Raw genomic sequence first — 288,358 nt, 5'->3', positions numbered from 1 at the left:
ATCTAGCTGTTTTTCTTGAGTGTATAAGCAATATAGAAGAGGTTCAAATTATGCTTGCCGTTGTATATTGCTTCCTGAATTAGTGTAGTAATATTATTTATAATCTGCTCATGGTCTGCCAAAAACCCTCATGTTTTTCACAATGGGCTATGTAGAAGTGGATGGTGGAAGACTTTCCCTTTCTAAGACTGTGCCTTTTTATGAATATCTTACTATTTAAATAGATATTGTTATTATTACGCAATACTTATTAAATTATTATTAAAGCTTCCTTTGCTTTATTTTTGGATATGGAGAAGTTTCCAATAGCAAGGAATGGCTGTAGGGAGCCAAGACTTGGGAGGTTGTGTAATTACTACATACTCCTCATCTTTCATAAGACAAGCTTATCTCCAGACTGCCATTCTGTATGAGCTGAACACTTAGGCTTGTTAACTGACTTCTGCTGCTTCCCTTTCCCTTTTCTGGAGCTCTGCCTGTAGGACAGTCAGCCACACTTTCTGTGGTGACTGCTAAGGGTGACTTTCTTCCGACCCTTTTTAAACAGACATTTGGGGTAGTATAAATATAAATAATTTCATAGACTCAAGCCAGCAGTTCCTAAAGCTAAAGCAACCATAGCACTGTGTCTGGAAAATAACAACGAAGCCAAGTGCATTCAGTCTTGAAGCTTTGTCACAATGTACCATTGTGATTTAAACTCCCCTCCCTCAACGGTGCATAAAATATCAATAGCTCATATGTACTTGTGGGATAGTTTTATCCGCAGAGATCAAGAATACAGTTTCCCAAGTAGTGTAGCTCAGATAGCATTTGTTGTCAAAATATTTGTACCTTTAATTTTTTTGAGAGTAATTTTTTGGGGGGAAAGGGTTTATCAAGAGAATGAGTATTGTTGTGGTGTGTCTTGTGCTTTATTTTCAAGTAACAGAGTCACCAGTCAACTTCTGCACCTGCATATACCCTTTATTTTACGTTTTGAGGCACGAAAAGGAACAATGCTGCAGTGTCCAATATTGAGATGCATGGAGCTGGCTTCAAGGCAGTACAGACCTGTATGAAATGAGAAAGTTTGAGGGCTTTGTGAACTGTTATAGAGGATCAGAAGAAAGCTGTTTGGCACAGGTGTTTCTGTAATTGTGATACCTTGGAAAATTTCAGCATGTTCAAGGGCACTTATGCTGTGGCTACAGCTGTTCTAACTCACACAGCATGGATGATGTGGAGTTTTAATGCTAGTACACTTGGTTGCATAATATAAAACAAGTAGGAAAGGAAATATTAGTTAAACCAAGGTGATGCTCTTTCTTTTTTTTTTTTTCCCCTTCTTTCCCCCCCCTTCTTTTTTCAATGAATTTTAATCTCTTCTCATAGAAAATCCAGAGGGAAAAACTGTGTCATGACAAAAAGACTGGGGTGGTGAATAGCCAGATATATTCTTACACCTCCGCTTCTCCCTACTGATCTTGTTCGTGTGCCACTTGGCTTCCCTGAGCTAGGAAGGGTAAAGCAGAAATGCGGAGCAATAGACCAAGGTGGGGTTTTGAATCTCTCCCATAGCACTTAAGTATGGCAGTATAAGTTATTCTTTTGCTCCCTGGCTTGCAGTTTGTTTCTGTGCTTTTAAAGGAAAAGGAGTCTTGAACTACAAGTGATTGGGTTGCACAGAACTAGTTTCAAATCTATTGAGATTATACTGTGTGCATCTGGTGATCTGAATTAATTTCAAAACAGGCAGTGACATTAACATTGCTGTTATTTAACCTTTCTATATAGGGCAACAGGTTTATTTCAGACAGATAATATGGTCCTTGCCTACAGGAGAGTCCAGTCTATGCTGGAAAAGATATTTATGCAGTCTGTACTCTGAGCATTCTGTCTACTGGTGCTGGGTTGGGTGCTGGCTCAGGAAGACGTCTCTGAGTGGCCAATCTGATCCTCTACCTGGTTGACTTCCCTGGAAGATAGTAGGTTATTCTGTGGTGTATTTATCCTAAATGAGGTTGTGCACCTGTAGTTATTTAGGCATTTCCACAGCTTGAGAGAAATTTAACAGCAGGTGATAGACTTTATTCCTAGTAGGTCTACGAACAGTGAAGCTACTGAAATGCACTTTCTTACTGAGCCGTATTTTGTGGTTAGATTCCCAAGTGTCTAATAAGTTGGAGACTCATGCTGTAACTTTTCCAGGGACACTGATAGGAGGTTTTTTCTCACTCTGGCCATCTGTTTTCAGGAAGCTAATATAAACTTGACATCTCTGAAAGTAACTCTGCTCTGCCATGTGAGTTAATTTAACTGGATAATGGTTTCAAAAGCTTTCAAAGATGGTCAGAGTTGGTGAGAGAGACATACACAGATGCATATGCACATGCACAGACACATACTTACACCGAATGCTGTGTATGTAATGTACACCATAGCCACGCTAGTAAATCAGATTTTGCTGGAAAAAGAGGCCAAAATATAAAAAGGGAATGAGGAACAAAGCTGATGAAACTAATGGTGGAAATTCAGCAACATAAGCAAAAACTTGACTTTGATCTGATTTTCCTGATGCCTATGTTTTGTTTGTTTGTTTAATTAATCTTGATGAGTCCATAATGATTTCAGTGTCATTCATTGCCTTATTCACAGTGGTATAAGTCAGACCCAGTAGGATGAATGGAATGTCCCTTGGTAAGGGATTCTGGTGTGACATACAGGAAGGGTACATTTTGGATAGTTTTAATATAAAATTCACGATCATTGTGGAGGCCTAGCCTTTTGCAGGAACTATGGTGGAGTGATGCTAATTTGTGCCAGACACCAAGCAAAAGAAGAGCATTAGCTTACCAATTCTAACATTCACACTACTTGTTCATACTTTTCATTATTCCTAGAGTGATTCTTGACAGACTTCATCCAATGGTTGGATTAATATCACGTGGCTTTTATATTAAAAGTCAGACTTTTAGTATGCATTAGTTGGCTAATCTCCTGAAGGAGAGAAACAGGAAGTGGGCAGTCCTTTTAGTGATGATTTTAGGATGGAACAAACTGCACTTTGGAGGTACCTTTGTAGGCAGCCTAGTCTAATAGATCAAACTAGATACAGTGTATTTGAATTGCTAATATGGGGTAAGATGAATATTACCTACAGCCTTACTCACATGGACTGTGTCAAAAAGTTCTTCCCCTTAGATTGCCATGTTTCAGAGGCCTTGAAAATTCTTACTGCTTACAGAGTAGCTACCAATTATCATGTGCTTGGAGATTTTATTCCTTTTCACAGATTTGCAAAGTGTAGATGATAGAAGAATTCCTCTTCTTGGTGTTCTTTTGACTAGGAAAAGGTTCATGCTGCTAACACGTTCTGCTTGTCATGTATCTACATTGTGCCTTCAATGATCACACTTCACAAGATATTCTTGGTATCCCAGTGTTTCTAGAGTTCTATCACATGTTATTGTGGGTAGGAATGGCTGTATAGTAATTTTTTTTTCCAAAGAAGAGTTCTGAAATGCGGAAACTCTGAGAGACTGTTTTTTGCCACAGTATTCTCTGTCCTTTAAACAATGTTTCTCATTAGATGGCTCCATAAATCTTAGAAAAGGGTGATAATATCTTATTACAGCACACAGAAGGTAACATCCATCTTCCATTTCTGTCTCATGATTCATCCCATTTGTATGTGCAGTTTCAGTGTGGTTAGAGGTTGACAAATATGAAATTGGACTTTTTCTAAAAATGTAGTGAGTTTTTTTAGTTATTTAAATCAGAAATAATGATATTGTGTTTATTTTATAGGCATTCCTTTTATCAAATCTCCTGTATTTTCTATTAAAAGACCATCACAGTAAAATTGTAACACTACTTACACATAACTTACAGAAACTTAATGAAAGTTAACAATAATAGCATATCACTTATTAAGCCTGTAAAAACCACAGCAGACTGGTAATCTTAACATCGATAATAAACTGAACTTTTCAATTTCTGCTAGTACACTAATAAAGAGGAAGAGTTAAAGACCAGCCATTCTATATGGGTTGAATGTTTTTCTCTTTCCTGGACTGGAAAGATGTTATTTTCTACTCTTATACCTTTAGCAGACATGTATGTAAAAAGGCTACCTCTAACTATGAAGTTATGGTTGGTGCACAAATCTGTTCATTTAACTGTACTGTTGTCCTGCAGCTGTCTTCAGAGCATTGCAAAAAAGCAAAATCAGTCCTGCAAAATGAACTTATTCCATTTGCTTATTTCCTCTCTCTGAATTTTCCTCAATCCTGTATCTATCTTCTAGACATATTCATTTATTTAAGTTCAATCGAAGTTGAACTTTATTGTCAAATATTTTTGGGCACTTCTCAATAATAGTACCCTGGTGTATTTTACATCCAGGTGAAATTAGCATTTTATTTAGTTCAGTAAAGTTATGTATCACCTTGTTTATAATAATCTTTTCCTAAAAAAGAGAAAGAAAAAAAGAAGAAAAATCTGAAATTGAACTTAATATCTTATCAGACAGTGGAATCAATGCTAACTGATCTGTTAGTGGGTTCATGACAATTCGGAGATCTATGTTGTAAGATTCCAATCTAGTAAACAGCTACAATAGTACTAAGATATTTGCCTATGTGCTTTAAAAAGAGATGCAAATGTGTCTGACCTTTCTGTCTCCTCTTCTATGACCTGACATACAAGAAATATTCTGGAACAATCAATGAACATTAGTAAAACCAGAGAGCAGAAATCTGATCTCAGAGATGATAAGCATGTTATGAATGAAAGGGAGAGAGGCAGACAGAGTTCACATATAAAGAGTTTCATGGAAGGAAAGCTGCAGGCAAAATTGAAAAGAGAATCAGAAACGGCAATTAGGAAGAAATGTTGTCAGCATTGACACAGAATCAGGAGAGAAGGGAGAAGGAGAGAAGCTATGTTTGGGGAATGGAAGGCATATAAAATCCTGATGCTGCATGTTAAATGTTCAAATGAGACTGTGAACCGTGAGTTGAGAGTATGATAGAGCTTGGATTATCTGGAGTCCTTGTAATTACGGCCAAGGTGGGAGATGTTGGCTGGTGTTTGCCAGTGGTGTGTAACCAAATAGGATGAAATGAAGTAAAACAGGAATGAGGCAACTCTACTTATGATGTGATTTTATAACAGGAAAGAGTGATTTTTTTTTCTTCAGGCGACCTATCGATAAAACACAAAGCTTAAAAAACAATTGCTTTTTGGAAACAGTTGGAGAAAGAGGAGATGAAGATGTAATAGTTCAAAAAGCCAGATGATAGGAGAGTGAGTGATGTAATATTATGAACATCTTACTCAGCCATGAAAGAGCAAAGGTGAATAGAGATCCAAAAAGAACAAGGTTTGGCTAAAGACAATGTTTCTAAAGAAATAGTGAAGGAGAAATTACTATGATGCTTTGCCCTTACAACAGAAAATACTGAAGTAAATGTTTGTGGTTGGGGTCTAAGAACACTGTGAGGCCACCCATTTCCTTCCATGTACAAATTTATCTTCTTTCAAGCTGCTGGGTCTCAAGCAGTCCAGATTCATCTTGCCTAAGGTAGGAAGTATCTGTGACAATGTCAAAGAGAGGTTCTAAGTCAGGGATCTTGCATTTTTTTTTTCAGTCAAACTAAATGGAGATTACAGTTAATGTCAATAGTTTAGGGCCAAAGTCTCTGCATGGAAGGAGCAAGGACAAAACTTGAGATTGTGCACCTGCCTGTAATTTATGGACAAGATTTGGGATCATGCATCTGCCTGTCATACTTTAAGGGAGATCTGGATGTTTAGATGTGTCTTGTAGTGTAATTTTGCTATAATAATTGAGTTACATGCTTTGCTGTTGCAAATTTTGAATCGATAGTTGATTAGAAATGAACAAAAACTAATAAGTCACTTCCCAAGATTGTAAAGGCTAGAAAATATTTTAAGTTGAAATTAGCAGGAAATAGAGGGGAGAAGCAGGGAGAAAATATGGAGAAATAATTCGCAAAGGGGTAAGAAATCTACTGCCAGCTATACAGCCACAAAACTGAAATCTGTCTATAGCAGATTACTAGGGTCTTGCATTATTGTTGAAGGCAAGGAAGAATAAGTCTAAAATTACAGACATACATTTGTTTTCACATATTTAATTAGATTTTGTAGAGATGGAAAAATAATTTGTTTTTATGGAACTACTATCAGTCTGTAACCCAAAACTTCTTTCGATATTTAAATGTTTTAATATAAACCATTCATACTGGACTAAGTAAAAAAATATGTCCAAAATGGAAATAATCCAGATAATATGGTCTGCTTTCTTTTACAAGCCTCAAATAGCTTCCATTTTGCTAACAGTTTTATATCTGTATAAATGTAGGTAGGAAACATTTGTAACATAAAGATGTATGGCCACTTTTTACATTACTGAATGGGTTGTAAGCCAGCACTATGTTAGGGCCATTGTACCTCAGTTTGACTGACTGTACTGTTAATTTCTTTGTAGAGTCATCTGAGAGTTACAGAAAACCATCTCCTGAAAGCCATCAAGGATTATTTTGTCATCCAATAGGACCAATTGGATCTCATCTGGACTGCTCGTCATCAGCTCACTGCAATCATTTATGGTGTTGTCACAAGAACAGGCAACCTTTTCTGAGGTTTGGCCTTCAGCTGATTGTGTAGATTCTCTGTTAATCTAGCAGAGGATTGTGAGAGTACTAATCTGAATGAGTAAGTAAACAGAGATTTGTGTTGAGGGGAACATCAGAAGTTAAGGGCATGCTAGACACGATTTTGCAAAGCTTCAAAATGCCAATCCTTGGAACATCTCAAATCACAGGTCGACCTTTTTTAAAAAAAAATTAATTAATTCACCCCACACAACATTGTCTAATACTGCATGTAGTTCCACAGAAACACATGACACTGTTTGTAGGGGAAATTGAAAGTGCTGTAGAGCTGATTGGTGGAAAATGTGCATACCCATACATCACTCATACATCATCTTATAAAGCCTTTGAATTGGGTTTTACAGCTCTTGTGGGTGACACGATCACATCTAAATCCAGAGCCTGCATGTGGATTCATATTGAAAACCATTCCTGGAGTCCTGACTATATTGTTTCATGTTTCAGAAGGAGGACTTCTAAGAGCGCAAACAGTATTTTTGTATTTTAAATCACATATCTGACTTTCTGGTCAGACACGGTGAACCTACAAAATGAATAGCTGGAATAGGCACTTTTTATTTAAGAGTGAAGTTATTGGCTACTTGTCGTCCATTCCCTGGGCACAATTAAGATTATCCTTACAAAAAATCAATAGTCTAAACCTGAGGTGTTGTTCTGAGATTGTAGGAGCCAATGATTCTCCATACTGTACAACATCGCATTATATGAGGAAATCTAGAGACCCCTGGTGGCCTAGTGGTTAGCGTGCAGGACTTTCACTGCTGCGACCACGGGTTCGATTCCCCGGTCTCCTGGCCTGATGGAGGTCGTTAGCCCTGTGTGGCCATCCCTCTATGAGAAGGACACTCTAAACAAACCTACGTCCTGAGGACCTCACTGCCATTGTCCAAGCTCGCTTGGCCCTGGCAGATGAACCTTAGGATTAAAGGGTGGGCTCAGTTCAGCGCAGGCTGTCTCTCACCTAAAAAATCCATTGCGCAGGCTGGAAAGGTAAAAAGACCTTTCCCCAAATCTTCGTTCGCGAAGATGGGCCATTATTATATTATTATAGATGAAAACCCCATGTTTTTAGGTAGGAAGCCAAAGGAAGTGGTTGGGTACATGAGAAGAAAAAGATGTTAAAAAAAAATCTTCACAGAAAGAACATTCTGACAGCAACCTTGACTGATTCTGGAGTCTCTGGTAGTGGTTACCATTAGAAAGGCTCTGCACCAAGTGTGGCTTGGTGCAGGAGGATTATAGTAGTACATTACAAGTTGCAGAATAATGGGAAGGCCATCTAAACCAGGTCAAGGACTGTGACAAGTGCTTCTTAGTGATGTTAAATAGCTCTGAGACCTTGCTGAGTTCAGATATTAGTACTACCTTCCATCTTTCTCCTTTCTTCTTCAAACACTTTATTTTCCCCAAAACGCAAATGAATCTAATGACAAATGTTAAACAACCTTCTTTGTGGTCTGTTCCCAACCTACTTTAAAGGTGAGGAAAGGGTAACTTCCTCATTTATCTGATTGGAACAGAATATGTGGGAGGAACAGGCAAGTTGGGAGGATATAGGTTATGTTCTACCCAACAGTGTTGTTAAAATCAGCTTGGAGACACAAACTCCTCTACAGGAAACTATTTTCTACATATTTAACTTTTCTACTTGTTTAACTTAGAGTTGCAAAATCTTCTGAAAACTTCAGCAAAAAACTTCTATTATAAATAATGTAATCTGTAAATAATGACATTATAAAACTATTGTGATTGAAATATGCCAATTGTTTAGGGGCATCTGTTTGGAAACACTTTTGTCTTTAAATTTCAATTATTTTCTGCAACATGTTTCTTTAACTGCTGTATTATCTTCAGAAGTTTTTGTTTTTCCTTGTCTGTGTTTTCAGCAAGGGAGGGCAGAAAGTCAGAAATGATTCATACCATTTTGGGATGTGTTGCTTTTCCTGTCTGATTACGAAGCTGGGCCCACTTGTTAGCAAGAACATCACAGAGGATGTTTTCAGCTCCATCCTCTTATTAATCACTTAGTTCTTGTAAATATTCTGTGTTAGTTCATCCTTAATACATCATATGCAATCTAATGAATTGAGTGCAGCAGAGGCAGTTCAGCTTTCAGAAATGTAGCCCAGAAATTTTTATATGTATTTTCTCACAATTGTGACCCTTTTTGTTTCCATTCTATTTAATTTGTCTGAGGCAACCATTTTGAATTTTAGAGCCTTGAATCGAAACACTTATTTTTTGCAGCTATTTTAAAATATATTTCCACCCCCAAAGAAGGGCTTATTCAGAGAAGCAGGCTTTTAAAAGTCAGGAGAAATGTGTAAAAAGAAAACTATTAATCAATGTGTGTCTGGGTTTCTATTGATATTTATACTGCAATTATAGAAAATGTTGGTATTTTAATGAGGTTTTTTCCATCCATTTGCTTCTTCAGTTTGATTTTTCCAGTAAAGATATAAATCCTGTAATTATGACATCACATTTTTTGGCATGGAATTTAATGTGCTATCACAAACATATTGTTATGATTATATGACAATTTCAAATCAGATGATAAAATACATTCCAAGTGAGAAAACAGGGTCTTTAAGTCAAGAATATATAAATGGGAGAAATAAATCACTCTTCTTAAGTGCTGAGCAACAGTATGATGTTACACAGACACAGAATGAGGCATTTTTTTAACTTCACAGAGTTCCCAACCTGATGCAGACAGAGGCATTACAGAGGAGACTTGTAATATGCCTGTCAGAGATATAGGCTTGAACCAGTTGTGAGACTGACAGTTGTTGCAGGTGTGTTGGAAGAAGGGGTTGGCAAAAAATAGACAAAAGAGTTTTTGGACAGCCACTGGACTTAGACTTCTTCTATTCACTTCAAGAATAGATAAGCTAAGGAAAACCAGGGTGAGTTCATATTTATGAAGACAGAGCTGCTCTATGAGCATGAGCAAGCAAATGGACCATGGGATGTTCTTCTAGGGAGTTGGAGAATGCAGCAAAGCAGTTGGAGGAGTCTGGGCAGGGCAGGAAGCACAGAGGGAGACTCGGGATATTAGTGCAGGGGTGTAACCACAGCTCTGTTATGCAAATTTTGAAGAGCTGACTCAAGCTGGCACAGAAGGGATAGTGAGGAATTCGAAGGGATGAGTATTGTATTCTTGAATAGTGAGAATAGGAAACGAGTCTGGGCAAATGAGAACTAAGAAAAAGAGGCTAAGATAAAACATCGTGGAAGTTGGTGTAATGAGTGACTAAGGCACAAGTAAGGCTTTTATTGGCAGAAATGAGAAACAAAGGATAAATGGTGGAAGAACACAAAAGAAAAACCATAGGATTTTTTCGGGAGTTTGATTGCGAAGAGGATTCAGGGAGACACACAGAGAACATGAAACCTCTCATCCAGATACAAACAGAGCTACAAAGCTATAAACTTACTGAAGGCTTGGAATCGTGTCTGGGAATCCAAGAAAGAGGAAAAATACTGAGAAGTGTGGAAGCGGTGGATGGAAAACAAAAGACAGGCTGCATTTAGATGATAACCAGGAAATAATCAGGGAGATATCATTGTGGCAGTGAAGGGAAATGGAAATGCTGGAAAACTGGGGAAGGAGGTGCCTGAATATCTGGAAGAGGAGCTGTGGATCCATCCACTCTGCCATGGATAGAGACTGATGTCTGTGCTGTTTTCTGCCCTGTGCTTTTACTGTTGTGCTAATTCCTGCAATTCCCTTGGTCAACAGTTCCAAACTAACAAGTTAAAAATCTGCTGAATATTGACACAGTTGGAAATAGAAGTGACAGGACACTACTGTACATTTACATTGCACACAGGTTACATACACATACACATGCCAGGGAATGGGTTCTTTCTTCCCTCCTTTTCATAAGTAGTTTTACGAACTTGGCTTCTTTCTCTGTGGCAGACATTTTCCACCTTGGTGCTAGGCAACTTTTATTAGTGCAGAATGATGAAAATATTTGCTAATACTTTTTATGCAGACAACAAAGAAATATGTAGCCATTTAGCATGAATAAACCAGGCTATTCCTGATTAAGACCTCTGACTTGGTTCAGAACATACAGCCCACTTCACAGTGTCAGCCGTTCCCTGGATTCATATGGCAGTGGCACAGCCACAGACATACAGGGACAGCTTCTTACTTCTGTGAGCTATTGATTCAACAACTTTAGCTGCAGCTGTGCCAAGTCAAAACAGGAAAGAATCATGTCTGCCATAACTGTCCATTTATGGATTTCTGTAGTGGGACATTGTGTTTGCTGCCTCCACCTAGGAGCTCTTGTTGTAGTTCTGTACAGATAATATTCAGTTCTTGTAATGCAGCCTCAAAGAGCTATCCTGAAAACTCACTGGACAAGATGCACAAAATTAACTCACTTGTCCTTTCCTCCCAGAGATGGTAATATATGAAAAAGAGTTGTGTGCTTTATCAATAACAAAATGTAGACATAAAATTTTCCAGGGCTGCTGAGATACCTCTGTATTACCTTTTTATTTTCTTTTTTTCTAAAAAGCATTCATTATACTTGGCCTTATGTTAGTAACACATTCAAATGCTGGCACAAATTATTATTAATTCCTTCGGTCTTTTTGTAACAATGTTAACCATGATGAATTAATTTGGTACCAATATGGATGTCATAAGTACTTTATCAGATTTCCAACTCAATTCATGACTAATTAACTTTTACCATTATTTTAAGGAGTTACCCAGATGTGCTTATAATAGAATTAAGGTAAACAATGACTGATGGTCATACGTTATGATTAGAGCAACTCTACACAATTTGACAAAACCTCATGTGCCTTTCAATATAAAGCACCTGCCAAGCCACATGTGCACCAGATTTCTCAAATTCCTTGTCACTCATTAATACAGATGTAGAACATATTTTAAAAGTCAATGCGTAGAATGGAGATTTTTTTCAAAAAGCAGGCAGCTTTCCTCTTCAAAAACCACAAACCCTGTAACTGTAATTTTTAATGACACTTATTTGCTGGTGGAAATACTGTTGTCACACGTTCTACAGTTTTTTCCACCCACTTCAGTATACCACATCAACACAGAAGTAGCATGCCTGAAAATGTATGTTCACAAAATGTTACAATTTAGGTTTGAGAAAGGCCTTTTACCTCAAACTATTCAACTTCTTGCCTTTGCCAAGTTGTTTCCGACTTTAAAGTAAGTGGAGTTTAGTAGGGTTATTTCACTCCAGTTTTGAAAATCTCCAAGAAGTCTAATCACTTCCCCAGGGGAACTATTCCAAAACATAATATGTCAAAATGTCAGTACATAATTCAACCTATTTACTGCATATTTGGTGTTTACATCTTTGTATATTTGAAGACTTTTAGAATGGTTGTTGTTCTTCTTATTTCTGCAGACAAGTGGGTGGGAATTTTAATAAATTAGTTAATATATATTGGAGAACTGTGTTTACAAACTATCTGGGGTACATCTGATGCCTTTCACTAACTACATATTTCGGTTCTGTGGTGAAAGAAGGTGGGGGGTGGTGGGGGAACTGTACCAGGGGATGGAATGACTGGTTTGCTACATTTGAAGGAGTATATCCAGCTCACCTAAGAGTGAAGAGAAGAAAAAGCTTCTTTGTTTACCTTGGCCTTTGGTCCTGGATTTCAAGAGCGCAGGAAGTGTACACATTGCAGACTGTCTAACTTGAAAGAACTGAACACAGCACATCTAGAAACCTGGCCAGCATTCTCATTTTGTGCTGTCCTGCAACTTTCATTATGAGGAGTCAGGCATGGAGAATTAAGTGATTTTTAAAAAACAAATTTAAGAAATGATTGTGAGATAAGAAGAAGTTCCTCTTGCTAATAGTGACTATGGTCCTGATCAATAGCCAGTGGGAGTTCATGGCGATCCAGAACTACACTTGCATTTTGACATGTACTATTTCTGCTCACAAATTTGGAGTTACATAATTTCTTGTTCCTGAACTCTTTAGATGCCTATTTTATCCATGCTCAGAATACCTGTAAGCCACTTTCCCCCTTTGACTGTGTCTTGTACAGAATCGTAGAATCACATAATTTTTAGTGATAATATTGGGCAAGAGTATAAGGTGGCGACTACTGGGTGTGAGCAGTAAAAATGAAACTTATATTTACTCCAGTGCTCTCTTTTATTCTTTCCGTAATATCTAGGACTCATGTAGTGCTCATATGTAAATGCTGGTTGGGCTTATGTGCTTTAATGCTTTAGGAAATTGTTTATCTGCACTTTTAAAATCTAAAAAGAATTACAAAAATAAATCACAACTTAATTAAATTACTAGCAGGTTTTTTGTATATTAATGTTTCAACTTCTTTCTCTTCTCAGGTAATTTTTTTCTTTTTCTCTTTCTCAGTGTTTACATGGGCAAAGGTAAACTCAAATAAACATATCCCACAGGATACAAGATTGTTCTGACATTCTTACTTCATGTATCCTTTCCCATTGATGTGCTCCAGCATTTAAGACTGTATTGAATGAAGCAGGTAAATATTCACGAAGGCTTAAGTGATCCATAAATTAATTCTTCGTATTTTAACTTTTAAATGTAAAAATTTAGATTTTTGGATGTAAAAATGCTGTGAATATTTTGAAAATGCAGTATTTTTCAAATTATTGTGTTACAATACTATGGGAAGGCAATTGTAGTTCAACTTGTCTGTGCCACTTTCAAGAACAGTCTGTTTCCAAAACTATTTCTAAACAATGCAACAGCAAATTGCCCTCAAAGGCAGACTTCTACAGGCAGATTAGAAGTTATCTGGATTGTCTATTTTATAAGAAGTTTTGTGACCTAGAAAGGACTTTGCCTTGAAAAAACCCAACCAAATGTCTGAAAACCAAAATCCCGCTCCACTCTAAGTACTGGTAGTAAGGAATTGAGAGTTTAGTTTTTATTTACTATGTCTTTTTTTCAATATAAAAATATAAGGATATGTTGTGATGAAAGTTTTGTCAATCTTGTTCCTTCTGGACGTAATGGTCCTCCCATAGCCTTGTATATTTTACTTCTGTGTAGCCACTGCTTGAGACTTTTACCTGAGCAACCATGAAGGGAATTGGTCTGTTTGCTTTCAGTGACTTTGCAAACAGAACATTGACTTTTGCATCTTGTAGTTATCACTGGAGTTTGATTGCGGTCTCAGTGAGTTGTTATCTCCTTGCTCCTTTCTTAGACATTTCTGTCGGTAATCTTAGAATCTATCCTTGGGCTGAACTGTGAAACTATGGTTTGAGGTCTAGAATGGTGTACGCTCCTGGTTGTTCACCTGTAGCTCCCCTATCACCTCTTGATCCTGATGTCTGCTTGGCCTATGGACTTCTGTGCAGTTGGAGTTCCTGGATATGCAATACTTGAAGGACTAATGGGATCTGGCTATATGCTTGCTACTGCTCTTCTGGGCAAGATTACACAAACCTAATACTTATTCATCTTGGGTCTTTACACTGCTTCCAGTGCCCCAGGGGAACAGGCCAGGTGGCCTGGCTTTATAGTTCCTTTACGTGACCTTGTATCTCTCTTCTCAGTAATTTTCTTAGTCTGTCCCTACTTTGTAATAAGGAAATGTTGTAAAATTTTTTAAAATTGGAGATTGTACATTTCTGAACAATACAAATGGTCCTCATGCCATTTTTCCACTCCAGCAGTTTCCACTGCAGCTGCTCCTTAGCTTGTAACCAGGGTTTGGAAGGGTTAGGGTATGTTCTGTGCTCTGATGTAATCTAGTGCTAATAAAACACCAAGGAATGGGATGTGCTGGGGCTTGCCCCACTCCTCATGTTTTTAAAAGCTAGCCAGCTGCTGAGCCTATTCACTGTCCAGTCAGACTCAGAGTTGGACTTGGGGCATTTTATTGATCCCATGGCTCTTTAAAAACCTGGTTAGTTGGAATCAAGAAAAAAGAATTCTTTTTGGATTTCTGGGTAATACTTAGACCTGGTCACTTGTTAGGAGTCCTGCTTTTATATGTTCTTGATTTCTCATTGGGCACATTTCAAATGAGTTCAGGAGGAGGACAATCGTGATGTCCTCAAAGATCACCCCTACCCTTTGTGATGAAGTGTGGGAAGTTAGGGCAAATAGAAGCATCTGACAATCTAAATTTTTCTCTCGGAGGGTTGCAGATGAACTAGAGGAATATTGTGATTACTCTGTCTTATTACACAGTTCTCTGGCTGGCTCAGAATCATGTGAGGTGGCTGTCTGCCAGTGAGGTCTCTGATCTTTTGATTTTCTTCTCCTTGTGAACCATCTGCCCCTAGAGTCCTTGCTATATCTCAACTGCTTTTGCAAGTTCAAAGTTGGCTACACCTTTCTCAGCCTCCCTTATTTTCCAGGAAACTGTATGATTCACAGCACCCAGATTGCTGATTACCTTTTTGATTTCTCTTTACTGCTGAATGATGGGAGCATTTTTTATTGGTTTTCCTAATCAATCCAGACAATTTGTTACTGATAGACTGAGGTGTTTTCCCTCCTTCGTTTCAGTTTTTCTCCAAATCCTTCCTGGGAAGTTTCCAGATGCTGCTTTAATTCCTTTTGTGAAATTTCAGCCTCTGACTGAAAAGCATCTTTAGCTATCTTGAACTTTAGCATACTCAACAGGAATCTCAGCTCACAATTTCTTCCTCTGTGGAAATCTTTGATTTACTCTTCAAAAAGAATCTCACTACTAACACCACTGTTACTGGTTTTATGGTATAGGTGGCCTACATTCATATTTTTGCAGACTGTTTCTGTTGTAAGAGTGGTTATGTAATATAGCCATATAATTTTGATGCAATGTTGTTTATTTACAAGGTGTACAAAGTAGGATTCGAATTCCAGGAACTGAATAAAGGTCATGCAAGACAAAGCATTTTCAGTGTTTACAGATACAAGCATTTTTTTCAAACACAGTTTAGTTTATGTCTTAATGCATTTTCAACCTACTGGTTTTCTCAAGAGCTCTCCTCAGAAAAGAAATTCTGTGGCATCAACTGAGCTGAAATTTACCTTTCACTTGTTCTGCAATGCGTTGGTTAATGCTGAATTGATTCTTGTTCAGTCCATTCCTTGATCTGCAAATGACACATGAGATTACCATTAAATGCAGCTTCAACACTGTGTTATTTCGTCCCTTCCTGCATCAGTAAAGTATTGTATTGACTGTAGGTGCCAAGGTCTTGACAGTGAGGGGCTTCAGGATGTCCTCTGTAGCAGGAAACCAGGGGCTGCCCTGTGCCCAGCTGGTTCCAATGGACCCATTGCAGGACACAGCTGAGCCCACCAGCCAAGCTGGTGGCACCTCTGGGAGCACAAAACTCGTGTATGATCAGAGGAGAAGGGGACAAAAGAGTAAGAAACAGCAGAGGCAACACCCCGTGTTCTGGAGCCTAAATTTATAAGACCAAATTGCATCTATATTCCTGTACTAGGGACATCCCAGCAGAAAGTTGGGTAGAAAGTCATCTCCATATTAAAGCATGTCTGGGGTGCTGAGAGATGAGCTGCTTACTGTCACATGCTTGGAAACAAAAGGTAAAGGCTTTTAGGCAGAACCAGAACAGCTTAGTCTCCAGTTATAGCTCTGCATGGTTTACTTGCTGCAGTTCTTTTGGATTTTTACTAGTGAAAGACAAGATAGTTAAATTTTACCTATATGTATATTACAGAGACAGAATTTTTCATAGGTGCAGAAAACACATTTTCTCCTGTATGTGCAGACAAATGATTTCTGTAGGAGGGTCCTGGTCACGACACAGGATCTATGTGCTTTCAGACTGTGGAAACATAGATCTTTAGATCTATTTAGCTTCTTCTAGCTTATGTTGTAGTTATATCCAGTAAAAAAGAGTTCAGAATATCAGATGCAAAAGGCTTAGATATGACACAGAATAGACTGAATTTAACAGATATGTTAAAAATAAATTCATGTTATTTATTGATAAACAATCATGTGAAATAAAGACTTCTTCCCAATAAGATGACATTTTTATTGATTATTTGAAAAAAAAATATTATTAAGTGTTGGTTATGAAAATATACACATTATTTCTTCAAGAAATCTGTGTGGGTCATCCTTGAAGCTTTACTGAAACTGCTTTCCTGCTTTCTCTTCCTGAAAACACACATGGACACATGCAGACACACACACACACAGAGATACACACCCACACACAGAGAGACACACACACATTTATTTGTGATGCTTACCTCCAATCCAAATATAACTTGGCTATCGCTATAAAGAATTCATTTGCACAAGTTCAGCGGGAACCTAAATGAATTCTCCCTGCAGATGGAATAGTTCTGAGAATGTCTTTATCCTTGAGCTGGGACACTGGCCTATGCAATTTTTTTGATTTCAATCTGTTTACTTTTGCCTTAACTATTCTGGAAGTCTTGTTCAGGCCAAAACCAAATCAACGCCATTCAGTACTTTTTCTGTTGTTGTTGTTGTTTCAGTTTCTGATGGTCTCGTAATAGGCTTTCCAAAAATCTGTTTGTTATTATAGCTTCACTCTAATTCTTCCCATACAGGAGATGGATCTTAGTGTCTCAGAACACAAAAACTTCCTGAAGATCTGAGGGATTTAAAGGAATTAGTGCTGCTTTTAAAAACACCTAGCCAATCCTTCTATACAAAGAAACAAAAATAAACAGAGTGCTTTAAGAAGTCTAGAATAATAAGAAACTTGTCATACATTTGTTCTCCCTTCACCCAGACTTTATCCTATTTCTTCTTTCTGAAAAGTGCTGAAAGAATAGCATTGAAAAGATGTCTGTGTTACCTTAGCAAACTCTAACTTCTACAGAGTATAACACAGCGTAAGGCATGGGACAGCAGTTCAATTTTGCTATCAGGTTTTTTTGCTGCTAGGCTGCTTTCTGACTCTGTTTCCCCCACCTCACCTTTTGTGTTGTCAACATTAGTAGAGAGTTTTATCTAAATTTAAGAGACATGCCAAATAAATGTTCAGAAATTTAGTTTCGGTGGATATCCATGGTACCACAATATTTTGGTTGTCCACTTAAGTACACCTATCTAGATCAAATACAGTTCAGTCTTTACAGTGTGCAATGGCAGACAACTTAGAAAGTAACTTTAGTGATGGGACATAAGTAAGCTGCTGTATCTTCCATCCTCAAGACTTGTGGTTGGAGTAGTGATAAATCTGCCAGTTTTTCAGTTTTGTGACGAATTGAATTAAATATTTTTACTTGCATTATACAAGTTTTGAGTTAAAGAAGAATCCTAGTGTGAAATAAATGTTGTATTTTATTAATATTTCTTAATTAAAATCCACATGAGCAGCTCATTTAAAGACAGTTTCTAGGTAAAAATTATGAAGAATTATCAGGGGAACTGATCTAAAAGACTTTGTGATTTTTGTATTAAAGCTCATCTGAATTTTGCCCTTGTGGTACAGAAAAGTATATCCTCTTAGCCTGCAGGTTTTGTGGACATTTTACAGATTTTATAGGTTTTAATAAGGAAATTACAACCGCACAACTTGATTCAGTGAGATAATTTTAAACATAGCTTCAATCTACGTGACACCAGGAGGTGTCAATATCCTTGAATATACTCTGATCTATTCTTGCTTAGTACTGTTGTAGGGTCCTCAGGTAATTTAATGGTAACTGTGTAATTTTCAAGTTAATTTAAACATTTTAGGGTAGATTTTTTTCATTTCTCATATTGAGTTGTACATCACTCCTAAAACATCTCTATTGATCATGGAGTAGGGTGATTTTCAACATCAGAAATGGCAAAAGAATCAACCTGGAGCATTGAAAACAGTAATACAGACCTAATGAATGGAATGCTAGAGATATATGGACACAATATTAGATACCATTGGGAAGAAAAAGAGTGCCATTATATTCAAGAGAGAATAAGAAGTATGAAATACTATAAACCTCCAACGTGTCCCAGCTAAGGAGCTCATGTTGAAGATATTATCTGTAGATAGATAAGTAAAATGTTTAAAATTTGAAAAAAATTTAAGAATAATTCACCCTAAAATGAAACAAAAATCTTACCCCAAGGTAGGCACTGCTGTTCGTACAGTGTTTACCAAGACACTATCTTCATCTCTGATATGGTTGGAAATGCAATTAATTAATAGCAATATATAAATTAATTATTTTTTTAAATAAGTATAAAAAATAACAAGCAGTCCCTGTTGTAACTGGGACCTAGATAAAAAAATCTGCCTATGTTGCTGATAATATGTGTTTTTCCATCACTGTTGAGGGGTATTAATTTAGTAAACTACTTCCTGACTGGCCTGCAAGTTTCCCAGGTGCCTGACTTCATTCGTCCGTGAGACTTCTGCTCACGGATATACTAAGGACATAAGTGCCTATGGCCTGCTCTAATTCCACTGCTGTATTGCCTCCAATGGAAAGGCTGCCTACACTTTTCCTGAATAATTGAAGAAGTCTGGTAATTTTTCATGGGTTTGTGGTTGATTTCAAAAAGTATCTTTATAAAGTGACCTCTTGCTTACAAGGTTGTTCTCATACTCTCCTGATCCTGAGAAGATATGAACCATTGCAACACAGAATAATTTGGGTAATGTCCTTTTGTCAAAGTTGAAAATGAACACATATGGGGCCTGAAGAAGATCAGCCTACATGGCTCTAATTCAAACTTAAGAATGGATGAAAGCTTTGTTTTGTTGCGTTTTTTTTGTTGGTGTTTTTTTGTGCATACCTATTCTCCCCTCTGAGGGGAGAGACCTTTTTTCTTTTAGCCCATTTACTTTTGCATTTTTCGAAAGGTGGGGAGTGTGTGCTTGAACCTGCTGGGTAAGTGACTTGCCTGAGCCATGGATGCGGTGATGCAGACCTCTCAGACTGGCATGGGTCCAGAACCTTCATTATAGTCCTTTCTCTGTCTGGAAACAGCTTCTGTGAGAGCTCTACATGCTTGTGGTCTCTACAGGATCAGTGGAGACGCAGATCATGTGGCTGGACTGAGTCTCCTACAAGATAGCTTCAAGGCCTCAACTTTTCTCAGCTGATTTTATGGGAATGTCGGCAGTTATTCTAGAAGAACAGGATCACCCCTCCTGGAACTAAGTTACTAAAATGCAGGCAGTTCCTAAGACAGGGATTTATCACTAAGTCCCAACCAGTGCTAACAACATTAATAGAACAGGGAGAAAACACTGATTTTGTGGTATTGCATCATTATCATTGAGTCACAAATGGCAAATGTTTAATTGTGCCTTTCAAAACCTTCTTTCCAGTTTAGTACAGGTTTATGATAATTTTACAAATAATTTATTTTATTTTTTATTGCTTTATTTTCTTAATGAAGAAAGCAGAGATGGAAATCCCTCAGCTGAGTTCAGCAGTGAGACTTTACGAGCAGACAAACTTAGAGTATACAATGTATGTGCTTCAAACGACAGCTTTTCCAACCCCTCTCTTGGAGATCAAGGTGGTGACTGGGCAATGGGCACAACGCTACGAGCTGTCTAATGGCGAGAGCCCTTCCCTGTGCAGTGCAGCACTCAATGTGCTGTGTTGTCATGCTGTCTGCTGCCTTTGATCTGCCCTGGAACATGAAATACCCTATGGAGAACAAACAGACATATCATCCAGCCTCAAGATTTGGATCTGTAAAGTTCTTAATTAGGACAAAATATTTCTTTGCGTCCACCCCGTCTGATGCATCACTCACTGACGTAGATAGGTATTGCATATTTTAAATGCCTGTATCCAGTCAGTCAGGAATAAGGCAGAACTCCTTTTTCCTGGCTGCTTTCTTTAGTGGATGCATAGGCTGCTATGTCACACAAATGAACAGACTCAGCTATAAGTTGACCTTGTATGGACCCTAGAGCTCTCAGTCTGAAAGAAATAGTTACGTAATAACTAAGACACCTATGAAGTATGTTTGCTAACTATTATTTTGCCTAAATTTACAGTACTTAGAGGCCATCAAGTATTTTACTTAGACAGAGGTATACAATTATATTATTAAAACTAGTAGCGAGGGATCCTTGTTTCATAACTTGCACAGGCATTTTCTCTACTGTTGACTCAAATTGGGACCAGAGAAATAATCGTTGCTTGACTGCAGTTTTTCTTTAGGTTTCTTCTGTGAATTTTTGTAGTTTATCTTCCTGTTCAAATCAGGCATATTGGGTGGAGAGACCAAGGGCATCAGATGTCTGCTCTTTTGGTTACATGGGAACCTAAGAGGCAGGCAAGAGCATCCCACATCATCAGGCAGCACATGAATGGGAATGGGGGAACTGGTCTTGTCAGACAACTAGACAAGAGAGTAATCATTATATGAGGAAAATCATATACTCTTTGTATCAATGCGTAGCATCTAACAGGGCCCGCCTGTCTCAACTGGGAAAAAGTATCTTAGCTCAGGAATTATTACGGCTCATTGAACGAGCTTTAAACTAGAATTTAAGGGGGATTGGGATATAGTCAGGCTCAACAGAGATAGGGTGTGGGAAGGGGAGAGCTGTAGTAATCACCCTGGTAGCAAAAGGAGACTTAGGAGGGAATACCTCAAGCTAGCACAAGTAGCTAAATGTGTAACCGCAACACAGGGCTACGGAGCACCCCTTTGCACCCCTGCTGGGACATTGACACAACCAAGTATCTCTGTAAAGTACTTGCATACCAACACATGCACTATGGGGAACAAACAGGATGAACTAGAGATCTGTGTGCGGTCACAGGGCTTCGATCTCATTGTGATTACGGGGACATGGTGGGATAGCTCACATGATCAGAATGTTTTGAGGAAGGGCTATATGTTGTTTAGGAGAGATAGATCTGGAAGGTGCGATGGTGGAGTTGCCCTGTCTTTGAGACAACACTTGGAATCTATCGAGGGGGAGATAGGGCAGACCAGTAAGGGTGAAATTGTTGTAAGGGTGAAATTGTTGTGTTTGCTACAAGCCATCTAATCAGGAGAAGGAAGTGGATGAGGCCTTCTACAGCCTCCAAATCACAGGCACTTGTTCTTGTGAGGAACTTTAACTATCCTGGCAGGAGCTGGACTTCTATGATCCTTATGGGTCCCTTTTAACTCAGAATATTCTGTGATTCTGTGACATCTGCTGGAGAAGCAACATAGTGAAGTACACAGAGTCCAGGAGTCTCCTGGAAAGCATGACAACTTCCTGTCACAAGTAATGGAGCACAAGGAATGGTATGCTGTTTGACATTATACTAAAACAAGGGAAGGCCTTGTTGGAGATGTGAAGGTTGGTGTCAGCCTTGGCAGTAGTGAACATGAGATTGTGGAGATCTGTGGTGGGCAAGGAGGAAGGAAGGCAGTGAGTAGGATTGTAACCATGGACTTCAGGAGGGCTAATTTTATCCTCTTCAGGGATCTGCTTGGAAGATTCCCACGGCAACAGGCCCCTGCAGGGAAGAGGAGTCCAAGAGACTTGGTCAATACTCAAGGAGCACTTTCTCCAGGCTCAAGAGCAATGTATGCCAACGAGAAAGAAAGTGGGCAAAGGAGGCAAGAAACCTCCCATGGATGAATAAAGAACTACTGTCGTTACTCTATGTAAAGAAAGATATACAGGTATCTCCAGAAATGCCAATGCAGGGGAAAGAATTCAAAAGTTTATTTAGAAGGCCAGAACATGAGAAACTTACAAATACCTGACAGTGCTGTTTAAGCACTGGGCCCCAGAGAAAAAAAGGCAAACCTGTTCACTCCTGGGCTTTATCATCGGTGGCTCTCCCCTGATTCTCCCCAGGCTGCCATGGCCCTGTAGTATTTCTGTACATTATCTCTCTCCTCTCACATATCAGAGGGAGAAAGTGAGGACTTCTCTTGCTATGCGTGGGGGGATAAAGCATTGAAACTGCCTTTGAGAAAGAGTTACCTTTTAGGCAGAAAGCCTTCCTAAGCAAAAAGAGTTTCTAGCTTTCCCATTACAAATTCTTCCAAAAATACTACTCCTACACTCAAGTATAAGCAAGAAATAAAGAGGACACGGAAATAGGGGCAATCCACTTGGAATGAATATGGAGACATTGTCAGAATAAGTAGAAATGAGACAAGGAAGGCCAAAGCCCATCTGAAATAAATCTATCCAAGGATGTCAAGGAGAACAGCAAGGACTTCTTCAAATATATCAATAAAAAAGGAAAAAAAAAGGATAATATGGGCATTCTACTAAATGGAGGAAGGACCCTGGATGCAAAGAAGGCAGAGTTACTGAACATCTTTGCACTGGTCTTCATTAACAAGACCAACCTTCAGGGATCTCTGACCCAGGAGACCAAGTAAAGTGTTGAAAGCCTTGATGAAGGTTGAGTGGATATTGTCTACCTTGACTTCAGCAAGGCTTTCAACACTGTCTCTCACAACATCCTCATATGCAAACTCAGTAAAGTATGGACTGGATGAGTGGATAGTGAGGTGTGTTGAGAACTGGTTGAATGGCTAATTCCAGAGGGTCATAATCAGTGGCACAGGGCACAGGCCTGTCACTAGTGGTGTCCCCCAAGGTGTAATATTGGGTCCAGTATTGTTTAGCTTACTCATCAATGATTTGGATGAAGGGGCAGATGCCTCTGCAGTAAGTTTGCTGGTGAAACAAAGGTGGGAGGAGCCACCGGTACCCCAGAGGGCTGTACAGTCCTTCAGAAGGAGCTCAACAGGTTGGAGAGATGGGCAGAGAAGAACTGTCTGAAATTCAACAAAGGCAATTTCAGGGTCCTGCACCTGGAAAGGAATAACCCCAAGCACCCCTACAGCCTGGCAGCTGATCTGCTGGAAAGCAGCTCTGTGGAGAAAGACCTGGGGGTCCTGGTGGACAACAAGCTGTTCTTGATCCAGCAGTGTGCTCTTGTGTCCAAGAAGGCCAGTGGTATCCAGGGATGCATTAGGAGGAGCACTGCCAGCAGGTTGAGGGAGGTGATTCTGCCCTGGTGAGGCCACATCCGGAGTCCAGTTCTGGTCTCCTCAGTATAAGAGAGACGTGCTGCTCCTGGAGCAGGTCCAGCAGAAGGTGATGGAGATGATTAAGGAACTGGACCATCTCTCTTACAAGGAAAAGCTGAGAGAATTTGGCCTGTTCAGCCTCAAGAAGAGATGACTGAGTATCTGAAGGGACGGTGTCAATAGGGTGGAGTCAGGCTCTTCTCAGTGATACCTGGCAATAGGGCAAGAGACAATGCGCAGAAACCCATGCACAAGAAGTTCCACCTTAATATGAGGAAGAGCTTCTTTACTCTATGTGTGATCATGCACTGGAATAGGCTGCCCAGAGAAGTTGTGGAGTCTCCCTCACTGGAGGTATTCAAGAACAATTTGGACACGGTTCTGTTCAATGCTCTCTAGGATGGCCCTAGTTGGGCAGGGAGGTTGGACCAGATGACCCACTGTGGTCATTTCCAACTTTATCCATTCTGTGGTTTTGTGATAACATCTCCTGAAGCATGAACTGCCTACACCTGTAGGATTACAGACTCCTTTAACAAAGACCAAATACACAGTTACCCTGAAAGGCGGTGAAGCTGCCTTTCCCTGAGTAAAGATCTAACTCACCAAAACCAATAGCAATATTTGCATCTAAGAAGTCTTTAGCTAAAGACTTACTGTTAAAGGGCTTATGGCTGCTGCTATTGATGGAAAATACATTTTCTCTGTATTCACACACTTACAAACTGTAGGACTGCAAATCTTTCCATACTTTCCTCACCAGAGCCTTGACTTGAAGGAGCCAGAGTTAGGGGTTACTTCATTCACCCTATGCCCTCCACGAGCCTGTGGTGTGACCTCTTCCTTGAAACTGTGAATAAAAGCACAGTTAGCTGTATGAATCATAACAACATGACTGAAAAAGTTGTATCCTCACCATATCAGCAAATGCTATGGATGGTCTTGTAGCATGGTCATATGTAAAGTAGGCTGAGATGGCCAATTTATTTCATAAAAAGTAGCAATTCATCATCCAAAGTCTGCAGAAGCCTAAGTGAAATGTGTTGATGAAAATGCTGCTGCCAAGCTCCACTCAGCCCCTGTGGCTGTCTGAACCACTTTACAGGCCTCTGCAAACCACTTGTAAGCAGCTGGTGCCCCACAGCATGTGTGTGACAGAGGCAGCCCTGGTTGGGCATGGAAAAGTACAAAGGGCCATATACCAGGGGTAGAAAAGGTTTACTTTTAACACTATTTGGGCACCTACCTACTTGCCTAAGCACTTCTCTGTCATTGGTTTCAGGAGAAATTAGGTGCTTAGACATCTGTTTGTGTTTTAGTGGCTGAAATATTGAAAAAGAAGGCAAAAGCTTTTCATCCTGCAGTGATGAGCAGGTTGCCTGGCTTCCTGGGGGGGATTCTCAGATAACAGTAAAGCTTCATGTAAATGAAAGGACCTTCTTACTAAATATGTCTGCAGAATTAGGGCCTCTGAGGGGGGAAAGCTAAAGGAAAGGACTGGACATAGTACAAACAGGGAATCCTACTCTCAGCTGCCAAAACTGCAAATCTGGAAGCATTATTCATGACTCAGAATTGCTCATTATCCAGACGTTCTTCACATGTGCTGCATATACTCCTAGGATGGAGGTTTTAAAATGGGGAGAGGAAAAACTGAACATTTCCTGGTGTTCATTGGAAATAAAAGGTTATTACACTTTTTTTTATTACTCTTGTATAAAACATATTTAGCAAAAGGCTAGTCCTGAAAACACATTAAATGCAAGCAAGATATTAAAAAAAAAGAGAGAGGGAACAGCTGAAAACAGTGTAGCTCATTGCAGCTGTGTTGGAATCAGAATGGTTCTGTGATGGACTAATGAAAGATATGTGAATAATTAATTTCTTATTTATCTACTTTAAGGTCATGTACAAAATCTATTATCATAACATTTGAGTGTCTCACAGTCTCTGTTGTTATCTTCACATTTCCCTTGTCAGATCCTATTATTTCCATTGTGCAGCTGAGCAATCAAATCAGCCAGCAACCCAGGAAGGATTTACCCTGTTTTTATATCAGTTATAGCACCTAAGTCAAATACTCAGACCTTGTGAGGAATGCCTCTACATACGGGGGAATGCCAGCCATTGCCAGAAGGTGCTTGAGATGTACCTGAGTTTTATAACCCTCCAGGAGGGCTCTAAATGCTATGAGTTGGATGAGATGAAAGTGAATCTCTGGGATTTGCCCACAATGGCTTGAAGTAAGCCATGAAAACATGCACCCTCTTAGTCCTGTGTTGCTGACCAGGCTGTTTCTGCTAGCTGTTTTCTGACAGAAATATGGCCTTCTGTAAAGTTCAGGACAATCTGTGTGTTTACCAGCTTTCCCAGAGCTCTCTGAATTGGCACTGTTAAAGAGTTAGCAGACAATAAGCTGTTCTCCAGCTAGCAGACTATATGCTGTTATTCATATATGTCAACCAGTACAGTTCAACATCTTAGTACAGCTGTAAGTCTATTACTGGCTTGCACACAGTGTGTGTCTTTTTAAAGGCAGATAAACTGTAGGCTGCTCAGGTTTTACAAAGATGTTTTCTTCTTCCCAGCTGAAATAAAATCTGGCCAAAATTCAGGCTTACAGAGGTACCAATTTAAGCCCAAAATAAGTCTTTAAGTTATGTTATTTCAGATTTGCATGCATGTAGTCAGGAACAGAATTTAGACTGTTATGTTTAATCTAGCTCAATTACTTCTAATTCTTTCCTTTTGGGAGGACATTAAAAATTTCAAGAGTGGATCTTTGTTCAGTTTGTTGTGTACCCATGGCAGGTTTATAATTTTTATAAATTGGAATGGCAACCACATGCTGTAGGATTTTTCCCCTCATTACAAAAACCTTCACTGTGTACTTTGCTGAGCAAATATCTAGATGATCTTATATCAGATGAGTAAAACTTATTGAGTTAAAGTATAAGTCCCAACCTGCTCAGGTTGATTCAAACCCCACTTTTCCAATTCATTCATTCTGGCTTTGACATTGCTTGTGACTTCTCAAAATTCCTTATGAGTCTTGCAAGGCTGGACTTCTTCTCTTTACTGCTTGTACTGATGGGTTTTGACATATTAGGCTTTTGAAAATAAAAATACTTAGCATTAATGTAGCTCTTAAATTTTAATGTTCTTACTTTAGGGTTTAAGTGATTTGCCCAAGGCAACAAAAGGAATTAGAGACAAAACTGGATTAGATACGAAGTCTTTCTGGCTCACTGACCTAGGCTAACACCTCCAGACAAGGCTTTTCTTTCCAGAACAGTAAAATTCCTTTTCCTGTGTTAGGAAAGAAATCCAGTAGGTAAACTTCCAAACTGTGAGTTGAGCTCATTGAGATTTGATTTAGAATTTCCCATGTGGAGATATATACCAACATCATTTTTTTCCTACCCAGTACTTGGGTCTTACTCAATTTGTGTATTTCTTTTTTTTTTATGTGATGTAGAAAGATGCGACGCTAATATTTGATAATTTTGCGCAACTGTTACCAATTTAATTATGATCACTGTTAAGTCTGTTACTTACTTCTATTCGAAATTTCTTCTGTCTTCTAATGCAGCGGTTTACACTAATGTCTATTAAACTGAAGATCTAATGGTTGTTAGTATGTTATGGATTTATAAAATATGATTAGAATTATTTCTTAATTTTCTTTTGGTTAGGCTGAAGAGTTAAGCAGGGCTCCTACACTCCCTCACTAAAAGTAAATTTCCAAATTACCTGTTCATTCCCAGGGTTCTTTCTGCTATCTTCTGTGAAATATCCACCTTTTTTCAGAATTGGAAAAGAGAAAGTGAGTGGAAGAAAACTGACAAAAGGTGGACTATTCACTGAAGAGCCCTATATGTCACTGATGAGAGACAGTCACTTTGAGGATAGAATTCATTCTGCACATTTCAGAAATCTGCCCTAAATGAATCACACCATAGAAGTGCCTATTTCTCACTCACTACTGTAAGGAAACCCACAGTGAGCAATTCTAAGTGGATGACCTAAATTACATGGTATTAATCCTACCTAATATTCCCGAAACCAGGAAGAATCTTTTCAGAAGAAATAAAAAAAAATTTTGGTGGAGATTTCTTTAGTAATACATACAAGGATTAATTTACTATTTTTTGGTATGGTGGGGGAGCTCAGCTCATGACTTGTGGGGTGTTTGCAAGCCTTGGGGGAAAAGTTCAGTTCATGGACCTCCAGGGCTTTCTCTGGGGCAACTTCAGAGCTAATGGGAGGCTGGGTAGGTTGTGCTGGCAGGAGGGCAGCATGTTGCCCAGTGCCACCTCTCTGGGCAGCCCAGAAACCATGCAGCCCTTTGGCACGACACATACAGCCAGAGTTTAGCCAGGGAGCCAGAGAAGCTGAATGTTGCTACGTGTGAGTGCCTCCCAGCTCTGCTGCATGCACAGCCTCCCAGAGCTCTTCCAAATCTCCAAATTCTCATGTCTGCTTGTCTCAGCGTACTTGCTGTGCACATGCACGCTCATCCCAGATGTTTGGCAGGTAAGGCTGATGCAGTAGTGGTTCTGTTCTGTTATTCTCAAAAGGTATGCAGCCTGTCCAGGCAGATAACTTGGATGCTGTTGTCTATCCCAACAGCTGATTTTCTTCCAAGATCACATACTATCTTTTTTAAGTTGTTGCTTACCAAACTGATCCTATATCTTCTTTAAATATGGCCTGTGTTCTTTCATACATGCTTGATTTTGTATTTGTCTGTATACATATGGTTTTCTAGCCCATGAAGCATCAAATAACTCAGAATTTATTTGCATAATGCAGTCATTTATCACTGCTCCAATATTTGCATGGGCTGCAAATTTTAATGGTAGAAATTTTACGTTTCACTTCATGTTAAGGATAAAAGAATTCCAAATAGTGAGGAATAAAGAACAGACTTTAGAGCGACTTCAGAAGGAACAGTGATTCTTTGATTACAGCTGTAGGTTAGTGCTTATTAGTCAACCCATTTGAACCTGTACAGGCCAACACTTACTCAGAATCATGAAATCATTAAGGTTGAAAAAGCCCGCCAAGATCATCAAGTCTAACTATTAACCTACACTGCCAAGTCCACCACTAAACCATGTCTCTTAGCACTAAATCCACAAATTTTTTGAACACTCGCAGGCATGGTGATTCTACCACTTCCTTGGGCAGCCCATTCCGATGCTTGATTACCTATTCTGTGAAGAAATTTTTCCTGATATCCAACCTACACCTCTCCTGGTGTAACCTGAAGCCATTTTCTCTTGTTCTATTGCTTGTTACCTGGGAGGAGAGACCAATTCCCACCTGGGTACAGCCTCCTTTCAGGTAGTTTAAGAGAGCAATAAAGTCACTCCAAGCCTCCAGGTAAACATCCCCAGCTCTCTCAACTGCTCCTCATCAGACTTGTACTCCGAACCTTTCCCCACCTCCGTTGCCCTTCTCTGGACTTGCTCCAGCACCTCAATGTCTTTCTTGAACTCAGGGGCCCAAAGCTGGACACAGGGCTCGAGGTGTGGCCTCACCAGTGTTTAGTACAGGGGGACAATCAGTGCCCTGGTCCTGCTGGCCATACTACGGCTTACCCAAGCCAGGACACAGTTGCCCTTCTTACCCACCTGGGCACACTATGGCTCATGTTCAGCCACTGTTGACCAGCCCTCCCAGGTCCTTTTCCACAGGACATCTTTCCAGCCACTCTTCCCCCAGCCTGTGGCACTGCTTGGGGTTGTTGTGACTGAAGTGCAGGACCCAGCACTTGGCTTTATTGAACCTCAAACCACTGTCCTCAGCCCATCTCTCCAGCCTGTCCAGATCTCTCTGCAGAGCCTTCCTTCCCTCTGGCTCCCATCCACCTTGTTGTCATGTGCCAGCTGACTGAGGGTGCACTCAATCCCCTTGTCTAGATCATTAATAAGGCTATTAAACAGAACTGCCCCCAATATTCAGCCCTAAGGAACCCCAGTAGTGACTGGCTGCCAACTGGATGTAATTCTATCCACCACCACTCTCTGGGCCTGGCCATCCTGACAGTTTTTTACCAAGCCAAGAGTGCACCTGTCCAAGCCATGAGAAGCCAGTTTCTCCTGAAGAATGCTGCAGGAAATGGTGTCAAAAGCTTTACTGAAGTCCAGATAGACAATATCTACAGTCTTTTCCTCATTCACTTTTCCACATTTCCACATCTCATCCCACAAGTGGTTCACCCTGTCATAAACGGAGATCAGGTTGGTCAAGCAGGATCTGCCTTTCCTAAACTCATCATGACTAGGCCTGATCACCTAGTTTTCCTGACATGCCATATGATGGCACTCACAATATCAGCTCAATAACCTTTCCCTGCACAGAGTGCAAACTGACCAGTTTGAAGTTCTTCATATCCTTTTTCCAACCCATCTTACAGATGGACTTGCTTTCTCAATCACAAGTTTATACAGCAGCATATCAAACATTTTCTGGAATTATCACGTCGAACTTCTAAGTTTTAAGTAATTGCTTATGAAAGGAAAATAGGCAGACACACAAAATATTCACATTTTCCTATAATTACTCTCATTAGGAGGGAAAAACTGTTCAGTGACTTTTAATAGACAAATTACTTTTTTTTAACAACAAACTTAATAGCATCCACTTTTTAAAAACAATAGTTTTAAAACTACAGTGTAAACTGTAGTGTAGACACAATCCAGATAACGGACCTGCTGGTTGGATTTCCACAGTCATAAAGAAACACAGAGTAAAATTGTAGTGATAAACATAACTTTATTACATATGCAATGACTTGAGTCTTCCGGTTCACTGAGATTATACATTTGAATCCTTGCATCTGTATTATTTTACCTTCTGGTTGCATTAATAGAGCTGGTGAATCCAATAAACATCTGAAACTTCTTGGCTAGTCACACATTACACAAACACTCTTAGTGAGAATCTGAAGTCTTCAGACAAATTGTAGTTCAAACTTTTTCTTCCTAAAATGCAACAAACTGTGTCCCATCCTTCCAATTTCCATTAGTTCTAGTGTGAGTAAACCAAAGTCCTTGTAGCCTTTCAGCTAGTGTTAAAACTTTCTGCAACTGTGTCCTGTAGGTCTGTCTCCCAGTCTGGACTGGAAACTGAGCAGTTGAGTTGAGGACTCACAGACATCTTTATTTTTCTAGAGGTTAAAAATCTTTATAAAAATTCATCCCAACTCTCATGCCGTCCCTATTGCTGTTTTAGTCGGTCATTTTATAAAAGTCTATGCATTTGGAAAAGTTATATATTCTACATGTAAAAGCATAGCCCTATCATTTGTAATGATATTGGAACTAACTAGAGCTATTTCCCAAAAATCTCTGAGCATGATTAAACAGAGCACGCTAAGGAATTTTTCATGTAGATTGGGAGACCGTTCAAAGCGCTGTCAAAGTAAAGATACTGCTTCAAACAGAACAGATGGGAAATGTATATTTGATTTCCACACGGAATGGAATGAGGAATCGAGCTGTCCCTGGACCAGCCCTAAGCTGGAGGCAAGATCGATAGCACTGCACTTCCAGGTATGTCAGTTTGATCCACTTATGCTTCCCCTATCTTTTCTTCATCTGTAGTGCGAGTGCTAAGGAGTCTGGTATTATTTACAGTAGGTTTTCTACACCTGTCATAGATTCAATGGAGATTTAATTCTAATACAAGCCAGCACAGGTAGAATGTAAACAGGAGAGAAACGTTACAACTGCTCCTTGTTGACAGCTAACCTCCAAGTCAATTTGGATAGTTGTCCCAACTCAACTCTAATCCACTCAGAGCAGAGGCTCTGTGGGGAAACCCTAGTAACACACTGTTTAAGAAAGAAAAAATTAAGCAAATTTTGGCACTTTTTTTTCACTGTGCTCATTACACCAATGAACATTACTCAGCATAGAATCATAGAATGGTTTGGGTTGGAAGGGACCTTTAAGATTATCTAGTTCTAACCCCCTTTCAGTAGATCAGGTTTCTCAAAGCCCCATCCAACCTGGCCTTGAATGCTCCCAGGGATGGAGCACCCACAGCTTCTCTGGACAACCTGTTCCAGTGCCTCATCACCCTCACAGTAAAGAATTTCTTCCTAATATCTATCTAAACCCATTCTTTTTCAGTTTAAAGCCATTCTCACTTGAATCAAAAGCTCTCAGTGCAGGAGAGATGGATTTAAAGATGATTTAGACTTTTGGTTATTTAGCTAGTGACAACTCCCTCCCTCCTCTTATTTCTTGTTCCCTAATTGTCCTTCCGTGGAGGTTGCACAAGTATATCTATTGCAGTGCTAATTTTGCATCTTTTGGCAGGATCTTGTATGATGCAGTCTACATTCCAGAAAAAGAAAAACACTGGTATTCATAATTGCAATTTTGATGAGCTGTGTGGCAGCTAAAATCATTATGGGTGAAATCTTATCTGAGCTTCCAGACCACAAAAATAACATGTCTACATTTAAGCAGGGAGGGGAACACTGATTCACATAAAACACAGCTTGAATCATACAAGAGTGAATGCCTCTTGAAGACTTACAAAGTTAAGTTAATTATTCACTTTTAGTGTGTATTTTGATTTCCTGTGAGGCTAGGAAAATGTACAAATACTGTCCTGACACAATAATACTTGTCTTCATCATGTTTCTAGCCCACAGAAATATGAGAGGTCTCCTCGAGAATCCTTATCCCTACCTACAGGGTAAGTAGTTCCAGTTAACTTTCAAAGTTTGTACGCATATAAAAACCAGCTGCAAAATCCGTAGAAAGGTGTAAATCAGTATAATTCCACTGATTTAAACAGATATGCGTCAACATTCACCCGCTGAGCATCTGGCTTCTCATCCCAACTCTTATCGCAGACATATGAGCACTAAATATTTCACTTTATCTTTCTGACATTGATAAAGCTTTTCCTCTTACCCTGTCTCTTACTATACCTTCTAAAACAACTCTTTTACATGTGTTTTTACTTTACAACTATCACTTCCATATAATGCCCATTATTTGTATTTTAATCATCATGCTGTTTTTAAGACTACATAAGCAATTTACCTAAGTGGGGGGGAAGTGCCATATCAGATTGTGTTATTGCTTTAGACATTGATGTACAGCTTTAAGGTGTGTTTCTATTATGCTTTCATAGAAACTCCAAAGTGGATAATTTTTTTCCTGCAGAATACATGGATGTTTTCAAAAAATGTTCATAATTAGAGCCTACTACAATTATATGTACCAGCTGGCCAGACTTTCAGATAACAATAAGCAACTTTCCTTTAAAATGTCTTCACAGTTTTGAAACACACACTTTCTCAGATGGTCCTACCCCTGTGGAAGACTAACTCATCTCATTTCATACCCTGGTTACAATATGATTTGGATGGAGTTCAGGAACACATTCTCATTTTTAAGATCTGTATCCCAGAGCAGCATTCTTACATTAATGTGAAGCATGTGGCTAAGTCCCTTAAATGACTCTGAAAACATCAACCATCATCTTTGTTGTTGTTGTTGTTGTGTTTCCTGGCTTAGCTCCTACTGTTAATCAGGTTTTTTAAAGTATATTTTCAAAAATAAAGAATAATGGGAAATATAGATCTGAATGGGATTCATCTGATAGTTTTCAGATTCTGTTCTTCAAGAATTTCATTACCTATCCTTAAGAATTTGGTCTGCACCCAACTCCACACTACATTGCTAACAGTACATAAAAGCTCACTTGGTTAAAGTCACTTCAGTTGGACTGACAAGATTTAATATCCCACTTCGACTGCAATGAAGGCACACTCACAATGTGGGAGAGGAAAACAGAAGTAAAGAAATATGCCCAAGATTACAGAGGGAGCCTGCAGCTGAGCCAGCAAGGAACTCTAGACTTGTGGCTTCAGGACCAGAAGCTTTTCTTCCCTTCCAGGAATTTGTAGAAAGTATTCTACCCTCCAAATTTCAGACATAATGGGCTTTATAATTTTGGAATATATACAAAATATATAATTTATATATTTTGTTTTGATACCTTCATATTCTGCCCTCTATTTTTTAATCATATGAGGTGTTTGTGGATATTATCTACCTAGCTTCTGTTATCTTCAGCTAGGGATGATGGATGCCTGTAGATTTTTTTTCTGCACTTTTTAAATGATATACATAAGGAAGACTGAAATCATTTCCTACTGCTTTTATATTTTCAAGGCCAGAGGCATCACTGCAAATACTGTAGTTTTAGGTAGTAAATAATCCTTTCCTTCATTTTCCACCCTGATTAGTGATTTAGAACCAGTGTTTGTATGCAATTAAAAAAAAGTGATTGTAAAATCCCCAATCTATAGTGGTTCTTGGGGCTAATAGGAAAAAGTAGTAAGGAATTATCCTCAGAGATTGCTTAAGTGTGATGTAATTTTGCTGGTACTCAGATACCATGGGAAAGAAAATCTTGGAAATGCTTAAATATAAAGTTCCAGTTGATTTTAGGAGACATTGCACACTGGGATGGAATTTGGCCTTTCTAATTTGCAGTGGTCTTATGATCAGACTCAGGTTTATTTCAGCTCCAGCTACATACTCTCCCTCTCCAAAGGCTCACTGCCATGATCCTGTCCAGGACTGCACAGAAGGGGCATTTATAATGCAAAGTGAGGCACTGTGGCATGGTTTATTCCCAGAGCTGCCATTGTCTACGTGAATGATCTCAAATAAGCCACTTTACCTCCTGAATTTTTCCATCTCTACAGCACTTTTAGATCTGCAGATGAAAAGTGTTGTATAAAAGCGAGGAATTCTTATGGACATGGCTTAATGAAGTTATTTGTTTGCAACCAGTTGCTTGTATCACTCTTGATTGTTTATGTTGCCTTTTTACACTTCACAGCAACATTCTCACTCTCATCAGTAATAAGAACTGGGAGAACCTGACTATGAAGTTGACTCATATGATCTCTAGGATACAGAAATTATATTAATTATGCCTGATAATCCTCATTATACCTGTCTCAGCCTTCTGGGAAAGAAAACTCTTGTTTTAGTTGGTCTTTTCTTAAGCAGTGGGAATTTCCCAAGTAATGTTATTTAAATACCATTTCTAAATATCTATGCTAGTTCCCAAGACTGCCATTTGTTCTGAGGGTACAAACAGCACAGTACATGCATTTCTCTGGATCAAAGTAAAGAAATGCCTAAAGGTTTAGTTTACTGGCATTACCTAGGTGGTTCTGATTCTCCAGTTTCCTTGGAGACTTGTACCTGCAGTAGGTAGATTGCCTGGTAGACCACAGGATGTGGAAATACAAAGTGCAAAGTGATGTTATTGCCATGCAACAGCTGTCCTTGTTACTTTTATTTGCGGACAGTGCGCAGGCAGAGATTTAGGGGGCAAAGTGTTCAGCCACACACCTCCTTCCTAATTCACTCACAGCACAGCCAGTAACAACAGAGCACTGAGATTCCACTAGCCAACAGATCTTATTCAGAAAAAGAAGGGGTGTGTCCCAGCAAAAAATAAAGCCTTCATAAAATTATTTTATTTGGATCCTTGCCTACAAAATCTTTAAAATAGTTGATATTCCCAGATGCCCCTTTGGTCACTAACATAATATCCAATCTCATTTAAAGTTGTTCTCACTAGGAGAATGTTTTTTGTCCCAGACCACAGAGGACCATTTCATAGCCTAATAACCTCATCCTTCTTTCCTTTTTTTTAGCATTTTGGTTAACATTTGGTCCTAAAATAATTCCTTTCCTATTAAGTGCTTTTTAAATATTTATCCATGTGACCTTTTTTCCAGTTAACCAAATATGACTGATTTACTACTTAATCTTACCAATTAAAATAAATTCTGTGCATCCCTACTCTTTTTTTTATTGCTCCCTCAATCCTCTCTGATACACTTATTTTTATTCAGGACATACGTTCCTAAAATGTAGTGGACTCTTGTGAATGGTATTATACCTTCTGTATTCAGAAACGACTTTTGCCATCCTTCCCACTGAATACGTTATCCTTGCTTATGCAATTTACAGCTACAATACCCTTTTGGATGTTATACTGTGTTCCTAAAGCATTTCTCACTTTCTGTCCACTCTCACCTCTTGACTTCTTTAAAATTACTGTTTCCCCAATTCCTCCATTCCTCTGAATGTATTTTCCCTTATATTCATAGGCCTTTTTAATGAATGACCTGTTATTTCTTTTCTCCTGTTCATTTTTCAAATCTCCCTGGATCCATTCATCTTATTTTGTATCTTCAATATTTGCAAAAATTACTTTAATATTATCTGTGCTCATCTAGGGGTTCCATTAGACAAAAATAGCTATGATCAACAAAGAACAAAACCCAAACCAACCAACCAACCAAAAAAATCAAGTTATAAAATTTAACACAATGAAAAATCCTGATTATGTTCTCTTTGATGAAGTTTACAAGTTTGCAAAGCTTGTGCCTCAAAAATCAGTAGGATGTTTCCTCTCACTACAGACAGGAACATTGATATTCAAGAAGCAAATCCTCTGTGAAAATGGTGAAACAGAGGTATTTTCCTGATGAATGCTTTCTGATTAGGGAGTGGTTTTGTGAGCATGCAGCTCTTGTTAATCTTCTTGGGACACTTCTTAAGCTAAAAGCAGTATGGTCGGACAGTTGATATGTCAATTACATTCATATTGAGAGATTCTAGCTTCTGGATATTTCCAACATATTCAAAACTAAGGAACAGTTCAGAAGTCTTTGTTAAAAAGGTTTGGAGAAAAGATCACATTGCATGCAGCAGCTGTTTGCGTGGATTACCTAGTCTAGCCATTCTGTCAAGGCTAAAAAAAATACTGTCTGAACTGCAGGGAGAAAACAAGTCACTGAAATATCAGTTGAAGTAAGGGCATGTTACAAGCAGCATGGCTGGACTTCCTCTGTCAAGCTCCAGCTTGGACAAGAAAGTGGGACAATTCTAAACAAAGACCTTGTTTGGCTGTCCCATTTAGAGGTATTTTTGGACTGATCAAGCTGAAATGGCTATTTCCTAGCTCTGTTGTGGAGCCTTCAGACATGTGTTGCTTTTCACTATATATTTATGATCAAATAGAACAACTACCCTTGTATTTGTTACATTTTTAGAGCTTCATTTTTTTACAATGGTAGGACCTGGCTTGGCTTTACTTGTCTCTCTGTGACCTTCCTTCTTCCTTCTTCCTTCTTCCTTCTTCCTTCTTCCTTCTTCCTTCTTCCTTCTTCCTTCTTCCTTCTCCTCCTCCTCCTCCTCCTCTCCCCTCCCCTCCTCTGCCCTCCCTTCCCCTTCCTTTCCCTCCCCTCCCCCTTTCCGTTTTTTTTTCAGTTCCATATGAAATTATACATTTCACTGGTTTCAAACCCTCTTTACTGAGATAGTAGAGAGTACGTGGCTCCTTGGAGTCAGTCAAGGCTACTTCTAAACTGGCTGGAGGAAAGAAAAAGAAAACAAGATTTGCTCCTTCCATCAGAACATGACTGCATGATGCACTGACAGGACACATACGGTTGATGTAACTCTATGGGTGTCATGATGTGGAGATAATTAGTCCTGACCCTCCCCCCCCGCCCCCAAATGGGAGCAGTCATATCAGATCAACATTTTATTTGGAGGGAGGAGAAGGCATGGAATCACTTGTCTTTTGCAAGGTTTAGTAAAGAAAATTCCATGGCTATTTTCTACAAGCTGCCTTCTGAAGCTGAATCATCTGCAGAGCCCTAAAAAACTTACTGAAGAGGCTGCAGTCCCAGAAGCAGCAGCAAGGAAACTGCTTTGTGCCTTGTGCAGGAACAGGAGCCAAGGACTCCAGTCTTCTTTCTCTATGTATGAGAAAGAGTGATTTATACTGCCTTTCTCACGGGTGCAGTTAATATATGCAAGGGTTTGTCAAGTTTAGACCAGCTCTTAAGCTTTCTGGATTTGCAGTCTGCTGGAGATTTCCCAGTGGACATTCAAACCCTCCAGAAAAATATCCATTAGTGGGTTTTCAAGTCACCTAACAGGAGACATATTTTTCATATCTGCCTTTTGTTGACCCCTCCCTCCATCCCAAGAGTCCAGAGGCAACAGTATGAAAATGACTGGATACAGAAAAACAAGTTTATTCCCACACTGATTGTATCTGATTCTAGGTACTGGCACAATATTGTCACACTGAGAAAATGTCACATGTCTAAAAAAAAAAAAATCTTCAGGCATTGATGAGTTGGTTGCAAAAAATCAGTTATTTTCTTGAGGTGCATTTTTATCAACTTTTTTCCTGGGGATTTTGGGGCACAGATCAGGACACCTATAGATTTCCCTCTTACTGTTCATTACAAGATAACATAACTCTAAATTTGGCTGGTGACTTACCTGCCCCTGAGGGGCTGCAGTTATAACACAGTTAATTATTCACCTTCCAGCCATGGAAAGATTCCATGTAGCTGTTGGTATTGGTCTGGCTTTTCTTCACCCGACCACACCTACTGAACATCAAGGAACTTTGAGGGGGAAGGGGTTGAGGTTTTGGGTTTTTTTTTTCTTTTTTTTTTTCCTAATTGGCCAGGTGAGATCCTCATCTGTATGTGACTCAATAGCTTGACTATGAACTCAAGTTTCATGACTGTGGAGAAATCTCACTGAACTTTCACTTACCTCCCTGAACTTATGCTCCCTCTCTCTTTTAAAAGAAACCAAACAAAACAAAACATATTTTGCAGTGGATGTGGCTACCATTCCCTGATCTAATCTGGTCTGCAGTTCACATTTTGAGTAAGAGACATATGCAATGTTAAGCTCCTCTCAACAGGACTTATCTTCTAGGTCTGTAAAGTCATGCATTACCACTCCTGTTGTCCCACTCTCCCACTTCCCGAGTAGCTGGCCACTTAACAACTCACCAAGTCATTAGTAGGACCTTCACATTCCCGTGTTTTAATTTAATTTGCATTATACAGCTTCTTTGGGCTTCCAATAGCACCACATCAGTCCCAGCACAGGTAACAATTTCCCTACATGCACATGTGCTTGTATTCATGAGCTCTGCACTGTTTTGTTCTTCCTATTTCTGTCCTTGTCAGTTGCGTCTGCTTTCACTCAGTGCTTAACTCTTTCCCCATCGGCAGCACACCTAATGATCATTTAATGGCAAGTACAGAAACAGTCCTGGGAGCAGAGGTCAGAATCCGCAACATCTTCCTAGGCCCTAGGCTGCAGAAACATGCTTTCTCTTGTGCTCTACCTCCTTGGCTGTCATGTCTTAGACCCTTTCTGAGTCTGCTTAGTGACAACAGTTTTTCAAAGCCAACCATTTCTGTCAAAGTGATTTGTGCTTTAAATCAAACAGCTAAGGTATTGTGCAAATACGGTTGCCATCACCAGCCCTTTGAGAAGTGGAATGAAAACACCTGTCTGAGACAAAGAGTTTTGCGAAAGATGATTGCAATGTGAATAGGGGTGTCCTAGTTCTACTGTCTCTGGCTGGTAGAACTGACCTCAGCACAGAATCCTCTGTAAACCCCATTGCTGGTAGTTTGGCTTTCCCCTGATCCTTATGGGCTGTTTGATGTGTCTCCTTGATGTGGCGCAGGGGGACAGGCACATACAAACTTCGTATCTCTTGCCTGGGCTGTGTCTGGCCCCCATGTCTCAGCTGTGCCTGTTCACTGGAACAAAACCTGTCTGGGCTGTATTTCCACATGGGACATAAGCTGAGCATAAAGAAGGAAGCTTAAAGTGTTTGTTGGATTAGGACAGTAGCGTACTGAGATTTAAAGAGAGCAATAGTGTACTGAGATTTAAACAGAGTAGGAACTGAGATGAAGACTGACTGTATAAGAATATTAGATACTTCCCTGGGAGTCATATTCAAGCCCTGACTCTCAGATCAAGAAGAGAGGATTTAAAAATCAGTCTTCTGTATTCATATCACAGACTACGGGAGAATTAACTATATTAAGGTAATTAACCACACCAGCCAGCCAGAAAGTCTTGCTTCTGGCTGCCTTTTGTGCCAGGACTAGTCCATTTGTGTGCTCTGAATGTACCTGTATGCTGGATCCTGCATAAAGGATCATAAAGAAGGGAGAACATTTTTAATGATATATTGAAACAGGTAGCTCAGGCATATCACAAGTTTTACAGCTGAGCATAGCCCCACTAGTGTTTGATTAAGCACCTGCCCTTGGATTTTGAAGATTTGAGAGCCTAACTTGGTGAGAAGGTATCAAAGTATTTATTCCTTTAAAAATTGATTACTTGAAGTCAGATTTTCAAAGGTATTTTGATGCCCGAAGAAAGCAATGGGCCTTTCATGATTGTCAATTGGGATAAATTATTTGAAAACCCTAACATTGTCTGAATCACCTAAAATGGCTAGTGGTCACAGAGTATTTTTGTATTGGTAGATTATTTGTTAAATAGTGGTTCTGAATGCTGTTAATTCCACAAGAGTGCATGTAGTATTCTCTTTACACAGGGCCAACATATGGCTTTTCCTCAGTTTTGTTAGGTTTATTTATTGCTACTATCTTCTGTTTATAACCATCTAAGCTGACTGTTAAATACTTATGGGCACTTTACTATAGAACCCTTGTAGAATCATGCTTTCTCAAGACACTATAAAACACTACCTGGCAGCTTGCTACTCTAGTAACACAGAGTATAATAAACAAAGATGGAGAATCATAAATTGATTCCCTAAAAATTTGTCCAGAGAACTTAATATCCAAGTTGCCAGAAAATATGTTCACACTTAGCTTCAGTGTCATTGCATTTTCCATTTCGCATATATAGATAGATATTTTTCTAAACAAATAGAAATGTACATATGGAACATATGGTCTGCTAGGAAATATGAATATAAATATAAATGACTGTCTATGTCTTCATCATTATTACATTTTCATTGGAAGGTTCAAACTCCAGAAAAAAAGCACATATAAGATACATAAGGAAAATTAAAACTTTCTGCTCCAACTGAACTTCAGCTCTGAATAATTCTAGGCCACATATTTTCATCAGCTGGATCAGGCTGAGAATCTGATTTATCAAAATACTTCAGTTCTTGACTGTCTTTCACTTTGTGACTGATTCTATTGACTCCTAAGGAGCTACTCACAGCTGTGAATTAGTATATACATGTACATATCTGTATATGTTTATATATACACACATAGTAAATGTATATACAATATGTACATATTTAAACATATTCATTTCATTATATGCACTATTAAACATCAACATGCGTTAATGTATTTGCAGAATTTAAGCCTTAGAAAGTAAAGGAAATTAATAGTTTGTTTCGAAAGGAGGATTGTTACTTTTTAGAAGTTAGAAGACAGATTCCAAAACATTTCAGATGAATGGTGAAGGTTTACAATGAACGTTTCTTGTACAGCACAGTTATTTTTCACTGCAAGTACTGAATAGGGACCTCATTAAATTTGCCCAATGATTCTCAGTTTTCTAAGTCACCGTGAGACACAATTGTTGATAGATAGATTTTACTGTTTAATATGTTTGTGGCCACAGTAGAAGATCATGAGTATAAAGGTTTTTAAATCTAGACAGAAAGCTCATGTAACAATGGAATTTGTGTTACCAGATATGCATAGAGCTGCTGTTATTTGTTGTTCTACATTTTGCCCAATGTAACAACTTCTGTCATAGTGCCGGTAAGAAGTGAATCAGTTAATGATGGTATAAGAAGGTGACTGGGAGAATTAGCAATTTGTTTCATCTTGTTTTTACACTAATTATTAAGTGCTTATTGGCTTATAAGAGTGCTATATTTCACTGCATTTTTCGAATTCAAAGTGTTTAGGACTAGGTTGTGCTCAGTGCACAACAAGAATAAACACTATTCTCACTTAGAGCAGGTATCTTTCTCAACTTTTCCTAATCAGTCCCATGTCAAGAGAGTCCATAAATGATTTAGGTGATCATACAGAGTTTCTGACTCATCCACCAGCTGACCTGTGCAAAGATTTTAATCTCAAGAACTGGAATACTCGTCCTTGGTTCAAGACCTCTGTCAAACAAGTAGGAGTGGTTTCCCCAGGGCCTGTCCAGAGTGCACTGATTAATAAAAATTAAAACCAAACTCTGCTTGCTTCAAGGTAGCGAGTGGAGAACCTGCACAATGCCACTGCCTGGTCAATGCAAGATATCTTCCTTTACAGATAAATGTAACAGTAACTACTGAGTAACAAATTCATCTTCTGGCACAGACTTCTTTCCTTTAATTGCCTCCCCACATAGGCTAAATAAGAGTTGTGCCTTTTATTCTCTGTTTTCTTCTTATGATTAATGACAGGTTTCCTATGAATTGTTTGTCAGAGATCTCCCTTTCAGTCAAGAAATGAGTTCTCCACCACAGGCATCCCTCTGCAGTGACTCAGTCTTAGCCTTTAGCTGTTATTATTGAGGACTACTACAAAAAGTAGTAATAACAATACAGTGATAATAACAGGACCGATAATAATGATAATAACAGTAGAATTGTAGTAACAACAATTAAAAATTGCAATAAGTAATAAAACACCAGCTTTAGAATAGTATTATTGCCAAAACCCCCATATTTTCTAGAAAAAAGAAAATTAATTGGAGTTGTGAAAAGAATAGAAAAGAATTTGCATTTGCTGAAAATGACAATTTATCGAATTCAGCTTATCTGGAAAGAGAAATGATCTGATACAAAACTTAGAGAGACTCTTTCAAAGCACAAGTGGGAACTTTCATGTATCTTTACACTGAATATTAATAAACTCTGAGTTAAATCTTAATACATGTTTCCCCTGCAAATGTGTTATGCTATTCCTTTCAATGATTGTTTGAGGTGGATGGGGAAAAATTTTAGATTAGATAGGCTAGCTAAATTAGAGATATCACGAAATAATAATCAAAAATAATCTTTCTTGACTTATGAATAGTCAATTAGTCAAACAGTTAATACTGTATTGCAGTCAGGATGTGGAGGTTGTAAACATACATAAGGAACCAAACATAATTAATCTGGTAAGCCATGAAGATGTGCTGACACATAGTTTAGGCAATGCAAACCTGTCTGGGACCTTCTGTGCTTACTTGGATGGGTAACACATCCTGAGTCAATGATGCAATGATTTCAAAAGGTCTGTCAGTTATCCAGGGCATGACAAATGGTGTCTGGGGAGCACTGCATCCCAGTGACCACAGCTAGTGTAAGAAGCTGGTTGGAAGACAGCAGCACTCAGAGAGGCTAAAAATTACACTGCATACTAAACCTGTCCCAATGGTACCAGAGACAAAGGAAGGACAAAAATGTCTTAGATTTATTACTACTGCTGTCTCACTCTTCTCAGATATTTCACACATAGTCCAAAGTTACAACAAGTTTAACAGAGCCCAGAATCACTATGAAGATATAAAATCAACTAAGATCTTAAAGGCTCCAGTACATTATGTGAAATATCCTCACCAAAACCTGATGCAAGTTTCTCAAAACTTATCTGTATGCATCACTTTTCTTCTGCCTTTTTCTCTTCAACATTGTCAATGAGCAAAGAGTGCAGTGTGGAAAAGCAAAAAGTCACTGAAAAAAAAAGTCATTGAAAAATTAAAAAAGGAATACAGTGTTAGCTTAAAAAGTTTGGGCACTGTGTGTACACAAAATATGTTTCAGCCTCAATAATCCTGTCCTCTCCACCAACCTCCTCCCCAACCTCTTATCTTTATTTCTTACACTTTCACAAGTTGTATTTCTGCCTACAACAATTTTCTTGTTTTTAACCACAATATATATTTGCTGAAGCCTGGACAATCCCGGTACACTTGAACATGATAAACACAGCATTTCACGATGCTCTCTGTGCTTGGATACAGAGAACGTGATATCTCCTGAAAAGTCAGTTTCACTAAACTAAACCATGTGGGATACTAAAAAACCCCTTAGATGCCAGGGCCCTCAGAAATGTAGGTCATACTAAAAGCTTTCACTTCTCCTTGTTATTGGTGGAAAGTGCTCTCCTTGGAAAACACCGGCTTTGTCCTTCTGCTGAGTAAAAAGATATAAACCAGAAATATGGTAGCAAACACATTACTCTTCTGTAGGGAATTTGGCTTCTCTATGCATCTACAAGGCAACTGTGAATCAGGCATATATTATTAGTTTGTAAAAGATTTATCATGTTTTTATCTGATGTGTTCTCAACAGTGATTTCACGGAGACAGTTTTTGTTTTGCCATGTTTTAGTTTACTGGGGCTTAACTTGAACATATTCTTTCTAGTCTCTTGAGTTTCATTTTGGTTATTGTGTTTGGTCAAAGTGAAGTCAGCCAAAACCTGCTAGATTTGCCTGATGTGAAATGGAACCAGTGAGAAACCTCTGACCTCTGCATAATTTCAGGAAGAAAAGCTGGGCAAAGCAGTGTTTGCAGTTTAGTGCAGACTGGTGCTCCTTGGCAAGCTGGCTGGGTGACAGTGCAGCCAGACACCATGCACCTTCATTGCACTGAAAAAAGAGCTTTTTTCCTTAAGCAGCACACAGAGCACAATGCAATTTAAAATCTTTTGTTACACATAATCTTCATTGCATGTTGTGCGCTTTTGTTTCTTTTCTTACTGTTCTGCAAATGCATGACAATGCTGCTTTTCAAGGCCAAAGCTGTTAATAAGAGCTGACTTTTTCCTCCTAAAATGAGCCTTGACAGGTGAAAAATTCCCCTGTACTTCATTTCGTAAAGCAAGGATGGGCACACAACTGTTTGTAGATGAATCTTAGCATCATTAGTGGGGAATAATAATAAATGCAGAGCCAACGCATGTTATTGCATCAGTATACTCATACCAGCATTAGCATTAGCATAAATACCCTATATTTTACAGATTTAAGCACTGGGAATGCAGCCGCATGCAAAAAGTGAAGAGAAACTGGAATAGGGTCCAGAATATTTATTTGTCTTTATTTTTTTTTTAGAAAAGTGAAAACTTGCAGTATTTCAATTAATTGTTCCCAGAGAATGTTCCTAAACAAATGCTAGGTTTTCAAATCAGTAGTTTAAATGCATAAGAATGGGAAAATAAATGAGATCATATGAGGTGTATGTCCACATAAGACACAGTCCCTATTAAATACAGCATTTGAAGAAGGGACACATTTGGATAGATGGTGCTTAACTGAAGCTGGAGGTTTCCTGAATGTGAATTTCTTTTCATTCCTCCTTTGTCCTGGTCCTTCTTCAGGCTGTCATCCTTTGGGGATTTCTTTCTGTCTCTGAGGTGGTTGGACCAAGCATAAGAGAAAAAGATCTACTTCTGCAAGAAGCCCTCACACAAAAGGATGCTTCTTATTCCTGCAATTTAATAGCAAGCAGTTATTCCTAATACACTGTATATCAAAAAGTTTTGATAACTGTTTACAAGTTATGTGTTTTTGTGATTGTTGAAAAGGAAGCTGGCCATGGCCTTCATAAGAAAAGAACCCTTTCTGCCTGTTGAATCCACTTAAACCTGAGACTGAAGGCAACCAAGTCCAATAATCCCTGTTATGTATTATTTTAATTGAAAGAAGATCAAGCCTTAGGTACAGGATACATTTTTTAAGACGATCAATCTAATTTCAGATACCCACCCCTTCCCTTTCAAAATCCCTTACAAGGACTTTCATGCATCTGTATTTTGACTAGAAGGCAGTAGCTATTCAGGAGTACAGCAGTAATACAGCACTCAATAGTTTAAACACCAAGTCAAATCAAATAATGCATATCCAGGCAAAATTTCTGCTTCTAGACTTTTCTGGAGGACCTAAATGAAGATCCATAGCTAAACTTATGAAAATACCAGTGACAGTGTACAAGGCAGTTTTGCAAAACTTGGTAAAATGCATAATTTCAAGATGAAATATCATAACATTTTTTGAAAATCCCCAAACTCTAGCTTGTCTGGAGCCAAAGTTTTCTATATAGCTGAAATAGCACAGCAGTAAAAGCAGAGCCATTCCAGTCCTACAGATGCTAGATTTGAGGGCTCAGGCTTTGAGGAAAAGGTCAGGTTAGGGGACCACTTGCAGTTTCTCAGACCAACTCCAGCCAAACACAGAACAACTTGATTGCTCCGAGCCTACAAAGTTGATCACAAACAATAAAAATTACTATAAGAGCTGGATTCTGGTATCACTCGGTGTGTGCTTGGGGCTTTCTAAACATATAACCTCACACAGACCTAGACCAGAGGCACTCATAATCAAGGATCTACGATGAGACATAGTAAGGGAAAATTAAGCACCAATTAATGAAAAGGCAGGGGCAGCATCTTGAGCCTGTCAGTTTACTGGGAAAGTGGTATGTTTGCAGCTTAACACCTGTATTTTTCTCCCTGTTTAAAATAGCCTATTCTGGTACACAGCAGAAATGCCTTTGTTTCTGCTTTCCTTCTAAAAAAGAAGGTAGGATGTTTCTATTTTGGCAGTTTTTCAAAACTATTTTCAAGTTTATTTTCAAAAATATAAAAGTGAAAGAATTTGGAAAAGAGAAAGGAAACTGTCACCTTGTTGCCAGTGTGCTCCTGGGGGGACACTTAATGAAGGCAAACAAGGATTTCCAAAATTGTATGTTGTGCAGCCTTTGAGCCCACTGTGTTAAAAGTGCCTTGGCATTGAGAACTGTAGGATGAGTTTTAATCTTTATCTGGAAAAAAGTACAGATAAGAACAGTACTAATGCATGCTTTCAAGGTAGAATGGTTCCTACACTTTTGTGACATATTTGTTCCTGGAGGTCTGCCTGAAGACAGAGCCTCTTTTGGACTACCAATAGAGGTATCTATTAATACTAATAGCTGTAGGGTACAACCTACAGCTATTCCAAAGAAACAATTTATGCTTTCAAAGATATCGACCCCAATTCTGTTTCCTTGGAAACATAAGAAGTTGTTAGTAGTATTCTGTATTTACAATTCTTATCTTCATCACAGTTTCTTTGCCAAACAAAATACAGACTCGCAGAGCAATAGAGTCAGTATCGGATGATAAATCCTTATTTGAGAAACATTTAACATATTGCTTTTTTTCAGATTTCTTTTTTTTTGTTTATTTGGCTTTGTTGTTTTTTGGTTTCTTTATTTTTGTAGTGTTTTTTTCCCCTGAGATCATCACAAAATGAAAATGTATCCTTTCAATTTGGAAAAAAAAGGTCACCCAAGGCTCATGTGGAAAGGTTTTTGTGATATGTTTTAATTAGTGCTTTTATGACAATGACTTAAAGAATTGTAAGTATTCCTCACTCTAAAAAAAATTATTTGTAGAATTAATACTTTTTTTTCCCGGAGTGAGCTGGTAGGACATAAGAAAACATAAGCAACATGCTTTAAAGGCTTGTAGGCAAACTTCCTCATGCTGACATATATATTTCACTGTAAATCCTTGAAAGACTAGTTGATTTAGCTGTGTGTATAAGAAATGTCTAGAGTATCTCAGTACACATGCTAGGTGGAGAAAGGAAACCCAGACTACAGACAAGAAACAAGAAAAATACCAAAGTTCAGGCGTTGAGCCACAAGTCAGAAGGTTAGATTTTAAGCACTACCTAACCTAATGGGCCTTGATCATGGATGGAAGCTCTGGCTACTTTTCTAAAGCAACTAAAAAGTGACATAGGAAAATAGAAGATGACAGGAATCTCACCACACAAAAGAATTAGAGGAATCTGTTTTCATTGCTTAGGAGCACTACATCAACAGTGTGTAGGTTTTGATATAAGGGTTGATGACATACCAACATACCTACACAAATGGCAGGGAGGTATAAAGGCACTTAACAAAATGTTCTTCTGGTGGCCAAAATATTCTAATGAGGCAATCAAAACCTCCTGGTAATGGTGAAAATGTATCAAAGCCAACTTTGTGGGATACTGTGTCTTGGCAAAGAACTTACAATGATTTTGCAGGGATGAATTAGACATGTGATTAACTGCAGTTCATGATTATTTCATACAATCAAAGTGGTACATATGACAATGATTTTTGCAGATAAGACAATAGAAAGTACACATATTGCATATGATTTTGCAGAAGGAAATTATATGGGATTGTGACAATCATTTGGGTCTCAATTTTTCTTTGATGGGGAATATAAGATTTTCCCCAAAGGTCCCTGTCAGTTTAGTTTATTGCTTAGTACCACATATTAACAAAACTCACATTAAGGCATTAGGAGATAAATACAGGTAAATATATACTGCAAAATTTCTCTTATTGAAAGGCCATGCATCACTAGATTGAAAATATTATCAGAGCAATTTTTATATTACAGTGGTGCTTTAGTTTTATGTGATATGACTGGATGTATCTAAAAATATCCCAACAGAACTATAGCCAACTCTAGGAAACTCACCAAGTAAGAAATTCACAAAATAAACTTCTCAGGAATAAGCAAAACATTAATATTTTATTGACCTGTTATTACTAAATAAACAATCTCTTTTCTTATTTGCAACTTCGTCAAAGCCAATTTATGGTCCAATTCAGTGTCTAATGAGACTATTAAGCAGAAATACTGACATCAAAAGCATCATGCAGGAATAAATGCTATGACCAGCAAAAAAAATTTTTAAGAAACTTTTGAATATTCAGGTTAGAACAAAACACATAGACACGGACTATTCTGCAAAGCTCATAATAAATCAGTCTTGCATGTCAGAACCTTCAGCATCCATCACAATCCAATTAAACAGTCACATCCTTCTGGAGCACAAAGCACCAATTTGGAATAATAGTTTCTGAGGGTGAAGCATTCTTTTTCAGGAACTTGGTACTGAACTCTGTACTGGAAGTGATCAATCTGAACTCAAACTGACAGTGTTTAGATCAAACCATAACCTATTCCAGGAACATGTTCCATCCAAGGAAGGATGTCTGTGAATAAATTCCATCAAATTAAAGACTGCAAAACATAATTGTTCATGCATGACTGTATGCATTACTTAAAAATGAAGGCTATCAGCAGCTAATAAGTGCCTGGAAGATTGAAAGCATTCAAACTGAGATAAATTATTTTCAAGTATTCTTTGATTTAAATGCCCATTGTAATTAAATTAATTTTGAAATTGTTATAATTAAATATTTCTCATACTCTACTTTGAAAAGATACTTCATATTGTTACTATTAATTTTCTTCTTAAAAACAACCAAAACTCATTTCCCATTAGACCAGCCCAGAATTACACCCCAAGCCTCAAGTGAAAGCTGTTTGGTGAGTGATGTGGTAAGGAAACACGTGGACCTCAGCCCTCAACAGCCATCAGACAGGTTTGAAGCCAAACAGTCCTTGCAAAGAAGAGCACCTTACTTGGTCTTTGATTTTCTTTCCTCCTGCAGAATTTGGGCTCCACACCCCCATTAATCACCTCTGGCTAGCTGTTTCTTTGGTGCAGAATCTCCTTCCTTATGGCTTGGACTTCCTGAAATCACACTTTGTTTCTACTGCTTTAGATTACACAGTGACTGCTTGTAAGTCAGTGTGGAATGAAGCTGTTATTAGAAAGAGATGCTCTTTTTAATTGTATTGCTCCAGCAAGTGACTAAAAGCAGACATTTAAATGTGCAACAGATGAATGAATGTGTCTTGGGATAAATATCTTATGAACTGGAAATCATCATCCTGTCCTTTCCAAACAACATTTCTATCTGCTTATGTGGTGAACTCCTGTGGTTTGTGGGCAGCTGATTTGGTAGGCGTTACAAAAAGTTCACAGAGTTAGCATTTAATCTTCATTGCCTCACAGCCTTTATACAGATGTTCATTCTTACATTTTGCATGGATATATGACCAATGTACATGAAGCATTTAAGACCAAATGTCTCTATAAATATTAGGTAACGAAGATTACATTTTGAAAACAGCTGACACCTTGCAAATGTTGAATGGAATTTTAACACAGACTTGCAAAGATCACCATGAGCTCAAAGTCCATAGAAGGCAAATGCTTTGATATTTTATATTCCTGTATTCTGGAATCTCAGAGTTACTTTATTTTTAAAAATATTACGGTTTTGTGGATTTTCTTTCAAATTAACTAGTTGAAGTTGCAGGTCTCCATACGCCTTTGACATGGTATTTCTGTTGTTTATATATGTCTAGATCTTATTGCAAATTTGCTGATGTATATGGACAAATTGCTTAACATAGAATTTTCAAGGCTTTTAGATAGTTATAACACAAAGCAGTCAAAAGCTTCAAAGCCAGTTTAGGGTCTAACTCCTGTTAGATACTGAGCCCCAGTAGGCTGCACATACATTTTTAGGTATGTGCCATTCACTCTGACTCAGCTTGCCTGTGTGCTTGGGGACACCAGGGTTAGCCAGTATGTGGAGACACTAGCAACACAGGGCTGGAAGTCACATAAATGCTCAGTTCAGTTCACTGCCTTGGCAGACAGCTTCCTCATATACTTCCATAAATTGTGATATTCAGTTCCTCATTACCAGTGAAACTTTTTCAGGTGCCCAAAGGGAATGAGGAGAAAGTAGCATTAAGCACAGACTCCTATTAATCTAAACTGCATTAATAAGAGACTATTGTATAAATATCAAGTAGTAAAATGATATTATAATGATTCCAGTTTTCAAAATAAATGAGAGAACTCACTAGCTAGCTTTACATCTGGCCTACAAAATATACTTTGAGCTGTTTCACATGTTCTTTAATTAATAAAATTTTGGATCTTATCTCTTTGTTAGAGTGATTCATACTTAATACTTTGAATCAATTCTGAGAAATTAATGCTTCGCTAATACTCTGTTGTGAGACAAGGTATCAACCACAGTTGCGTCATTCTGATGCTGAAGCCAATCTCATGACATTTGTATGAAAAACTTCTGTTCTTTGTTAGTACAGTAGCTCAAACAGTTCAGTACACTCCAGTTTTCATTTGACATAACATTAGTGACTCATTTGTTTTTTCAATTTCAAGTCTGTTTTTCAGGAACTCATTAATTGTATTCTTCTTACCTAGTAATTTGGTATCTCTAAATTTCCTTTGTCTTTCTAGGCAGTGGTTGTTACATTTCAACATGAATGTCCAATGTTATGTTGGAATGAAACCCACCATTTACCAACCTGCTTGAAATAGGGGCAGACAAGAAGGCTAAGCAGTGTTTTATTTCGATGCCTCCAAAGGGGTTCGTTGGAACAGCATTTTGACTACAGGTCCATGAAATTATTAACACGTAGAATCTGTAATAGCACTGAAGGCAGCCTAGGCAGTCAAAAATATGATGAAAAGAAGATGTAAGTTTCTAAGCTTCAGAGGTTTTTCTGGTTTGGTCTTCATCGTGACAGCATGAAGGCACTTCTCTGGGGAGAACAGAGGAAGGAAGAGACACATCAACACAAATGCAACGAAAACAGGGGTTACCTCATGGGCATAGAAGGCTCAGAAGGAATCAGAAAACATGCTCTGAGGTTGACAAGGATGTGTAGTTTTGGATTAAGCACATCAAAAGTACTAAACAGAGTCAATAGGAGTTTATGGCAATCCATACAGAAGGCTTTGACTTATAAATTGGGCTTTAATGATCCAGGCTTCCTACGAGTATGTCATCCAAAAAAGGAAGGTCAAACTACCCTGATAAACAGTTCTGCCAAGTTGGCAGGAACTGATGAGGAGAAGGCTGAGGTACTCAAACTTTTTGCCTCAGTCTTGAACGGTAACCTCTTTTCCCACACCTCTCAAGTGGGCAGACCACAAGACAGGGACTGGGAGGATTAACTGCTTCCCTCTGTAGTTGAATATCAGGTTCATGACCACCTGAGGAATCTGAGCATGCATAGGTCTATGGGACTCAATGAGGTGCATCCCAGAGTCTTGAGAGAATTGGCTTATGTAGTTGCCAAGCCACTCTTCATAATATTTGAAAAGTCATGGCAATCAGGTGAAGACACAGGTAACTGGGAAAAAGAAAACATTTGTATTCAATAATGACATAAACGAAAGGACCAATTGCACCCTCAGGAAATTTGCAGATGACACCAAGCTGAGTGGTGCAGTTGACACACCTGAAGGATCAGATGCCATCCAGAGGGACCTGAACAAGCTGGAGAAGTTGGCTCATGGAAATCTCCTGAGGTTTAACAAGTCCAAGTACAAGGTGCTGCACTTGGGTCAGGGCAACCCTGTTAACAACGCAGGTTGGGGGGTGAGCAGATCAAGAGCAGCCCTGCCAAGAAGGACTTGGGGGTGCAGGTGGATGAGAGGCTGGACACGACCCAGCAATGTGCACTCACAGCTCAGTAAGCCAATTGTATTCTGGGCTGCATAAAAACCAGCGTGTCTAGGGAGGTGATTCTGCCCCGCTGCTCTACCCTCATGAGACCCACCTGGAATACAGTTTCCAGCTCTGGGGTCCCCAGCACAGGAAGGACATGGATCAGTTGGACTGAGACAAAAGGAGGGGCATGAAGATGATCAGAGGAGGGATGGAGCACATCTCCTATGAGGAAAATCTGAGAGAATTGGGATTGTTCAACCAGAAAAAGAGTAGGCTTCAGAGTGACCTTGCGGTATCTGAAGGGAGCCTAAAAGATAGATGGAGAGAGACTAATTGCAAAAACATGCACTGATAGGACATATAGTGCTGGAAATGGCTTTAAGCTGAAGGAGAGTAGGTTTAGATTAAACATTAAGAAGAAATTCTTTACTGTGAGGCGGTGAAGCACTGGAACAGGCTGTCCAGAAAGCTGTGGATGCCCCAGTCCAGAAGTGTTCAAGCCAGGTTGCATGGGGCTTTGAACAATCTGGTCCAATGAGAGGTTCCCTGCTTGAACCTGAGAGTGAAACTGGATGATCTTTAAGGTCCCTTCCAATCCAATCCATTTTACAATTCTATGAGAGTCAGAAGTTCCAGATGTTAACAATAGCAGTGTGCTAGATAATGCAATGTATTTCACCTTGATCCCTCTAAAGACCAGAAAGTGCCAGTCCCCTGTGTGGGATATTTATTTTGCTTTGGTTAGATGTTGCTATTATTTGACTTTTTCCATGGGAGTCTTAGAAGGTGTGATACTAGTATTTATACTATCATTCAGGGTGGACTGTTAATTTTGTTCCAATTGACACAAAGGTTCAATAATTCAGAGATTATTTTGAAAAAACTGAAATGGAAAATCTCAGAACAAGTTGAGAAAATTTTCCAGACATGGAACCCATAAACCTGGGAACTTAAATGCACTTTCTGTGCTTTCTCTGGCATTGTCTGAAGCATAGCACCAAGTCTATTTTATATTTTACAGTTCATTCAAAATATACCCTAAAGCAAGTAATAAAATGGAATGCATTTAGGGCTACATTTTGAAAACTCATCTCTCTGATTTGTACCTGTAAATTACAAAACCAAGTTGTTGTAGTAACAGCAATGTTCTACTAAAGTAAGTTATGTCACAAACATGTTTCCTATGAGTGTTTGCCTACTACACTGTGCTGACATGTCAAAATCGTAGATCAGCAAATAGCATGCATGGCAGGGACTTTCTCTTTTGCTGATTCCTGTCAGGAGCAAATGTCTTTTTTCGACATTTGCCCATCTGCCTGCACCTGCAAATCAGAGACATCTGGAATCCAGAGATCTGGGTGTTTGGTCCAAAGTCCATTGGAGTCAATGACATCTAACCATTGACTTTTACAGGCATCACAGATCAAAACAGAGGTGACCTAAACAGCAAGAGCAAGCCACTTCAGGAGCAGTATGGCAGCCAGCAAGGGTGCAAGCTTCAAAACATTCCCAAACACCAGGACGTGGATGCAGCAGTCCTGGGCAATGAACCTGACCCATCCACCTTGTGCTCTTGAGAGCAATACCGAGGCACAGTTCAGTGATCCAGAGACTGTTTCCAATAGGCAGTCTTCATGCAGCTGAACTGTTTTGGAGGCAAAGGCATAGTCTTGAGCCACTTGGTGCCAGTTGGCTTTAATACCTGGAAGACTCCTGGGCACAAGTGTAGATGGAACAGCTGTGAATCAAGAAGTGACTCTCGCAGAAAGTATTATAAGGTGGATTTGAATAGTAGATAAAGAGACCTTTGTGAGGGACCACTCTGCTCACCTCCACTGGCGGTTGCTCATTGTGGAGCAGCCTGGTCTAGGCCTACCTGCCCTGGGTATGAGGCAGCTCTGCTGAAGTGTCCTGGGTGGTGGATGGGGTAACCCCATGGGCTGACACCATCAGAGACTTTGATCAGCTTTACAAGGTAAAGCCAGTGCTACCGTACACTGTGAGCTCTGCAAGTGCTTTTGGAGAACAATGGGTCTCATATGACAAATGTTGGAACTTCATCCCCTAGATGGGGTTTAGAGAGTTCAATGCTTCAAACTGAGAAGGTAAGATCTGGCTAGGCTTGGCCGGAATACAGGGAGCTCAATTAAATGTTGAAGGCAAATATTTCACAATTCCTCCTATTTAGCTAGGACACCTAATTTTTTTGACAAATTCATTACATCATTAGGATATGAACCTAAAATAAAAACATATTCCTTGGTGAGTGGTTGGTTATGGGTAGAAAACCACCTGACTGACATTTGTCATGTTTATTTTGGAGAGTGGTTCAAGAGCACCTTGCCAGATAGTGGTCCTGGCTGGCAGTCAGCAGTACCAGTGCCAAAAGCTATTTTTTCTTTCTTTTTCTTCTTCTTTTTAGTATTTTTTTTAATGTAAAGAAAACTTGGCAACAATTGGAGAAAGACAACACAATAAATTGCCTTTTAAATTCAAAAGATCGATCCTATATATTGCTTTATTGAGCAATGATACACTGAGTATTTTGACAAGGAAATATGATGAGAGGAATTCATAGTGCTGTTGGGAATAAAAAGTTGTGGCTGTCTGCACTGCAACAAGTGGTACAAATATGTTTCCAGTAATTCCATGGCTGTATAAATTGTAATGTAATCACAGAGTTTTTAGATTGTCACAGGTCTATGAACTATCATCTGTGGATTCATTTAAAGCAATTGCCTTTCTCTAGTAAAGGCAAAATCTTCTGAAATAACCATCAAGCACATATGTCCACTGGAGTCTGCAGCAAATTAAGAGATTAGTGGGTTGTGATTTCATAGGTGACCATGTTAGTATAGGCATCGAACTAAAGTTTTGACATTTGTACCTGACATTGGATCCCTTTGTCTCCTCATTGCCATGAAAAGGTGATGAGTGGTGACAATTCAAAATCACCCCCGTGTCTTCTAAAAAAGTGGAAAAGTAGATGGGACATCAATAGCAACTACTATGTGGATACCAAATGTTATATAGCATCCCCAGCTTTTCATAGAGCTTTTGTCTTTCCACAACCAGTACCTACTTGTTAATTACTTAAAACCTTCTATCTTATGCAGTTGTTTTGTGAGCACTATATGAGCTGCCAATGTGCTAATGAAGTGTACAAATAGGAGGGACAGCAATTTAACCAAAGCTAGGACTAAGGGTTCAGGTTGATGCTACATTGCTGTAGCATAATCTACCACTTTATGCAGGCAAAACCCCGATTTGCTAGGCTGTGCTGGTGTGATTGCCCCTTGCCTTACACACAGATGTAACAGAACACTTCTTCACAGTTGGTCTTAAAGTTGCTCTTCTTAAAGCTGCTCTTCAGTATAGCTTCTTATTTAAAAGAAGAAGTTGACCTGATGCTAACTTGTTGTACCACTGTGAACATGAAGTTTCTCCATCTCTGAAGTAACTATGAGTGCTGAGGGCTTTGTTGAGACGATAAAATTAAAAGTGAGAGTTGCTCAGAAAGAGAAAACTGCACATCGTCTCAGGAAAGAGCCTTTGGACATCTGTGGGATGATCTCTCCAATCTAGCAGTGTTATCTGCTTTAGTCAGGAAAGGTAAAACAAGGTCATCCCTCTCTGCTACCCTTGCTTTCCTCTCTTCCCTCCCTTACCCACAAACAGAGGAGCTTTTGCCAGCTTTAAGTTAGTAAAATGGAAATTATGATCTGGAAAGCAGATAACTGAATTTGACCTATTGTTCCCTTAAATGCTAAAATCAGACCTTGAGTATTTCATTTAGTTTTCTAAGCTATGTTTGCTTTATATAGATTTTGCAGTGTGGCTTCAGGGTTCTTTACACATGTACCTGACATTATTTAGTTGACTGATATAAAAAGAGAGGGAAACATTGTTTTTGTGGTGGCTGTCTGACAGGTACATACAGGTACAAGCTGCTGTAACCTTCAATAAGCACAGCATAACCAGTCAGATCCTCAGTCTTTGCCTTGTCTGTGAGGGATGTCATTTAATGATTACAGGAGAGATAGCTTTTAATTATGCTGTCCCTTCTAAGACAATAAAGTACTGGGTATATATTTCAAGGAGGAACTCATGTAACAGGAAATGGAAGGCAGAACTAAGGGTCACCCATCCTCTCTCCCTGCCTTGCATTAGGCAGGAAGTCCATTGGTTCAGTAACCCAAATGCTGCCAGCAGACTCCTAACAAATTCTGCAATATGGATTTCACTGGATTACCAAGTCAATAGCAAACCATTAATTACCAAGAGTTTGTTTTCATAGACATGAAGCACATGGGTGTCTACTGCCTACACTGCCCTACATATCTCAAAAGCCACAAAGACAAATATGCAATGAATAGGTCAGACAAGAGGTCAGAGAACAGCAGGTTACTGTAAAATTACCTTGAATGACACTGTGATCCAAAGATTATGGCAAATGCATATGTTTGTCATGAGTAGAGGTTAAAGACCTGGACGAAGGGCCAGAATGTGTAAAAGAGGCAAACTTGGATAAAATCAATGGAGTGGGAGCTAGTACTAGCTCTGGGTTTGATCTAAGAGCAAAATGTTTCTCCTCTCCAGAGCAGTAACTCTGGAGAGGAATGTACAGGTAGCAAGAAGACTTCTGTGGGGTCATGGGAGACAGAGGAAGGAGTTTGTCACACCAGCCAGATGGAAACACCTGGCTGGAGACATATATAAGTTGTGATTTACTCAGACACAAGTTGTTGGGCTTAAAACAGGGTAACTGAGGGAAAGTTAATGGCCTGTGACATACAGGAGATGAATCTAGATGATCTAATGCTCCCCTGTGGCCCACAAGCACTATGAGAGAAAAAAGTGGAAAATTTCACATTTCTGTATAAACTTTTTGTCTGGAAGAATATCAGGTTTTTTTATTAATCATAATAATCATCATATTTAGCACTTACGATGTTCTGAGTGTCTTTTAAGAAGCTTTAAATATGAACTCTAAAAAATGTGTGTGCGTCTCTGGAAGTACCCAAGTTAGGAATTAACTGAGACATTAAGTTTTATGTCCAACACTTAGTTCTCTTGCAAAGGTCTCTTCATGACCTCAAAGTAGATCAGACCTCTGTATTGCATCTTATCCAGATGAGATATGGTGCCTCCAGTATGCAGTTGTAATGAGTGCTATAAGACATCAGTTGAGCAGTGAATCACTGACATAGCTCCTCAAATCAAAGATGAACAGCTCTATATGATATAGACTTCCTGCATTTCATGCAGTTCACATAGGCTGGGGGTTGGAATTATTACCTACACATATTTTTCTGGCCTTCCCCAAGAATACAAGTTGCACGCTGAGGTGGCAATTAGAGAGGTGAACTTGTGTGCAAACCAGAGAATTAGTAAGGACTGAATTGTAAACTTACTTTTAAAATTTATTTTATAAAGAAGTATAAGCACAAAACTTATCAGAGAAAATTTGAAGATCAAATTATGTTGCCTGAGATTTCTCCTTTGTGAACAGACCACACAAACCTTCGAGTTATACTCCATACTGAATCCTCAGTATTAGCGAAACAGGTGTTGAGGAGCATTTTTAATTGGACCAATATACTATGAACAGTTTCAGTAAAAGAGTGGAAAACACCTGCCTTTTCCTCTTGATATCAACAATACTCTGTAGGCAGTGAGTTGAAACATATATGTCAACCTGCACCTTTGTAGTTGTGACATAAGATACCAGCCACTGGAAATATAAGAAAAATATCTGCATTTCTGAATGTAAAGGTTAAATGGTCTGCATCTAGGAACAAAGTCCTGGGACATTTTGCCTATTACGCAGAAGCATGATGGAAAAAACTTAAAGTTACCACAAGAAATGCTTGCTAAAGAATTATTTGTTAGAAATAGGTCTTACATATCTTCTTTATTGTGCCAAATCTAATGCTGCAATTATTGGCTTGCTCTTAGTAGGGTGGGAATTCTGCTACTTTTAGCTAGTTGCATATTGTAAAATATTACTAAATATAGTTCTTACACAATTCTTCAAGTATGAGGAGAAAAGAAACTAACCCAAACAAATACAATCTTGTGCTGCACATTTGTAGAAACCTTATAAAGACACTTGGCCAAAGGACTGCACTATCATGTTAATTGATTGATGTGAAAATGACTATTTTAGCTACATAATCACTTAACAGGTCATTTTTCTTGAATGCTGTGTGTTGGAAAAGCAAATATGTGTCAGAAAAATGAGTTATATGTCCCTGACAGGCAACAAGCAGAAGTGAATGTTGAGTATCTGTTTATTGTATTCTATGTTTGCTTGATCTGGTTTTTTATATTGAAGCATACTGAACAGGACTATATTGAGCTTTTCTACTCCTAAGTCACTATTTTAAATAGTTTTGAAGATTCTCTCTCTCTTTTGAATCTGTCTGGCTGAAATTGTTCAGTGGTCTTGTAAGGGTAAAGATGCCAAACTCTGAGTATTCCTTTCAAGGTGATTCCTGACAGGATTTATCATTTATCATTCACACTGAGATCAGAGGTGATGCATACAACTGACTGGGGACTTCAGAAAGGCTGCAGTGGGGAGCTGCAGGATTTGTGGTAGTGGCAGGAGGTACACAGGATATGGAAAAATTACCAAAATGGACCTTCATCTGGGACTGCTTCACAGACCTGCAGAGCTCAGGGCAGTCAGTGACCAGCACCAATGAGACACATGCACAAGGAGAACTCCTAGGGCTGGTCCATTTCCAGCTCACTCCTGGCTGCCCAGAAGAGAAGGATGGGTTTTGAGGAGGACAGTTCATTTACGTCAAGGTTTTGCAATGGTTTGAGTGCAAGTGATTAGTGATGTTCTTGATCAAGACTGAAGTAAATTAAAGTAACTAAATTAAGTAGAAAGAAATCATTAAATATCAGACAAGTCTTACTGATCCTGTATTGGTGCATCAAATTTAGCAGAATGCATACTCATTTGTGCAGAGACCTCTTCAAAGGGCAGGCAACAGCTCAACAAAAATTCAGTTCTGGATCATGAAAGTGTGAAGTCTAGTATTCCCAGACTACCAAGAAGCTACTGCAGCTGTTCAGGACCTTTAGGTTGAAGTCACCTAGGATGCAATTCTGCATCTCTACAGGTAGCTGGACACAAATTACATAAATAATGAATTAGGCTGTTGCAAGGAAAAAGTCATTAATATCCCAGCACAACATGAAGAAAAAGTTGCCTTACAGTGGAGGAGAAAAACGTACAGCATCGTCAAGAACAGAAGTCAACACAGGTATGAAAAATACAATTTAAGGTTTAACTCAAAACAGCAGTAAACTGCTTTGTTGCTTACTAGTGACACAGGAGTGCTGAGAACTAATGGGAACACTGATGAACAGGTTCAAAAAGTCAGAATTTAATTAAAGAAATATATGGCATAATTAGAACTCTAAGAGATAAAAAACACAATAATGTTAATCATTCTGGGCTGTCTTCTTTTCAGAGTTGACCATATTGAAAGTAAAATTTTCATATAGTTTTCTGGAAGAGAACCCAATGTTAGCAAATTGTGAGGGTCACTAGTCTTTGCTTAGATAGCAACACAGTGATTTACAGTATTTTAGATAGTATTTTAGAGTCTGATAGAAAAAAGTATGGGTACATTTTACTTTTTCAAATAACCTGATTCTTAGCTTACTTCTAATGAAGATAGTTGGACTAAATTTCAGTATCTGCTTGGTGTGTGGTCTCCCACACTATTTCTTCAGGCCTATTTTATTGCCCAATGTTTGCATTAATAGCATCGTTCCAATTTGTCTTGGCAAACATTCCTTACATTATTTGTTCCTACAAATTTAAAACACGTTTCATTACTATTCTGTAGGTCAGGTCCTCAGGACTAAATACATCATCAAATTCCATCTTTACTTCTCTTCTGAAGTGCCTAGTATTGGGTCTTGTCCTGCTCTTCACTGAAATCGTATAATGGTTTCTGCAGACTTCAATAGACTATAAGTCATACCTACAGGATGCAACCAATGATAATTTTTCTTCTACTGCATACAGAAGATTAAAGTAACATTCGCTTTCAACTGGTATAACAATATTTTCTTAGTATTCTGAGAAAAGACCAAAGCTATCAGATATGGCATGAGGCACAATTTGCAGGTGGTATTTTAGGATTTTTGTCTTCTATAAATATAAGCATAACATCATTATTTTTCTTGTCACTTCGTAATTATTATTAACTTGGTTTCATGTCTCTCATATAACTCTATTCAGGAAAACTAGTTCAATGCTTTCTTTTCTGTTTTATTTACAAGTAGTAGGAATGAGAGGATGTATTATTGGTGAGATGAAAAAAGTGTTGTAATATTTGTGTCCAACAAACTGCTTTTAGACAGGAGGTGTTACTGTCTGGATGGTAGTGAGTATTTTTCCTCTGTTGTGGTGTTGTAGCAGAAACTGAGTGGTCCCAGAAAAACTTGGTTACAAAATGCCGTATGAATTCATGAAGGGGATTAGGATTGCCCACATCCTGTCTGTATATACAGAAAAAGCTGTTGTAGGGCTGCTGTCCTCCATTTGAACAGATACTCCAAAAAAGGTTGTTTCTGGGCTTCTTCTTCATAACCACTATGGTTTCAGAACTGAAATCCTTCTTTTCTTCCTTTAAAATGCAAGTTGCTGTTGTGAAAATAACCCCAGAAGTAGTACCCAAAGAAGTAGTACCCAAAATACACACTGGAGGAAGGAAATAGAAGGAAAAAGCTATTAAATGAATGGCTTTGGCCAAAACCAGATGTGGTTTCAAATAATTTTCTGTAAACTACAGAAGAAAATTTTAAAAATTTTGTAATTCTTTGTAATAGTTTCTATGTGCAAGTATGACACTCTTCTCTGGCCTGGCTTTGAAGTCTGTTCACTCTTACCTGAGATAAATTTTTACTTGTCTGACCGTAGTAAAAGAGGCTATTTATGGTTACAACACAAAATAACTGTCCAGCATTTGGGGCACATCTTTTACACTGGTGCTTACAGACCAAATTCACTGCTAATGAGACCAAGTGCAACCTATTTCAAACAGTTGTGTCTTCTTGGCTGCAATGAAAGCATTTTAAAAAATATTTGATCTTGCATAGTTTTCATTCCAATCTTGAAATGAAATAACAAAACATTTATTTTCACTCTTCTAAGGACATGAAGAGTGTATAAGTTGCATGAACTTTGTATCATGAATTCAGTTGCAGTTCTTACCTCTAAATATGAATAAGATATTAATGAATATAGATTTCTCCAGTAGAATAGTTATGTATGATGGCCTTGTTGTTTTACTGTGTACAGATTTTCTATGGTTTTAAAAGTATTCATTTTTTTTTCTGGTAGTAATATTTTTAAATAATTTTATACCCTTTTTGGTAACAAGTACTGTCATTCGTCTTTTTCTTGGTTCAAAATGCAGATAATACAATAATAGATCTATTGTGAAGTTCCAACATCCTTATTTTGTTTGCTAAGCTGTTATACCTCAAACCAAACAATTTCAAAAGAAAAAAAAGTCCAAGTAGGGTAACATATAACTTTATTTAAATTATTCAAAATAAGTCTTTGGAAAGCTTCACCCCAGACATTCTCCATCTAAACAGAGAACTAGGAAAATAGAAAAGGGGAAAAAAAAAGTGAAGTGCCTATCCAGGGCTCTCCTGTTCTTAATTTTGGTTGAAACCATGCATACCCCTTTGAAGTACTGGCTCTAGTAATACACACCTTATCCCTCTCTGTGCCAGCCATATGAACCTATTTACATTGTAAGATTCAGCCAGAGGCCAGGAAAGAGATATGTACAGTAATTCCAAACACAGTCTTTAAGGAAGTGCCTCAAAGATTTTCATAAAAGTCAGTGACACCTATCAAATGGTATTAGAAACATGTAAGCAGGCATGGCCGTGATTACCTCAAACTGACATGATAGTACCTGTGTCAAAGAAATTGCACTTTATTGAATTGTCTTTAAAAATTTATATAAAGTAACAAAGTCAGCAAAGTAGTTTAAACTTCCACAAAAACAGATGTCTAAGAGTGACTGTGCTTTGAAATATAAATGAAGTCAAGGGTCTTCTGTTGCTTTTGAGTAAGACAAGCTGACTGAAAAGCAAAACAGTTTAAATGAAAAACATTGTTTTTCTGTTGTGGTACTTTTAGCCATAACTATCTATCAGTCTGTCTTTCTGTCTGTCTGCCTATCTAATAAAAGTAATCTGTGCTCTTAAAGGTAAAGAAACAAGACTGAAAATGCACTCCAAAGACATCTTTTAGTACTTTGGAATACCAGGGGTTATTATTTTCCATCTCTGGATCCCTCTTCAGTACAGGGTACCACATACCCTTATAAGGAAACACAAAAATTTCAGCAAAACTTACTGAGTACCATGTACCATCAACACACATTGTAGGTATGATGCTAAATATTTTGGAGATTACTTCAGCTACCTAATTATGAAGAATGACAGTCTGGTGTATGTCATAAATCTACAGTAAATCATAAATCTGACATAAGTTATCATAGTAGAAGGGGAACTGAGATAAAGTCATACACAGACATGTGTATGCTGAAGTCATTCAGCAGTAACAGCTTTGGATCACCACAGAACATACGCATCTGCTTGACTTTAAGCACTGAAACCATCTACATTCTTCAAGGGAAATATGTGCTTAGGGGACTTTTTGCTTATATCATCAAACCTTTGGAAAAACTGTTTTTCAGAATTTTCCAGGACTGAATTTTCTGATAGGTTTTTTTTTGTTTTTCACATTATACAATATTGACAGCATTTGTCACTCTGTCACTGTCAACAACTGATTGGGCATAGATCCCTGGATACTCATACTGCAGTGCTTCTCTGTCATGATCTCAGTCTCAGTCTGTGTACAAGCATGTGTTGAACACATTAAAATGAATCATCAAAAGGCACCAGGTGCATGGAGTGAACAGAGACATATAAAAAAGCAAGGAAGTCATAAGTAAGTGCTATCATGCCTTGTTTTCCATGAAACAAAGAAGGGAATGCTGCACCATTCCATATTTATTATGGTTAAAGGTTTATTCAGCTCCCACAGTAATCCAGACCGTTTCTGGTCCAAAGTACATGGGTTCCATATACTAAGATGGGGGAGATGGTGGAACTAACTTTAAAAGTGCTAAATATTCATCAAATTGTTTTGCTGTGAGCTATGTCCACATGCACTTTGTAACCCTTTCTCAGATGCCAGAATTATTTAATAGTGTTTCTACCTACACTATAATGTCTCCAATTAACATGACAGTTTTTGCTCTGAAGCTTGACCTCTGGTGTTAGGTGATATTTGGCTTTCCCCACATTGCGGACATAACCCAAATTCTGGCACTGCTGAATGTTCACATGGACATACATTTGTTAGACTTCAAATTCCAACCGGAAGTATCTCTTGTTTTTGCTCTGCATACATTGCTGGATATTAGAGAGGTGTACAAGGGTCTTATGTCCTTCTCTGAGTCTCTATCTCTGTTCACCTCTGGATTCAATCAGGGAGGTGGTTGTGGTGTGACAGGATGTTCTGTGAATTCTCCCCCGTTCTGGCCAGATTTCTGTCCTTTCATCCTCTGGTAGCTCACCTCCTCTAATGCTGATGTTCCACGTAGAAGCCAATGAAATTCAGCAGCCAAGCTCATAGGGAAAAATCTGTTCCACCAGGCTCTGTGCTAACCCCCCTGACTGGGACATAAGTTCTATTCTTTATGCCAGAAGCCCTGGAAGTGGTTTTCAAGTGCTTTCTTACCAATTTTTCTGTTTAATACCTCTAGTATTACTAAGATGTCTCAAATGGCTTATCAAAGTAAAAATTAGAAGTGCAAGACTAATTACTTTCTTAACCTTTTCTCCAAGTAAATACTAAAGCGTCTGGCAGCGAACAGCAGTTTGACATTTCATTTGCATTACACTGATATGCAAATCTGCTAAAAGTAACCAAAGAAAATGTGTTAACATCAAAAACGTTCTAGCATTACTGCTGGAAGGTTAGGTCATATCAATTCACTTTGCTGGAGGCATAGTGAAATTTTCCTTATCTGCATACTGAACAGTGGTTCTGAGAATTCAGTTGAAAAAATACTGTTCTTAGTATTATTACCATAAATTTCTCCTGTTACCATTATTACTGTTAATGCAGTATGTTGTCATTGACAGCTGATACCATGGGTGCACCTTCCAAGCTCAGAATATCAATTCCAGAATACAGAAGTGGCCAACACATTTCTGGAAATGCCCTCAAAGTCCCCCCTTTACACACACACCACAAAGGAACTGTGTTGGTATACTCCAGTCTGAGATCAGCTGCATGATGGGCAACAAATACCAGCTGGACAATTCATATGTCAGCCACTCTTAGCAAGAGCTTTTCTGGAGTCCTGTCTGTATCATTCCTTCCTTTCTTTCCAGCTTTATGCTTCCAGGTCTTGCTGAAATGTTGTCAGTGTCATTAATTCACTGTGAAATGCTTTAAAAAAGTGAACCAAATTTTGCTCTCACAAAATGATACCTGGAATCACAAAAGTTAGAAGTCTTGCCTTTCTGCTGGCAGGCAGCTTCTAAGATCCCAGCCCTTGTGCAGGAAGGGCAGTGATCTTCGTCCTGCTGTGGTGATAGCATGGCCAGCTGCTTGCCAGCCTGACAAACTATGTGTGCCTCATGCAACTGAGGGATTTGGTAGTCCTGCCTTGTGTATCCACACCTCCAGTGCAATACTCAGAGAGGGTAACCAATAGCCTTAGGAATAAGGCACTAGCTGAAAATATAAGGTTTCACTTTACCACTACAAAGGGCTGACAATAATCCTACGTGCATCACTAACCGTATTTTTGACACTTCAATTTTTTTTATGTCCCTACTGGCAGACAGCTATTGTTCTGATCCTCCTCCTTTGCCATGACTTGCACAAGATCATCCCACCCAGTGTGGGGAGCAGGTCCCAAGTGTGACAGATCCAGACCTTGGTCGCATTGCTTCTCAGAAAGAATCAGCCAAATTCAGAGCTCTGCTTGCTCCATGCACATTAACAGGCAGGGGCTGAACTGAGACATCCAGATACAGATGTGACCATGTCACAAATAGCCCTACAAAATAGCAGTATATTCTGACTCCAAGACCTGAAAATGGGAGGATGCCAAGGAAAAAACCTTCTTCTGCTGTCATCTGTAGAGTTGTATTGTATTTTGTGTGGTGCATCTTTGTATCTGGGGCTTGAGGGGACAACATCTGTAATCTGATGAAAGAAGAAGAATAATAGACTGCAGTTGTAATGGACCATTGTTGCACAGAAGTCTTTCCCCCAGATCTGAACCATTTTTTTTTAAAGCCTAAGTGAGTCTGCAATTGTAAAAATTAGCTCATTAAAAAGCGGCTTCAAAATCAGACAGGGAACTGCACAAACCTGTGGCTGCTAGACACTTTCTCTGCATGATCCCATTAGTTGGCAGGCAGGGTTGAAGCAAGCTTCTTACAGCCCAGTATTGAACAAACAAAGAGACAGATTCTGGTTGCACTAGGGTGCATTCGGAAAGAGAGAATGTGTAAAAGCAATATGCTTTGACAAATTTCGTTTAAACAAGTTTTGATGGAAACTTGTGGCATTCATGTAGGTAGCAGAAACACGAGTGCTGTATTCAGACATACACCTCTCATTACATTTCTGTTTCTATCACTTCATTGTTTCTCAGACAAAGCATTAGCATTTCTTTCATTTCCGTAATAAGAAAATATGATATTTATTACTAAGAGATAGAGACTAGAGACAGAAGGTGGAGACCTTTCACCCAGGGGGACAAGTGAGTGTGTAAGCATTACTTAATGTGGAACCATGACTCACACAATGTCTTTTTAACAGCTTTCTGTGTTTAATTTCCTTTTCTTTAACCAGTAGCCTAACAAAGTAGCACTCAGACTGTGGTTTATGGACCACCAGTGGTTTGTGGGGCTCTCCAAGTTGGTCTGGGGAGTTAGATATTTTGGGAACTACACAATACCTAACTGATCTCAGGGAAGGGAACTGAGTGCTCCAGAAGTTGATTTCTTTCTTACTGTATGAATGGTTTCCAGAGCAAAAAAAGCTGGAAGACCACTGGTTAGGGAGCCCTTTAATTTTTGTTGGATTTAGGACACTTTTACAATCCTAATGTCTACAGCAGTCAGAAAGGTTTAGGCCTTTGCATGGGAAGACAAAACAGCTGTAGATGATGCAGAACATCACGACCAAAGAGCTGCAGAGGGTGCTGGAAGCCAGGCAAATTTTATCCACCTGACATTTTTAGGAGATTTTGGGCAGTTGGATCTCATTACTTAGGCCAGATTTAATCTTGGCTTCTTGCCTCCCAGCTCCTGCAAGGTCCAAACATTCTCAAGGGAGAGCTTCCCTGGGTTTCTTCTCGCCTGATGCTTATGAGATTTTTTTGGCAGGTTGCAGGTAGCAGGTGATGGAGCAGATGGATCTGGAGATCTCCAAGCCCACATGGTGTATCTCTCACAGAGAGACTGTGTGGTGGCATGTGTCTGTTAAGGACATCCTGTCCGGTGCCTGCATGGGGCTCAGGAGCCGTGAATGCCAGCCCTGTGCAACTGAGAGGACACTTGACACTCTTCTTGTGACCTTCATGGACATGGGGGGCAACTTGAACTTGGGTTGCACGTGTGGATCCACCTAGCACCTGGCAGTGGCATTTTGGGGTGAGCTTCAAAGGAAAGGATGCCACCTACTGAAATGCCACCCACGATTCCCACAGCACCCAACCTCTCCTTGGAGATCCTCTCCAGTACTTGTTGACCTAGCCTAACGCTGCCATGGCTTATGAGATCCAGTGAGCTCATTGCCTGAAAGGGGGAATGGCTGCTGGCCAGGTAGGAAAAATGTAATACTTAGTGCACGTGCTTCAGTCTTCAAAAATGCAACAGTTTCCAGAGGGTAGAGAGGATAGGGGAAAATTAGACCTTGCACCAGAAGCAAGAAGGAGGACAATATAACTAGTGTACAGGGAAAGAACACTTCCAGTAAGGGTCATTTAACCTGTTCCTATCAATGAAGTCTGTCCTGGGAAACTTCCATTGCACTATAATGGGCTTGATTAGAATTGTTATAATCAAACAAGTGCATTTGGCTGAGCAGTGGGAAAGGAGAAGGCTACCATTTGAGGGTCAGCTGCATTGCCCATGCTTGTCTCATTCTATCAAATGGTATCTGATAGGATGCTGGGCTTTAATTTTCTGCAGGTACAATTCCAGTGGTTTGCCAGGCTCAGAATCAATTTGGGGATGCCCAGTTCTAAGCATTAGTCGCAAATGATCGCATACAAGTGCAAGTACATCTGAGGTATGTGGGTTTTATACAGGCTTATTTGAAAAGAAATATTAAAATACAGAAATATGTTCTGGTTAAATTATGAGGTCATAGAAACCTGTTATGTACAGTCTAAACCCTTTTCCTGTCTCTAAAAGCTAGATTGACTTCCATGGCGTCAGTTTGGACCCTAATGGCTTCAGTGAGATTAAATTTAAACCTCACATACTAATGTCAGGTCTTGCAGTATTCCTGGGAGCCTTATAACTACACAAAATTGCTAGAGTCTGGTGTGATCCTCTCTTGCATCCTCACTCTTGGTTTCTCTCTCACCTCAGAGATATTTGGGGAATGCAGGAGGCCAGAGGGAAGAAGAAATGGGAGCTGCAGGAGGCTACCATAAAGGGGCTTAGTCTTTTTGAGAAGAAATATTCCAACAATTATTACATAACAAGACAAGAAGACTAGGGCTTCTTTCTCCTTTTAGCCAAGTCTTAACTGTGAAATTGTTTTTAGAGCCACAGGTCCTATCTATATTACTGGTATATCTTACCTGGAAAAATTTTACAGAAATATCAATTCTACAAAACAGATTTTTTTAATAACATCTAATAAATTCTTCAGAATTTTTTTCTTCAAAGTGATAAAAAATTGCTCTCTGTGAGAAATTAAAAGACCTCAAGAGCAAGAACTAAGAGCCAACATTAGAAAGGAAAAAAAAAGGTATCAAAACAGTCAGTTCTAAAAAGAACATTCCTCAAAAATGGAATGGTAATTTTGATATTTCTCCTAACTCGGTGCAGAGAAATTCCAAAACTTGCAATGATTTTAGAGAAAAACTGGGCTAAAAAAAAAGACAACCAGGCCCCAGGGACTAAGAAAGTTCCAGTTTTCTTTCCATACAATATTTACTATACTTGCACTAGTACCAATGCCATGGATGCCTTCAGAATTTTAATTGCTAACAGTAAGCCATTTTAATACAGAGATCGCTTTAAAAAAGATGTAACACCACATGAAAGCAAGTGTGTGCTGCATTACAATCAAGAGATTAGAAGATAACTAGCCAAGGAAACCTAGTCCGATTTGACTTCTAGGGTGAGAACTAGTATTTTTTTGCCAGATTTCAAACAATTTTATTAGTTACTAAAACAATACACCGCTAAGCCACCAAAATGGTATTTTTGGAGTGAAATGAACATGCAGTAAAATTTGACACTTCCAAAGTACTGTTTGTAATCACTTGAGAGAGAATTTTTTTGCTTCTTTTATTTTTTTTAAACCTTCTTGTGAAGTGAAAGGAATGTGCAAACCAGTATGGGCTAGTAAAGCATATGACACAAAGTTTGGCTCTACTGAAGTCATAATTGGATGAGACTATGATCCACCCACAGAAATAACACAAATCCTTTAACAAGAGACTTAAGAACAGATAAGTAAAGCCAACATAGCAACAAACTTCCCCTGAAAACACACCTTATCTCAGGAAGTGAAAACTATTCACTGCCTAAATTTCAATTAACTTTGTCATGCTTTTCAGAACCAGAACAGTTCAAGCTTGATTCACGTTATGATGACAGATAATTGCTTTTACAGGTCTGATTTGGTGGAACTGTGGAAAATGGCTTGCCAGACTGTATTACATGAGTGAAAAACATTAAATAGACAGCTAACATGTCTCATCTCTTCCTCTACTCTTCTCTCTCTTTTTTTCCTATCTTTTGTAACCTCCCATAGAGGTTTATGTGTGTGTCTTTGTGTCTGTGTCAGTAAAAGCCCAAACATTAGATCACAAGTTCTTGTTTATATAAGCTTTAATTTACCCTTCAGGCAGAAATTTAGAGATTTCCAAACACACAGATGCTTGCCACTATCCAAATTCAATTTGAAATGCTCTGTACAACATCTCCTTTAACTTAGCTAACCTTGTATTGTTCAAATACTTCATAATGTGTTTTGATTGCCAAATATCATTACTAACTTTGCCATTGTTAACAAAGTTAATTGAAACACAAATAAATGGAATTCCATAAAATGTCAAATAATCTGAAAAAATTTGTATTCATTTTATTAGACACACAAATCTGATTTTACAAATAATTATTATGCAAAGTCATTATGGAAAAGCTATCAAAGAAAACAAAAGAAAATTTTGCTACCTGGTATGATCTAGGCCCTGGAAAAGACCCTAGAGGTGTTATAGGAATGAGCCATCATCTGCAAGAGTCTCGGGAACATAACTCATTCACACAGAGCAAAACCCAAGGAAGGGAAGCAGAAACCCATGGAGACAAAGCAAGGTTTACTTAGAGAATTGCCAAAGAATGCCTCAAGGGAAGATTTGGAAGTCTCTGGAAGACAGAGGGAGAAGGGCCAAACATAGCATGCTCTGGGGAATGTAAAGTTTTCAGAGCATGACATGCTGCAGTTTCTTTTGATGGGTACACTGTGGAGGCAGCAGTTCTGCAATCCAGAAATTAAAATAAGAGAGTTGGGAAGAGAGAACCAGGGTTGCTAACCCTCAGAAAAACTCATGCTGAAAATAACACAGAGGAGTCTTCAAGTTGTCACTCTTTATGAATAAATTGCAAGGGAATACACAAAGTAATACAGAAAGAAAATATAACTGAGTCACAGACATCATTAATCTCCATTCACCCCCCCCCCCCCCCCCCCCCCCCGAAGTTGCTGGAAAGTAATGCTGCTTTTAACTGTGGGGGTTTGTTTTTGTTTTTGTTTTTTTTTTTTGATACAAGATAGTTTAGAAAGTGATGCATATAACCCTCCTAAAAATCATGAAAATCCAACTCTGTAGCAATTAATTATCTGACAGATTCTGTGCTGAATCAGGAAGTGGTGTTCTGCATGGACATTCTTCTGCACGAGGTCCTCCTGTTCCTGCTTCTCCCTAGTCCTCCTGTGTCTCCCAGAATAGGGATGTGGTCCCCAGTCTGCAATTTCCACCTTACAGAATGGACATGCACAAACTCTCTGTAACAATTAGTTGATCCAATTTTACTGTTTATAATTTCTCTCCAATGTATTTGTTGCTGCAGAGTAAATTTGTGGGAAAAGTTACACCAGTCTGTGATTCTACTGTGTCCTCTACCAGAGATGATGTTGTTTACATCTCAATGAGAGACAGACAGGATGTGTTGTGTACATGTGCAAGATGCAGTAGGTGTGTGTATGTGTGCATGGGATGATATCACAAACAGCTGAAATGCAGCAAGTTTACTTCCTAATTTAGCCAATAACAACTTCCTCATCTACCTATATGCATCTAATATGTATTGAAGATATGTTGTTCATGCCCACAGGATATCCATATATTGTACTTTACTGGCACAATATAAATCTATTGCAGAAATTGTTGCATAGCTTGAAAAATGTAAGCACAATGAGTTCTCCAAGATTCGTGGCAACATATGTCTATGTATCTTGTTCAGAGTTGTGCCTGAAACATGTTAATGTGCATGTACAAGTAACAGAATGTAAAGGGGGTTTTGTTTTAGGCATGTTTTACCCCTGGATTTATATGGGCATGAGGTAACACCTACTTTTTTTTTTTTCTTCAAAGAGCTAATCCACATGCATAATTGAAACAAGTCCTTATTTTGCTCACTATAAATATGTACCATATGTATCTCTTATAAATGCTACATTTTGTAGCGTGGTGGGATTTGCTAGTACCTCTGAGTTATGTCAACCTTCATCCAAAAGGAAATAAAAATTAAGAACATTGTGTAGTAGCATATGATGTGCCCTAGACATAGTCACAGGCAAGTCTATAAGTACAGTAAACACCCACATTATCACCCTATTGATTTATTTTGTTTAATACGGTGGCTTGATTGCTGTAAACAGGAATCATGCCACTAAAACAACAAACAAAATTGATTGTACTGAAGCAAACACATTGTAATTTCCACTGGCTTTTAGGCTTGCTTTGGTATACACTCACAGGGGTGAGTCATGGGGTTATGATTAGCTGTTCTTTTTACAGGAGAATAAAGATGTGAAAATGTTATGAATGCACTGTGCATCCTTAAAAATTAACTATTGAGCTGTTCACAGTTTGAAGACATTTTAAAAGAACTAATCATGTGACAGTGCCTTGTTTTTAGCTAAATAAACACTCTGGAACTTCCTCCAGAACTCTTCTGATACAATACAAGTTAACTCTTTCAAAAAATACAGGCACACCACAGAAAAAGGTGGTACTACTTCGGGTATTATCTTATGTCTTTGAAAAATGCTCTTAAAGGATGTCAGATATTCACCAGGTCCAAGTGACCCAATAAAAAGCCTTTACGCCCGTGTTCACCAGCAGAAAATCCTGTATGTAGTCCAAGAGACATAAAACAAACTGGAGAAAAAGCAGAACACTGCTTCAAAGCTTTCTGAGATGTTTATCTTCTTATTTGTGCATCTGCTAAAAAGTCTCTGTTTTCACTTAATATATTAAAAAATACAACAAAAAAATAGAAAAGTGACTTGTGAACCAATTACTAACAAGTAAAAGTATAACAGATGCAAACAAAGAACTGCAGTATTTTTCACCATATGTTTCAAATCAATCTTATTCCTTCATCAGTTGGAAACAAAGCATAATGTGGTTCTAACGGTAACTAACCTTGATCTATCAAACCAAAGAAAAACTAGCAGTACTTTGACAAGCCACTTGTTCTATTTATCATAAATAGTTAATAGGATTAATTAAGATTCACTGTTTATTTAGAATTGCATTATCTAATTATTCCCATTTCAGCTCCTTTTCTAATTGCCCTCTGGTGTTCAAATTCCTTTATTGCTCATTTACTAATTTCTGCTCTATTCAGGTGGCATTATTGTTAACTGCCTCAAATCTGGAGTTTCAGGTACAGAGGTGTGGAGTCGAACAGGGCGGTGATGGGGAGAAGGACCTGGGAAAGGGGTGGTGCTGGACTGCAGCTGCCTCCACCTCACATGCTGCAGATGGTGTAGAGCACTGGGAAGTGCCAACACTGTGACTACAGTCCCTGATGTCCTTCTGGGAAATCTAACCGCACATGGAGGCACCTGCAGAACATGGCATTTTTACTGTCTTTAAAACAAGCCATTCATCTTTAGGTTAGTAGCAAAAAAGCTCCACACACTCCAGTCACAACAAGATTACCCATGAACATGCTCTTAAAACTAGAGGGCCTTTCCTGACTTCTTTCCTCCTCTCTCTCTTTAATTTTTTTCATTAAGGCATTTATTTGACCTTTGTACCATAGATCCCAAAATGTATTCCATATCTCTGAGTCTGTCAGCATGCAAGGGGCCTGGTAAGATAGTAAGAATGAGGCACTGGAGAGAACCCCGTAGTTTCAAACTTCATGTGGAAGGCACAACTGGATGACTACTAGAGAGGCCTTTCAACTACTTTTCTGTCATTTTCACCTGTCAGTTCCTTGTAAATGCACAGAGACACATGAGTAAGAACTGCAGATGCATTTTTCTCACCTGTCTCCAGTGTGTGCCACAGTGTCTAATATTGTGCAAAGGTGCTTTCAACATGGATGTTGGGGTCTCTTTTGCCACCTGTAAGCAATCAGCCACAGTGCCAGGATATTACATACTGTGCTAACAAACATCCTGCCAGCTTATTGAAGTGCAGCTCCCCAGGCATGCAGCAGTTTAGGCAGTGCTAGCAGGGGGATTTCCAATGTCACAGCATTTACAGGCACACTGTTACCAGGTTTCTGCTCCCTCCCAGCCTTCTGCTGTGTGCTCTGGTCAGGCTGGTGCTTGGGAGGGTAAATATAATCTCTCTTGCTTTGAGGATGTATGAACTACAGAAACTGAGTGTTGTAGGCCTGCCAGATTCACAGCTCTCTGAACCACCTTAGCTTGTGTTTGCCAAACTTTCACAATCATTGGCTTATATTCATGAACTCCGTGAACTTTGCACCCAAAACTAAGGTGAGAAAGCAGTGACTTTCAGTATAAGTGCTATGTTCAGACCTAAGCATGACTCTATGCGAGCGTCAAAACAGGACTTAAGCAATTCATTTGGGAGCTAGGAGCTTAGGTACAAAAGATAACACTGAAAATACTTGCCTAGCCCTGGAGACACCTTGGGTTAATAGGCAGTTGACTTTTTTCAGCTTAAATTTTCCTCCAAATTTGCTCAGTTTGTGACTACATTGACCCATCTTGGCATAGCTAATCAAGTTTAGTTCCCATACGAAATGATTCAGAGTCATACGTTCTCCCTTTGAGAGAAATGTCCTGCCACCAGATGAAACCAATTTGGGCAGATGTACACTCCACCGGTACTCCACTGCACTGTCAAGACTTCAAGGTTTATGAGGTCAAACATGATTCCGTAGTTTAAATGAATAAATGGCTTAGCTTGGTAGGAAAAGTTCTGAGTTCTGTTTTTTTCTCCCAGGACAGTGTCTGCATTTTAGATGATATATTTAAATTATAGGAACGACCATGGAAAAAAGCACCTGAGCTATGCCCCTCAGCTGTAAGCCTAATCACTAGGTTGTAGAGTCTGCTCTGCTTCTGTCAGTGAGTCAGTCTATATTGTGCACAGCAGCCACATTTTCCCAAGGGGGTGAGGAGTGTCCTCCTCTACCTTGCACATCACCCTATAAGGAATAGGTAACCTCCTGGTGATCTCCTTCTTCTGGAAAGTAGGAAAAGAGAGAGTAAAATATTTTGAGATGAGGAAAGAATTTAGTCTCTTTCCCATAAGAGCTCTTACTACTTTTGAAGCACATAGCAGAAGTTTTAACTACATTTTAAAAGAAACAAAGGAGCCCTGCCTACCTATTTAGAGACATATACCTTCCAGAGAGAGTCCTGGCTGTACATATCAAGTGCATAAAAGCAATTTTTTTGCAGCTCATAGTAAAGGGTAAGGTCTAAGGCACACAATATCCTTGGGGTTTCTTTTTTGTCTGTCTCCTGATGGCTGTATGCTGACTGATGTATGGTAGCTTCTAGCTTAGCTTGCTCTTAGGTTTTAGATTTATGCATTCTAAGATACCTAAATATGCATGGACAATTTATAGACAACTAATTTGGGGGTCTGGTTTTCATGCTGGAATACCAGACATTTGAAGGGTTTTAAAAACCCAGGCTGGGTATTTGAAATGGATCAAGTTTACAGGATGGGAGTACTAAAATTTCTCTTGTTTTTGAGTTTCTCCAGCCTTTCCTGCCCGTCCTGCCATGTGCCCATAATAGGAGTACATGGGCAAGGCCATGGCTCCAGAACGAGTCCCTTGATCTCTGCCCCATTACTTTTTCCTTCATTTTCGTGCTCATCTCCTCTGTTCCTCTTAGGTAGGGCAGCTGAGATCATGTCATCAGAAGAAAAATCCCCTTTCTCCTCTCCTCGTTTGTGTTTACCCTTCCCACTACTTAAAACACAATAGTGCCACAATGATGTCACCCAGAGCAGGTCTGCTCCAGCCTCACTGGGCGCTTGCATTGGCTGGTGCAGAGCCAGAGCCTTTGTTATATTTAAGATTCGCAGGAAGATGAATTTACTGTGTCTGCCCTTGCACACAGCAGCAGCGCCCACGGCCAGGTTCTCGTGGCCAGAGTCACCAGAAGAGCCCTTTGCTCCTTGACGGGCTGTGTAGTGAAGGTGTAGATAGACAGATGGACTTGGTGTCCTGTACGGAAATGAAATTGTTTGAAACACGCACGTGGAGAAATTGGATTACAACCTCCTTTTCTGTTTGCTGTCAAACCAGTATTAGTCCAGCAAGAGTGCCATAACTATTTAAATACTGATTATAAAATGGGATAATTCAGAGCACTTTCTGACTCTACCCATTTGAATAATACCCAAAGTGAGGCCCAACACACTATTTTACAAAAAACCAAACGAGTAGCAGTAGTGAAGACTCTATGCCTGGGGCTTTTTTCCCATGTAAACATAAAGGGGTTGGCATTACAATACTCCCACTGGTGACTGGACATTACTGCTTGCTCAGGCTGAAAATGGGGCACAGGATGGACATTTTCCCTCCTGCAGAGGAGCAGAAGAGAGGCCTTAACCCTGTGTTAGCCCTGTTCAGTGATAGCTAAAACACCTCTGTATTATCAATACTGTTTCCAGCACAAATGCAAAACACAGCCCCAAACCAGTTATTATGAAGAAAATTAACTCTACCCCAGCTAAGATCAGCACAAACAGCTCACAGGGTAGCACCTCTATCTTCGGATGTCTGGTCTGCCTTAGTTCTCTCACTGATTATTAATTGCAGACCGTAACATTGCATTTATGAACCAGACAGAGAGCTCCATAATCACAAAAAGGACAATGTCAGGTCCAAAAGGTTCTCCTTTTTTCCACATAAAGTGATCTTACGCACATAGAGGCTGCCCATCCTCACAGCACTTGAGTTTCTCTCTGATTCAATATTCCTACATATAGAACATGTATGAAAAAGAACTTGTGTCCTACAGTGTACTCAGAGGAAAAGCATTCCAGCTAAGTGATCTGCACACTGGACTGACAGTTTCTCACCCCATCCATGACTGGTGAAATGCTGCGCAGGACAAAGCTCAGGGTGGTGACTGCAGGCAAAGCTTTACATAGATGAAGCAGTCATTTTCAAAAATGGGTTTGGAGTCAAACTATTCTTATTTATTACCTTACCATAACATAGTAAAAGTCATGCTGTAGCTTTCATGGATGAAAAATGATGCAGAGGTAAGACTATAATTATTTTGTTGATTTTTGAATTCAAAGGGCATTGGAGGAACAAAACCATGCAGTATCCTAGACTAATGGATTTTGCATTTGGATCTTTCTAAATGCTGTCTAAAACTATAGGCAGACAGGCAATTTCACATTGAATCAGAAGATACCCTTTTGTGTTGTTGGTTCCTTGTAGCCATGTGGGATACACTGTACTCATTAAATATGCTGCTGACACTATACTGCCAGGAAGCCGTAGCTGTTGAGTAGGGGTAATGTCCACAAATATGTGATCAGAATATGCCTTCCATGCAGCAACACAGACATGGATGGTTTAAAGTAACATTATGTGAATGGTTTAAAGCAGAAATAGCAGTAATCAATGCATGGTTTCCCTGCTAGGACAGTGGTAGGAATTGATCTTTACAGTGTTGATCCCAAATATTGGTCACAGCCAGCATGGCTTCATGAGGGAGAACCTGATTTCCTTCTATGACTGGATAACCAACCTAGCTGATCTAGGAAAGCCAGTAGATGTTATTTTTTGGACTTCAGAGAAGCTTTTGATACTGTTTCTCACAGTATCCTTCAGGACAAAATGTCCAGCACACAGCTGGATAGCCATGTTACATGATGGGTGAGCAACTGACTCACAGGTCAGGCGCAAAGACTTATAATGAATGGGGTAATATCAGGCTTGTGCTCAGTCACTAGTGGGGTTTCCCAGGGCTCCATCCTCATCCCAGTTCTCTTCAATGTCTTCACAAACAACTTGGATGCAGGACTCATAGGAATACTAAGTAAATTTGCCGATGACACTAACTTGATAGGAGCTGTCAACTCCCTCAAGGGCAGAGAGGCCCTGCAGAAAGACTCCAACAAATCAGAGGGATGGACAATCACCAACCATATAAAGATTAACAAGGGCAAGTGCCAGATTCTGGGGCAACCCTGGTTGTGTGTGTAGCCAAGGAGCTGGAAAGCAGTGCCATAGAAAGGGACCTGGGGGTCCTGGTCGCTGGCACGTTGAATATGAGTCAGCAGTGCCCTGGCAGCCAGGAGGGCCAACCGGGTCCTGGGGGCACTAGGCAAAACATCACCAGCTGGCCAAGGGAGGGGATTGTCCCGCTCTGCTCTGCACTGGTGCAGCCTCACCTTGAAAATTGTGTGCAGTTTTGGGCACCACAATATAAAAAAGACATTATGCTATTGGAGAGTGTCCAAAGGAGGGCAACAAAGATGGTGAGGGGTCTGGAGGGGAAGCCTTATGAGGACCAGCTGAGGTCACTTGACCTGTTCATCCTGGAGAAGAGAAGACTGAGGGGAGACCTCACTGTGGTCTTAAACATCCCCATGAGGGAAGCAGAGGGGCAGGTACCAATCTCTTCACTCTCGTGAACCAGTGACAGGACTCGAAGGAACAGCAGGAAGGTGAGTTAGGGGAGGTTTAGTTTGGGTATTAAAAAAAGATTCTTCACCCAGAGGGTGGTCGGGTACTGCAACAAGCTCCCCAGGGAAGTGGTCACAGCACTAAGATGTTCTGAATTCAAGAAGTGTTTGGAAAACCCTCTCAGGCACACAGTTGGATTATTGGGGCATTCTGTGCAGGATCAGGAGTTGGACTCAATGATCCTGACGGGTCCTTTCCAACTCAGCATATTCTATGATTCTATGATAATAAAGTCATAACTATAAGGAAGAACATAGTACAAGCAATGTGAGCGCAGATGTTTCCACTGCAGGTGAGAAGATATCAATTCCTTTAAAATATAAATGTTTTTTGTTCACTGGGATTCCTCCAGGGTAAAAGTTTGTAGGTTTTGTATCCATTGGCCAAGAATCATGTTACTTAAAGATATTTGTGCCCCAACTCAGCAAATAGTAGATGCATACTGGAATTACTATTCTCATTGACAAACCCATTAATTTGAAAAATTGGGTAGGTTTAGGGTTTAAAAAAACCCCCCACGTAAGTTCATTTACTGGGCTTCCTTATAAGAAAAATCGATTTGTTCTTAACTATTTTGACTACCACAACACAAAAATCTTAGTGAAGACAAGGCAGATTATAGTTTTCACACAATTTTGCAGGACCCTCAGATAGGAGGAAAATATACGGCTATGGGTACATTTTCCAATCCACTTCACACTAGTAGCAGAAGCAAGGCTGTCTTCAGCAAGATTTTATTCTGTATTTACTCTGGTTCTTGGCAGATGAGCAAGTTACTGCAAGCATGGTGTAGGTACAGGGCTGCTTGTGTTAACTATCCTGGTGCCTACTCTTCAGGGAATTCACTCCTTAATGGCAGCAGAAATAAGTTAGTCTGTACTTACTAGAGAATATGGTGTGCAAAGGACAAACACAAAGCAGCCAAGTTAATGCATGGCTCTGTGGTGACAAGTTTATATGACAAAGTCCTGGCATAGGCAAGCTCGGGGAACTCAGATCCTTCCTAATGAAGACAAAAAAACTGTGTAAGTGTGCAACGGGTCTATCCACCTTCCAGGGGGATTTCCCTGTCACAGATCACTCCTGCAACTGAAGCACATGCTCATTAAGAAATCAGACACCACCTATTGCAAACAATATTATATCAGGGCCTGCTATATTGCTTATCGTCCCTTTAGCTGTTGAAACTGTAAAGTTTAAGAAGCTTTCCTTAGCCAGTGAAATCTTATTTTAGGAGATCCTTTACAGCTGTTAAGGGTGAAGAGAAGGTGGCAGCTCTACCTTTTCTGTTGTTGAGGTCTTCAGCGAAGAGTCCCAAGCCTTATCTGATTTACAGTAACTTGGGTATTCCCAATGGTAGGAATAAGTACTTGCAGATACCACTCAAAAACTGCAACTACTGCTAGCTAATAAAGTTAAGTATGTTCAAGCCTCTTCAGAAAATACCAAAAAACTTCCAAGGATACCTAGTAATTGTTATTTCGAATTGGGTTGTTACTGGAAAAAGCTATGCTTGAAATTAATATCTAAACTCTAAACTGACTCAGGTGGTGTTCTCAGTGTAATATATGTACGCAAAAGCAAGAAGGATATTAATGATATACTAATGACTCAGAAACTACTAAAAGTCCCACCTCAAGAATGTTGCTATTTCTATATTTCTGACCACTGTATGGCATTACAATATTTTAAATGGTTTGGTTCTTTCACTTCCAAACCCCCAAAACTCAGGAGTAGTAGCACTTGTCTACTGCAGGCAGGTGTTGTGAAGTTTTATAAATGTCCTGTACTGAGTAAATGTAAACCTATAACTTGTAGGAAGTCAGACTGTCAAACCAGAGAAAATCAAATTAAACCACCAGTTCTCTATTCAAGCATTTAGCAAAACCAAGAGCTAAAATAAACTAGTATGTTTGTATTAGCTTTTGGTGCACCTGAAGCTCATGTTGAAAAGTGAGGGACTTTGAAAGTTAAGGCTGTTAACTCAGGTGCTCATATATTGAATTACATTTTTGATATTCACAGAGACTTGAAAATGCAAAGCTTATATTCTCCCTTTTTATATAGATATGCATTACCATGCATAAATACTTAGATATATATGTGATAATTTGTGTATTCTGCTCCTCCATGTCTGTATTTCAGAAATTTTTGTGCTTCCAGGAACGACTTGCAGGTGGCTGCAGCCTGCTTCAGAGCACACAGTAACATTAATACAACCTGACTACATGTTTTTTAGTTTGAAGCTGGACTGTTGTCCACCACTGAAGCTCAGTGTTCTTTTGCCCTTCCATTGTGTCACTGCTTTTATAGGTTCCCTCCTCAGTCCCTTTCTAGGATTCTTTCCTGGTTTCAGTTTGGCATAATGAGCTTTTTTTACACAAGTTTACTCTACTGCGGATGGTATTTGTCCACAGCCAGAAACATTTCCGAAGAAACATTGTAGCTCAATAAAAAAGTTCAAAAAGCATCTTAGTGAAAATAAACAGTCTAATGAAATCCTGCTTGGATCAAAACAGAGATTAGCAAGTATCAATCACTACAAGCACCATAACTGATCCCTTTTCACCTCCCTCCTCTTAGTTTTAACACTCTGATCTAGTATGCAAGTATTGGAAGTAGAAATTTGATTTCATGATGATATACATATGATTTAATAAGTCTTAGTATTTCGATCTGCCAACACCTGTGCTGCATTAAAAACAGGATATTGTGTGTTTCTCTAAACTGTACCAGATAGAACTGTTCACCCATGGTGTAGTGTACTTTGAGTTGCAGGCGTAGGGTAACACATGCTTCTTACTAGGGGAAGTCCTGGCAGTGGCTTTTTTCCATGTAGGTGGAATTTCTTTGTGTGCATGCAATTAATATTATTATTTTGTCTTCGTCTTAATTTGCATGTAAAGAAGAAAGCAATGCAGGCATACTGTTGATACTTCATTATAAGCATAATTTCTATAAAAATAAGTCACACTACTAAAAGAAACAATGGTAGGAAACAAAATGAACTGCTTTGTCGTAGCTGAAAGACTTACTATGAAATGTTAATGGACACCATTTTCTTCATGAATGTGCCATATACCTGTTTCTCTTAGTGGCTTTTAAGAACAGGAATTCATCCCTTAGCATTGCAATCTTCATATAAAGATTTCACTCCTGCACTAGACACATTTAAGAGGAACAAAGTTGAGATACAACCATAATGAATAACATATTATCATCCCAAAAGAGAGGCTAACGTGTACTGCCACCAAATGGTCGATTAAATGAAAAGCACGTTTCTCCTATACCCCAGGCAAAATGACCACTATTTCCAGAAATTACTTATGTTATCTGTTAGAAAAACCTGCTTTTATTCATAAAATAATAAATTGGATACACTCCTTAGTAATTCATTAATAGAAAATAGAAAATTAGGTGCTTCAGATCCAAAGGGGAATTATTATTGTATTAAATAAAAATGCTTATCCTTTTGAAACCCCTTTCCTCTTCTTCATTCTTTCAGTTCCAGTCTTTATTCCACCATTTCATCGTTGAGATCTGACTGCTCCCTGTCTGAACTGGGATTTGTCCCTTAATTGCTGCATAAGGGAGCCTTTTTTCCCCCCTTTAATACTTTTCTTAATCAAGAAATCCAGGAATTGTTGAGGAAGAAGAGAACTGCCCACCAAGCACACCTTGCATTGCCATCATGTCATGCAAGAAAAACAGCCTTTCGTCTTACATGCAGCAAGCTTCAGCAGAAACTCTGTGACATCCAGAACAAGTGGTGGACCGATCTAGCTGCAAAAACTCAACTATGTGCAGATACAGGGGATCACAAAGGATTCTATGAGGCCCTGAAAACAGCATATGGGCCTACGTACCAAGTCCAAAGCCCACTACTCAGTGCAGATGGTCAAACGCTTCTGACAGATAAAACCTCCATTCTGAATAGATGGTCTGAACACTTTCAGACTCTTTTCAGTACCAACCGTGTAGTACAAGACTCAGCAATTCAATCCATCACACAACAACCGGTGAAATTCGAATTGGATACTGCCCCCACTTTAGGAGAAACCCTTAAGGCCATACAGCAGGTGAAAATCGGCAAGGCAGCTGGGGTTGATGGAATTCCACCCGAAGTCTGGAAACATGGGGGCCTTGCACTCCATGCTAAATTTCATGAGCTTGTGGTGCGCTGTTGGGAACTAGGCGAACTACCTTCAGACCTTCGTGATGCAGTCATCATCACCTTGTATAAGAAGAAAGGTACTAAATCAGACTGCTCAAATTACCGTGGTATTACTCTGCTCTCCATTGCTGGCAAAATCTTGGCAAGAATACTCCTGAACAGACTAATACCCGCTATAGCAGAAGGAATTCTACCTGAAAGTCAGTGTGGCTTCAGAGCCAACAGGAGCACCACAGACATGATATTTGTTCTCAGACAACTGCAAGAGAAGTGTAGGGAACAGAACAAAGGTCTCTATGTAACCTTTGTCGACCTCACCAAGGCTTTCGATACTGTGAGCAGAAAAGGTCTTTGGCAGATTTTGGAACGTTTAGGTTGTCCCCCCAAGTTCCTTAAAATGATCATCTCACTCCATGAGGATCAGCACGGCCAAGTCAGATATGGCAACACACTTTCTGAGCCCTTTCTAATAAAGAATGGTGTGAAACAAGGCTGCGTTCTCGCTCCTACCCTATTCACAGTCTTTTTCAGCATGATGCTCCAAAGGGCCACAGCAGACCTCGATGATCAGGACGGTATCTACATTCGATATCGTACTGATGGAAGCCTATTCAACCTAAGGCGACTGAAGGCCCACACTAAGACCCTAAACCATCTTGTCCGGGAGCTGCTTTATGCTGATGACGCTGCCCTTGTTCCCCACACAGAAGCAGCTCTGCAGCGTTGAACATCCTGCTTTGCAGAGGCTGCTGAGCTCTTTGGGCTGGAAGTCAGCTTAAAGAAGACAGAAGTTCTCCATCAACCTGCACCTCAGGAAGTCCTCCATCATCCCCACATCACCATCGGCCAGTCAGAACTCAAATCAGTCCAACAGTTTAATTACTTAGGCAGCCTCATCTCCTCAGATGGTAAGATTGACGGGGAGATAGACAACAGGTTAGCAAAGGCATATAGTGCCTTTGGAAAGCTCCATAAAAGAGTCTGGCGTAATAAACACTTGAAGAAAAGTACCAAGATCAGTGTTTACAGAGCCATAGTGCTGTCTACTCTTTTATATGGTTCTGAATCATGGGTCATCTACCGCCACCACCTGCGTCTCCTAGAACGCTTCCATCAACGCTGCCTCCGCACAATCCTAAACATCCACTGGTCAGACTATGTAACCAATACATCTGTTCTTGAACAGGCAGCAATCACAAGTATTGAGGCCATGCTACTGAGAACGCAACTGCGATGGGCAGGGCACGTCTCCAGGATGAAGGACCACCGCCTCCCTAAGATCCTGCTCTATGGTGAACTTGCCACTGGCTGTCGCAAGAGAGGAGCTCTGAAGAAAAGATACAAGGACTCCCTGAAGCAACAACTCAGCCTCGGGCATATTGATCACCATAACTGGTCTACTCTGGCCTCTAATCGGGAGGCCTGGAGACAGACCATTTATAACGCTGCTGATGCTTTTGAGAAAGCACGCAGGATCACCCTTGAGGAGAAAAGACAACGCAGAAAGAATCGAGCCTTGCAGAATATACCATCTAAGGAGTCTTTCTGCTGTGCCTTTTGCAACCAGACGTGTCTATCTCGTATTGGCCTTTTTAGCCACCAACGCGCTTGTAACAAACGTGGGTAGAGTCCTTCCCAAATCTTCGTTTGCGAAGCTAGCCATGAATACTTTTCTACAGCTTTTGCTCCCCAAGCCTATCCAGCATTACCTTGCCAGGGATTTTCTGTTCCCTCATTAGGGCGATAAAGAAAAAAACCTAACCAAGCCATATACCTCCCTCTCAGTCTCCATGGCTTTGTCTACTAAATTCATCTTATCAGCTTCAAGTTCTATTTCAGGATTCATTCATGGTGCGAAAAGACTGACACCAGCTAATGGCTGATGATAGAGCCACAGTGGGCCACTGACCAATGCTCTCCTACATCACAGAAGTCCCAGTGCATGACTTAGCACTGTTCTTTGGTGACCAGTGCCAGCCTACAGCAACTGGTCACCCTGATGCCCATCTCACCTTATTTACAATATTACATTTCCTTCCTAAATTAAATTTTAAGTTCTCCGGAGCAAAGCCTGTTTCTTCTTACATGTTTCTATGGTGTAAAGCACAGCAGGACCCTGATTTGGACATCTGGGTACTATTACAAAACAAAAAATGAATCATGCCAGTAATAATTAGGACTGGAAAAAAAAGCAGCAAAACTTAGGGTCAGATTTTGGTGTTTGCAGCATGGGAATGTAAGAAGGGCATCTCCTTTTTCATGGTCTCAGGCACAGACTGTCTTAATATTAGTACTTGGGCTAAAATAAAAAAAAGAAAAAAAAGAAGCCCCAAAGACTGACTTATTTGGGGTGAGGGCTACTCTTGTGCAGTATTTTTGTGCAGTACATTGTTCATGGGAACTCGGAGGGACTTTCAGACATCGTTCCAGTATGGAAGTGCTACCTCTGGCTCTCACACCCATGCAATGAGATAGAAAGGTCAAGCCTTACCCAAGACAGTCTTCTGCACCAGATGTAGAAGTGGGTGCTGAACCATGGGGAAGAGCAGCACAGCCCAGCCAGCAAAAAAGTTAAAGCCTTCAGCATGTGCAGTCCCTGGGCAGCACCGTGCCTCCCATATGCCTGAGGAGTGTTTATTTACCATCACTTACAGGTGCCCTAGAGCTGGAACAGAGGGAGAAAGCTTCCTTTGGCATGAATCTCTCCATCTCTGAGTTTGGAGGGGATGAGGACAAAAAGGGTAAGCAGAAGCTTTGAATTGAGGAAAGATGAAGGACAAGACAAAGTACTGAGACTGCTGGTGGTTAAGAAGGCATGGGACCAGCTTAGGATAATCTATTTTTTATTATCCAGCACTAGACTTCACAGAAGTAAAGCTGTCACTCTTGTCCATGTTTGTTGGCCTGGGGGACCCAACAGTGGGGGCAGACCAAGGCACAGTGGAGAAAAAGGTGCAGCTGAAATCTGAGGCAATGTGCAAAACCGCATTTTTTGAGATGAATGGGGCACCAAAGCTGTTACTGCAGGAAGGATAGAGGGAGATAACAATGCCAAAAAAGCAAATTTAGGTGCTCAACAGATGATTGAAATGGCAAGAATAGGAGAAGAAAGTATCTATAAATCCCTTTTGTCATTATGCACAGAATAATTTGTAAATACAAAGTTAATTTTTTTATGAAAGGAAATGCTGGAATACAAGTACCTACGGCCAAAAGACAGGTTCCAGTATGCCAAAACCAAGCTCTGGTATGCTCTTCTAGACAGTTCAGTCACAAAACTAGACTGGGCTAACACAAATGTTAATAATGCATGTATTTAGGCATCTGATCACACCTTATATTTTCTAGACTTATAAAGGAAAATTAATTCCATTCAATTAAAGATAGTTATGAAAAAAATATATCCTGGGGGGCAAGACATAACAAATACTGAGATCTTATCCTATGCTTGTCTGTGGCAGAAGCACAGAGCTAAGAAGGAAATCAAGGGGAGACTTAAAAAAACCACAGAAAAATTAGTCTCAGTTCACATATTCTCTGGAAAATGTGTCATTACGAGGGTTCAGGATTAATTAGCGTTCTGACACTGCTTTTAAGATAGAAAGCCAAGTATCAGCCACAATAAAACAATAAGCATTGTATATAATGTGATTACCTCAGATACTCACAACTACTGTAATGTCCTGAGAGGTCTTTTCCAGACTTTTCATGCCTATCCTACTACACATACAACCCTGCTGCAACTGTAGCTCATAACAGAGGCTTGAGCACCAGGACCTCCTCCATATTGATTTATGGGCCAAAGAATCGTTGCCTAAAAAGCTCGGGAAATAAAACCTCCCAGAGAGGACAATAGGTTTTCTTTACAAAACATATGTGCTGAATTTCCATGTTTTTACTCTTCTCTGTGGTTTTCAGTCAAGATGTGTTGCAAGTTAATCACTTTATCATTTTTCATATATGAATATCAAACATCCTGGAAAATAATCTCTTTTGGATTTCATGAAATAACAATGTGCTTTTGCCTTAATTGAAGGGGAAGAGGAAAAAAGAGGAGAATGAAAAAAGAAGCCTTAGTTGAAAATGAAAGACTTGTGCCAGACATTCTGGATCTGCATTTGCAATACCCTTGCTTCAGGGTATTTGGATGTATCCAGAATTTTGATTCAGACCATTAGAGAGACAGAACCCAACTGTAAAAGCCTGAGATCTGAGCAATGCTTAGAGTGTATTTGGATGTAGAGTTTTGGCTGACCTATTTAAAGGGTGATGTTTTGCAAGCGATTACTCCATAATCTAGGCAAGTGCCAAGACGTATTTAATAGAAAAAAAGTAGCCAAGACCTAAAAGTTTTCTCTCTTTTTTTTTTTTTAATAAAGACTGAAAAAAGAAAATAATTATATACCACGATGAAGAGTTTTGCAGATAACTTCCTACAGAATAAGTCACCATTTCTCCTAGAAAAAAAACAGTTTTCAAGTTAAAGGCAAGGGGGACAGGGGGACACACACAGTTTAGGCTTATTTCTGTAAAATAAGACAGATTTACTGGGGTTATGAAACAACTCTGATGGTTTCCTTCCCAGTAAGCTGGAAGAGCTTAGTTAGCTACTACCTAGTGATCTGTTAAGGCAGCTTCACATTACAGAAGTTCAAAACCATGCCCCCCAGTCCCAGAGTTGTGCTTTATCTCTATTTCAGTTCTTCTTGGCCTCTGTACAAAACCCAAGAGGGTTCAGCCGTTATTATTGTAGTTGTTATGTTCCTCTGAAACACTGGACCAAAATGCAAGTGCTCTAAGAAGAACTGTACTGCATCAGTGTGTGCTAAACAAGAGAGAAAATTACCAAGGAAAAGGCATCATCTAAATAACGGACAAGGAATCAGGATTTTAATCTGTCTTCTGCTAATGATTTCTTTGTGGCCTGGAGGAATATTGTGTATTCTGTCTGCCTTTTCTTCCACATGCTAGCTGCTCAGTAAGGGGATAATGATCTCAAAGCTTGCTGTAAGAATTAGTTAATGACAATAAGCGTGTTGATAAGGTCAACTAACAGTTTTGTGTAACAAGAAAGTGATCTTGAGCATGAATGAGTCTTTTCCTGATGAAAAGCTGGTGTAAAGAAAACAGATTTAATCAAGAAAAAAATGCCTTTTGGTCAAACCAGAGTGTTGAAAAGATAGAAGTCTATTACTGAAAAAAGCAGTTCCAGATTAGAAATGCAGACAGAGTATACACTGGTAAAAAGCAAGGTCCTGTTTGTAAATATTTGTAAATATTTACACCAAGCCCCAAATCTACTCAAATCTAGACAGGTCCTGTCTAGCCTCAGAAAAAAGGTCAAATTTATAAATGTAGTAGTTAACTACCACACACAGATCATCACTGCTAAAATACATTAGGTAGGCTGGCTGATGCTGAGATGCTTCTCTTTAGGGGATGACATATTCATTAAACTCCATCCATGTTTGCAACAGCTTGATGGTAAGGGACTCATTTTGGTTTCTCTTCTGAGAAAAACATCCCATCATTCCCATTCAACTCTCTAGTAAAGAGCATACCTGGAGACATAAAAAAATTTAAAAAAATACCAAAGGGGGAAAATAATCAACCAAATAACATGCATGTGCAAAACCCGTTAACTGTGGGTGAGTGTTGCACAGACAGTGGAGAGCTGGGAGGCTAGTGCTGGAGGAGGCTGTAAGTTCTCCCCCTGCTGCAGTGCCACAGTGCCTGCCTTCTATTAAATTCTCCTCCTGGTGGAGTGGGAATTCTTGTGTTCCTAAACCACTCATGGACAATTCATAAGTATAATGGAAATTTAATTCATTGAATAAAATATGTGCTGTAAGTTAGGCAATTGTCTCTAGCATGTTCTCTGAAAGCTTTGTGCATTCAATTTCAAATGATTCCAAAGTCCGATACAAGGATATAACTTTTGATTTCCTCTGGCCCTCAGGACTTTAGTGTCTGAGTACTTTACCATCTGTGGCATATTTATTCTCACAAGACCCCTGTGATGTAGAGAGGAACTATTAAATCCATTTTAAGAATGAGAAATGAGAGCCAGAACAATGTTGGGATCAAATAGGTGATCCAGGCTTCAGTAGGGTATGAATTGAAGCCTTCCTGATCATCAGTTAAAGCCTTAATTACTGCATGCTTCCCCCTCCCAGTATTATCTTTGCTGTGAAGTTTTTCAAGCTGGAGAATTCTGAAGAGTTGGCAAAAATTCTATGAAAAAGATTTATTTTCCTTTTTTATAGTCTGTAGGGAATTTTCCTGGAATGGAGAATTGGAATTGGAGTGAAATCTGAGATAAGCGGGATAGGTTTACAGCATGACTTGAAGGTAACTTCTGTGATATCAGTGAGATAGATATTCAAGTGAGGCCTCAAGGAGGGAGACAAAGGGAGAATTTCCTTATAGAAGTGGGAAAAAAAAATTCACAAGAGTGATGCTTTATGCATTTTAGAAGGGTATCAAACTTAAGAGCCCCATATGGCTATTACCCAGCACTGCTGACTCTCCTGTCAGAACTGCAGATAGGTTTAGTTTTTCAACCTGATTTGTAATCCAGCCTCTGCTGCCACTTACTGCCTTCTATGAGTGTCTAGCCCTGAAACATATTTTTTATTTAGGCACTAGATCATGTTACACGTACCTAAACTGCCATCCATTGTCACTAGCTTTCATTTTTCCTAATTTCCATTAGATATATAGATATATAGATTCTCTAGTTATATTAGGTTGCATTTTTTCATAATGAATCAGAGTATAATGCTTCCAACCCATATTCCTTACCTCTTAGTGTGGACTTCATTATTACTTCTGGCCTCCTTCACGTTTACTTCACTTTCCAAACCTAATTACTGTAGGTTTGCTATCCTTTTCCATTGAATCAGTATTGACATGCAATGAGACTAATCCCTGTAACACTGAATGGATAATTCATCACCAGCTTAACCTACTATCGTAACTGTTATAACTTTCCAGCCAACTTATAATAATTTTCTAAGTTTTCAAGAAGTATCAAACAAATTCTTCTCTCATATCTGGCTAGATTTCCTAGATGTATAGCATCACACTGATGCTGATTTACATGCTACAATAAGTATCAGAAAACAGGGGATGCTATGATCCCTCTATCTCTCCCTAACTGTCTTCATATGATCATTTCCATTTTTCAATAATTCTTTGCAGTAAGAATACATGACCAGGCTGCAGACTGTGCAGCACATCAATTGATCCTACTGATGGGGAGTACTGTTAGCCCACAACAAATAGACTTAATCTGCAAAGGAAAAAGTTAATTCTTTTCAATGATTTTCCAATTAATAAAGGCTGCAAAAAACACACAATTACCATGGATTGGATAACTTATGGCACTTTAATTGCATTTTAAATCAAGAGTGATAAATCTGTACTGTAAATGCTGATAGCTCACAGTTCCACTGGTTCTGATATTCCCAGTATCAGTGTACGCATATTGTATCATGAACCACTGAGAGCAAATATAACATCAGTCTTGCCACTGCCAGTATTGTATTGCACTGAATGGCACCCCAACTCAGATTCTGATGTGACAGGATTCTACCTGAACAAAATGCCTTTTTTGTTGAATTACACCAGATGGAAGACTTAGAGTTGTCCAGTATTTGGATCTTTGAGTAAATTTTTAAACAACTCTTAAATATATGTTGCTTTTTTTTCTTTTTTTCTGCTGCTTAAGGTGCTTAGGTCACAAGAACTTGTGGAAAATTAAGTATTTATGGATAACTGTATTTCTATTACTGATTCATGTATTTACAAGAAATCCTTTAAACACGTTGAGCAAATGCTAATGCTAGTAATTAAATCCAGCATCCCTAAATATTCCCATTATTGTTTCATATGAAGACATTTTTCTTAACTTCCCTTACTCAAAAAAGCTGTTATTCCTGGCATGGTACGGTTACCCTATTCTTCTCTAACTTCTCTAACTGCATTTCAGTGGTGGGTGAAGAATGATTTGTATATGTACAGTGTGTAAAACTCCTTGGGATCTGTCATGATGAAAGGTGCTCTGTGCACAGCACTTATTGTATTTCATCAGGTTATTCTATTTCACATCATGTCACTCTACAGAAAAAGCCTTTCCAAAAATAAAAGCTGTGCAATGTCACCAATTGAGAAAACAGACTTCTTCAAGAGGCTATGTAGCATGCAGATAGCATGTGTCCCCAGGAGCTCAGGCTGTCATTGCTGCAGTGTATAGGGATGTCTGCAGTTCCAATGTGTTAGGTGTAAGATATGGTGTTTTCTGATTCGAAGTAAGGGGACGATAAGAACAGAATTAGATTTTGAAGAATGCTTAATAAATCAACTTTTGAATTAATTCCTCTTCAGAACTACTGGAAATTATCATTTATATTTTATTAGTTTATGCAGTTGGATGTAATTTGGCAAATTATGAAACCATTTGTTTTTTTTGCAGTCCCAGCAAAAAACATCCAAGTTCTTAAATAGAAAACTTCTATTCAGTTATTCATTCCTTCAAGAGATAAAGTAAAGCCATTTGATATTTCCATTTATTTTACTGGAAAGTCAGTGCCTATTTCCTTTAATAATCCTCCTTTTTTCTCCCTCTAGTTATTTCTTTGTAATAATATAAATTGTATCATGTAGTTTTTGTAAAATTTATGGATTACTATTGCAGCTAAAGAACAAATACAATGAAGATCAAACTTAGGATTTGATGGTTTTTGATAAGACTTGTGACTGTGACTCCTAAAATCCTAATCACACTTAAGCAACTCATGGCTTTCTAGATGTTTCCTAGAACAGTTAATTTTAAAGAAGAAAACTAGACTCAGAACAATATCTAATGTATTTCTAAGTAAAAAAAAAAAAATCACATCAACACTTTATTACTTGTTTTGCAAATCTTTACAAAAACAAACAAGTATTACTGTGATTAATTTATTGTATTCCCAAGGCCTCATAAATCTACAGGCATTCTGTGACAATATAATAACAACTTTTGTTTTGAAGGTTGTAGCTAATACTCTAGCTAACAAACTTTCCTTAAGGCTGAACAGCAGATTTGTTCCAAGCCCTGAGCAAAAGGCAGCACAATGCTGCACTGCCACCAGCACAGACCAGGGCTGTGCTTGCAATTTCAGGAACCACCTTGTGCTTTGGCCACCTCAACGGGGTGAGGAGACAGCGATTGCATCAGGTCTCTGCCCCTTAAATGGTGTGTTTCATAGGCGACCAGCCAGCACAGCATGCCGTCCCCTCTTCACTTTGCAGTTCCACACTTCCAAGCTCTCAGATGGCTCTAAATTATTTTTCTTATTTTAACTGAAAGGAAAATAAAAACTGTCAGAGATGGATCAGATTCTCTGGTAAATCACACTGTTCTTTGCACAGGAGAGGTAAAAATGAACACAGGTGATTCTTCTCTTCACCTTCCTAATTCTGCTATAAGTCTGAAAGTGGTCTTTCCTTAGTACAAATTAAAACAATCCAAGTGTTGCTCAAAATTAGACTAGGTTGAAATAGATTCTCATAGGTTGCTTTCAGAGGATAGAACTAACTAGTAACTGCACCATGGCCATAATCTCTGTAGCCATGGGCTCATTGGCAGCTCATCACCTGCGTTGGAATATGAGTGGTACCTGGGTTGCAGTTGATGTTGTTGTGCGCCAAGAAGCAGCCTGCACTTTCTTCATAGTACTTCTTTAAAAGCATGATGATGCAGTACTAACACAGAAATAAAAACCTAGGTCAAAGTAGATAGTATAAGTTAAAACAAAAACTAAGGTTTCTGATTTCAGAAACAGAGGCAGCTATACCAGAATATTTTACCATAATTTTAGTAAAATCTCACAGGGTATTATTCTCAGCCCCCTGTGGCTGTAAGCACAATGGGTGGACTGAGCATTCGCTCTGCATATGCTGCTTGGCTTTAAGTCAGACTTAACAGTATCTCTGTGGCATTTTCCCCAGGCCAATTCCCTTTGTTGGTTTTTTCTTTTCTCTTTTTTTTTTTTTTCCTTTTAACAGGAAAAAATATATGTCAATGAAGAACCACATGAGAAACAGTCTTAAAACCCTGACATATCCTTCATCTCAATGGAAATGCCCCCAGTGTTTCATCTTAATGAAATTATTGTAGGGTTACATAAAAATGTAACTTATAAGTAAATCCAAGCAAAACAAGAAAAAATATGCTTGCTAACCTAGAGTGAAGTATATTAAACTCCACTGCTTCCCTTTTTTAGAGGGAACTGATGAAAGAGAAGAATATCAGCAATGTAAAGCATTAAGGAAGAAGTGAGGAGATGCCAGCAGAAGGGAGAAGGAAGTGCAGGGCAGAGGATGCCGAGCAGCTGCCTGCCCATAGGCCTTGTATGGAGTAAGCAAAGATGGGTTTCAGGTATCTGTCCATTCAAGACCAGGGAAAGACAAATCATGTGTGACATACTTTCTTTTCCAAAAAGTTGGGTTAAGTTAGCCCACCACAAGCTTTTGCAAATTGCACCAATTGGGATCTTTTTGGTAAAAATTTGGGTTCTACTACTCTACAAAAAAAGGCATAAATAAGTAACAGATATTCTAACTTTAAATCAAGTGAGTCTGCTAGTAACTAACGCTTACTAAATATAAATGGTTAACAAACACAGTGTATAATTGCAATAATTAAACAAATAAATTCCATCTATTTCATATATATTACATATAGAGATCATCTTTCAGACCTTGAATGTAGTCTTGGCTTAAGGCTTAATTACCCCACCTACTTCTTACAAAGTTCTAATCTTCCATGAATGGTAAAAGTTTACTTTTTGTTTATGACAATTACATCGTTTTTGTGGGTTAAACATGAGACCTTAGGAAAAATGCTGGGATAGAAGGGAGGGGGAAGCCCTTTGAATGTTGATGAAAACTTAATTCAGAACTCAGTTATTCCAGGCTTTTAACGATGTTTTTGTTCTGGAAAGACATTAGAGTTATTTAATTCATGTGACCTCTATGTCATTCAGTTTTTCTTTACTATGTTTTCTGGTTTATCTTTTTTATCTGCTACATTTAGAGGCCTTTGTTACTTATCAGATGTGATGTTTAAACTCTGCTGTAATTACTGGCTTTTCTTCTTTCTCACATTTAGTTTTTTAATGTTTTTACTTATATCAGATTGTTTAAATATTTTGAGAACTATTCAGGGATTGATAAAAGGCAATTAATATCAACTGTTGATACTGTCTTTTGTTTTTCCTGTGCTCCCAAGATCTTATCTTTAATCTAGATTAAAGGGATGGGAGAAGAAAAGGAATTCAAGTCATTTGGACCAGGATTTAGAATCTAAATGTCTTCAAAGTTGTGCTCAACTGTTTTGATTTAGCCTTCTGCAGTGACAGGGACCATCTGAGGACTTTGGATTTGGATCTAGGTTTGGATTCCTTGGAAATGAGAGAAAAATTAGAAAACCTCTAAGATAAAAACTGAAACACTATTGCTAGACCCCATTTGCCTGTCTTATACATGAAGTCAGGATATTAATTCCTTGCATTTAATGGATGAAGTAAAGTCTTCCAAAAAAACCCTGAAATTTAAAATGCTAAAAGATGCTGTGTGTCTCTAATGAGACAAAATGGCATGAAATGTGGGCTCAGCAGTGAAAAGGAGTAGAGTGGATCCATTGCAGTTATTCACACACACAAGTTTCAGTGCTATAGGAGTCCCAAAGCATTGCAGGACATGCTTTGCAGAAGATTGAAGTCTGTTCCTAAAAAAGCATGTGGGTATCAACTGATAAAGCTGACAGGAACTAGAGAAAGCTCTCTGACCCCAGAAGTGTGGGAGACTAGCAAGATGCAGCTGGTATTGACTAGTAGACAACTACTAAACATTAACGAAATGACAGCTAGATACATTATCCGGAAATATTTAATCAAGAGAGGAAAAAGAAATTTCTACAGAATCCAGTATATTTTAGTCAGCTTTGCATTTCTTCCTTCTTTTAAGCTTCTTCCTATTTCACCTTTTCCTGCACTTCCAAACTTGTTTGTCACTCCATGTTTAGGGGGCTGATTAAAATCCAAATCAGGATCTGCATCTCATGGATTGTTTTTGAGCTACTGCTGGGCTTCATTCTGTTACAGAGTGGAAGGGCTGAAGTTGAGAGTGATGTGCAAACCACTTATTTGCACCAAGGCAGACCTCACACAGTTCTAGACTCTGCCAGGATTTAGGGGTTCTACATTTCTCCCAAAAACCCAGATGCATATTCCTACAACTGAAGACTTTCTACCATTCCTTCATCTTCCTCTCTTCTTCTTCCTGTCTTTCACCTCCTCAGCTCAGGACCTCATTTTCTCCCTCCTCTGCCCAATGGTGTTCTGTCTCCGGAAACTATTCCATGCCTCTGTTCATCTATGATCTGTGGCTCCTGCATGTGGCCTGGTTTGGACCTCCACACAAGCCAAGTAGCTTGCTATTGTCAATTCCTCTACAAAAGAAAAATTATTGTGAGGTAGGAACCTCTCCACTGCTAATAAGGACAGTGTCATTGACATATGAAAATTGAAGGACAGGAGGACAGAAGAAAGGTTAAAGAAGTATGAGTGGCTCCTAGGAAAATTAAATTGCCTGTTTGGATTAGGGCTGGCCTTGTCAGCATTTGTATTCTGTTTGGTTCATCTCACCTAACTCCAGATAGTTAGCAAGGTACCTTAGTCAGGGATGTATTCATTGTTAGCTCCCTTTTGAAAGACAAGGGGAACCCTTTTACTCAGCTTAACCCTAACACTCCCCTGAAAAAGTCTCTTAACAAACTACTAAGATAGCCTAGTGCAAATACTATCCTAATTTCAGTCCCTCAGTTGAACTAGATGAATCAGATCTTTGCGTTCAGCTTGTGCCCCACAAACTTTGACTCTATATGCACAAAACTGAGGAAGAATGAGAGGGAGAAGTGTAGAGGCAAGAAAGTGATGCAGCTGAATCCTGTGTGACACTCGTATTCAGGCAGTAGCATGGCCCATGTCACTGCATGAGCTGGTGCCACATGTTTGCGTGTTGGGACATATGATATTTAGAGAAGGCTAAAGGCAAAAAAATGTGCCGATCTTCAGTTCTAACATCCCCAGAGACTCAGTCAGAAAGAAACAAATGTTGAGAGGTCTGAAAGAAAGCCACAAAACTGAGGCAAATAATGGAACCAGGTCTCCTACTATCCAAGGAAGATGCACAAGTAATGACATTTTCTGCAACTGAGCAGGGTTGAGGAAAAATCTGAACACAAAAAGTCCTGCGGGTTGAGTTAGTTCCATCTATGGATCAGCATTTGTGGTCCAAACCCAATACCTGACAGAAAGCAAAATCTAGACCATGCCTCAGCTGAAGCAAAACATGAACTCAGTGGGGTTTTTTTCCATTTTAGGGTGGGTTGCAAACTTTCAGTACGGCTGACTATGTGAAACTGCAGTCAGAACAGCAAGCACATGAAAGTATGTTGGCATCCAGGCTATTAAGAGAGAGTGACCTGGTTCTCATTTCAAGAATATATAGATCAGAGCTAACCCCATTCAAGAAACTGGCGTTAGGCTGCTATGGAGGTAGTTTTTGTGAAACGAAATTCACTTTCTATTATTGATAACCAAGATTATTCAGTTCTTAGCTAAGGTCCTAAGAAAAGTGCCCCATGTTTTAAATACCCATTTAATTTGTAAAAAACCTCACTTTCTCCTCCTCAGTCAGTTATTTTATTTTACTAGTTAGTAAAGGTCTAAGTTCAAGTATGTGGTCCTGACCACAGGGATCTGTTATCAACTGAGGTGTAAGAGTTGAAGAAATTAGCACTTTCTGTGGAAGTCCTCAAAGATAATAGACTAAGAAAAGAACTGACTCTAGAAGAGAGCATGGGACATCACCCAGTCCAAGCACCTGCTCAGGGCAAGACTGCTTGCAATGTCAGGTCAGGCTGCTTGGTGCCTTGCACAGATGAGTTTGAATACAGGCTCCATATCCCTTCTGGGTAACCTGTTCTATGGCCTGCCTAATGCCACTCTGAAAATATTTTCCTTAGCATCCTCAAGGAGTAATTCCCAGAATAACGGCAGGTATCCAATTATCTTGAACTAATTCAGAGGTCCAATGTTTGCTCCCTAAGTACAAAAAAACCTTTCCTAGAAGAGATAAAAAACCAGTATTTCTTTACGGAAACTTAAAAAATGGATGTTGTAGAATTATTCCACTTCATTTTTCCCCTCAAGAAAGTTGTTCTTGGAAGAATGGCCTCTTCAGAAATTGATGTAGCCGGAAACCCTAGAGATGCCAGAGCAAAATGAAAATAAAAGGGGTAGATAATGGAGGTACTAAGATTTTTATTTCCTTTGCAAAAATGTGTCACAGAGTAGCCTATACTTTCGTGTGTTACACTCAGTAGAATTAGAGCAACAAACACCAAAAGAGATGTCATTGCCATCTACAACTACTGGCAGTCCATTCTGTTTCAATGCTGAAAAAGTTCCAGTGTTTCAAAAACAGCAAGGGAAAAAAACGATTATTTTAATGGGCCCTGGCTGCAGAGCCCTGCAATGAGACCACTTCATTGTCAGGGTCAGTTTAAATCAATTCTGCCCTTGATTCCTGTCCCCCGACACTGTTAACAGCAACTTCTTTCCCCATGACTAAATGTAACACCGATGTAATGCCAGAAGCTAAAGGCAAGTGATATGAGAATTACCCAGTTGCAAATTTCACCAAGGAAAGGTACTGAATGTGAAATAATTGCAAAATTTATAATATGTATAATTGCATATTATCAACACCTAACATTTTTCTGTCATATACTCTGCAAATTTGTCTGTCCCACCAAAGAGATTCTAGTTGCCTAGGACGGCTCAGTGAAATAAAGCTGAAGAGCTCCATGGTCATGCAGGGGAGGCTAGTGAATTCCCAGAACATCAGTGACCAAGATGAGCAGCTTCCACCAAAGGAAAAATAGCAACAGAAGCACTAAGGAAAAGAATGATTACCTCGGGGTCACCAGAGGAGGCTGTGCAGCATTTGAGCCCCTATTAGGTTTGTTACAAATCACATTTATTTCCCAGGTTGGAGATCTGAGTACTGAGCCCAAAGGAAATTTCATATCAATTTCGACTTTGGAGAGTTTACTTTTACAGGGAAAGCTTTATTCCAGATTAGTTGAGTAATCCACAGGCCCTCACGTAACAGTAGGAGGTACCTTGATATTCTAGATATTTCTCATCATAACTTCAATACCACCTTTTTTAGTTCAACTAACCACTTGTGGGTGTTCAATTTGACAAAACAACCACAGGGTTTAGATTTATTCTCAAAATATAAGACAATTTTACTTCCCAGGAACCACCCCTAGGTCTGGCCACAATTATGGCCTGTATTTGTGATGCCAATATTTTGCCCCCAAAAAGGCACGAACAAAAAGAAACTGCTTAGAGACAGAGTTTGTAGCCTTTAAGCAGGAGGTACTTTATTACGACGTCGGAGAGCAGCCGGGTCACCCCGGATCAGAACTGCTCTGCTCTATCAACAAAAGAACAGGTTTATATATGATTTTTACAAGCGATTACAACACTTTTGCATGCATATGCATAGAATTGCAACATACATCATCAATATTCATAACAGGTGGAGTTTAGGCGGAGTTAGAGGTGTGGTCTTCAATTTGGGGAAAATCTGGGATGGGAGATCCGGCCTTCATCCATCGGAATACCCCTGCCCACTCTGCATACTCATCTTGAACTTTGTGAACTTTCTTACTTTGGCTGACTTCTTAGTGTATCTGGCAGAGGTTTCTGATGATTTTGCAAGGATACCCAGATCTTGGCCCATCTTCCTTCTTTATCAGGGAGTTCTTCTCTGTACATGAGTTTCTGTTCTGCTGTACCAGTATGTTCTGCATACTGCATACCTTAATGAATCATTGCCTCTAATATTTTCTAAGACTAAGCTTTTCTGCTCTTGCTTATACTTATATTATGAATTTAGCTTTTTACCTTTTATGATATTAGTTATATTTGCTTTCTGGGGCTTGTCTGGCTTCATTTGGAGCTACCAGCACCCCAATTCCAGGGCAGTTGGTGATGTGCATGGACAGCAGATGAAAGGCACTCAACTTCATTAACTTGCACCTTCATTTCTTTGACAGCAGCATGCCTATTTTTATGCACAAATCTGAACTGTTTCTTCTTTGAATTTAATATTGAGAGAACAATTACATTTGGGTATCAGACACCTAAAGTTCTTCTGAAATCTGGGTTCACTTTTCTGTTCTTAAATTTATGAATGACTAACAGAAGACTTAATCAGTAGTGAGTTTCTACTTACATATCATTGTTGTATTGGCAGCCCTTAGTTGGCAGACTCATGAGCAGTTTATTTTGGCTGAAATGCTGCTGAAATGATTCCACTTTCCCACTGCAAATTCCTACCCGTACCTTCTCTCCTGAGCTGGCATCAATGTCCGTGCAGCTGCATGGTGAACTGATACACTTTCTCTGCAAAGTTTTTTTTGGCTGAGGCTAGATGGTTTTCAGCAGTTACCACATTTGATGGTGAGGCTGGCTACACCAGCTGAAAGTGCTTATGGAATTAGAAATGCTACACATGTACCTACTATAACGACAAGTGCTTTTGTTGGCTTTTTAATGCAAGGCAGTAATCATTACTATCGGGTTGATTGAAGGGTATCCACTCATTATCAAAAAATGGCTAATCACTAGCTGTTCATCTGCAATCCTTTAAAGGTATTATGAATTTTGACAAGACTTGTAAGTGAAAATTCTTCAAAAGAGACCCTAAATGTCCTCACTGAAGAAAGCACATACAGCTGCATGAAACTCAAGCCTGCATATACAGTGCTGCATGTATTAAGAAGACAGGGTATGCTTCAAACTTTCAGCTATTTTTACTTCATGCTGTTTAGATGTATAGGCTTAAGAGTAAGTGACCAGACTATTCTTAGGATTAACTGTAAATTCTGGCCAGCCAACACAAACTGAATTTTGGTAGAAGTTTTACCAATGCATCTAAAATGGAAAGTCTGATTTAATACCTTTCTTCTCATACAAAGTGATGATGACTGCATCACGAAGGTCTGAAGGTAGTTTGCCTGGTTCCCAACAGCGTACCACAAACTCATGAAATTTAGCATGGAGTGCAAGGCCCCCATGTTTCCAGACTTCAGGTGGAATTCCATCAACCCCAGCTGCTTTGCCAATTTTCACCTGCTGTATGGCCTTGAGGGTTTCTCCTAAAGTGGGGGCAGTATCCAATTCGTATTTCACTGGTTGTTGTGTGATGGACTGAATTGCTGAGTCTTGGACTACACGGTTAGTACTGAAAAGAGTCTGAAAGTGTTAAGACCATTGATTCCTGAAGAAAAGTACAAAGAGCAGTGTTTACAGAGCCATAGTGCTGTCTACTCTCTTATACGGATCTGAATCTTGGGTCATCTACCACCACCACCTGCGTCTCCTAGAACGCTTCCATCAACACTGTCTCTGCACAATCCTAAACATCCACTGGTCAGATTATGTGACCAATACGTCTGTTTTAGAACAAGCAGCAGTCACAAATATTGAGGCCATGTTACTGAGAACACAGCTGCGTTGGGCAGGGCACGTCTCCAGGATGAAGGACCACCGCCTCCCTAAGATCTTGCTTTATGGTGAACTTGCCACCGGTTGCTGCAAGAGAGAAGCCCCGAAGAAAAGATACAAGGACTCCCTGAAACAACATCTCAGCCTTGGCTATATTGATCACCATAACTGGTCTACTCTGGCCTCCAATCGGGAGGCCTGGAGACACACCATCTATACCGCTGCTGATGCTTTTGAGAAAGCACGCAGGATCACCCTTGAGGAGAAAAGGCAACGCAGAAAGAATCGTGCCTTGCAGAATATACCATCTAAGGAGTCTTTCTGCTGTGCCTTTTGCAACCGGACATGCCTGTCTCGTATTGGCCTTTTTAGCCACCAACGCGCTTGTAACAAACGTGGGTAGAGCCCTTCCCAAATCTTCGTTCGCGAAGCCTAGCCATGATGATGATGATGATGATGACGATGATGATAAAATGGAAAGGCAAAGAGACATTCTTTTATTTTAATCAATATTCACTTTCCACTTGTATCACTCCTGCAGAATTTGACTGAGGGACATTAGCTCTCTATAAAACACCAGGTTTGCAGTTCCCAGATCCTATAAAGCTGCTGTACATCAGTAAGCTTCTCTCAAGCTTCTATGGGTAGCACTTTTGACACACTCTTGAAATATTCTGGAGCATATCTAGACTCATTGCAAAGGTGGGGAAAAAAGGGTTGCTGTCATCTCTGTTCAGAGCAAACACCAGCAAGAAGAAAGTATGTCCAGGTTCTGCTGCTGCCTGGAAAAAGAGATTGCAAGTCCTCTGCTGTTCATTAAATACTACTAAAAATAAAAATTTGAAGAGGTCAGGAGAAGTCCAGACTAAGGAAGGAGAGGCCAGAGGACTCTCTTGAGGCTGTGCTGGGAAAAAAAGTGGGACATTCCCTGAAACAAAACCAAAAAAACCACTAGCAGAGCAGCATAATTCTACTTGAATATCATTTATACCAGCAAATGGTTGCTTTAGCTGGAAGTTTGACAAAAATTGCCATAACTGCAGTTTGCTGTAGTATCTTTACCAATCATACTACTACCTGATTTCCACAGTGGAGATATCTGGTAAATCATCTGAGTTAATCCATGGAAAACATGTTAGTGCTTCTGCTCATGGAAGGACTACTCTTTTAGTAAGCAGATTGTTGGGTTTGCTTTTTTTACTGTTAATTGTAATTTTAATTGATATTAAAAATACATCACCAGAAAATCAGGAGCCTTTTAGGAGATTTTAGGCCTTGTATCATGGAACCTTCATGTTGTTAGGACATTTGGATTCAATTTTTCAAATGGTCCATTTGAATCAATTTACTCCTCTTTCTGTATTGAAGTGTGAAGGAAGAGGAACTCTTAATTACACAGAAAGATCCATGCTCTCACTGAATACTTATCAGCAAGAGAGATTTGTCAAGCAAAACACCACCCATGATCCCTGTTGTTAGTTCTAAATTTTTTCCAGAATCACCACTTCCCAGTACAAGGACTTCTGTGTATTCAAAGCCTCCACTCTTTGTTCACATGTGCATGACCATACATCTGGATTGCTCATCTATATCACTGCTTTCTCCTATCCCACACTGGTGGCATTATTTGTGTGTCACTTTTAGCACCTGGGTCTCCACATACCAAATATGAGACAGAGTTCAACTATTAAAAGTTTCTTATTTAGAATTATAACTATGTAGCAGGCAGTCCAGCTTGACTAACCTCTACAGCCTTTCCCTCATCCACAAGCAGGCTACCTTGCAAGAAAAGGAGATAAGGTTAGCCATCTAATGTCTAGATGTGGCACTTGGGGACATGGCTTAGTGGTGAAAATGTCACTATTAGGTTAACGGTTGGACTCGATGATTTGAGAGGTCTCTTGCAACCTTAACAATTCTATGATTCCATGCAGAAGAGATCCTTACTTAAATACAAGCTGCAAATGCACACCACTTAGAAATTGATGGGACTATTTCACTTTACTTTGGCTATATTAAAGTTATGTGCCTAATCTAGTCCCAGATGATCCTTCTACAGTCAGTGAAACTGTACAGCTGCCTCTAGACAGCAGACATCCTAACCAGGCTAAGTATCAAAGTTAGATTGGTGTAAAAGACATGAACCACTATCTGAAGATGTCTCTATCTCTTCATTAACTATAGGACACAGGTAGGCAACAAATTAAGGCTCATTAAATAACCCTTGGATAGCTAAAAGTGCATCAAATGACTGCCATCCCTTCTGACAGATCTCAACTCAGAATTTTCCTACAAAAATCACTGCTATTCTAGCCAGAGTTGCTACTGCTCTGTGCTACAGCTTTAGTTTATAGTATTTTATTTTTCATCCTTATGTTAGTTCTTGTACTTCCTGCAATGACTTTGAAAGCTTCTCTGAGTTGTCTGTACCACCTAGACTCAAGGGGCTGTGACTCACACACACCAAGAATCCAGCAGTGTTATCAGCTCTACAATTCCCCTCAGGTATGAACACTCTTATAGTGCTTAGGGTATTGACCCTCTCAGGGTTTTACTCAGCAACAAAGCTACATTTTCTGCTTTATTCCTATTGTCTCAGTGTGCATGCTGAAGTCTCAGGTTCTCTACTATGTATGCATCATTAGCTTTGTCATCTTCTCTAAGGATATGGAAATTTTATTTTCAGTAGCTTCACATCTTCTCAATTTTTTAGCATTTGTTCCAGTGCCCAAGTTACTTCTCATGTTACAGAACATGCTTCTGGCTATGTATATGTGTGCAATAAGGACTGAGAACAGAACTTAATACCTTTTCTGTTTTTAACAACCCAGTGGTTTTCTGCTTAGAGAAAAATTTCCTTGGCTTTCTCCACTCTAACAGACTATACTACACCATGAGATATCTAATCTTTAAAAAATGGTATTCTGTTTCTCTGTCAGCAGAGGAGCATATTCTTTAAGACTAAGATTAGCACCAAGAACCTGATTTCTCCAGTCCACCCCAACAGTCAACAGAGAAACAGACCTTGTCCACAGGACAGCAACAGAAGTTAATTTGGTTCCTCTGAATCATTCTTTGGAAAAGCCTATGGGTTTCCACTGCTTGGAGTCTAGGAAGACTAGCCTCACTGGACTAAAATGCTTTTGTCAATATACTTAGAAGCATTTTGGAAATTTCTGACAAGTTTTTCTTTCCTTCAAAATGCTATCCAGTTGGTTTCAAAGAAAGATCACCTTTACATCTCCTTAACGTTGTGCACAGTCACTTCTGTCAAATAACCCTGTAGTCTGCTCAGGTAGATGTAGATAATGTTGTTACATCCTCCTTACACGATTCAGTCTTCTGGTCCCTAAAGAAAACCTCAGGCCTTTGCAGTTTTGATTCCCTGACACTGTAGGAGCTGGGAGAGGAAATGAGGTTGTTTCTGTACTGTATGTTGGTCAATGTTCTTAATGTTCAGCAGAGAAAGGAAGTGGACAATCTTGGTCTGGAATCCTTAGCCTAACCCAGAGTCCAGTATCGATTACTCTTTGCTGTTTTATTTAAAGATTGTTTAACTTTTATTGTATGTAATAATAAAAATATTAAAAATAACCTGATTGTACGCTTGTCTAAAAATGGAATTGGTGTTGACTGTAAATATTTATGGGCTTAACAAACATGAGGCTAAAACCTTGAGATTTTTGTCCTCTTTTCAAAGCTAAGAAATAATAAAGTTCATCAATTTTAATGAATATTCCTTCAGAAGCCATTATATAGCCAGGTTAAAAATAATTTTTATTTTATTTCTTTTAAAAACTTAACGGCCCCACATCTCTATGTGACCAAAGTATATTTCAAGATTTCTGTTGCATGTAGAGTTTAGAGAGAGTGAAAATATTGCTGACCTAATCATTGAAAAAAACCCAAAGTTTGAGAACTGTAATATTTAACAGTTCAATCTTTACCTCTGTAAGGATGGAGTGACCATTGATTGACATGTTCATTTCAGAAGCAGATTACAAATTGGTCTGAGAATAAGATGTCAGCTGGTGCCCTCATGTGGATAAGTGTGCCATTATATATAACAGAAAATGAAACTTTTAGTCAAAAGAAAGTCAGAGAAACTTTAGCATCTCAGATTTGCACACAGAATTTGGACAGCTTATTTAAGCATCTTTCCTTATTCATTTGTAGTGTAGACAACACCATATTACTTAGGTGTAAGCACAATTTTCTACTTAGATGCCAGGTTATAGCATAGTTCTTAATGTAAATTAGAAGTACAAAATTGAATTCATCTGCACAACCACAATCTCTCTACTCCCAAAAAACCCTATGGATTCATATCAAACAGTAAAAGTTATCAAGTGACTTTCATAACTAATCACACAATCTTTTTCCAGGGTTTGGAAAAAATTCAACAGAACATAATCTTTCTTGACAAAATGCCTTTCTTATTTACAAAGAAAGTATTCCAGTTGTCAGCCAGCACAGAGAAGAGTTGAATATGCACAGGGCACACAGGCTGGTGGAAACAGTTCATTTTTGATCAGCTGCAATGGAAGACATCAGTCAAGATCTAGCCATGCTTTTCTGGAAGTGTGCAAAACAGGTGAATGAAAGGTCTACAACACTTTCAGTAAGAATACTAATTCAGTTTTATATACCAACTGCATGATGATGAACATCTGCAGACTGTCAGCAGGGATCCTACCTAGATGGCACGTAGGTAGGTATGAGAACAGAGGACGATGCAAGCTGCAGCCCACCCCCTGCCATGGTCAGTCCAGGTACACTTCTGCTGTCTCTTGTGTCACTGTACCTTGGGAGTGCTTATACACATGTATGCATTGTTGACTCTATTTCTCAAAAATGTTAAACTCTACGTGTAGAATTAATCAGGTTGCCCAGCACTCTACAGAATCAGCTATATAATATTTGCATCTTAAGTGTAAGGAGAAGATTGAAGGCAAACCCTCTAGAATACTTTAACAGATATCAAAAGAATAACCATGTCATATAACCAGAATCTAAACCTAAGATAGACTGCCATTTGCATAATATCCTGTCACGATTGTGCTGTGTGTGCCCCCAGGGGCAGGTAAAGATACTGACCTGAAATAAAGATACTGACCTAAAATAAAGATACTAATATGAAATAGTAGTCTGAAATAAGTAAAAACTTCAGGAAAACTTCCATTTTCAAGTTAAGCAATGCAGCTACAATGACTCCTGGTGGCCTAGTGGTTAGCATGCAGGACTCTCACTGCTGCAACCCGGGTTCGATTCCTCGGTCTCCTGGGCAGATGGAACCCGTTAGCCCTGTGAGGCCATCCATCTATGAGAAGGTCACTCTAAACAAACCTATGTCCTGAGGACCTCACTGCCATTGTCCAAGCTTGCTTGGCCCCGGCAGATGAACCTTAGGATTAAAGGGTGGGCTCAGTTCAGCGCAGGCTGTGTCTCACCTAAAAAAATCCATTGCGCAGGCTGGAAAGGTAAAAGACCTTTCCCCAGATCTTCGTTCGTGAAGACTGGCCATTATTATACAATGACTGCAAAGAACTGCAAGGCAAGGTAACTGCAATCTGTAATCTGGTATGACAAGTTCTGAACTCGTGGGTAGAGGTTGACTTCATTTTCATCAGCCACCCAGAGATCTGAGTAATTCTTCAAGAATTCCATTGGCTTCAGCAAATCAATATTGTGAAATGCTTCTTACTTTGTGCAGTGTTTATCATACTTACAGAGTATGATAATTAGAGTGCCAACAATTTAATCTGGGAATATAAACTAACACGAGCGTTTCATGTCTCCCTGTTCTAGGTGGCTTACAAAAGAAGACAGAAAAGCATACAAGCCAATTGAAATACTACAGATGAGAGACATTTTATCTTTCTAAACTTAATACCAGATACCTGACCTGTAGATTTGATAGCATTCAAAATTCCTTGCCCTTACAATCACTTGGTTACACAAATTCAGGACCTTTGCAGGAAGTAATGCATTTTTGAAAATACAATCTTTTTTCCATGACAGGTAACACATTCGATATTTTAAATATTTAGATAATCCAGATCAAATATTAGCCAGGCAGTTTAGCACAAGGCACTTTCAAATATGAGGTTCTGTGGGTTAAAACTTGCACTTTCCCTTTGCATCAAAGTTTGCAGATAGTTTTTACCTTAGCATCAATACTGAATGTCCTAGTGCCCTTTTCCCATCATTCTTCAGAGCATGTGTTATAATACTTAATAATCACCCAAAACTCCATCACTAACTTTATTTGAATGATGCTAGTGTGCATGCTAGTTTAATACAACATTTAGTTATCCTATTGGGAAAAGGACAGCATGAAAATGGAAGAGGTCATCTCTTTAGGAATACTGTAGTTGTCAACAGAAAAGAAAAACACTTTATAGAAACCCCGAAATGTATGGATTTTTAAAAATCTCATTTAAGAAGTTACATATTTAACTTACTGCTGTTGCTCAATGAAAATAAAAAGAAATTCTTGTAGAAAAGACTTGCCCAAAAATGAGACAGTTGAACAGAAAGAGTTGTGTGTCTATGAATTATAGTTCCGGACTGCTTATACTCTGCCTTAAAGCTGTGTATTCTTTCTCTGTACTTGTGCAATGCAATTATATTAGAAGGCCCTCTTAAAACTGGGTGATCTATTGGTTTAGGGAGCTAAAGATTAATTCCAGATGCAGTCATGCTCTTCTAGCCCTTCAAAAAGTAACTACTGCACCATCTGTTTTATAATAGACAATTTCAAAGAGTGCCAAGGGGAATGTTAAATACATTGGTCAAATGGCCACATATACCTCACACACAGGAATCCTAGAGGTCATAGTGCCTCAGACAGATTCATATTTTCACGTTTTTCTCTCCATTGCTCCACTATGGAAACTCAAGGAACAGTCCTCCTTCCTCCCAAAATAGGAAGGAGATATCTTCCAGATTATTACCAGTGTTGACGAGGCCAAATTCAGACCTGAATTCAGTGGAATGACTCGAATTCATATTGACTGAGCTATTTCATATACCTGCCTGAATCTTGGATCCTTGTAGATTATTCCAAACAGTTCTGGGTTTTGGGTTTTGTTTGGGTTTTTGTTTTGTGGTGTTTTTCTTTTTTCCAAATGAGGTCAGTAGCTGGAGGTTCCTGCTAAACTGATTTCAGATTTGGCTGGTTGCCCAAGACAAATGAAGGGTGCAACAGGTAATAAAGGCTTACTCCAGGTCATGAATGATAATTTTTATTTTTCCTGGGTATTTCAGGAAGCTTGAAATTAAGAAATTGTCTCTGTTTTTCTAAATCCAGCATTATGCATCAATATCTACACCTCATACGTATAACAAGATGCACTCAGGTTAGCATCAACATGACCTAAATTCTTTACATCAGCAAAACTGGAGTAAAAAACATTCTCTGAAGGTTTTCAAAGTATAAATCTGAACTTCAGAGCAGTAACTCATGATTTATACCAAACAGTCCTGAGAAAAGATCTAAAATGAAAACAAAAGGAAACAGAAAATCTGCTAGAAATTAGACAATCACAATCTTGTGCAGGAGAGACTTTTTTTTCCTACGGTGACATTAGGTAAATCATTGGTAAAAAGAATTAAAGATTAACAACATGTCTTCAGTTCATTCCTCTTTGTTTTTTTCAGTGCATCCAGTCATATTTTATATCAATTCTTGTAATAAGTCATTACAAAAGTAGTTTGGGACTAGCAGACTACTGCACCCCCTTCAGTTTTGCTGACTTTGCTGTGGTTCTCTCCATTCACCATCACAGGCAGAATCAGTGCCTTAGACTGTAAGCTTAGTGTGTGGGTATACTCCAACTACGCCTCAAAGTTCAAAGTCTGCTGCTGGTAAGTAAGAAAGAAATTAATAGGAATAACAGCTCCTTACCATTATCTAGTATTACTAGAACTGAACTTTTCTTAAGCAACTGCCAGTTTGGGTAGTGTAAGGGAACTCCACACATATAGTAAGATTTGCACTTTTTCAGTATTAAACATTATTATAACAAAGAAAAGTTGGAAAGTGGAATAGGACACTGTTTTGGACAACTTCATCACAGCTTTAGAAATTAAAGACATCTGAAAGGAATACACTCTGAGAGGCTAATAAACATATTGACATGGAAGGATACATACACACCTTACAGCTACAGCAAAGGCCCCATTGTTTAGGACAAGATTTAATTCAAAATAATAGACTCAATAATAATAATAAAACTCATTCATACAAATCAAGAAGTGTAGTTGTCCCACCTCTTGCTGAGCTGATGTTCCTGGAACACAAGACCTCCAGAATAAAGAGGTATTTAGGGAAAACTTTGTTTTAGACATTTTTTATTACACCTCAGCTTAATTCCTGTTTTTGCTTAAGAACTTTTAAATACTTCTTATCTGTTTTAAAACGTAGTTAATAGATTATAAGAGTCACAAACACTACTCTATTCCTGTGCTTTCTAGGCACAAGTTCTGCCTTTAACTAAGTCATACAACGCAGGGCTGAAGTCTGATCCATCTTTTGAAAAATACTCAAGAATTGGCTTAGTTGAGACATTTGGTGGGGCTCAAAGAGAGAAAATTCATAAATTAACTCTTCTCTCCTTATTCTATAGTTGTCCTAACTCTAAACTCAAGCCTAAATGTACAGATAAATACTTCAAAGCTCGCTGTTTTCTGGGCTGACAGGCTAATTTTCTGCAGCTGAGCCCAGCATTCCTCCACTTCACTGCAGACTCCTGTAGTACATCTTTTCCATGGGAAAAATGTGCCAGCCATTTGCTAGCTACTGGCTGGGTCATACATACCATGTCAAAGTGATCTATTTCATTTAAGATATATAGATCCAAAATTACACAGCTCAGAGAAAAAAGAAAGCAATTATTTTATTCACTTGATACATGCTGTCTTCAGGAAAGTTCAATTTGTAACAGTAGTTAATAATTCATAAAAGAATACAGTTTTAAAAAGTAACTTATTTGTTCAGCACAGCAGAGAATTAAGACACAACGTATGAACTGGTACAATATACATGCTCCACAGAAACAACTGTATTTCTATCACACATTTTTTGGAAAACGTTATCACTTTTACTTTCACTGTGTTTGTACCTCAGAGGCAAGAATTATTACACAGAAAGATCTGTTTCCTTTCTCAGCCATCTTCCGTAGTTATTTGAGGGCTTTTTTTTTTGTACTGTGTTGCATCCAGCAAGGATGGACGGTCATGTCCAGAGAAGGACAATGAAGCTGGTGAACGGACAGGAGCACAAGCCATATAGGGAGCAGTTGAGGGAGCTAGGGGTATTAAGCCTGGAGAAAAGGAGGCTCAGGGGTGATCTTATTGTTCTCTACAACTACCTGAAAGGAGGTTGTAGCCAGCCAGGTGGGGATTAGCCTGTTCTCCCAGCTAACAAGCAACAGGACAAGAGGAAATGGCCCCAAATTGTGCCACAGGAGATTTAGATTAGACATAAGGAAAAATTTCTTCACTAAAAGAGTGGTCAGGCATTGGAACAGTCTGTTCAGTGAAGTGATAGAATCATCGTCCCTGCAAGGGTTCAGAAAACGTGCGAATGTGGCACCCAGGAATACGGACCAGTGGTGAACAGAGTGGTGATGAGTTAACTGCTGGACTCTATGTAATCTTAGAGGTCTTTTCAAACCTTAACTATTCTATGATTCTGTGACCACCAGCCCAAATAACAATTACCAACCACAAACCCTGTGTCACTGATAACGACTGCAGAATTCCCCCTGACTGGATGAGCTCCTCCATTATCTTGTGAGGTTAGAGGTGTCATCAGACAAACATTAGAGAAACAACCCTGGCCACCTACTGGTGGACCAACTGCTGTGTGTCTCTCGGCAGCATGCCACTGTCCCTTACGGGTGAGAGCCAATATTCATCCAGCATCTGTCCTTCCACAGAACCACAAAATATTCGGAGATGAAAAGGACCCACAAGGAACCTTGAGTCCTACTCTTAAGACAATGGCACCTATGGGAATCGAATCTGCGACCTTGGTGTTATCAGCACCACGCTGTCACTGAAGGCAGAGGTGCAGCTGTGCCCCGGGACGCCCAGGGAATCGCCACACTGGAACAGGCCCTAACACTGAAATCTCGTGCCAGCACTATGACGGATCCATGGCTTTCACACGCGCTAAACACCTGTCATGTGCGTTTAGTGGGTGTTTAACACGTGCAAGGCCGTGGACGCGCAATATTTGCAATCAAATCGGAATCCCGATGCGCGCGGGGGGTCCGAGTCCACCCGAAAATCCGGCTCGTAAAGTGCTGTCCCCAAAACCGCAACCTGAATCCGGGGGCAAAGCCGCGACCTCTCACCACCCCCCGTCTCCCATCTCCGCCAGCCTCCCGCGCAGGCCAGGACCCGACCACGAAGCTGGGCCGAGAAGAGACAAGGCTGGCTGAAAGGAGCTGGGCCTTGGCACTCGCGGACAGGCCGCAGGGGGCGGGCCGGGCCCGGCGCAGGCGCCGCCGAAAGCTCGCAGCGGAGGGCGGCTGGGCCCGAGACGGCGGCTCCATGCGCTGCCAGGTAGGTGCAACTTGTTGGAGCCCCCGGGAAGCGGCGGCCTGGCAGGAGCCGGGAAGGGCGGCGGGGCTCCCGCGGCCCCTCGGCCCGGGGGGCAGCGGCGCCAGTTGGGCGAGGCCTGGGCGGAGGAGCGGGGCCCGGGTCCGCGGGCACTCGCCGCCCCGCGCATTCCCTTCCCCCTCGCCTGTCCCCGTTCCGCGGGCGGCCGGGGCAGGAGGTCGGCACCGAGAAGAGCCTGGGAAAGCGTTTCTCGGCGCTCTGGTTCCGGTCGTGTGTTGGTGGTTTTTCTTGGGGGCGGCCTCGCGCTCGGAGCCCTGTCTGTTCCCCGAGCAGGTCTCGGTGCTGTATTTCGCCCGGAGCGCGGAGCTGGCGGGGCTGCGCAGCGAGACCCTCTCGGTGCCACGGCAGATCACCTCTCTGCAACTCTGGGAGGAGATCGTCAAAGCCCACCCCAGGTACCCAGCAAGTTACCAATGAGGTGCACAAAACCCGTGGTTGGCTATCTTTTATTTTCTTTTTTTTTGGTAAATACAAATTCGGCGTTTAGAGTCTAGCTGAAATGTGTAGCAGTACTTCGACAGCACAAAACCACTGATGTCGATAACCTGCACCAAGCTTTTTGTGTTTTGCACAGTCGGAAAGGTTGTAGCTTTATGTATACACAAGGAAAGCCCAGGTCCCAAAAGTAGATGTACCCAGAAGTTGAGCCTGAGTGGTACACGTGGCCCATTGTCCAGAAGAGCTGTGGTGCGGTAGGCTGAAAACTGAATTATGTTATTAACCCTGTGGAGAAGGTGAGATGTCTCAAGGAGGGATCAAGCGCAGCCAGGACAATAAATAAGAAATAAATGGTAGTGTGCAGGTGTTTTCATTCACTTAGGTTGGACATTAGGAAGAAATTATTCACAAATGGGGCGATTAGATATTGGAGTGGGCCGCCATCCCTGGATGTGTTTAAGGAAAGACTGGACATGGTACTCAGTGCCATGGTGTAATTGACATGGTGGTGTTCGGTCAAAGGTTGGACTTGATGATCTCAGAGGTCTTTTCCAACCTAACTGATTCTGTAATTATCTTTAACTGTACAGTTTCCCATTGATCTGATCTTATGGCACACTCTGGAAGACAGATCGGGAAGGGAACTGAAGCCTGCACAGGCTTCTAGCCACTCAGCCCTGCTTGACACAGGAAGTAGATTCAGCCACTTTCAGCCTTCTCTGTTTTGAAAGATACTGCTGTTGGTTGCATTTCACAGGGAGTCTGGTCCTGAGAGAGCTCTGTGTTTGTGCTGTAGGAGTTTCTGCAACACTGGTGCTCCTTAGAGGTGTCAGCAGAAAAGTCGCCTCATGTTAGGGCTGAGGAAAGGTGCTCAGTTCTGACAAGAATGAGTTTGATAGACAAAGATGCAACACCATTTTGAAAGGGTAGAAGGGGTAAAAAAAAAGTAAGGTTTAACAGGTTGAGGTCCTCAGGATTTAGTGCTGAATGCACTGGAATTTCAGTAACTCTGGAATTAGGTGTCAAGGCACAACCCTTCTTTAGTCAATTACTCTCAAAGGCTGTGAAAACAATGAACTATTTAGCAAAGATATTTGTTTCCAGGTGAGAAGCTCTAACAAAATGCTAGACCAGGGGCCTTTTCCTCACAGAAAACTGAGGTTAAATGTGTTTTGGGGGAGGAGGCAGTGCAGAGCATGTGCGTATTTTACTTTGCAGCCTGTTCATCTGTGTCAGAGGTATCGGCAGCACCGTTGGTTGGTTTTCCATAGTTTGTCAACTTTGTCCTTTTATGAGTGATGACTTGGGGCAGTACATCTTGCATTTGCAGTTACTTCACAGCAGCCTTCTTGAAAAACACTTCTGTTCCTTGCTTTTATGGAAAAAATATAATTTTAGGGCATTGACCACAGACTTCTATTCACATTACTAACGGATATTCAAACTGCAGCTCTAGCATACTTGACAGTGCTCTTCTGTTCCACCCATTTTCCCCAATGAATTTGCTTACAAGTGACATTAATTAGAACCCATCCTTCTGATGGGCACTTCAATTTCATGGGTATGCCCAGTTCTTCAGTGACTTTCATGCAGTCTCTTCCTTCAGTTTGCCCTCTGAGTCAGAGCTACTGTGTTTTGCTTAGTCTGTGCCTTGCCTACTTTGGTCTATCTGGCTGGTAGGAAATAAGATGATTTTTACTTGTACTCTTTTGGTGTGCCTACTTGTTTCTATGCAGTACAGCTCTGCTGGCTGTGCCAGATTTTGTAGTCCAAGCAATAACAGTTATCATTCCTGCACCATATAACTTAAAATGCTGGCATTCTTTTTCTTGGTGTCTTACTGCCATTGCCCTCATGCTTGCTGTGTAATTGCACTTAGCCATGAAAGTGAATCCCTGTCTCATGATAACCAGAGCTGTGGACTCTCACAGCAACATCTCAAAGATGTGAAATCAAAAAATATTTAGAAGGTCTGCCAGAAGACACATCACATCTGCCCTCTTATTTCTGTGGCCACTCCTTACCAGTAGCAGATTTCAGACTTGTAAGTGCAAAAGACCCAAAGCTTCATGAACTCTGAGCACACACAACAAGAGCAACTCTTTGACCACTGAATCTTTATGAGATCTCACGAGCAGCATCCCAGAATGCTTCTTGGTGTGTAAGAAAATTGCTCCAGTCCTTCGAGACTGTATCAGGGCAATATTTACTTCTAATCCCGAATTGTATGGTTGCTACCTCTTGAGTTACTTCTTTATTATAAGCTGCTGTAGTGGGTCTGATATACGTTGGTTCATTCTGATACAGACCTATGACAAATCGAATTCCTGACTTTTGAAAATGATACTGAGTTTGTTTCTCCTTAGTCACTACAAGAAAACCAAAGAGTAGGAGATGGGTGTTTGTTTTACTTTTGACAGTGTCTTGGAAGAAAAGTCGCATAAGTGGTTTTTACCTCAGTTGCCCTAGACTGTGCACCAGTTGGTTGTTTAATGAAATCTCATGGTTAAATGCAAACACTCTATTTAGAAACCTATTTGTGCTCCCCCTCAGGCTTGCCGTCATCCAGGATCAAGTGGTTTTTGCTGTTCGGCAGGAATACGTGCTTCTTGGAGATCAGCTCCTGGTCCTTCAGCCTGGAGACGAGGTTGCCATCATCCCACCAATTAGTGGAGGCTGAACCTGCCCAGATTCTGTTGGGTAGGTATCTTGCTTAGTTGCTATATCCTGCGCTAGTATAATCTCCTGAATTCTGTATGATGTTCCAATAATCCTTTTTTGTTTAGGTCCACAGATGTGATTGACATTCTCTCCCTCCACCCCAGTACTGTTTTGAGAGAGCCTAATGTGTGTTTCCATCTGGAGAGTACAGTTGTGCTGACCAGAAACTATAAGCCAGTGCACCAGTAAATGATTAACACGTATTCAGTAAATGGAAGACAATTGCCAGAGAGGTCAGGCATTGTTTTGAATTTGAGTTTTAGGTCTTGTTACTCCTTCCTTGTTGTTTCTGGCTACCAGTAGATACTTTGCTTGCCTAAATAAGATGATAATGAACAACCTTCTGCCGCTTTTTAACAGAAAAGATAATACAGCAAAATAATTGCTGCTTAAAAATTTTGTTTATTTTTTGCTGTTAAAGGAGTAGGTGTGCTTAGAATAGCTTAACTTCTTTGCCTGCTTTCAAGTGCCAGTCCTTTTATTTACTGCAGCTTGTTCCATTGCTGCTCAAAATACTTCTCATTGTTCTCAGGTGATCTGATGACTGGTTTCTACTCAGAAAAGTTAAAAGCGTCTCTGTTGTGACTGAAACAGACAGATACTGTGAGGTCCTGAATGTCCTGGAGAGCATATTCAACTTTAGGATTAGAAATCTAATCTGTGTTTATCACAAATCTCAGTTTTAAACTGTTTGATTTCAGGATAAGAAAAGTAGGAGAGGCTGCAATATCACTGCACTACACAGTGGTCCATGCTGGTTGATTGTATTATTAAACCATGGCCTCAGACTAATTATAGTTTTGTCCCATTGTACCAGACTTTCCTGTCAGAAAGGAACATGTATACATTAAAAACCAGGTCATTGCTCGATATTTGCAGTTAATATTCTCTCTGTGAGACTGATGAGAAGTGAATTTGATGTGTAGACTGGTCTCTCAGGGAAATAGATGGTGCATGTTGTTTGCATAAATTAGATAAAAAGCAGTTGGCTGATGCTAGTATCTTCAGAAACAACTACAGAGTCTGTTTGGTTTCAACCTTTTTAGTGAGATATGGATGAAACTGAAGATGTGCCAAAAGATTTTATCAAGCTGAAGTCTGCAAAGCTCTCTGTAGATGAAGTGTCAGAGCTGGTCGTTTCACCATACTGTGGGGCAGTGTCTGTGTTCATTGGTAAGTTTAATCTTTGGGTGTATTAAGGGTCTAATGAATGGAATGTAGATTGTCCACATCCCAGACTTGTGCTTCTCAAATAAATCAATTCCTGATCTGAACCCAGGATGTTTAGAACATGTTCTGAATTATTAGAGCAAGACTATGGCAGCAATTAAACAGTTGCACTGGGATTAAGGGGTGAGAAGCTTTCATGTTGGTATGGCTATCCTAGGACTGAATGGAGCAACAGCTCTGAAGTACAGAACTGCTTGGGAGGTGTTCTCTCTATCCTCTTGGACACAGCTTGTTCAAGGTGGGAATAGAATACTGTGGCTATGCAAACACATGCCCACACCTGTATGTGAGGTCCCGCAACTGTCTTAGTTGAAAGTGAAGTACTGTTTTACCCATGAGCTGGTGAAGGTAAGGCTGATACTCTATCGTGTGCTTAATGTGCATGGCACACATCTGAAACCCCTTTGTCCTTAAACCTTAGTGCTACTGGGCTTCTAAATACTGAAGATTTAAAAATTGCATGGGCAAATGCAATAATAATAGCACCTTAGCAGTTACCACAGAAGATGTCCTAGCCTTGAGCATTATGGACTGTGGACTTGTATAATGGGTATACTAAATTATTCCTTTTATAGTAAAGATTTATCTTGTTCAAATAATCTCTTTTTGCAGCCATATTTAGGGGAGATTGTTTATATTTGCACAGTGCTGACCTTGACCATAGCAAGAGATCCTGGGTTTTACTCAGTATTAATACATTATATATTTTTATATAGTATATATTATTATATTTTTATATAGTATATATTATAAATACACAATATATATTTAGCAAATGCACAGAATTTATTTATCTATTATTTATTTATTATTTAAATGCACTTTATTTGGTTGATAAATCACTTTTATTTAGGTACCACAAGAAACAATTTTGAAGGGAAAAAAGTGATTCACTTAGAATATGAAGCATATACTTCAATGGCAGAGACTGAAATAAAGAGAATCTGCAGAGATGTAAGACAGAAATGGCCTTCAGTCAAACATATTGCAGTGCACCATAGACTTGGGTATGTACGTCCAGACCACATCCTTCTGTAAGTGGAATAATAATCCTTGTCTGGTGCATGACAGTGCTTACATAGTCGCAGGACCTGCAGGAGTATTTAGAAACTGTAATGCAGTGTGTATTGGTAGTGTTTGCTGGAGTCCCCATTTAGTCTTGCAGGATCCTTGATGCTGGTTTGATGTTTTGAAAGTGGGGAGAAGGGATTGCAATTTCACTCTGGAGAAATGGAGGCTCTTGGTTTGTTTTGTCTTTATTTCTAAATGATATGAAGTTGTCAGCACTTTCTTTTTATTCTGTCTTCTATGGAGATGCCGCAGAAGGTCCTTGTTGTCAGATTTAAGTCAATTTATGCCATAAAAAAATCTGCAAGCTTAGGCTATGGGGAGTGAAGAGGCACAGTAATTGCCAGACATGCTTGCAGGAGAACCTCTTGTTTTTGTGTCTTGGATAAGCATTTTCTCTTAGGTTCAAAACATGGAATGCTAGTATCTGACATTCTCTTGAGCCTTCCCTATTCATCAGGTTTCACATTGAAATTAGTAGGATTTGCAGAGTCTGAAGGAATGTTGGAGGTGATTGCAAAGAGTAAGATAATAGGTCTGAAGGGTAGTTTTCTTAGATTTCCTCTATAGCCAACAGAGAGAGTGGCTCTCTTGAGGGCAGCTCACAGCATTTAAGCTGAGATTTCTTCTTGTGAGCTGTTTGCTGGAGGAGTCCTACGATAGAGGGAGAGCTGAGAGGCAGCTTTTGGGAATACTTCTATTGTGAGGAGCAAAACAAAACCTTGTGCTTCTTCTGTTAAGTTTGGAAAACAACACATTGAATAGTAAACTTCAGAATTTAAAATCAGAGTTCACAAAAATTAAGTTTCATTGCAAAATCTGCATAATATGAGGCACTTAATTTCTTCTTTCACAAATTCTTGTGCAAATTGAGATGATTTCTTAGGTTTCCAGATAAGAACTAACTGTTCTAACTTGTTTATTATTTAGCCATCTTTCAGTGAGTTTCCTCTGTATTGTTGCACATTAACAATTTTCCCCTCTTAACTCCATAGGGTCAATTTAAAAAAAAGAAAGAATGGATGAAAAAAGCCTATGTCTGGTGGGTTTATTTATTCTCAAGTGTGGAATTTTAACATCTGGTACTGACTTTGGTTGTGGTTTTCTTTCTTTTAAAAAGTGTATAATCTTTTGGACGTGGTTTGACACTTGCTCAGTATGAATGAGTCAGGAGAGCATGTGGCCAGAACACTGACGTGACATGGCCACAACTTTTGGGTGCTCTTGATGTTAAGTGTTAGCTAAAACTGCTGTTGTTCCTCTTCTCTCGCTAGTGTGGTTCCAATAACTGAAGCAAGCGTAATTATTGCAGTCTCCTCTCCACACAGAGCAGAATCCCTTGAAGCTGTAATGTACTGCATCAATACCCTAAAAGCATCTGTACCAATATGGAAAAAGGTATGTTTGGGGTCAAAATTGAATTTAGACCTATGCTAGTCTTAGACATCTGGCCTATCTAAGAAGCGCTACAGGGGGTAGTTGCTCCTGGTGGCTTGTCAGTGTCTGCCAGCAGTGAGGTTCCTCTAATGCAGCCAAGCCCATATATGGCAGGTAGAACATCTGAAAGGCTGTCCTGTACCTCTACCATCCAGCTCCTTTTCCTTTAAAGCCAGCCTGGGGTCAAAGCGAAAGAGGCCCGAGTTCTCCTTTTTTGAAAAACTCAGTTCTTCACAGTATTGTGGAAGAACTTTGAATCAGCTTTGCAGTTCACAAGTAAAAGGAGCATGTCTTGTCTCTCTTTTTTCCCCTCATCCCTGTGGCCTTGAGAAAGCACAAAGCATCAAGCAATAGCACACAGTGAAGGGATGAACAGAGGTCCCAGAGTTGGTATGGGCACACAACACTGTGTGGAGAAATTAGCCCAGGTCCAGAAAGAGATTCATTGTATAACCACAGTGTTGCATGCAAGTAATGAGCATTACCTCTGCCTTCTCTCCCAGGCAGAACTTGCCATGTGGTTAACAGTGATGTTCTCTCAAATACTCTACTTTTCTGACACCTCTTTCAGGAGACAAGTAATCAGGGTGTAATCTCAGAGCCCTGATGAATTTTCTGTATAGGATTGGACTGCTGCTGGGTAGTCCAGTCTGTCCATCAGATCCAATACTACTGTAGTTGGTGTATTGATGTAATATATTTTTTTAATATTGACATTCTGTTACACGTAAATATTCTTCTTAAAATGATGATACAGTAGGTACCACATGAGTGCTGTGTATTCTACAGCTTTTACATCATATCTTCTAGATTTCTTTGTTGAACTTCAGTATAGATGGGCCCTTTTAAATTTAATGAGTATCAGCCCAAGGTTCAGCTTAGTTAGTATATTCTAAGGGTGCTGCCCTCTTTTCTGCTTGCCAGCTAAGTGCTGTGTAGTCCTGTTGTGATCAGTAAATAATTGCGGGATGGCTGTTGAGTTACTTGGCCTGGCTTGTGGCTGTATGTAGCAGAGTCTCACAATATTGCCCATTCTTTGTTTATATTTGCAGGAGATTTATGAGGATGAATATTCTTGGAAAGAAAACAAGGAATGCTTTTGGGCAAATTCAGAAAAATAACTGTACTCTTTTAAAAATAAAGTGTTACTCTTCCAAATGAACATATTTACCTTTGAATTGTTTTTACAGAGAATTTATGTGTTTCTAAACAGTTATAATAGATGTTTCAATCTGAATAATTTAATTTGGACTGCGTGATATGAATGAGTATTAATTAGGATTTTAAAGTGTTCTTGACTATCCTTTGAAAGCACCCTTTTGCACATTCTAACATGGAGGCAGTTTTTAAAACAATCTTCCCTAAATTCTTGGTAGCAAGGTATTTAGACTGCTCTGTGATATATAATGCTCTAATGTTTTTACGTTGGTAGTCTGTGTTCTCCATCTGCATGGGAGGTCACCGCAGGACAATCGCATTTTTTTTAATCTTAAAAAAAGTCCAGACAGGTTTAATTTTATGACTGTAGAATCAGTTTGCAAGCTTTATGCTATTTTGACATTCTTGTAACATGAAAGCTACTTGAAGTAGATGAAATATTTTGGTACAGATGAAGAAAATACAAACTATGCCCCAGAGTGATTAACTTTTTAGTAATGGTTATGTTCCAGTGGCTCTGTCTCACAGAAACATTTTTACTGTGCAGCTGATACTACAAGTCTATTGCATTAAAAAACGTATGGACAGACTTTGATTCAAAGTTAGATCTAATACTCTACCAGCAACAAATTTGCATTAGCAATAATGTGCCAACCTGTAACTACTTAATGATGTCTAGACATAATTAATTTTGAAGGTGATACTTGGCTGTGTAGTTGTATGGTGCTGCAAGGAAAAAACCCCACCTATTATTACAAATAGACAACTATAGTGTAATTAGTTTTAGTAATTGGAGTTTATAGGTGTTAAGATTAGAAGTCATTAAAATGGAGTAGTTTTTCAAAGAACAGTGAGTCTATTGAACTTACTGCAGTCCATATATGCATTTATATTATGATTTAATTTTAATTCATTTTTTTCTCTTATTACTGTTTGGAAACCTGTTTAAACCAACTGACATAATATGCCTCTGCTTCCACTTGAAACAATGGTCTGCCTATCTGAGTAAGGTAATTTTATTTATGTTATTGTACTGTGCTGTAGTAGTATTGAGATGCTAAGTGTTCAAGATCCCATTGTGTATGGCCTTTTTTACTAATGCTGAGAGGCAGTTTTATCTAGTCATCATTATCGATGTAGACAAGATAGATACAAGGGAAGTAAAGGTAAAGTAAAATTATTTGCTCAGTTTGCTCATGTATCATATATAATAGTTATATATCCTCCAGGTGCAAGGTCACGCTCCTGAGTCAGGGCGATCCCAAGCACAAGTATAGGCTGGGTGGAGAATGCATCAGGATTAACCCTGGGGAAAAAGACTTGGGGATGTTTCTAAATAAAAAGCTCAATATGACCCGGCACCATGCGCTTGCAGCCTAGAAAGCCAACTGTGTCCTGGGCTGCATCCAAAGCAGGGTGGTCAGCAGGTCACAGGAGTTATTCTGCCCCTCTACTCTGCTCTGATGAGATACGACATGGAGTACTGCATCCATCTCTGGAACTCCCAACAAAAGAAGGATGTGGACCTGTTAGAATGCATCCAGAGGAGGGCCACTAAGTTGATTAGAGGATTGGAGCACCTCTCCTACAAAGACTGGCTGAGAACTGGGGTTGTTCAGTTTGGAGAAGACTCCAGGGAGACCTTACAGCACCTTCCAGTATCAAAAGGGGGCTTAAAAGAAGGTTGGAGTGGGACTTTTCACAAGGGCATGTGACAAGGGGCCCTAAGGTGAAGTGAGGGTAACTTTAGATTAGATATAAGGAAGAAATTCTTTACTGTGAACCTAAGGCAGAGAAGTTGTGGATGCCCCATGGCTGGAAGTGTTCAAAGCCAGGTCAGATGGGGCTCTGAATAACCTGGTCTAGTGGAAGATGTCTCTGCCCATGGCAGAAGGGTTGGAACTGGATGATCTGTAAGGTTGCCTTCCAACCCAAAGCATTCTATGACCATTATATCACAGACTTCTAAGCCTCAGCTCTCTATAATCCATTCCATTGTGTCTGCAGTAAAAATCTACAGCACCTGCTAGTTGCACAAAGTAAAATGAGGAAAGCAGGTGATGATCTTTTTTTCCTCGGGGATTTCAATCAGTTTTAATACTTAGTTACTATATCTAAATTAAGTAAACCATAATGAAACATACAGCTTCAGGCAGAACTGTGATTAAACTGTGCTTATTAACTTACTGATGCACTTTCCTCAGTGGAAGTGAGTCCATCCTCTGCAGGACACCAGCTACTCCTTGCATGCTTACATATACACACCCTACAAACCACGTGGGCCTATAACCTAGGCAGAGCTAAGCAAGTTCAAGATTGAGTTTTCCTTTGTTTTGGAGGTTGGAGAGCTCTCTGCTGTTTGAATGTCGTTTTTACTGGCAATTGTACAGAATCTTGAGCACAGATCACTTCCTCTGTCAAATAATTCTTTTTGTCTTTAGAAGAGAAAGAAATACATGACCTTTTCCATTTTCGGTGTTCATTTTTCCACGTTCATGTTTGCCATTACCATGCAACTAATTAGTGTGTTAATTTCACAAAAATAAATGTTTAGCTTGTCTTTTAGTGGATGCTTTATGAATGAAGTAAAACCTATGTAGTGCTTGCATACTGGTGCTGTGCTCAGATAAAGAGAAATTGTTAAGTTCTACTTAGGACCCCACGATCAGGGGCAATTCTTGTGTTGCCCTAGTGCCTCTCTAGTGCTGCAGTGTCCTGGAAGATTTCTCCAGGGTGACCTTAAGTGCACCTTCCCCCATCAGCAATGCAGCTGTGAAGGAGGGTGCAGAAAAAAAGAGAGAATAATTGTGTACTTCCCCACAGTGACCAGGAACAATGAATGGAAGAGATGTTGTACTGAGTCACAGCTGAGTGTTACAATGTGTGTATGCTGCCTTGGTAAAAACAATGAAATGTCATTTTGTGTCCCTAGCTGTGCATGAGGCAAGTACTGCTTTGTTCTGGAACAATGATGTATTGATCTTGTGTAACTTTGGGTTCTTCAGCTGGCATCTCAAAGCGAAATGGAAATGCCTCTAGGAGGGATGTTGTGCATAATTAGAGGTAAAATGTATCTTGCTGAAATTTAAGTCCATACTCCAAACTCTGTGTTCTGTCTCCCTCTGTAGGGCTACCCTTTCTGCTAGGGCAGATCATTGTATTCTAAGGTAGCTGCCTAAGGCTATATCTGGAGCGACCCAGAAGTGTTTCCAAATTTCCAGGCCAGGGGATGAATCCCAGCTGTGTCACAGTGTGTTTTAGGAAAGATGTGGCTCTGCACATGTCCCAGTATCCATACATGCAGGACTACACTGCTGGGTGAAGGCTACTTTGTCTTCTGGGGAGGTCCACTGAGTGGGATGATAGGCAGCTGCAGATAAATATACAAGGAAATACACAGCTTTCTGAAACGAGTCCAGGTGTTTATCTGCCTTATCTGTAGGGGAGGGTAATCCCACCCCTCTGTGGCTCTACTAGGTGTGTCACATTGGTGGCTCTGGTGCAGAGAGATGTTCCCAGGGGCAAATACTGCAGACCAGAGGGTCATCATGTGATTCTTGTAGAAATCTGCCAGATGAGGGCTGTCTGTGGAAGGGAAGTGTGTGTCTTCAGAGCATGAATTTCTCCTCAGAAGATGCCTTAGTCTTGGCTGGCAACATTTGAATATACTGATCCATCGCTTTGTCTGGCCGAACATCCATATACCAGCATTCCTTAATTTTAAGAATTTCCTTTCCTGATTTTGATCATTCTACTCTGTTCTCAGGAGAAGCTTGGCCTCATGAATAAGATGAAAACAGTAAGCAATGGATTACCATGAAATAGCTGGGTGGGGGAAGGGAGCTGTGTTATAAGGTGCCTACCCAGGAGATGGCAGCCGAGAGATGGCTGAGTGGGCGGAGCGGCTCCTGGCCTGCACAGGTGCTGGCTGTGCTGGGAAGTACAGGCCCTTGCTTTGGCTGTCATTCATGAAAGTGCCATTGTTGCACTCAGGAATGAAGCCTTTAGATTGTTCAGCTTTAAACTAGATTTTTTTGTCCTTTCAGCTCACTTTTCCCACAGCTGTTAAAGTAATTTGTAGCTTCACAGACTAGCACATTCATTTGCTCCTTCAAAAACATTAAAAGAACTGCTAAACCTAATTATTAACAAATTGTCTGTGAAAGCAGACAGTGCTGCCCTTTGCTCCCTAAAATGCTCTGAAAAACTCAGTCTTGAGCCCTTCCATTAAGTGTCCTGTGGAAGTGATGGAAGAGTTCAGAATAGGCTGATGACTATTCTGATGACCAATTTCTTTGATTACCCTAGGCCTGTTTTCTGAAAAACAAATAATAAAATTGATCTTATCAAGTGTTACAAAAATTAGTATCCTGATGTATCCTTATAGCAGTTCTCTTTTAAATCTTCCATTTCAACTATTTTAAGTGGCCAATACATTTTAAAAACTGCTAGCATACCAAAGCCTGTGATCACATACAAATAATTCACCATAAATGAGAACAGAAAGGTGTCTTTAAAGATAGGACCCAAGTTTTCTGAGGCAATGAAAATGTACACCTAATTACCTTTAAAGGCAATTAAACATTGAGGCAGTTAGCTATAGATTTCGAGATGCATTTTCATCCCTTCATTTTCTTTAGTCTGTAACTTGCAAGCTTTTGTTGTAACCCAGTTTTGGATGTAAAGTGTAAAATACCCTGTGCTTTACCCCCAGTCAGCAACCCAACCCCACCCAGCCACTCGCTTACTCTGCCCCTCGTGGGATGGGGCAGAGAATAGAAAGAGTAGAAGAGAAATCTTGTGGGTTGAGATAAAGTCAGTTTAATAGGGAAAGTAAAAACCACTCATGCAAGTAAAGCAAAACAAGGAATTGATTCACCACTTCCTATTGGTGGGCAAGTTCAGCCATCCCCATGAAAGCAGAGCTCTATCATGTGTAACCATGGCTTGGGAAGACAAATGCCATCATTCTGAACACCCCCCCTTCCTTCTCCTTCCCCTAGCTTTATATGCTGAGCATGACACCATATGGAATGGGATGGGATATCCCCGTGTCCCCTCTCAACTTCTTTTGCAGCCCCAGCCTCCTTGTGGGTGGGGTGGGGAGCAGAATAGGCCTTGGCCCTTTGTCAGCACTGCTCAGTGATAGCTAAAACATCTCTGTGTTATCAGTACTGTTTCCAGCACAAATGCAAAACACAGCCTCATACCAGCTACTGCCAAGAAAACTAATTCTACCTCAGTCAAAACCAGCACATACATAAGCCAGTATTTAAGGAATCTGGCTTTTAATTCTGCAAAATACCGAAACTTGGTGAAATACAGAGTTTTGTGCCTTAAGATCAGGTTTGTCTGGTATTGTGTTATGGAAGTGTCAAAGTTGGTAGCCTACCTGAATGTCTATGTACTGTTGTTATAAGTACAGAGGAGTTGAAAGTGGAAATAAAAAGCTCTGTGAAAGAGGGTAGTTTTCAGGTGGTACTTACTGACAGTACTGTCTTCTGTCTTCCTTCTATTAATAGCCAAGTTCCTCCCTCTCTTCCTTTGCCACATTGTGTCTGCTGAAATGTTGCATTCAGCTCTTCCAATGTATGGTAGGGAGTGGCCAGAGCCAGGCATGACATGCTATTGCTGACCAGTTCTGTAAATAGCAAAAAGTGCAAAGCCTACCAGTATGTGATACAATTTTAGATGCCAGTGATGATAACCCCCTGTTTATAGGAAGGCATGTCTGTGGTAATGTTTTAACACCATCTGTTCAACTAGAGCTTTTCAAATATTTTACACTAATTTGAGCTGACTTACACTACAGTATAGTTTACTGATAGTGTTATACTCCTGACTATGATCTACAAGACTTCAAGTGCAGCTTCTCTGTATACCTAGCAGAGTCATGCCCTTTAGGATTCTCACTGTGTGCTGCTGGAACACACTCCGCTCCATTTTATGCAGTGCTTTTTTGAGTAGCATTGCTTTGCTTTAGGGTGCTATTTAAAAATAAATGAGCCTGTGTTCAGCAGCAGTCTTGGTTTTATTGGAGTAACGCTGTTAGGCCCTCAGAGAGGCACCATAGTGATACAGTCCCTGCTCCCATAGAGCTTACATGCTAGCTTTTAGAAGTCAACATTATTATAAACTCTCTTGTATATCTCAGATTTATACATAGGCTCATATGAAACCAGTTCTGATTTTGGACTTGATTCTAGTACTTCAAGAAATCAGCAGCTAGATTTCAAGACCAGAATCAGATGTAACTTGAGTTTGCTGAATGTATCACTGACTTTTCTTGTTGCAAGCACATGCTGAAGCTGTTTTAAAAAAGTAAACTTAAAAAAAAAACCCCTTGCACACACAATACAAGATATACATAATATTTCCAGTATTATTTGCAGCTGTGCCAACTGGTACAACAGACCATTACAAAAACTGAATTAGCCACTGAAGTATTAATTATAAAAGGAAAATAAACTAGTAACTTGAAGTGGTTAGGATACAAAAACCTTACCCATTGCTATGCCTCCCCTTTTTTTTTTGAAAAAATCTATTGTGTCCAGGCTGGGGGGAAAATCCTGTTGTCCGGGTCAAAATAAAACCCAGTGAATTGAATCATTGCCAGCCGGTTGATAAACTGTTAAATCCCCAAAGTTGCATGTCGGATATTGACCTGTACCTCCTTCCAAAGGCAGAAGAGGGAAATCTGACTGAATGCCTGAATTTCCCTTGCAGGCAGCACCAGAAATGAAACATGCTGCCATCTGGTGCATTGTGAAATTCCCCCTCTGCTCTGAAGTGCCTGACCCTGATTATGTAGGAACTTCCCACATGTACGGGTGTAGAGTTTGTTTTCTTCTGCACAAGTTTACACAAGAACTGAGACAGACAAATTTTTATCTTTACTTTCTGAGCATTTGCCCTCAAGGTTTATAATTATAAGTCAGGAGCATATTCTTTAGATTTATGTAATTGCAATTTTTTTTTTTTTCTTTTTAAATAATTGTTTTGGTCACAGATTCAGCTGATGGCAAGAATCTTGTTTGACAATTGAGATCAGAATCTGGATAGTTTTTCAGAATGTTAAAAAAAACCCCCACAAAATGTAACATTTCATAGATACAAAATAAGCCCAAAACACATATAAAACTACACTGAGCACAATCCAGCTGTGGCTGCAAATGAAGCTGTCGTTTGCCAAAGAGATGGTTGGCTTCTGACTGATCACTGATTAAAAAAGACCGAGTAAAACTTTCAGATGTGCTCAAGCCTAGTCCCTCAGAAAATAACTGAAAGGTGCCTAAGCATAATTACAATCCATCTTTAGGGAGAAGAAAACATGACTTTGGGTCAAGTCAGGCACATTTGAATGTTTTACTCTTGTTCAAGTAAATCATCTTGAGTTGGAAACACATCTCAGTTGCATGGCAGCATACACAAGGAAAACAAATCTTCTCTCACAATCAAGTGTAAGTGTAACTTCCAGCCATGAGAGAGGAAGACAGCCAAAAGGCCAATTCCCCTGACTGTTTCCAGTCTTACAGCATGGGCCTTTCTAAGACAGACTGAGCTTTCATTATAACCAGGCAGCATAACAGCATGTGATAAACTTGAGGTGTGTAACCAACACAGTCACCCAAGTATTGTGCTTAGAGCTCCTACCAGAGCACTACAGTATTTCACTGTATAAAACATAAGTTAACTTCAGCAAGACATGAACAGGTGGGACCAAATGTGACAGGTAAGGAGGTTGTACTGAACTTTGGTCTCCTGGAGGGCACTGAGATGCTAAAGAAGTTAAGTGCAGTAAACATTTTACAGACCTTAGATCTTCATTATCCCCTTTTGTAACATGCATAATTCCTCACTCATCTATCCCCTTTAGTTAACTTTTTGCTCTTAGTCTTGCAAAATCTTTCAGTACAGAATTAAAGGCAAAATCTTGACTGTCTTCCTTATTTCTGTCAAAAGCCAAACTGGTGTCAGAAGGACTGAGAGCGTAAAGCCCAGCCTATTAGAAGTGGTAGTGCTTCTCAAGATGAAATCTGAAAACCAGTAATAACATTGCAAAGAACATGCTGTAAATGATTATGAAATTCATATTTTCTTCTCAGACAGAAAGTATGCAGAAGGCAGTTATACGTACCATTTGGCAGTATTTCCCCAAAACAATATCCTTCAGTAATTTAGTTGTGACCTTAGTGCAAGAAATATGGTGAACTTTTGGAACACTTTGCCCAACCAGTTGATCTGTAGCACCCAGACAGACATATTCATACACAGTTACCAGTTTCTAGATTAGTTAAGACAAAGGTTTGCTGGTGGAAATTATTTTTCTAAAACAATAAGGATGGAGCTAGTCAATGAAAAAATAAGTTTTCTTCTCCCAGTCTGGAAGCAGTATTCACCGCACATTCATCATCAACTTAACAGAAAATGTCCTTTACACATATGGTACTTGTCAACTGAATTATGAACTGATGCTGTTCCACAATAATCTGAAATAAATTGTTCTGTTTCACTCTGCAGTGGATCAAGGGAAGGGCTGCTGGCACAGTATGTTACTGTATACTCCGGACCTGCCAGTTCTAAGGGCTGAGTTTGTTTGAAAGGCAACAATTTACTAGAAAAGGCACTATAAATCATTTTTGAAAAAAACAAACTGTCCTGCAGTTACTCTTATAATAGAGTAGAATCTGTAAAATATTTTCATCTATAAAGACACTTTCATTAAAAATGTTTAAATGTTACTAAGCTTTAAGGCACTCCAGCTGAAGAACCGACTGGATCACAACTACTGTTGGTGGCTCAGATCTCCTCTTTATCCACATAACTCATCTTCTTCAGTCTTTGTCCTTTGTGAGTTCTGCAATTTCATCGACATCTTCTATATCCTGTGTCATTTTCTCATACTGTCTCTTGAAGAAGCCAAGCTGTGAGAAGTATTAAAATAAGAGCACACTGCAGTCAATTGTTGATAGTTCATTTCTTAGCTAAGTTAAATACTGTGATGGTAGAAGTGCACATGTGTGCATGCACAAACTACTGAGTTTGATTTGTAGAAAATTCTTGCCTCTAAAATGAAAGATCTGGGCCCTAAACTCCTGCCCGGTGCAACTAAATACCAGAACAGCAGTGCTGATTAGCTGTTTGTCTCCCTGATAAGATACAGACATCTCCATGCTGCCTTGGTGTGTCAAGGAGCCCTTCAAACACCAATGCACACAGAACTCCCCTTTATCTAGGTATTCTTTGTAAATGACTTTTTGCCCTTGCTCTTTCTCTGTTCTTTCGTCTGTTTAGATACATCCTCTCCCTCCTGGCTTCTAATCCCCAGCCTTGTCCACTGGGAATATCATGGGCATTCAGAGCTCAGCTAGGGTATTACGGAAGGAGGCAGACAGTGTCAAAAGGAAAAAAGTAAATACCACAGCCGTTGTTTTGAACAATTGGCAACTCATTTATCATCTTCATGTTGCCAGTTTCTATAAGAACTCATTTCACAAACCATTCTAAAATACATCAAGGGTGTAATGCCAATGCAGTATTACTCATGCCACCAAACTGCATAAGCAGTTTTGTTCCACACCAGAGAAGAGAGATTCCAGAGAAAATAGCCCAATGTATTTATCCCTTTCTGTTTTTAAGAATATAAACTTACTTTCCACAAAACGGCAACCAATACCAATAGCAAGAGGAGTCCTGCCAATATACTGCCAATCACAACACCTACTGGTATCTCAGCTTTCTCATCTGGCTTCATTATTGTAACTGGGATCTGAAAGCAGAGAGATTGTATATTAAGGATTAATGTTAACTGCATATGAAGTGGGATTTGTAAACCAAAGATCAAGAATGGCTGGACTCATACATTCCAGGGTCAATGACTAGAACACATCAAGCAATTGCAGCCAGTTCACTAGTGTCTGTGGGTGCCTGGTTGCGCCACCATGGCAGTGCCAGGTAAGGATTAGGGGCCCTCATCATTCCTAGTGATACATAACAGGCAGAGAACAATGTCCTCCCGCCAGCTTTCTGCCTCTCTATTAACAGGAGGCCTTTCAGAGTTGTCCCCATAGTGCACAGACACAGCATCACTGCATAAACCAGACATACCTACATGAAAGTGGGGAGTAGCCTGGTGTACAGCACTATCTGCTCAAAAACAGACCTCTGTTGTGTCAGCTGGAGAAGAACTACTTTTACCAAGCATTGCCAGAGCCTGTTATCTGTGGTGGGTATCTGTAGGAGGCAGTACTAATCACTGAGGCCGGACACCATCATGCACTCGCTACATCTGCTGAAATTTCAACCCTCCTGCTGGGCAGCTACCTCCTTTCCCTGTTCTTCCCACCTCCTGTGAAACCACTAACAACTTGGTAGATCTCATGTTAATCTGTGTTCTTCTGAGTCAACTGAATGAATCTACTGTAAGATGGGTTGAACAGGAGCACTTGTAGCACACCTACACTGGACAACAAGCAATACCAGAGAGGTCCCAGAAGAGCATACGGTGTCTGGAAGTTAGTTTTGAGGTGATACCCTATCTAGCTGGATTAGGTATAACCAAATATATAATTACATATAACACAGTTGCTCGGGGAGACATTGCTGTAATATTTATGAACTGTCAAATCTTTGGATTTAATCTTGGACTGACATGCATTTAGCTGAAGGTTTTTTTCCTTCCTGAAACGTGATAAAATAAGTCACACTGGTTTACTTTCTCTGGGTTGCTTGTCCGGTGCATTTGTCTGGTGTAATTTAATCTTAAGCTTTCTGGGAAACTTGCACTGGAATGACATCTCAGTGATTTAAGCAATTTCTGCTGGAAGGCTCCAGTGTTGTGCTAGGTGTGGCTATGTGTATTCACTTCACTGAGGCTGGCTTTGTGTATTTGCTAGCCAAATGTGCGTAATGATGATTCTAGCAGGTTCATGTCCAACTGGCAGTTCTTTCCAACTTGGAAAAAATCTGAAAGCTTTTATGCAAAAATACCTAAGCAGCTTCCCCATATAGCATCACAAGGCAACATTCATTCATTTGGCTAAACAACAACCCAGCTCATCCAATCTAAAAAGCCAATTTCATATGTATGTGCAGTTTGCCTAGTAATGCTTTCTCCAGTAGATTAACAGTGCAGTGGCACTGTTGGAAAGGAAAATTGATGCCTAAGAAAAAATTACCTTGCCTGAAATTAAACTGTGGTCAATAAGACACCATGACTGGGATTTACCTCATCTACTATTATGCCTACAGTATGGTTACTTGACTTCTAAAGGAGGATAGGCTCTCTTAGGGCCTAATTCACTCTACTTATTTTCAGGATCATCTATAAGATGAGATGAATTTCATTTCAGAAATTTCATTTCTATGGATTTGGGTTTATAGAATGGCTAACTCTAATGTGGATGACTAATGTAGATATTAAGTTAGATGAATTCTAGCATGCCCATCTAAATTAACAAGGTCAGTAGGGAAATAAGATTCCTTCTGCACTGTGTTGTTCCCAAGGCAGTGTGAAGGGCAGACTGGGTACCTCTGTTGGCCTGACAAGAAGTATATACAGTGCTGGGTAGTGACTCCATGATTGAAGTGTCAAACTGTGTGCCCTAGAGAGAACGTACCTCCACAGTCTTGGCACATTTATCAAGACTTCTCACAGAGCAAGAGGCTTTTGAGTAAGGATCAGGCTGTAAGCCTTGTCAAAAGTCATGGTGTTTCTTAGGAACCTGTGGATAACTTTCAGGGCCTGTTCAGCCACTGGCTCAAAGTTGTAAAAGTCCCAGCTGCATATGTATCAATGGCTGGCTGATGAATTAACTTTTATTTGTCAACTGTCATTCAAATAATTAAATTCTTGTTCTCCTGAAATGGCCAACAGAACTGCTGGTAACGTAAATTTGATAGTATCATGCTCCAGGTGTGGAAAAATAATTAGTAATACATGGTTTATGAGGTACCTAAAAAGCCTGTGCAATTACCTGGAATATTTGCATTATGTATGAATGAGTTTCATCTCCTAAAAGAAATAACACCATGCCACAAAGCCGAAGCACTCAGAACACTTACAATACTGGTATGTAATTTTTCTGCAAAAACAGGGCATTATTTACAGAACATATTTCCATACATATTTCCTTTGCTCTTCAGGCACTGGAGGTTTTCCTGATCACAAGTTTATTTAGAGGTTCTTCACAAGATATGGTGTGATCTATGAGAAACCAATGACTAGAAATGGTACTGGATTATGGTCTTATCACCACAGTGAGACAGATCAATCATTAACTGCCTTTTGACATATTTAATTGAATCCTCCCTTGTCTTTGAATGGTCTATGCTACACATTCTCACAGAGAGTTGACTCATTTACTAATTTGTACTTTGGTCTTTGATGGCCTTGATTATCTTTATGGATAAAACAGGCTACTAAATCCTGTAAAAAGATATCTTAACATAGTACTGCAAATGGAAAGGTGTTCCTCTCAAGACAGACCAAGAGAATTAGGTATCCTTTTTTATTACAACAGTACCACAGTGCTACTGTATTCTTTAAGTGTTTTCTATGTTTGTATATAGCACATGGAAAACCCAAGAGAAGAATTCTGTACTAATAAAGCAGTGGCTTGGAGACTTCTCTTGAGATTAGCTGTGTCCACATTGTCCATATGACAGCCATTCCAAATGCTAAAAATATTCTACACTGTTTTACTAATGAAATTACGTATATTTTCTGGAGACCTGTGCCAAACATTTGTCTAGAAACATCAAACCATATATGCTTACAGAACTAAGTAACACTACAAATCACATTTGCAAACGTGTTTTCCAGAGCTCATTTATCTACAACAATTAAGTCCATTGCAGAAAGAAGTCCAAATTTTGATCCTTTCATAAATAGGAAGCTATATGGATTTCAGAAATTTCTAACTGACTTTTTCTGATAGCTCTACAATCTATTTGAGACCTGCAGGTTTTAACTAGGTCTGGTTTATATAGCAATTGGCTGAAATGAAAACATTTTAGTAACTTAAGGGAGGTTTTATATAGTCAGAAATATACATTAGTTCTACACAATCAAATTGCTGTGTACTCCTAAAAGACACTGAAAATTAAAATTATCACTTTAATACAGTAAAAGAGAAGTTGAAAACATATACTTATCTGTCACTTACAGTTAGGGTATTCTCTCCAGTTATAAATAACTCAGGGTTATGTGTATCAATTTTTGCTTCTACAGAGAGTTGTAACGTTTGGAAAGTTAACTGAAAGAAAAGATTAAAACAACTGTAAAGCTCTGTTATAAGGCAAATCATTTAGAATGTAGACATCCTAAGATGATTCTCTTGTTTTGAAATGAAGACTTCAGAACCAGAAAAAAAATCGTAGTAATAAGAATATTAAAATGCTCTTTTTATTTGTCCCTAGCTAACACATATATCAAAGTAATAATATATCAGTAATCCACACTTAGCAATGACACTGGGGAACTGGTTTTTTTTCTTTCTTTAACATACAGTTCAAGAAAAACAGAAGGAATTGTTTATATAACCCTTTTTATAGTTATTTCAAAGCTGTCACTGCTGCTAGCAGGGAAGAGATGAGGAAAAATAACAGTGAGAAAGGGAGACAGCAACAAAAGACAGATGGGAATAAATCTCTGGCCTTTGAAAGAAATGGAAACTGGATGTTCTTTTACTTCCCCCCCTCACCTCTATCCAATGCTCCTGTTTTTCCCCATTTATTTTTTTCCTATCACTGTGTGTTTCTCTTCACTTCTCAAATCCTGACATGGCTCTCTCAGCTTAAACAGAGAAGATGACAAAAATCTTAAGCCAGTTCCCATTTGAAAAGGGACCTTGTGCCAGACCCCACTTCCCTTCGTGGATGTACTGGGAGGAAAGGAGACACTGACAGCTCACTGCTGCTCTTCTCCTATAGCACCAGGAATGGCCTCAGGTTCGTGGGAGCACAGGTACACTTGCCTCCTCAGCCATTCCTCTGTGGCACGGGCAGGTACCACGGGCTTGACACAGGAAACACGGGCAATTGTGGGTCTGCAGCAGCTCACACACACTGAATGGACCGTCCCTGCCCCATAAGTTATTGAACCTCTGCACTGTGGCCATCTGCCCAGATGGTCTGTTCTGCACACCTAAAAGTTTAGAAACCCACCTTAGTGTTACTCAAGGAACCTCAATTCCTAAACACATCTTTTCTTTGCTTAGCAGGTACTGGCAAGTTCACTATGCCCTTCTTGGACAATGGCTCATTGCCACTAAATAAAAAGCCTAATGATGTGCATTACTGAGTGAGTGCTTTCAAGATTATATGAAGTGAACTTTGACAACCAAACAGAAAATTAAAAATGGGAAATGCAAGGAAAACTGTGGCATAAGTTTTTTCCTTCCCATCAGCCAGTAGTAAACAAATAATTTCCACTCACTGTCTTGTGAGGGTAGCAACCTTTTGTTCAGGTCTCCCCCCTCTCTGTACCTGACAGCACTAACAAATGGTCTTGACCCAGATGATTTGAAAAATACAAACTTTAAAGACAGACAGACTCTTTTTGTTGCACACTTGCACAATGCACTTTACAATATCAACCTGACCTTTTCCTTTCAAGAGCTGAATGCTGACAACAGCCCTGCTGTTAAATGTCAATACCTGCCACAGGACTTGCCAGACAAACTAAGGAGACTGCGTCATGTTCCTGATGCTTTAGGCAAACCCAGGTCTCCAAGACTGTTTGGTTGGTTGCCTAGCTAAGAAACAAACATGGCCTAACTTCAAAAGTCTGTTAACTCAGAATGAGTTATATCCTAAAGGACACAATGGTGATTTAAAATGGGAAAGCCAAGATATTATTGATAGATATTTTTAAGCATCCTGTAGGTCTCTTGGACTGTTTCTTTGTCATCTGCTCTAATAAAAAGAAAAAAAATCAATTAAAAAGTTTTCCACAATTTCTATAACAAATAAAACTGGCAGCACTAACAATGAATTTTGATATGACTTTAAATGATCACTATGTAGGCTATGATGTTCAAAAGCTCAAAGCACCATTTCTTGACAGGCTATGATGATATTGTACTCTTCTCTCCTATGATGAGTTTTGTGGAAACTGCAGTTACCCCTGAATGAATTTAACAGATGTAGGAAATGTTTTTTTCAGCTATTAAGGTTGCATTATCACAGCACTTTCTTAGACTGTGTGCTGGACTGAAGTTTTATCAGCTCCATTATGCAGCCTCACTACTTTACTTTTAGATTCCAGTTTTCAATCTGGAAAAACACCTAGAGCAATGGAAAGTAAAGAAAGGTCATTCTAGATTGTAGGGTCTCTTTACTGAACTTTTAATATTATTAGGAGTTCAGAAATACTTTGAATATTGCATCCCTCATAAAGATGCAGCTGATACTCACAGTAGCAAAGGTTCCATTCCAGATTTGGGTGGACACGTTCACAAAGTACTCTCCCTTCAGCATGATGTCTTCCAGTTTGCATGTGATGGCACTGCACTTCACATTCTTACAGTTCTTCCAGGGGAAAAAGCAAGAAGAGGCAAGAACATGCATTAAAACACATTTTAAAAAATATTCTTTTAACATCCAGACTTTTTTTCCCTTTGCCATTCTGTGCCTACAAATTAAGTGCTTGCAGGCTGTGAAGAATGTGCACTTTTACTTCTATCTAAAGCAGATGTAGTATGTGTGAAAACATCCATAGGCTGAACTCCTGCACTGTAAATGTGGAATGCCACCCCATCACAGCTTTCCTCACAAGTACAGCAATGGACTCATGAGGATCAGCTCTGCGTCCCTGTCCTGCTTCCTGCAGGCCAGAGTCTTACTCACCAGTTCTCTGGAAGTTCTGAAGTTCTCTTTTGTGAAAGATGGAGAATAAGGTCTTTTCCCTATTTGCAGTGGATTTATCTGAGCTTCACAAGTAACACCTCTGGCCTAGGAAAGATGGCAGAAATGAGACTGGATAACATCATACTCAGGACTTTATAGTCATCTTAACAATATACACTTCTGGGATGAGATGGCAGCTGTGAAAGGCTTGAACTGAATTATGTAACACTGAATTCTTTAGGAAACTTAAGAGTGACTGTATGTAGTTCTGGTCAGAATTAAATGGCTTTTAAGGTGATTTTTGTTTTCCTTTAGATGGACCTGAAGGGTTCATCCTGATCTAAAAATTCCATTTTTAGGATAACTTTTTCAGGAACTTGTAGAAAGACCAAACTGAAAAGATCCAGAATCACTCAAAAACTCAGCTGGGGATGTAACCACCTCTGCCAAGTAACAGGCTAGTATACTGATCACATCATGGTCCTCCTCTATGAGGAAGGGACAAGGAGAAAGGGCATGGATTCTGTGAAGGGAGATAATAATGTTTATAGTACTGGTTAGCCCCCAAAACACAGTTCGGTTCTACACCTGATCTGTGGTGACCGTAGTTAGGTACATCAGTGGGTTGTCTTTACTGGTCAGTTCTGGAAGATAGATTTTTACGGATGCAATCTTTACTGGAATACTTCCTGTTGTTACCTGCAAAGCAAATAACTCAGAGTTAATTCAGGTAGCTATGCTTACATATGCATAAATTATTTCATATAGCAAGAAAATCAGAAGTCACGGATGAGTATGGAAGAACTGGACTCCTTTTGCATCAATATTTTTTGTACTAAGACTCTACAATAGTAGTTAAATTATGTGACTAGTAAAGCAGAAAGTGTACAGTATAGCTTCAGGTTCCTGTTTCCTTAGCAAAGCTCATATTAACTGCATGGAATATGTTTTGAAAAGCAAATATTCTACCACAGCCAATAGGCCTATTTAGTCCTTTGGAGCAGCAGTTACAGGAATGTAAATGGAACATAATTTAAGTTTCTTCCACGTTGCATACTTGGATCTAAGTTTTTTCTGAGTTATGTAATAAGTGCTGTGATTTGGCTAGTTCTTGCAACTGGTTTGAGTACTTAACCCTCGCCAGACTTCAAGTTTCAAAGTTCCAGCCTGCAAAGACTTGTTTTCCTATATCAAGTTGGCAGAAGACTGTGAAAAAACAGTCTAAGTTGGCCTAAAGTTAAGCATTAACCATCTTCTAAGTATGTAAACTTAGACCAATCCCCCCCCCATTCTACTTGTGCAGTAATTGCAAATGTCATCCTTAACCTTATGAAGACTCCAAGCATTTATTCCCCATCTATTTACAATCTTTTTTCTTATTTGACCTATTCAAAAGCCTCAAAATCAGGAGTGTTTTTTCAACTAGGTTTTGGGAGCAGGCTACAGAGGGAGCTAAGGCAACTTCTCGAACCAGAACCAAATACATTTACTAACCTTAACTGAGAAGTTGAATGTGGGGCCAATATCTTCAAAATTATTCACAGTGGAAGGAATGTTATGACCAGAGTATACTTCATAAAAGTTGATGTTGGCAAACCTAGTTAACAACCAAAAAACAATACATTTCAATTTGGCAGCTGCTTTGAAAAGTATGTTACTGGATATGCCTTTGTGAAACAGGTCAGAAGTACAGTCAGAGGAAAAATCGGTCACTTGTACTGCTGTTTGAATTTTACAAAGTTGGTGAAGAAAATACACAGTGCGCTGAAGCCCAGAGCGGGAGCAAGCATGTAAAGGTAAGACAGGAGAGCTGCGGGGGGCACAGGCTCTGCTCAGGCTTCTGGACCCTGTAGTGTTTCAGTGCAATACTGCAAAGCTCCTTTCCTGGACACAAACTGCAACTTTCAGCCTTGCAGTTGCCTCCTTCCTCAGAAAGGGCTCCCTTAATGGTCCCTGGATACACTTATAATGGCAAATACTAACAGACTCTGAGGGAGATCCTGGACCTTAATGTCATAGACCACAGGCAAGCTTGTTTTCACACTGCTTGTGTGTGTAAACACATATCACCTTGCTTGTGTACATTATACATATCGCAAAGCCCTCAGTCCTCTCTGGGTCACTTTCTTTAGTACTTACGACACTTAAAATCCAAAATTTGCAAAGTAACATGAGGGTGGTTTCAGCCCATCAAAGCATGGAATTACATGTGTGCAACAGAAGGACACGGTGCGAGGGCCTGTGGGTGCTCAGGGAGCTCAGCCAGTTGGAACCATGCTCAAAGACAATGAAAGCATCCCCCCCTGTGCAATACATCACATCCACATGCCTGCTACCTGTGAGCAGCTCCTCTGCTGAATCATTCCAGAACTGCATCTGCTCTTCATTATTAGCTTTTCTTAGGAGGCAGTCAAAAAGCAAGCTGGCAGGTGAGTTAACATGAATTAGGGGCTAACAAAACTCTTACATCAACTCTTCCTGTAACACAAGCTGCAAATCCCTCCTCTTTATCAGTGCTGCTCTCCATGTTTAATCTGGGTAACATCTGCACCTACAGTCCCAAATTAACACGTGTGCAGTCTCAATGAGGTGCTTCCTGATCAGTTATGGTCCTCCATGTGACACTGTGGATCCTTTTTGATTCTCCATACTTCCTCCCACAGGCTCTTAACTTGAAGGACCTCCTCACAGGGACTCCAAGGAAAACCCACAACACATTTTCTGCTTCCTTGTTACTGAAGACACCAGTCTTTCTAAGATGCACAGTGTCAACGTCTTTGTCCTTGCAGGAGTCAGTGATAAGACTTATTCCTACATCTTCTCCTAGAAACTCTGGAGATTATCCGTAAAAAGGCTTCACTTCAGCAAAACAATTTTTTCTCAACCTTTGTATTTTAAGGTATTGCTCCTCAGCTATAATATCTGCCTTTAATTAGTTCCAGGTAAATACTTCCTAAGCCAAAGAGTGTAAATTATACTAGGGCTTAATATGTATTTCATTTAGTTCTTTTAGATTGATTATCTCCAAAATAACTAATCCTTTTCTAGCAGTAGGGATTCCTTCATGCCTTTATTTGCACATGAAATTGCATTTTCTCATACTCAGGAGATGCACCTGAATTCAACCCCCTGTTTTTTCCTTTTATAGACTTCATTCCTTGCCTCTTCGGAAGCACTGCATTTTAGTTCATATTTCTCAGCTAATTAAACTTGCTTCGGAAGCACTGCATTTTAGTTCATATTTCTCAGCTAATTAAACTTGCTTATTCAAGTTTACACCATCTGAATTTCCTAAGAAGCTGCCTAAGTTGCTATGTTAGTCCCTAGATGATCCTGCTGTCTCTGTGCCTCTGCTACCTTTATTAACAAACATTCTGCTTCTGATATGGTCTCATGCAACTTTCTCAGGGAGTTGAAATAACTTGCACTGCTGACTCAAATGCTTTTCTGCAATTGAAATAATCTCAAAAATTCTGCATGACTCTAGAACTGGTGCACCAAGTCAGCTAGCCTCCAATATTCCGAAACTGCTTCTGCAAACCAAGTTATAACACTTATCTTCTATGCTGTAGTTCCTATTCCAGCTCAGGTCATCCTACACAGCAGCCAACAGTTCTCATAGCTATGGTGATCTTTGAATATTAGTTTCCTGAATCCATTGTTGCTGTGCATTTTTAAGCAGTTTTCTCTTTGTCAAATTTCTGTCATTCTTTGAATAACTATTCTTTATTTTCTATCAGTTTGCATTTACTAGTTTTGGAATGCTTTGGGATGAAAAAGCATTTTTCCACCAAAAATTGGTGACCAATTGCATCAAATATAACTGCATGTAGTTTATCCTAGAAATTCAGTACTTGGGAAAGATAAATAAGTATTTTCTGTGATGAAAAGTAACTATCCTACTTTGATACGAGAGTCAAACCAGTGTATTTTTGTTTCAGTTCTAATGTAAGTTAGACTGTAACTGAAATGATTCTTTTTTGGAACAGACTAATTATTGCTTGAGTGCATCCCCAGTCACGAGGGCTTTCCAAGGCCCAAGATAAGAGGTTTCAAGGGCACAATATAAAGATCAGTCTTAGGGGGATTTCTGTTGGTCTCTCTCCCCCTGCCCACTCAGCTGCCTCTCCTTAAACATCACCCTTCCCAGGGTGAATGATCCCTCTTGCAACAGCCCCAACTTGCCTTCTGCAGGGAGGGGAAAGGGCTGGCACCGGGCAGGGAAGGAGTATGTGTGAGCCGGAGTCGGGTAAGGTGCATGGGAAAACAAGGTGTATGGCTCCTGATGCCAGTGCAGCTGTAGCAAGGGAGAATCTGCCATATACACTTCAGATTTGAGTTCAAATCGTTATCTCAAACTGCTAAAAAGTTTATATTTTTGGCCTTGGTTCAGCAGAGTTGTCCATAGGTTTTTTCTTTTTTTCTTCCTCTCCTTTGCTGAGAGTTTGGGTTGGAGCATATTTTTCCTTTTGCTGTTGTTCTTCTGTTTAGTTTTGATCACTTTAACTCCTGGTTTGATCCAATGTCATTACATTTGAGCCCAGAGGCCCAATCTTATTATACAGTAAATACTTTTTATATTATTTATATTATCAAAACCAGAAGCACTGTTTGGCTTTTATACCAATTCCATTCATGAGAGCATCTGTAACAATTATCCAGAGGTAAACATGGATCCACAACTTCCATAATTTTTTACATGTTGTTGGAAGGACATACAGATCTGCTACTACTGATGAAGTCGGAATTTCTTATGACTTCCAAAACAAAACCCCAAAATTTTCAGTATATTTTCAGTGGCTTTGCAAGACTGTTACTGTATTCAAGTACCTTGAAAATATGACAGTTACTCTTTACGTTATTCAGCATACCTTGTGAAGTGAATTTCTGCATCATATCGCAAAGGAATTGATAAGATGACCTGGTTGTCCAATTCTTGCTGTTCCTTACTTTCGCTGTTCATCAAAAGACATTTAAGTGTTATAATACTGTTTTATACAAATAGAGTATTAATACCTAACTTGCTTTCATATGATTATATACTTTACCTCAATGCACAAAAGCTTATGTCTGCCACATTCTGAAGACTTTTAAGGTTAAAATCAAAGCTAATATCAAAAGATACCTATGGAAGAGACAAGGAACACATACTGAGTTGATGGTGCAACATCCAAAGGCCTTCCCAATAGCGCCATAATTATTCACATGTGCAACAATCTAGAACTCTCTCTGTATCTGAATTCTCTGTAATATTTCAGTAATGTCTTACTACTCCAGAGTTGATTTGTTCTTGTGTTCCCCTACAAGTTGGCATCTTACATAAACATGACTATTTGCATTTTAAAATTGTGTACAACTCGCTACAATCTGCAACAAAAAGTGTTCAGGATTCCTTCAATTACACGCTTTTAAACTCTAGCACTGACACAAGCTTGTGTTCACTCTTTTCTTCCATTTGTTCCAGCAGGTCCACTTTGACCAATTCCATTAAAAATTCAGAACAAACTTAACTTTTTATATGCAATTTTTTAATATAATTCTGCATTCCCTACCACAGAATATCATGTTTCTATTCTTTCTAGCAAGTTTCTTGTTGCTCCAGTTGATTGTGTTAGAGGCTAGAACCCTGTTTCTCTTCTGCCCTTGAGTAATAAGAGATTCCATAAAACCACGAGTTTCATAAAACCATGGAGGTTTATGGTATATATGAAAAAAAGATATACGATCTATCCTAGGGCTGTGTGGGCCATCCATCTCTCAGAGCAATACTGCTTTCTTGGAGAGATGAGATTCACAGAGCAGGTGAGGGAGTTACCCCAGGTTCAAGCTGTAGGAGGGATTTGATGGGAACTGTGCTCAGTTCTCAGGAGCCTGCACATGATGCTCTATGCTTCGCTGCCCCCAGCCTTCACCGTCCAAAAGTTACCTTGCTGCAGCAGCATTTGAAAGCTGTGGCTTGTAACAAATGTGCTTTGAGAGCCTTTTTCTCCTTTCATCTGACAGGGAGTCACAAAAGTTTAACCCTTAGTTTGCTTCTTCTAATGCCCCTGTTGTCAAATCTAAGAAATCTTCATCAGCAGTAAATGCAGATTTAGGAGAAAACAACAATTAAAAAGGTTTTGGATATCATTCAAGGTTATGTAAACATGCTAGCTATACCTGTTGTCCTGTTCTGAAAACAGGATAGCTTGTTTGGCAAACGACTGTACTTTGTGCTGTTCCTGTTTGACACGAGACTTCAGTCCCATCACTCTGCAGAGAAAACAGGCACAAACATCATCATAATATCAGGTTTGGATAAAGCAGAGAGGCAGTTCCTAGTCTGTATCTTCAACAGCACAGTTACTATACTAAAGAGTAATGAAAATAGGTGTTATGGCAGTAATTCCTCGAGATGCAGCAAATGAGTGGGGCATAGGCAGAGCCAGGAAAAAAGGCAGGAGAAAGGCGGGACAAGGACCAGTCCCATGCAATTCCTTGTGAGCTGTAATGATCTTGTTAGAAGTTTGTGCTGGGCTTTGAAGAAGGAATACAGGCTAGAGTGTACAGGTCACCTCCAGCATTAACCTCTACAGCACTTTTTTGCAGAATTTTTACTGAACTTTTACAGACATATTTACACAACCCTAGAGCTAGTTAAGTACCTTCAGTGTAGAAGTTAGTGTGCAAAGGGCAATTCTATCATACTTGCTGTTGGAAAATCTACAATACTTAAGAGTTTGTTTACTACTTTGCAGAATATCTAGCATGTCATCATTCTTATATAAAACTCATAGACCATAGCCAGTTATCAACCCTTTAAAAAGAATTCATTAAAATGTACATTAAGTCTTCTGTAAAAAAGCATTTCTAGCAGACATTTACCATTCATGAATTGTGCTACAAAAAACCCCCTCAAAACAAAACCCAAAACAAGACCCATACATGCTCAGCTTATGCTTTTCTTCCTGCTTTGAAGCAGACACATTTTTGGTCAAAGCTTCACTTGCAGGCTGAAGTACTTCTAAGCAAATGGGCTTTTAAAGCAAAAGAAAATCCTAGCTCCAGTGTGGTCTTTTGGCAGGAGTGGCATGAGCAATTTTGCTGCGCAACAGGATGGGGAGGTAGAGGAGCACCCTCAGTGCTGTGTGTAGTATTTCTGCCAGTTCATTGTTCAGAATAATGCTGCTCTTGGGCAGTGATGAATGCTATCCTTCCTCTCCCATCAGTATAGGGATTGCTCTGGATTTCACCCCACCTCTCCAGTAGCAGCCTGAGCACATAAGCCAAGCACTGAAGTCTGCATTTCATCCTTCACGAATTGTTTGGGAGAAACAATTGTGATTACAGATATACTCCTTTCCCCAAAATAGTATGTATAATTCCTCTCTTTCCCCTTTTCTGAGGCAAAATTGTTAGAAAAAGAGCTTCTGGTTTAGCAATCATATCAGTCTGATTAACTGTCTAGCTGGAACACATGGCCTTGGCAGTAACACTATTTCTAAATCCAAAGTCTGTGCTTTTAAGGAAGCATCATAAGGATGATGCATGACTGATTTATCAAATACAAATTCCCTGTGGCACAGCAACTGCATCAGGCATGTTGCTGAGAGTTACACAGAAGATGTGGGTGCCAAGGCCTAAAGTGAGGAAAAGATGACTGAAATATTGAGGTGAGGTCAAACTCAACAAATTGCCAACTTTTATGCTGAGTTGGCAGTATTTCTCCTTGACCTAAAGAAACTGATATGCTGAGGGAATAATTTTGGTATCCAAGAAAATAAATTTGGGAGAGAGGTTTGCACACACACTTTTTCCTGGCATAGGCACTACTAGAAAGAAAATAAAAAATTTCTTTGAGAACCTCAAAAATCAGGGGCAATAAGGGAAACAGTGAGGTTGGGTATCACGCACCGGTAAAGACGATGAAGCAAAAAACAAGTTGTCTGAAAATGTAGCCTGGATTCTGGTGTTATATGCATTTTCTTTTTTATTTCTCAATTTCACGTTGAACGTTAGTCTTCTGTTTTTGCTGCTAACAACAAACTGTTTGCTGTTGGAAAATAAAGTCCACTGTTGTAAACAGAGATACTAGAACAGCTGTGGATGAGGAATATGTGTTGCCTGTAGTCAACAACAAATAACAAGCATAGCAAGACATTTCCTACACGCTATGCAGTTAGATGCTCTCCTTTCTAAACCCACTGGCATAAGAAATTCTGTATTGCTGTTCCCTATAACCAAATGAAGATAGTGTCTTCTTAAAGTGCAAGACCTTGACTTTGTATGGTCAAAGTCACTTTGCTGAATTTTCAAGGGCTCTACCCTGGTGGGAAGGTGGGCAAAGTGGGCAGCAGACATGGACAGCAGCTCCAGGAAGAGGTAACCCTGTCTCTGTGTACTGTACATATGGACTTGGAATATGTGCTGTCCTGCATAGCCCACTGCAGGATCCTCGCTGCTCTCCCATCGTGCTCCCTTTCCCAAAAGCAGCCAGTTGGACGCAATTCTTCTGAATACTCACTGCATCCTCATCTCTAAGGTACCAATACTTGGGCTGGTCTAAGCTGACAAGAGTCCTAGTTCTATATTTGTGTTCCTATCTTACTTCTTTTTCCTTGTTTAGATTTAGATAAAAATGCCATTTTTATCCCCGCTATTTCTAAGTAGATATTGAACTAGAAAGGCGCTTTCATCTAGAAATTGATCCAAAGCCTACAGACAAACTGACTGGTGAAAACCTAATACTGCACCCTAGCAATTCCACTGATTCAGCTCTTACCCATCCTCTGCCTTCCGCTGAACATTCAGATCAAGATCACAGATACAAAGTTCATCTTCACCACAGTCTTTAACAAAAGGAATCTAGGAAAAGCAAAAGCATTTCCTTAATGACAGGGCTCAACTTTTAACATTATCTGCAGACACTAGAGGGCAAACACCTTCGAAGTAAAGCATATTCTTGGTGTGCAAATAAGAAAATAGCTCTGAAGGACATTAAAAATTCTTGACACATGAACAAGTTAACACTGAGCAATGTTATGCTACATGTCAACAGATCCAGAAGAATAGTTACAGACAGGTTATTGTTAACCCACAACGAAGGTGATGTAATCAAATTAGTCCCAACTCTCTGTTTTGTACTCTTTTATTGTAGGATAAACTGACTTAAAAGAATGAATCTGCCATTAACTAAAAGTTTACATCAACAGTGACACGGCTGAACCAACATGCACGTTATGCAAAGGTGGCTGATGTCTGTGTGTGCGATCAAGCTCGTGTAATGCAGGCAAAGGTATAAAAGGAATCAGAGGACACCTCCAAATGTGACTTAACTAGAATAAAAGTTTTCACTTGCATGTACCTCTTTTTGGTGTTTCATGGATATATATAGTCATGCATTTCTCAACAGTAAGTCTGCATACTTACACTATAGGCCACAGATGAAGGAGAAGATATATCAAGGACAGGGCTGGAGGCAGGATTTGCAACGCCAATGTCAACGCGCAAACTAAGTGAATTCACTGCATCCGAAGGTTCCTGTAAAACACATGGTTCAGATGATAGCTGTCACCACAGAAAACAGGGTAAAACTGGCAATTCTATTGTAAATTGAGAATGTGTAGTAAAATCATACTTCCTCTAAACAAGAAGAAACAACAGTTTAAAGCTTTATTTCTTGATGAAAATAATTTTACGAAATTGCCCAGTGTGGGCTCCTCTATTCCAACAGTTTTCAGTGCCATTTCCATGACTCCATACATCAAAGTCACTTCTGGGGCTAAAGAACATGCATATTATCTGCGGCTGTAGGAGCTGGTCCTCAAAAGCCATCATTCATTCTCATGTGGCTGCAGAAGTCAAATTCCTACTCCACTCTGCCTTACCATCACAGAGAGCAGCTGGGCCTAAGTGACACTAAAACACCATATACTGCATGTTTCCTCTTTTTCTTACTACTGGACGAATAATCTTCTAGCCCTGTGGCTCATGGTTTCACAGGGCACTAAATGTGATCAACAAGTCAAAGGTACTTGTAAAGCAAAGCAGGAATTGAAGTCCCCCACCTGACCTAGCATCACGCAGTGAGGCTTATGCAACTCTCAGGACTGTGTTTGATCTTTGGTTCTAGAAAAAGATGGAGACCTGCTTATTTTTGTTTTATTCCTTGTGTATACCTTGGGCTAAAATGCACTAGAAGTCTTCCTGAAATATTGTTGAAATTATGGACTATGGGCTGTGTGTTACGCCAGAGGTGAATAAGAGTTCTTAATCTATCCTAAAAATCTGTACTGAATTTGACAGTTATTAGTTTTTACAAAATCATAATCTTACTAAGTATTTTTCAGTTGGGACAATTTGGGAAACATAAATAACTGTGTACACCATGCATGAAATTCACCTTGCAGACAAAAAATTAATCAATGTCTTCCTCTGATCACTTTTGTTATGCAAGACTGCTTGCAATTGCACTTACCTGTACACTGAAGACTTCATGAACACAATTCTCTTCATGACGTACCACAAGATCCCTCTGCATGTACCTTTCATTATTTTCTTTGAAAAACCCTCTAGAAGTCACTCTGGAGGACTGGAGATCTGCATCCAATGTTACATTGTACTTTATAGCTACAAGAAGAATAACAGTACATTTTTTGCTGAGTACAATTGCCTGTGATCTCATTACTATGCTGAATATTATAATGACCAGGCTTTTTAAACCACTTTAAATATTTCACTTTTTTCATAGCTTGCTAAACGCAGACCAGTCTCAAAATGAAAACACTTTCTCTTGTGTTTTCCAAAGCAGTCAAACAGGTTTAGATCCTGATATAAGTTCTGATCCACAGAGAGCACATTAAATGGCAATCAATCCAGTCGCCACTACAGATGTCTGAGCCTACAGCTCAGGCAAGAAGCCAGTCAGCAGGGCCAGGATTACTCTAGATAAAGGGGCCTTGCAACAATATCGCTGAACTTTGAGAAGACTATAAAGAATCTGCATTTTCTCCTCAATCACATAATAATTTCTGCCATCTTCTCTCCATGTTATGACTAATATGCTGCTGGAAGTTCATCGTTATTTTATAGTTCACAATCCTGAGTTCCTAAAGGCACTATACATAGCACTGAAGCAGTCCAACTGGTGCTATCTGTGAGGTTTAATTTAATAGCTTCATGAGAGGCCACTGCTGGTCTTAAGAAATATTCCCTGTCCTCTGAAAACAAGAGCTTCCCCGCACTGACAACTGCACTGAGTTATGGAAAACATTTTTTTTTCTGAATAGAGTAGAAAAGTCTGCAGTTTGCTGTTGAAACCAGCAGACTGAAAAAACCCTGCTTCTCACTTATGACATTTTCTGGGGATTGCTGAACAGCAAAGATACAGCTCTCCTTTATATTGTTAATTCCCCACTCTTGAAAGATTATGGAGCCAGTCATGAAAGTAGGTCTTCAAAACACTTGCTCAGGCACTTAAGTTTTATACTGATTTTGCCATTCCTGACATTCAATCTAATATATCTTTAGACTTTCCACTTCTCATTTGAATAATGGACTTCTGAGGAAATTAATATAAGACAAGTCACTGAAATACTCTTACCCACTTGATTATTTCTCTTAGCAGGTCTAAATGTAGCCTGAAAACATATTTTGACAGTTACTTCTGTATTCTTGTTCAGCAGACTGATTTTCTCAGGTTTAAATGAGGCAATTATGGACACATTTGCAATGCTTCTTGACCTGAAAAATATTTTTAAGGGTTACATGGGGTTTTCAAGAGTACTGTCTATTACTATCTGTAAATGCCAGCATTGATTTTTTTGTTCCCAATGTAAACTTCCTTTAATGGCACTGGTAAAACTAATTTTCTTTGCATATACTTGAATTTTTTTATAGAGTAGCTTTCAGTAATGATAATAAATAATTTACCATGTCAAATTAAGGGATAATCAATGTCTTTATCTTAATGCTCTATTCAATCCCTTATGGTATCAGAGAATGAAGCCCTTGTCCTGTTTTCCAAATAAGTAACATTTTGTTCCTTTAGGGAAGTTACTGAGCTCCTCTGAGAAAGTGAGAAAGGATAATTCTTCGATTTATTTAATAACCTTAGTTTTCAAAAAAACTTTTATTTAATTAATCAAGATTTTGAAAAGCAGTTTCAAAGGAACCCTGCATGTAAAAATAAACACTTTAATCAAAAGTGAAACTCATGAATCAGCCCAAATGCCAGAGTGACAGAAGAATGAGCATTCTCATTAATCAAATCTAAATAAATGCTGGTACTCCAAGGACCATAACTTTCTTCGATGAAATTCCCAGCAGCAGTAGCAGTGGACAAAGGTCTAAACTGACCATTCATTTTTAATTATCTTATTTCATTATGAAAGAAGTAGCAATTCAGTGATGGCTTTCTTACAATGGGGAGCCTCAGGCGAGAAGACAGGCAGCAGACAGGAACAGAAACTCCATTTGAATTTAGCTTCTCAGTACTTAGGGAGGCAGACGATTTGGGTTTTGTGAAACCTTTCTATTTTATTTTGTGAAAGTACTCAGATTGCTGTGGCAAAGGCCATGTGCCCATAAAAATGAGTTTCTCACAGAAATAAGGGTCAACTCTCTATTACTGCTCTCTGTCCTTACCCTGAAAGACAACTGTTTCCCCCATATCAGCCTACCAGTCAGTAAAGGTCATACAGGTTGTGTGGGAGGTGGTTTTACCTGTCTCAGGCTCAACTATCAAAATTATACTGCTGAAGTACACAACCTGCTGTTACCATTACTCGCAAGCAAGCCCTATTCCCTCTTGCTGCCCCTTCCCTCTGGACCAGTGTCTGCACAGGAGCAGTGGGCAGGGATGTGTCCTGGCTCTCCCATTCCTGGTCAGGTCCCCACAGCAGGCTCTACCACCTGGCTTCCTCCCATATGCCCTGAGTCTGCCCCCTGTGCTGCCTTTGCTTTTGATGCTTTGATGACAAATGCTTAAAAGAGATTTAGTCTAATGCTCTTTTTTGAGCTAGGTAAGATAGCAGAGATGAGGCAGTAAGTGCATTAGTTCTGCAGACATGGGATGAAAGAGCTTTTTCATTTGCTTATTTTCCTGTTCAATTAACTAAATGTTCAACTTGTATCTGAATCATTAATCATTTCCTTTCTAAAAAGAGTTTACCAACCATAGCAGAACCACATTTCCATCAGCACCAACTGATACATCACTTATGTCATCGTCATCTAAGTCTCTATGGCCATCTACTGATCTTCCAAAGAATTGGAGCTGTTGTCCAAAAGCAGAATCCGATCCTAAAATTTTCTAGGAAAGAGAGTTTGGTTACCAAGTTTGCCAAAGCATGCTTAAGTCAGTAGATAGCAGCCTAAGCAATAGATTTTCACTGATACTCCCTGTATATACAATGTATTGTTTAAACAAAATGCATTGTGGATGTTTCCTCAGATGCTTTTTAGCACTTCTTCCTCCTCTGTTGGAGCAGACAATGGACTAGATTTTTCTATCTTGGGAGTAGTATGCTGACTGCTGTATGCCAGACAGTACTTACTGGAAACTTCTTCCATCTACACTGAGCAACTCTTAAGAACGTGAAGCTTAAGAGGACTTCTAAAAAATACTTCCTGCAACCAGAAAGTCTGCATGGAAAGTGATAGTGCTATTACCATTATAGCAGACACAAAGATCATTGAAAGACTTCCCCTGGGAGCTGGGATCTATCTAATCTTCATAGCTATATATCAACCCTAAAAATGTGAATAATGGGTATCAAAAACAAATAGGAAATCAGCTGACTTCAGTCTCAGATATCAAAAATGGTAAGAGGTTTAGACAGAGTATCTTGCAAATGCTTTTTCTCTGTATGGTTCAGTTGTAAGCATGACAACATCAACATGGGTATGATGATAGCTGAAGGAAGGAGAGGCACAAAACTTGAAATAAGCCATGAGAATAACAGTACTCCTTTAAGAGGATGAAACACTACCCAATTAAACCATAGAAAAATCTTCCTTTTTCCTCTAGCAGATCTAAAGGCACTGATTATTATGCAAAATTATTTACCTGAGAATATTTGGTACGTATAGTCTTTTGAAATCCATTGTAAATATAAATTGCTCCAGAGTTTTGGTTTTCCAGTGGAGCACCTATTACAACATCATTAAAGCCATCCAAATCAATGTCTGCAAGCACTGCAATCGCTGATCCAAAGCGTGCATTTTCTGACCCCTGTGGACCTTTCAAGAGTTCTTGTTGATCCAAAATTCTCTTTAAAAGTTGAAAAAGAAGAAAAAAGGAAAAACACAGCTATCATTGCACCAGATTAGACGTAGGAGCAGTATCTATGTGCATTGTTTTTTTATGTCTGTTTTCCAGTACATTTCCCTTGGACAGCTCAACACTGAATTCCTTCCCCATTGTATTGCCCATTCAGTTTGCATTATGTCTCAAAGTCCTGGCAAGAATTACACAGCAAAATCAAAGCATGCTATGCAAAGTACTAGCAGCAAATATAACCATATGTATGAAGCTTAAATGCTCTCGCTGTCCTCATCTGACTGTTCTGAAAGTTTCACAATACATTGAAAAATACAGTTTCCAGTTTTGGATTACCAGTTTTTATGCAGAGGGAATGGAAATTATGTAACTGGACATCATTCTTTGAAACAGAAATGGAATTTCCTTACTAAACTAATGCAAAAAACATGTGTCCAAATGGTAAACTCCTGACCTCTCCAATGCCAATGAAGAAAGAAAGATTGGAGATCTTTATAGTTAAATAATCCCATTTATACTAGATTAAATGCAACTCTGGCAACAGTGTTTTCACCTTTAACCTCAGTTATTTCACTGTGCTTAAAATTTTAGAAATATCAACCAAGTTATTTATTAAACATGACTAGAAAAGTATTACTTGCGCAACACGGACAACTTGCAAAAACCCATTATTCAAAAAAAATTTTAAAAAATCCTTCATTATTCTTAACTTCCAAATAATTTTAAACTGAACATTTGACAACAACTAAAAGTTGTAAAATAGTCTTCCAATTTATTTGGCTTTCAAAAGACAAGGAAAAAAAACCTTTCATTTTTCTTTTCTTCCATATTTCATGTCTGATACCACAGTCACAAAGACCAATGTCAGCTACCAGCAGTACCACCTTCAGCTCCTGCATCGACCTTGAAATTGCCCTAGTGTAGTTTCCTGTTGCTTCAGGATGGTCTGACTGTGAGATGCTGCTGAAGAGGATGGTCCTCCCTCTCTATCTGATTGAAATCTACCTAGTAAAGAGGCTATGGTCTGTTTTCTCTGATGGATGGCAAATATTAATTTACTTTGCATATCCAGATATCCAGTGATTGAAAGACTGTTCAAAAGTGGCAGAGGGCTCAGGATGTTTAATATAGATATTCTGAAAACACCTACTACAGGTCTGAATAAAAAGCACTGTCAGTCAGGCATGAGACAAATAACACAGCTTCACTGAACAGAGGAGACAACAAGAGTAATAATAACCATCCAATATCAGAGTCTATGAAACAATGCAGAAAACTGGTAGAAGAGCATTTCTTAGAACTGCTTTGGGAATACTGTCAGGTGTTGAACACATTTACCAAAATCAAATGGCAAATTAATTAGCAAAAGCCTTGAGCTGGGTTTTTTTGAGATATGGCCAACCCCATGCTCTATTAGTGTAAAGCGCCTATCACAATGCCTGACACCAGGACCAGGGAGACACTGAAAGCAGGCCCCTGATCATTAACAGTGCTAGCTACTGCCTTGCTTATTGGCTCCACTTCGATCTGTTCCATCAGGCTAATTCCCAGATTACATGCACAAGCAGTTCTGGGGAAAGCCTGCAGCTGCTACTGAAAAGCACAACAGGTGAGGTGGCACTGGGAAGGCCTCCACCCATGGTCTTCTAAAGAGTTAGGCTTTGAACCATTCACCCCTGCCCTTATGCGACATCCCAGGAAAAGCACATGCTCTGTGTCATCTTAGAAAAAATATCACTTGAAATATTTCTAACACTTTGAAAGGATTCACTGAAAGTGACTTAGAGATACTGAAGAGTCCAATGGCCTCTTAGCATGCATGTGGCAGTCTGCCTTGAAAGAAGTTAGCCCTAGGCAATGCCAGCTTGAGCCATTGTTACCTTTGTGACAGAAAACATGTACACTCTTCCTTCTTCTTTCTTCAGGTCATTCATAAACATTGGTGCACCCACAAGCAGCACATCTGTCACAGAATCCCTGTTGATGTCCACTGAACACACCACACTGCCAAAGTAGGAGCCAATCTGAAATCAGTAATAAATGGGTCATGACTGTATGTGACCCATCTGACTCAGAAAATTTACATCCAATAGTATTCCAATATGACTGAATGAAACTACTATGTAACTATATTAATTGATGAATGAAATTACTATATAACATAGTCCAGTGTTTGAAGAATCTTATCTTTACCATGTGTTCACTGTTTCTATCCAGTAGCTGCTGCTATGGCTTTACCACTAGGCAATACAAATGCCAACAGAGAGTAAGCTATGGGAAGTATATTTTTTATATCTGTGCACATGAACCTACCCAAGCTTTGATCTACTTTCACACTTGTCTTACAGATGAAACCAAACTCACTGCTCTTCTCCAAACAGACAAAAAGAGATTGAGTTTTCAGATCTCTCTTTTGATGTTGTCTACTTCACAACTTCTCAGGCAGAGTGGAGTTCACTGAGTATCTATATCCCAATTAGAATTGTTGACAGAATGATACATTATTTAGCTTTGTACATTATCTTTTAACACTAACTGATTGACTTCCTAAAATACTCTTTAGGAGTTACAGTTGACCTTGTTGAAATAGTATAGTGGCAGAGAAAAATGGATTCTAAATGCTTTGCAAGAAAGTGGAATTTTCAAAACGAATTACAATTTACTGCTGGGTCAATAAAAAGAGATGCCTAAAAGTCTGCATTCATGACCAAAATATACTTGCCTGCTCGCCTCTTTGTGACTGCACAATTGCAATGTTACCATCACTGTCAACATCATAAACCACCACTCTGCCAGTGTAGTTGGATCTTGGTGCTCCAGCAACAAAATAGACGGAGCTCATAGTTGAGAGAACAGCAACAGAATAACCTGAGGTGGAAGCCAACATTTAACATGTGTGAGAGACCATTAATTACAATTCATCAGTTGGTTATCCATAAAGGGCAGAAGATGAATCAGTCTGTTATGTTAATCACAGAGAATGATGCTTTCAAGATGGGAAGTTACACAGTCATATACGCATAAAATTTGCAATATACTTCTGGACAGAACAACGACACACAGATCAAGCTGAAACAGGTTTGCAGAATAGAGTGTTTTAGCCTATTCAGTAAAACACAAACCACAGAAATGTCATGCTAGTGAAGTGGATAGGAAAAAAAAGCACAAAGAGTATCTTTGGAAAAAAAGAAGTAAAAAGAAACAGCCAGCCTTCAAACTAGGGAGGAACACCTAGCTTCTGCAAAGCTTGCAGTGCATTTTCCCACAGCTTACCAAACCACAGCCCAGTGCTTTAGCTGAACAGAACAGGCAATATTAATAAGCTTGTCAGCTGAAGGGTTGATTGAACTTCTTTTAACATTTTAATCCTCATTACCATTATTCTAACATTATTTGCTTTCAGGAAACATCATTTAATACCTGAAAATATTTTAAACATGTACTAGCACTATAAATCTAGCATTAGTACATACCTCACATTTCTGTGGTTTAATTAGAGCAAATTTGTTTTTAACAGTAGAAAACCAAATCATTCTGTATAAAGTCCATAGTCAAACTGAATAACAAAATGCCAGTGATTGTACAGAAAATGCAGATCTTTAGCAAGCTGCAGGACAATATGAGGAACACAATCTAAAAGGATTATGCCTTGATCTTTACGTATATCAGTCTACTTCATATTTTCGTTCAGACACTGTTTTTCTAGGGTGAGAACACCCTTTGTGACTAGAAGTTCAATGAGCAACAACAAAACAAGATTTTATTCTGCAATTTAAGGACACACGTTCCCAACTAATATAGCATGCAACCATTTGAAGTGAGAGTGCAGTGCAGAACAGGGACCAATCTAGCAAGCTGTCATGTGGTAGCAGCTCTTAAACTTGTGCTCCCCCAAGCTGGTGAGAGAGCTGGTATGGAGAGCTCCTAGTGGGGGACAGAAGGCGGAAGGGAAATGAAGAGACAGAAAAGGCAACAACATTGTTTTCTCCAAAAAAGACTGAAGTAAATACTCTAAAACTGCCATGTGGAGAAAGGAAGTGACCTGACCTTTTAAAAACTATTATACAAAGGAAGTAAGAGAAAGTCTGAAGAGGTCACACATGAAAGAAAGCTACTCCTCGTTAGGTTGGATTTAGATTTATTCATTGTTTTGGAGTCAAGTAATGCTGCATCATAGGGAAAAAAAGAGTATGTTAGTTGCAAAAATAGCATCTTATTAAATAACTTTTGGGAAGTCACAGGTGTTTAATGTAGTAGCATATTCAGGGATAAATCATCAGAGCAGGCATGTTGAAGGTTTGCAGAAAACATTTTAGTGAACTGAGAATACAAACTGACTGGCTTTATTGGGTCACAAAAATGTGTCAAAGAATACATATGGGGATTATAAATAAGACCTCTATTAAATGGTAGCAATATTTCTAAAACTATAAACTGAACTGGAAAAGGCCAAGAAAACAGCAAGCACACATGAAACAACAGCAAGTCAATCAGCTTCTCATCCACATGGAACTGGGGAAGAACACACAAATGTAACAGAAGGGACCCATAATGATTCACTAGGCAGTTTTTTCAAATCCCATGATTTCTTATGCCTCTGTGACTGTGGTGGTTTTGGCTGGGATATAGTTAATTTTTTTCACAGCAGCTGGTATGTGGCTGTGTTTTGGATATATGCTGGAAACAATGTTGACAACAGAGGGATGTTTTAGCTGAGCAGTGCTCACGCAAGGTCAGAGGTTTTTCTGCTCCTCACCCCACCCCACCAGTGAGGAGGCTGGAGGGCACAAGAAGTTGAGAGGGGACACCACCAGGACAGCTGACCCCAGCTCACCCAAGGGATATCCTATCCCATATAGCATCAAGCTCAGCATATAAAGCTGGGGGAAGGAGGAGAAAGGGGGTATGTTCAGAGTGTTGGCGTTTGTCTTCCCAAGTCACTGTTACGTCTCTATCTCAACCCACAAGTTCACTCACTTTTACTGTTCTGACTCTATCCCCCATTCCACCAAGGGGAGTGAGTGAGTGGCTGTGTGGTGCTTAGCTGCTGACTGGGGTTAAACCACACCGGTGACACAGTCTGATTTTTTTTCAGTTTACCACATTGGTATGAGTAGAATTTAATAACACAACAAAGACCTCATTCAATGAACTGTTGTCCAGTAAATTAAATACTTTTCAACTGAAAATTCTTTTCATATTCTCAAATCAGTTCATAACAGGGATTTGGCTAGAAGAGAATTTTCCAAGTACTCTTCTATTTTAATTAAGCTTCGATAAATTTCCAAATTTGTATTTCAGCCCCTTACCTAGATATGAGCTATGATTTCTGTCCTGTAGAATCTTCTCAAACACATGGCTTGGAAAGGTGGTGACTCTGTCTGAAGATTCCTGTACTACTGTTCCACTCCAGTCATAGGCCCCAACAGCACCCAGCAGCAGAACATCCTTTAAAAAAAAAAGTCAACATTTTAGAACTACATGATTTAGAAAAAGTGTGAGCAAAGCTCAAGTTATCACAGATAATTTTCTATATCACTGTGTTTAAAGCAGTGATGTACAATCCAAAGACTGCAGGCAGTTGACTGGAGCTGCTTACAGTTACCACTTTGATGCAGGACTTCACTGCCCTATTAAGAGGGATTATCACCCATCTCCTGCAAGAGGATAAGTGACCACTTTAGTTCCCACGGCATTGCAACTCAAGATAAAATGGGTTTATTTAAACACAATTTCCTAAGTCTGTCCACCCTGGGGTTGGGCTTGCTAAGGCAATGCTTTTATGCACTCATGATCCTCAGAAGATTGAGGATCATGCAAACAAAGCTGTAAGAAAAAGCTAAAGCCCCCTTTTTGACAACAAAAGTGCCAATGACAGCACACAAAAGCTGATAGATACAGGATAGCTACAAGAAACATACAGAATTTCATTCTTTATGTGAGGAGATGTTCTTGAGAGAACAGTTAAACCTAAACTCCAAATTAACATAGCTTATTATACAGAATACTTCATACAGAAATACTTAGTCTTAGACTTGTACACAGAAAACAAACACAGTTTAGTTTATTCAAATTATTAAAATTCTTCACTGAACTGAGATACTGTTACAGAAAACTACAATAAAACTGGATGTGTAATTTTCCTGAAGGAATGTCCAAATGTTTATTTCCTAGCATCAAGTGCTTCATAATTTAAAACTTTAAATTGTGCAAATACGAACAACTTGTAAAAATTATTTAATTCATCTTTAAGGGCTATAAAAAAGAAACAACCTTCTCGTATTTTCACTTGAAAGCTTATTGAACCACACTTGAGTTTTACAAAGAGGACCTATTTGGTCAAGACAATCTTAAAATTTATTAGGGTTAAATATATCCAATTTTTGTTCTTCCTAATTTCTAAATGAAATATGATTTAAAGAAATATTATTAATTTTATAATTAATAAATTATTTTCAGACTCGATTTATTTATATTTTGGTGACTTCCCAGAAATATACCAGCCTCACAATATAGTTTCAATTCTTCTGAGTTATTCAACTCCAAGATACAAACATGGAACAATTGATTTTTTTCCTGCTACATGAACTCAGAAATCATGGAAATCATTGTATTAACACATCTCAAAATCATTAAATGAAAGAAACTGTTATTCAGTGTCACATATTAATATATATTTTTTCATTTTAGAGATATACACCATCTATTAGTGGCATTCAAGTACAGGAAAAATGAAAAGAATAATTTGACATTAACCTCCTTGTAAAAAAGATCTTAAAATTGGACAATGTGCTTTATTACTCTTGTTTTGTTGCACTCATGTCTACATAATTACATCTACTCGTATCATTAAATAGTTATATTCACATACCTTTTTTTGTGAGTAATATGCACTGAAGCCCACCTGTGACATTTCCATTTGGAAAGTATCACCTTGATCTGTACCTGGTAAAACAGATGTCCACATGTGGTTAGCCCTTTACAGCCACACAAGACCCAATCTTACTGCCTCTGAGTTTAGCTATATAGGGACTGTACATATCCACCAATTCTGCTAAAGCATTTACAAACAATGGAAATCAGAGCTGATAAACTATAGAAAATTTGGAGGATTTAACTGGAAATTGATAAAATGGAACCATAATGCTATAAATCTCTTCCCAAAAAAGGCAGAAGATGATGATAAAGATAGTCTGGATCGGCTTGCACAGTCTTGTCACTGTGGCTAATCTCTTTTTGTGTTTCCTAGGAAGCATTAATAATACACAGAAATTAGCAGCTTAAATGACTGTGTAGTCACAAGTTTCAAACAGAATATGAATGTTTATTGTCATATAGGACTTATGAAAACTGTTGTAATTGTCTTGAAAAATACTGTGACATCTGGGAATATTTCCTAATCTGGGAATTCAATTCACGTACTCAGGAAAAAGCAAGATAAGGAGCTCAACCTATCCTCTTGCTTTGACTAGCAGCATGGGACCAGTAAAGAATAGATGGGGTGACAGAGAAAGGAAGTTCCATCCTGAGTACAGGAAGGCTGCAGCTCATTAAGGAAGGCTAGGGCAGATTACTCGACTTCAAAGCAAGGTCTGAATTTAAATTAAAATTTAAAAGCTGGCTTTGGGGGTGACAAAGTGTCTTCGAGTCACCTCTGCAACACTTCCTCCAAACAGTACACAAAAGCATGGGGGATGTTAGGGATGAAGCCTGGTAGGCATCACACAGATTGTACTACTGTAGCTTTTCAGTTCCTAAATCAGTAAGCAAGTCTTCTGATTTGTTTTTTAAATTTACAGTTGCTTAGCATTCACAGAGGTGCAGCTGACAAGCATAAAGATGATGGTAATAGTTCCAAATACATTTGGACACATACAGACAAACCCCCATGCCTGAAGCCCATGATGAATTGATAGAAATTTTCATCAACTGGGAAATGTTTTCCACAAACTGCAAAAACTAACTTGAAGCTTGGGCTTATTAGGGGTGAAGTAGCTGGGAGAACACCTGTGCAAACCAGAGCCTTCCTGGTGAGCAGGGAGTAGCCTGCAGCTCTAGCTGCCTCTCATTTTCACAATCCTACTCTAAGCTGAAGCTAAATAAAATTCTCAGCTTGTCAGCTGGGAGAATCTGATCTAATTTTTCAGAGACATTGAGTATTTTACCTTCTATACTAAAAATGCGCTCTCCAAGTGTTCCTGCTTCTTCCAGCAGTGCAGCCTCAGATGATACATTGAAGAAATACTTGTCTGTTGGATGACTAGCAATTCCCTTGATTTCTTTAATTAAGTTTTTAGTATCAAGTTCATGCCTGATTAAGTATCCCAAAACCTTGGGTAAAACAAACAAACAAACAAACAGCAAAATGAGAAGAGTGAAAAAAATCATAGTGTCACCCCATTTACTTCTGTATTATTTGAGCAAATATTCTACATATTAAAAAAAAAGAATCACCTTCATTCATATTACTGAATTGCTTATCAGACTGTATTCCTATGCAAGGGAGCATTCAGAAAGGAATAATACATAAAACATGGCAAAAGAGAAAACAATTTAAGTTGCTCAGGAAACACTAGTCTTGCTCTTTCAGCCAGTAAAGAAGACTAGTATTTCACTAGTTTATAAGGATTAATCTGATTGCATTTCAATCTCACCAGTGCAACAATGCATGCATTATATAGTGCTTATGCACAGAACATGCACTTTCATACATGCACAACAAAACAATTTTTAAAAATTGCAATATTATATAATTTTAGTATTACTTACAGCAATGCCAAATCTGGTTATATTGTCTTCATTGCATTTACCTATCACTGTTTTCAAGTTGGAGCCATCATGTGATTCACCGTCTGTCACAACAACCATTACTTTTGTGGCTGCTGGACGTCCTCCCGATTCAGGTGAGAAGGCATATTGTCTGTTATAAAACATACATGTCAGGCTATAACGGATGGAATTCAGTACATATACTGTAATGAATATGTCCATCACTGGCTTAGAACAAGGTGCTTCTGTAGTGGATTTTTCTTTGTGAATTAACAATCTGCAGTAAGAATTTTCAGTTATGCTCCTGATAACTTCTTCACAAACCACTGCTCAAAGAGCCCTAAGAAATGTACAAAGGATTAGAAGATAAAAAAAGTAGGACTGGAAGAACTCGATAGTATTTCTGACAGAAATCTAAATTCCCTGAAAACCAATTTTTTTTTTATACAAATATTTCTAAACGAAAAGAGGGTTTTGTTAGAACTACTTAAGTTTTATGACACCAGAAACTGGCATCACCAAGTTCAGAAAAAAGTGGAGGAGAATTAATTATAGGCTCCTCAATACTACTGCAAATATTTACTCTGTTGATGGCTGAATCTGCTCTTAAACAAAATTTTCAAGGCCATTTGATTCAGCATGCATTTTGGTCTAGAGTTCTGTCCTTGACTGAGCTTAAAAACAGCATCTTCCTGTTGAGAAACAGACTTGGTTTGTATACGTATTCAGAGTCACAGAATATTGTTTTAAGCTTTTCCTACTTTTCATGCTGCTGGTGCTGCAGGGACAAACTGACAACAGAGAAGAAGTTTTATTTTCTCTGCAATCAACCAAAGCCTGACCAACAAACACAAATCTCACAGGCCCAACTGAAACCCTGGATAAACTTTTACTTTTTTCAATGGTTTTGTATCTTTCCTAAAACCTTGTCCACTGTGTTTGATGCACTGTCATGTTTAAACATGTGCAACAGAAAAAGCAACTCTGTTGGGTACCAGAATTACGTTAGTGTAATGTTTAACCCAATGTTTAACAACATGCTTTTCAGCAAGTCCAGTTTACATATTCCTGTACCATTCTGCAATGTACCTGGGGGATTCTGCCTGCCACTGGGAACCTACTCAGAGGCCCTGAGCAAATTGTCTCCTGGTGGGAGTGAAATTCAGGATGTTCTCCTTGCTGTTTAAGGTAAGTTACAACAGTTGCACAATAATCATCAATGCGTCCCACCTTGCATTGTCGATGGCTTTGAAAGTATTAGTGAGATCTCCTCCCTTCTGAGATGTTCTCTCCATTGCTTTAACAACCTCATCCTTTGTTTGATATGTATTCAAGTTGAAGACTACACGGGGATCATTAGCATACTGAATTAAACCCACCTATGCAATAAAAAAATTATGTTAGATTATAATGAATTACAATTAGTTACATAGAACCATGATGCTTACTTATTTATCAGGCTGGAATTAAAGCCCTGCAGATGCACGAGGTTATCATTTTCTTTCAACACCAATTAATATTAACACGTGGAAAACAGAAAACTAAAATGCTCTTGCACCTTATATCATTTATTACGGACTACAATATCCTAATGCAAAAATATGAAACAGCAGACATTAAATGTTTGCTTGGTTACTTCTGAAAGAGCTTATGGATAGTAACAATATAAGAAGCTCTGGGAAAAATAAGAAAATAACAAAAATTCTACAAGCTGACAGCACCTCACTCTGATCTCTTCTAAGGAAGTCCTAAAGATTGGTAACTTTGCAGCATTGCAAACCCTATTTATTTTTAATATAGGGTTTAAAAAAAAAAGAGAGGGTGCTAAAGGTGAGATTCATAAAGAAGGAAGCCTAGCTTTTAAGCACCTCATTTCCAAAGTAGCCCAAGGAAGAAGGCAGCCTTTGGGAGAGAGATTTCCAGTGCCCCAGTCTTTATTTCCAGAGCTGTTTATGGAAAATGGACAACTGTAAAGACAGAAGGCAATAAAATTTTCCTTACCATCACCAAATTAAAGGAAAACAGAACTCAAAGATCAGTTAGTAACCCAGAAGGAAAAACTCCTTTTTTAAAGATGCAGCAGTTGGAAAGTAAGAGCTGTATGAAAGCCCATTAAAAACCTGTTCTACTTTAACCACATCTCAACAGACTATATTTTAACTACTTTTACACCAAATGCATGAAAGAGATCTGATTCACCTACGCATAACCTAGATTTCTATTTCAGTTGGTTTATATTTCAAATTAAATTACTAATCCCTTTTGAAATAGGCTAGCTGTGAGATAAAATCCCCAACACTGAATAGGATAACTGCATAATCTGTGCCTTTGGGGGAGGTACTGTAGTTACACTAAATCACATTTGGTTCCTTTTACAATTGGTTGGTTTTGTTTTGTTTTTGGTTTTTTGGTGTTTTTCTTTTTTTTTTTTGGTCTTTCTCAAATATGTCTTTGACTTACCTGGGTCTTGTTAAGGCCTATGTCTAAGCCTTGTACAAATTTTTTCAAAAATGCCCTCACTGCATCCCAGGGATAAATGCTGTTTGACTCATCACAAACCACGACAACATCTATAACAGAGGAACACCCTAAAACAAAAACAAAAAGTGGACATTAAATGCATTACTCTTCAGCTAAATCCAAAGGTTTATTTCTTTATTTAGGTCTCACACAGGCAACACTTCAGATCAGAAGGCTTTGCCATAATGAGGACTTAGAAGAAGCGTATGCAGGTTTGCAGCCTGGACTGGTGCAATGCCTCTGAATACAGAGGAGCAAGACCATATTCATATCCACATTGGGTCATGACTTTTCAGTCCTTATATATCTATCACAGGACTTTGCTTTTGGCACATATGTTTTTTAAGAAATCAAAATCAACCGTCCCCAACACAATGTAGCTTGACTTAATTTGATATGGGTTTTTGGTTGGGGTTTTTTTGGTTGGTTTCTTGGTGGTTTTTTTGTTTGTTTGTTTTCTTTTTGTTTGTTTGTTTTTGTTTTAATTGATTCCGTTTTGCACACATTTCCTTACTTTGAACAGCAGGAGAAAAGCTTCTTAGGATCTGGAAACTTGGACTGATTTCAGAACAAACTCCTGTTGCATAGTATTGTCTTCCACACTGCTGTGCCCACAAGGGACCACAAGTCTTAAAAATAACAACAACAACAAAAAAAAGAAACTATAAAAATAACAAAGTACTTGTCTCACCATATCTACATAGAAACCCACAACAAGCAGGACTACAGGCATATAGGTACAAACCCACAACAAGGAGAACTAGAAGCATATAGGATTACGGGAGCCCTCTTGGGTTACCAGGCCAAACTCCTTCAGTCATTGTAGCCGCTTTCACAGGCTTTTTCACGGGGAGGATTTCCTTCACGGGATGATCCCAGTCCCGCAGGCTGGGCGAAGTTTTTCCCTCTCCCTCGCTGCAGCCCGGGCCCTCCCGCCGACCAGGCCGCGCTGCAGCGCCGCCCGTGGCCGCCAGGTGGCGGCAGCGCCCCGGGCACAGGGTTGGTGGTGACACCGAGAGCGCGGCCGAGGGCTGCGCCTTCGGGGAGCCGCGTTCCTGAGGGAAACTCGGGAGTGCAGCCTCACGGTGAGCACTGCCCCCTCTTCTGCCACACTAAAAGGAGTAGTTTGACCCTGGCCTCACACGCCCCTTGGCTACATGTTTCATTGCCTCTCGTGGGAAATAATCCCGCTTTCCTGATGAAAACCATCTCTGTAACAACTGAGCTGGCTGCATGAAAACCACAGCTCTGATATCAGAAGAGTAGGTACGAAAGCACCTGGACAAAAAAAATATTAAGACAGTATTTTGTCATGAGGATGGGGGGGCAGCTGTATATGGGTATGGGGGGGGTATATTTCCTTTTAAAAGAAAATAATATTAGGAACCTAGGAAAAAAAAAACACACACAAAACCAAACACCTCTACATAACCTCTGTCCAACAGTTCTGTAAGAAATGATAGCTTCTTTACATATACTCTCTGGTTGCCCTAGTCAGGAGAGTCTGGCAAACACAGGATGTACCACCTCTATTTAGGAAGAGAAGAGAGGGATAACAGCAGCATCACCCTTTTCTCGAGAATATTGCGGGGGGGAGGGGGGGAGTGGGAGTGGAAGGTAAGGTAATTAAGGTCAAAAGTAAATGGAAAATATAGTCACACTACACTATCCTATGTATGACTAACCTGTCACACATCCCACTATCCTAAGATATTTGACCAGATAGGAGATTTTCTAGACAAGAGAAAGGAAGTGTATCTACATTATCAGATCTTGAGTTAAGTGCTCTTTTTAGCTGCCACATGAGGCATGATTAGTTTTTACTGGGAAAGACAGATTTTTGAGAGGTAAAAGGTACAAAATAAATCATCTATATTGGTAACTACAAAGCTGCAGGAGAGCTACTGGCCTTTAAATTTCTTTTGAGATCAATCTCATTTGCACATTTTCTAATTTTCTTCTGCATTGGTGGTAAGTCAGAACTGTGACGTCACTATTGGAAGAAAAAGCAGAAATGTTCTAATAATCTTTCCTGATCTACACTTAAAAAAATGGGAAAAACTCTAATGTTCTAGCATTGTTACAGTCAGAAATTTAAGATGTATCATTAATGCAGGGGAAAACTGGAAGATCGCATATCAAGGAGTGATGAACTTGAAAGGTGGAATATTAGAAAGGGGCACAGACTTGCCCTTCAGGACTTACGTTAAGAAATATAGACATAAACTGGAAGGTCATTGAATGGAAGAGAGAGAAGCAGACTGGCTGATTTGCAGGGTGACTATATGCACAGAGCCAGCATGCAAAGCAAATATGGCTTAATGATGTGTGACAAAAAGCACTTGCTGTTGAGCTGGGGAAATATCAAATACACTGTATAGTGCCCTGAAAAGACTCATGTGGAATACAGAATAGATCTGGTCACTCCTGTTTGAGAGAAGTTTATTTTAAAAAGTACATTTCAACCAAAAAACTCTGTGTTTGTTTAGCAAAGCAAAGGAAAAAGGAGAGCAATTGTGAGGTGTCAAATACAGAAGGGAGATTTTACATGCAAGTAGATGGGAGCTGTTTCTTTCAACTAAAGGTGCAGGAACTGCCCCAAAAACAAACTGATAGAAACTTAAATGAGAAATCCAAAAAAACGTTGTTAACCGTCAGTGAAATTCTTAAGCATGTCTCCAACAGGACCAAGCATGTCTCAGAAAAATGTAGTAAGCGTGTGGGAAATGACTGCCCTGTACTTAGGATACCTGTGGGAAGCATTCACATGGCATCAAACCAGCAGGACTCATGAGCTACGGCACAGACTCTACAGGCTGCGTCATGCCCCAGGCAAGCAGCCTAGGGCCTGGGCAAGCAGCAAGTGGATGGAGGTTGAAAGAGGAGCAGCCACAGGAGGAAGGAGAACAGTGAGCTGGGAGGAGGAAGCCCTAAGCACAACCCAAAGAGCCCACCACAAAGGCCAGTTGCCACAGACAGAGTCCTCTGGCAAAGTCCTGGCTGGCAGCAGCGTGCAAGTATGAGCAGGCATTCTACCCATGTAGCCCAGTACTTGCCACAATTGTGGGCTTCTGATACATGTTGAGTCTGAGTCACAGATAAGCACCTTTCCCCAGTATCCCATTCTCCATATGTCAAAAAGAACTCCTGTTGCCAAAGACATGGCTGTTCATGTCTTACCAGTCAATCTTTTTTTTCATTTTTCCTTCGTGCAATTTAAGGACGGTCAATCAGTAACATATAGATCAGGAAATTCTTTTTGACTGAGAAAAGTTCAAATATTATTAGAAAATAGAACCTTTCCTGCGTGAGACATTTTAAAACTTTGCAGTTACTGATACTGATTAAAAGTGGGTATTCATGGGACATCATTAACAGTAATTAAAAGTACTATTCAAGACACAGAATAAGATTTTTTTTAATCAGTACCTTCTCAAACCAAAAATCAAGAAAAGCACTCTTGCTGTATTTTGAAGTTATGAATAACTTTACTAACTGCACGGGCATTGGAATTAGGCCTACTTTTAAGTACTTCAGTGAACTGGACTATGTGTTAATGAATATAATAAATATTTGAATACTTTTGTGATTGCTAGGAAGATACAACTGAAAAATACAAAGCTTAAAAAGAGCCTCAAAGCTCTTTTACCTGTAATTTATTGTTCCACTTATTTACTGCACATGGCTACAATGTACACATCAAACTGAAATAAACCTATACAGCAACAGTTCTCATGCTTATGATTAGGATTATAAAAAAAGCATATTAAACAAGCATTCACTTCCTTTCAATTAAGAAATCTGTTTCACAGGCTCCAAGGATAATTGTTTGCAGCATATACACACAGAAAATGCATCCTCCTCCAGCTCACTAACCAAATGAAACACTTCTTAAATTCATGGGACTAGAAATTATAACACCTCAGGAGGATACTCCCTGTGCAAGTGCACATTGTGGAGGAGAGATCACATACAGTCTTTTGAAACACAATCAGAACTATAAAAGATTCCCTTACAGAATATAATGATGGAAATATTCCTGCCTATATTGTCCAATTTAAATTACTGAGTCTTTAATTATAAGCCCTTCAACAGGATGTTTAGATAAATGACAAAGGAGAGATTTCACAATTTTCCTGATTTTGGATCCTAGGTAATGACAGCAGGATGGAACTTTTTAAAATATGCAAAAGATGTACTAATCTATGCTACATAATGAAATATATTTAGCTTGGACTTATAAAAAACGTAGAGAACTCTGGTTTCTTCATTCACCTCAGGCATTTCTGTGTATACTGAATACAATCTTGATACATACCAAAAATCTGCCTGTTTTTGAGTTCTGTATCAGAGTCAAGCCCAGGTTCATGTCTTCCTTTATTTCAGTCACGTTTGGAATATTTATTAAAGCTGAAATAAAATGAGATTACGTAATGACAGAATAATAAATAAGATGTAGAAGCAATTTAGTAAGTTAGAACTCCTTTGCAAAAACTTGATTTCTCAGAATCGAAGATGCCTTTTCCATGTGGCTGCATACAATTCTGAGACAAAAGAAACAAAACCCAATCTTTGTAAAAAAATTGCTAGCCATTAACTATAGAGATGAATCAAGTATGGCTATTTAAGAGGATCTGCCCTAAAGGAAACTGAAGGCAAAAGAGAGAAAGAAACGCACTATCTATTGCCTATTTTTGGCTGGCTGAGTAGCTGCAGCTGAGCAGCTACTGTTACATTCCTCAGGACATTCTGGTCCAGTTATCAGGCTTTAGACAAAAACTTGGAAGGGGGGTGGAGGGCAAAAATGCTCTGCATCACAAAGAAACATAAAGTAGGCACCTCAGCACGCTCTGCTGTCCCGTATTTTCACTGTATCCAAACGTGAACCCCATTTTATACTTAGTTTGCAGACACACATCCCCACACCTAGTTTGGGGAAGACAGAGACACTCATCCTCCCATCAGCACACCCCAGGATGCCAGCAAGGAGCCCCTTCAATGAGCCCTAGTTCACTGGCTTAGGGACCTACAGCATTCCTGCTCCATGTCTGGAGGTTCAAGACCCCAGTGGGTGACACTTAGACCCCAGTGCCTCCAGCAGCTGGCACCACAGGCCAGATACCCACACCCTGGCCTGACTCAAGTTGCAGGCACCAATTTTTCCTCAGACAGACACTGGTATTAGCAGCTGCTGGCACTGTGCGCTTGCAGCACACACACACATACACACCCCACAGAGACTGAGATTATGCAGAGAGCTAGTTAAGAAAAGTTTTAATAAGGTAGAGTGTCATCATACAAAAATAACTGAAAACTGAAAAATTGCAGCAAGACATTACTGTTTACAACTTACCTTGTAAATTCAATTTTTTACATGTGGTTTTGGACGTACCAACAGGACATGCATAAATATCTCCAGTTCTGTTAGCAGGATAGCCACTCCAGGGTGAACCAACCAACAACCTAAAGTAACAGAATCATAGAATCATAGAATCAGCTGGGTTGGAAAGGACCTCTGAGATCATCAAGTCCAACCCTTGATCCAACACCACTGTGGTTACTAGACCATGGCACTAAGTGCCACATTGAGTTTCATCTTAAAAACCTCCAGAGACGGAGAATCCACCACTTTCCTGGGCAGCCCATTCCAATGCCTGATTACCCTCTCTGTAAAGAATTTCTTCCTAACATCCAACCTAAACCTCCCCTGGCAGAGCTTAAGACCATGCCCTCTTGTCTTACTGATAGTTACCTGGGAGAAGAGACCAACCCCCACCTGGCTACAACCTCCTTTCACAGAGCTGTAGAGAGTGATGAGGTCTCTCCTGAGCCTCCTCTTCTCCAGGCTAAACAACCCCAGCTCCCTCAGCCTCTCCTCACAGGACCTGTGCTCGAGTCCCTTCACCAGCCTCATTGCTCTTCTCTGGACCTGCTCCAGCACCTCAATATCCTTCCTGAACTGAGGGGCCCAGAACTGGACACAGTACTCAAGGTGTGGCCTCCCCAGCACTGAGTACAGGGCAAGAATCACTTCCCTGCTCCTGCTGGCCACACTGTTCCTGATCCAGGCCAGGATGCCATTGGCCTTCTTGGCCACCTGGGCACACTGCTGGCTCATGTTCCGCTTCCTGTCAATCCAAACTCCCAGGTCCCTTTCTGCCTGGCTGCTCCCCAGCCACTCTGTCCCCAGCCTGTAGCGCTGCATGGGGTTGTTGTGGCCAAAGTGCAGGACCCGGCACTTGGCCTTGTTGAACCTCATCCCATTGGAATCAGCCCAACTCTCCAGTCTGCCCAGGTCCCTCTGCAGAGCCCTCCTGCCTTCCAGTTGATTGACACTCCCCCCCAACCTGGTGTCATCTGCAAATTTGCTAATGGTACACTCGATCCCCTCATCCAGATCATCAATAAAGATATTCAACAGAACTGGGCCCAACACTGATCCCTGGGGGACACCACTAGTGACCGGCTGCCAACTGGATGCAGCACCGTTCACCACCACTCTCTAGGCCCAGTCCTCCAGCCAGTTCCTAACCCAGCACAGAGTGCCCCTGTCCAAGCCATGGGCTGCCAGCTTTTTCAGGAGTATGCTGTGGGAGACGGTGTCAAAGGCTTTGCTGAAGTCCAGGTAGACCACATCCACAGCCTTCCCCTCATCCACCAGGTGGGTCACCTGATCATAAAAGGAGATCAGGTTGGTCAGACAGGACCTGTCCTTCCTAAACTGGGTTTGGTTTGATCCCTCGTCCATCCTGCAGGCTCTGTGTAATTGCACTTAGGATGATCTGCTCCATAACCTTGCCAGGTACTGAGGTCAACTTCATTAGGTCCTTAATGATACTGGAAAATTCAGCAGCATCACTGCACGGCACACCACAGATAAGAATAAAGATGCTTTCACAACACACAGTACCTAGAGCATTCAGAAGTAGGAGTCTTCTCCAGAACTGTGCAAAAGCTTTACTTGCATGTCAATACACTGGATTCACCAAGGGCAGCTTTGGTGGAGAAGAAGGGGAGAGAGCCTTTGGGGATCCACCTGCCTCAAACGTGTACTGTTTTTTAATGTGACAATATGTCATAGGTCAGAAGAAATACAGCAAAGATACTAATATGTATAGATGTATACAAATTTTAAAATATATATGTTGAGGATTGAGAGACAAATTACTTATTGTTCTATCAGTTAATCATTAACTGATTCCTTTTAAGTTATTCTTTTAACTGATAAGAAACAGTTAAAAATTTTCTACAGGATCTGCTCAGCAACAGTCAAACACTACCACACCTTGATAACACTGAATCATAAAGAAAATACTGCAGGTAGTAACCATCTGCTGCATGAAGTCTGTAATTCTGAACAAGAACTTAAAGACTTTTGATAATTTGTGCCCACAACACAAAGTGATTCATGTTCTCTGACTCATTTCTTCATCTGCCATAAGGTTTCCTCTCCATATCTGCTCCTCCGACTCCTCTATTTTTTATGTGAAATCCTTCACAAAACTGTTATTTTACCTCCTGGCAATACTGCTTAAGAACACTTATTTTTCAACACAACTGTCTGAAAGACTGAAGATGATCTCAAGGGATATAAAAAAATGAAACAGATGACTGAAAAGCAGGGACTGGTTGTTTGCTTCAGCAACAATATGATTTTGCTTTTCAAACAGAACAATCCATGTTAGTAATTAATCCATTTTGGGGACAGCAAAAGGACAAGCAATGTCCTCACAGAATATGGAGTTTCATCAGAATATGGAGTTTCATTAGAAATCATCTTTTTCAGTTGGTCAACATGTTGCTTAAAGCAAAATTGTTGTACTCTAAAATTTTATAGGTAGTTAATTCAAATACACCTTGCACTATAAAAACCCCCCAAATTTTCTGAAATTATTATATTTCAAAGCTATTGCTATATATCATATTACCTTTCCAGGGATCATCTGATTTTACTGCTGCAATTTTATAACTAGTTTGAATAAAATGGCTATGACAAAAATATATCATTTTAGATGCACAAGAAAGAGTTTGAGACATTTTTAGCTTTCTCAAAGAAAACACTGCTAACTGCATTTCCTTTTTTTTTTTTTTTACTTTATTTCACCATTATTAAACACAAACTTTAGAGCACACATAACATTATTCTGTTTTCCAGTTCAGGTGGGGGTTCGATTTCAGATTCTATGTCTTGTGTGTCTGAATATTTTAAAAATGCCTCAATTACCTTGTTCAAAAATGGTGATTTATGCAGGCTGCAGGAACAAGATTTTGTGTACTTTTAGCATCTCTAAACATGCAACTCAGGTTCATATAAATACCTTTTTATATAAAAACAAGGTACGTTACATTAGCTGCAAGAAGCCTCTGATCTTCTTGTTATTTTCTGAGTCTGTCTGAGCATTTCTGCACAGTGGAAACCAGAAACATCACAGCTCCGGACCAAATAACCAGAGTTCATGAGAAACTACTCCACTGGTCATGTTCCAACCAAAAATATAACCTGAAAACACCTGCAGTGACACAGAGGGCTGGAGATGTCTATAGTGATTGACAGGAGGAAGACATGGTGTTGTGCTCTCCTGCCTTGTTAGGTACTACAGAGTTAGATACCATTATAAAATAGGAGAAAGGGAGGGCTAGGAGTTTTCATGGAAACAGGAAACAGGTTTAAATGGATAGCAATGCTGCATGTAGAACATCTGAAACTAGATGAGCTTTTCAGCATTAACTGTCCAGCTGGATGTTGCACTGTGTACATTTATAAAAACTTGCATGTTCTTCCTAAGTTTCCCAAAAGGCAAACATATTTCAGAGTCCTTGCAGGATAACAGCTACTGTTCAAAGAATGACTTTATGTCTTGGAAATAGCTCCTGCAACCACCACATCTGGTCATGAAACTCACTGTAAATCTCTGCACTGTGCGGGCATTGCTCTGCAGCTACAGGTTATCCTGAGAGCCCAAAGAATGTAGTTTCACTCATAAACAGAGAGAGTACCAGAGGAGAAGAGGAAGAGAAGCATGCTAGACCACTGTTTGTCCCAAATCCAAGCTTAACTCCAGGTCTAACTCCAAACCCTACTCCAACCCTCACACTTGGTATTGGCATAAACTAGAGACAATCATCATCCAAAGTTTGCTAAAAGCAGTTCTCTCCCTTTCAGCATGCACACTTGTGCTCATCCCATGAGCTTTATTTGGCTCCCATTTTCCCCAACCTCATCATTAACTTCAACTTAGACTTCTGTTTACACCAAGGAACCATCCCTCTTTATACCAATCCCCTTCTAGAACTTAATATTCATATGAGAATTTTACTTTTGCTAGCCCTGAAATTAACCTTGTAGTTGTTCCATGGTACAAACAGGAAAATGTAAGACAAACAAGATGAACTTTTATAATTTTAAACCCAAATTTAAATCTATGCCAACTGTGCCCAAAGCAGACCTAATTTTGTCTTTAATTTAGCTTGTACTCCTCATAGTTCACTGTGAGTTATTTCATTAACTTATTTTGCTGTATTTCTTGTAGATTTGCAGGGTTTGTGAATCTCAATGTCCACTTATGTTGTAATGCCACTCCATACACAGGATGCAACACTTAGAACTGACTATTACTATTTTCAGAAACAAACAGAGCTATTAAACCCCTTCCACTATTTGACTTAACTAGTCTAACCTGTCACCAATACACACCTGAGAAAAAGTTATTAACTGACTTACGCCAAGCTTAGCCTTCTACTTTTAAATGCCAACATTAAAAGTCCTAGGAAATAATTATTATTTCTCTCATATACTGTGCCTTACTTAAGCTTAATACTAGCCTTAATCTACATTAGAAATCAAGAAGTCCCACTTGCCTTTGAAAATGAACATAAATCATTACCGTAGAGAGTTACGCTTCTGCTCTGGGAAAATGCATGTGTATCTTTCTGAAACATCAGAAGCGAAGACGGTATGTGGCTAGCATCCTGCTAACTACAAAAATATTTTTTACTGTGATAAAACAGGATGCACATAAGACAAAGTGAAACAGAATTTATTAGGAAAGAATGCAAGAAATGAGTACTAAAAAACTTAAAAATGCTTGTTTCCAAATAAACTGTATCATGTATAATGTATTAATTAAGGGTCTTTTTTATGAGTTAAATATTTATTTTTACAAAACTTCCTTATATGTCCTTGCAGACTGTCTTTACAGAATACTATAGTGAATATAATGTAATATTGCCACTGATTTTATTATTCACTCCTTAATCAGTCTCCAACACTGTATACAAAACAATGGAACTACATGAAGTCAAATAAAGTTCAGCAGCTATGCCCTACCACACAAGCTGCAGGAGTGGCAGATCAAAGTGCAACAGGAATTATTTCTGGGAAATTACACCACGACAAAGCTAGTAATCAGCAATGTGTGATGTAGCAGAAAGCAAAATCAGAATTCATGGTGAAGGGCTGAATTCCCAGCTGTTGTCAGAGTATGTGTTATATTTTCCCGTTTTCTTTTTTACTTTTCATGCATTTGCTCTTCATTGCATTTTTTTTCCCCTAAACACAGAGATGGCCAATAGGAAAAAAAGGTAGAAAGGATCTCTTAAATCATCTTGCCCTCTTTCCTACAATTACAGGAAGCAATGAGTAGATATGAAGAACAGAAAATTCTTCTCTCTAATAGATGCTTTTCTCCCTAATACATTTCTCACTGTCTAAAACTTTTGATCCTTTGAACAAGACTCAAAACTTCAAAACTTACAGCGAGCTGTGACAAGAAAGTCTGACTAATAAACTTGAAAGTCTAGAAAACAGCAGCCAGAGCTTCTCCAAGCAGGAAAAGGGCAAACTGCAGTGTATGCAGCTGGGGAAAGCAGAAGCTAGGTAAAGAACTCAGCATTAGAAGTGGTGCTGGCACAGATAAATTGGAGCTGTAACAATGGCAACTTCCTGTTAAAAAAAAAAAATTACCCTCCTCAAAAGAAGTGGCCCTCATTATTAAAATCAGAAAGCTTTGAAAATGTACTGATTTCAAAAGAAGTTGCTACAGAAACATGTCTTCTTGGCAAAACATTTTATTGGTCTGAGGACGCAACACAGCATCTCAAGCATTGGCTGCTGTATTTGATAACCAGTGAGCAGTATGCAATGATTTTTAAAACTGTGTTGTAGTGTAATAATTATGTGATACATCAGTAAGTGCACTGCACATTAAGGTGTCATTACTGACATATGGGATGAAACAAAATATTTTAAAACAGAAAAATTCCATAACATAAATTCAAAAACAAAATTAAAAAAGATAAATTGCAAATTCTAAGCACACAGGCACAGCTGAGCATATGTCTGAAGACACATATGGCTAGGAAAAAGCATTTTAACAGCTATATACAGCTATTCAGTCTTCCTCACCTGAGACAGACATATATCCAACTCTCAGCATGGAGTAAGTACTGTTATCTTTTAAGAATGTACTGTCAGCTTCTGCTCAGGGCATGCACATTCAAGAGGAACTGACGGGGTATAATCTGGCTTTCTAAAAAATTTATGTTTTAAAATAACAGAGATTTTGGTCTCAATTTAAGATTCAAATACAGATGACCTCACAACAGGGACAACCAGAGCATAAACTGAATGATATTTCTGTTATGGTTAATTACTTGTGTGGTGGACTGCTTAAACTTTTCTAATTGATGAGTTTCTTTGGTACTCACAATTTTCCCTCAGTTCATTATAGAGCTCCTGTTTTGAAATTCCCACCAGACACTGTGAAAAGCTTGAGCTGCGCTTGACTTGCAAGTCTGTCCTTATTTTATGAGCATCACATGCCATCAATGCCCATCAGTGCACAGCAGACTGGTGCCCAATCATCCTGGATCATCTGACTCTACAAAAAAAGGCTCCCTTGTTGGTTTGTGTCACAGCATCCCAACGTGTACCAGCCCCTTCAACAGTCTTGTGCTTCTGTTTGGACTGTCTGCCTTCTTGTCTCTGAAGTTATCTCCAAGCAAAAGTGAAAACATACTGCTGCATGCAGTTCTGCAAAAATTCTTCTCTTTTTCATTTTCTATAGCTTTTACTGCCTCGGGAGATATACCTCCCAAAAATACAGCTGAATAATATAACTAGCATCTGCTGTATATCTTTATCTCTCTTTTCTACTCTTTGAGAGAGTACAGGAGGATTTTTAAAGCTGTATTTTTACACAGCACCCTGTGCAGAGATGGTACCCCAGCAGCATTTGATATGATGAGGAGCCCTACTTACTGTGCCTGGACAGAGTTTTCAAGTATTTCACATTCTTGCTGCACAATGATGATTTCTTCAGAAAAGCATATGATGATAATGCTTCCCTTTGACAGAGAGTATCACCAGGATCTTATGCAAGCTTAGAGTGTTTATCTTGCTCCCAGTTCAGCCATGTCAACAAGCACTCTGTGCATGGACTGCAGCCTCTGCATTGCTTATAGGAGAAAACAAACAGTTTTCTGTTTGGCTTGGGGTTTTTTTGGTTAGTTGGTGGTTGTTTGTGTCGTGGGTTTTTTTAAACAATGCACACAGGAGAGAATGTAGTGTCACAACCAAAAGAAAATAGCCTAGAAATTAAGAGAACAAGAGAGTAAAATATGACTCACTTGTCTAATGACTGAGAGAGAGAGAGACTGAAAAGAGCTTTTCTTCACTGAAGAGTCTCTAACAAGTCCTAGTTACTTCACCATGAGCTGATAAAATCTCCCTGACTTTTGAAGCTGGGTCAGACACCATGCAGTAAAAATAACTAATGATAATGTGCCTATATACACAAAAGTTTACCAGATTCAAAATATTCATACACTTAAGAGAAGACTGGTTGAACTCAATGATCATAAAGGTCTTTTCCAACCTAAATGATTCTATGATTCTGTAAGATAGGAAAAGTTAAACTGAAGTTACTTTTTTTACCCAAACTCCAGCACACATTATCCAAGAAAGTGGTAGTGCAGTAGGTTTTATATCTGAAATAAAAATAAAAGAGGGAAATCTAAAACATAAATAGCTTAGGTGAGTCAGGCACTTATTACTTCTGCCACAAGCTTGTAGAAAAACTCACAAGAAGAATAAAACACAAGACAATTTCTCCATGTATGAGGCAAAAGCATTCAATTCACTTTAGGCAGGCATTTTTGTTCTCCTTCAACGCCTTTACACAGAAGTTGTTTTGTTTTGTTTTTTTTCGAAAAAGAGATCTCTGATCTATGGGTGACTAAACGTAATTAAAGCAGGCAGAAACACAGTGAGAAGCCACCACAGCATCAGATGGGGGTGGGGGTAGGCTGGAAGGCTACCCAACAGAGGGAGAGGAAAAGCCAAGCTTTTAATTCAGAGGATACAGCTCTGCTCTCCTCTTACTTTATCTCCTGGTCAGTAGCAGTAAACATAGCAACACCACTGAGATGTAGGTTGTTGGACACATTTGCATGTGCAGCCAACTGAACTGCACAGTGCCCCTGAGCAGTGCTATGCACAAATGTCTCAGATGGCTCAGTATGGGCTTTTCCAAACTTCAAGTGTAAAATACATTTTCATGTGCATTGCCATGGATTTCAGATTTTGACATCTTAATTTCTTTTTACTGAATAAAGTTCAGTTACTGGGTATCCATCTACTGTCACTTAAGGAAAGGTGCCAGTTTGTGGCTATTTGGGTTCTGACACAGTTTCAGTCTATGAAGGATGACATGTTTAAAAGGTCTCAGCTTATGACAGTATATATTATCTTGTGTGGCTTTCTACCGTAGACTTAAAACCACGTATACACAGCTAACCACATAAGAGTTCAGTGGTTCTGAACTACTTTTATAGACATATAGTCCTTACTATGACAGACACCCTAAGCTTTGCAGCTGCTGAGACTGCAGAAGAGGAAACAATGTGTCTTCCACTAAATATGCTTACTCCGTGCTAATATGTTAAAGTTCTTTTTGAAACCAACATCGCTAGAAAAATATTTTACTAAATGCTCATTTAGCCCAATGTTGTGGCAAAAGTGGATTTCAGGTCAAATTTTATGGCTGAAGAGATGTAGCAGACACAAGGCCTTTGCTAGGATTGTGTTATTACATAAGTCCAACTATACCATCCCTTGACAAGCAAACAGTTAATACTGTATCAGACACAAAATTATATAGATTTAAGTTATTTTAATTTTAATATTAATAATTAACTCCCCAGCCCTAATAATTTGTTTTAACCTCAACAATATTAAAGTGGAAAAAATATCCAATATAGATGTAAAATGTAATAAAGATTCTATTGGTACAGGAAAGAATGAAATGAGAGTTAAAATTCTACAGAAATTGTAAACTTGAGAAAACAGGTGTATTGGAGATCAAAGCAAAAGATTAACAGAAAGAAAACCTCAGATTGCATAGTGTTGAGGAAAAAAGCCTGAATCATCACACACATACGTCTCTAGAATATCTCAACTTTTGTTTTAATAACATTAAGTGGTTTTTTGTAAAAAGATTAATATAAAGAGGAATTAGCTGGAGTTATAGAAGAAATGTTAAGAGTTGCAATGTTTTTTCCTTAACCTTTCAGCTGGACGTAAAACAAGCTGTTCAAACTGCTTACCATTTGCCTTGTTCATTTATAAACTGTTGAACTGCATATCCAAACTGCTCTCTTGGTGGACCAGAAAATATTTTTGCTTCCAGGAGCCCAACATTGTAGGCTTCACAGCAGTTATGAAGAATGCCTGTTAATAGAAAGGTTAAGATTATTACAGAAACAATTAAAGAGGAATTTTGATCCCAGTGAAAAAGGCTCTTCATCTGTGCCAGCTCCCCCAACAGAAGAAAATAAATATAGCCTTTGACACATGCTTGAAAAAATTGCCTTTTCGTTCCAGTACCCTGCCCATGAATAATGCCTGTCTAGCACTCTTTACATGTGTTATAATACCCTGGGCAAGGAATGACTCATTCACTGTTTGCCTTAACAAAAGTTGCAGCATTACTAATGGGAATGTTTTAGCTGAGGGGGCCAAGATGTATGATTCAGAGGTCTGTTATCCTCGTTTCCCTTAAGGTATAAGTTAAGCTTGTGGCACAGCAAACACATCGATGGCCTGTTGACGTACATTAGAATCATAGTCTCGTAGGTTGGACAAACCCTTAAGATCATCAAGTTCAGCCCTTAACCTAGAAGTGCAAAGTCCACCACTAACACATGTCCCCAAGTGCCAAATCTACACATCTTTTAAATACCTCCAGGGATCTTGATTCCACCACTTCCCTGGGTAGCATATTCCAACGTTTGACAACCTTTTTCAGGAAGGAATTTTCCTAATATCCACCTAAACGTTCCCTTGCACAATTTGAGGCCATTTCCTCTCATCCTATTACTTGTTACTTGGGAGAAGAGACCGACCCCCAAGGGGCCTCACCCTCCTTTCAGGTAGTTGTACAGAGTGATAAGGCCACCCCTGAGACTCCTCCAGGCTAAACACCCCAGCTCTCTCAGCTGCTCCTCATCAGACTTGTGCTCCAGAACCTTCACCAGCTTTACTGCCCTTCTATGGACTCGCTCAAGAACCTCAATGTCCTCCCGATAGTGAGGGGCCCAAAACTGAACACAGGATTTGAGGTGTGGCCTCACCAGTGCCCAGTACAGGGGACACATTATTGCCACTGGCCTTCCTGGCCATCGGGGCACACGCTGGCTCATGTTCAGCCACTGTCAACCAGCACCCCCAAGTCCTTTTCCACTGGGTAGCTTTCCAGCTGATCTTCCCCAGCCTGTAGCGCTGCCTGGGGTTGTTATAATCCAGGTGCAGGACCCAGCACTTGGCCTTGTTGAACCTCATACCCATGGCACCATTTCATTGATTCAGCCTGTCCAGATCCCTCTGCAGAGGCTTCTTGCCCTCCAGCAGATCAACACTCCTGCCCAAACTGGTGTCATTTGCAAACTGACTGTGGGTGCACTTGATTCCCTTGTCCAGGTTGTTGATGGAGATACTAAGCAGAACTGGTCCCCAAAGTGTTCTGAGCCCTGGGGAACACAACTTGTGACTTCCACTAGGTGGATGTAACTCCATTTACCTCAGTTCTCCAGGCTCAGAAAAAATGCCCAGACTGTAACAGCTAATACTATTTGTATTCAAGTTTGCAGCACTGGAACAAAAATGAGATTATCTGCTGCATCAGAAAACTTACATTTTTGAGTCATTTCATTATCATGCCAGAAGCCTTTGTTTTCAGTCCAAACAGTCTGAACAGTTGTCCAAACAGGAAAACTTAGAAATACAAACATACAACGTAGAACAGCATTAATAAATCATGACACAATGCTGCAACTCTACTTCACTGTGGTCATGCTTTTCCTTGGGCACTTGTGTGCCTAGGAATAAGGGTATGGTATTCCATGCCATTCTGGAGAGAACCAGCAATGTGGGCTGGGGACTAAGTCCTAAATGTCACAATTTTGTAGGACATGGGGGCCCACTCCTCATTCATACAGGACTTGATTTCTTTCTGGTAAAGAACTGTAGATTAATATCTAGGGGAATGTCCACTTTAGAAGCTGCAGGAGAAAGGTCAGAGTCCCCTGAGGGACGCTGCTGTGAGTAGATAACTCCTTCCCCAGCTTGGAGGTAGAAGGACTGAGACAACAGCGGGATCCCAGGAACAAGTTACAGCCCAGCCAAGGAACACCTTTGGGCTCCTGACAACCCTCCAAACACAGCAATGATGGAAGAAATCATGACCTGTGGTTACACTGTGCAGTTACTCTCCAAAGTTCCCACTTAAGGCAGGTTCACAGAGTTGCTCACGGGTTAAACAACATCCTCATTTTTCAACTCCCTTCCTGTGTGCCCAAGCAGAATGAGTTTTATCTGCTCTGCACACAAATATGCCTCACCATAGTTATTGAGTCATTGTGTAGTAAAGATAATCCCTTATAACAGGGACCCTTTAGGGAGAAATGGCATCTTAAAAATATAAGATCAAATTCCAACTGTTTTTCTAGTTTTGATGGGCAGAGAGCTCACTGTTGGTATCACTCTCTTCCAGGTCCAAGAAGCAGTTTTGGAAGGGAGGATTATATCAGCATAAAACAGCCCACTACAGTAGCTTAGCTGTAACTGTAGTAATGATAATAACATCACAGTGAAAACACTAAAATCACAACCACAGGTTTACAAGCAAAGTTCATGACCTGTAAAAAATGTCAATGTATTTTGTACTGTTGCCCATAGAATAGAAAACACAAACGTCACTAGCAGAAGACTAAATACAACTCACATTGCCACACTTTTTTACCACAAACTCAAAAAAGGAAATCATATATTAGTTATCTGAAACAACCACCATCTGCAGCCAGCCTCTGAAAACAAAGAAATCACCCTTTGCTAAAAGTATAGGTCCTTGAAGCATCCTTAGAGATAAATATATTTCCTGAGTCATGCTATTTAAGATTGCGGAAGAGAATGTGTACAGACTTATCATTCTGCATTTTGCAAGCCTCTTGACGCTAAACACAACCTCACATAATCATAATTTATTTCTGGGTTTCAGGGAGAGGGAAAGGATGAGTTGAGACAGAAATTGGCTACTGACAGTTATTCTTTTTTGATCTAATAATATACTATTATCAAAATATTTTGCTCATGTTATATGTTAGAGTTTTTTTTTTGTCTGTTGTTAAATTATACTATCCTCAGTCAGCAATCAAGCACAATTTAGCAGTACCCAATTCTCAAGAGGCCACAGGAGACTATACTGCAGTGCCATCCCGCCATATAAGTACAGAAGAACTCTTCACATGGTCCATATGGTCCATACGGTGGACATTGAAATAAACTCTGGCTTTTGAATGAGCCAGAAGTATCCTAGAATGATAAACAGTTCCAGTTTCATCTGAAATCCAATGACATCTAGAGAAAAACTCTTGACTGTCTGGATTCTGTTACAGTTATTAGCAAATGACACCAGTAGCTAAATGGTAACACTGCTGAATGTCTGCTGTCCAAGTGCATTGCCCAATTTTAGTGCAAATACATGGAAAACGTTTCTGATTATGTCCAAGGTGAGAGTTTTGTTAAATGCTACAGCCAGGGCAAAAGTTTCCTCCAGAACTGGATAAAATTACAGGGACTGACTGTCACAGCCAATAGCCTGAAGGAAAGCCCCATGCTAGTTCAAATTCCCCTAGGGTGCTGTGGCAAGTCAGATGCAGTCAGCACATGTGCTGGGTTACGTGTTGCCCGTTTATTTCCCACCCTGTACTTGCACAGGCGCTGCAGCATCCATCCCTGGACCTCCCAGGGTCACTCCGGTCATCCTGCTTTCTCCAGGATTGGGGCTGCTTCCAAGAAGCAAGGACATCACCTGTCCCAAGCTCCTTGTGGTTCCTCTGGGCTTCATCACAGCTTAAAGAATGTTCTTCTTCTCTTCCCATCCTCCCATTCCTACTACTTTTGAGACATTTTACTCATCCTTCCTATTTACTACTGGGGCTTGATTTTATTCTTTTTAATCATTTGTACTACTGTAGTATCAGAACACTTTGAGAGCAAGAATGTCCACCAGGAATAATGGAAAAGTGTCTGCCAGATCACAGGTCTCTTCAGAACTGCCTCTATCATGTTCACTTTCTGGACAGGCAGTCAGTCAAGAGCAGTGAAAACAAAAGAGAAAGAAAAGAAATCAGAAAACCTAGCCTCTGAAGACACACTGTTGTCTGCGATATTCTTATGGATCAGCTTTGCCTCTCATTCATGACTTCTTTGCAAAAATCATAGTAGAAATGCTGGCAAATACACTCTGACTCAGCATGAACATTTATCGAGTGAGCCACAGTTTCAGCATATTTCAATCACATTGTAAATTCCACATTTTTATAAACATCAGCAGTTTTCATAGATCTACTCCACACAAGGACTCCCTGAAACATCATCTCAGCCTCGGCCATATTGATCATCATAAGTGATCTACTCTGGCCTCAAATCAGGAGGTCTGGAGACACATCATCTATAATGCAGCTGTCTCCTTTAAAAACGCACACAGGATCACTCTCGAGGAGAAAAGACAACGCAGAAAGAACCGTGTCTTGCAGAATATACAACCTAAGGAGTCTTTCTGCTGTGCCTTTCGCAATCGGTTATGTCTATCTCGTATTGGCCTCATTAGCCACCAGCGTGTTTGTAACAAACGTGGATAGAGCCTTCCTAAATCTTCGTTCGCAAAGCCTAGCCATGAGTGACTCCACACTAACCTTACCTGGTTTGGGCCTAGCAAGTATATACTGGCACTAATATACTAGGCATTTTCCTGCCATTTTCCTCTGTCTGACATAGTGCTTACACTGTAAGAACATTTTTTATCCATTTTGTACAAGTATCTAAATACAGTATCCAGAAAAAGAAATTCAAGGATTTGCAGGGAAAAAAAGAAAAAAAAAAGCTGTTTCCTTTAACTCTATTTTAAGCCTGTGCAAAATAAGAGGGTCTCTTATGCAATAAAAGGGTGCCAATCATTGAAGCATCTAGGTTCTAAGTACTGTATATTCTAGGCTGGAATTATTCCGTACCTGTTGCTGCCTTCAGGCAATGAATTTTGATAATTTAAGAATCTTAAAATAAAGAAAACTAATTCACTATCTCGATTTTAATAGCTTTTGGTGACAGAGTACTACTTCGTGACCTAGTGATCATGATGAGAGATTAGTTGGGCAAGTAAAAATTCACTTCCTAACTTCTGTCTGTAAATGGCACTTTATTTACAGTCAAGTAAACAGACCGTGTGGAACAAAGGAAGCCAGATACAAGCCTAAAGCTTATGAAAGCCCCCCTGAAGACTTCAAAAGCAGCAGTTCCTCTCCAGTGACTGGGAAGGGGGCTTGGGCACTTTGATTTAAAGAGGACACCTTCATCCAGCAGAGTAGCTCCCAACATCAAACTTCAGATAGGAAAAGTAAGAAAAAAATCCTAATGGGCTAAAAAAACCTGTAAGCTTTCTAATAAACTCCACTATCTCTTGGCATAGCATTTTTTCCCTGGGAGTTCCCGTATTCAGCAAATGCATTATTGCAGTGCAAGCCATAGCAGCTGCAGTGTAGCATTATTGCTGGTTTTATACTTCTGCAGCAGGACGTTCTTGCTCCTAGCAGGATGAAAAGTAATACATGTTATGACTGGGCACCTTTAAACCTCAGCGTGTGGGAATTCTTCTGTAACTATAAATGACATGTCTAATGATAACTCTAATGCCTTCTGTTTGCTTTATTCTGTTTGTAGTACAAGCTGAAGCAAGTTTTATTGAAGTAAAAGCTCATATTAGGTACACCCAGTTCATAATTGTTTTGATTTTGTAAGGAAAGCTCACAGCTTAAAGTGACCAAGCAGAAAACATATGTCTGGTAAACAATTGCTTAATGTCATCATTATAATACCTCTAGGATTGAAATCCCTTATTCAGATTAACCAAAATATTAAAAAAAAAGATTTTCAGCTGGGTGAGAAAATATGAAATCAGATTTTTAGGTGTTTGATTATTTGGTTAGTGAAATAAGTTTATAAAATTCTAGTAAAATATACTGAACATATTATTAGCCTGTATTTTGTATCATAAGTGTCATAACAAATGTGCCATTTTGTTTTTAGCCTAAATCACTTTTTACTACCTTGCAAAGGTAGTTTGCAATTCCGATTTAAGATGGCAATATATCAGAACACCATAATCATACAGACTCAGTTACTCGGTTATGCCAAATCTCACCTCTCATTAAAACATCCAGTCAAACAGAGGCTTTCACCGCTGTTGTTATTTACAGCTTGCATCAAACAGGTCTAGCAATCACAGTATCAAGAAAAAAGAAGAGACAATGGACTTCGACTGTTGAGTCTATAAGGATTCACCACACACTAAGTATTAGCTATAAATTTATCTAGTATTAACCTTGTCAGTTGGAAACTTCATTACCTTTTTTTCGTTAAACAGTATGGTATTCACTTCTTTAAACAACTATTAGCTATAACACAGAAAAAAGTTTGTTACATAACCCTGCAAAGTGATAATTTGTCTTTTTGCATGACGGTTCATGCCAGTAATGATGTCATGAGAGCATTGTAGCCACAGCTACAACCACTGGCCCTTGTGCCACCTCCAACAGGACAGCAGACCCTAAGAAACCCAAACTCAAAAGTCATAGGCATGCTGAAGGATTTAGGGTTGGAAGGGGATAAGCATGTAGTCAATGAAGAAAAGCAAGGACATGACCTAGCATTATGTTGAAACCATGACAGTAGTACACGCATTTTTGCATGGGTTTTTTAATCCATGAAAAATAAAAAGTCAAGAAAACCCCACTGTTTCCTGAAGTAGTTTCTTAGACTGGCAGCCAGTAAGATGTGTACAGACAACATTGACTTAATTGTTCAGTCTAGCACTTTTTAAAGTATCTATTCATTCCAGAAGGCTTTACTTTGCCCCTTACGTTATGCTGCTCTAAGAGAGCCACTACAAATTCCACTAGGAAAATTTTCCCCTTAGTCTCAAAGATTTCTACCTCCAAAGAACACACATCAGCAGGGCCCTGAAGCCTGTCAGACCCTGCTGAGGGCAGAGAAAAGAAAGGGGTGGGAGGGATGACAGAACTCGTAGTTCTTGTTTTCCACCGACTTCCTCTCACAATGGATGCACACGATTTTTCCATGACTGAAATATTTCTAAGGGCTCTCTTTGGGGTAGATTTTCTGGTATTTGCTTTTGTGCAAAGTCACACTGGATCTCCTTAGTTGTCAGGGAACTTTTAAAAGCACTTTTGCCTCACTCTGATGCCCAGCTGGTTATTTTTTTCATCCCTTTGCAAAAGTTAGCTGAAATTGGCTCACAGGTTCCAAAGTTAGTAAGGCAGTATAGGCACCTACAGATACCCTTCACATTATAATGACCTACTGTCCTTGAAATATTAGTCAGAAGGTGGAATGAAGGTAGAAAGGGAAAGTACTGAAGTTATGAAAAAGGGCAGTCAAGTAGTATTTGCTTCATATTAAAGATATTTAGTCTTACTTTGCTGTTTTTTATTAAATGGCAACAACATTTTGGAGTAAGAGTGAAGTTAGTCCCTTACTATTCAGAACCTATGTTATCAGAGCAATAATCCAACCAGAATTAGTCAAGTATTCTTACAGAAAGACCTATCCATAATTTGAACAGCATTCATAATACACTGTGTTTTGAATGCTTTATTAACAAGACTGTGAATACATAAAGAACAAAACAAGCAGCATGCAGTTACTTTAATCTATTCAATTGCAATGAGGATGTTCTTCATTGTGGCTTTCAGAAGCCACTGAACAATTTTCACTGCAATGAGTAAAATCTGCACAAAAAAAGAAACAACTCATTTTTTCCTTTGTTACTGTAGTAGTCTTCAGTGTAATCTGCTTTGCTGTATTGGGATGCAAATTGTGTGCATGCACAGATAAGGACATCAAGTTCTCATGTAAAACAAGCAATTCTATATTGGTTGCATTGTTTAGGACTTTTCTGCAAATGAACATAAACATAAACCATCTTTTTCATCTATGTTTAGTATACTCAGTCATGGCTAGGTGGAATCCAACTCAACAGGGAAAATAAAGGACTATTTATAATTCAATCTGGAAAGGTGTATTAACCTTTACCCAGTATAGACAATGTAACAAAATATTTTCTCATTAGTTTTCTCCTTTATATTTACTTCTCTATTTTTTGTAATAATTTTTTCCTTCAGTATGCATAACCATATCAGTAGATACTCACAATGGCACCTAGATACCTTCAGCTGGTGTATTAAAACAGCAGTTTTATAATCACAGTTAATCTGTTTTTATTTAAAACTGAACAGATTTCTTATTGAGAACAACCTTCTAAATACAGACAATGTGAACCTCTGACAGGAATCAAAAGGAGCAAAGAGTATGACTGGCAAGACACTGTACTTTTTGTACTGAAAGTCCAAGTACTTTATAATCCTCACTTCAATTTCATTGTTGTTATTTCATTATTGTGAACTACTATAGAAGCCTGAAAAAAACAAGTCTTCATTTTACTACTTCATTTATTTGTTTTAGAGACCAACTTTTTCTTCACAACAGCTTCAATATCTCAAATTACTTAATAATTAACAGAAATTATAGCATTTAGAGTAGAAATAAATAAAAAAACCCCAAAACCCACAAGCAAAAAAAAAAACCCAGTACAAAGACGACAGGAAAAACAATGCCTCATTTAGGAACAAATCCTCCCTCCTATTCCTCTTCCTCCCTTCCTTTCCAGCAAGTGTTCTTGGCTTAGTTGGCTGACTGCTTCTTCCTGGAAGTAGGTCAGCTTCCAACCTGAAAGCTCTGTGTGTGTAAAAGCCTGAGTCACTGCCTTTCAATTACAACAGTTCATAATGCAAAAAGCTGCACTGAGGAGTTATCAATAACCTGCTATAAGAGCAACACAAACACGATACAACACATAAATTGTGACTGAAAAGTTGGAAAGACTGGGATAACACAACTCGATGCTGTCCATTTTATTCTTCTGATACTGCTGCAGAGTAAGATACCTAATTAAATCTACCCATAACTTCGTTAGTTACTCTGCAAGACTTCTCTTTCGCCTGATAGCTCCCTATTTGTGGCCCAGATATTGCCCTTCTTGGCTTTGTGAGCAGAGATATAAACTCCTCTTTGCCTAGATTTAAGAAATCTAGGCAACCTACTACACAAGGACTGATTCCAAGTAAAAGTTTAGGAGCAGTTCCTGCAGGACTGACGACTTCCTATGAGTTTTTAATAAAGACAGCAAGTGTTCAAAATTTATTATTGTACTCAAATTTATTATCCTGGCATGTTTCTGCTCACGTTATCAATGGGAAAAACTTTATTTTACAGAAAATTCACCTGCACCTTTTAAACAGGACATGCAGTTTTCCTTTTATCATGGTATAAACAGGATTGTTCAGCTCTGTCCTTAAGAGTACCACAATTTGTTCTCAACAATACCACAAAGAGATTAAAAGTATGTGAGGCTAGCAAGCTGTCCACACATGCATATTATATACGCAGTTAATTCAATGGCTTCACATGTAATGATGATAAACACAAAAAACTTTGCATGCTTCCCTGTGATAAAAAAATTACTTCTCAAGTGGCATTTCACTCCAGAAAATTCTCTTCCCTCATATTTACATTAACAGTGGTTGTGCCGTCTCTTTTTTAAACCAGGAATATTTCCAAATATAGTCAGAGAAGAATGAGCCACATTACAACTGTAAGAGAGGAAATGCATGTCATCACAGAGAAAACAATGTGTCTTCTATCTGTATACCCTATTTGCCACATTTGCTATGAAAACATGTTTGCATACAGATAAAAAGGATGTTTTCACACAACTATCAAAAAGATGGGAAAGCAACCACAGGCGTCATGTATTTCCCTCCCCGTATCACACTCTACGCTGTATGAAAATTTCAGTGTATTGTAATATATTATATTCTGTATTATTTCATGTCATATCACTGTTAAACACGACCTGAAAGGCTAAATTAGAAAAAAGCGAAGGGACTCGTCATCACCATTGATCCCTCTGTCACTCCAGTGTGGCAGCCTACAGTGTGAGGACTGCAGCAGTTTCAGAGTGAGCCTTGACCCTGCCATCACGCCATTTTTAGGACACCATGTTTAACACTCCATTTCTCTCTCACAGCTTCTGAAAATAGTTGGGAACTCAGTTTTCTGCACTGTACACAGAGAGCTGCAGAAATAAGAACAGCCTCAGCTGTAAAATGTTTGCCACATCAGCTTCCTGCAACAAGAAAACCTCCAAATCACCACAGGATAAATAATACAATACTTGGAAGAGCTATAATTATCAGAACATTTGTTCTCCTGTATCAGAATTAATGACAGCTTCTCTCCTCTGATTGTAATGGGAGCTCATGGCTGGGCATCCTGAATGTTAGGCAGGTCCTGGTGCCAATCGCTCACCTGAAATTCTACCTTAATGCACACTGAAATGATCAGGTGTAGCAGCATATGTCTAGACAGAATATGGGTTCATTAAAATCAGGAAAACAATCCAGGAAGTCCACACTTCAGGAGCTGCCTAGGCCAGAATGAACTTAAAATTACCTGTCACATAGGTTTCATAGCACAAAGTTGCACAAAGGTTTAGAATATGAATCAGAAATAGAAGCAGCCCTCTCCCAGAGCAAGATATCCTACCCTACTGTTAACCCATTCTGATATAATGGCAAAAGGCAATGAATGCTTCTCAATTTAATTATTTCTACTTGAAACAACTAAATTATTTAACTAAATAGCTAAGTAATTTCTTTTTATGCACTACCAATTTACCAAATGTGAATTAAATGGGCAGTCAGTCCAAAAGAGCCAACTCAGCACTCCTCCCAGCTAGGTGCCTGAGACATTAGGCCACAGGCAAGATGTGTCTTTGCCTGTCTGCCTGAAAACATGGATATGCTTCCCGGGATGAGCTGAGACCTAGTTTCAGTATCAGAAGGCTGCTTGTCAGACTGCTTTATTGCTTGGTAGCAAAGACACTTCTGGAAAACTTTGAGAGGTGAATCTACATCACCATGATGTGAACGACAGAGATGTCTCATGACATAACTAAGCCCACACTTCCCAGGTGACTATTACCATTACTTCTCAAGCAGCTACTTCTTGGAAAAAAAGCTAAACTGGACATCTCTCTCCCAAAATTCTTCCCCATCCATGACCTCAGGGAAAGGAGGCACCTCAGACAGGTCCTTGAGAAGGATGGAGTTTGAACACCCTTTATTCACTGCTTAACTGCAGGAGCCTTCCTGATTTGCAAGCAAACACTTTTTGTGCACTTTAAAGGCACCTAGATGTCCCTGCCGAGCCCAAGGCACCTAACTCTGCACTCTGGGACCATGTTTCAGGTGAAGTGGGGTTGCAGCATCCAATTCCCTGCCCTCGGCCTGCACACCACACTCTGGCCTATCCAGATGCCAGTGGTCAGGTTGGTAACAGGCTACCTCTAGCCAGAGTAAGTTCAGACAGAAGCTATCTTCTTTTTTTTTTTATAAAATGCAGCCATTGTACATTTTGGGGCCAGAGAGAAGGACCCACGTACATTCAAGAAGACTTTTCTGGAGATAATACTTTCTTCCACAAAAGCAGAACAGTTACTTTTTGTCTTCACAGAGCCTAAGGCTATTGTAGCTGTCAGCTTCTCAGAAAGACAGCTCCAGAGACTCAAGTACTTTTTAACTGTTCAATATGAGGAACTGGCTTTGGGCAGTTTGGATAAGAAAACAAAACGAACAAAAAGAGAGACAGTGAAACAAAAGGATATTTGGCTAGAGTTAAATGGATAACTATTATTAGCAGAGCTACTGAAGGATTCCTAAGCAAGTAGGGTTGCTGGATTTTTTCTCTGTTTATTGTTTTGCCCATCTTAATAAAAGAGTTCATTCTCAGTCATTTCTGCTATTCTATATTTGACCTATATGTATTCCGGGCATGTTTAAACAGAAGTCTATCTGGTCAGCATAGTTAGATGAAGTGTCAGATCACTTATATTTTTTCCACTTTGGAAAGGTCAGCTAAATTCTCATTTAAGGAATTTCAGCTAAATCTGAATTAATATCTATAAACCCATTTGGTTCTATGTGCATCTAAAGTACTGCATATAAAGACAACTGAATTTTATACTACACAGTAGCAATACCAGATTAAATTGTTCTCACGTTCATTATTAGAGTAGTGCTCTCATTGTCTTATTAGAATTTACAATTAAGAAAGTAGAATTACTGAAAAGCTATTTAATAAAATATTGTGCCATTTTTTCAGTTAGCAATTAACATTTGCCTCAAACAGAAAATGCAAATAAGGATACAGGTACAGGGACATTTGAGTCACACACCCTCCTCTGCAGTGATATTTGGTGACTATCTAGGATGCACTCGTTGCCCCAGGACAAAATGCTCCACTTGCTTCTGCTTTGGACAGGTGCCTCAAGGGGATTCTTCCATGTTTTACTCTCCTTATTGTAACATGTTGCTGTTAAGAAACCAGGACACAAACTCGTGACATGGTTTCCCTTGACTTCAACAGCTATGTAGACATTTACCTAACTAAGAGAACAGGACCAGCCAAGAATAAATTTAGGCGTGAAATTAAGTAATTTACTGTTTTGTTCTTTTAGCAAATATGTAATGAAGCAGAATTTCTTATCTAGTGTGCTTTCACAGCTGAAGGGAAACTCAAAAGCAACAGTCAAAGAAACTGAGAAGTTATGAGAAGTGACTTCTGTGCACGTGGAAAAGTTAGACACACTGACAGCTAATCCAGCCAGTTTACCTGTGGGCAGCATAGAGTACAACACAGGCATATCCCCAAAAGGGCTGGGTTGACAACTTCTCATAATAGCATCCATAGCTGCACTAAACTCGTGAGCCTAGCACAGGTCAGCTATCCCTCAATCAGGTAAAAAGACTGATCTGGCAGTCAGCTGAGGTCATTATTTATTGGGTAATCCAGTGGGTCAAGCAGCCTGGTCATCCACAGCCTTATCATTATATACAGCTTTGTGCTGCAGTCTTAACACAGCATCAATGACAGCAAGCTCTCTGGCTTAAGGATCACTTATGTTTGAGACAGATAGCCAGCCAGGCAGATAGATTAACTGTCAGATTGACAAAAGGCAAAAACCTAATTCAATCTTTCACCACCCCCCACCCCCACATCCTCCAAACTCCATTATTTCCTTAGATATTTCTACTTCGGATACACTCCATCTCAGAAGTGTGCTGTTCACAGTAATTTTCCTCCAGATTTATTTACTGTCTGTTCTTTATTAATAACCAACCATATTATCCAAGGAGATCCATGTGATCAAAAAAAAAGGAAAAAGGTAAACTGTATGAAACAAGGGAAGAATGATAAACTTGGAAGCAGGTTGCAAAGGGCAAAATAAATCAGGAATAAGCCAAGAGTTCCATTAGGGCTGTGCACAACTTCCAAGCCCTTCACCCTGTCTAACAGCAATTTGAAAGGGACAAAAGAATCCGTGACATTTATCATGTGTGACATTCAAGCATGCAGATGCCATTCAGCTGCACACAAAATGTCTTTGCTCATCCTGCATTTAAAGAGTCTGTGTTGATCTTACTTCTTCGCCTGTATAATTCCTCTTTTAAGTCCTGAATAATATGCAAGTCTTATTATATTTTTAAAGCATACAAATCTCCAGGAGAAAATAAAATTTAGTGCTTTGAAACTCCTGAAATGCTAATAAGGGACTAATTCAAAGTTCAAATTGTTCAAATAACAATTACTAGCACTCAGAATACTGAGTTTATTTCATAATTCAGAAATTACAGGCTGATTTGGAAGTGATGTAAATGCTTATGCTGACTCCACTAGATGCCTTCAGTGTTCTCCATCTCCAGAAAATGAGAGCAGCATGAGCAGGAAGAACATTATTGCATATTGCTTCACAAGAATACATACACTCAGCTAATACAGACAGAAGGTCTCATTTATCCTGTGTAATTCACATTCACTTACTTTTATTATCCTTTTATCAGTGCCTTGACAAGGGTTATGTCCCTAAAACTATTTGGAACAGATATGTGTCAGTCTTTCACATAAAGGTTTGTAATAGAAATGAAAACTAAGGCTCAGACAGTTCTCTGATATCCTTGACTAATTTCAATTGGAACAGTACTGTCAAATTATTTACACAAAAATTAAGCTTATCAACTCTCTCATTGCACAGGGTCTGAAATCCTAACACTGTGTAGTATCAGAGTGTAGGGCCAGTGATCACCATGCAAAAAAGAAGCCCTAAACATTAAAACTGCTAATGGAAATGTTCTAAGCCAAGCAGATAACGTGTTGGTATGCAAGTGCATGGCTACGCCTATGAGAATCCAGTCTGTGTCCTGTCTGCATTTCAGCGTGGTCACCATGGAAATGGGAACTGGCCTGCACAGAGCCTAACAAAGGAAACCTTTCAATGAAAATAACAACACTGGATACAGACTGACCAAGATTTCTGCTGGTGAAAATGACTTGCTTTACTTGTCAGAAGATGTAGAAACTCCCCTTCTACCTGCATTAATCCTAAAGGAAAGTACTTTTTTCACACTTAGCTGTTTAGACATTAAGTCATTACACTGTCAGTTCCAGTTATTATCCCTCATGAAAATACATCGCATGAAGTAAACGCAAAACCCACTTTCATTCACTCAAAATTAACAATACTGAAGAAAGACCACAACGAAAAATATTTATATAGTGGTTAGGAAGCACAATAAAAACAAAGAGTAGCAGTACTTCTTAAATGAAAGTTCTGTGTCACTGAATCAAAAAAGCAAAGAACAATTTATAAATTGTTCCAGAGTGAGGCAGCACACAGTTAAAACTTGTTGGTAGGGCCTGGTGTTGACTTTGCCCAAATTATGCATAAATAAATATTAACTGTTAATGTGTTTAGGTGTGTGATGGTAATACACCGTATGCTTTCTAAAATAAACATAATTTGTACAAAATTCAAGTCCTGTAATGCAATATGAATGAAGCCTTGCTCCACTGTGCAATGCTGTGAAAGGCAAAGTTCCAAAAATAATATATAGTAATGCTCCTACTACTTGCTACCTACTACCTCCCAAAGAAAGACAAACTAGAGGTGGTTTTATTTTAAGAAGAGTTCACATTTGGGTACTACTTTCAAACCACCTCCAGATTACAGAATGATTTTTAACATTAACATTACTCACAAATTTGATAATAAAACAGCAAGGTATCAAAAGATGATCACAAAGAGGGAGAAAGGCAGAAATCAAGATAGGTTGTAAAGCTTTAAGTTGGTGTGCATGCATTTTCACCCCAAATTCTAGCTTCATTTATTGCACCAAATGTGCAATTTTTGTTTGCTATTCAGTTATCAGTTTGGTCCATGCTGCTCTGTACATTGCCATGGACTTTTTATATATACAATTTAACCTACTGAATTTGCAGCTTCCTTATGGATTATCTCCCCATATCTTGACTATAAGCATTGAAATATTTGCAGGTGACAGAAAATTTATATTCCAACACCCAAGTGAAATGAGAGATCATCTTTAGCCCCATTTGAAAAAAAAAAAAAGTACTAAGCACTTTTGGATATCTAGTGATACAGCTAAAACCTATTTTTTTTCAGAATAATTAGCACATTCAAAATACAATTTCCATTTACTTCAGTCACAGCTGTGAATACACAGCAGTTTTGCACATCAAGACCCACTTCCACAACCAGCTCAAGCCAGTGGACGTGACAGCTATCAGTGAAATGGACTTTTTCAGCTTTCCTCCCTCCTCTGGCCAGGAGTTCTGACTGTTCCCTATGCCAGCACTAACAAAGAAATTGTTCAAGGGAGCAGGATCAGTTTAGCTCATCTCCAAAACTGACCTGGCTCAAAAAGGGGAAAAAATTATTCAGGCAAATGGGTGCCTGACCTCTTCCCCAGACCAAGCCACAGTGATAGCGCAGAGAAACTGGTGGGAACATGCAATCAGGAGTGGATGAAATGACCTTGCAGCGTCAGCTCCACATTCAGGTCAGCTTAACCAGATCATGAAAATGCAGCTTCAGTTTTGAGAACCCCTGGCTGAGCAAAGAGAAAGAGAGGAACACAAAAGCTCCAACCACATGTCAAAGATTTGATTTAAATGACTCGTCTGAAATTGTATTCAGCTTCTGTGGAAAAAAAAAAAAGGAGAGAAAGAATCCATTTTTGCAAAAAAACCCAATTTATTTCTCTTCATCCTACCTTTCATTCTCATTCATTAGGCAACTGTCTAATTTCAAAACCAAGCAAGGCTGGAGTTCCAGCTCCTTCTCTGCTCATACTATCTTCCTCTGTCCATAGGCAGTGACAGCATGATGCATGGATATGTGGAAGACAAATACAGGTGGCTAACTTACTTCGGGCACTTCCTAACTTTTGCATATTAAATATCATTATCACAACTTTCATCCCAGTTTAAACAAAAATGAACTGAAGAAAAAGAGTTTGCTAGTAGGATTTTCTATCCCTCTATACAGCTTTACAGCCCATTGCTAAAAAGGTCCCATCACTGGAAATTCTCTATTCTATCCAAACTTTCCAGAGAAATACACATACACACTCCCCCAGTTTCAGATAGGGCTGTTTTCTCCTTCAGGCTGCCTGCATCCTACAGAGGGAACTCATAGCCCTCAAGTGGTACACCAGTGGTCCAAAAGGCATAACCCTTATTCAGCTGCAATTTTTCACTTCAGAATTAGAGTTCAAGGGTGTGGAAATGTTAAGAATGTGTTACAGTTGTATCACTGATGTCCTGGGTTGCTGGAGAAAGGTGCATGATAGGCTTCAATGTGAAGGCCTGCTGAGATAGCACAGGTGAGGCCACCTTAAATTTTACTTTCTCCACTAGGTATGGTCCTCCAACACTATCACTTGATAACTGACACTGAAGTGCATTATTTTCATAAAAAGGAAAACAAGCTGTTTCATCCAAAGCCCAGGAAACAGTTAAGATCATACAGTATAGACAATTAGCGGATCCATAAGCAAACTGGAAAGCAGAGTGACTCAAACAACAATGGAGATTGCTGTAAAAATAACAAATAACATGAAAAGATGAGAGAAAGTTATTGTGTTTGCAGGTGTATACCTAGGACCTCACACAGAAACATCTGACCAAGGTGCATAACAAGCATTCTAACATAATTTTTGTTAGAATCAAGTTGATAAACATACATTTCTTTCGAGAAAAATGCAGTTTCCCAAAGACTTGTTGCTTGGCCAAATTTAGGTAGACAATGCAAATACCATCCTCCTGCCAAATTTCAAATATCTCCTCTGAAGCATGAGGGCACTAGAGCCTTCCAAAGAAAATGTTACCAGAATTGAGCCCAAGAAAGCTACTGTATTTTCCACTGGCTTCACTCTTGGAGAGAGCTGGGCTGTTTTGGCTCTGACTTTCAAAAACAGGATAAGGAAAAAAGCTGCATGCTTAAAATGTAAATTTAAAAAACTAAACCTGGCAAACCTACAAGCAGTGTGTAACAACAGAAAGCTTCAGGCTTTGTTACATAGGTCATCCTATTAAATTCCTTTCAACATAATCTACTTCTGTATGGTATACGTCTTCTGATCAACAATTAATATGGTTAGTAGCAAAGTCATATCATCAAAACAGTAGTTCTATTGCATATCTCTTCTTCTTCTAGCACTTAAAAAGTCTTAATGACTTTATAGACACAAAAGTATACATCAACAAAGAGCAACCCACTACTTTATTAACCGTCACCTTAATTTTACTTGAATTTGGAGACACAACAAAGCACCTCATGTGATCCAATTAATATAACTGATTCAATCAATTTGAAAATTATTATGGGGTATCTGCAACAGTACCACCATAGCAGGACTCCAAAAACACTCTGGGAAAATGTTCCCACCCTAAAACTTTCTTTTCCTTACTACTTCTACAAGATCAAAAAGGGCTGAGTAAGTATTAACTCAGTAATTGTATTCACTAACATCAAATGTCATGACACACCTGAAATCAAAACTATGACAGCTTTCAGATGTATAAATCAAGATAAATCATGGATAGGGCCTGAAGAAAGTAGACCTATCCCATCTCTGTCAGTCTCAATGCCAGGAAAATCCTCCTCTTACAATCAGTCCTTACCTTCTCCTTTCAGCACAACTCTACAAACCTTTGCAAGTCCTACGACCCCATTTTTACATTACAGGGAATGTTAATAGTCCTGGTGTGCAGTGGCCATAATCAGGAGAATAAAGAATAGATGAGGTAAAAGTGCAGAGTGAATTTTGCCAATTGGTACTTTTCAGAATTTTTCTTTTTAAAAAAAATTACCACATTGTTTGTGCATTGTATATCTCACCACAGGTTAATATTTTTGTTTGTTATTTCACACCCACATTCCACTGCAGAGGTTGCTATAGCTACTGAAAGAACAAGTTTGAACACCTCATCAGTGAAAACTCATTTTCATGCTGCCTCTTGGGTGACTTGCTAATTAAGGGTTTCTGAGAGTATATAGCAATATTAAAACTCTGAAAGTGCCTGGAAATTTGCTAATGGCAAGTGATTATGATGACTTATAGTTCCCAGGAAAATATATGTAATGGTAATTAAGTTAGCCAAGAGAAGGAGATGGTTCAAGTTTCCCTGCCCTTTTCCAAGGAGCGACATCTATCCGACAGAGGTGGTAACAGACCTAGAGGACTCTTGCGAATTAGGAATAGCATTCACAACGAGAACATCATCTTCGCGTTTAAAAATGTATAATCACCATATACCGTAAATTCAAAAATCAAACTGCTCCCGTTCCCTCCACCACACACACACTCCAGCGCACACACACTCCATTTACGGGAAGGTGAATTCCATGCCACTCCGGGAGTTTAACCTGCTTTAAAAACGACGCCAGTGCATCGCACTCACACACAGCCACAACCACACACGGCCTTCGCCCAGGAACCGCAAGGGCGCTCGCAGCCAGGCGCCCCCAGCCCGTCCCTCCCCGGCCCCGCCACACTCTGAGGGGCGGCGGCCGCAGCCGGAGGCCGCCCCCCGCTCCGTGCCGGGCGCGGCTGGCGCCTCTCGCCCGCGGGGAGACTTTCCGTCCTGCCTGCCTGCCTTCCTTCTTTCCGTCCTTCCTTCCCAGAGCGGGGAGACATACAGGCAGACCTACCCAGCGCGAGGAGCAGCAGCGGCACCGCCGCCCTCGCAGAGCCCATGTCGCGGTGCAGTGCGAGGTCGGGCCAGTGCCACTCCCGAGCTGGCCCCTTCCCAGCACGACACTGAGCGCCACCTGCTCCGAGCCGCCCCGAAATACTCCTCCTCCTGCTTTTGCTCCTCCTTCTCCTCCTCCACGCGCCCTGCGCTTCGCAGGCGAGGAGGGGCCGGAGGCTGCTCCCTCCATCCCCTGCGCATTCGCCCCGCACCCACTGCGCTGGCCAGAGGTGTCTTGCGGATTCTGCAGACGAGTTGCTTCCCTCGGTACTCCCCCAGTTTCATTCCCTAGAAGGGACCTCCGCCGTCGCCCCGCCTGACCGTGCCCCAGGCTACCTGCTCTTTCCTCTGCGCTGCTCTGGAAGGAGGGCTCCGGGACCGGGACACCCCCCGCTCCGACCCTGGGTACCCTGAGACGACAGCGCTTTGGAGCGGTGGGGATCCCTGTTTTGAGATTGGGAGTCAGACACGTGTAGAATAGTCGTAAAACTTGTATTTATTTAACAGCGTAGAGTGACTGTCTTCCTCAAGTATTACATTGCACATTTAATGACACTGGCTCTGTATCTTCTCCTTCAGATGAAATTCCTGCAGCATATTTCGCCAGGAGAGCAACAGGATCCAGGAGCCTTGCCACACAAATCATCTGAAGTTGGCAGTGATGGTGATGATGCAAAATAGCTGCCTACGTTGGCTTAGGTGCCAGGCCAATATCCAGGGAGACAACGTGAATCAAAGCCAGTAAAAATAGGGAGGTGAGGATTTTGACTTGCTAAGAATCAGACAGAAATGCAAAGTGCTGTGCAGCTCTCAGCCTACTTAACCTTGTCATCACTGTTTGAATACTGTATATTCAGAGTATTTGAGAAACATTCATTTTGTCCATCCCACAGTTCTGGTAAATATCAAAATCTATGGCACTACCTTTTCGTATGGGATGTATTCTATTGTGCGATGAATTCTGAATAATTTGAACTTCTTGGCATTAATACTGTGTAATGAAAAAGGCAGTTTGCTTGGAATACTGAAATAGAAATGCTTCCTTTCTTTACCCTTTTCAGCATCTAGGTCATGGTCCTTTAGGTGTGACACGCACTGTAGCTATTGTTTCAGGAGCACATGTGCTCTCTCAGCTTCTTATTTCTTTTTAAAATTCTGAAACTGAGCTCTAAGTTAAAATGAGGAAGCCTGTCAACATTTTATATGGACATCATGTGGTTAAAGGAAACTCCACCAGGATATTAAAATCCACTTGATAGTATTGCATCAGAGACCTGTCTTTTTATAACTTACACTGATTTTTTTCATGAATTTACTTTTGAGGACACACAGGTGTGTTACCCATCCTAATGTGTAACCCTGTACAAGGACTCACTGTGTGCAATTCCCAAGACACTGTCTTTTCTGAACTCTGGAGCCTTTGGTCAGTCATTGCCAGGAATGACTCATGAGTTTCTCAGAACAGTCCCTGTGCCTCCTTTGTGTGGTGTCACAGAAGCCCCGAAGGCACCTCAAGGTGCAGCTATTGAAAGCAGAAACATCAGCTTTAGTACCAAGTGTGATCTAGTGACCAGTAGGCAAATAGCAATAGGAAGAGCAGCCCTACGTGCTTCTCTTCCCATCTGTAGTGAGTGTATGCTTGTGTGTGCCACTCGAGGACAAGGAAAAAAATCTATACTTCCACAAGGAAGAAGAAGAATACTAATTAATGGGTGCTAATGAAAGGACAATAAAAGCAAACAAACAAACAAAAATCCACAGGATAGAGAAAAATTCTTTCTTAATAATGAAATAAAGCTAGAATCCCCCTCTGCCCCACCCTAAAATAACCTCCACGGACTAATAGGTCTCAGTCTCATAAAAAACAATGTCTTTGATTCAGTTACATCATTCTAATTATAAATATACCCTAAGGATATAAAAGTTTTTTTCTTGTCCAGACACAATGTTGAAGAGTAATTTCTGACACGCAAAGGCTGTCTCTTAGGGTGTTGTTTCTCAGACCAATATTTTTTGTATTTACAAAGAATAGGTCTTGGGAGAATAAGTACTGTGACAATTATTGTATTCTTTAACAATATTACCTTAGATGAATACTTTTGTTTTAAATTATTATAAAACATTGGATAACAATCCTCTCATATAATCCTGAACTCTACTTTGTGTGTTATAGAAAACAAGAGTTTCTTGTGCAATATTTCACCTTTTTCACTCACTTTACAAATATTATATGTATATTGCACAAAACTCATTCTTTATTATTGTTCACCTAAAATGATAATGAAATTACTCAGAGAATAGTTTGGTTAGTGCTCTTTATCTCTGCACTATAAAATGGGTTCGGATATACACCCTTTGCTCTACCATTGTCTGTAGTTTAATGATGTTTTATAGCACCCCATTGTGTTTGCTTGTCAGTGATCACAGGGACACTTGCCAAAACCACCATATCTGCCTGAGCTGGTTTGCAAAGTTTCAGGCTTGCTTCTATGCAAATACGGATTACTTGCACATTAGAACAAACCATTTTGTTGGCAAGAGCCAAACAAACTTTCTTATTCGGAGTAAGGACTGTGAGAAGCAAGTTGCTTGATCAGTTCCACTATGTAAAGATCACCATAGTTTTTAAATTTTCAAGAAAAAATAATAATTATAAAGTGAAGATACTGAACAAGTACTTATTCTTAAAAGATATTCTGGTGAACACATAGTTAATAATAAACTTTACTTTGGACTTTTACAATATATGAGTGCTATCCTAGCTTTCTAAGGTGACGAAAAATTGCACAATCGATGCCAACGTTCTCAGAAAAACATTCAGGTATTTCCACATCTGTCATTTGCAAGGGCTGACCACAGAATCAGAGTTACTGTGGTATGCAAAACTTAGGAGTTCTCTGTTAATGTATTTCTGGGAGGGACTCTTGAATGGGGACATCATTTACACAAGAAGGCCAAGGTGTATGACACCAGATCACTCTTTGGTGTAATTTGTCTGAAGATGTTAGGGGGAAGGACTACTGAGTATCAGTTATTATTTTTGGCAGACACATGATGTCTGTAACAAAAATATTACATTAAGGGCTGCACTGAAAGGAAAAAGAGTAAGCTACTAAAAATAAATCAAATCTAAAAAGGAAATGTTAAAATTAGCTGTAAAGATGTAGGTTAGACATTAGTAATAAGTCAGTTTTGAAATTATAATGGAAAAGACGAAAAATACATAAATGACATTTTAAGAATCATATAAGCAAAAAGTAGAGGACAAAACAGTACTTTGCTATGCGACTGTCCAAACCAAAAATTTTTAATTCTTTGTGCAGCTTTGGTTCAATCATCTCCAAAAGCTACAGAAAAACCAGAAAAGTTGAGATGAAGAAAAGAAGATGGGGAAAGGCTTCAATACTAAGGCTAATTAAGTAAAGTAGTAGGATCAGTGTGGCTGAAAATTCACCCACCCAGAAGCAGACACAAAGGAAGTTGCAAATGGGTTGCAAATACAGAAAAAAGGCAGGTTGATTTAAAATACATGGTGTTCCCTCCTTACCTCCCTGCACATCTCAAACTCTCCAAGAATTATTCAAATCCACTTTGGGAAGCTGATTTTCTTACATGGTAATAAAGAGTAAGCCATCCCAGAGTTCAAAATGTAAACCAAGTAACCTGCTTTACACAAAAATTGTTTAAAATTAATGGAATAGGGCTAATAGACATGACAAAGACTCAACACAGACCATGGTAAAATGTTTGAAAGTCCTGTGGGGTCAGCATGCATTTGGTCCCTTAACAAGGAATATGAACTTTGGAATGACTAAACAGGATTAAAGAAGTCAAAATTGTAGGGAGAAAACCCAGCAGCCATAGGTAGCTCAATGCTCCTTTTCACTATAGGAAAAAAACAAGTACGCCAGTATTCTGATCTGAAGAGCAGTCCAGCAGAAATAATATTCATGTTCTTTAATGTGAGACTGTCATCTGAGAAATAAATATGAAATTGATTTTCAAGACAGGATTCTTGTATAGTGCAGGCATCATATCCTCAGCAGGAATTTTGTTACTCTCAAGTCTTGCTCTTGATGCACAGCACCACTTCCTACTCTGGATATAGTGGCACACATTTACCTATTTCTTGCTGTTTTGACTGAAGTGTGTCCTACCTAGCACAGAATATATACACATATTTTTACCAGTAATTTTTTTAGGTGAGGAAAGCTTATGCCTATAATGGCAAAATTATATTAATGGGATGTAATGAAGCCAGTGATGAAGTGTTCCATTCACCTGTGATCCTCAAAAATGAGGCCATATAGGGGAGCTTGCTAATTCAGCCTGTGTAATTTCAGGGCCTCTAAAGCAGCTGATGTGCTAACCCAGGGAGCTTGGGTTGTTTAGCCTGGAGGAGGCTCAGGGGAGACCTTATTACTCTCTACAGCTACCTGAAAGGTGGGGGTTAGTGTCTTTTCCCAAGTAACAAGCAACAGGACAAGAGGATATAGCCTCAAGCTTCACCAGGGGAGATTCATGTTAGTCATTAGGAAGTATTTTTTCGCAGAAAGGTTGGTTAAGCATTGGAATTGGCAGCCCAGGGAAGTGGTGGAGTCACCGTTCCTGGGGGTGTTCAAGAAGTGACTGGACGTGGCTCTCAGGGCTATGGTTTAGTTGATATGGTGGTGTTCTGTCAAAGGTTGGACTCAATGATTGTGGAGGTCTTTTCCAACCTTAATGATTTTATGATTCTATGAAACATGTTGTAGCAGTATCCTATAAGGCATATATTGCTCTCGAATATTCTTGCTGAGAGCTATAGGCAATTTTCCAAATACTGGAAATCCGTGACATAAAGGAGCCAGAGACTCCGAGTTGATTTTGGCAGATCCCTCATATAAACAGCAAAAAGCAATTCAGTTGTTTCCAAAGTTCCTGAGTGTCTCAAAACCTTCAACACCAATACCACCAGAATAAATTTTTTTTTCAAACTAAGAGGGTCATGGGAAATTTTAGCTGAACCCTAGAAGTTTTGAGATGCAATAGCATCTGTTTTGGCACAGTGTAAGATGGTGGAGGCCAGAGTAATAGGCTCTTGTCAGTGAGATTTTAAGAGCTGGAAAACAAGAAAGTGTGCTGTGAATGGCTATTAATTTGGGCCATGAGACGAAAATACTCAGGAAGGTTTCTCTGTGTATGTGTGTGTGTGTGTGTGCTCCCTCGAAGGAAAGAAAATAATTTCATTTTCTCAGAGTATGTCTACTGTCACAGAATCGCAAAACTACAAATGCTTTTCAGGGAAAACTGAGGAGATCCTCTGTTTTTCATCTTATGATAAGGTGTAAAGATGTTGTAATGGAAAATGATATGAAGAAGCTTTCACTACAGAAAGTTTCCCCAGAAGGGAGAATAATGACCTTTACCCCAGGAGGAAAAACGATGACACCTGTCATATGAACAAACCTTAAGGACCATATGTAATACTGAACCAGATATATGAAGCTTTGTAATAAATATTAACTTCCAGTACCAAATCAAGCTGAACCACAACTGAGAAGTGTGATATCACCACTGCTGAAAGTGAACAATGAGTGTTTGAAGGGGATGAACAAAGTCTGCCAAGACAACTGACCTGCTAGATCTAAAAGTGCAATTCACTTTCAATACTTCTGCTCCCTCCCCCGTTTCTGTGAAAATCCCCAGGAGATGCAACATTCAGTGAGCCCTTGAGGAATGTCTGTCGTTTCTGAGAATACTCAGAAACTGAGAAAAGAAGAAGGGCAGAAAGATAAGTGCACAAAGAGAGGAAAGGCAGTAAAGTATCTCCATGCCCCACTGTGGTGGGTTCACCTTGGCTGAACACCAGGTGCCCACCCAGCCACTCTATCCCTCCCCTTCCCAGCCAGACAGGGGAGAGAGTAAGGTGGGAAAAGAAAACAACACAAATCGTGGGTTGCGATAAGGCAGTTTATATTTATGCAAAAAAAAGAAAGCAAAAGCAGCGTGCACGTGCACAAAGCAGGAGCCAGCAGTTAATCTCTGTCCCATAAGCAGCGATGGACGGCCACTTCTCCGAGAAGCAGGGCTCCAGCACACGTAACGGTTGTCAGCAGGCAGCCATCAGAGACGACGAGTGCCTCCAGTCCTGCTCCTTGCCTCAGCTTTTATATCTGGGTTGATGTCATATGGTCTGGAATATCCCCTTGGTCAGTGTGGGTCAGCTGGCCTACTTGTGTCACCTTCCAGGATCTTACCTGCGATTGAATGTTACAGTGCCATGCTCAGCAGTAGCCAAAACATGTGTGTGTTATCAACACTCCTCTAGCTACCAATGCAGACCACAGCACTGTGAGAGCTACTATGGGGAAATTAAATTCCAGCTCAGCCAGACCCACCACACCCACTGTGCTAGTCAGAAGAAAAATCTGCCTGAAGGTCTTTTACTCACCTTTTTTTTTTTTAGTGAATAGATAAAGTCCAATATCTCTGGGGTGTCAGGCCTCAGTCTTTGGAACTAAAATGTGATTTCTTTAAGGATAGCTCATTTTATCATCCACTTATTTAAACAGAATCCATGTATGCTGTCTAAACTGTGGTATCACCCAGTTATTACTAAAACTTCATGAGAGCTTTAATCTTTATGACCCTTCATTCTTACAGGGCTCAAGCCACACCGATGGCATGACATGCTATTATCTCTGAACTGTGAAGTATTAAGGGCTGCTTCTGATAAATGCAATGAATTATAATCCAGTTCTGTACAAATCACACATAATATTACACTTCTTGCTCTGAGAAAGTGATGCTAGTTATTCATTAATGTCATTGAAAAGCAATTTAAAACAAACAAATAAAAATAGAAGTGTTTTTTTCCCCTGATTTTCATTAAAATGCTCCCATGAAAAATGTCCATCAAACTCTTAATGATCAGATGTATACAGAATAGGATATTTGGTAAGCACTCCCCCATGACTAGACAGGATGTTGCTATTAGAAAACTGTGATTCACCATCAAAGTAGTCTCTGATAATAGTTATGACACGTTTTGTAATATATTCTAAGCGTTAACTGTAATATAAAAAGTGTAATCTTTGTCTTCTAGGAAGTTTTGATACAAATGTTTACTAGGTTTAAGGAAATTAATGTGAATCATTTACAATTATGCAAGACCACAGACTATTTGGGTCACAGAAATAAGCTGTTGAGAAGAATTGTTGGACAGGAAGAATGCTTAGAAGAATGAAAGTGTCTTCAGCTTTTATTTAGTGTCATGGAAACAACTCTGTGTCAAGAAGTCATATAATCCTCTAAAAAGCTTTCAAAGATGGGTACAAACTCTATACATCTAATGACAATGTATTTCTGACAGCTTGACCACATTCAAGCTTTCCTTGATGTTATGCTGTACAAGAATGCTTGTTTCTACAATGCCTTTCTATTGACAGGTAGATGAATTTGTTTTTAGATATGGAGATGCCTTCACGTTATTCTTATATCAATGGAAAGCAAGCAAACTACACAGGAGACTTGTTAGACTCTTTAATTTTTTTAATGAATAAAGCACATGGAGTAATTTTACAGGAAAAAGAAAATGCTGTGCAGAATATTGTGATTTTCTTTAAAAGTATGCAAATCCCCTTTTATTCCTTTTAAGTGGTACAGTTAACAGCAGTACATTCTGATTATCTTCTCTGCTTTTATTTTTCAATGGTTCATCATCTATGCCATAGGTCAATTCAAGAATTTAACCAATTAGACTATGTGGAATTCATTAGATGAGTATGACCCTAACTCCAGGCTCTCGGTGCCAGGTGAGATGAAATCCCTTGGCTTCAGTTTAAGGTGGATTCCCCTGACTCAAGCTCTGAAGAAGAGGAACATCATGCTCAAAATGACTCAGCACAGGATATGTACTCAAGGGCTCAGGTAAAGGGTGAGGTTAGGAAGATTGTGTCTGGAGTAATGGCTCATAATAATGACCTAGAGTGAAACCAGACAAGCAAAGGAACATAAGCAGCTCCCCAGGTAGATTGCTCTACTGCAGATGCTGTTTCCTAAGTCTTCTAAAATTACACATGGGATCAGCAACCTCTAGAACAACCTGAAATTGAAGCAGGAGTGACCATTTAAAGCCCTTGCTCCTTTCAAGGGAAGTTCTGTAGTACAGAAAAGCAGCTTGTCCATTTCCACTAAGTTACCCACTTCAGTGCTGAAGTTAGGAACTGAGCTGGTAATCTCTGGTCACACACAATTTATTACTATTTTTTTTACAGGCTTTTATTTCAATGGAAAATATTTAGCTTATTAGTTATTGGAATCACATTGCAACCTAATACATCTATTTTTTGGAACAAAACAGATTACATGCTGTTCTGATACTGTTTGTGCCTGCCAAATTTCAGTGAGATGTTCCTGATGTTTGCAATATTGTTTTTAGTAGGTTTTTCTATTGTGTATCATGAAAAGCAGTAAAATACTGCTCTTATAGCACTGTGTGGCTATTATGGATAAAAATAGCGATTTTACTAATCGCTTAGAATTGTGTAAGACTAATGTGCTATAGTGCTATCCCCTTTACATACTTATATGTATGTATGTATACTTATATCTTAAATAGATATTATAATTGAAAATATGATAATAGGACAAATGTGAAAAGGGAGAAAGCATCACAAAGAGGAAAGCAGTGTGGTTACATGAAGCTTATTACTGTTTTTACAGTGCAAAGTAGGTCTAAGATGAACAGAACACTGATCCTAAACATACTCTGCATTGATAAAATACTACTGGTTTATTTTTGCATAGACTTTATCTAGGGAAGAGGAATGGTTTTTGGCTTATATGTTTTTCAGTTAGGCTTATGCTTTAAAATTAGACATAAAATGTCATAAGAAAAATGAAAAGCGTTGGTTAACAGCTTATCATAACTAAACAGTGAAACACTTAAAAATATGCTGCATAAGAATTAGCTGTGTCTTGCACAACTTTTGAATAATTTTATGAAGCCAGGAAAAATAACCTCATGATCAACAACCTGGATGCATAATAATAAATACAAGTATTTCCTCTGCTACCATAGACTTTCTAAGTGTGCATAAGTGAGTCAAAATTCCTTTATAATTCTGTTCCTTTACAAAACCATAATAGGCTAACAGTACTGCTATGCTTTTACAGAGAGAGTGTAAGAAAAAAATTACAATTCTGAGGCATTCAAATGCAATGGTGACAGGTGCCATTTAAATATTTCAAAACAGATGGGCAAAATCATACATTTTCTTACAATAAAACCTGCATCTTGCTTGGGACTGAAAACACAGCTGTGAGTATTAATTTATCTTTACAATGCAATAAATAGATTTTTGTCATCCTTCACAATGAATGAAGCAGGTGTTCTATCCACAGCTCCTCTATGTTATTTTTTTGCTTTCATTCATGTCTTCCTTCTGTGTTCAGAACCAGGGCAGCTGACACACCCTCTCAGACAGGGTGCATTTTCAGCTGTGCACAAGAGCACAGCAAGTAAGTCCACTGGCTCAGTGGCTCTCCCAGGCTCTGCAAAGCACAGCCACCCAGTGTTCCCACAGAGGGCTTTGCCCTGTCCTCTGAGTCATACTGCTACCTTCAGCAGACTGCTGCTATGAAAAAAACCAGCTTTCCCCCAGACACAAGAAGAAATTGCAAATACTTTCAGACTTAATCCTACTTGCGGCATTCACATAAGTCTTAGCCTGTCCCAATAACTACTCTCTCTAATTTAGGAACTAAATAGAAGTGACTGAAGGGTTACAGCATCTTTCAAGTGATGAAACACCTTCTGGCACACTTTCAGAGTTGTACTTGCATGCATCTTCAACCAGATCTATGCTCTCTTCTTAAAAAAAAAAAAACTTTGTAAAATTTATTATTCCTTTTTAAGCTATTGCTATAAAGATATTGATAAGCAAAAACATTTGGGAAAAGTGCAATGATTTTTTTTTTCATTTTAGTGACATTTGTCCCAAGAGGAGGAACAAATTTTCCTGGCTTCCCTGGCAAGGCAAAGCTTTTCTGCAAAAAAGTACGTTTTATAGAACTTAGTAAGTCTCCTCAACATTTTCTGATATATTGGCAACCAGTACTGAGCCCCCTCATGCTGAGGCAGCATCACACTTTGCCAGCATGCCTCCTTTTTTTTTGTTAATTTTGTGTGACTGCAAGTAATATAGGAAGCTCTCAAGGACAAGGCACAGCAAAGAGCCCCAGGGAGACAAGCACACAAAAGAAAGGAGAAAACTAAATGATCTAAATAGAAAGAAAAAATTTCTTAAAGAAACATTTTGCTATCTACATTTCAGTGTATTCTCATATAAACTTTTAATCTTTCACAAAAATAAACATAATTTTTAAGTGCTTTTAGTATGCAAATTCTGCATCAATTTTTAAACTCATAAGTAATAACAATGAGGTGTGACTTATAATACTAGAAGAAGCTTGCCAGTGCTGAATTTTCTATCTGTGCTCTTTTATTAACTATCATTTTGTACACTTTAAACTCATTGGATTAAATAGCTACACAATAAATTTACAGTGACAGTTTATGAAGCACCCTCCTGGCTACTCCAAGATATACAGCAAGAGTCAAACTTTCAGGGTGCTTCTAAACATCTTCTGCATAAATATGGGTATTTCTACTTGCAGATACAATTGTGCTCCTGCTTATTTGAATACAGTGTGCAATCAGATGGGCTTGAATGTTTGTGCATACATTTTTAGGCCTGCCAAAAATCTGTTTCAAGTTCAAACAGTTATCAAATTTAATGGATCAATCCTTAATGGTCCACTTGACCATAAATATCTCTTCCTCGGAGTATCCTGGGTTCAGCTGGACATGCTACAGTAGGCAGAAGGAGAAATCCAAGAAATCCAATTTCAGTAATTTTCACACAAAATTCTGGAGGTGCTTCTGTCTTCTGAATTGTCATTGCATCAGCTATCATACATAGCTTTGGTGCATTCAAAGTTTGCATGTTTGCCTTGTGAACTGACAGTCTGCTTTCACAGAACTGAGATAAGAAAAAAATTCTGAAAATGATGCTTTTTCCTTTTCAAAATTGTAAGGTGATAAAAAGGACTGGGATTGCTACACACAAGCTGAATTCTTGTGTAATTTGGAATAATAAGTGATTCCACATACATAGGTATATAAAAATATGATGACACATTTTCCGTATTAAAAAATGTTAGAATCTTTGAATTCAGTTACTCTCCAAAAATGAGTAGCACTTGAAAGTATATTCTTGAGTATCACAAAATGCCATAAGGTTGTTTATTCTTTCCTTGCATTATTCCTTTGCACGTGTGCTTGATTTGCTTCTTGTTTTTCTACTTCTAGGGTTTTTTTAATGCACCAGAGTTTAGAAAACATTGTAATCACTGCACCTAAGTTTATAATTTTACAGTAACATTTTGGAGGCAGACCTGAGCAAAAATTTCTGTGCTTTGTGGTTTTTCTTTTCATTTCTCCATTTTCTTCTTTAGAGGCCTTTTGAAAAATCCGGCCTGCAGAAAAGAAAGAAGTGACTAAGAACTGTTCAAAACATACAACCCATATTGGTCACATTCATGTGCTGGTTCTTACTACTATTTTAATACTTCCAGCACAGTAGAAGTTATTTAATAACTTTTCATTGAACTACAACATTGTTTTTGTTGGAAAGGAAAAACTAAAGAGATACATCATGAATGCAGACAAAAGAGTACAGTTAATATATAGTAGAGCAATTGCTGAATCATTATTATCCTCACACAAAGGTTAAAATGCTTAATAATAATATTTGGTTCTCAGTTGAATAAATAATATCTTATTCTATAATTTCAAAATTTTCAAGAGATTATGCATGTTTAAATTTATAAACTGTAACCTTCTAGCACAATTATGAACTAAGTATTTAGCCTGGAGAAGAGTGCCCACTTGTGGCAAGACATACCACAGACCCAGCATCTCTCGCATGTAGAGAAAACCTGATTATCAAAGGCCACAGCCAAAGCTAATAGAAAAATCCCTTAGTAAATCCTCGCTCATACTAAAGTATCTTCTTCTTTTCCTTTTCATAACGTAATGGCAATACAGGTTTCAACTGTATAGCACTGCATATTACACATCAAAAAATTGTAGTATTTATTAGTTATTTTGTTATTTCCACAAGATTTTATGCTACTTATTAGATAATAGTATTGCCTGTGAGGTTGTCGTTATAAGAAGGAAACCACAGAGAATTTAAGCCTATAGGTTTATTTTCATGAAGACAAGGATGTGCAGCTTACCTTCCACAAAGCAAATATAAGCAGTGCAAGAATCAGGAGTCCAGCAAAGATACTCAGGAGGATAACCCATAAGGGGACTGTACCCGGTGGGAGTTCTTTGGAAATCTTAATCATGGTCTGCAAAAGTGTTCAGAACATAAGCAATAAATAGCTTGTGCTTCTAAAGTATCAAAAGAGCAGCAGTGATCAGTATGCAGTGATTTTCAGAGTACTACTTCAGGAACTTGTAGAAAAAAATTAAGAAAATAATGTCCAACATGAAAGCCTGTATTACATAATATCTTGCACTTTCTAACTGCATTCATGTCATGAGGGTGGCCCTACTACAAGTCAGTGGTCATTGTTATAAAGTATACAGGACCAAAACCATGAGTAGTGGAAGCATATATTAGGGAATTTCTTTAGTATACTCTTCCTCACTCAGTGCCTGCCTCCCTGAGAGATGGAGCGAAGCATGAGTGTAAAAGACTAATTTGATTTTAAACAAGACATATCTTGTGTAATCTAAACAGAAATAAGTAATATTCACATTTAAATATATGTGACCATGTAGGAGCTTGAATTAACTTAAGAATTTATTAGAGACCAAAAATGTCTATAGTTCAAAAAAGCATTCCTATGAAAAAAATTATTATGTTCTTACCTCCAGTTTTTGATGGTCATTTCTCAAAATCAACGATGAGTTCTCACTCCTAAGTAACGCTTTCACAATAAGGGTTAAGCTGTGAATAGTGGCCTGGAAGAATGGATTAATTACTATGGTTTGTACTTAAATATTTTGAAATAGAAAGCTTTGTAGCAATGAGAAGAGTGAGAGAAAAACTTAATGCTTTGGGAGATACTGAAAAATGTGAAAGTCAGTGAAACTGCTCATGTATGTCACCTTCAGCACGTTACTGTTTGCAGAGAGCAATACTGCTTTGAAGGGGTAGGTTGCAGAGATTTTGAAGAAATATTAATTAATCCTTGGAAACTATTATGGCTACAGAGACAGTTTTGGGCTTTCTAAAATTCTGCTGTATCTCTCCTCCTGCCCTGTTATTTTCCAGAGGAAAAACAAAGATACAAAACAGGAACTCAGTATCAGAAGTTTATCAGCTGAGCAAAATAGACCACAGCCAGGTCATTGTAACCATCAGAAAATACTGAGGTGTGCTCTGAAGTGGACTGTCTCTCCTCTGCTCTTTTGATAATAAAAACAATCCTTTTTATACCTGAGAAATCTTTCCATATTAAAAACCTACTTAAAAAAATATGTTTTTCTGTGTACCCTTCCTTACATACGCTGAATTAGAATTTGTGAATGCATAAGTAGCTATTAAAAAGGATCATCTATACAGAATAAGAAAGGGGTGTCTTCCTACCATGGTTTGACATTCCTGCTACATTACAAAAACTTACTTTAGGATGAGAAAGTACATGTGACATAGTTTTAAGGAAATTTTAAAATAGCAAAGGAAACTATTTCAAATACTAGAGGGGACACTTAAGAAAATGAAAGATACAATTTTAATAGACATTAGAAACATTGGCTTAAGTTTCTCAAGCCTAAATGTATTCTGAACACAAACAGGATTTACTTACTTTTATGATGGTAGGTTTCCATACTCTTAGTGAAACATTCACTTGATATATGTCAGATGGAACCAAGGCACAATTAATAGAGGCACAGCTATATGTATCACAGGCCTGTTTTAAAGGCACCAGAATGAATTAATAGCAACAAACTTCTCACATTATTAAAATAAAAATATATAAACTACTGTATATACAGATCACTTGCTATGACACCAATACTAAACTGATATTCATTACTGTAGCTTTTTATGTAAAAGTGACACTGCAGTATATAAACCAAGTTGAGACATTCATGCTGTGGTAGAATAGACTCACTTTTTGCAGGCTGGCAAGGCCTGAGGAATCTCTGTTGCTGCAGCTACACAGCAAAAGGCATCACAGAGCTCTTAAAGGAGGCACATCCTGTAACAGCAAGTGTTTTTCTACCAACACAGCTATGGCTTTTCTGCAGTGTTTTTCAAATCATGGACACCTGAATCTTTAAAGTAGGGGAGGATGTGTGTGTGAAGATTTAAGTTATCTTTATTTCCCAGTATCACTTGCTAGCAGAATTATGTTGTAACAAGTTGGAAATACTTGCTTAGTATTAAATCACTTCTGTGAAGGAATATGATAAGCATGGCAAAACACTCTTCCCATTACATGGTTTCATTTGCACCAGAAAGTCTGCTTGTACCTCTATGCTGAGGATACTTTGCCTCTGACATGCCAACATAACTATGGCAGCAAAATTAATTTGCAACTCTTTTGTCTAAAAGTGAGAGGCTAATCCTTTCCAAAGGGGATTATCATTTATAGTTGCATGGAAAATCTGCCAGATCAGAGTGCTAGCATTTGAACATCTGTTGAATTAGATGTCTAAAAAAGCTGATTGGGTGATCAGAAGCATTTAAAATATTACTATTCATTTATTACAATGGTAACATAGATGATGAAGATTTATTCAGCTGTAAAATGTGCTACTGTTATTTACATATTTTTTAAATTAAAAAACTCCAAATCATCTAAATTCAATTCCACATACAGTTTTATAGCCAAATAGTTAGTCTACATAAAAAAGACTTTTTAGGCTATTAAGACAAAATGAGTTTCCAAGGGATACAGTTTGAGAGCAGCTTTTATACATGTATTGCAGAAGTATTCAGCTCCAAGATCCAGTTTAATATCTGGGATGAATATATATCCTATAATTAGACTTACCATAATTGTATCCTTCGTAGGTTCTTTTATTTTTGACAACACAAATGGTTTCCCATTGCTGATCTTTAAGGGATCTACAGGGTAACTACTTTGGCAGATGGCATTCTGTTAGCAGAAATACAAATAATTATTGTCTACATATGCAGTCTATTATAAAAAATGCTTTGGGAACAAGCCAAAATTAATAATATTTAATATTTAATGACAGTGATAATGTTTACTAACCACTAAATGCATATTGCAAGAGTGCAGAATAAGGAATTCAGATAGTGTAGGTATTGAAGTATTCAAACAGCAAATGAAATTTTTATGAGATAAATTAACATAAATTCTATGCAGCTACTTAAACATCTGTAGAAGCAAACAAGAGCTTCCTGCAAGATGACCACTATAAGAACCAGCAAGAGTTGATTATTAAAAGAGCTAAATAGCTTTAGCATGGGAATCCAAAGAGGTTCTGCCGTGGCAAGCAAACAGTCAGGTTAAGTGCAGGATGCAGAATCCTCTGCTGCAATGTCCAGAGAGGGGGAGCGGATGCTGGAGCACTGCTAGATCTCTGTGACTCCTTCACAGGCAGCTGGGAAACTCTCTGGTGTTTTCAGTGTGGCGGAATTAATTTTTTTTCAGCCAGGTCATTGACTTTCACATTGCTAGCATGAAAAGGTTTACAAATCCCCTGCAGTGCACTTGGCACACTACTGTCACTAGGGCGTAGCTAGCAGGAGATGAATTATGCCCATAGAAAAAAACAAATTTGTGTCAAATGCTGTGATTGCCTAGGAGTGAAAATAATGGAGGACAGAAAACAAGAAAAGATACAATTTTTTTTGTATTCTAAATATTATTTGTTTGCTTGTTTGTTTTTGTTTTGTTTTAAAGTAAACCTTGAACTTTCGTTTCTATATTTTAGGTTTTTTTTTAAGTTGGACAGCATCTCAAAACAAAGTAAAATATTTGGAGGGAGGTGCACTTTGTGTGTCTCTGAGAAGAAAAAAAAAAAAAAGGAGGTTTTAGGTCACCACTTGGTGATATTTGGGTTCTTCAGCTATCCAGTTACTGATAAAGCTCTAGTTTTAAGATCTACAGATCTAGAGTCATGGAATTTACTGGAACACGATCTCCAGCTGCACTGGAGGAGTGACACTGAAAAATTCAAATGAGAGCTGCAGTGAAGAGCATTTGAAAGATATGACCTACCATCCCCTTCAAGATGTGTCAGTGCCCCAGAGAAGGAAGAAGCCAGAGGACTGCTAGTGCTAGAGAGCAGACATGCAGGAAGGTTAATTTCAGTAACAGAAAGAAGAGAACTGAACAGAATGTTGAGGTCTGGATGTACAGCAGGATTAGAGAATTTGCAATTCGCGCTGCTGACAATGGAGACAACCATATGGAGGCTCACATCTCAGTCAGGACATATCAGCACTTGGCAATATAACAAATTAGCCTTGTTATAGTCCAGTTATTGTTCAATACAATTTTAAATCTGCATATTTTCTTTTAAGAAAATTTGTCCCTCTGTCTTATGCACATCTGTACATACACTTAAAACACCAGCATCTTGTTATTTAGACTGACAGCAATATATCTACCTTGACGTAAGACATAATCTCAAATGTTTATTACATTTTGCAGTTTCTTACAGCATAAATTTCAAATTTAAATGTATCATAAAAGTACGAATTCCTAGCTTACTTGGGTATGTGACAATGCAGTAAGGTAGAGAAGAGTGTTTTTGGCTGCTGTTACGTTGGGATAAAAGATCTGCAGTGTGAGGTTTGGCATTGGAAAATGTTCACCTTTTTCAATCTATAAAAAAAGAAAATTTTTTTGATTAGTTCTTTCCTTATTTTGTTAGTTTTTGATTGTGAGTTTTTTCCTTTCCTGTATTTTTATTTTTATTTTTATTTTTACATTTCCACAGTCAGTTACTTCTCCAAGAACAGCTTCTTGTGAATTAGCAGACACATTCTTCTGTGGTCTTTGGTAATACAATGCTCTGTTGAAGAAAATCAAATTACCAGGATGAAAGAGGCCATTTTGACATAAATTCCTTCTTGTTATCTTGCTTACTGTATCCTCTTATCATCTGGGAAGATCATCAAATGTCATTTCATTTCAATATATAATAAACACCCAAATACTTTAACATAGGAGAGAAGCCACTGTATCAGTGGTGGCTTCTACTGGTTCCTCCTCAGATATGCTTAGGTAACTGCCCTTCCAATCACCTGCTCCTCTCTCCTCTTTTCTCTGAGACTCTTTCTGGAAAGGCTTGCTGCGGTTGAGGATGGAGAAATACCTAGGTGGAATTGCTGGCAGGGGAATTAGTGATCTTGTCTCTGAAGTGGACAAACTTAATAAATGCTCAAGAAGCTTTTACCATTTTTTCTTCTGGCTACTCATTAGCCCATTTGTCCACAAAAGCTTTGACATTACTGGATTTAAGCTTTTAGACTTAAAAAAAGGTAGCTGAGTAAAAGACTGTAGGTGGGCTAAAAAATAAGAAAAAACCCCTTTGCCTTGCTATTTAGTGAGAGCAAGAATTTTCCAATGGCTCATTTTTTACAGATAGAAGTTGATTCCTAGATTTTTATGATTTTTATATGGGACCCTTGCTCAGTTTTGGATTTTGACACTGGTAAACAAGGATGCTCTCAAGATAAGTAAATTCAGTCCTGCAGCAAATTTAGGCTGCACTTTTAGTCACCAATTCATCAAATCATGGACTGGTTTAGGTTAGAAGAGATCTTAAAGATCATCTAGTTCCAACCCCCCTTGCTATGGGCAGGGACACCTTCCTTCCACTAGAACAGGTTGCTCAAAGCCCTGTCCAACCTGGCCTTGAACACTTCCAGGGATGGGGCATCCACAATTTCTCCAGTGCCTCACCACCAGATATCTTCCTGATATCCAATCTAAACCTGCTCTCTTTCAGTTTAGCCGTTCCCCCTTTCCTATCACTACATGCCCTCATGAAAAGTCCCTCTCTGGCTTTCTTGTAGGCCCCCTTTAGGTACTGGAAAGCCACAATGAGATCTCTCTGTAGCCTTCTTCAGGTTGAACAGCCCCAACTGCTCTAGACTGTCCTTGTAGGAGTGGTGGTGCAGCCCTCTGATCATCTTTATGGCCCTCCTCTGGACCCCTCTGAGCAGATCCATGTCCTTCGTATTTTGGGAGTCTGGATGTAGCAGTCCAGCAGGGATCTCACAAGAGCAGAGTCCATTAAATATCTTTTCCATGTGATTTTACTTTGCAGCATTCATTCCATTAGGAAGACCACATTCTTGGAGCATGGCATTTGCCTTTTACAAATTTGACTTGATTTTGGACATAGTCGTTCTGAACTGCAATGGGCATAGGCCAAGTTCTCATTTATCAGGACATGCTCTCTTTCCCCAGCTAAGGACAGCAGCTCTAAAACCCACCAGAACTACTCTGCAGGAGATGGACCACTCTCAGACTCTCTGACTCACATTATTCCAAAGGAAGGGAAAAAAAAAGTGTAAAACACAAAATATGAATGGTTTAACAGTTTGCATACCTGCTATTTTAGTAATAGGGTATCACATTAAGCAATTCAAGACAAAAATAAAAAAAAAGAATATTAGGCTACATTTTTAATTGTTTCTTACCCTATAATGTAGAGTAACTTCATCCCCAATCTGCTCTGTTGTGTTAATAGCGGTAGGGATGGTATCATTTGCCCCAATTATAACATGGTGCTCTTTGAAAACGCTGTGGGTTAAAAAACACACAAAAACCCCAGTAAGCACAAAAATTCGTAAAAATCTATCAGTTAATAACATAAGCCTTTTCATTATTTAATGAATTTCAGGACTAGTCTTGCAATTAAGAGTGCACTGCTACTTCCACTGAAGTTCAACTGTTCTGTTTTCTGAGTAGGCCTCACTTTGTATTACATACATTTAGAATGTTTTGTTCATATAAAACTAAAATGAGCATATTAAAAAATGAGCAAATATTATTCCGAAAAATAATCCATCAGAATCTGATTTTGCTTTTCTTATTCTAGTCATGCCGTCCCTTATCCTGGGTATTGCCATGTGAGACAGGCAGCCTCCTATAAAAGACAGAATCAAGCAAAACCAGACCAAAACCAGCATGTTCTAAATCCAACCTTATTCCCTGTGGGACAAACAAAAGCTGGATTTGAACCATGAAATGCATCCAAAATGAATTTGGCTTAATTATTTACACCTGCAAACCATGCAATGTAGTTTACCAATAGTATTCAGAAAGCTTTTCAGATATGGAATTTAACTGCATTTTAGCTATTTCTGAAAATAAAGTGTACTACAAGACCTGCACTAAAGTTTAGATCTGAACTTATAAAAACAAACCCCAAGAACCTAAAATTAAGGCTAATTTTTGAAGATGGAAATCTAACACCACACCACAAAATATTATAGTGATATAAAGCCATGGCCATCAGGAAGCTGGAAGTATTTGCTTTCATATGTACCTGAAACACTTTGAATTAATATGGCAAAGTACAGGAACGAAACCTGCTGTTTTACTTACAAACTGCAGACCAAATTTAAATAGATAAAACATAATTACAGCCAAATATGGATAGTAACTGCTCCAATATTTCATGTAACTTTTCTTTTCACTAAAGCCCATGCTTCCTTTTTATGAGCCTTGAAGCTGTTGTCAGTAAATACTGAGCACAGTTCAACAGCTAAACAACACTATATTCTCTTTCAACAGCTGCTGTTTGCTGTGCTAGAAAATAAAGTACAGAGAAGCATGAATACCTTACAAAGATTAATCCTACTTCATATTTTACTGGAATTGTAACATATCCTCTGTTATCACTCAACGTCTCAGGTGGTTCTTCACTGTCACTAGAACAAAACAACACATGTCACTCAGATCAGACTCTTGCAGACACAGTACAACTGCTGGGTGGAAAAGGATCTTAAGAAACTGAAATAGCTACAGCTCTGGTACAAAAGCATACTACTCATTCCCAGTTAATTCCTGTCTCCTAAAAATAAATTCAAAATACTACTTCCAATAACTGATAAGTTCTGCACCAGCTCCAGCTCATAAAAGCATCTTTGTTAAAATTACAGACTGCAGCTGACTGAATGAAAATGGGAAAATTAAGGGCCACACCATCCCTGGGTTTTTCAGGGACAATAAACACTAGGGCAAGTGCATTCCTTTATTTTATCAGATATGCAATGCTCTTACTCTTTGAAGGCCAGAGCTTTTTGTTAACTGTGATTCATGCTAAAGTATGCAGTAATTTTGTAGGAGAATAAACCTTTGCTGAAGGTAAAAGTACCAGAAATTATGACTCATTTGTGACTCCCAGGTTGTAGAGGCTAACAGCTATTTATTTAGTCCACTCAATCCACTGCTGAACTGAATACATCTGTAAGGGTGCCAGCTCTATAGACAGCTTATCACTTCTGAGTTCAGAAGTCATCTGTGTTTTACTACAAAACACAAAACTGTAGAGCTTTCTAAGAAAAAAAAGATCAGAAGGCAAAGACTGCAACTAACCTTGTTGCATATACATGAATAGTAGCATTTTCCAGGAGATACGATGCGTTGAATTGAAATGATATTTTGAAGGAAATCTGTGTAGAGAAATATATTACATATTTTAAAAGGAAAAGAAAAAACCCAACACACTAACAGGGCTTGATATGATGAAAATTGTACAAATTTTTGCTACTTTTACCCATGGAATCCTTAGTCATGTTTTATCAGTTTTCTATGAATAAATCCACTATTTTGAATTTGTCCCAACCAAGAAGGAAATATAACAGTTATCACTTAATAAAGAGAAGACTGTTTTCAATTTTCAAAACTGAGAAACCTCGGGGAAATAAAACAGAAAGCTGTCTTAGAAAGCTTCTTTATATTTAAAAAAAAAGAAGCTTTAAAAAGGAATGGATTAGGAATGCTTAATAGTGAATCAGAGATTAATTGATTTTTGATGCAAAGTAGAGGGTGAAATTTCTAAATTTAGGGCTCTGCAGCTACAGGCAAACTAAGAATTGAAGCATGAAAGAAAAATATGAAAAATCACATAAAGCTGGGAATGGAACATCGTGGGCACAGGCATTGGATAGTATGCTTATTTGGCTGCAAGAAGGTAACAGATGACTTAATCTCTACAAGTCCAAGACACAAACTGGAATGCATATGTGGGGGAGGCAATGTAAGAAGACATATGTCATGATTCTCCCTCTGCATGACAGAGGAACAAAGAAGAAACAGGAAAAAACAGTCTTATTTGCATGCAAATTGACTTTTACCAATTCAATATCAGAACTAATTAAGTATGGTTTTTCAAAGGCTTAGTTTAGCTAAAGCTCCCTTTCTATTCCAACAGGAGATACAGACATCACTGGTGGTGTTCAAGGTGGAGCTTGATTTTGAGTAGACTACTTGCTGGAAAGGCCTCTCATTCCTCGCTGAGCAGATGTGAAGTCTTGATGTCTGACTTTGGCAGATCCAGGTTAGTATTTCCATATACAAACTTATTGTCTCTTCAACAGACTAAATTTTATATACAAAATAACTAAAGTTATAGGTTCCAGGCTGCAGAGAGCCTATGTGTCATATCAGTATATCCTAACAAATACTCTATACCTCTAGACACAGACACTTCTGGCCAGGTGTGTCACTTGTTTTCTGACAGTGTCAAGGATGGCAATACACATCTATTACCTCCTTACATACCACAGCTGACTGCCCAGGTACTGAATATCTGATGTTTTCCCATTTGGCTCAGTGCAGTTACCATCAAGGATAGTTTGAGAAACATGAAAGGACAGTTTTTGGGATGTACACAAAAGAAAAGAAATTCAGAGGTGTTAGGGACTGCCTTGGCTTTAGAACAATATGGGGCAAGGAGAATTTGCATGCAGGGGGACTTTTTACCTCTTCTGCAGGTTTTAGAAATGGATATCCCACTTTACAGGTGATGTTGTGATTAGATTCACAGCTATCTTTCTGTATATCCTAAAGGGAAAAAGAAAGTGAAGAAAACTTTAAATTTTGACTAAGCATCAAGGACCTGCTGCACATATATATACCACTGCCGCTTTTCATTGTCAAAATATTGTAAGAGTCAAAGACTTAATTGAACTAGAAGAAAAATAGGGAGATACAAATTCTGCAAAATAATTGCCACCTATGGACATCTACATCAATTACTAGCCATTATTCCTTTCCAGTGATAGTGTTTGGAACACTTGGAATTACACACCTACTGAACATCATGGAAATCAGTTAAGGGGTCTAGCACATCAACATATCTATAATTGCACAGTTTTAACATGCAATTTTTTAAATATGTTCCTAACATAAAAGTGACTTTCATACTCCATTAATTATTGCCACAAGGTCAGCAATAGTGCAGTGGATCCCTGACTTCTCCTAATATGCAGCATCAGGACTGCTGACTATTGATTAGGACTTCTACTAATATTTCCCACCTGAACTGAGGTGAATTTGTAGCATATCTGCTGAGGCAGGCAGAAAAACAGCCCCTTCAGAAATGCTGTGTGATATAGAGACGACACAGGCACAGATCTATTCTGTCCAATGAAGATATTGCTTTTCCTATACACATGCAAAAGGAGAATTCTAGGGAGTCAGGGGTTCTATTACAAATAACAAAGCATTTCTGGCTCTTTAGATGTACAAATGATTAATGGTGCTGATGTTCCTCTAAGAGGCAGGCACATTGTCCAAGTGTCTGTAGTTAATGGATGAAGCTAGGCAAAAGCCTACTCAGGTCAAAATAAATACACTCTTTTAGAGGGATAAGCCAGGACAGCAGCCCTTTAAACCAACTGAGGATGCCAGAGCAGTCAAATTCAGGTTTAATAAAAAAGCTTCCTCAGATCTCTCTAGAAATATAGGTTGTGATAAATTTCATAATGTGAAAAAAATCTTACCTCAATGCCAGCAAAAATAATATTTGGAGAATATTGAACCAAAACTCTGGTATTATAGGCACTGTCTTTTTTGTTCTTCACAGAGAGCCGAATCGTGAACTTATCATTGCGTGACTTTACAATGAATGGAGAAGAGCTGTAAAATAAAGTAAGAATGTTGGACATCTTAACTATTGAATCTGTGTTTAACATAAAGAGGAACTTCTTCCAGTGTCCAGACTATCTTGTTTCTGACTTGGAAAGCATGCCACAGCATTATCTTACTAGACCACAGAATTTATAATTGACATAGAAACTTTATACAGATATCAAGTGATAGTTACCTGTCTCCTGCTATGCTTGCTTTTACATTCAGAACAAGATCTGAAATGCATTTATTCTTGGCTCCACAATCTTTTGTGAAAGGAATCTGCAAAAATAGTATGTTTACTCTTAATTTTATTGCAATTCTTGTAAAATACTTGCATTTTAATGCATTATCTAATTTTATATAAGGTCTTCTGTTTGATAATCAGAAAAGTCTGCCCTAATAATAATCAGTTAAACATGCCAGTATCCTGTAAAATGTGGTGAAACATAAGCTTTCTAATCATTCACTTCTAAGAGATTTACCTAGATTCTGAAAAGAGGCATTAGTAGAAGTATGAATTATGCCAAACACCACCAAAATAAATGGCTAACATTCCCATGCTCTCTTCTATCTTCAATTAACTATGGACAGCTTTAAAACCCCAGCCTGGTTCGCAAGCACATTGAATCATGCTTTTTATTCCTGAATACTCATTTAGCGGAAACATATCCTAAACAGGCTCAATGACCCACCCTCTTTAGCCAATTTGTGGACAAGAGTTTCAGCTCTTGTGTGGGCTACAGTTTCTACCTTAAATACTTTGGTTATTGATACAGAATCTTACTAACTTACGTATTCGGATATTGAATTTGGCAGGTTGCTATCAAGAACAGGTCCACTCTCTGGATCAGAAAAATTGAACTCCAGCAAAACCTTTACGGAGTCCTGAAAGTCAGGCTTATCCTAGAACATAAAGAAAACAAAACTGCTCTTATGGACATTCAGTTTAGTATCTAAGGAGGTTAAAAAAAACCCCCTAACAATGCTGAGGTAATATATTTCTCAGTCATGTTGTTGCCATTCTTGCTAGAGAAGCATCTGCGTGCTTGCAATTGATAAACATCTATCGTGCCAATCCTTAAAAACATCTACTAATGTTTTGTGTGTCTTATTATAATAAATGTCATATAGCCTGAGCATGTCCAACACAGTTTTATTTAAGAATATCTCAGAACTGCCAACTCATAGACTTTCCTCTTTAGTGTGCTCAAGGGATCTGTAAGATGAGCAGCCGCAGTATTACCTTGTGCAAAGTCAAACTTAGGCCTGGTATTGGGAGAAGAAAATTCTGGGCATCATTTATCATTAGTATTGAATTATGATACAACTGTGAAGCCACTAAACATTTTAAATGTGGGTAGTTTATAATAGGCAACTCCATTCACTCTGCGCCTTAGGTACAATCTGGGCAATTTCATACTCACTGTTTTGCAGTGAATAAGTATTCTCTATGCCCAAACCTAATTTGCAAGTTTTTTTCTATGTTTTACTAGGAGGAAATGCACCAATATGCAAACTCAAAGCCTAGCTCCCATGCACCTGCTGAGTTTTGAGTGCACCTAAACTACTAACCATGACAGCTGCTTGGTTCCGCCAACTGTGGTATGTTCTTTCTTAAGACAGACACAAATAGAGCCATAGGTAAAGAGACTGTGCATATAAGTAAATAATTTATACATGTATAAATAAATAAATCTAAGTGTTAAACAAATTTTATAACACTTTTTAAGATTAATTCTGTACACTGATTTTGGTGTCCAATTTACAGTTAATGGAATGCATATTTGGGTTATGGTGTCGACATGAGAAAAATACTTTAAATGATTTACTTGCCAACATGTAGAAGTTATGTTTAGTACATTCTGACCCTTTGATAGTTATATTTTTTTGCATTTTCCTCTCATGGCTTTCTGTGAACAAGCTTCGAGATATTTGTCTTTGTGAGTCAAGAGTAATCCAATACTGCATACCTGCAAAGGAAGTTGAGATCAATATTAGGAACCACTTTGCCTCTACACATTCTTTTTTCTCAAAATATCTTAGACGCATTTTGAATAGTGAATTTAGAAAAGTTACATTCCATTTTTTAATTAATAAATGCATTCAAGCATAGCAGTTTTATAATTTAAATATTCCATAGCTTAGCGCTTATCTACTTACTGGATTCAAATATATCTTCTTTTGACTTTAGTCTGGTCTTAAAACAAATTGTGGCATTTATACATATTGTTTTTCTTTTATTTATCTGACAATTTTGTTGTTGGATATTGATACTTTTAGGTGTGAATTGCATGGAAACATTTACTTCAGCCACATCACGAGACCTTAAAAAAACACAAAGAAAGTCCTTGGAAATAACAGCAGCAACTTTTTTAAACTTAAAAATCAACTCACAAAGTGTGCAAATTTCAATCTTCAACATTCAAATACAGGTATAGAATTGCAGAATCATGGAATTGTTTAAGTTGGAAAAGACTTTTAAGATCATCGAGTTCAACTGTCAAAACACCTCTAGCTAAAAGGAAAAAAACCCCTTAACATTCTTTGGAAAATAACAGAATTGCAAAATCCACAACTGAAATGGGATTCCTGTGGCACATGGTGGTGGTACCATGCTGCAGTGCAGTTGCAGGCACAGCACTGGCCATGTTGTGTCAGTTAAGGGGCCATGTATTATTTCATGTCTTCTGTCCTGGCTGTGTGATGCTGTGAAAGCAATTGGTAGTCGCAATGCACTTCTCTGGCCATTTTCATTTATGCAGACTATTACACACCTGTGAACTACCATTACAGAGAGAACTCATCATACAGAAACAAAAAAGTGAGGCACACAAAGAGGAGGGAAAGAAATATCCTCAGCAGCCAAAACCTATAAAGCTGTAGAGCACTTTTAAAAGCTCAACTTTTAAAATCAATCAGGAGGGAAAACCCCTGAAGAACTGGGAACAAGAGCAATGTAAGTCTAGAGAAATGGGTCTAGAGAAGTAAGTAACTATATATTCTATACATAATACCAGTGAAAAAGAAATTACAGAGGGAACAGTCACAGGGTTTCTCCACATTGCTGTACTTGTTTCAGAACAGATACCAGGTGAAATATTTCCAAAAGCATTTAAGCAGTTCTATAGAGCCAGTCCCATTTTATGAGACTGAAGGCCCAGGTTCATCGTCAAGAGTATCCACAGATGAACATAATATTATACATAAGCTGGAGGGCAGTGTGCCATCTCTTAGGTTCTGAGTAGATAAACAGGCTGAGATTCACCCCTAATTTGCTTCACTTTAACTCTCCTTCACCCCTTCAATGCATTCCTGTCTCATCTTTTGCTCTGATTCAGTTCCCTTTTGGCCATGAGATGCATTATGTCAGTGTACTAAACCAGCAAAAAATTTAGCTGGCAAAATAACTTTCTTCAGATTTGTAATCTAAATAATGCAGTGAAAGGGCATGACACTTTGTTCACATATGGAGCTTTTAGAAAGAAACTACCAGGTGAAGGTGAGGAGCTGGGAGCTTGAGGATGGTAGCAAGCCTTGACAAACTTGATCACCTAGCAGGTCAGTCAGGTGAAACAGCCGGACAGGGAAGGCAAGGATTAGCAGTGGGTTAGCAAGTTCCATACCAGGGACAGAAATAGTTTTAGTTGTGCTTTAGAAATGAGGGGTTTCATATCATATTGTTTATTTCTCTTATCTCTCAAAAATTGTATTGCTCACTATGACATCTGAATCATACTCTTATATAAAGAAAATGAATTCACTGTTAACCAGAAAACGTAGTTAAATTTTTCAGATTTTCTGTGGGAAGTCAAACAGGAGTTTTCACATTAGGAAATAAAATCAGTTTTCTAAGTGACCCCTTTACATTTGAACCTGTTCTTGATACTGTTAATAAGATAATATTCAATATACTGTGAAAAAAAGAACAATTAGGGGTTGTTCCTGTTTTACATAGTGCCACAATTAGAATCAGTTTCTATTTTGAAGATAGTCTAGGAGGATAAGTTCTTCATACTAGGCTAACAAGGTTTCTATAACATTCCTATATTTAGAGCTGTATACATTGTTTTATGCTCGTTCCTCCAGAGAGACATGAAAAGATGAAGATTCACAGTCAGTGTCAAAGCATGAGACGAAACCAGTATCCTGACGAAACCAGTCACACATGCAAGTTACATTGGTACCACAAGCAAAAGTTTATGTCCTGACAGTTGCTGTGAGTCTCCGTACCAGAAGAGGGCAGCCCCACCAAGGCCTCCAACGGTAACATCAATCAGCCCGTCATCGTTTAAATCCATTTCTCCATGCACAGACTGGCCAAAAAATTTCACTTTTTCCCCATCTCCACCTGATGCAATACGCTGTGAAATGCGTAAAAAGGTTAATGCAGTGCACATTGGAGGGTTTTATAAGAGCAGTCAAGATGCATTTGATGGCAGTGAGATGGGGTTTAGACTCTTTTAAGTATATTAAATTTTCATTACGATACTCCTAAAACAGTGACCATGGTGATGAAAACACTATAAATTTTCAGATTGCAAAACATCTGCTTTTTTGGCTGTACAGATCATGTTAGAATGTTTCCAATAAAAACAAGCAAATATATTTTCTAACAACATTAAGAGCCACATTCAATTAAGTCAGTATGAGTTCAAAAGTATAGAGCAATTTTAAAAAAGCAGCTGTTACAACTGGTCAAGTCACAGTTTGATACTACGTTGGGAAGACAGGGTTATATACATTATATACATTAGAGAGGCTGGCAATCTCCAAAGTTTTATTTCATACCTGTGAATATTTTTTACTGATTGCTTTGCCACGGCCATGATAAATATAAACAGCTCCCCGATGGTCATCCTCTAAGGGAGAACCTATTACAATGTCATTATATCCGTCAAGATTGAGATCCTTCACTGCAGCAATTGCAGTCCCGAAGCGGGCACCACAAGGCTCATTCTTAAGAACCTTGCAGGTGTCCTGTTTTAACGGTGAACAGCATGTCTGCTTTATAGGCTCGAGACTCATCTGATATTCAAAATTTGTCTGTGAAAGAACAGATTTGCAGTTTGTGAATTTCCATTATTGTTTTAGTAATGCAGACTTTTAAGAGCTCCTGTCCAGAAGACAAACAGATGAATTAAACAAAACAATTACATTCTATTCCTAGTGATTGATTGCACTGTAGAAATTGCGATTCTATAATTCAAATGCTCTTTATGAGCAGCGTGTGGGAAAGACATTCTTGCTTCCCCTCTTTCTGTATCTAGATGCTTCTGCATACTTTTTTGAAGTTAGAGTTTCACAGGAAAGCATAGTATCATAACAACTTTTGCATGTTATTGTAAGTAAACCACTTCATTCTTGAGATAGTGTAAAGAGTTTTTCTAAAGGCATTCTCTTAATCTGAGAAGTTAGCCAAGTTTCTGATGAAACACAGATGGCAATACTGTTATTCCAGAATAAAAGATAGCATTTCTTCTACTTAGACTGAATTTTGCCCTCAGTACACACATTTACCATGATGTGATCCAGAGTGCATCCTAGACCAAAAACACACAGGCACTATGGTATTTAACCAGTCTTTCCAAGAGGTTGGTCCCATGGGTTCCATGTTAGAGATTAGCAGTGGCAAGCAGTTACTGTATTTCCTTTCTTTGGAGAAAATAAAAGGAAGCACAGGAAAGACAAATTTCAAACCCCAAATTGCTGGAGGACATGGAATTTTTGTTTTCTCACCAACTCTATTCGCCAGCAATCTGTTGTTAGTGACATAAATGTAGAAACTGGAAGAATTACTTGTCAAATACATCCAGTATCTCCAGGTCCCTTTCTTGAAATAGTATTTTAGGAGACCATCATTGCTAAGACATATTTTGATAATTGTTATAACAATACACAATGGTGCTGGACTAAAAGAAGAAAAAAAAAGAAGAAAAAGTATGCATAGGCATTGGAAGGAGAAACTTATCAAATTAGGAAGCTGAGGTGTAGCTGCTATAATCCTCAATCTAGTTGGACATGTTTAAAATGTTGAATGTATGGTGTTTAGCTCTAGGTTGCTAAGCAAGTCGCAAGGAGACTGGAGATCACGCTTTTAGGATGGATGAGCCTTAACTGTTTCCTAATCTAGGAAAGCAAAAAGAAAATGTGATAGAAAATTAATCCTATAAATTTGCATGTATGCCATATTGCAGCTTGTAGGATATATGCTTATCTACATAATACAGTCTGTTAAAGAGTTTGAGAATAAAGTTTTAAAATTAGTTGCATTATAAACTTAATTGTCAAAATTGTGTTTCTCTATTTTCAACAGGTCATCTTCCCCAGTTCAAATTATCATCTTTCTTTAAAATAAGGATATGAAGACAGTAAAGAGCATGCTCTATTCCTGATCAATAAACATCGTTCTTACCTTGTTCAGACTGTAAACATATACCTTCCCTTGCTCCTCTTTCTCAGTTCCCATATACATAGGAGCTCCAACAAGAAGAATGTCTGTGAATGAGTCCCTATCGATGTCGACTGTGGTAATAACACCCCCAAAGTATGACCCAATCTGTAGGAAAACATATACATCAGAGACAGCAAAGTCATGCAACATTGCTTTTTCAGAGACCTATTATGGCTTGTTTACAACAATGCCAAATGTTAAACATTAGGCAGAAATGCTCTTTGCTACCTAGGAGATTTTCTTGGTTGGTTTGCCTTTGAAGCTTGTGTTCAGTTTTAGTGTTTGCTGTCTGATAATCAAGAAATCCAGGAATTGTTGAGGAAGAAGAGAACCGCCCACCAAGCACACCTTGCACTGCCATCCTGTCACGCTAGAAAAACAGCCTTTCGTCTTGCTTGCAGCAAGCTCCAACAGAAACTCCGTGACATCCAGAACAAATGGTGGACCGATCTAGCTGCAAAAACTCAACTATGTGCAGATACAGGGGATCACAAAGGATTCTATGAGGCCCTGAAAACAGCATACGGGCCTACGTACCAAGTCCAAAGCCCACTACTCAGTGCAGATGGTCAAACGCTTCTGACAGATCAAACCTCCATTCTGAATAGATGGTCTGAACACTTTCAGACTCTTTTCAGTACCAACCGTGCAGTACAAGACTCAGCAATTCAGTCCATCACACAACAACCAGTGAAATACGAATTGGATACTGCCCCCACTCTAGGAGAAACCCTCAAGGCCATACAGCAGGTGAAAATCGGCAAGGCAGCTGGGGTTGATGGAATTCCACCTGAAGTCTGGAAACATGGGGGCCTTGCACTCCATGCTAAATTTCATGAGCTTGTGGTGCGCTGTTGGGAACTAGGCGAACTACCTTCAGACCTTCGTGATGCAGTCATCATCACCTTGTATAAGAAGAAAGGTACTAAATCAGACTGTTCAAATTACCGTGGTATTACTCTGCTCTCCATTGCTGGCAAAATCTTGGCAAGAATACTCCTGAACAGACTAATACCCGCTATAGCAGAAGAAATTCTACCTGAAAGTCAGTGTGGCTTCAGAGCCAACAGGAGCACCACAGACATGATATTTGTTCTCAGACAACTGCAAGAGAAGTGTAGGGAACAGAACAAAGGTCTCTATGTAACCTTTGTCGACCTCACCAAGGCTTTCGATACTGTGAGCAGAAAAGGTCTTTGGCAGATTTTGGAACGTTTAGGTTGTCCCCCCAAGTTCCTTAAAATGATCATCTCACTTCATGAGGATCAGCACGGCCAAGTCAGATATGGCAACACACTTTCTGAGCCCTTTCTAATAAAGAATGGTGTGAAACAAGGCTGCGTTCTCGCTCCTACCCTATTCACAGTCTTTTTCAGTATGATGCTTCAAAGGGCCTCGGCAGACCTCGATGATCAGGACGGTATCTACATTCGATATCGTACTGATGGAAGCCTATTCAACCTAAGGCGACTGAAGGCCCATACTAAGACCCTAAACCATCTTGTCCGGGAGCTGCTCTATGCTGATGACGCCGCCCTTGTTGCCCACACAGAAGCAGCTCTGCAGCGTTTAACATCCTGCTTTGCAGAGGCTGCTGAGCTCTTTGGGCTGGAAGTCAGCTTAAAGAAGACAGAAGTTCTCCATCAGCCTGCACCTCAGGAAGTCCCCCACCGTCCCCACATCACCATCGGCCAGTCAGAACTCAATTCAGTCCAACAGTTTAATTACCTAGGCAGCCTCATCTCCTCAGATGGTAAGATTGATGGGGAGATAGACAATAGGTTAGCGAAGGCATACAGTGCTTTTGGAAAACTCCATAAACGAGTTTGGCGTAATAAACACTTGAAGAAAAGCACCAAGATCAGTGTTTACAGAGCCATAGTGCTGTCTACTCTTTTATATGGTTCCGAATCATGGGTCATCTACCGCCACCACCTGCGTCTCCTAGAACGCTTCCATCAACGCTGCCTCCGTACAATCCTTAACATCCATTGGTCAGACTATGTGACCAATACATCTGTTCTCGAACAGGCAGCAATCACAAGTATTGAGGCCATGCTACTGAGAACGCAACTGCGTTGGGCAGGGCACATCTCTAGGATGAAGGACCACCGCCTCCCTAAGATCCTGCTCTATGGTGAACTTGCCACTGGCTGCCGCAAGAGAGGAGCTCCAAAGAAAAGATACAAGGACTCCCTGAAGCAACAACTCAGCCTCGGGCATATTGATCACCATAACTGGTCCACTCTGGCCTCTAATCGGGAGGCCTGGAGACAGACCATTTATAACGCTGCTGATGCTTTTGAGAAGGCACGCAGGATCACTCTTGAGGAGAAAAGACAACGCAGAAAGAATCGAACCTTGCAGAATATACCATCTAAGGAGTCTTTCTGCTGTGTCTTTTGCAACCGGACTTGCCTTTCTCGTATTGGCCTTTTTAGCCACCAACGCGCTTGCATGAAAAATGGGTAGAGCCCTTCCCAAATCTTCGTTCGCGAAGCCTAGCCATGAATGGTCCATTCAACTTGCAACTCTTTTGAGTTTGAAACTTGCTTTGGGGAGTAGGGTGTCTTAAGACAGCATTTGAATAAAAGTGTCTTAGGGAAGCTAATTTTCTCTTCAAAAAAGAAGCAAAAAGGCTGCAATGGAAGCTCTGAGACAACTCAGTGCAAACAGCATTCAAAATTGTCAAGTTGCCAGTAAATGCAGAGGTAAAAAGTCTACACAAAGAGCTGGATAAGTTCATAGACTTGGTACAAGCTGTAGGATTTATCTGATTACATTCACTTCACAGCTAAGCTAGACACCCTGCATTTCCTTTACACTTAACATAGTCTCTTCTAGTGCAAGATACATCTCATCTCACAGAGATGCTTCAAGTAGTCCAGATCCATCAAACCTTAAAAATCACAGATTCACAGAAAGGGTCAGGTTGGAAGGAATGACAGTGGGTCATCTAGTCCAACCTTCCTGCTCAAGCAGGGCCACCCCAGAGTACAGTTCTTGAATATCTCCACTGAGGGAGACTCCACACCCTCTCTGGGCAAACTGTTGCAGTGTGTGGTCACCTGCACAGTAAAGAAGTTCTTCCTCATGTTCAGATGGAACTTTCTGTGCATCATTTTCTGCCCATTGCCTCTTGTCCTATTGCTCAGCACCAGTGAGAAGACTTGGCTCAATCCTCTTGGCTTCCACCCTTCAGATACTTACACAAATTGATGAGGTCCCCTTTCAGTCATCTCTTCTTGAGGCTGAACAGGTCCAGTTTCCTAGTACCTATTTTAGTTCATTAACATCTTTATCAATGATTTAGATGAGGGGATTGAGTCCATCATCAGCAAATTTGCAGATGACACCAAGTTGGGAGGGAGTGTCGACCTGCCGGAAGGCAGGAGGGCTCTGCAGAGGGATCTGGATAGACTGGAGAGATGGGCAAACTCCAATGAAATGAAGTTCAACAAGGCCAAGTGCCGGGTCCTGCACTTTGGCCACAACAACCCCCTGCAGCGCTACAGGCTGGGCACAGAGTGGCTGGAGAGCAGCCAGGCAGAAAGGGACTTGGGGGTGCTGATCGACAGGAGGCTGAACATGAGCCAGCAGTGTGCTCAGGTAGCCAAGAAGGCCAATGGCATCCTGGCCTGCATCAGGAACAGTGTGGCCAGCAGGAGCAGGGAAGTGATCCTTCCCCTGTACTCTGCATTGGTGAGGCCACACCTTGAGTATTGTGTTCAGCTCTGGGCCCCTCAGTTCAGGAAGGACATTGAGGTGCTGGAGCGGGTCCAGAAAAGAGCAACGAGGCTGGTGAAGAGACTTGAGCACAAGTCCTATGAGGAGAGGCTGAGGGAGCTGGGGTTGTTTAGTCTGGAGAAGAGAAGGCTTAGAGGCGACCTCATCACTCTCTTCAACTACCTGAAGGGAGGTTATAGCCAGGCGGGGGTTGGTCTCTTCTCCCAGGCAACCAACAATAGGACAAGGGGACATGGGCTCAAGCTCTGCCAGGGGAGGTTTAGGTTGGATGTTAGGAAGAAATTCTTTACAGAGAGGGTTATCAGGCATTGGAACGGCCTACCCAGAGAGGTGGTGGATTCACCATCCCTGGAGGTTTTTAAAAAGAGATTAGACGTGGCCCTTAGTGCCATGATATAGTAATTGGAGTTGGATCAGGGGTTGGACTTGATGATCTTGGAGGTCTCTTCCAACCCTACCTATTCTATGATTCTATGATTCTATGATTCTATGATTGATTGATTAGCTGAGTTGCAGACATCAGCTATAGGTGAAAATTGGGTAATTTGAATGCTTCTGAGAGAAGCTAGTACTTCAGCCTGGGGACACCTGAGTAGGCAGGTCTTTCAATCCTCATAAGCATAATATTTTCATAATAGTACCATATTTAATTATCCAATTACATGTTGTTTCTTCTTCCTGCAGAAACAGCTCTCAGTGAGCTCCTACTCAATATAACAATCAACTGTTCAATATTTCATTCTATTCCAGCTGATGCTCTTGCACAGAACCCTGCTTGTCACAACTTGTTTCCTGCCAGTGACATGCCCTTCTACTCATCAGACAGAGAAAATTGCATGTACAGAGATGGTAACAAGCACTTTGACACTGGTGTGAGTTTAACCCTCAAAGAGAAAACTACCAAGAATCTGAGTCCTGTAGAGTCCACTTTCCATTGCAAATTATACCAGAGGATCTGCCTAACTTTTTCTTCTGATCTTGCTTACAAATCCCAGTTTCATGAGCTCTTCTAATGAGGACTTCCCATTTGAAATGCTTATTTTTATTTCTCCTGCCTTATTCCTCTTGTATGTTAATCACAAATGCATACTTACTTGTTCTCCATTTAATCTCTGAATTACTTGCACCTCTTTTCCTTCCATCTTATAAATGATAACTTGGCCAGTGTGATTGTATCGTGGCTGTCCTGCTATGTACAGTACACCTCCAGGTGTCAGTGCTGAATTCACAGTATATCCTAGGAAGCAGAAAGAAGTCAAGATGCTGTACACACAGAATGCATCAGAAATACATGCTGTGATTCAGAGCATTTTTAAGACTTATTCTACAACTAGATGTTTAGCCCTACTTATGCTAGAGAAAAATAGCAGAGTTAATTAAAAGGGCTCGATGTGTATTTGCTTACAGTCTCAGAATCATAAGCACCACTGTGTTACCAAACCTGTTCACAGGCTGGTGAGCCATGTTCACTTGGCCATTCTCACACAGTGTAACTACATGATGGTAGTGATGAAATGAATAGCTGTTTGAAAAGCTACTTTCAAAGAACTGTTGTCACCAGCTCACTGTCAAACTAATAGAGTGTTCCAAAAGTGATTCTGGTGGCATTTTGAACCTAGCTCTGTTTAATATTAACAACAATTTAACAACTTTGGTGAAGGAAGACTTAAAAAATGTGCAGATAAAACTGTGGAAGAGTTGCAAGTGTTATGGAGGATAGGATCTAAATTAAAAATGACTTTACCAAATTTGAGTTATAAAAAGGCATTCTGCAAAGAAGACAGTGTACCTTGGGAAAAAACCATTAAATTATTCTCCTGTTGATTCTTCATCAATGAAAGTGTGGCTTAAATGAGGTAACAGAGCAAACAGAACAATGAGGTGTAGAAAGTAAGACCAAGAAGAGAGAGCAAGGCCACTGAAGCTTTTTGGTAGAAAAGGATGAGAGGATAATAGTAGCTTGCCAATATGCAAAACATTATTATAAAAAAAGATGTTGGTCTTTTGGTCTTGTCCACTGAGTGACAGAAAACAGCTTCATTTTAAGTAAATATTTAGACTGAGTATTGTATAAGACTTTTTAACTATCAAGGCATAGAAAAACTTGAAAAGAATACTAGAGGAATCTGTGAAATCTTCTCTGAACAGATTAAACGTCTCTTTTGGGAAAGTCTAGATACACTTAAGTCTATGTTTGGATTAGTTTTGTGATTGTAGAAGTAGAGATTTATTTTTTCAAAAGGACAAGAAAATCATACAGGAGACTCATTCCCAGGCTCCTAGAATATATGATAATATTCTATAAGATACTCTTTCTGAATGAACTTTGAGACAGGTCTTGTAGCATTTGTTGAAAAGTGTTGTAAGATGAGCTATTTCTCTTACCTAGATAGGCTGCAAGTGGTTCATTTCTCTCTGAAGTCCTGTCACGAAAGGTGTCATTAGTTGGCATTGAAATACCACTGTCCTTCACCATTAGCACTGTGCCATTCCAGTCATATGCTCCAACTGCTCCAAGCATGATCCAATCCTTAAGCAGAGAAAAACAAAAAGCCTGTTGTCTGTGTGAATCATCTTTAGATATTCATGGTTCAGGATGCTCACATTTGAGTAATGCTTCCTGTATACTTATGTATTTAGCCTTGCTTTTCCTATTATAGTATGGCCCCTATCATAGAATCATAGAAAGGCTTGCGTTGGAAATGACCTAAAGATCATCTAGTTCCAAACCCCCTTGCCATGGGCAGGGATGCCACCCACTAGATCAGGTTGTTCAGGGCCCCATTCAACCTGGCCTTGAACACTTCCAGGGACAGGGCTTCCACAGATTCTCTGGGCAGCCTGTTCCAGTGCCTTACGTCCCTCTATTTAAAGAATTTCTTCCTAACATCTAATTTAAACCTCTCCTCTTTTAGTTTAAAACCATTCCCCCTTGTCCTATCACTATCTGCCTGTGTAAAAAGTCACTCTCCCTCTTTTTTATAAGCCCCCTTTAGGTACTAGAAGGCTGCTCTAAGTTCTCTCTGGAGCCTTCTCTTCTCCAAGCTAAATAACCCCATCTCTCTCAGCCTGAATTCATAGCAGAAATGCTCCAGCCATCTAGTCATCTTTACAGCCCTGCTCTGGAACCATCTTTCAATTGAAAACGCTGTCCTTTGTCCTGGTAAAAAGTCTTTCTCCATCTTTCTTAATATATTTTAGGCTATTCCTCTTATAGAAAGTGCTATGGGACCATTAGATTTAGAGTTCATGTGAAGTATATACTTACTCTTTTCAGCTTTCATTGTTCATAACTGTTCTTTACATATTTACAACAAACATAACTGGATTATAGGACACTCCAAAACTTCCAACAGCAAACAGGACTATACGAGGAATTCTGAAACACTTACTTCAAATTCACAGAATCATCAGCAAATATCTACTTTATAAAATAACTTTTATTTTCGAACAGTTTGTTTACCTGAGAGTAATGAGCACTAAAACCAGCTTGAGACATTTCCATTTCAAATGAGGAGGCCTGTTGGTCTGTTGTGGCTATTAAACAGAAAAAATTGAGTTTCAAAAATAAATTAGTTTCAGTCTGAAAAAGCAATTGAAGAGTGTAATGAAAATGCTCACATGATAGTAAAGGATAGCATAAACTAACTAAACTATTGGTTGAATATAGTGTGCCACAGATTTTTATAATAAACACAGAAATAAAGAGCTATGTTAAATGCTACTATTAAGTTTGAGAGTTTCCATTTAAGGAACTTGTCCAACAAAGTTTCTGGAATAAAACTGACCAAATTTGAACTCAGGCTGATGGTAAGTATGTTTGGAATGTTTGATTAATATGGTTAAGCCATTTTCCACTTGAGCTAAGTGAACAATAAAACACCAGCCATGTAACCCTGGCCTTGTATTCAAGCAACTAAAAATTTGTAGGCAGCTGGAGGAACTTTAAATGAAAAACATTTGATGTTTGTATGAACTTCTGCAAAAACAACATAGGAAAATCTCTGCTGTCCAAGATTCATAAGCCTTAGTGAAGGGCTTGGGAATGATAATCCTGCTCAGAAAATTACATGAAGATGTTACTGATTCTCATAAGTGATTTTATAAAAAAAGGTATCAGGTGATTTTGTACTAGCTTAAGTATCTTGTCAGGTAGTCATATGCTAGTTATTAAACTCTGATGCGCTGCTTTGCTTCCAGGTAAACTTGAAATATCACCAGGGAAGAAAAAGTTCTGCCTTTTCCTCTACTTAAAAGGAAGATATGTAGTCCTTACCAGTCAAAGACTTCTGCCACTTTAAGTGACCAAGTAAGGGAACTATATTCTGCCTATTGATTCTTCCTTGAAGGGAGCTATGAAATCTGCTCTGATGTTGTCCAGGAACAGTTCACAGTTTGCTACCAGCTGAGTGCTGAAGCGAACCCTCAATTGTGTAATGAAACTAAGCCATAGCAAGCCATGGTTGCATGAATTTCAGGCATCTGGATTATAAAATAATACTGAACTTTTGATACTCAGCAACTAAACCACAGAGGTTGCTCCCTGGGACATGATGTCTTTGCTAATTGTGGGGATTTACAGCCAGTCATAGGAAGGAGACATGAACTCAAACACAAAGTACTTGACACAAACACAGATCATCATGTTTCACAAGATGTAGCTGCTTTGCTAAGTCTGAAAAAGTAATTTTTAGGCATAAAACTCTTAAGCTGCACATCTGCTTATAAAAAGTATTTTCATTAAGTAAAGGATGCTCCCTAATGAGCTGAGAAAGACAGGACTCGAGTAGCCTGAGACAGAGGACAATGCTGGTACTGTTGGTGTGTGCCGCTCTGAATGGTGCTTAGATAATGGCCCACAGTCTAACTTTCCATTCAGTTTCAAACTGCCAAGCATCTTACAAAGGATATTTTGTGAAAAAACATTTGTGCCTGCCTATGGGTTGGATAAAACATGAAATTGCCATGAGACACAGAGGCATATGAGAAAGATTATGTGTAAAAATCCACTGGCTGTCAAGGATGGGTTTTTGTTGGATTTGATTTTTCAACTCTCTCTCAATTTTCCTTTGAATTTTTTTAAAGACAAAAACCAAAAAGAAAAGAAGAAATCCAAGAAAAAAATCAAATGTACTACTGTACTAACAAGAGGCAATTTAGATTGAGAATTTAAACAGATGCAGGTACTGATTTTTCAACAATCAAGCCATCTGTGATGCATGAAAGCTACAATGTATGGAGTCAATCTTCTCCAATTACACACATTCAATACACTGGATTCTCACAAGAAAGCTGCATGGGACAGAATTAATATGCTTTTCTCCACCACCAGAAAAATACATGCCTGGACACACTTGTGAATTTAGAATAGCAGCTGAAAGGCTTTGGGATAAGACAAGAAATTACGCCTGAAGGATCAGCAGAAATTGATTTATTCAGCATCATCTAGCTCCAGCCCACTGGAGCAGCTCAACCTTGCTATGTTTTGACAAAAAGCTAAAATCCCACTTTGAGTTTCTATTCTGATTCTCTTGCATCCAGATAACATGATTTCTGGGACTTTTGCAGAGGAGGCAACATTTCTTGTCTCATATTGCTGGTGTCTTATGTAGAAACCTTAGGGCATCTCTGAGTTCCTACAGAAAATCTGGAAATCAAGAAGCATTTTGGCAATGATGAAATTAACTAGCTTGTCTTTTACGATCTGGATGAATATTCCACATTTTTAATTTCAAATATATATTTTTGTAATACAGTCATGTCAATATAAAATAAAAATTGTAAATAAGGCAAATACACCAAGCAATATATCAAATATCTCAATATCCTAACACTTTAAAATAAGTATATGTTAAATAAAAAGTAACAATATCTAAGAAATACATATTTGTGACTGCATCACTTGCAGAAAATTGAAACTGAATTCAAGGAGTACTGCAGAACTTGTTGATAGTTAAAAAAGCTACGATATGCTCTATGTACCAAAGCACTGAAGTACATGATGTTGAGGATTAGTCATCCCAAGAGCCGACAATCATATAAACACATAAAATTTATACAATGTAATCAAACAGTTAGTTTCATCACCATCAACATAACTAGATTTGTTTGGATATTTTATTAAGCTACAGAACTTGTTTGATGTTCAAATGTTTTGTAATTTTTTTCTTATAATTAGAGGAATGAATTACTGAAGTCAGTGGAAGGGTTAGAGCTCACTACGTAGAGCATTCTCCACCAGCACGGAGTTCAAGCCAGCACAAGTTACTCTGCTATTTTGAGGCTGGGGTTTCATGTGACAGGCTGGCACTACCTAATGGCTACTGACTGATAAAAGGGACAAGGTGGAGTGTGACAAACTGAGACCATCCCTTCCAGTGGTATCTAGTTGTCCAAAGGATCAAGCTATGGCATGAAACCTCAACTTTGAGCACGACAATTTCCAGAAACTCTACCATGTTAGGTCCTTCATGTGTTGTCATGACTAGCAGCTAATTAACTTTTTATTCTATATTAATTATAGCTAATAGATGTAACTAACATTTTATTCTGATGATGAAATACAAATATTTTTCTCACTTTTATAGAAGTATCAAGCACAAATTGAGGGACAAGTTTTCAATTTGTGTTTGAACAACTATTTTTCCACTTAAAGTATATTCTTCCTAGTAAACAGGAACTTAAGAAAAGAGCACCCTATTCAATGAATTTTGAAGTACTCAATGAGCCTAAGTAGGCTAAACTTTGGGCTTTAGAGAGGTTAGATTCTCTTCAAATTAATTTGTTCCAAAGCTGAGGGAACTAAATCTTCAAGAAAGTAAAAAAAGAAGAACATACAAACTATGTTTTAATAAACTATGCTCATTAGTAAAAATATTTAGTAATAGCTGAAAATGGTAATATTTGATTAAATTAAATGATAACTAAAAAAAAAAACCAACCCAAACTGAATATGTCTGAGAAATACAGCTCCAATGAAAAAACTTGAAAATGCTCTCTCAGATTTGTACTATTTCTTGACATTCAAGTCAACATCATCTATTTTTACAGCTGTAAACTACACTATTGCAGCTATTTGGAAAGTTGAAATGTTGAAAAAATAGGCCAAGTAAATAGATGTTTTCTTTGTATGACATGAATCCCTTCAGAGTTGACCAGTATAAATTATAACTAATAAACTCCATCTCCTGTTACCAGTATTGTACTTGAGTTTGGACAGTGTTGCCTCATTTGGATGGAGAATGTAAGCAGACATTATGAGAGACTGACTTTTCTGTGCTAAAATCTTTGTGAATCTTTCCAAAGGAAAAATATACCGTGTTAACTCTATACACCAAATCCATGATAACTTGTATAGCAAAGTAATACACAAAAATTATTAACTAAAAAAGAAGAGAACCTAAAGGTTCAGACAGAAAAACACATGATCCTGGGATAATCGGGGTACGATCCAGCAATGTTTTTTACCTAAAACAAGGCACATTCTTATTTACCCCAGTTAAAACAGTAATGTTACTTAACCCTTTAGGCTGTTGTCTCCATAGGTTCTAACTCCTCTGAATATATTCACATTGCTACCTATGATTTTGATGTCTATTGTAAAATATTTTTATAATCAGCATGAAAAAAAATCTCTATAATAAATGTTATGCAGCACAATGCATTGCAAAGGAAGATAAAAGCAGATGTTCTTCTATTTGCTTCAGTTGTAATTCAGGCATGAAGTAAAATTTGAAATTACATCATACCTTCCAGGGCAAATATTCTTTCTCCAAGTGCTTCAACAATAGTTACAAGAGCTAATTCATCTGAGACATTGAAAAAATGCTTTTCAGTAGGCTTACTGGCAATTGATTTTATTTCCTCTACAAATTTCTCAGTACTTAAATTTCCTCTGCTATAGCTGCCAAGAATCTAAAGAGAATTAAAAAAAAAACAAAACAACAAAGTCAAGGATACATTTCATAACCTGTTTTAAAAGATACAGTTGAGGCAGGTTGTCAGAGAATATTGGCATGTTCTAGCATCTCTGCACATTGGAGCAATTCAAATTTGGTTCTAGATGGGGATTTCATTGCTAAAAATTATTACAGCTTCAAGGACAAGCTTTCTCCAGTGATCTCTAGGTTTATGAAGGAAACCACTGAAAATCTGTGTGCTGCTGGATTCAACTTTTGTTTTATGTCTTTATTTAAATTAAATATAACATCTTTCCTGAAGTCTTATGGTTTCATACACCTCATTGTACCAAAACAAAGAAAGAGAGCAATGGTGCGACAACAATCCAATGTACCTTCAAAATTAATGACAGAAAACAGATTATTTGAGTATAGAATACACAAATATAGTGGAGTTTCAACACAAATCTACCATTATTGCTTTCATATTTCTCAATACAGGTTAACTTCTGTCATGCTTATCTTCTCATTCTACTACTAAGTTTGCTCAACATGAAAATGACAGCTTTAGAATGCAGCACACAGCACAGCCACAATAAACTTGCGTTTTGCTGATGGGTTACATTTGCCTCTTTTTTTTTTTTTTAATTAGGTACACATGTCTATAGAAATTGCTTAGAATATTAAATTTGCCCACTCTCCTCAATATTGCTTTTAACAAAAGGATTTGATTTTAAACTATCCCTCAAACTCTTCCTCACACACCTGTCATCACCAGGAAGACAGAGAGATTGCTTTTCTTATGTGCTATAAAATCAGAAAGTAAATTTTTAATGTTTTTTTCAGTTTATTCCTTTTTTCCTCTCTGAAATAATTATGTTTCCAGAAAGATCCTGTGAAATAAACTTCTATAACAGAAATTACATTTAGAAGATGAAACATCCTTTTAAGATTCTGAATTTTCCCATTAAATTTCACTTACAGCAATAGCAAATCTCTGAATGTTTTCATCTTCACAATCATCAATCACTTCTTGTAATCTGTAGTTGTCATGTGATTCCCCATCAGTCACAATAACCATTACTTTCTGTACTCCTCTTCGTGCACCATGAGCCTCTGTAAAAGCTTCTTTCCTGAAGGGAGCATAAAGCATTTTGGAGAAAGGCAATGTCAGCATTTCTCACATGCATCATATTTGCATAGGCAACCATAAACTAAAAGACTTTATATTAACTAAGAAGCGGGAAACAGAGATTAATATTAGCCATGAACAAATACAAACAACTGCAATTGGAACTTACATGGTGGTTCACAGCCAAAGTTTCACATGCATTCATCCATTATTCACTCACTTGTGAGCAATAGCAGAAAACAAAGTGCTGGATAGTGAAAAATTCTTCCCCTCTACAACTAAAGTTCTGGCACCTTAAAACAGCTTTTGGCATCTTAAAAAGGATCCAACCAACACCCCCCCATTCCAAAAACCCATGTAGAAAAACCTCACCCAAACTCTGGACCTGACAAGACAAGGCTGGATTACAGTTCCGGAGAAGAAGGAAGAAAGTAGGGCCTCCTCTTTTTAGAAAAATACCACAAAAGTCTAAGACTGGCCATATGAGTGAAAGCTGAGATCTGCCACTGAAGATGGCCAAAAGTGGGTGGATAGGAAGATTGCAAGAACAGATTTGCTGACAGTTTCTCTATATACAAGCCTGCAGCTGTTTGTGGTGCACAGGGGCTTTCTGAACTAGATGTGGTTTCTGAGTACTTGGCAATTCTCAATTTGTTCTGCTTTCATGAACTTGTTCAGACTCCCTCAAGCTTACACTTATATCTAAGGAAAACATTACTGGTGAATATATAAGAATTTTATTGGATATAAGATATCATACCAACAAAACTTTGGTCTGATAATCAAGCAGGTCATCAGAAGCATGCTGCACATTTCACTAAATGGTTGTTTGGAAAGACTGAATGCAATCTTTTGCAATAAAGTCATGCTTTCTTGATGGAAAAAAAAACAGAAACAAAAAAGATAACAGGACAACATTGTACAATTTGAAATTTTCTGAGAGATTTTGCATTTACTGTCTGTTCTATGAAAGTCAGATTTCATTTTTCTCATAAAGGAAGCATTTCTAAATATTGCTATTCCTACAACAGATCTTTAATCTCCCAATGATCCAGAAGCTGCAAAGACTTAGGATATAAAATTTCTAGGCTTTTTGACAAGTGTGGCCTCAAACATTGCAATAATCAACTTCAATGAAAACAAATTAGCATTAAAAAGTTCAATTTTTTAAATTTTTCCTCTGAAAGACCTAATTTCCTTCATCCCTCTACATACACAGTTCCTACCTGCTCTGTGGGGACATCAAATATTGTCAGCCCTTTCCTTAGGACTAAAACCTTGCTCCATGTGTATTCCTAACTCCTCCATTCAGGAGACAGTGGCCTTTCAAAGGTGCCATATACAATTGCTCTAAATGCTGGACAGAGTCTGTTTATCCAGCCGCCTCCTAAATGATGTTTGCTTAGTTAAAATGAAGTCAGATGCCAGCTACATCATATTTTTAATACATAAAATGAGAATTGTCATGATATCTGTATGTTTGCTCGTCCCACATCCAGGACAATATCCTGTGAATGTACCTTGCCGTATCTATTCCCAGGGCTGTCATAGTTTGCGTGCCACCTCGCTGGCGTATCCTTGTGGCTGCAGCCATAACATCTTCTGTTGTCAAGTATGTATTCAGGTAAAATTCATGGACTACAGTCTGTCCGTACTGAACAATTCCAACCTGAAACACACAGTTCATGTTAAAGATCAACTACAGTTAAAGGAAACATCTCTGACTCCTGAAGTGGGGTAAATGTCTGTCTGTACCAGTCAGGAAGAGAATTGAATTCTGTGTGTTTTCCTTGGTATGAACCACCTATGTGTTTGAGTAAGAGTGGCCAGATGAACAGTCTCATGAAACATTTCAGAGTTTTCTAAATTGCTTTTATTAAAAATTGGAATAAAGCCCAAAGCAGGCTCAACTCCTTGGTCTTCCTGGCTTGCTATTATCTGTACGGAAACTCTGCTCTCCTCTAGGCAAAGGCAGACCAACGCTCCACCCACCGATCAGAACTTCTCAAAATTGCTTTCCTTATAGCATGCAAGGTCATGGCTCAGTCACAACTCTCTTCATTCCATTAAAATGTAATATTCCTACATCTGATAGTTTATTTACCCTAAACCTAGCCTAGAAACAGGAAGACCCAATTACCCTTATCTTGATGAAGACAGCGGGGATGTCCATGACATGGACGTTCTCCCAGCAGGAGGTAAGTCTAAGTATCACCTGGCAAGTACCAGAGGGGAAAACATGGACAAAATGGAATTTTGTGCCTTCTGGAAAGGGGGAGGGTAATGTAAAGACTCTAGATGATCTTAGCAGGACAAGACTTTTTGTGCAAAAATCAACACACGGGACTGGAACCTAACAACAAAATGCCTAAGGGAACCTGCTGCAAAACCAAGTGTGAAATAAAAAGAGGAGCAATATTCTTAAATATTAATTAATTTCTCTCATTCATCTCTGTCAGTTTTAATATTTTGGCAAGTTTCTGACAGCTTTTACTGGGAAGAATCTACACAATGTTCCATTAGCATATTTCAATTTTATGTTACACTTGGCAATTTATAGGTGTTATTTAGGATAATGCAGCATGACGTGGCATTTATGTCTCACTCATCTATTATTAATAGCACTCTAGCATTTAGGTTCAGTAGATCAATAAGACCTCTGGGACGTTTTTGCCATCATCTTATTTTAGAAAGGGTTTAGAATGTACTTTGCAATTGCTTTACAGTTGTGGGATTTTTTTCAGGTACTTTCATAGACTCAGATTCTTCACAATTTGTTTTTGCTCGTAGTAGAAGAGTTAGAGTTCGAGAAATACTTTGCACTGAACACCAATATCATTATGAAATGCTAGTTACATGTGATTATGGGACTATAATTATAGCGGAGTGTGGTAGCAAAATCCCACTGAATTTCTGTATTCTTTAGAAAATACAGCCAAATCTAGAAGAACTGATGTAAGTTCAAAGTTATGACAAGTTGCTCCCTTTAAGATATTTAAATTGTTTCTTGGAGGTATGCCCTCTTCCACCTGCAGCTGAGAGAATGCAGAATGTTCTTCTGAGCAGCAGACCATTAACTCTGCACAATGTTTACAGAACTGGCCAGGGCACACTCTGTATTACCACTCAGAGCAGTCACGTGGCATAGACTAACCTCAAGATGAAGATGAAAATTTTAACCTGTTCCCTCCAACACAACTATTTTGTAGCGTGCATTTAAAGGGATATACAGCATTATCTGAATAGGATGCTGTTAGTCTTGCAAAAAGACTGCAGTTAACTGGCAAGAGGCTTTCATCATATTTGGTCTTTTAGAGCAGGAGGAGTGGCTTAAGAATTCCAGTATCATGCACCAAGTGTAGACAGAGACTATTGTATGCTAGGGAGCCTGTCAGTGTGGATTCACTGGCTCCTTATCTGCAGCTCTGAGGATTTATTGGTATCAAAAATTAAATCATACATTGACTGCTGCCAGTGTGAAAAGTATCTGCCAGTCAGTCTTCCATGATACTAGAGACCCATATTGGTTTTGTCGTTTTCCTAAAATGATTGCAGGCTGACACTGAGTTGTATCATTTCCTATTTGAAAGGAAACATCTATGATCACAGCAAGTAAACATTTTGAGAACTTCCTTCTCAGGAAGTGAATGGGAAGAACATCTGAGTCTGAAAATTGAACTGTGTTGCATAGCTTGTAAATCAGGAAGGAAAGGGGGTTATCTTATGGGATACAACTGTTATGTGGGACCCTTCCTTAGCACTAGCTTTGAAAACACTGATCATCATGTTCTACGTATTCCATGGCATCAAAGATGAGCCATTCCTCAATAAAAGGTAATAAAAAGCCCACCAGAACTGACAAAATGCTACAAGACTTCATGTTCCAGTCCCCTACAGGATCACCTTGTAAAATTAGAACTATATTCTATTAGATAGCAATGAAGGTTTGAGCTTTTGCAGCCTTTTAATCTTATGGAAAACTACAAGTGACACATCTACATGATGCAAATGTGCCTATGTGGGACTTCAGCAAGCCCCTGAGAATGATGCTTACAGGCATCGTATGTTCTGATTTTCTTGTTTAATTTAAATCTGGAAAATGCAAGAGTACTGCACAGAAGGGTGTAATTCTGTTCTCTAGAGAACCTATTATTTTCCCAGCATTACTGACCATAATCTGTTGAACATCTTTGTAATTCTTAACTTTGTGTTCCCTTCCCTAGCATTCCATGGCTTTTACATTACACAAGGGAATAATTCTTTAATTGTCCCCAGTTCCTGTGAAAAGTGTTGTACAAGAGAACAGGCAAGTGAAAGACTGTTCTACTTTGGGACAAAACAGTTGTAAGGGCAACAATTTATTGTTTATAAGTGAATACAGCCCCTTACTTGGAAAGCACATTCTGGCTTTCCTTATAAATTATTAAGCTAATTTATTTGGCAAAAAAATAACAACAACAGAAATAACAAAATGAAAGAAAAACCATTTAGTACATGAAATCATAAGTTAAGATTTTCAACACTGGGATGTGGAGGAAAATCAGAAATATTTTTGGACGTATTTATATTTAACATAAAAGAAAAACAGATATGCCTTCGGAAGGACTAATGGCTAATAGGTTTTATCATAAGAATATCTTTGTAAAGATATCTGAACTGCAAAAAGAAATTAATTCATTCTCCCACATTTAGTTTACTTCAAGACAGAGGTTACTTATAAACTATTGCAAAGATCTTTCTTTATCCTGAGTCTTTATAACACCTCTCAAATATACTTCAGTTCTTCTGAAGACAAAACTGATTGTAAGATATGACACGGCATGACTTATTAATCTGCTGATACAGTCCCTTTGGAGACATAATAAGGTACAGGCCAAACATCTATAACTGCCTATGTCATATATTAATGAAAAATAAAACCTGTCTGAAAATTTCAAGGCCATTTCAACATTGCTTAAAGCTGGAATTGAACTTATCAAAGTATTCTGCTTTCTCTACTGAGAGAAATCCACAGAAGGTTACTCATATATAAAGGATTAAAAAAACCCCTACACCCTCATATTAAAAAGACAATTATCTCCACAAAAGTTAAAAAAGAGGAAAAAAACATGTCTTGTATTGCAGTTAGTGGAGAAAGGACAGGTGAAATATTTTTATTTTCTTCCCATTTGTACCATTCTTTCTTTCCTAATTTCTCCTTTCTTGTTCCACTTTTCTATCATCACTTTCCCTTTACTTTTTTTATCCCAAGGCCCAAGATATACAGCTTAACCATCAGTATGATGTTGTAGATTATCTGGAGAAGGTAAAGAAGAAGAGAAGGAAATACTTTGGAAAAAAAAATGCCATAAAATTTGGCTTTTTCATCTGAAACTTTGGGCTTTCACTTTCAAATCTGCCAAACATGGAACACTGAACAATTTCTCTCCTAACTTGTCTCAAATCTAATGACCATTGTTCATGAAGGGGATAAGTAAAAAAAAAAAAAAACAAACCAAAACCAAACATCTCACAAGCCTCTAATCAAAACAAGGTTTTGAACAAGGCACACCCAAAGCTGCTACGGAGTCATTCTGTAATCACCTCTTTCCTCTCCTGTGCAAAACAATCTTAAGTCCAAGATTGTGACTTGGACTTAAGAGAGTGAAAGTCCACTGGTTTCTACATGCTGAGCAATAAAAAATGAAAATGGAAAAATCAATTTAAACAGACAGAAAGTAAACTATTGTTCCTGTGCTTCTATTCTGTGTTCTCAGAGAAGAGATGATAAATAAGCCTGCTCTGTTGTTTCTCTTCTTCCCCACTGTATAGTCATTTAAACACTTTTTCTGAGAAAGAAGATGTGTAGGTGTGGGAGAGAGTATAAACCTATTACTTACTTTGGATATGCCTGGATTCCAAGCCGGAGGCTCAGAGGAGAGGAGAGAGATGAGATATGTTCTGGGGAAGGAGGAAGGTAAGAGGGACTGAGAAAATTCCACTCAGCCTTTGCCTTCCATTTCCAGTTTTTCAGTGTCTCTCCTCCTTATCCTATTCTTATCTCCCTCTTAAATGTTTCTGCTCTGTAGCAACCAAATGCCAAAGCTGATGTTCTCAAGTGAATAAGTGTACATGTGAGAAGAGGGGTAGCTATGCCAAACTGTGGGTACAATGGATTTTGTAGGTGGAGATGTCAGGCTGCTGGAGTGCAGGCCAGCAAAGCACCTTTTGTCCACAAGCTGAGCCACACAGATGAGGCAGTATTCCAAAACCAAACATAACAGAGGTGTGGCTATGTAAAAATTTAGAAATTGTTGGGTGAGGAAGAGGGCTGAGGGTGCAGTAGAGTTGATTTCCCTCTGTACCACTCCCATGAAGGCCTTCAGGCAGAAGACAGTAATGATTTCCATGCAGCCCTGGCCCCGTACTGGGAAGTTCAGATTTAAGTATTTTAAGATGGCACGTTTGAGTGATCTTCAGTTTAAGGACCAGGAGGAATTTCTCTTTTCTTTCTGTTAAATTTTACTAAGTGTTTTTCCTTCTTCCTTACAATATCTGGAAGAAAAGTGTGTTTAAAATAACAGGACATGATTGTAAAGTTGACAGTTCATAAGTTACTTTATCAGCCAGTATTCAGCACAGCCAACAGAGGTGCAACTTGAAAACCTCAATTAACATGGAAAATGGCAGGGATACTCTCTGCAGACAGAGATATTCTTTACGCCTTCTCACAGTCTCCTTTGTGAAGGCAGGAGCTGAGTGTTAGGAGCTAATCTGAAGTTGCAAAAATGCAACATTGGCCTGCAGCATATCAAATGTTATACAGGGGGCTGGAAAATCCTTGATTTTGAGAGGTGGAAAATAGAGAAAGAAAGGGAAGAAACAGTGTCTTCTCTTGCTGTTAGTAAAAGTTTCGTGCTAAAATGTATCCCAGAGTCCATGTTTCTCCCTTCCCAGAGTTCTCCTAGAACATATATTTATATACTCTGTTTAGCAGTGAGACATATGCCAGATCCTCAGAGGGGTAATTGGTCGTAGCTCCATTAATTCTGATGGAACTGCACTGATTTATAGCAGCTGGGAATTTGGCCCTCTCCACTTATTATATAAATGCAGCTTCTGCCATTAATAACATGCAGCTTAACAGCCACTCATTAATTATGATTTCAAGGTTTAAAAGCTGTATGCCCAATGTTCCACAGAGAACGCTGCTCCAAAAAACTTACAATCAAAGGCTGTCCAAACTACGCATGTGTGCCTTGGAAGAGCAGAAATAACCTTTGTGATATGAAGTACAAAAGAAGACAAGAAATGGCTGTGGAGAGGAAGGAAGTGGGAAAGAACAATGTTCAAACAGCCTCACTTAACGCACTTAACTTTTGTCTCTACATTACAAAACCGGCTTCTCCAGACTGCCTGAGCCATGAGGGGAGGGACAGTCTTCCTGACATTGCTACTCAATGACTGAGTACTGACTTAGTTGTGGTTTCAGCTATTTTACTTTAGTATTCTATTGCTGTAAATTCTTGGAATTGAAGAGGTCCATAGATGACTCTTATACTATGTCCTGTAAATCTTTTTTTGACTCTCAAATTATAAAAAAACCATAAAATAACTACTATGTTACCTGTGTTTGCTGAGGGCCTATATCCATGTTGTTCAGGAGGCTGTTTAGAAAGGCTGTGACACTCTCCCACGGATAAATGCTGTTAGACCCATCGAGGACTATGATGATGTCCAACTGGGTTTTACACTCTGCAACACAGATTGCCACATAAAAATTGACACTAACAAGGATCAGATGTATCAAACAGTACTAATTACTTTTGTAATTAGTAACAAATGTATATCTTTCTGCAGTGGGGCTGAACTGGTGTATGTGATGCCAAGTATCATTTCTCAACTTTTGCATTGTATTTCATGTGGTTTTGTTTCCTTTATCAGAAAGGGGTTTTCTTGTAAGCAGAAATTTAAGACTGGGAGCAGAAGATCACATAACTGGAGCATTCAACAGTGACCCCCTACCTTCTTTAATGTCAATCTGTTTCTCTACAATTTTTCCAAAGGACTGGGTCTTTTAACATTTTTGTGTATATTACTGAAGTTGGTTTGTATTAGGTCTCAACATGCTGTCATTATTTAAAAAGAGTCTTTTGGCCATAAGTTAAAAACATAAGCAACTATTTTTAGCAATTGTGTTTGGATGTTACATAGCACTGTAATGATTGTGTATACTGAGATAAATTCCAAAAGTAGGAAGAATTTAGGTTATATACAGACAATGAAAACATTTACTTAACTTGGTAATGCTGGTAGCTAAGTTAAGCAGTTCGTTTTTTTATATATGCATATGTGTATACATTTTTCTTGTTTGGCACTTTTTATTTTCAGACATACATGAGAATTCCTGTGGCATGCATACCTTGCACAGATGGAGCAATGGCTTCAATGGTTTCAAAAGTGGAGCTGACATTAGAGCAAACCCCAGTTGTGTAATGCAAACGTCCACATTTGTAGGCATAAAGTGGTCCACATGCCTTTAAAAAACAAGAAAGGGTGAAATGTTTTTGTTATTATACCCGAGGAGAAAACAGATTTTTAAAATTGGCAAAAAGTCCTTTCTTACCAGAAACCCTCCTTTTGGGTTAGTCACTAAGGTTGTTCCAAGAGTCATGTTTTCTTTTACTTCCACGACATTAGGAACTGAAGTAGCAACTATAAATAGATTAAAATGTTAAGTATTTGGGAACATGAAAATAAAATGCTTAAGTATATATCCCCTAGTATGGAGCTTCCAGCTTCTAAATTAAAACCCAGACTGACACTGGTTTCATCAAATATTTTAGCACCCTTCCTCCTCCTTCTTCAATTGCAACAATCAAGAAAAATTTCTGGGACTGGCTTTTATCCCAGAAAATTTGTCTGGATTGCTGTCTCACATAGTTTTCTCGAACCGCAAAATAAGAAAAAAAGTAAAAATAACAGCGCAATGAAAGCAAGATACTACTACTCAGTTTTGTTAATTAAAAAAAAAATTCTTTTTTTTTACCTTCCCATTTAGCTCTAGAGTCCTATGTGACTTTTCAGTACAGAAACATTTCTAAAGCATATTTACTATCTCCTAAAATCTCCTAAGATCTGACCTCTGTTATTGCTCCACATGACACAGAGATATTTCCTTTAATACCTGGCAAGTTCAGTTTTATGCAGGGTGACTGGCTGTCCCTTCCTACAGGGCATTTGTAGACATCACCTGTTCTTTTCTCAGGTTGGCCAACCAACGGTGAACCAATAAGTACCCTGCAGATGAAATAAGTTACTTCAAATTTGTTCTATCTTACAAGGCACAAAAGTCAGCAAATAAAACTTACAGAGAGAGCACAGCTACAGCAGGCTCTGTACTAGTAGTACAGGATGGAGAATAAGAGAAGTATTCATTATCCTAGTTCAGATACAAGCAAAATAATAAGGATACAGAAAGGAAATGGGCAATATACCAAATTACAGACTAGAATAACATTTTAAAAAATTACAGTGAAAAATAAAAGCAATATTGATGGATGAATGACAAGTACTAGAAATAATACAGAAGGAAAGATCTGTTTTGTTTAATATATCCTTGCTCTTTACATTATTTTAGATGAAAACCTCTTTTCAATGCTACATGTCAAAGGATAGCCTCACAAGCACTCAGAAGAAGAATTCAGTCTTAAATAATGTGAGTCAACAGCATAAAATACATAATTTTCTCTCTCATTAATAAAAAATGTTATTATAAAAAATTTCAAATTTTTAAAATGCAGAGAAGCTGAGTGTGCCTGACATCCTATGGAAGGTGATCAGTGCTCATCAGGTTCGTGTGCCTGTGCTGTTCCTTTCTTAGAAAGAAAGAGCCCTGTGAAGAGAGGTAAGTAGTCTGAAAGGGTATTTTGTCTTTTTGCACGAGGAATTTTTTTAGGGGATCCCAGTTTCATTGAGAAACAACCACAATCAGGTTCGCAGAGTGTTGCTGAAAAGCTTTATCTGTAGGATACAGGTAGCATTATAGAAGTTGAAAAAGCATCACAAGGCTTTTTCGTATATTTATTTTTAACTATCAACCAACAAATTTTCTGCTCTAGATGTAGATATGCTGAAAGCTTGACAATTTACAGTGGCTCTAGAGTTTAATTTCAGAGATGTCCAGACCGAGCACACTAGTTCATATCACTGTCTTCCTTTGGCTACTGGTAGAGTCACTCTTTCCAGCTCATATTATTGTTTGGTTTTGAAATGTTTCAGGACAGTTTACAACAATACAGCTTACTTTGCAAAATCCAACTCCTAGAACGGATTCCCTTTCCTGAAGGTTTAAATTAACTCAAAGAAGGTCATTATTATTATTCTCTCATGACCCTCATGCAAATGTGTATTTAAACATCCTACAGTCTCAGCAATTGAGAACTAGGCTATTCAAAAGCACGCTCTGCAATTTCATGCCTGTGAACATTCCCTATGGCTAATGGTGAACACAGTGTTGCAGTGGTGGACAGACTCTGGGAGTCAGGCAGTTCTGGCACTTTCAGGGGGGATTGCTTGGGCACTGCAGAACAGTCTAAACAGCTGTCGCTCCTGGCTGCCTGCAGGAGTCCCTAGCCTTACCAAGAATGTCAAATTACTGACAAAGCTCTGGGAAAACCAGAGCATTCTTCAAAGAATGATGGAGATCTCAGGTTTCCCAAGCCTCTTACCATGCAATTGTTTTTTCAGTCCCCCAGACCAGTCATCAGCCTGTGAAGTTTGTTTTAACAAGGGAAAAGCATAAGCAGGTGTTTATCAAAAGACCAAGAAGCAATGATATGAGTAAGCGTGCCAAAACACAACCTCCACTTGGAACAACAGGAAGGAAAAGAGCGGTTAAGATAAAAGCTCCAACTCCCAAATGCAAATATATTACCAGTTGCAAGACATAATTAGCCCTCCAAAAGGGAAGGCTGAGGGAGTACTGTACTAACAAATATTTTCCCACCAGTTAAAAAACTCAGTTCAGAGAATCTCTGACAGAAAACTTTAGAAAAAAATACGTTATACAGATTAATTAGGTAGAACAGGAGTAATTTCATTGCAAATACATTAACAGCAGGAAAAGACAAAGACCTCATTTGGTAAATGATAAAAACAGGGTTCAGGTAAAATAGAGTACTGTCTCAGCTTCATCAGTGAGGGAATTTACCCCTTTTGTGAAGTCACTTACGTCTTTGAGGAGATAAATGGAGGTATGAATGTGGATCTATCACTTTCCCAGTCTGCCCAGGTTTTCTCAGGTCTGTGCTTTAATTTAAGAAATATGACTGACAGAATCTGACCCTTACTTGAAAACAGAAGAATAGCACCTGAGTCAATGAATACCTCATATTTTCGAGTGTTCATTTTAAAACAAAGGAAAAAGGCTTACCATTTCCCTTCCTCATTTTCATACTGCTGGACTGTGTACCCAAACATGTCTTCCAGAGGCCCACTGAAGGTCATTGCATTTTTCACATCAACATTGGAAGTGTGGACAAGGTGAAAAAGAGCTTTAAAACAGATATTATTTTAAAAAAATTAGCATGTAGCAATACATATAAACCCCAACGCTTCTAAGAAATCAAGGTTCAATTAACCAAACGTACAAGATGGTTTGAAAGTGGCATTTGGGGCTATGTATCACAGTTACAGATATTTACATACTTCCTCATACATAGATACACAACTAAATTCAGAGATGTTAGCAACTGGGCCTCTGTATCCAAAACATACTTTGCAAAGCCCATCACTCATTTTTAAATCAAAATTCAAATAACATTAAGTAAAATATTATTAAGATTAACATTATATGTAAAATAACTTTTTAGTTATTTTTACTCCTTTTAGCTTCATTAATTTCCAATGTAAGAACTTTACACAAAATGTTCCTTCCCTTATTCAAGGTAGTAGTTCTCAACGTTTCTTAAATTGAGAATTAACTAATTTTTAACTCTTTGCAGAAGACACACATAGGAAAAGAATAAGGAAAAGCCTTCAGATGTATTTAATCTATATTAGAGAAAAAGTACATAGTTTTCTCAATTCTATTCTAGAGTACCTATAAACTTCCTGTATTTGGAAAAGAACAGAATACATTTTTAATGTAACAATATGCTGATATGTCCATAGTACCTATATATGATTATTTACAGAACTCCAACATTTATATGTGTAGGAAAAGTTGCTCTACAACTTGGACTACGATGAGGTAAGTCAAGAGAGCAAATGCTGCTTCTGACTGATTTCCCATACCCTAAAGTTCAGTGATCATCATCAAGGAAAATAATGTAAAAATATAACTGTAAGCAAGCTTCAGAAAAATGTGGTATAGGGTAGAAAGTTTCAAAAGCAACCACTGACTCTGCCGCTGCAGAGCTGTATATTTAATTCACAAGAGCCAAAAATTGGCTGAATTTGTAGAACATCAAGACTTCTTAAAAACACAATTATACATAAGTTTAATTTAATTTTAAAGAAGCATTTCCTGATCATTTGCTGACATTTAACCACTACATAAAAATACCCAAATCCATAAAACTTGCTGCATGCCAAAGCACCTAAATAATGTGCAGTTACTAAAACACATCTGTTATTCACCACTGAATCAATGATATTCTCATGGAAAGCTTGTTACTATAATTAAGCTCCCAAGTGGTCAATGCTAATCTGTCTCTCTCAGCATCTTATTTCCTGCTTAATGCAGTAAAATTATCACAGAAGACTATCTGTCACTCAGTAGGCATTTCCAGTTTCACTGGACAGCAAAAAAAGGAAAAGTTTCATTTGTGTTATTTTAGTTTTTCTTCCTCCAGTCAGAGTCAGGAAACATAAAGAAGTGAAAAAACTACATCAGAGATTACTTTTACTCTTCAGAAAAATATTTATTGCAAGCGATAAGAAAAATTAATGGTTGACAGTCTGATGGGAAATAATTTGCTGGAAAATAAGATTTTTTTTCCCTTAAACATTTATGTTTAAAGAAATTCTGCTATGCCTGTCGTGAGCCATAGGAGTTTTCCTCCCCTGGTCTCTGCCATCAAAGTAAAATTAAAATGAAAAAAAAAATTTTAGAAATTCAGGCAAGATATCGCCAGTTCAAATCTTCTTTTGTTAAATTTCAGAGTAAAACCAATTGCTATTAATACTTTTGACACAATGTGAGGGATTCCAACCATGTCACTTAGACTCCCAACCTACCATAGACAACAAAACAGTACTAATGAGATCACCTGCTAAAGTAACTAAGTTCATTAAATTGAAGAAGAAAGGTAATACGAAATCTATCCATATTGACTTGCCTCTTAATGATCTCCAGATGCCCGTTCACTTTAGTCCCCGAATAAGACTGACAGAACATCCTTCTAGAGGTCTTTAGAGGCATGTTTTTCCTCTTTCTCACCTTATGATGATGTTCAAAACATAATATGATATGAAATATTAAAGGTCACAAATTCCAGCTCATTTCCTCCCACTTACTTTCTCCTAAAGCAACCAAAAGTTACATGTGCACCTGTGCTCTGTTCACTCCACCATGATATCCTCCAGCATTATTCCATCATCTGCTGATAGACAAGGAATTTCATCACAATGATGCAGTATTGACAACTATTGTGATTTTTACTGTGTATTCATTATAGTAAATGGCAATGAAATTTGCTGAATTGGTTATGTGACATTCTCAAATCTCATAATTTTAATGCATATGCTTCTAATTCTCATAGCTATAACAGACAGTTGCAAATATGAAATGCTGAAAGAACCAAACCAAAAGAGGAATAAAAAATGCCAGCTATCTGCTACTAACCACCCAAATCCTCATGCTTCTGGGTGAGATCAAATTGGAACCAACAATAACAGTGCTTTCTTCTAAAAAAATAAAGATAGAGAAACCAAAAGTAGCTAGATGGTCAGAAATAAAAAGGAGGTGGTGACTCCACACAGCAGAACAGACCCACGGACCTTGTCAACAAAGAATGCTTTGGATGCTAAATGCAATGTGTTCAATGGGGAACTGAATAAATTAATGGAATATAAAACCACTGCAGGTTACAAACCATACAGAATGCACATCTGTTTCAGGAAATCCCTGTTACTGGAAATACTTGGAAACTGGGAAAGGAATACTATATACGCTTGCTTAGTTCCTTTTCGTCTCTGGCTATTGGCTTACATGTACTCCTGCAAGCATAATATTGGACAAAATATGATCTTCATTTGATCCAGCATGGCTGTCCTTTTGCTCTCTCATCTTCCCCTTCTATCTTAGCCAGAAGTTAGAAGCTTTGAAGTTTGACTTCATACACAAACTGTGTGGCATATTTTAACATGTAAATATACTCCATGGCCTTCTGTGGCCTCCATGTGCTATGAAACATCATGAGCATAATATTTTTGCATAAAAGTAAGGGTCACGATAAGCAGTGTAAGCATAATTTATGAATAATTAGTAGATTTTAAAGGTAGGTTACTACATTTTCCATAGAACCTGTAAAAGGAAATCTTACAAATGCCTCAAAGAGACATTCAAATCTGCAGATGATAAATGGAAAAGTGGAGTTCATGGCGACCTACGTTACACTGCTAACTATTTTATTTCATTTTTTAGCGCTGAGAACATTATACACATGAGCTGCTTATTCAGAACATTTCAAAATATCAAGTTTGTGGCTGTGAAAATTATATTAATAACAACATCTAGCTTGAACTCTTTCAAACTTCCAGTTTCTGTCAAAGATGACATGCACTCTCTACTGTTTCTAACTAATTTGTGCATATGAATTAAAAAGACTATTGGCAGAAGGAGTGGAAAAAGAAGAGCTACAGGGAAGTTGCAGAGGATTCTTCCCAGAGTCACGGGTATTAAGGATAAAAAAAACAATTTTTCATAAGGTACGTGGTATTTTACTTACTCACAATTAATGTAGGTGAATTAAATTAGATTTTGAACTATTTCATGTTATGTTAACAGAATGACTGTGAGCACATTAGAAATGACTAATACAGATCAGAAGTGCAGAATATAAATGTTTATCAAAGGTTAAAACTGAAATTACAGTTTTAATTTCATGTCGTACAAGAAAGAAGGCACTGCAGAAAACCTGGGACAATGTCCCTCTCACTGCTGATTTAAACTGAGGACAACATGAGCTGTACCATTCTATGCTTAGCACAGCTTGCACCTATACATGAAAGGTTAACAGTCACCAAGACAACAACACAAATATTATTTCTATTACAAACCTAGAGTAGTAGCTTGTACTTGTCCAGTAGCTACTAATAAATTTTTTTCTGTTTTACTTAACGAGTTCTTTTAGCTAAATGTTCACACTGTCTGGATGGTTATTCTGCCTCTAAACCATACAAAACTAGATTTCTCTGGGACTTGTCCACAAGCATATTGGCTGGCCACTCTAACCTTATAAACACAGAACTGCAGAATCAGCACCCTTATTTTCCTAAAACAGATGAATATAAACATAACCCAAACTGTAGAACAAAGCCTAACACCTGGCTCTTTACTTATGAAAAATACATCACCATAAATCATCCACAATAAATGACATCACAAAGATCCACTTAAACAAAAGGGTAATTGAATTAGAATGTTTTATCTGTGTATGGCATGTAGCAAATAACTATTGCATCCTCTATAAACAGAGATTATCCTGACAAATAAAAATGCTTTCTTTCAAAAACAGGAAAGGACAAATTTACACTTAGAATTTAACAGGGCTAACTCATTGGCTGTGCACTACTTCTCCCTGCCCAGCCTGTGGTCAAAAAGTTATTTTTGTTTCATTTCACACTTACTGCTATAGCATTTCAGTTGTCTTTATCAATTCATCTGCATTTTGCAAGAAGAGACCGAAACAAAGCAGGTCTAAGTGCAATCAAGGAGGACACCAAAACAAGTAGAAATGTCTTGCGAAAGTATGTACAACTGGAAAATACTGGGAAATTAGCAAAAAATTTAAAATTCAGACTGCTTTCATCCGGGGATATAAAAGAGGATAGAGAAATTTAAACTGAAGATTAAAGATAAGATTAAAATGCTTTATGGAATTCTCATATATTTGAAACTCTTGCAAAATAAATTTAAAAATTTTTGCTTTAATGTTGGTACAGCACATATTACAACCAATGTTGCTATAAAGATGTTTTAAAGACCTGCTAACAACACATGTGTGCAATACAGAAACAGGGAACTGTGCATCTGATCAAAATCTGAAAGCTAAGTTGTATTAGAAAAGATGTCCTAGTTTATAAAGCAATAACTGACTGCCTTTAAAAGTATTTTATGCTGATGTTGCAAAGACCACCTGTCTCTCATAATCGTAGAAAACATAAGAAACAAGCAGTGTAAAAGAATGCAATCAAGATGCTGGTGAAAGTGACTCAGTGAGGGGAGCAGGACTGGGAGCATTGGTGTGGCCTCATACAAAATCTTATTTTCAAGACAGTGGCCAATAGTATTATGCTCTGCAATTAGAAAACTCTTTCACCTGAGGAAACTCATACCACTGTGTGTTGGCACTTGAAAGCCCTTGCTGTAGCTCTCAGCTTGCTGGAATCAAGCCACCAGCAGAGAACAATCTGTGTCCTTCAGTAAGCACAGCACTGGGCCTCAGGAAATAAAACCTCCTGAAAGCTGGATCTTTTGGCTGCATGAACACAAAAGCATGAACTTGGGTCAGGGCTGGACTGCATCTGGCTGGTAGCAAGGAAGATTAAACATATTCTGCTTGTAAAAACATACCTATAAAAATGTTATTTGTGAAATCATGGCTCAAATGTGGATTTTTTGCTGGACCAGCAAATCTATGAGTGATAATGTCACTGCAGAATTACACAGCCTTGCCTTATGAAAAGAGATTTAGCCACTGACATCCCAAGTAGAAGAAAGAGTGGTACAATGGCTGTCTATGACTTTGGGGGCCACAGTGCTCTGGCCTTTACTGCAGAAGGCCAAGGAGGCTGTGCCAAGAGTTCCTGCTGCATTCATTTCTGGTTGGCTAAATATCAACATATTTCAAATAAAGCTGTATATTAAAAAAAACAAAACATATTCTGAAACTTTTTCATTAGTGCTTAACTCAAGCCTTTTATTTTTCTGGGCTACAAAAGAACCTTTGTATAATTTTGCCTCCAGCATTTTTTCTTTAATCTTTAACCTCTGAAAAGGAAAAGACTGAGTTTCTGGAAAGGGACTGAATAACTAAAAAAACACTGCTTATTAAAAGTAGATAAGTGCCCTGAAAGACCAAGAAATATATATTTGAAAGTAATTCCAGATTCAGTAGCCACATGTTTTTCAAAACCTATTAAATGCCTTGTACAACCCATTAAATAAAGCTCCCTTTGCTGATTTTGTACTAAATATTTTGTGCTGGAAAATAGATTTATAAAGCAGTGTGAAGTCCGAAAATATACTGAATGAATGCTTTGTAATGTGGTCTGAAATTAAAAACACAATGCAACAGGCAAAATTTTTGGAAATATATTGGCAGAGACCAAGAATATGTGATCCATTCAGTTACCAGTCATCAGAATAAAACTATTTTGTTCAAAATTTGGAAAGTAGTCCTCTTGTCAGCACAATTTTTAGCATTATGCCATTTCTCACAGAAGGAAGAAAAAAGCCTTAGAAATATCTGGTCACATACAGAAAACTTTTCAAAGGCTGCTACTAGATCTGTGCAGACGTACGAAGGCTTAGCAAATTTAGCAGCTTGATGGAAGCAAAACAACTCCTAGAAAATGTTTCATCTTGTCTTCAATGATTTCCAGTCCATCTTTTGGATGTAGTTCTTCCATCAATACTTAACTCCATTCAAGGACCTATAATGTTTGTGTTCCCCTCTATGCCCATTCCCCTTTGCTATCCAAGATCATTTCCTCACAAACACTCCACTATAACTTCCATTCCCTACCACGTAGCTTTATCTGTAAGCCCAGGGGACCCTTTCTTTTTCCTTTTTTTTTTTTTTTGAGATAGAAACTATTCATATTCACCTATAATTAAGTCATATTTCATGCAGAAAGCATGGATGCCAGATACACTTAGTGCTGTGGGAAACACACATTAGCAAGCCCCAAAGCCACTTCTTCCATAGTGATTTTTCATTTGACCTGTTAGCTAGACTGTTTTTCCCACACTACCTAGCATATTCTATGTATTACATACAAAATTAATTTTGTTGCTCTTAGCCTAAAAAAAAAAAAGCCAGGTAGATCCAGTAGGAATCTTACTGTTGTTTTTTAAAGAAGTATGATGCTAATTGAGTATCAAAAGTGTTATAATTCTTTTCATGTGAAATAATTCATAAATATTTCTAAGTATTCTTTTCATACTTCCTATGAAATTGAATTCTGCAACACTTGAATAATGGGAGGAAGCAAACACAATCTTTTTTTCATTCTTAAGCTAGTAGCTCCCATACCTTTTCTAGCTTATTTAATCACATAAATCACGTCACTTCAAACAACAGTTCCTCTAACTTTATGCCTATGATTCAATCCAAAGATACTGCTGGCTTGTGTAATAGATAGCACAAATGGTTAAGAAGGTCAACCCACCACTATTTGCTTAAAAAAAAAATTATATGACCATCCTTACATAGTGCCAGTTTATTACAGTTAACAATTGGTTATCTTAAATGTTTCTTTGAATCAGAGATGTATCTTACACTATCAGAGTTGAAACTCATGATAAAAACACATGAAAGCTTGTAGAACTCTGCCAGAAATTTTGAGGCAGAGATGTAAGTGTAATAGTGTTCAAGATAAGTATCATTTGCCATTCAAAGGAGGGTTTTTTTGAGAAGATGGAGACTGGTGACTTGTCACTATATAACGTGGCCTACATCTCTCATAATTTTAGCATATTAATATTGGGACTAAGGAAAAAGAAAGTCCTGAATACTCATGACACGGATGATTCCTTTGAGTTGGAAGAAATTACTACTTGTCAGTGTTCAAATGTGAATTCAAAAGACATTGTCTACACATTTTTAAGTTTCTCTTGAATCCATACTTTGTACTTGCTTTTTTCCTTGCAAACTTGCAAGCTGCCTTTGAAAAAAAAAATTGTCAAAAATCAGAGAAAACTGCCAAGCACTGCAGACAAATTAATGCACTTCTGAGGGTAGATCTATTGCCACTGTGCCGTTATTTACATATAAAAAATGTAAACAGACTTTAACAGAATGTGAACCATAGCACCAAATAAACCTCAAAACAAATCATTCTATCTAATAAGTCTACATGTCACCAGCCTACCCCATCAAACTTAAAACCAACTACCCATAAATGCCCCAGGACAGAAATTCCTTTCTAATATTCCATTTCAAACATCACATAACGTGATAATCTGAGAACTGATGCAAAAAATGCCTAACTGAAAACTTGCGTTATTGTCTCCCTACCAGGACAGCAAGTGTGCTCCCTTCTCTCCCTGAGAAGGGACACCTCTCAAGGTTACTCCTTGAGATTGAGAGATTCCTTGCCACAGTATATTCTCAGTAAGTGAACAACAGCATGCTGAACTTTGACATCTTAGCTAAGTCATACAAAGGACTGATTGTGCACATATAATCCTTTAGACATAAACACTGACTAAGTCTGGGACTAGAATTAGATCTGGCCGCACCTAGATTTCTTTTTGAGAAGAGTTTAGAAAGCAAGGGGGTCCTTTCTGAACCTGATGACCCAAGAGGACACTCTCCCTGACAATTTAATCTGTCCCTCCCTCTATGATGTAAATAGTCAAGTGTACTTTGACATTAAATCTTGTGAAATCACCATCACATTCACCAATGAATTTTGGCAATTCACTGTTTTATATCAATAAAATATATGATGCTTCACTCATAAGAGTGAAGAGCATCACTCCATTTGCAACATGGATGAAGAGCAATTATTTTTTTTGTTTACTGGACTTGGTATCTTTATTCTTCATTCCCCCTTCCCCCCACACGTTGTTTCCAGGGGTTGTTGGTTAATTTTTCGCAAAGTCTTAAGTTACTATCAAAGTACAAATGCTTTGATGGCAATAAAGACTTTCTGAAAAGCAGCAAGTTTTTCCATTTCTTTACTTCACAATGACTAAAAAACTTGTCTTTCATCACCTTATGCTGAGCATAATCATTGGCTTGCTCTCAACTGAATCAAATATCCTGATATGACCCTCTCACACCCAGCTAGGTAGAGCACAACAGAACTTAAATCCAAGTCAGTTTCTACATATTACAGCAAAACCATAGTTTATAAAATGCATCAATATGAATTCAGCTGTGACACGATTATTTTTTTTTTGAGTGCAATGGAAAGGAAAAGATGGAATCTTACAAATATCTATATTTTCCTTTGGTCTTGTACAACTCTATTGTGCAGTGATTTTGGGGCGAAAAAACCCAAAAGTCAGCAGAAAGCTTGGCCAAGCAAAAATGACAGACCTAAGTGGGGGATAAACACACTTCAGAATAAAATCTCAGATGTGTATATTAAAAGAAAAAATCAACCTGCAAAGTACAGTCAAGTTGTATAGAGACACCTTAGCTATTATTTCTGATAAGAAGCATCTATGATAATTTTTAATTGTAACATAACATAATATTCATTTTTTTTATCTGAGCCATCTTCTAGTAGAGCAAGAGGGAAACAGTATGTTTCTGTAGCTTCTTATGTCATGGTGACATAAAATAGAATTCTGTTTCCCTGTTTCCAATACATATTCTCATACTCCAGCAAAAACTTGAAAACTCTTAAAATTTAAACTGGTTCTTAGCACTGAGGCTTAGATTACTTTTCAGATGAACTTGTTCTATAAAGCTAACAGGTTCCAAAAAAACATATATCAAAAGAATACTCACAAAGCTGAACTCCATTTAAAATGCGCCGGAAAATACTACATCAGTCTAACATGGAAAACACTTTTCATAATGTAAGTATCCTACTAAAGTTTAAAACATTTTTTAAAATTAAATAATTATACCTGCAGCTTTCTGAGAGCTAAACCAGAGAGTAAGGGATAAATTTTGAAAGCCAAATTTTGAAAAGTTTAAAAATGCTTGACACAGAGTTTTGACTGAAAAAATGAATCATCATCCAAATAATACCTTTTTCCTATTGCATATGTTAATTGTTTGCAATGAATCAACTTTATTGCCAATAATATTGTTCAAGATTTTCTTTTTTTCAAACTTTTTGTCTTATTGGTAACCAGAAAAATTACTATAGTGAGAATATAGTTGATACAAGATTGCTACAGGCAGTAACGTAAAGGAAGTCACATTTTTGTTGAAATGCTGGAATTCCACCATGACTGGTCCCCAGATGCTAGGGCTCTCACACAAGGTCAGATGGAAGCGCCTATTCATCCCCAACTGCACAGTATTGACATGCCTGAATGGAAAGCCAGTGCTGTCCTGCAAGAGCATGGTGCAGCAGGCACTGCCTGTTTGCACAGATCAGGTCTGATCTGCTCACAGCAAAATCCTGAGCCTGTTTCAAGCATGTGCCATGGGTAATAACGGTAGTGACTCTCTATTAAGACATACAAAGCTCTCCTGATTTGAAATTTATGACTGCTCACTGCTGAAAGAGAAGATAATCGTCAACCAGTCTGTTTCCTTACTTGTCTCTACCTATGAATTGTTAACTGTCATAAGAAATCTTTTATTGTACTGGACAATTAAAAGAACATGGTTCTGTGATAACATAAAGTTTACACTCGTAACTAAGAAATCCAAGCAGGTGAGAATGTGAGACTGCAAACTGCCACAGTGGTCATTAAATCCAATCTTCCATGAACTTCACCATAAAAGTTAAGTAACAGCTACAAAAACCACCACCACACACACATATCATGAAAGACTGCACCCTAAGAAAAACTGAAGATCAGCAATAAAAAAGTTTGTTCATTTGGACAAAAGAACAACTGGCATTGCACTAAGCAATTCATATATTTTTATTTACTTAAGCAGCTTTACCTCTCTTATGATCTCAGACAATCACAAGGACTTTCACAAGCTTGACATTTTATTTGATAGTAGCTAATCTCCAGTCTACCTGTGAGGTGAGCATAATTTACAGGCAACAGATAAAACCACACTTTCTGTAAACAGGTTCATGGAACAGTAAGTCAGGAAATGGCATACAGTGTTCACATGAGTTCATCAGAAAAAAAGACTAAACCAAAATGCCAGCTTCCCACTCGTATCACTCAGCTGAAATAAGCATAAAAGACGCACCTCCACTCTACACTAGAAACTTATTCCCTGAAAGAATCATGTGTGACATGTTTGGAGGAGAATATGATCAAGATCATTGTCATTTCACACTGAAGGTAGGAAATAAAGTAATTTTAAAAATTGCAGTAAAAGTTTACAGATATTTAATATTTTTCTTTTAGGTGATATATTTTTATAGTCAAGACACCTTTTTTAATTAAAAAGTTAATAAATTCTCCAAAAGCTAGCATACCACCATGAATTACCAATACTGATTAATAACATACTGAAAACTTCAGCATAATATGCATCATCAACTATATTTACTTAAAGACTGTGGCACTCAAGTACCAGTAAGAACATGAACATCTCTTTTGTTGTACCATTGCTGCAGGGATTTTACTGGCAAACCAGTTGAAAGCACTGCAAAATTAACCCTAGGTCTTTTTACTGCAAATGTTTTATCAGTCAATAAACAATTCAGGGAAATTTGGAACTAGCCATGAAGAGATTATAAAAGGAGGGTTTGTTTCCACCCCAAAAAATTAAAGCTGTATCCTAGAGGTAGGAAAACATCCTGGTTTTTAGGTAAAGTTTAAGATAGAGTTTTCTACATGAATTACTGGCACTAATAACTTACATTTCCCACCCATAGCACTGAAGTACACCCATGATTTTAAAGATATCTGTCCAGACCAGGCCTGTTCTGAAAGTATCCTCATGCTATCTGGACTTCCATAAAGAATCCATTACTCTTTCTTTCAAACATATGCATCACCTACACAGAAGTACCATGGAAGAGTGATGAAATTTTATTTTCTTGTGTAGATACCACTTTGAAGTTTTGGCCTTAAAAGTTACTCAGTCTTCTGAAGTCAACAGCACCTGCGAGTGTAAAGAAAAGGACCTTCTAAAAAGGCACAAATGAACCTCATGCCATCACCTTATGTCCTACAACACCCCTCTTGCGAATACGTGCTACCTTATCACAGATTTAACATCAGGTAATACAAGCAGTACCGCATCTTCAGCTTCAGCAGCAGAGACCGGCAGATCACTTCCAGCTTTTCCTTCCTGCCCAGCTCTGAGGCAGCACAGCAGTACTAATGCTGAGCTCTTTTTATTCTTTGGTCTATAGCTCTTTAGGTACCACAGTTGCCTTTGTATGAAACAAACTCTTCCAAGTTGTGCTGACAGACACAGAGGAGCAACTCACAGCAACTGACTTCAGAATCATTAGAGAAAATATTCTTTCTAAAGAAAACACATTTAACAATCAATGATTTGAGTCTGACACCTCATGTTTACAAATAAAACACTCAAAAATTATTTTTTAATAACCTTTAAAGCTCCTGGAGGACATCTAAGTGTAGAGATTGAAAGGAAAGTACTCATTAAACCTTTATCAGGTACCTAATCTACGCATTTTTGTATCATTAGCTCAGATGCATCATTAGCTAATCCCTGTCTGACAGCAGCTCAGTTTTGTGGTGTAATCTGGTGTGTTTGTTGAGATGTGGTGTGAACAAATGTGTTATGAATTGGACAGATACAAACAGGGCAACACAATGCTCTACTAGAATAAAAACAGCAAATGCTCTGCTTCTGTTCCAAGCATGGGGTACAGGACTGCTGAATTGATTCCTATCTGTTACTGGCAACTACATAATATTTTTCAGGGTAAAAAAATTCCATATAAAAGTGACCTTTTGCTCAGATTTTTTCTGACTGCAAGGTTGTTCCAATTTCTCATTTTTCCAGTAGTAGGAACTTTCTGCTCTCTAACATACATTATTTCTTGCCAGTTCTTATGTCAAAATAAAAGTGCTTAAACTAGGGAAGAACAAAGTACTTTAAAAAATGTTCTAGAAGTGAAAACCTCATTTTCAAAATACTAAGGCCTAAAGCCTTCAGCATTTTTCAGTGATAATTTCCACACTGCCTCCCCTCCAAAAAAAAAGACAATTAGAAATTGTCTTTGGAATTAGTAAAAGTTAGACTCACAGTTTTCAGCATTAATTGCCAATATTAATTTTGTTCTTTCTGAATACTTAACTTTGTTCTCATAACAAAACACTTTGTCTCATAAGAAAAATACACAGAACCATGCACATCTACACTTGAATAAAACATATGCAATCAGCTTGCAACAACTTATGCAATCATAACTCAGTTGTTTACCAGGATCACAATGTTTGACTGTGTATTAATAAGAGTTTTAATAACTGATTTCTAAGGCGTTCTAAAGTAAAGGTTTAAAAACTTGTCATTTGAGTGATTTGACTCACCAGTCTGCTTATCTTTAAAAACAATCCTTTAGTTGAAATGACTTGAAAAACTGTTAAAAACCACCAACAAACTGTTGGTGGTTACATATTGTTTTATCTGTCTGTCTCTTTTTTTCTCACTAGGCACCTCCCAAAACCTCTGAAAAGTTTATTTCAATCAGCTTCTGTTGGTTTTGTTGTTGTTTTTTTTTTTTAATGTCTGACTAGGAATTTTTACTTGGGTTATCACACATATTGCCAACATGACACAGTGAGATATTTGTTTCACAAAGCAATTATTTTGAAAAAGAAGGTGGCTTTCAGACAGGTATGAAAGGAAAACAAAACCAGTCCTTCACAAGCCTCAGATACAGCAATGACTCCACATGTGACACTTGTGTAGCAGGCTTGTCAGAAATTAGTTACTCCATAGTGACAGGATTACCAAGCTCTCAGTATCTCAATTTCAAGTCTTGGCCTCAGGCTCAAGGTTCCTCTCCCTCAGACACACACAAAGAGCTTAATCACATCAGCTGGCATCTTACCCTCAACTAAGCATGAGCTGTTAGAACTGAGTACAGATATTTCAGACATTCACTGCATCTCTCCTTAGGGAAGGAGTCACCCAAATCAGCACCTCATGTTTTCCATTAAACCATAGCTTTTCATCTTCCCTCACAGCTCTGGAACTTGGAAAAGTTCCCTCATGAGACAGCTGCTCTTTTTCTGGCTCTCATCACTGCTGTCCCGGTAGCTCTTACACACAGCCTTGCAGCAAGGGCAACCACTGCCCCGGGAGACTTCACTGTCCTGACAGAAAGCTGATGTTCACCCAGCACTGTTTGTCCAGAGTCCACTTCAGTTTCTCTTAGACACCCTATTTCAGAACAACAATTTCCACACAGGAGAGGAAAAAATGATACAGGATATATCAGTTTTCTTTAGCAAATGGAATGGAAATGGTGCTATGACAACTATTTGGGCAAGATAAACAAATTAATTAACTTCTCTCACACCTAAACTAAACTATCTAAAACACTTGAAGCCACTTGAAGGCTGAACACTGCAGGTCAAAGAAAAGGCAATTTTCTTGAGCAAAACTGTAGCTTTCAGAGCATCAGAAACCATTGAAAGTAATGTCCATGAGCACTGAACAACTGTCAGACATCCTGAATTTATCACTTGTTACCACATTCCTCCTACTGTAAACAAATCTTTGAGTCCTGAAGATAGTTGTCAACTCTGTATCCCAAGACATTCCTTCAGTTACCAAAGCAACTACAAGCTAAGAGTCAAGTTAGCTTTTTTCTTACCCCCCCCCCCTTTGCATACAAGCCCTTTCAGTAAAAAGTCTGCTGAAGTTATTTGTTCTGAGCAAAGAAAAAGGCTGCATGGGAAATAATATGCCTGTCTTCAAAAGCAGATTTGCTGTTAGCCATCTGGTCCAAAATCTTTTTGAAACACAGAACTCTACTCAGGGCTTTTTTTAAAGAAACTTGAAGACTACACCGGAAGTGTATTAGATAGGAAGAGGCCCAGCTTTCAAATATTTTCCTGTCAAGTTCAGATCAAAAGTCTGAAAATTGCCTCCCTCATCCCAAGAGGTGTCATACCTGAGCCAATTGTGACTTAGCTATCTCAGACAAAATATATTTTTTTGCTTAGACAGTGTGGAGTTGTACTTACACAATGACAGAAAAGGAAGCACCTTTAGCCTAGTGTTAACTATGGAACAGAAAATGGTCTTAAGCTGTGTTATCTTCTGTTCTATGTGACTCCTTAGAGCCCTTAGGCTCTTTTTTCGCTATTCCAGGCTTGGCTTTGACTAGAAATTCCATTTTGGACCAGAGAAAACACTTCCCATCAAGTCTGCTATGTACATTCCTAAAAAGGAGGGCTGGTATGGAACAGCTATTTCACCAGAGGATTCATTATCAGTTCTAATTTGACTTTTAAGTAATTATTAGAGCAGCATGACAGCAATTACATTAGCTGTGAAAAGATGGCAATAAATTAGAGACTTATACAGCAAAAGCTGACAAGAGCTGGCAGGGCTTGAAAGTTGCTGCTTCATGTTGCATTTCCCAGAAGACACTGACTTGGAAGAAAGGGCTGCTCTTATACCAGTTCCCACTCTGTTTCTTGTACAGCCCTTAAGTGGGACAAAAGGAAGAATTATTTTCAGACAACAGAGTAAACAAGTATGATTTCAGAGACCTTTTCCTCATGCTTTATTTTAGGCTAAGGCACCTTAGGAGACAATTTTTTCACAGAAAAGCTATACTGGATTTCTAAAACAGTCAAGTTCAGAAGTTCACAGAGGACATGCAGTTTGGTTGTTAAACTGAAGAAGTTTCTTTCCTTTATATTCTCTATCATGCAAACAGTTATCCTCAAATTCAAGTCAGTGCCCTACTTGAGTCAAGCATAAAAAAGTCTTTGGACAATTGTCACACAAGAAGCTCCCCAACCTATGTTTACTTTTTCTACTGCTGAAAAAGCTCAGGCTCAACCCACGTCAGAGCCTGATTTAAGAATCACAGTAATAATCACAAGACCAAACTAGTTAAGCATTTTCTTAACCCTAAATTAGCAGAACAATGAGTTTTCAAAATACTATTTTTCCATACAAAATCTGATTAAAACAGTCTCTAAAAGCAAGTTGTGGCTCTTACAGAAGAAACAGAGGTACTGAAAAATAATCTAATAAAGCCCTGTCAACCGTTCTCTGCCTACTATCTGCTAAATCAAATCAGAACTGAGAAATCCTAAGTTCTCAAAGAATCAAAACTTTTATCATTCACCCTGTAACAAGTTACAGGTGTATAATGAACAAGATCTGAGAAGGGAATGATTGCCAGATCTGTATCATTACCTGCATTAGCAGAGCTTGAAGAAACTTTTTTATCCACCTAAACCACCTCAGATGCACCTAGCTCTTTTAAGAACTTAATTCTAAAGAAACAATTTATCTTTTTTTAAAAAAAGGGAGGGTGGGGAACTGATAAAAGCAACTGGTATATCAGAGAGCAAGGAAAAAAAATCAAGTCTGAAGTTTTGCTGTATCTAAAAAGTACATAGATAAGTAGTTTTTTGAAGTCATTCCTTCCTTTTTTCGTTATTATGTGTCTTGCAGGAATTCTAATTTTACGTTATAAAGAAGGATTCCTAATTGCAGACTTTCTAATTGCTGTTCCACATTTTAAAAATTGCTTTCTCAGATCTTTTGCAGAAGCAATAGACCACCCGCTGTAGAAGTGTGCCTTCAGATAAAAAACTAGCATAAACATTCTGAGAATATGTGGGGGTTTTTTTCTTTCCTGCAAAACTAGGTAAGTACTCCTGTATGAAACAGGCTTGTTTTCTTTAAAAATAAAGCTATGAAAATCTCAAAAAAAATTGAATGGAATGGGTGATCTACAAGAGATCACATGCATAGAGGCACACTTTTCTGGATGGATAATACAGCTTAGAGAAAGAAACTGGAGAGGCTCAAGACATAAATCAGTCAAATGAGAAGTGAGGTATAATATACCTCCACAGAAATAGGCAAACCAAGATCAGCAGCCCAGAAGTTAAACCGAGATTTTCAAATGGTAGGTTAATTTTAAAATTAATTAATTAATTAATTTTAAATTAATACTTAAGCTATGAGAGAACAGTGGCTAATGAAAATTACCTCAGACATTTATTCACATGGCTTTAAAACCATCAAGCCTAGTCCAATCACAAATTAAGCTGAAGAGCTATGGGCTCTCGTTACAGTGGTGGTCAGGGAGTGGTCCAAAGATAATTTATTACTAGCATTTTACTTACACAAGGGTGAAGACAAGACAAGGGAGATGAGGAATTCCCTAGATCAAATCCTGTTGAATGCCTTGAAGTTTTACTGAAAGATTCATCTTTTATTTTGCTTTTTAACTAATAGGATTATTTTGGTCTGTAGCTAGTGGTGACCTCACATTTTGCACCAAACTTTAGTTGGGAAACAACCACAAAAAATTATATAATGATAAACGGATTCAAATCCCAGAGATGATAAAACAAACTGGGGCCTGCTCCAAAGTATGAGTTTGCAAGAGAGGCATTATGGCCTAAAATAAATTTATTGGCATCACTGTAGAGCACAGCAGGGTTCAGGATCAATTTGATTTCACTTTTTAAAGCTTTCTTCCTACCAAATGTAACAAACTTTAAGAAATCCTACAATGTGTATTCATTTACTTTGAAAAGTGAAAAACTGGAAGCTAAAGCATACTACTAATTCACAGAATGATGTCAGAATGTAATCAGAAACTAAACTGAGACACTTCAAAATCATTAAATATTGTTTTCAGTTCATGCACCTTTAGTTTCAAACAATGGACACAAAAAATATTTTCCCATGGCTCTAGCGCTTCCTCCTTTAATCTGCAGATAGCATCCATCTTCTGTGAAAGTGTCATCTATGCACATGTGCTAAGGTCTGCATTAAGAAAGTCTGTCAATATGGACTTTTCAACTAATCAAAATTCCTTGAAATGTGAACTCTGGAACTTGGCCAGGTCAAGCATCTGCAACTACTAAACACAGCCTACTTTCAATACCAAGCCCTTAAGCTGTTTCCTGAAACAGGATGCATTTGTATACATAGTGATTGTATATTTATTTTACTACAAAAATGGCTACCAGAAAAAAAAAAAATCCCACCCTTCCACACTTTGGGCAAGTCCACGTGTATTTCTTTCAGAGACTTAGTGACATGACAGGAATAGCTAAAAAAATAAAAATACTCAAAATGTAAAGTCAGGACAGAATTTTAATTCTAAGTGTAAATAATTCAAAGAATCACTATTTTCACGTTTTCTTACCAGATGTTTGCAGTTCTACCTTAGAACAAATATGCAATAAAATGGCTGCTTCTTTTCCTGGATGATACACTACAGGCACTAAACACAAAACTGCCACTGTAATTTCGCAGTACAGCAAAAACTCTTCATAATTTCTGGCTTAAAATGGAATAAGTGAAACCAGTTTGGTCTGGTAAAACAGCAATCCATTCCACAACCAAAGAACAGTTTGACTTGTCTCTCAGTTTGCTGAGAAATAAACTATGAATTTGTGGTGTACTACAAATTTGAATGGAAATACCATTTGTGTCTAATTGCAACAAATCGGCACTACTCAGAAAAAGAGAAATACTAATATACTAGCTTATATTTTATACCAGCTTATAAAGAAATTAATGACTTTGTTTAGACAATATGAGTTTATTTAGGCCCATAATTTGCTGCATGTAAGTAATATTTATTGAAGGTCAGTTTCTTCTGTTTCAGATGCTCTTTACAGCAGGAATTGGGGTGCTTTCTAGCTGGTAAAGTGTATAACCAGCTTAGACAAATTTTTAAAAGAAAAAAGAAATTAATTTAACCAGTCTTAACTGCTGAAGGAAACCTATCTGAGCATGCAGCCCCCGACACCATTCAAGACAAAAATGTAAGGCTCAAATAATAGAATTTATGTGTGCAAGCTGACTGCAAACAATTGTTTCAATGGGGTTGCTTGTCTTCAGAGAAAGAAGAATCACAGGGCTACAGCTCTAATACAAGTTCTGTTCATGAATTCCTTAAGATTGTGTGGATGGTGGGAAAAGGGAAGATGGCTTTTAACTCAAAAGCACTTCTCTATCAAGAAGTTTAGGCTGAGTTTTCAGCTAACAATAAATAGTATTAACTGTAGAGGACTGGCACCCATCAACATATGGGACTACCCTTAAAAATGATTTCCTAAAACTATTATAGCCAGACTAAGAGTTTCAGTGGTTTTATTTTTTAAAGTTCCATCATTATGTCACTTTCCATATTTTGGAAGTCTTCCACAGCTCCTGTTCTCCACCTTCCACCACATTTAAAAAAGGAATCCTTATTTACACACAGAAACCACACCATCAAACATTGGTTTGAAACAATTCCCTCACAGGTTATGTCTGAATCTGAAAACAATTTCTGCTTCCTCAGCCTAAGATTTATTGCCTAGTGAAGAAACAAAACTCTTTGTGGCTCTCAATACTTTGAGCAGATCTAATAACTGAAGAGGTAATTTTGACTTTTACAGTTGCCATTATTTTAGGATGAAATCTGATTTATAATTTCATAACCTTAATTTCTGTATCACAGCTTATGTGTGTTTTTAAAGAGGTACCTAAATAGAAAAATACCAGATTATGACATTAACTAAAGTGTTTGTTGTCAAAAGATTCCTCATGGAAACTAGGGTCCCACTTTTGCAAGCCTTTTCATGCACTTTCTCAGAACTGGGTGCTAAATAATGCCAATTTAGCAAAATACAGTCAATGACACCTTGTTAGCCTTTAGGAAAATCTCACAAGGTAAGAGGATTCAAAAAGGTAACTTAAGCGTGTGACTGAGAGTCACCATTTCTCTTGCATCTACTATCACGTTAGGGAAAAACTTAAAGGGTCTGATTTCTGAAAGACCGCTTCAAGTGTTTCACAGAAATATTTAAGTGGTTAGACTCATAACACCACAAAAAGCCCTAAGAAATGATGCTGACCCCATTCCTTTGACACATTCTAGGAAGAATGGCAACTTCCTAAGAAGATCAAGCACACTTTTGATAGGTCTTGCCTGAAGAAGTTTACACTTGTTTTTCAATAGTCTTTTCAAGCACTTTAACAGAAATAGTCGGACATGAATTTCTCTCTCTTAGTTTATTATTTTTTCATACACACTCCACTAAGCTACAAGTCTGCCTTCATATACAGACTAAGCAGCTTTGGGGAGCCAAATTAGTTTCTTATACTGCTGGAGGTTTGCAATGTAACTTGCAAAAACCAGTCAGCTTCAACACACAGTATAGAACAGATATCATGTAGTGTGCTCAGCAGAGCTACATACTTTATGTGTATACTACTGAAAACTTATAATTACATGTCATGGAACATCGGCACACAGTATTTAGGAAGGGAGTGCCTTCAGTGTCATTTCAGCATGACATAGAAAAGAAACTGTGGAATGAAGTCACTGTCATCAATCTTCTTCAGAGCTAGACTCATCTTCCTGGTCAGAGAGCTCAGCCACAGGAAAGCGCAGGATGGCTGCCACCCCTGTCAGCTGGCCAAGCTGCTCTCCAGACACATGAAGGCTGGAGAAAATGCGCACTGTGCCCATGTTCTCCCGCACACTGTCTACCAACTTAACATATCGGGCACGGGTAGCCACATCCTGGTGCCGAAAAAGCTCATCACTGATCAGCAGGGTATCAATGGCCATGGCTTCATTGGCCCTTTCCACGTGTTTCAGGCCATAAAAAGCCCGGTCAGGCTCGTGCTGCAGCATTTTATAGAAGTCATCTAGGGCTTTGACCTCACCAGCTGCCTTAGTGTCAGAAAGGCGGCTGGTTACGGTTGGGTCGCAGAGTGCTTCCTTCAAAGCGTATTTATGTCCTGAGGAAGAGTGGACCTAGAGCGAAAACAAAGTCAGAGGTTTGGTGTTTTCAAAGAAAAAGGACCATTTTTTTGATTACCCAATCACAAATATTTTCCACTATACATAACAATAACCTTGACAGCTATTTGAGGAAGTTACCTCAAACCATACAAGGTTCTTTTCTTAAAGGATCTCTCCTGCAACCCAAAACCTTCACCAAATCCCTTAAACTGCACTTCAAGAAGCACAAAAGAAAACTGTTTCACTTATTCAAAGACTGGATTAAATATGCTCACCGCAAGGGAGGGCTACTTGAAACTAAGATCTAAGCCTTTCTGTTTTAAAGCATTCCAGAAAAGGCCTTCTAAGATTGCAGGGATATAGTGCAAAGGCATTGAGTCTTGCACAGTTGCACAGCTATTATGCTTGCAAAGTTGTGAAGTAGATTGAAACTTCTCACACATACTATTACTTCTATACTACAAATGAAAAAGGAGGCTTCTTGGTGCACTGGTCTTCTAACGCTGGAACCATTAAGTACTGGGACACACTTCACTCACCCTGCTCCCAGCCCTCTGCAAGCATAGATTACAGGCCTACTCCAACTTAAAAATTATACAAGTACCCTTATGAAAACTCATTTTAAGCTCTGAATTTGCCCACTTCAGTAAAATGCTAAAACCCCCACCCACTCAATCAATGAGACAATGAAGAAACGGGAAAAAATGCCATGATCTGCATAACCTTCAATATATAGTACAAGACTAACAACAAAGTTAACTAACCTATACCACATCCAGGTACTTTTTAAAAAACATCTCTATAAAGCTGTTATTAAACGTGCACACTATACAGCATGACAGAGTAACAGTACAGTTAAAATATTTTCCAATTTGTACTTCACACTTTACATTATTTATATTCATATAAATATGCCTTTATAGGGAGTTCGATATATTTAATATTTTCTCTACTCCACATTAAGGTATCCTGGCTGGGGAACCATCCCTGTATCATGCATAGTTATGTAACTTATGTAATAAGTCTAGTAAGTGACTTATTTCCCATGTGACTACCTTTTACAGACAACTCTCAATCCCGTTTTCACTCACTCTGGAAACTGTTTAGCACCTTACCTGTAGGAACTTGGACCTGTTCTCCAGCAGAAGTTTATTGTCAGTCTTGACTGCCTGCTGGAACATGTAGTCACAGAACTGTTCCCGCACGAAGCCCGGGCTTGCGATCAGCACGCACTTCACCACCTCGAAGTTGATGTGCCGCTGGATGGCCTGCACCACCTGCTCGTAGAACCTCTCCAGGGCGCGGGCGTGCTGGCTGCAGTTCCCTTTCCTCTTCCGGGGGATGTTCACCTCCACCTTGGCGCGGGTAAGCGTCATGCTGGGGGTGACCAGGCAGACGTGGGCCAGTCCCTCCTGCATGACCACGGCGGCCACGTCGGCGCTCCAGGCTGGGTCGCAAGCCTGCTCGATGCGCTCCAGCACCACGCTGTCCCACTGCTTCTTGGCCAGCGTGAACTGCCGGTTGGGCTCCAGTTCGATGGTGTGGTAGGCGCCCATCTTGACGTACTCGTTCTCCTGGATGTTGGTGCCCTTGACGCGCAGCTGGCAAGCCTGCGAGTCGAAATCAATGGCCTCCACGCAGAGGGTAAGCGTGGTGCGGACGCGGTTGCTGCCCACACTGCCCGTGGCCGACTCAGTCTGTACCTTGCGGATGGTGGAGGCGCGCAGGCTGTCCCCAACCTGCAGCAGGTTGTACGTGTGCCACATGTCCTCGGGCTCCTCGGGGATCAGGGTCACCTGCCCCGCGTTATCCTTCTCCAGGTCCTTCCTCACCAGCCTCATCCTGACGGTCCCCGTGCCCCAGAGGGGGATCTCCTCGCTGTCTCGGACTCAGGCGCGGCCCCGCCGGGGCTCCTGTAGCCCCTCCGCGCTCCAGTCGCCAGACCCTCCCCCGACCCTGCACAGCGCGCACGCGCAGCGCCCGCCTCCCGCTCCCATGGCGCATGCGCGCACACCCCGCTCTCCCTTGCAAAGGCTCCGTCGCGGCGCGCGTGCTTCCCCACCCTCTACTTGGTCACGGCGGGCCTGGTGCATGCGCAGGAGCGGCGGCACGGCGCGTAATTTGCGGGTGGATGGTGGGGCTCCGTCCTGACGGAGGAAAAGTTCCTGAGGGGAGCGGGGAAAGGGACTGGGAGGCAGCCAGGGTGCTGCGAGGGCTGGAAGGTGGGGTGTGTTCCCGCTGCTGCCTCGCCGGGAGCACGACGGGAGGGGGTCGCGGCGGCGCTGCTCCGTCCCTTCCAGCGCTTCACAGCGGCAGCTCAGACTGCTCCTAACGCGGCCCTTCACGTTTCAGAAGAGGAGAAAAAACCTAAAACCGGCAAAACTAAGCAGATGTGGAAAGCTGCGGGTACAGATGAAGAAAGGGACAAGCGGCATGGCAATGGCCGATCCCCTGGGCCGGGTCAGCGGGTGCCGAGGTGCCCCGGAGACCTCAGTGCCACCCCCAGCAGCTGCTGGTGCCGGGCTAGGGCGGCCGTTACACAGCGAAATGAGAACCGGGCACAGGAAACATCTAAACCTGAACTGTTACTTGGACGCTGCTCTTAAACTGAACTCCAGCTTTAAAAATTTTTGGTTACATTTGCACAAGTCTTGACGGCTTCCTGCATCTTAGAGCAAGGCAGCTTTGAGGCGCTTCAGAGGCAGATGGGCACTTTTCAAATGAAGCTTGATGTCAACAAATATAAGTAATACACCTTGCAAAAACACAGTTCAGTTAGTTCAATGCTACTTGCAAAGAAACTGGACCTGAACAATCACTACACAATTCATTTGCAGCCCAGACAAATTTAACAAGCCAGAAATAATAAAAAAGTTGTTTCATTATACATTAATATTGGAAAAGAAAAGCTGATGTGAAGACCTCAAAGCAGCCTTCTAGTATTTGAAGAGGGCCTACAGGGAAGCCAGGGAGGGACCACTGTAGTGGTTGGACAAGGGGGAATGGTACACATGAAAGAGGGGAAATTTGGGTTAGATAATTATGAAGAAATTTTTTACTATTTTTTACTATGAAGGTGGTGAGATACTGGAACAGGTTGCCTCAACCCTGGCAGTATTCAAGGCCAGGCTGGATAAAACCTTGAGGAACCTGGTCTACTAGGAGGTGTCCCTGGACATGGCGGGGGGGGGTGGGACTAGATGATCTTTAAGGTCTATTCCAACCCCTTAAAATTCTGTGAATCTAAGTTCTGTAGCTTATTTTTGAAACAGCATATGACACTAAAAATTCCATTTCAGAATGAATGTTGCAAATTTAGAAAGAATAAGTAAAAGAATGAAGAATAGAAAAGACAGTGCTTGCATGAAGAATGATAAAAAAAAAAGAGAAGTTTAGAAAGTAGGCAAACTAATGTGCCCTGATAAGTGTGTCTGGGCATCTGGAACAGGTACGTTAAGTTTAGAATGACTACAGATAACAACTTGATAACAGAAAATTATGAGGATGTCCTCCTACAGATGAGAAGGTGGCAAATTTAGAATGGCTAAAAGGAAGTTTCTGGTTTCCATTATCTGTTTTTTTTGGAAAAAATAAAAAAACAACCCACTGTGGATTATGGAATTTGCTGACTTGGAAAGGCTTTGGAGTCAAGGATTTAATGAGATAGAAGGCTACTGTGAGCAAAAATGATCCCATATCTCCCATTATGGTGTACATATAAATTTCCCTGAAGTATCTAGCACTAGTCAGTTGTGACAGGACAGCGAACTCAGATCTGGCCCAGTAATGTGTGTTCCTTGTCTCTAAGTTTGATACTGGTGTAAAAACAACTTTATCAGATATTACATAATAGAATTTATTTATCAGAGCTCACAGTCTCTTCCTGTGAGTACACATGCTTAACTCTATTAGCATGAATAGTTTCACAGATGGAAGGTGGACCACCCAAGGGAATATAACATAAGCACGTGTATAAATGTTTGTTTAACTTAAGCTTGTTCATACTAATAATTTTGCATTAATGTTTTAATGCAAAAACAGACAGAGACCCTCTGCATTCAGCTTTTCCTAAGGAGTTCCTTTCACATGTCTATGTAAATGCCACATGGTAAATTTATGGCAAAATTTCTTCTTTACATTCTTTGCAATTATAAAATCACAAGTGTTGACCTCATGCTATTCTTTCAAGGAAAAACAATTGCAGTGCGTATTTACCTTCCACATTAATATTTATTTTACTTTTTATTCTTTTACTGCTGTATATGTACAAACTTTTCTCTGCTTACGGTTCCAGTCAGATTTTTGCAAACAGCCTCACATCTTTGGAGATGCGATATAGTTTAGATAAAAGTTGCAAGTTGGCATCCAGTACCATCTAGTAGAAAATAAATGTTTATTTCATGAAATCAGATTACTTGCTGCATTAAAAAACCCCACAGCAACACAAACAAACAAACAAAAACCAACCCAAAGAAAAGAACAACTTTGAAATAAAGTTGTCGCTCAAAATATTAAATTGACTGTTGTAGAGACATTTTGAGATGGGCCCTTTCTCAGATAACAAATTTTAATATTTATGCAGTTATGAACAGTGATGCACAAATACTTGGTGGCAACTGTAAACTTCGGTGATATATCCACAATCAGCAAGACCATTGTAAACTTACAGAGGAAAATATTTAGTAGTGATGATGCTTTGCCTACTCTGGTAAAAAGTACTGGGTACTGCTATTTGTTTATGTCAAAGAATGAGCAGTAGAAGAAAAACATTTCCAAAAATTTAGGAACCATATAACTGTAATTTTTTAAGTTCATACTAATTTTGCTAGTGTCAGGGAGAGAGATGTATTTGACATTGGTAGAGCAAAACAAGTGGGTACTTTTAACTCTATGAACGATTTTAACATTAAAGTTCAAAATTGCATAGCCTGTTCCCATCTTGATAGAAGACTGAAACTATGAATAGAACCTAACAGTTTGCAATGTATTACTTTTTAAAAACAATTTTATAGGTACTAATAATTGCAGCAATTTGGCATCCATTTTCAGACCTTCTTAGGCATAGTGCAAGATAAGATTAAACTGGTGATAGCATATCTTCACAGGGATTTTGGAGCCATGCTGGTTTTCTAAGATTATTTTGAAAGCATCTGAGACACACTGTCCTATGTCTTCAAATCTTGATCAACTATTTTATGAAGATGGGTTATATACAGATTTTAGACAAGGATAGGTCATGTCCATAGGAACCCCCTCTCCCCTATATTACAGCCACTTTAGCTAGACTTCAAGCAAACACACGCAAGTTCTGGATAAGAAAAGCTAGTGGGTAAGAATCTCAGATATAGGGGGAAATCTGCTGGGAAATGTTGGATGTTATTGTTCCAAGACCAAAGGAAAATAAAGGGAAACTGGGGAAAACATCTATTTTGGTGCTTTCCCTTTATCCTGTGTCTGTCCTGACTCTGCAGACTCTGAACAGAGTCCACTTCAATTTCTGCACACAGTTCTGTCTGTATCTATTTATCTTTTCTGTTATAAAGATGAGTACAAAACAATCACCAATAAGAAGTCCAGGAGGGAACTGGCTTTCCACAAAACTGTAAGTGAAGAAGCATTAAGAAGTAGTGGAACTCTTTAGACTAACTACTTCCTTCCTCATCTGTTGAAATGTAGGACTGGAGAAAACTTCAGCAGATCCCTAGTCAAAGCACTTCTCTCAGGCCAGGTAAAGTAAATATCAGCCATCCTTTACGGCTGTTCCACCAACTTCATCAGAAGTCTCAGTGAAGGAGATTATGCAGGGGTGGGATTTTTGGTAGCCTGTCCTAGCAATTCATAACCTGAAGAGTAAGAAAGTTCTTCTGAGTATTCCCTAAGGTTTTTGCATAGTGAGTTATGTTGATTTTGTTTTGTCCTTTGTTGGGCACGGAGAACCAACTATTCATCAATATCTTTGTAAACTAACATATGCAATATAGAAAGTTATGATTGAGCATTCTCACAAAACAAAGAAAACATTGACATTTAGAATAATATTCTCAGTATAATACTTTGATAAAAAGATATATTTGAAATGCTCAACACTTTGCCCTTAGTTTTCTTGCTATTAGATAAACAAGCCTAACTCATTTAGTCTTTCCTCACAGATCATTTTCCTCAGCCCTTATCAGGCTTGTCACTTCTCTGTGAACTTCTCTGTGCACTTCTGTCTGCATCTGTTAGACTTCCTGTACTCAAGATTCTCAGAGCCCTCATCAAAACCAAGCTGAATTAAAAAGGAATAAAAATCTGTATCAATACACAAATGTACATACATCTCTACGAACCTCCTTTATTCTAGACTGGTTTTGTTTGCTAGGGCCTGCCAGATTATTGGCCTATTTTTTTTGCTTTTTAAGGAAGAGTAGCATGTAATTAATTTTTTAATTCCACTGTAATTATAAAACTCCTTCTCCACATTTTTATGACATTTTGACTTGCTTATGTAGGACTATGTCTCTTATTTATTGGAGCCAATTTGAATCCCATTCCTGGTATCTGTAATGCCTCCTTTTATTTCTAAGTGTATTCTATTTCACACCAACTTTTTAAAAAAACCCTGCCACCACCAAAAAGTAATCACCTAACAGATCTGGATGAGACCTACTTCTGAAATGTCTTGCTATCTGACAAGTAAACCTTTTTGTCATTACTGGTGAATTATACGTCAGCAGTACCAGTGGCAACTTAGCAGCTCTGAAGGGAAATTGTGGCACACAAAATTGTTGCCACTTTACAAAGCCTACTTCTGTGAAGGAACACAAACAAAAGCACGTTTTGGAGTATATCACTGTGTAATAATAATAAAGACAGCTATGAACAGTGGCTAAACATAGCACACCAAAATGCTACATTCAGATTTTCACATTTTCCTGTGTCTGTTCTTTCTTGCACAATAAGCACAAAGGGAAGAGGTGAAAACTCGTTTTGCCTTTTCCCCACTTACTGCTGCCTGCATGTGGACAATTCTTATGAAATTGATTTCTTCCTCTGTACTGCTTCAGGTTCACTGCGTGCTACTTGCCAGCGTGAGAGCTGCTGGGGAGTTCAGCGTCCAAGTTTGCAAGCACATGAATCCCAGCATTGCCTTAGCCTCTTTCCCACTTCTTGGATTCCCCTGTTTTCATATCCAAAACGTTACTACAGACTGACTGGCTAGGGAGATTGCTACTTGCTGTATTCATTTTTCTAAAAGCAGTTAATTCCTTAACAATAAACCCCTAAAAGGAAATATTACATAGTTCATGTCTGGATGAACTCATCTTTCTGAAGCGAGTTGGGTGGAGTTAACTGCTTCCTCACTTCCCCTTTTACTACTCAGAAGTCTGAGAGCCAAACAGAGAAAAACAGAAAATCTACCCTAATTAAAAACATACCAAAACCAAACAAAACAACAACAAACAAACAAAAAACCCAAACCAAAATAACCCAACAACAAAAAACTCAAACCCAAACAAACTTGTTTGTTTGTTTGTTTGTTTGTTTGTTTTTCCAAGCCAGATTCAATTACACTATATCTTCTCAGCCATTCATCCTCATTTAGCACCCTTCCCTTACCCCCCGGATTCTAAAATTGGTTTAGGGATTAAAGTTCTCAGAGAGAAGCAAACCGAGGAAGTCCCTCACGACCTGTGGCTGGCGGGCAGCTCCGGGAAGGGCATTCTTGGGGCAGAGATCGGGGAGAGGGGACGCCGTCTCACCGGTGCCAGCACCCACTGAGTACTTCCCTGGCAGCAAGGCTGCTTATGGGACGTGGGTCTTCAAAGAAAGGCAGAAAAGGGGCTTTGCTTACCTGTCAGCATCCAGTAGGAGGCGGCCATGCCTGGGCTCCTGCTAGCCCGGGGCCGGGAGCCCGGGTGGAGGGTCGCAGTGGCGGGAGCGGTCCTGCCGCCGGCGGAGCTGCCCTGCCGGTGGAGTTCACTGCTCTGCACCGCCCGTCCGCCTCGCCGCCGAGTTAGGCATTTCCTGTTTGTTATTCGGTCTTTACGTTTGTTTCTTCGCATCAAGAAGAATTTAGCTTCCTGCCTGCACACAACTTTCCTCCCACCCACCCCCCAAAGACCTCTGAGCTTTGGAAACCTCCCCGAAAAACTAGCCCGGCTCTAGGATGTACAAATAAAGCCAAATCTCCCCCACTAAGCCTCCGGATGCAGCTCTTGGAGAGCACAGCAGACCTTAAAGGGACATCTTCACGTTCATAATTAATAAGTGTCTCCCGCCGGCCAGCCCCCCTCCCAGTAGGACAGGAGTGAGCTGGGTGTGCTACACAGACACCTCTTTCGCTCTCGTCAACAGAAGAAAGGCGTCGTTGAGGTAGGGAGTGTGTTTGGCTGCTCAAGTTTAATTTCTCTGACATCACCCCTTAAAAACGCACTCTACGGCCGGTCATTTCCCTGCAAGAGGAAGCCAGCCGCCCCATCCCCATTCTCGGCGGCGCTGGGGATACAGTAACTCTTCAGGCAGTGGACGGTCTTCTCGAGTCTTTTCATCCTCTTGTGCTTTGCTGCCTAGAGGAAATACCAGACAGCTGCCTTTGCCCTCGTCTGTCGAACGTTTGCATGGCATCCCTGCCCCCAGAATGACTTCATTAATAAATCACTGAATAAATCGCAAAGGTAATAATCAGCCAGATTCAGGGCAGTGAGTAGGGATTTTCAGAATTTGTTGAACACTCAGGAAAAGAGCAATTTTGCAAGACTTTTTGAGTTTACCAGATGATGCTCAGGAGGAGTAACGTCCCTTCAGCAGTGTGAGTTCTCGCACTGGACCTCGTGAAAAATCATGTTGTTGTTGATAAAACAAGAGAACCTATGGTCCCTCAAGCAAGAAAAAGAAAAAACAAAATACTCTATAAGGATTTGGAGATCTTGGTATGTCTAGAAAAATTCTCTCTTTTCTTTGACTTGGAGAAAAGAATTTGGTGACTAAATGAAAGTTAGTGGAATTTTGGCAAGTTCCTCTGAGGCTAATAAACTACAGCTTTTAATCATCATTATAATAGCTGAATGCATCTTCCAGCTTCTGTCTTAATTTCATGAGAACACTTTGGGTGCACTTGTAGATCTGTGGAACTTTTAGAAAACAGTGCACAGTTCAAAGCTGGTTTTAAGAGCAAAGATTCTCAGTGGAACTACTCAAAATTGAAAAAATTAAGTGCATGTGTAACTTTTGCTGAATGAGAATCTGAACTCTGTTGATACCAGTTAAACAGACTAGGCACATTTATCCAGTCAAAGGTTTTATGCCTAAGATTATAGAAAACAAAAATGGCATCCAAACCAAAAGAAGACTGAGAATATGGAAAAAAGCTGTAATTTCATTTTTGCTAGCAAGTTATATTACCGCTACTGTTATCGCAAAACAGGGTTTGTAGCCCAGTGTGCTATAGCCGGTTACACAGAGTTGATATTGTAGTTTATTACAGAGTTTTAATGGGTGTTGGGTGGTAATCCACAAAAACTAGCACACTCTGGGTTAGAAAACTGGGTGGGTTTTATACACTTTTAATCAATATATTCTACCTACCTCATACAGATGGATTGCTGCATTTTCTCTTTAAAAAATCCCAAATCTTTGTATTCCTTTTCTGTTACTATATTTCAACTAAATGTACATGGGAGAGTTGAGCTTGCTTTCAAATCATAGTGAAGGATTTCTTTTTGTAATAAAATTAACTTCATCAGAGAAAGAGATGAGGAACTAGGGACTTTCTCATGGACTAAAATAAGTCAAACCTCTTTGAGGTTTATGTGGTATTTGGTACCTATGTGGTAATGTATGTCATGCTGGAGAATAAGACTTCTTTAGAATAAAATGAAACATCTCCAATGAAGAGTTGGTCATAATTTTTATGAAATTATTCTTACTATTATGATTTATTAATTTCTTTTTTGGTGATGTTCTATGCATCTTGCATCAGGCAACGTCAAACGGAAAACATTAGAAAAGATGAATTGCCTGACTGAACTAGCATTTCTTATTAATTTGCACACAGGCAAGAAAGTAAAATATATTACAGACTTACAGACCACTACTTATCTTGAAATGTCAAACTAATTCAGAAAAAAAACAACTCCTTTTCACAGTTTTTGTTGCTTTGCATGCATTAATTCAAGCAATTGCTCATAACATGTCGCTAAATGCTCTTCTTGGGGTTTAAAGTTTCATACATCAGTAGTAAGGAGCACATCCACTTTAAGCAGGACTCCCTAGATGAAGGGCACTCAGGCCAGAAGTAGTTAAGATATTAGGTAATTTTAATATGAGAAAAACAAATATTATTAATTTCAGTAGATTGTAATAGTATGCCAAATCATTACCTACAATGATGGATAAAACAAAAAGGTCAAATTAGTTTAAAGAGTATGGTTGGTTTGCATATTTCATATCTTTCTAATATGTCACAAAATGCTGAGGAAGGATTTTTTCCTAGTGAAATGAATTAAATAAATAATGAAATAAATAAATGAAACATGATTTATCATTTTGAACTCCACCTCCCAACTCAGTTTCCCCAAAGTAATGTAGAGCATGCATTATAGAATAAGTACACTAGTAGTTCCATGGAATCTGGTAGAAGTATTTGTGATTAAAGATTGATTTAAAGACTTTGAAAGACTAGACTTTGAAAAGATAACAAAAATTAAAAGTATTAGAAAGACCCAATTCTTTTTCCTCCAAGAAGGTGTTATTCCTAAAAAAAAACACCAGCGGAAATGCATTCTGTCCCAAAGGTAAGGGGTAAAGGAACAGGAAGCAAAGTTTTTCAAATAGTTTCAAATGCAGGCAGTCTTCTAAATAGTGTGAGCATAATTTACATAGAACTCATTTTCTGTGGAATTTTTTCTTCCGTTCTTAAAGAGGATATGAACAATTTTAATTTATTTTCATTAGGTAAAAAGGACCTCTAACCTCTAGCACAATAGAACAATGTGTAATGCAAGACTGACTTTAAATAGCCAAAAGCATGTCTAACTTAATTCCATTAAAGGAATAGTACAACATCAATAATTGTAAGAGAGACATAACATGTTTCTGCAATGTTCACTGTTGTTATTATTTTGCATTATGCACTGTATGGAAAATACTACAGAGTGTGTTCCTATAGCTTCTAAGTGAAGATTTATCATTGACAGCTCTTATTATAATCTTTGATGGTTTACATGGCACTGTAGATTAGTGGTAATTTACAGTTATGTTTTTTTCTTACACTTACTTATTCACAGTTTCCAAGATGTCTTTCACCTTGATGATTCTGTAGTTCATTTTCCTAGTCTCCATTTTTTCCTATCTGATTCTAGGACCATACTAGAGTTCACTTGGCAGAAGTTGTGGGGCTATAGTTTTTTTATTATGTCTGAAATACTCAAGGGCTCTTTCTTTAAGTACCACAACTGAGACCTTGCAGAACTTGGTATAGATCCAGCAATATTCTATGCATAAATCTTTTCATGTTTTACAGCCCAGCTTTTAACTGATACTTGATATTCTTGGAGAATGCCCATGTTTCTGCTCCATCTGCGTTAACCAGTGGTACAAATGTGCCAAAAATCCTTTTTGCTGCACAATAGGATCTTCATAAAAATTTTGTTTTCCAGTTTGTGATAGTTTAATTAATGTCAGTAGGAAATGTTATGGAAAATGCCCTTTACATTCTGTGTTAAATTTATTCTCTACAGTATCTTTATTTCTTCTTTGTTTTCCTTTTTTGAATTATGTACCAAATGCCGTAGTATAGTTGTGAACCAAAGTAATATACAACCTGAATTCTTACTGAAATAAAATTTCTGGTTTTCCTCCTTAATAGATTTAGTATCTCACATCCTCAGCCATGCTGCTTTTCTTTATGCTTTTTCTCTAGTTGCAATTTTTTTTGATATTAATTTCAATTTGTAGCTGTATCACAAAAATACAGGAAGACCAGAAAGAGATGAGTTTCTATGGCATTGTTTACTGTTATACATCTACCACCAATCTCTTTAGTTGTTGATTGTTGCTTTATACTCATGGAGAAGGATTATTATATTAGAACAGAATTTAAGATTCTTGGAGATGAGATCTCTATGCTTTTCATATATTTAATGTTATTTTATGTTATTTCTATTTCCTTTGAGTCAGATTCTTACCAATAAAATCCTGATTAAGTTTTCTGCAACATGAAGGAGATTTTCTTCTTGCGTATTTACTCATATATGTACCTATTTACAAATTATCTTTGAGCTCTGTAGTATGTTACCAAACTTTAACATGAATGTGTAGTTCTTCCCAGTTTGCACTACAAATAAGGCTAGAAAAACACAATGCGTTCAATATGAATGAGGTACTGATTTCTCTGGCCTGAATATGTCAGATTTTTTTTGTGCTGAAGCACTATTTGTGCAGCACTGAAGTCATTGGAGCTGTGGCATTGAGTCTGAGGGGAATGGAACTGATAACCTCAAGTGTGGAGAGATGACAAAAAATAATATTTTTTTGTACAAAATCAAGGACCTGAAGTAGAAATTGAAATGCGTTTTTGACTAGAGGTACATAAAGTATAACAGATACTGTTGGTCCATAAGTGTGTTAGCTCCACTACATTATACAAAGGGTTATTTGAACTGAGGCCAGAATTTAGGTGCAGAGGGTTAATTGATTCTTATAAATGTCTTACGATTTCTGCAGTCCATCCACATTTTCTTAACATTAAGGGTCTTTTTCTTTTTTTTTTTTTCTTTTTTAATTAACATACTTGCCATGGTATGTTGTATAATCAATATTATTTATTGCTCAGATAGATTTCAATTATGAAACTAAGAATGTGCTGTGAAGGAAGGCTAATTGATGATACTAACTTCTCAAAATAATTACATAGTCTGCAGAATCTTACACTGTATTGCACTGCACAGCATTAATTACCTTCACAGCTGGTCTACATAATATAATTATTTGTTACTCTTTGGTTGCAGAAAAAAGGAAACTGTGATTGCCATAACCATGGTGAAAACTCATTTTATTCTATTTTTTCTTTCTATTACTAGTAGATAAAAACATGTTCTTTTTCCTTGATGTACACATACATTCTTTTTCTAGTTCTGTTATTTTGCTAGTGTAAAAGCAGCATTTAAATATAGATCACTGCCCAAGCTTTCCTTTAATGTTCATGAGCAGGGAAAAAAATATTGCTTTTTTGCAGGAACACAAGCCTGATCATGAGGCCAGTATATGTTTTATGACCTACATTTAAAAAAACCCCAAACCAAAGCAAACCAAAACCACAAAAAAACCCACAAGAAAACACAGCATGAACAAACCAACCAACCAACCCCACACTAAAACCAAACAAGCAACCCTCCTTCCCAGCAAAACAGCACACACACATGAAAGAAAAATATTACTGTAGTGCAGAAACTGCAGCTTTTGCAGTGATTACCTTTTAGTTTTTTAAAGTATGTGATTTTAAAAAAGGTAGAGGTTTGCAACAATCTTTCTACAATGAACAACATATTGCTATATTTTTAGTGAAGTTGCAAACCAAGCTCCTGCTGGTATTCCAGCTTCTTAGATTGCTGTAACTCATCGTTTCAGGGGTGCTACAATAATTTTACCTACAGCAACCTGTAATTCAGATCCTACTGCTCCACCTACCTGTCTATACAAATAATTTGATTTTGTGGTCTGGAAGTCTGCATCTTTCTAAATGTGAGTCCTATAGAAACAGTGGGCAGTTGACTGTGAAGGTAATATACATCATTTTGTTAGCAGATTAATAAAGCACTCAGCTTCAAAGTCAGAATTATAAATTGATGTTCTTTTTTGCATTGGAAGACTTTTTAAAAAGCATCTCCAATTTTCCAGAGTCTTGTCAAAACCAGCAGACTTTTGCCTAACTGGCTGTAGCATTCTGTTGAAGCTAATGGTTTGTACTGAAAAACTAAGGTTTCTTCAGGCCAGAAATGATCTGCAGAACTGTAACTCTGGAAATTACAGCAATGAGCCTTTTTTCCCTGTTCAGACGGAGTTCTGTATGTCTTGGGATGTGCTCTCCTCAAGTTACCAGTGTGTTAACATGTCTGTCACATGACTGAATGCACATGTATGTGTCCTGTCAGATGAGTACTATGCAAGTATTCCATGGTATTGTGCTTTTGCATCAACCCTTTTAGATATGATAGACATGTGTGTGACTGTGTATGAAGAAGTTGCTGCCAGGAATTCATGAAAAAGGGTGACAAAAGGCAAGGCTACCAGGACAATCCATACCAGGACAATACTGTCTACTCCATCACCATATCCAACAGGCCAGCAGGTAGGCAGGAGGAGGGCCTTGAATGTGACCGAATTGTTCTGGTAACGTGGGTTAACAGTCATTTTGTATTAGTTCATTCACTTAAGAATGCCCTGAGCATCCTATCAAATGCATGTTGTCCTAGGAGAAGGAAACAGAGATCAGGACTCATCACCACAACTTAACTTCTTCTCAAAGGACTCAAAAGTTGGGACATTTTCCTTGGAGTGCAAAACACTGTGGATCTGTCCAGATCGTGAAGCAAAGGGAATCCAATCAAATGCTGTAAACATTAAGCTGTTATAGAAGAGGTGAACACAGTCTCGTCTTTCACCCATACCTTAAAAGAAGTGATGGCAACTGCGATTTGTGAGAAGACCAATCCTATCAACTTTTGCTGAGCATAATCTGAGTGTGTCTTCAGGACAGGGCTCTTTAGCGAAGTTGAAAGGAGGTTGATATGGAGGTTTGATCCAGACAGCAAACTGTTTTGAAAGCACAGTTCTAACTATGCAAAAATCAAAATGCTAAATGTCTGGATAACCTTATGGACTTACACAGGTCAGCATTCAAACAGGGTGGTTATCTCTAAATTCAGAGCAGAATTTTTAGATCACAATTTTGAATTTAAATATGCAGTTTAATTTAGGAATTGCTTTACAGTATCAATGGATCTAGATCATGGGACAAGTATAGATTTATATTTATTTTGTAATTTAAAAAGAGCAAGATTTCTTGTAGCATTTTAATCAAATGGTGGCAATATTTACTGATAAAAAAACCAAGTACCTGTGCTCCATTTCTGCAAAGTGATCCTTGGGTGTAACAAGTAACTTTGGCACTTCCTAGAAATTGTTTAAAGTATATAGTCATAATGAAAGAGGAAGTTCTGCTTTGACAATAGGAGTTTGTTATTAGTAGCTTTTTCTTAATCTGAAAATTTATTTTCTGTTAAACACAACATTGCTAGTGCTGTTGATTTCTAGCTTCTCAGTGACTGAGCTAGAAATCAGTAGAAGTGATACTATACATGTGTCATTGCTCTGCCATTTGTGTGATGTCTAAATATTTTCTATATGTTGTAAAAGTATAATCTGAAAAAAATAAAGATGCAGCTGTTTCCTCCAACTCATGGGAAATTTTGGTTTCAGAGACCAGAATGAACTCAAGAGGCAAGAAGGTTATCCATTAGCTAGAAATTTTCAGAATTGATGGTTAACACTGTCATAAACCAGGAAGCCCATGGACAGATGTGCAGTGTTCTACTGTGGGTTCTGTTATAGGGTAGCATTTATTCAGGTGATACAACGTTAATAGAGGCAGTTTCAGAGTGACCTGGGTTTTTACACAGATAGAAGTAAAAAAAAAAAATATTTCATGCAGGTCTTATTTCATAATGTCTAAGGAAACAATTTTTCATCGTCTTCAAGATATTCTCCAGTATAATAAGCATGAACAATTCAATGTGTTTCTTCAGTCTATGTAACTAATGTTTTCTCTTTAAAAAAATTCAAAGAATTACCTTCATCAAAGATGGTTTATTAAAGTATAGCAGAGTCCAAGTATCCAGTGACCACAGTGGGGTTATTAAAATAACTAACATATCTGCCAGTTGCAGAGTTAATTTTATTAAGAATAGTGTTCTTATTGATGAGGCAGTTTTGTGCCTGGATTAATTTGTGTTTACTGTCTATGGAAATCTTGTTTCTCTGATAGGGCTGGGCTCAGAGCCAAAACCTTGGTTCAGGTCAGCACCTTCTGCAGAGGCTTTAAAGCTAGCTCAGCAATCTAAATAACTCCCTGTGGAGCAATTCAGGACAATATTTTCCATAAAGTCGGCAGCCAAACTAGCCTTTTAGACCTTGTCCAGAACTCAAAGGTTGCAGCTTCTTGATTAACTCAGTCTGACACCATTAGCAAATACCTGTGCACCTAACATGCATTTATCTGCCTGAGATCTTGAACCTTTTTAGAAGCTTTCCAGGGTCTAATGGGAGGTCTTGTGTCACCAAAACACTGGAATTTTGACTGCTAGAAAAACAGCACTTGTTTGCTTTCAAGAGTGCTCTTTGAGTGCTTTTATTAAAGTAATATGAATGGTCATATCATTTACCGTGTTGGTTCTCAGTCCCATTTCATCTCCTCTTTAGACTCTTCTCTGGAAACTCTTTTCTGATGGCCTTTTCTAGAAGTATTTTACTCAGACAAGGAGGAATACATATCTCACAGATGTCAAAACTTTATTTCTTCTAGTAATCTATTGCTTCAGTACTCAGCTAAATCATTATCACTGCACTAAAGGTGATTGAAGAAGCTAGAATATTTTTTTCTCCAAAAATATTTTTGAAAGCTCTTTGTGGAGAAATTGAAGTATTCTTCAGATGTTATTTTTTTTCAGAAACAGTCCAAAGTTGGTATCTCACCAGCTTGCCAACTTCCCTCTTTATAAGCTAATCTGGGACAGTAATCGCAATGCTCCTCGAACAGTGTTTTGTAGGTTCAAAGCACCTTATCAGATGTTTTTCCTAGGTCCCTGGACCTAGGAAAGGTCAGGCAAGGAGCTAAAGACGCTAATCCCAACTTCCAGGTTTATAATTTCTTGGATGACAGGAATACTAGTGTACACAGTTGCATGGAGGGTGCTAGTTGCACTGTACCAATTAGGAAAGTGAGGCCTGTAGCGGTATGGAGACATGGGCTGCTCTCCCCAAAAACACAGTTTCTCTTGCTTTGGAGAGGATAAGAACTGGGTGGTGAGTTGAAACAGGAAGAAATTATACAGGATAAAAATCACCTTTTCACATCCAGCTGAGTAGATACCACTGCCTGTAATGTAGCCATTCCTATAACTCATTTAGAAACATTTGGAATTACTTTATAGCTAGTTTTATAGTTATGTTTAAACTAGCTCTATTTTTGTGTTTGGGCCATGTAGCCAGCTAGTACCTACAGCAGCATGAGTACCTTCCCAAGTAGCGAAGTAAAGGAAGGGATGCAGAAAGAGAGGTATTTAGACCACGGTGATCACCACACTGCTGTGTCTTGTAGTCACAATATCTAATCTAAGACAGCCATCTTGGCTGCAGGTTTGGCAACAAGACTTCCACTAGTGATTACAATACCAAATCAGAATTGAGTATTTCACATGGGAAACAGCAAAGCTGGGCAGAAGAGAGCATGTGGTATTAGTATATGGGGGTTTTGTGTGAACCAATAAAGCTGTGAATGAACGTGAAGAATACTCTGAACGTGGTGACTTTTTTTAGTTACTGTCTTTTCCAAAATTTGCCTGCATAGACAGCTTGATTGACAAATTTGCAAGGGATTGTTTTGTGAATCAAATTAATAATAAATTCATACATTTACTTGAACTAAAATTAGAGTAACTGGTATAATGATGTAAGATATATAATGATACAAGCACTGTAATGATAACCTTAAATAAAAAACTGGCTTCTTATAATTTGATTTAACCCTCCTGATAAATTATTATATTAGATTAGTTGTTTACATTATTTTAGTACTGTTTGGACTATTTTGGAGGTGGAAATTAACTTTTAAATTCAGACAAATGCTCAGTTTTGTACTTTTTTTAATCATTCAAAATCCAAAAAATAATATAATTTTAGAATAACCCAAGCTGTTTAATCAGTTTGATTTTATATTTTGCATATCATGTTCTTAGTTCTGAGATTTTACATTACAAAAAAGGTAATTTACTGCATGTGTATCCAGACGTATTTTATTGACTTTCTCCAAATTATTAGGCCTGAAAAATATGTAAGATAAACTGTCACAGTGAAGGAATTTCCAGTGGGATGGCCGTAAATTTATTTCAGAGTGAATGGACTTCAAGGCCAAGGGAATTATTATGGTTGTTTAGTCCAACTTACTGTAGAGCGCAGAGTTCTTGTTTAAATATTCCCTTTGGATCAGATAGAAGTATACATTTATCTAATATCAGACAAAATATATTTCACCAGTTTAATAGACAAGTTTTAATTCTTTTATCTTGAATCTATCCAACCTAATAATTATTGCATTTTCCAACAGAGTTGAGAATCTTCAAATGGGCCTTCAACTCAAGCCAGCAGGGTTGAGGGAGAAGTAAGAGAAACAAAAGAGGAACAGCATTAGAACTGATACCCATTTATATCCTCCTTGTTCCGAACATTGCCAATAACTTTTGTCTAAGCAGGCAGTGGGTAAGCTTAATTTAGCTCTTTTTTCAACTTTTTCATGGACTTAATTAGACAAGCATCATCCAGTTTATGAGAACGAATATATGCTTAAAAGTATAACAAGATTTGCAGCTTCTTACATGAAAATATTTCAACAAGAAGCTAACTCATCTTGTTTCATGCTATTAAAAACTGAGTTCGACCATGAATGTATTTTGACTAGTTTTAGGGGGTATGATGTAAAATCAGAATTTACAGTTATAAATGGACACCAAATTTTGGTCTACAAGTGCAAGTTGATTGTATTGGAGTAGGTCTTGGAGATCTCAAGAGGGAAAGTGAGAGGGACTTAAAGGATAAGTTTTGTCATATCTTCAAAAGATATGGAATATTGTGAAGAAAATGAGTAAGTAGTATAATCTTACATAGCAGCAGGTGAAGAATTAAGCCAGAAATAGTAACATCAGTAGTCCTGTGTGTATTATGAACTCAACCTAATTTCCTGTTAACAATTTTTTTCTATCTACTCTACAGTATAAAAAACCCTCAAAACTTCCTATAAGTGTAAACATTAACTTTAGCTCTGTTAATGTTTATCAGAATTCCACACGTAAAAGAATCCTATTAAAGCAGCTGAGGAAATAGATTAGCAGACATGCATGGAGCAGACAATGTTTAATTTTGACTCTTCTTAGTACCTGTGAACTAGAATTCTATTTGTTTTATTTCTTTTATTGGTTTGTTTGAATGACAAATTTTACATGGGAATGACAGTTAAAATGGTGTTGCAAGAAGAAAACTGTGACCATTTTATGTGAAGAAGGGAAAAGCAGGTGCTAAGTGTACACTTTACATTGACAGATGCTACTTGTAATTCACAAAGAACTGGCTGCCTTTACCGCTGTCTCAGTCTGAAGAGACTGGAATGTTTGCTAAAGAGGATGAGTTATGAGACAGACCAATCTCCTTTCTCTCAGCAATTGTAAATTCAAAAATTAAGGGGCTTTAATCGAGGAAGTGTGGAAAAAAAAAAGAAATAACAACCCTTTATTAAAAGATGTACGTATATTGGCAAGAACAGTAACAGAACATGAAAACAACTGAACAATAGTCCTGTACCCAGAAGTTCCCTTCAAATAAAATAAAAAAGTCTGAATACTTCTCTGTCTTTTAGCGCAGTTCTAATCACGGTCGGCAGGGGGCGCTGTTGGGTCGCTGGAGGTCACCATGCGGGGAGGGGGTCTGGCGGGTGGTCTCGGGTCGAGGGAGAAGCCAAAAAAGAAAATGGGGGACCCTTCCCCCAATGGAAGAAAGGGGGAAAGGAAAGCAGTCCACCCCCAATGGAACTCACTGTTGTTCCCAGATGATGGTGTCTCAAGGCTCCTCTTCTCTCTCCCTCAGTGAGCACAGAGCTCTCCGATGAAAAACACACCAAAACTCGGGCCGGAGGCAAAGGCAGCCTGCGAGGAAGCCGAGGCCAGCGAAAGAAAACCGACCTCAAGGCTCCCCTCTCCCAAACTGCCCACACACGGACTCTGTCTCCGTTCTAGAGAGGGAACTCTGCAGTCCGCCCCTCTCCCCTCCGAGCAGAGCCAACCACCCCCTCCCAAAACTCCTCCCCTCTCTCCCCAGGCTCTGATGGGCCATCAGCTAGGAATGGGGCCTGGCCAGCTAGTTCTTTTGTAAGGCTAATTGACTCCCTTTCCCCTTTTCATTCAAACTCTGTCTTTCCTACAGTGGGGGGCAGGGGGAAGAAAAATTCTTCCGGATTTCTAACCTATAACAACCGCCATCTGAATTAAGTCCTGTGAGTATAATTTGTCAAAAGAATTGGAGATATCTTTACCCGAGTTAGTAATTTTAGGCTTTTTTTAATAGCCATTGAAAAGAATCAGGATTTTTCAGTGTGTGAAAGAAATCATACTGTAAGAGGTCTAAAAAAGATTAGACATTTTATGATCTGAGACACCCTTTTGCTTTTTAATTTCTATAGAGCTCTGGAGTGGATAGCAGAGGGGTACAAGACAACACTGTAGATACATAAACTAAAGAGTTGAATCCATCCTGGAAATTAAATCCTTAATTTAGAAAAATCCATGGCTAAAATTTGATGGCTTCATTAGGGACAGAATGTCAACATATGTTCTGAAAGGAATGTACACACTATATGGAAGGTAGCATTGTAAAGACCATTTTTCTAATTTTGCACTTACACGATTGATGTAACTGCAAAACTTTCATTACGTATTGTCCTGGTTAGAACGGCTGGGACCAATTCATCCCTGGATGGGTGTAACCCAAAACTGTGTATTCTATAGCCTCCATGCCATTTCCCAAAAACTGCTGTCAGTAGAGGCCTGCAAGGTGGGAAGATGTTCCTGTACCCTTTTATGGAATTCCCCGCTCTGATAAGAGGGACTGAGCATCCACATGCCCTTTTATGGAATTCCC

At 38.9% G+C, this 288,358-nt stretch overlaps 5 protein-coding genes across 9 annotated transcripts; 2 read left to right on the top strand and 3 right to left on the bottom strand.

Moving 5' to 3' along the window:
- The first annotated feature begins 109,665 nt into the window (after window positions 1–109,665).
- Window positions 109,666–114,060, top strand: LOC113981765 (molybdopterin synthase sulfur carrier subunit-like). Of its 2 annotated transcripts, XR_003538524.1 has the most exons (5): window positions 109,684–109,771; window positions 110,102–110,223; window positions 112,820–112,966; window positions 113,053–113,220; window positions 113,520–114,016. XR_003538524.1 is itself a non-coding variant. In XM_027709325.1 (4 exons), exons 1-3 carry the CDS (start codon window positions 109,760–109,762, stop codon window positions 112,944–112,946), a joined length of 261 nt encoding a protein of 86 aa, XP_027565126.1. In that variant the 5' UTR covers window positions 109,666–109,759; the 3' UTR covers window positions 112,947–112,966; window positions 114,034–114,060. The 2 variants fall into 2 exon arrangements, 1 of the variants encoding a protein (XP_027565126.1); XM_027709325.1 differs by lacking the exons at window positions 113,053–113,220; window positions 113,520–114,016 and adding an exon at window positions 114,034–114,060 and having other exon boundaries at window positions 109,666–109,771.
- LOC113981762 (molybdopterin synthase catalytic subunit) lies at window positions 112,863–117,880 on the top strand. Of its 2 annotated transcripts, XM_027709323.1 has the most exons (5): window positions 112,863–112,966; window positions 114,034–114,160; window positions 115,071–115,224; window positions 116,560–116,683; window positions 117,775–117,880. In XM_027709323.1, exons 2-5 carry the CDS (start codon window positions 114,040–114,042, stop codon window positions 117,841–117,843), a joined length of 468 nt encoding a protein of 155 aa, XP_027565124.1. In that variant the 5' UTR covers window positions 112,863–112,966; window positions 114,034–114,039; the 3' UTR covers window positions 117,844–117,880. The 2 variants fall into 2 exon arrangements, with proteins under 2 accessions (XP_027565124.1, XP_027565125.1); XM_027709324.1 differs by lacking the exon at window positions 112,863–112,966 and having other exon boundaries at window positions 114,016–114,160.
- A 6,533-nt stretch (window positions 117,881–124,413) lies between these two features.
- ITGA2 (integrin subunit alpha 2) lies at window positions 124,414–193,208 on the bottom strand. 2 transcript variants are annotated; one of them, XM_027709321.1, is made up of 30 exons: window positions 193,040–193,206; window positions 173,883–174,006; window positions 164,632–164,741; window positions 163,597–163,688; window positions 159,793–159,907; window positions 159,219–159,346; window positions 157,989–158,137; window positions 156,759–156,909; window positions 156,155–156,320; window positions 154,861–154,934; window positions 153,299–153,437; window positions 150,712–150,857; window positions 149,870–150,013; window positions 147,777–147,980; window positions 146,884–147,020; window positions 145,311–145,450; window positions 144,186–144,337; window positions 143,138–143,248; window positions 142,491–142,573; window positions 141,623–141,761; window positions 139,889–139,981; window positions 138,778–138,854; window positions 138,601–138,684; window positions 135,224–135,326; window positions 134,318–134,428; window positions 133,730–133,834; window positions 133,298–133,411; window positions 131,047–131,136; window positions 127,533–127,649; window positions 124,414–126,804 (listed from the first exon to the last, which is right to left on the bottom strand). In XM_027709321.1, exons 1-30 carry the CDS (start codon window positions 193,083–193,085, stop codon window positions 126,715–126,717), a joined length of 3,534 nt encoding a protein of 1,177 aa, XP_027565122.1. In that variant the 5' UTR covers window positions 193,086–193,206; the 3' UTR covers window positions 124,414–126,714. The 2 variants fall into 2 exon arrangements, 1 of the variants encoding a protein (XP_027565122.1); XR_003538523.1 differs by lacking the exon at window positions 124,414–126,804 and adding an exon at window positions 131,584–131,675 and having other exon boundaries at window positions 127,633–127,649; window positions 193,040–193,208.
- A 7,088-nt stretch (window positions 193,209–200,296) lies between these two features.
- On the bottom strand, window positions 200,297–275,971 carry ITGA1 (integrin subunit alpha 1). 2 transcript variants are annotated; one of them, XM_027709320.1, is made up of 30 exons: window positions 275,253–275,969; window positions 246,864–246,984; window positions 244,617–244,729; window positions 244,056–244,144; window positions 243,852–243,966; window positions 243,057–243,184; window positions 236,971–237,119; window positions 235,301–235,451; window positions 234,169–234,334; window positions 229,884–229,957; window positions 228,806–228,950; window positions 227,515–227,657; window positions 222,635–222,778; window positions 221,011–221,265; window positions 220,453–220,583; window positions 218,383–218,546; window positions 218,056–218,192; window positions 217,015–217,125; window positions 216,416–216,501; window positions 216,093–216,228; window positions 215,071–215,151; window positions 213,682–213,758; window positions 212,925–213,014; window positions 211,779–211,881; window positions 209,839–209,952; window positions 208,147–208,251; window positions 206,953–207,057; window positions 206,012–206,104; window positions 205,369–205,485; window positions 200,297–204,603 (listed from the first exon to the last, which is right to left on the bottom strand). In XM_027709320.1, exons 1-30 carry the CDS (start codon window positions 275,461–275,463, stop codon window positions 204,559–204,561), a joined length of 3,699 nt encoding a protein of 1,232 aa, XP_027565121.1. In that variant the 5' UTR covers window positions 275,464–275,969; the 3' UTR covers window positions 200,297–204,558. The 2 variants fall into 2 exon arrangements, 1 of the variants encoding a protein (XP_027565121.1); XR_003538522.1 differs by lacking the exons at window positions 200,297–204,603; window positions 205,369–205,485; window positions 206,012–206,104; window positions 206,953–207,057 and adding an exon at window positions 209,344–209,402 and having other exon boundaries at window positions 208,156–208,251; window positions 275,253–275,971.
- On the bottom strand, window positions 266,665–269,393 carry PELO (pelota mRNA surveillance and ribosome rescue factor). Its single transcript, XM_027709322.1, has 2 exons — window positions 268,534–269,393; window positions 266,665–267,430 (listed from the first exon to the last, which is right to left on the bottom strand). Exons 1-2 carry the CDS (start codon window positions 269,257–269,259, stop codon window positions 266,999–267,001), a joined length of 1,158 nt encoding a protein of 385 aa, XP_027565123.1. The 5' UTR covers window positions 269,260–269,393; the 3' UTR covers window positions 266,665–266,998.
- Window positions 275,972–288,358: the final 12,387 nt, after the last annotated feature.

The sequence above is a fragment of the Neopelma chrysocephalum genome, unplaced genomic scaffold (genome assembly GCF_003984885.1).
Source record: "Neopelma chrysocephalum unplaced genomic scaffold, ASM398488v2 Primary Assembly neopelma1_96770, whole genome shotgun sequence".
In the NCBI taxonomy this organism is placed as follows: Eukaryota; Metazoa; Chordata; class Aves; order Passeriformes; family Pipridae; genus Neopelma; species Neopelma chrysocephalum.
This window is presented reverse-complemented; position numbering and strand designations above follow the sequence as displayed.

Bases quoted from the DNA above. Each gene is read 5' to 3' on its own strand.
- LOC113981765 (XM_027709325.1), top strand. The intron at 110,224-112,819 runs GTACCCAGCAAG...GCTCCCCCTCAG, and splicing joins ATCGTCAAAGCCCACCCCAG to GCTTGCCGTCATCCAGGATC.
- LOC113981762 (XM_027709323.1), top strand. From the start codon at position 114,040: ATGGATGAAACTGAAGATGTGCCAAAAGATTTTATCAAGCTGAAGTCT. The intron at 114,161-115,070 runs GTAAGTTTAATC...ACTTTTATTTAG, and splicing joins GGCAGTGTCTGTGTTCATTG to GTACCACAAGAAACAATTTT. The intron at 115,225-116,559 runs GTATGTACGTCC...TTCTCTCGCTAG, and splicing joins GCAGTGCACCATAGACTTGG to TGTGGTTCCAATAACTGAAG.
- ITGA2 (XM_027709321.1), bottom strand. From the start codon at position 193,085: ATGGGCTCTGCGAGGGCGGCGGTGCCGCTGCTGCTCCTCGCGCTGG. The intron at 174,007-193,039 runs GTAGGTCTGCCT...TTCTATTAACAG, and splicing joins GCTGCTGCTCCTCGCGCTGG to GCATTCTTCATAACTGCTGT. The intron at 127,650-131,046 runs GTAAGTGACAGA...CTCTGCTTTCAG, and splicing joins CTGGAGAGAATACCCTAACT to ATCCCAGTTACAATAATGAA.
- PELO (XM_027709322.1), bottom strand. From the start codon at position 269,259: ATGAGGCTGGTGAGGAAGGACCTGGAGAAGGATAACGCGGGGCAGGTG. The intron at 267,431-268,533 runs GTAAGGTGCTAA...TTTTCGCTCTAG, and splicing joins ACAGGTCCAAGTTCCTACAG to GTCCACTCTTCCTCAGGACA.
- ITGA1 (XM_027709320.1), bottom strand. From the start codon at position 275,463: ATGCGAAGAAACAAACGTAAAGACCGAATAACAAACAGGAAATGCCTA. The intron at 246,985-275,252 runs GTAAGCAAAGCC...TCTGTTTTAAAG, and splicing joins CTCCTACTGGATGCTGACAG to CTCTTTTTCACCTTGTCCAC. The intron at 209,953-211,778 runs GTAAGAAACAAT...CTTTTTTTATAG, and splicing joins AAGTTACTCTACATTATAGG to ATTGAAAAAGGTGAACATTT.